The sequence below is a fragment of the Plectropomus leopardus genome, chromosome 12, assembly GCF_026936395.1.
Source record: "Plectropomus leopardus strain MGB_pleo_1.0 chromosome 12, ASM2693639v1, whole genome shotgun sequence".
Taxonomy (NCBI): Eukaryota; Metazoa; Chordata; class Actinopteri; order Perciformes; family Serranidae; genus Plectropomus; species Plectropomus leopardus.
In genome coordinates this window covers 22,083,464-22,331,683 of record NC_142187.1, presented here as the reverse complement: position 1 = coordinate 22,331,683, position 248,220 = coordinate 22,083,464, and the positions used below count along the sequence as shown (strand labels likewise).

Sequence of the window (248,220 nt, the reverse complement as noted above, 5' to 3'; positions counted from 1 at the left end):
CCTGCGGAGGGATATGGGCATTTAGTAAATAAAATAATGGCTAGGGAGGAAGAAAAAGATGGCGCCTGGATTAAAGACGGATCGGAGTGGGATTGTCAACCGTTTGGTGCTCCAGCTCATGCAAATCTTCGCCAGCAGCAGCAGCAGCAGCTGTAGTGACTCAAACAGTCATCAGCTTTCTCTAGAGCAGCGCTTAGACACTCAAGGATGGATTAACTTTAATACGTGCTGGTTCAGGGCTCATCCAGCCAGCATCCATTCAGATAAACCACGACCGGATCTCCCCACGACAACGTATCCTCTCCTTTTCTCTCGTGCATACATGCACGTACACCGATGCACGAATTGCATTGGGTATTTGGTACGAGGTAGCATGCAAAACTGGCAGACATACTGTACACGCAAGGGTTAAATTTCAGAGAAACCCCCAGGGGTCGGCTTCCAGCGGCTACCAACATAATAAGTAATAGAGCCAGTGGGTGTTACGCATTTACGTGCATTTGTCTTTTCAGAGCGCCTTTAGTTACAACTTATTGAGTTTCTTCGAGTGAAGCTCCAACAAATTAACGGGAAATAAACACAGCCCTATTCCTTTAAATGGTAAACCTTGGCACGTCTTTCCTAGCCCATGAGCTCCCCCTGCTGGCCAACACGGCTCACAATGTGTTTGCAATTTATTATTGTTTTTAATTAATATTTAATCAAGTGGAGACAATTCAAATAAATACAATGGTAACATACAGACGAGTGATAAATGACAGGGAAAATCTGAGAAAATATGTTCTTTATTTATCAGTGACTGACAAATTTCATGCCCCCTATAAATAGGCCCTAACCACTTTTTTTAATTTTTATTTTTTAAATTACACCAATTGTAGGTATTAGAGCCAATGCAAAAAATGGACAGTATGAGAATAAGACTCATTACTTGGGCAAACAGCAATGATTCTTTAGTTTTTACAGTTCCTGGCTATGATAAATGGTGTGATTTTTTTTTTTTTTTTTTAAGAAAAAAAAGGGCCCTCAAACCCACCAGCCGGATTTGGGGTTCAGATAGTATTTAAAATACAGACATAACACAACCCTGATGCAAGACATGCTTTTCAAACCCACTTATGGGCTTTAGGGTTTTGAGGGTATTTAGAATAAATACAAAATGTGAGAATTTTCTGTTTTACGTCTCTTGGCAGTTATTTTGTCTGTGTAGTCATTTTGTGTCTCTTTGTGGTTATTTTGCCCTTTTTTGTAGTTAATTTGTATCTCCTTGCAGTTCCTTTGAATGTCTTTTTGGTCTTTTTGTGTCAGTTTTTGGTTGTTAAATCTCTTTCTGATCTGTTAATTTGAGTGACATGTTGCAGATGGAGGCCCATGGGCCCCTGACACTTTGGGCCCCTGGACTTGTGTGCGGTAGACTTATTCATTAGTCCATCCATGGTGGTGAGCTCTTAACAATTTGAATGGATTGCAAAAAAAGGCTTGGGAATCTAATGTAAATGGTCAAAAAACACAATCAGATACTACATGTTAGTTACAAGACACAACAATCTTTTATGTTGGCTTTTCCTTTAATTTGTCACCCACCCGTAGGTCTATATATATCATGCACAGTATTATACATGTTGTGACACACAGATGAGACAGCTGCATTTGGAAGCCCACAAACCTAGAATGAGGTCATAACAATAAAATAAGTACATTTAGTTATAAATAAAGGGCAAGGGAAGTAAATTGAGCCCTGACAAAACAACTTAAATATTGGAAAGTCTTTAAGTGCTTGTATACGAGCCTTACTTACAACATTATCAATCATACCCACATAAAGTGTTATCATCCAAATATGAAAAAATACAATTTTCATGAACAGAAATGACTGTCAGCAGAAGTATCCACGACATTTTTCCTTATGAGTAAAGTAAGAAATCCATGCCTGCATTTTGATTGGACTAATGTATTTGAATTAATAACGTATATAATAAGCTATTTGCCTTTCTTTTCTGGAAATAGTATCTTTCAATTTCAGCTATTTATTGTGGGAAAAAAATGTCTACAGCAACTATTCAGACTTAACATGCATTTAAGTCATCAATTGCAGTGAACTGAATGAATACCATTGTGCATTACTGCACATTGTGGCATTAAAAGTCTTGTTTTGGGTCAGGCATGTTGGCTGCTGTCAGTGAAGTGTGAGACGTCGCACATACAGGTGTCACTTTCTAAATTATGACCTCTGGGCTGGTATACATTTACACCACCAGCCACCATTGACCTAATTACCTAACACATGAAGCTGCTGTATAGTGTTGTCTCTGTGATACTCTTTTGGACCTAATTCCACTTGTGCAAAGCTGACAGACCTACTGACCTAGACCCAGGCTGTAATTACTATCAGTGTGACTCTATACGCAATAATGAATTGAACAAGTTGAAAACGTGTGCAATCAATTGTTTTAAGTTTTATATTGGAGCTACATTTAGATATGTTAGTATGGATTTGATTAAATTTTGCAATTTTATGTGTTTCATCTTCTGTTAAAAGTCCTCATAGGCCTTTTTTTGTGAACTACATTTCGACTAGAAAAGCACAGGTGTTCTATTCAAGTGTCCTGATAAGCCATAACAGAGTGACTGTAACTCAGGATGCAAAATATCAGAGCACAAGCAGCTAAATAGAATTCAGACATCATTAATTTCATTATTTGCACCTGCAACATGTCAAAATGTCTTACAAACCAACCAAACCTCGACCCATTTAAAATATTCATATTTTTCAACAATGAAACATGAAAAAGTCCAAAGGCAAAAGGCACTGAGAGAGAGAGAGATCTATGTCTGCCTGTCTATCTATCTAAAAGTGTGGATTATTATTTAAGATATAGGCCTACGCTTCAATAAATCTCTCAGAATAAGGACAGACCAAAAGACCTGTAGAAAACTATATTGACAGCACCCTCACTTTCTGCCAAACAGCCTCATCCTGCAGTAGAAAAGCATGCAGTTAAGAAAAGAGGTAATTGAAAAATTGTCAAACATAAGGGGAAAAAAACACAATACAGACAGAGGACTGAACAAAAAGTTTTTAAAAATCAGGGAAAAACTACTCTCAGTTCATGCAAATTGCTTAATTTGCACAAACTGGTATTGCATTCATTAATTTGATTAACTGTACAGTGTATCAGGATCTATTTTACTCCCACATAAAATTTATACGGAAGACTTAACTGTATGTAATTTAATTCACAAACATGAAAACAAAGACCAAATGAGACATTTCCTCTGAAATAATATCAAATGTTAATATGTTTTGGGTGGAGAAGATCAGTTCTGGTATATTTCAGACAGAGGGCAGCATGGCTCTGTTTTATACAACACTAGGAATCAGATCAAATTATCCAATTTCTCTGCATTTCCAACATCCTTCTTTTTTTAATCTCTTTTGCCATTCTTCATCTAGTCGTTCAAGTGATAAACAGTTCAGTCCGTTAGTGATATATTCTTGGGAGGTTTTAATATTTGAGATTAGATGAGCAGCCCCGTCAAAAAAAAAAAAAAATTTTAAATCGGAGGATTGTTGAGCCAGTGGAACAATGGTAAACCTAAAAGTTTAAAAATGCAAACACCTTTACTGCACTGACACAATGTGACTTTACATAAGCACTTCTCAGCCAGGAGTCTAGGGACCCCAAGGGGTCCTTGAGGGAGTTTCAGAGATCCCCAGAGGTCGTGAATAGTGTATTTTCATGTTTTAATTCACAATCTAAATGAGCCCGATGTGATTAAGAGTCATTAAGGCGACTATTCTGATCATAGGTTTCACTTCATCCACATTTTCTACTCTTAAATGTAGTTGACATCTGTAGAGTTCTGATCTTTACAACCAAAATCTTCTCAGATGGAGAAAAAATCTTATTAAATTAGGGTCCACGACCTGATGTGTGTCAATTTAGGGGTCCTTGACATAATAAAGGTTGAGAAGCCCAGTATTACACCAACAAAAACTCACCATTTTTCTCAAAGTTTTGCATTTCTTGCATGATGTTCAGGCATCTAATGGAAGTAAATCCCTCCACACACACACACACACACACACACACACACACACACACACATTTCTGCAGGAGACTCTCCCCACCTTTTCATGCTCATCTAAATCTCTTTGATATAAATTTATAATGTAGGTTTATATAATTATAAGCAGACAAATGTGTTTTAATACTATAAGTCATTTCAGCAAAATAAAACACAATTACACGCCGAGTAGTTAAATGCTCAAGGAGCTCTTTTCTGGTTGTTGAGCTTAATTGATGCCCCTTGGCTATCAGCATTAAGGACTAATTTTCAAGAGAATATGGAGGCAGTGAGACTGGGAGATAAAAAAAGGCGTTTTCGAGGCTAATGACCTACACTTTGCTAGCCATGCGAGCCTTCATGTGGGTGTTAAGTCTCAGAATGCAGTGGATATGCTTTGCTATTCCCACAAAATAATTGCTTTCCGTTTACGTTGGTGGTTGCTTTCCTTATATTTATTCGAATGTGCCATACATACACAATCTACAGATCATTATATGCAGACTCTGACATTTTTATCTGGTGCAGTCATAAAGCAAGGGATACCACAATGCAAGACAATTTACATACGGTATATAAAAGATGTACAAAAGACACCATTACTGAAAGGTGATGTAAACCATGCAGTCGGACTCAAAGTTATCAAAGTTATCTGAAGAAACATCAGATCATTATTTTGCTCCTGCAACAAGAATAAAAGTGCTGATGAGATAACATCAGAGTTTCAGCATGACAACGACCTTACTTTTTCATTTCCCTGTATAGTTCTTATAGGAGGCTTTTAGACACAAAGCACTGATGTTGCTCGAGGTAGGGCAAGAAGCAGCTGCACTGACAGAATAACAAAACAGACAGCTGCCAGGTGAGCAGATGGATCATATTAATATAATGGAGGAGACAGGAAACATGAAACCAGATGCTGGCTGGGTGCTTTGTCTGCAGAAGAACAGGTATTGTAGAATTAAGCTCATATTAATTCCCTGCACAGCCAGATAATTATTTTGCGTTGTTACATGCAGAACACATTTCAAAACTTTAGTATGTTGGAAGACTTGGGCTCTGTGTGAGAGCTAAGAAACCACAGAGAGTATACAAACTTCAAAAGGCTCCAGGATAGGGGATCTGTTTTAATCTTTAATTTCAAAGAGATAAAATGTTTAAATATTTCACGGACAAATTTGCATCATAATTTCCTCTGACAACTGGGAGTTTAAACTCAGTGTGGAATGACTACTTACCTTTAAATAGAGAGTTTTTTCCATCACGGTCTAATTAAAGAACAAAAATGTGAACTTTCAGGAACAAAACTTCTGGAGAGACTCGACTGGGATACATTAGACAGACAAAACTGGAAAAGTGGATATGAGACAGAGAGACAGAGAATGCTGTCTCTTCTTCAGGCCATATCTCAGTAATCAGGTCTTTGGTCTTGACAAGCTTTGAATAAAGTAAAGAGAAGTGGGAATTGAAAGTTTGAGGTCTTAGTGAAATTAGAAAGTGCACCAAAGATGCTTAGATGTCATGAATGGATATTATTAAACTGTGCAGACATTGGTAAGCTTCATAAAGGAGTCAAGATCAATCTATTAATTATCGGCTGGTCTATGAAGAGACGCTGGGTGGACTGAGGGTTGGAAAATCCTTGTTTTTTTTTGTGACATCTCTCTTTGAGGCAGTTAAAGGTCCCACATTGTCATACTTGTATTTTGAGCTTCTACTAGAACATGTTAACATGCTTTAATGGCAAAAAAACCCCTTTATATTTCCATACTGTCTTCCTGAATGTATCACACTGTGAGTGAAACGTACTGTTTCAGCACCTGTCTCTTTAAGCCCCCCTCCCAAAGACCACAACCTACTATGACTGGTCAGTGTTTGGTTTTCCACATTTTCTTTCTTAATATAGCACCTATACCTGCTATATAATAAGAGCAGACAATGACATCTGACAGGGGACCTGCAGTCAGCCTCTGTAGCTTTAAGCAAGCACCTACATCAGCCACATGTGTGATTCCCCAGCATGGTGTTGATAGAATACTGGGAAATAAGTAACAATTATATTTAGTATACTGTTAGTATCAATATGTCCCTATATTTACTTTGGACCAATCGTCCACCAACTGCAAATTACTTTATTAGCTGATGTAACAAAGCAACCAACAGAAGATCCATCAAGGTATCTTTACAACTAACTTAGGTTACGCTCAGCTCATTGGCCATCCAGCTAGTTTTAACTACACTATGGATCTGGCGTTAGTTGCTTTGTAGCTGCTATAGTGATTTACAAACCAGTCGCGGGAGTCTGGATGAATTAACTGACATTACACGCCCCCAGGAGAGCCACTCAGTGTTGCAGTTCACTTATCCCAGTAGCCACTCGTGGTATTGCAGCCAATATATCCACTGCAGCCGAAAAAGACATTTTTTGAGTAGACCACTTCTGTAAAAGAGAAGACTTTAAAACTCTTGACAGACCACCTCAACAGCAAACAAGATCAATTATGAATCTTTATATTCTGGATTTTTTTGATCCATGGAGGTTTTATATTTCTTAAACTTTCCTGGAGCCGAGAAAAGCCTTTTAAAAATCTCTAAAACCGGTAACTAAAAACCTCTTTTGGTGTATGCACTAAGTAAGCAACTCCACTGGAATGAATAGGCGCCATCTTTGGTCCAATATTTAGATGTTAAAGTCGATGACAGTAGCCTTGCAGAGCCAAAGAAAGATGCAGCATGAAGTTTTGAAGTTCCCTTTGGATTCTCCATTACACAGAAGCCAAATCACAGGCTGTTATAAGCAACCGAGAAAGTCAAGAAATGTCTCAGTTTTTAAGTTATGTTACAATGCGTTCACCCATTTACAATAAAAAACAGTTATTACATGTAAAAAAATGAAATAAAGGAGGTGACCTCAAGCTCACTGGGTAGAGTGTGCACCCCACAGGCTTCAGGCTTCTGCAGCAGCCCGGGTTCAAGTCCAACTTGTAGCCTTTTGCTGCATGTTGTAACCCCCTCTCTATCCTACCTTTCCTGTCTTTCTCAAGCTGTCCTACAAGTAAAGGGAAAATGACCCTAAAAAATCTCTTTAAAGTACCTTTAAAGCTGCTTTAGGTCATTACTTTGTACTACATCTGTGTCCTCTGATTTTGTGTGACTTTCAGTCATGAGGTTGGGTTGATCTTTCTCAGTCCTTTTCAACCATAAGGGAAATTGATTGCACCATAGAATTATTTTCAAACTGATAAAATATAAGAAAATTAATCCCTGCTTTGCAGAGAAAAAAATTAAATTGAGGCAGAGGGGATTTGCTATTCTTCTGACTTTTGCGCAAGCTTTTATGTATAAAGGCCTCTGAGTGCAGTCCCTTCTTGATGAAGAATTCTATTGCCCATGGCTGGAGGAGCTAATTAGAATCTATTTATAATCATAGGGGAATATATCCACAGAGCTAAGAGAGTGAGTAGGATAGAGAAAGAGAGAGGGGGCTAAAGGGGGGGTTGGGTGTCATGAAATCTGTCTGCATGCTGTGATATCTGAAACCAAGATGTTCAACATCCAAGAAGCCCGACAAAACCAAATTAACAGCTTTGCACAGACAAGATAGAGTGTCTTTCTTCTCTTCAGGGTGAAGAGGAAAAGGAGTGGAGCAGCAGTTTACGAGACATTCTTGAGTAACACGAGGGCATAAGCAGAGGGATGAAGAGGAATCACTTGATCTTATAGTTTCAAAAACTTCTCACATCAGCTTTCAGTAGACAAGTCTTATGTAAAGCTCTCAGGGGCCAGTACAGAGACACCCATCTCCGGAGGACGAGAAGAAGAGAAAGCAAAGACCCAAAATGTGTTAGCCCCATGATCAAACCATCAAGACTCGTTCTCCAAAATATTAAGATATTTTTGCATATTAAACAGGAAAAGATTGTTATTCTGTTCTGTGCGTCTCTCTGGCTAACCTTCATTTGCACTGAACAGTTGCATCATCAAAGATTCGAGCGGGCTTGGCTTCACTACTTTGTGCAAAAAACATGACCATGCTGTCAGCTCTCAGCAGCCAGCCACTTATGTTTATGCAATGATGTGACCCAGAGCAGACGCGAACCAGTGAGTTCAGTGTGGACCACCCATCGTGGACTTACATGGATGCATCAATAGCGTGTCTGACTGGACTCGTGATTCACTGAAACACCCAGTCACATGCACATCGGCAAAATTGGATGCAGGCATGAGCAGACAGGTCGATACACTATGCTTTAGTTGCTATCTATGAGTTGTTTATGTAACCTCAGATTAGCAGCACATTTGTCCTTTCAAAGCCCGTGTTTATTTAAAGGCAAGGATACAGAAATAGTACAAACTGAAATAGCCTCTGATGCACTTATTAAAAACTCGATCGAGCAATCATTGATTGGTGCGACAGGATGAAAACAGCTTATAAAATATCAGCTTAAAGAGATAGTTCACCCAACAATCAAATACACATATCCCCTCTTACCTGTAATGCTATTTATCAATCTACATTGTTTTGATGTGAGTTGCAGAGTGTTAGAGATATCGGCTTTAGAGATGTCTGTCTTCTCTTGAATATAATGGAACTATAAGGCACTCAGCTTGTGGTGCTCAAAGTACTTGTAAAAATACATTTGAGATCACAACAGGGATGTCTTTTTTTCAGATATCATGACCAGTTGTGAGCAGTTTCATAGAAGAACTATTTTCTTTCTATGGAACAAACACTCTGTTCTCATTATGATCTCGTAAAATAGCTCTGCTTTTGGTGTGAGCATGCAACGCTGAAAGGCACCTTTTGGGTGCACATGGAATGCCGGTGGATGGCATTAGTTGAGAACGTGGCCGAAAATAACCAGTCGCGCGGTGTTATACCTGTCACATTTGCCCGATATGTACATGGGCAGCATCCCTTAACAACAAGGCCGGACTGAATCTGTCATGTACGCGTGAAATGAGGCAGGACAGCATCAAGGGGGAAACACTGCTGGTAATGACCTAATACAAAGAGCACCAGGGCCTTTAGGGTGGGCAGGAAGGGAGGTGGATGGGTCAAACAAACCTAGACTTTGATACAAGAGTGTGGTGTTAGCTTCCAATTTGAATGTGATGATTTTTTTCTACATTTTACCATGTGCCTCCTTCCCCTAATCCTAACCATCCCTGACTGTGTCGCCTAAACCTAACCATCTGTGCCAGCAATGAAGTTAATTTGTTAACTTAGGTTCAGGACCTGGACAATGCCTCAACCACTCCTCTACCACACCTCTAATTACCTGCCTGCCTGCTTATACCCGGCCAACCCATTCTGCTCTGTTTGTCTTGGATCTCTCGGGTGTTCGGAAATCAGATCGGGTGGACAGACTAAGACGGTACCTCCACTCTGAGTCTCCCTCCATCAAGACTTCCTTCCAGACCAGCCTTACATAGACGTCCCAGCACCACCCTCACCCACCTTCCCCACTCACATCCTTTCATCGACCCATACCACCAAACCTTCATATTACAATAAATCTTTAGATGATATATTGTTGTGGCGTGGTCCTTGCTAGTGAATGTGCGTTTGTTGACGTCCTGGCGTAGGATTTCATGTGCCTAAACATAAGCATGTGCAGTGTCATACCACCATGTGCATTTGTGGACATCACAGTAACAGCAAGCCGGAACATAAATAGTTCATATGATATCCTACACATTAGCGCCCAGTGAGTAACTCACTGTAGAATTACATACTCGACAAAACATTTCTGTGGTTAGGTTTACGAAAACCAATATGGTGATGACGTACATTAAAATGACTCAAAGTTCACATGGTTCCAAACACTGGTCTCCTGGGGAAAGTCCTGTGTTTTGTGACCCATCCACCACCTTAATTTGCCTCTTTATGGAGACTGTTTTCCTTTCCTCTCCTGTGACTGTACTGGTTACGTGCAGCCTTCCCAAATACATGGGTTATTTCTTGGCTCATGAAGGATATGTATTAATTTTGGTGCGTTACTTTTCGTAGGAAAACATACAAACAGTGCATCAAAACAGCATGATGGATGAGAGGCTTGTGGCAGCACAAGCCGAGTGTCATCTAATTCCATTGTATTGGAGAGAGGACGGACATCTTGACTGTGAAAATTTCCAACACTCTGCAACTCACCAACAATCTGGATTGATAAATAACACTTCAGGTAAAATGTATTTATGATTTTGGGGTGATCCGTTCCTTTTAAAAATAGACCTTTCTCTATTCCTCTCTGTCACATCATCGCCATGCTGCCATCTTTCCTCTCCCTCAGTCAAATGGTCCCTTGCTGCCCTTTTATATTCCACTGAGGAGAGACTCAGCCCCTCTTCACTTTCTCTTTTGGAAAAGCACCAAAGAGCTGCACGACAGTGGGCTCCCCTACAGGCACACCCAAGAGGCCTTATTAAAGCCAAGGTTAAATCCCACTCTGCTCTGTCTTACACTTCAGACTAGTATCTCACTCTAAGAGTTCTCTAATATCCTGGATTCTCTGCTGCACTCAAACTCCTCAGAGACACTGAGAGCACTGTACAGGATGGTACAGTAATCCCAGCAGTGTTACAATGAGCCAAGGTGAGATGCTTCTCTGTTGTTGCTCTGAATACCTCCAGGAAAGGAGAACAATAGGTTATGTGAAGCTTATCTGGCTTGGGTCAAAGATTATTTCACCTCATTATATGTTATTAGAAATTGTTTTTTTTTCAATTTTCGCAGTTGTTTCCGATAGATGGAGGCAAACAAAGTTGCTGCAATCCCATTTGAACCTTGGACACCGTCACCTTTCCTGCAGTGATTCTCTCACTCATGAAAAACTGCAATAGAAACCTTCCATGTGAAATGATGTTGTTGTAGCATCATCTCCTGTATCTTGGGAAAATTTCATTTGGTTGTGTGGCACCATAAAGCAGGCTCTTTGCTGCATAAATCAGCTGCCTGACTCAGATAATGCCTTATGGAATTTCTCAAGCCTGCTGCAGCAATAGAGGAGATGAATTCATGGGGCTCAAATTCCCATATAAACCCGGGAGAAAGGGTAGTGGGGCATGAGACACCAGAAGTGATGCTCTACCCTCGAGCCATATCTGGAGAGTGAAGTGAATGTGACAGAAAAGATTGAGGTGGGCTTTGCTCTGAAGATCCCTCGTCTATTGACATACAGCGATCTCAGTCTATCACAGGGGGAGTAGAGGGGGTTGAGATGGGGCTTATTTGAGGCACAATATCCTGTTATTCACCAAAACCAAAAAAGTCATCTTTGATGTGTACTTTGTGCTGATGGTTCGATATAATACTATAGTCATCATTATTTTGTGTCACAAAACAATTACAATCATTTTATGAATTCATTCCTATAAAGTTTGTACCCCTTCAGCTCAGTTGACATCTCTGTTTTGATTTAAATGATCACACATGAAGTGATAGTTCAGATTTTTCGAAGTATGAGGTAGTTATCCATAGACAGTACATTACAAACAGTAGATGTCACTCAATTTGGGGAAGCAGGCTGTAATCTGACATACAAATAAGCAATCCACTGCTGTGAAGAGTAAAAGTTAATGTCAAAATGTGCACCCATATCAGCCAAAAATAATGTAACCTATATGAATTTAACACTGTCCAGTCAAAACAGCCCAACAGTGGTTAGGTCAGCTACTTCAGGTTGACATACAGTAAAGCGGGCTAGGCTAAGCTAGCTTTCAGGCTTACCGTTCGTTACTCACTCAAGTGTTCAAGTCTGTGATCTTAAATTTTTGTCTAAATTCAGATAGTGCACTTAACGATAACATTAACCATACTATTTTCTTGCTACTATGGTCTACCAAACGTGAAGATCACAAGGTAACAGTGTAATTTTACTGTGAGTTTTAGCAGTTTTGTTAAATTTATTGTATTCTTGTCCTGCTGAGTTGGCTTGAAGGTGAAATGTGGCCCTTTTAAAATTTTGAATCATGTTGCCAGGAATTACACATTGCATCTTAAAAGGTCCAGTGTGTAGGATTTAGAGGGATATTTTGGCAGAAACCAAATATAATATTCATAACTATTTTTTCATTAGTTTATACTCACCTGAAAATTAGAGATGTTGTGTTTTCGTTACCTTAGAATGAACTTTGTTTTTCGTAAAATATACACATATTCTGAATTTGCTGTCTTCAACACATTATAAAAAGTTGGGACAGCGGCATCAAAACATTGGGAATGTTGTGGAATGCTAAAAAAAATAACCCGGGTAACTCGAAAATCTGAGAAGGCATCATGAATGCTTAAAATTGCATACAGTTTTGGGGCAACATATGCTGCCATCCAGACGACAGCTATTTTAGGGATGTCCTTGCTACATTCTGCATGTTACAACAGCGTGGCTTTATAGTAAAAAAATGTGGGTACTTGAGTGACTTGCTTGCAGTCCAGAACTGTCTCCCACTGAAAATGTGTGGCACATTATGAAGCACAAAATACAGCACTGTAGACCTGGGACTATTGAACAACCAAAGTTGTATATCAAAGAAGAATGGAAAAGAATTTCACTTTTGAAAACTTCTTGTGTCCTTGGTTCCCAAACATTAAGTGTTGTTAAAAAAAAAGTTGACGTCACATAGAGCTTAACTTGCTCCTGTCCCAACTTTTTGGAATAAGTTGCAGCCATCACATTCAGAATGAGTGTATATTTATAAAAGTTCATCAGTCTGAACATTAAATATCTTATTTTTGTACTGTTTTCACATTGACTAAATGCGAAAAAGGATTAACAAATCATTGTTTTCTATTGTATTTAGCCTTTACACATTGTCCCACCTTTTTTTAAATTGGGGTTGTATTTCTAAGGTGGAACTGAGCTTTTACATTCAGACTGCCCTTGCGTTTTTTCTTTTGTCCACTGCTAAAGTGATGCTGTTGTATGAGTCACTGCTGGTTTATGTGACAAAATAATAACTCAAAGGATAAGGAGGCTTTTGTTCTATTTTTTTTTTTTTTTTTGTAACTTTTGAAAAGTGACTATTTTGTCATATGTTCCCCAAGGTCATGAATGAACTTCTTTTCATAAAGTTGATTAAAAGTTTACTAAAAACATCCCTGCCTGTAGCACTTTTAAAACATTTCACTGAATTTAGCATATTATGACAGCCAACTGAGAAATTTTAGGGGAAGTTTGGACATGTTTATGTTTCACTGTGTGTTTTTCATGACAATGAGAGTCCAAATGCATTGTGTATTCACCACACAGATGCTTGTTGGAACAAGGCTATAACATTACAGCACAGATCATACTTCCTCCAATAACATTGTGCCAAAAATGTCAAACCATCCTTCAATTTACTTCTGTGATATTTATTTATTTATTTTCCCCATACACGAGAAATATGAATCCCGGTAATAAGCTTGTGCTGAGGGGAGAAATCTATGACAGTTTGTTGCAACTGTGATACTGGATACTAGACAGGAAATACAGCTACTCGTACTTTGTGTTATCAAGCTGTCATGCTGTTTGTTTACATAGCAATGAGCTATGATGAAGTGTGGGTGGTGTTTGGGAAGTGATTTACAGGCATTCATATTCCTCCTCATGTCTGCTCTAGACTGGACAGATGTCAGATATCATAAAAATTAATAACAAATAATTAAAAATAGTGAGGAGAGAGAGAAAAACTAATACAACAGTCATCAGTATGCATGCTGTTTTGATAAAACTGACAAGTTAACTTTTATCTAATAAATTTCTTGAAGAAGTGCAGCATAAAAAAATGATGTCCCTTTCTGTTTTTTGATTTAGGTAATGTGTAGAGAATATGGAAATGATTTTTGTGGGTAGGACAAGCAGTTAAAAAGATCTCAGTATCCATCCACCCATCTGCTTATGGAAGCTATCCCAGCACACATTGGGCGAGAGATGGGGGTACATCCTGGGCAGGTTGCCAGTCTACCACAGGGCTAACACAGACCTCAGTAGAGCCAATTAAATTCTGTGTTTCAGTAGTTCAACAAACCTCTACTGAGAGCTGTAGCTACAGTTCTAAAGATGCCCTTTTACATTTGAATAATCTGCAATTGTCCGCCCAGCTTTTGCTTTCATTCTGTTGTTTGATGAAGTGGTTTTCCTTTTGTGTCCGTAAAAGAACATTTGGATTTAAGATTGTAAAGTACTCTGTGGATTCTCCAAGTAATAAAATGTCAGACCCCAACTGATTAACTAAGTGCACTCAGCCAAGCTGCAGTATTTAGTCAATAAAACCGCTCATATTGCAGTCAGATAAATGAAATTAGTAATGATAAGACTTTAAAGCAAGTCCCATATGTTCTGCATATGGAACATCACCCTGAAGGTCAAGGATGTACAACAATATGTCATGGCAAGCGAAGGCAATCCAGGTTTGTATTCATTACAGGTTTTTTTTTTTGGTTTTTTTTTACTGAGGTGGTCCAAGTGGGGCACTGACTTATGCAGGGGTGGCAAGAAGTACGAGCACTGCTGCGGGCACATGTGTAGGCATAGCTTTAATCTACCGTTATGGATTTTTTTTTTTTGTCTGCACTACCATACCTACTTCCAATACAAAGATTGCAGTGTCTTATGTTCCCATTTATTGTTTAGTTTAAAAGATAAATAGATGTACCAGTCACAACACATCAGACACCACCTGACACCACACAAATGTAATATACAGTTTACATACTTTATTAATGATCCTCATAAATTAAATAGTACAATAGCAAGTACAGAGAGGCAACAAAATAATGTGCCAAAAAAATAAAATAAATAAGCCTGTGTGAACAAATGTTTTAACAGTTGTATCAGTTTATTTGTATGTAAAATTTATCTGGCTAGCCAGTACTCTTGCACATTACCACCTCTCAGGTTTAAGACTGAATTGCACCTATGAAGGGAAATACAGTTTCCTTGGCATAAAGTTCAAACTGACTGAGCAGATCTCAGGCCAATCAGATTTCAGGAGTGGCTTGTGCCATCCCCTATCACTCCCTTGACAAACCCTTGTTCTAGCCTCGTGAATAAAAAGCTATTTAGGATAGTCACCACATTTTATACTTTGTTTAGTATTTTGGTTTATGACTTTTAAGACTGTATGTAAAGATGGACAACATCTCTCCACTTACTCCCACTATACAAAACTGAAGCCAAAATATCCCTGATACAGCTGCTGTCATCTTGCGCTGGTGGTGTCATCTGGAGTCAGAGTCTGCACGGTAGCAATCCCCGCTGGTATTGAAATCCAAAACACCCGACCAATTGCAAACAGCCCCATTGATTGCGAGCATACCAATTGGCACACAGAGCTATCAGTCATGACTCCTCCTACTTATCAGAAAACCAAAAACTTAATAAACCACAGCATGATAAGAACTACTAAAATGAAAGAACCCACCTCTGGGGAAAATGTATTTGGTATATACTTTGAGGTTTTAGTTTGGCCCATGTCCCATTCACTAACATAGAGGAGGTGGGCTTTATGATCTTTATTGCAGCCAGCCACCAGGGGGTGATCTAAATGTGTTGGCGCCACTTTTGGGGAGCTGGCATGTTGTCCATCTTTATACAGCCAACAGTCTGTGCCTCATACTTGCAAATCTTAACACATTCAATTTGGCCTCTGTTGACCTGTGTTTAGTGGAAATTTGCAAATGTTAAAATGGTCACAAGCTCAACTAAGATAATGAATACTGTAAACAACACTGCTGAAAATGAGCCTTTCTGAACATGTTAGCATGCTGACATTAGCATTTAGCCAAAGCACTTTGCCCACAAGTATGGCCTTGCAGAGCCACAAGCATTGCAACCCAATTGTGACAAACGGACAGTTGTAGGACCATTAGAGTCTTGAGTGTTAGATTGTGTTTTCAGCAATCTTTTATTAACATTACCTCTCCTTTACGTTTAAGGGTCCAGATGAATTATATCCACATGAAACAAGGCCACCTTTCAAAATAGGCCAGTTTCTTGAAGCAGTGCATGCATCTGTCCTAAATTTCTCAGCTGGGCAACAGAGTGAGGAGTCTATCTGTCAATAATTAAGTATGTACTCATAGGAAATGAAGTTTGCAGGTAGTATTTAGGTTATTCAGGCGTTGAAAAATCCATTCTGAATCATGTCCCTCCTGTTACTGTGATCTAACTGGAGGAGAATCACATGACATAAAATTTATGCATGGTCAAAGATAATATAGTGGGTTACCCTGTTTCAATGTTGTTGTTTGTATTTCCCAAGGCTGAGTTTTAAAGCTGGTGCTGAGGTCAGCAATCCCACTCAGACATCCTTATGAAAAAGAAAATAGATGCTGCTTTAATAAAACTGCTGGCAACACCACATACTAACCATAAATCTGTCAGTTTGGTTGAAAAATAAATCTACACCAGGGATACTAGACTTGCTTTGATTGGGGGCCACTTTTGATAAATGACAGGAGGCCAGGGCCCAGTCACACCAGGCTATTTACATGTCTGTAGGAGTTTAGTAAATTTGACTGAAGGACTTTTTCTAGGATTTCAGGACATCCCTCAGATTTTAGGACATTTCAAGGATTTCAGAACATTAGGGCCTCAGCTAAGACCTCTGTTGGGGGTGCCTGTCTCCACAGGCAATTTTTTGATCAACAAGCTCTATTTTGATGCTGTTTTATGCACTCTGGCACCGTATGTATACTAAAAGTACAAAAACACTTCCCAGTGTGAATCACATTATATTTATTGAGAATTGATAAAGGGTTGGGGGGTCATCCGGCACCCCATTGGGGGCCATATTTGGCCTGTGGGCCCTAAATTCAGTAAAATTTATATCCTTGAAGAGACTTATTAGGATAAAATGCAAGCTGTTTAAACGAGGTCAGTTTGGATTTTTGCAGCACCTCTCCAAAAAATACAGCCAGAGGATCGCAGTGCAGACCCTTCATGTTATCATGTATTTTAGAACAGGGTCTTTGACAGTCCAGGGAAAGATGCAGTGAACCAACATTAGATGGGTAAAAAACTATCCCAAATTCAGTTGCTGGGCTGAGTGTGAGGCTGCTGAATAAGTCATGATGTCCAGGTCCATTAGGGAATTGCCAGAATTCTCTTTGTTGGCTACCAAGGGATCACTTCAAAGTTTGATGAGGCAGACGATGAGACTGTGCGCGTCACAAACCTGACAAAGGTTTTGCAGTGAAGTTATTTGAGGTCAAAAAAACAACCAAATGATTGTTTTCTGTTCTGTTTTTAACAACTTATTTACCTTATGTGCTGAATGACATAGTTAAAATTAGATGCCATAAACAAGGTGTTGGTAAAGACAGCTTGGTACCGACGTGGGCAGCTGTAACACAGACAGAGAAAGAGATAGGGCTTCTCAGATTCTCCTGCTGAGGTTCTGCATGTTGTCTGCAAGCAGCCAGAAAAAGGCTTGCAGTTTGGCAGATCACTGGCTCTTTGAAATGTTAAATATAATCTCAGACATAAAACAATAAAGGTCTTCTCTAATGCTCAGCCAAACAGAGTGGTTATCAGGCCAAAAATAGTGCATAAGGAGTGATGGGAGTAAACAGTCTGCGGCTGAGGAATATGCAAAACCCAAGACAACTGACTCAGATGAAACATCTTTTATCAGACAGCTGTGATTTTATGTTTGAACAATGTATATTAGAACAGTGAGGCACAACCGTTTTGGCTCATGACCCCATAAAATGACTTGCAGCCCTTTGTCGCTGTTGCATGAGTCTACCAGTTGGGGCAAAGAGTTTTATTTTCATTGTTTTATTGGATTTTTTTGTGTGTAAAATATGAGGAGATTAAGAGGGAGGCATTCCGGATTTCCAAAACTGAGCACTCTAAAATGAAGAGGGTTTAATGAGAAATTAGATTTATAGCCATATTTTTCATCTACTAAATTACACTCAGTCTCAAAGAGTATGCATTTGTTGAGAATAATTGGAAATTTAGTTAAGGTTTGAATCTGCGAGGGTCAGCCGCAGACTGACATTGAAATTAGTCAGGGTTATCGTAGACTCGCATAGCCATCATAATTCCTCACTAATGGAAAAAAACCCTGCTGTGGGTAGTACATATTCAATTGCGAACACTTTGTTCAAAAGTAAAAGTTGTCTGGGTGAACAAACTAAAATTAATCACTTTCTTCTCCCTTCACTACACGATTGCATATGTGGCTAGGCAGCAAGCTAAACACGCTCACATAAAGGACCCAAGACAGGAGCTGACTGTAGGCATTTTAATGGAAGCGGGGTAAAACTGTAAAACAATACAAAGGACATATAACATATGTCCCATATAACAATACTTTAAGGTGTTTTATAACTGTATAAAAGAGGATAAAAGACTGATTTGTATAAATGTATTTTCACACAGATGAAATAGCAAGCATGACATGGCCAGCGTGGCGGGATGAAAGCAAGCTATGTAGACACATAAATCTAAACAAACATTGCAAAATGATTCTTAATATTGGCATCTAACATTTCAACAGTATATAAACAAATAAACTTAGAGATTGTGCTTCATGGCCAGCAAAACAAAGCAGATGGAAGAGGGTTGTAAGACATTTTTTTCAAACAGTGTTGTGTCTAACAAAAGATTCAAACCTGATGACTTTATTAAGTAACTGACCTGCACTTGAGCAACACCAGAAGACGGCGCTTAACTACACTAGATGCAAGAGATACACTGTGCACAATTGATTTTATGTGTATGACATGCAGGAGAAGCAGAACACACTTCCTGAAACAATCCATTCAGTTCTCACTTTAGCTCAGGTCTGAGCAAACATGCAGGAACTTGCTGACTCACTTCTTTCACTGCGAGGGAATGGGTGCATGTTCAGTGATTTGTTCACTAGAAGTACAGTAAACATGAGTCCCTTAAACCTGCCCTTCTGCCTCTTTGTTCCTCCCAAGTCTTGAATTCTTGACGTAGGATGTAGTATCAAATAGTTTGTTGAATAATTAGGTATTCCGAAAATATGCTGTATCTCATAGGGTAGGACTTAAGCTTTCAGTTTGCAAAGAGTTTCTTTATTTTTATCTAAATTCTCAGTTCACTAGTTGAGTGAGTTGAACTAAATGTTCAGCTGTGTTTCAGTTCGGTGAGTGGGACTGCATGCAGTTGGATCTTGTCAGTTAACGATTCGGAGGGTTGATCGTTTGAACTTGAAAATAACTGCTTTGCTCATCACTCACTCTGGGTTATCTGTATTTCCTTAAACCAATCACAACCACGGTGCTAAGTCCAGGATGCAGAAACAGTGCCCTTGCAAAATAGTGCTGGGAGCAAGCAGTAACCTCTGAGGCTGAAATATGGAAGTGCCAAAATCTGCAGTTTCTTGAAATGACCACTTGAAGCTGGCTCCAAAGCAGAGTAAATCCCCATAGACCTCTATGTTAAAATGTCCCACTTTACAGCAGAAATAAACATGTTTACAGCCTGGTACAAAAAAACATCTTTGTAGCTCATGACAACTGTATGGGGGTTATTTATTTATTTATTTTTTTATAACTCCCTCATCTTGATTTTATTAAGGCCCAAAATTACAAATATTTCAGGGTAAGGCAGCTTGAGTGAGCACTGTTTGAAGGCCGTTGCTGGTCTGAGAGTCAGATCCACCCCTCGATTCCTCCACTGCAGCAACTTCTCATCTATATATGGTTACTTCTGGGGGACAAAATGCCGACCTCAAGTCTGTAAACTAATGAGTGACATCACTGTAGCTATTATTTATACAGTCTATGGCTCACAGTCTACATCCTGTGAGTCAGACTTATCCAAAAAGATTAAGATGTTAAGATTGGAGTTTACTGTCTTCTGAAAAACAACAACTGAAATTCAATCCAAATTTACTTATAAAGCACATTTAAAAACAACAGAGTTGACCAAAGTGCTGTGCATTAATAAATAGATTTTAAAAAATAAATAAATATTATAAAACACGACATAAAAAACTGTTCACAAAAAGACAATAAAATCACAAGATAAAACTAAAAAACTGTCAATTCTTATACAAGTTCTGATAATGTTGAAGAGAACTGAGTTTTTAAACAAGATTAAACTCAGGCAAGGTGACATAATACAGAATCTGTTGCTTTACATTCAAAAGGGATAATTAATCTTTTCTACACATTGATGGGTTGAACTGTTAGATGGTTGTGATATTTATACTCTTGGTCAGTTATATTTGTCATGTCAATTCTTGTATTCTCATACAAAGAGTTAATATATTGTAAACAGTATGATGATGTTTTGTATACTTGTTATCTACAGCAAGGTATAGGTCATTTGATTAATCAAGATATCACATCTATAAAGAAAGTGCCTTAGACAGCTCCCTTAACATTTGGTGATTAAAGCATGTATACCGTGGATGAGTTATGTTTTAATTTTGATGGACATGCTGCTCACACTGGTCTATTGTTGGTGTGTCCTCACATTCAAACACTGTGGATTCCTGAAGAAGTTATCCAATGATAGCTGGAGACACAGCAGAGATTAGAGGAGAGTCTGAGACAATAAGCCTAACTTTGTGTAGCAGATTTATGTTTCTTTTCTTTCCAACTAAACATTTCCTGACCTCTCAGACTTATCTTGTAACTCCCACTGCATTGGATCACCACTAAAACTTGTTGGCTTACTCTAAGTGTGAATGTCTCTGATGTATTATAAAGGCAGTAAAATGTGGTGTTGGGTTGCTGACCTGTTAAACTAACTCAGTAAATAGTGTTAGAGAGCATCAACTTTTTTTTTCTCACAATGAAATATTTACGCATGCAGGACAGGTCTGTTTTCCGAGCCCTGAGAATCATAAATCATAAACCACAAATCACCACCGTCTCAAAGCCAAAGATCCAGCAGCGCTGACTGTGGCTGAATATGCTGAGGTACAGTAGCGTGAAAATTCACAGTGTCTCCCTCCATTCATGGTGATGAATGGACCCCCTCTCTTTGTCAAAACAAAGCACACAGAGACAAAAGGCTTTGATGATGAGTAATAGTTTTTGAGCAGGGATATGTAGACCTTTGTGTGTGCAGAGTATTTCTGTCAACGTGAGATATTTGGCTCACTTTTCCCTTTATAATCCCTCTTCATAAAGTATATAAGGCTTAATGTGCTGCCAGGGTGATGCATGAAGGTAGATGTCCTCGGAATAATGTGATGTTGCAACAGTATCAGTGCGGTCGTTTCCCTACTGCGCGGATTGGAGTATAGAGTTGACATCTTGACCTCTTGACACCTGAGAGCATTTTAGAGGTATTATAGCTGTGGCAAATTACTGGGATCTGCAGCTAGGATGAGAAAATGGAGAGATTTATCCGTGCTGCATGTACCTTACATGACAGCCACTTACTCAGAGTGTGTGCACGTAATGTTGTTTGCTCAGCTCTTCACTACAAAACACAAAAGCTCCCACAAATGTGTCCAAATCAAATCTCTTGCAGGCTTATTTTGTGTGCTATCTGTCTTCTCTCATTCTCCCGTTGACAAATTCCATAATAAAATATGATGGTTTGCACATAGGCCGTGGAGATTATTGAATTGTTGGCTCATTTTGAAGATTAATCTGGGCCAACATAGCCCTTGTGGCTTTGTGAAACAGCATAGCCACTAATGGCATGATTTATCCCCCTAAAACAGCCACAACACTGACTCTGGGTTGGGAATTCCTCGCACTGATGTAGTCATATTACACACCATGTGATGAATGTTTACCATGCTGGGAACCCATGGAAGCTCGCATAAAACCATATAAACAAATCTGATTCTGACTCACAACAAATGGCAGTACTGCATGCAAGTGAGCAATGCAAATATTCCCCAAGTGGCGTAAAAACACTTCGACGTTGCCGAGCACATTGGTTCATTTGAGTTGTTTTTCTTATTCGAAACTCCTAATACAGACAATAAGTGCTCATTTTAATACAGACAGTCACTCTTTGTATCTCCCAATAGCCCATCTTCCCATCTACTCTGCAGCAAATAGCTTAGAGAAGAAGAGAAGAGGTTTCATTATCTGCCAGAGAAAGATAAAGATGCCCAATTCAAATTTAATATACATATAGAATATACATGGACTTCCTCCTGTATACAGTTTGTAAATACTTTTTCAGCGTAGGATCTAAGATTGGTGCCTTGTTGGGTCCGTTTTAATTACTGTATGTATGTCAGTGGAGCGGTAAACATGAGCTTTGTGGAACTACATGTCTGAAAGGCAATCTGATAGGAAGTCGCTGTTGACAACAACCTGAGATTCAGTAGCTGGAAGTCTGAGACCTGCCCCTGAAAGCTGATGCAGTGCATTAGGTCTGTGTGTGTGTGTGTGTGTATGTGTGTGTGTGTGTGTGTGTGTGTGTGTGTGTGTGTGTGTGTATGCTCTTGTATGCAAGTCTTTGTGAGGACCAGTATGAATTTTAGACCTTGGGAGTGAGAATAATTTGCAAAAGTGAGGACAATTTATTTGAGGGTTAAGACTTGGTTTTAGGGTTACGGTTAAAAGCAGGCTAGGGGTAGGAAGTTAGGGTTGGTCCTGATGGTTGGGGGGTTAGGGTAAGGCAGGGGTTGGAAACAACCTGGTTTCTTTCTGAAGCTGTCAAATACCTCTGCCGCTTGGTCAGTGATTTCCGCATTAGACACATTAGTCAGAAAAAGCCATCCCTTCGAGGTGGTATGATGTGCCACAGCGTCAGTTTGTAACTGGACATAAACACAACATAAAGAGAGAGGAAGTTTGTATAGTGGGATGGACGGGCTGGTGGATGGCTCCAACAAACAACGGACCTTCATGCAGTAGACTGGTGTTGACTTCCTGTATGCATGTTAAGCCAAACTAAACTTAACCAAGCACTTTTGTTGCATAAACCTAACTATGTGCATTTGTTGGACAAGGAAATAAAGGTAAACAAATGTTTAAAATCAGCACAGAACACGCTGGTATCTTTATAGGAAACTAATTGAAGGTGCATTTTGAAGATCTTGACATATATTTAGTTTAAAATGTTCAAAAAATTAACTAACCCTATCAACAGAAAGTGAAAAGGTAACACCTTTGACATTATGTCCAAGATGCCTATGTATTGTATTGCAGAGATATCCACTGCTAAACAGCCGGGGATAGGCTGTCCCTTCTGTAATAATACATCCTGGCCTGGGGGGAGATAGTGAGTCACTTCAGCCTCTAGTGTGCCCCAGGAGAGGATGAAGAAGTTGAGCAAGCTAGAGTCAAAACATCCATTATACAGCATAGAAATTACAGTCTCAGTGAATTAGTTAGATAGTGTGTAAGAAACACAGCAATGGCAGAAGCTCCAGGAAAACAACTGTTATCTCCATCACAAGCAGCTCCCAGAAAGAAGCAACATTCTGCAGCAAAGAAAAAAAGCAATTTAGGGGGAAGCAAAACTAGAATAAATATTGGTGTGGCTTTCTAACACTGGAGACAGCTCTTGGAGAGTAAAAAGGTGTGATTTAATGCTGAACTCAAAAGGTTTCTTTTAGTAAGTAACATTTAATGTTAGCTATTCACTGAAACATATCTTTAGTGTAACTTATGGCAACACAAACTGTCTGCTTACACTTTGTGATAAACTTTTCAAATGGTGTGATGTGACTGTTTTCTTGTTTTTGTGGCGTTGCTTAAACTGAGCCATGTAAGCTATAAAGCAAAATACACACAAACGCCACACATGAAGATCATAAGATAGCAGTGTTATTTTGACCAAACTGATTGAATTACAAATAGATCATTTAAAGGGTGAAATACTGCCCCCTGTTCAGTTGGACTGGGTTGCTGGTGCTTGCACATAGGTCCTTTAAGGTTACATAGCTGCAGCAACAACAAGTTTTTGAAACAGTCTTATTTTAATACTGATGTGTCTGTATGACCTACACACACAAATGTTACCATCAGTGAGAAAAAATGCTATTTCTATATAGTTATATGTTCCTGGATCCAAGGACTTTTACTGACGTTTTATGTTTATCTTGAAGAAGAGTGCATACATCTCAGGAGCAGAAACTGTACATTTCCTGTTCTGGTTTCCCAGAACATCAATAATACAACCAGGATGCCAAGCACATCATATGTGAAAAATCCACAGAATAAGCAGTGATATGTGATGAGTTGGGAGTGAGAATGTGTTGTTAGGAAACGCATTGTTTCAGTGACTCATTTTTGTTATGCCTGGAGGGTAACGTGCATTCAGTTGTGTGTGCATGTGCATGCGTGTGTTTATTTGTCTGTCTGTCCAAACTAATCACACAAACTGCTCGACCAACCAGCATTTTTTAACATATGTATGCCTGTATTATTTTGTCATTATTGTAATTTAATTGTTATTTATGACATCTGTTGCACATCTGTCTGTCCTGGAAGAGGGATCCCTCCTCAGTCGCTCTTCCTGAGGTTTCTACCATTTTCCCCCTGTTACAGGGGTGTTTTTGGGGAGTTTTTCTTTAGGTGATGTGAGGGTCTAAGGGCAGAGGGATGTCGTATGCTGCAGAGCCCTCTGAGGCAAAACGTGTTTCGTGATAATAGGCTTTATAAATAAAATTGACTTGACTTGACTTGTCCAGGGTAAAAAGAAGCCTTACCTCGTCTGTTGCCAGCCACATGTTGGCTTTCGTCATGACTCAAAAACTGATACCAATAGAAATGTTTGGTCTCATTTTGAACTGGAGCATTTGCAGATTAATTTTATACTTGACAGTTGGCACAATATGAGATAAATAAATCCCCCTTTTTTAAAGAAATCTTTGCCGCCATCTTGCCTGTAAGGAAACCGGGAGGGACAACATTCAACTCTTCTTCGTTTGGGAGGGATGTTGGAAGAGGTTTTATTGGACATTGTGTCTGCAGTTTGTCTCCATGTAGCCTTTTTACTGTGGTTAAACATTGATAATTTCACTGAATATTGTCTTCCCTTCATTCCAGTACTGTTGTAGAGAACACGTGGACACACAGCCTGCCCTGCACTCATCGTTCCCCACCCACATACCCCCAGACCACCTCACACACTCTACTGAGGGCACTTTTCTACTTTGTTAAAGTAATAGTCCTATATTTGAGAAACATATGTATTTCATTTCTTGGCCATTTCTTCTGGAGTCTCTGCTAGTTGCCTGGCAACCTCAGGATGACGACGATACTCCAGGTGAGCACTGCTCCCTCCCAAGAAATAGTCCAAAACATAATCCCTTGTAAAACTGCATCTATTTACCATCTAAGACCATCTTTGACCAGCTAAAACCAACTAAAACCAGCTACCAGCATACGCTGTTTTTTTGTTTTAGCTTTTTTTTAGCAGGGTTGTTAGCAATAACAGAAATATAGAGTATCGCCCACTTTATCCTTTAATATATTTTATGTATGTTCTCTGTTTCTCTCTCTGTCTTTTTTTTTTGCAAATAAGCCATATTTGAACAGTTGTAACTTGAACTTTCACAGTAATAAAAGGGCTAGCACTTTTGGCTTTGTAAATGTCCTGCTTCTCTGTTACAAGTAGGTTTTTGGAAAATTTTCACTCTCCAAAGTGCTCCTCACCAAGTCAGGCACTACTAATGCATTTTAGAGGCATCATGTGACCCATGTTCCTGCAGGCACTGTGTTAAGTCATTCAAGGCAAAGTGGAGGAGTGTAAATGAGTGTCAAGGGCAGGGGTACTGCTGATGCTGTCTGTATGCAGTCTTATGTCACTCCAGCCTCATGTCAGCCCTTCAGCAGCCCACACATCATTAAGTGGAGGAGGTTTTTAAGCTGATAGCGCTGCTTCCCCTGGTCATCAGGTCATTATCACTACAGGGCTTGGCTTTCCACATGCTGCCAGTGGTCCCCAAAACGTACATTTCTAACCCCTGAGATCCTCGAGTCCATTAAATCAGTGGTGCTCAGAACACAGATTTATTTATCGCCCCGCAGCCCATGTGGTCAACTTTGTTGATATTCTAATGAGGACAGGGAAAAGCCAACTGGGATAAAAATTGGATTTCCAGCAAGAAGTCTATGATTTATTCGGCGTCTAGATTGCTGTTTTCAGTGATGGAATAAATAAGTCATATGCAAATCTATGAAGCCCATTTCGAAATAAACTCCCTTTAGCAGACATTTCGGGGTTTCTACCTTGTCAGTATTAAAACTGTAGGAAATGTGGATGCTTCAAAGGCTGAAATCCCTAAATCCTGTTAAATCAAATGGAAGAAAAAAAAGTGGATTTTCTTTTAAAGAGACACAAAAAGTGATTGCCATGCTGTACTGTATTTCTTTTTTAAATGTCCCTAGTGTTTTAAGCTCCATCTAAATAAAGTGATAATGGACCGAAGGGACTGAAACAAGATCTGGAAATGCAGCACAGGATTCACAGCGCTCTCACATACCGTGAGACAGTAATGTGATAACAGGATCTTAGGAACACTGATACTTTGCATTGGTCAGCTGATTTTTTGCTATAAAGATGTAATTCGGTACAGATAATCATTCGGCTGACATGAAGGAACAGGAAGCAGAATTATAAATAGTGGTCCTAATGGGAAATAGTGATCACCACAGCTCTGCCCTACACTTTTTGCCATGTTTCGCCAGAGAGAGTATGCAAATAAAGTCTAGTTTTGGAACTTTTTAAATTAACAAATTATTTCTCCCAACTGTAAAAATTCCTAAAGTGATAGCCCACCAGACTCCACTGAAAACAGTGTTAAAGATTAAGTAGGTAACTTACAAATTCCTTTTTGTTAGTGACATCAAGAGAACTCCATTCAGCGTCTAGTAGCTTGTCCTCCAGGACTTGTACTCAGTGGCCAATGCCATGAAAGTGCACCTGGGTATCATATTTAGAGTAATGTTCTGCAGTGTTCATATATTTCATTAGGCCTTCATGATATTAAGTAGATTAACATTTGTAAATAACATAATTAGCTTTCATTACAAACAACCATGTAGAACAGCTAAGTTACAGCTAGCTGGTTAACATTAGCCCAGGTTATGGTTGGTTTGTTTGGGGGCTACTGTATCAATCTGTCACATCATTTATTGTTGGATTAATCAACACCCATTGTCATTAGCGTGAGTTATTATCATGTGTCAGGTTAGCTGGGGAAGTAATTTGACAACGTAGCGAACAAATCCACTCAGATACTATTTTACTAGCTATAATTTCACTTGTAATGTCTTTGCACACTGTTATGCTGAAGCAAGCTTTTTTCAAGTCAGCCCACAAGCTGTTATAGGCAACTAAGAATCTCAGTCAAATTCTCAGGTTTTAACATTATGTAATAACCTGTTCACCCATTGGCAATAAAACACAGTTCATATTGGTGAAAAGTTAAATGCAGAACCATTAAGACTGTGATAAAACTACAAAGGTGGGTCATAAACAGAGATATAACAAGACAAAAAGGGAGAAGCCACTTAAAGCATATTTGTTATGCAGAATTCTCTCATTCATCCTCCCCCACTGTAGTTCATCTGGATGATTTTCAAATCATCTGAATTTGGGTTTAGTGTAACTCATTCTTGGTCTAAAACCTTTTCTCCACTTGAGCATTTCCACTACAGTATAACAACTGTAATTGGTATCCTGTGGCTTTAGAGCCCCTTGCCTGTTCTTCCATTAACACCGCCACCGAGCTGCCTGGCTGCTGTCCATGGTGCTGATCTGTAAATGATGGCTTTGTGATGGAGGATGCCTCCATGCTGCTCAGCCCTCTGTCACACACACACACACACACACACACACACACACACACACACACACACACACACACACACACACAACTTTATACTTTCTCCTGTCTCATGCATGATTGCTTTTCTGGAAAACACAAAGGCATGTAACAAAGCCATCATTAAGTGTCCTTTTTGAAGTTATAAAATGGGAGAAGGCAAGTTTCGCCTCAAGGTTGTGCATCAACCAGGCAAACAAGAGTGACTGCGGCATGGCTTTCACATTTGATCAAAAAAAAAAGAAGCATTGATATAAAAATGAAATAATTCTCACACATCATGTGAGTTTAAATTCACTTGCTATTGGAATTTAGAATTTACCATTGTCTCCACACCAAAGACAGAGCCATGGGGTCAACTTTGCAGGGGACCAAATCTGCTGGGGCTTTTGGTTTTTCAAAAAGGCTTTATTGGCATGGGAAACATATATTGTTAAAGTGAGAGTATTTATAAAATTATTTTTTGGGGCATTTTTGCCTTTTATTGCCAGGATGTAATGTATTCATAAAAGGAGGGAGAGAAAGGGGATGACATGCAGAAAGGGCTTGCAAGCTGGAAGCGAACCCATGGCCGCTGCAGCAAGGACACTGCCTTTGTATATGGGGCACCCCAAATTAAGTGCAAAATTAAAACAAAAAATGTATGTACAGTCTGTAAAGATCTACAGAACATTTATTTATACATGTTGCTGCTGATTGGGTATCACCTCTGACACACCCCCTAATGAAAGAAAATGTACCTCAAAGGCTTTTACCCAGTGTTTAAAAGAAATATGCCGTTTATCTCGGAACCCGTAGTGAAATGGTATACACCATTATGAGATTGAATGTGCCCCAGAAGTTGTCATTTTAAGCCTGAAATTGATATGGTTTGATCAGAAGTTGTTTTGTTTATCAGTTATTTGAAAATGATTTACATAGCAGATACTGACACATTTTGCTCAGATGATACTTGTACTTGTAACGCGTACATTATCCATACCAAATACTTGTTTCACATGAATATGTGGCTCGATTTGTAGTAATAAAGACATTTTTGTCGGCTGAAGACACATGTGAGCTGTGATCTGTCAGGGTACAGCAATAGCATTTGGACAAACCATATGTAGAGCTGCAGTACACTGTAATACTAGAGGTGGTAGTAATGGTATTTTGTTAACTTCATGATTATGGTTATATTTGCTATTGATTATTTTAGACCGTCGTAGAAAAGGAATTGTTTTTTATTATAATTTTTTTAAAAATCTAGATATTGGGGAACATTTGTAGCATATTTGAGTATTAGGGGATGGGTGTGGGGATGGGGGGGCTCCCCCCAATATATATTAGAATTACAGCTATGCTCTACTCTATAAATGTCCAACGAAAAACAAATATTGTGCCTGGCTTTTTTGTTTCATTTTTATTATCAACCTTAAAGGGAAGGAGGTATGTTTTGTGTTGCCCTGTTATTATTTCGCCAACGCAGCCCAGTTGGGAATTGTCATACCTAAACTGCCTTTCTTAGGGTATAATACTTCTTCTGTTCAATTATTTATAGTCCAACACCAGTGCAATGCGGCAAAAAATAACAGCAAGAAAGAAAGTTGGGTGTTATAGCACCTCCCGAGTTCCTCACCTCTCCACAGAGAGCAGTTTGAAGGCTGTCTTTACTGCCCACTGCCTGTAATCAGTCATGTACCTCAGTGAGACTCCTGATTTGTGAACATCAGAAGTCTGCAGAAGAAAAAAAAAAGACAAAAGTGAAAAAAAAAAAACAGTCTGCCCCCTCATAGGATTAACAAAAGTATCCTTAAATAAATATCAATCATATTCTTCTTGTTAACAAAAGAAAAGCCTGTCCTTTGTTTCCTCTAATTAGCTGCAGCTGAAGTTGGAGAAAACTCCCCAGCCCCGTATCATTAGTATTTGCAGAGTGCGCCGCCACTTAGCTCCCTGTGGTTTCACTAAATTCACACTTTACTCTCAGTAATGAACTCTTTTGCATCCCTTCCTCATTAGACCTATGGAAAAATATTAAACCGCTGTGGGACCGGAGGTTGACACGGTTTCGCCTTTGATCACCACCCACCGCTAAAAGCTTCTAATTGCTGGCTGTGTGCGGAAGTGTGTGCCCTGAACCAGCCGCGGAGGGCGAAGGACACGCAGGACTCCGCAGTTGTCCTGCTCAAAGACACAAACGATTCAGCCAGTGGTGGAATGTAACTGGCACTGTAATTTACTCAAACGCTCCACTTCAGTACAATTTTGAGGTAGGCCTACTTGTACATTACTTGAGTGTTTGCTTTTCATGTCATTTATACTTCACAACATTTCAGAGGGATATATTGTACTTTTAACTTCAATGCATTTATTCGACAGCCTCAGTTACTTTACACATTAAGATTTTGCATAAAAAACACGAGTTTGTAAAACATGATGTTTTATGCCAGATATTTTGATCAACATTTTCTTTTTTAAAATAATTTTTGAGTGGTGTTTTTTTTTTCTTTGTCCTCCTTGTTTTTTTCTTTTAGAGCTTTTATTGTGTTCCCCTTTTTAAATTTCTTTCCTTTTTATTCTATTTTTTCTTCATTGAATATTTTTACTTTTAATACTAATAATACTTAAGTAACATTTTATATGCAGGACTTTTACGTGTAACTGAGTATTTTCACATTGTGGTATTAGTACTCTTACTTTACAAAGAGAAGGAATACATTTTCCACCACTGCATTCAGCAGACTCAGATGTTTAAGCCTCTCCAGATAAGCAGGAGGAATAGATGCTGCTATTTGCCCCCAAAGCTCTCTTGTGACAAAACCCATCCTCAATATGTTTTGACATACTAGATTGGGCGTGAACGTTTCAGAAAAGGTACAGATGAGGCGGCCAACGCAGACTCCCATTCAACTAAGTGGATTCAAACTGCACACTTTAGCGTGGACACTTTGAGGATTGCAGCGGCGCCTCACTCCTGAGACGCATATGCAATTTGCTGATAAAGCGGTAGCTTCACTTCTCTTCTTCTTCTCTTTTCTTTGTGGAGACATATTCTAATTCGGAACACCAAACTGGCCGTGGACCAGCTCATTTTGAGCAACACCTCTGCACAAAACTATAAAAGAAACTCCGCTTGTTGACTGGAAATCGGAAACTTTCTGCTGATCACCTTCTCGCTGGTTGTCGGCGCGCATGCAGAAAGCGCAAACTGACTGACTGTACAGCCCGTGTACACAGAGGCTGAGCCTTTGGCGCTTTGATTCACCATTGGACAACACTTTAAAACAGCATTACTACAGGTGGGTGGTGTTTTAATCTTGCTCGTTGCTGCTGCAATAGCTGGAGCTCCGCCGCACGCAGCTATCAGTGAGCGACTGTTGCCATATGACGCTTTTTTCAACTTGCAGGATCCAAGAAAAAAAAGCGCAGACGTACTCGTTGTTATTGGCTGTGTGAGTGCGCGCGTGCTCACGTGCACGTGGGACAGAGAGAGAGAGAGAGAGACCGAGAGAGAGAGAGAGAGAGAGAGAGAGAGAACAAAGTTGATTGTATAGTGCGGCTTCAGGTGAATATTTTTGTATTGCAGACTTTTGCTATATGGGACCATGAACTCATCAGCAGGTGCAGGAAACTACCGCAGGGGATCCACCAGGGGAGAGAAGGTAATTTATATTTTAAGCCTCCCTCTTTTCCACTTCTTGCTCACATTCAGCCGGCATTTCTTTTCTCACCATCAGGCTTCAAATCCACCGTCGCCAATCGACACAGCGTCGTTAAAGTACTTTTGAGGGCGCATTGGTGCGTAAGGAGATGATGTTATTCTGTCTTCTTGCTGTGGACTCACCCTCAGCAGCAGAACAAGATGACCAGAGTGGTGTAGATATTGAAGGCGTTGCTGTCTTCTGCGTCTTTTATCTTGATTTTTTACTTTTTCCGATCAGATTCCTTTCTGCGGCTCACTTCCGAGTCATACCTTATTCATTCTAATGCAGGATCGGTTTCTGCAAACAATACAGCTGTGCAACAAATCTCTCTGCTGTTATCAACGATACGCCATGAAATGTTTCTTCACTTGTAGTTTTCTATTTGCCTTTGGAAACGACTCGATAGACCAAATCATTTGATAAGATACTTGTTTGCAAAGTTCATGGCCCAAATGGAGTGTCTGTCCATGTGCAGCCAAGCTAATTAGGTTGTCCTGATAAGAGTCTGGTTATTTCCTCTTTTCTCACAGCTCTGACTTGATGTGTTCTACCAACTTTTCTACATCTGCCAGATTTGTGTATTACCTACTTAGGCTAGTTGTGTGCATTACTCTTTTTCCAATATTCTCACAAAGAAAATAGCACAAATCAACCCAGCAATAGCACTCCCATAATGCCATTTCCGAGCAGCACTCACATCCAAAACTAACCTGAATTACACAGGGGGGTGCATCGATTGTGGTCTCACTAAGGGACAAAAATATGTTGAAGCATGAATCAGTTTCCCTGCATGTGCTCCTCCGAGAAGTATTTGAATTGTGACAAATCTGTCTGCCTCTAGGGGGCATGTCATCCCCAAAAATGTTTTCAGATCACAGGCTGTAGTAGGCTATTTTTAGGCGTTTCTGTGAGCTGAACAGTGCCTCATGCAGTGTTTGATAAAAAAAAAAGTTTTATATTAAAGATTTCTCACTTGTCACTCATGTGCATTTATTTTTGAAAACCTTTAGAGCAAGTTATGTGGGGAAGCTCTGTGTTTTGTCCAACAGATGCACTGAATTTAGAAAGTCACATTTAGATCTCTGCACTTTTTGTTTTATATCGTACTGTTTCATTTAGTCCTGTCAGATGTGGATATGTGGCTGCTTTCTGCAGGGTTTTACTCATTAGTCCCTGCTTCTGTAACAGATCAGACTTTGAATGACTCTTGATATCATCCCATGTGCTCCATTCAACCGATGCTGGAGTTAGTTTGCCCTCTGCTGGAGGCACAAAGTCACACTCTGACTCCAGATTAAGCATCCTTGCCAAGATTTTTCCAATTCGTCTATATCTTTGCTGATTTTTGCATCTTTATTTAGGAATGACAAGTCTCCAGTTTACTTCTTACCATTTCATTTCAATCACTACCTCTGCATTTTTTTGCTGACACCACTCACTTTACAGCTTGATGCTGTGAGAGGCCCCAAGTCCTAAAGTTTCTGTGACCAGAGTTTGACTCTTTAAGGACTCCCGGGATCAGCCTATTAAATTCTACCATAATCTGCTGTCAATTTGCATAGAGAGGAAATCATTAAGTCTGGCTGTTGATATCCAAGCTGCCCACCACTCTCAGAGGATAGAGCAAATTTGGAGAAAAATGCAGACATGTCTTTGCTAAAACTCACTACGCCCGATTTGGTAATTATGATCCTGCGCTAAGAATGAGAGCTCTGACTTAGAGAGACTTAAAAGCTGTTTCAATATGGATAAATTCCCTAATCATTATTTTCTTTTTGCGGTTTTATTTCTTGCTTGTTTCACCTCTTATTTTTTCTTCCGTGAATGTATTGCGGAAATTTTGACATTACTTTGCGGGGATATAAGTCACAGCCAAAAGTAGAGTCGTTGATTTCACAGACAGTGTCAAAATCACAAGTCATCATTCACTGCAGTTATGGTGTTTCAAGCTTTTAATACCTGCAAAACATTTAATGAAACCAGAACACATCACTAGTGATCATACCTTTTCAGTAAGGATATTACAAGTCTTTTTTGGGAGTTAATATGAAGTTTTGGTAATTTCTAACAAGAAAGAAGCCAAATAATTTTATTTTTTATAGCCTTTTGTACATCATGGGGTGCTCACTCTACCAGGTGGGCTCTTGGGTGCCTCTAATAGTGCCAAATCATAATACACTTTTCTTATAGAGCAGGTCTAGACCATACTCTTTAAAAATTTACAGAGACCCCAAAATTCAAACAATTTCCCACCAAGAGCATGCAATAATTATTTTTCTTTGTACAACAGTTGCAAAGAAAAACTTCATTTTAATAGGCAGAAACCTTGAGCAAAACCAAGACTCTATCTGTGGTCGGCGGCCATCTCACTTGGCTGTTTGGGTTGAGAGAGAGAGACAGAGAGAGAGAGAGTGGACAGAAACACAGGGGGACAGATGCACAGCAGCAACAATAATAGCACCAACAGCTGTAAGAATAATATAGATATGACAAATTACAAATATAGCAGCGGATATAATAGAGTACTATTATTAGTGGTAATAATAGCAGTGATAATAATGAAAGTGCAACAAATGATAATAATAGTGACAGTGGATATCATAGAGTATGATTAATAGTAACAATAATAGCAATAATAATATCGTGATAATGGAGGTATGACTATGATCCAATCCAGGCGCAACCAAAATCTAACAAAACTATGAAGTGAGAAAGCATAAAGACTCCAGGGAACAGGCCAAGTTTAATTAATGGGACAGTTCTAGACCAAAATAGCAGTCTGACTAGGGGCTGGTTCAAGGCAGGGCTGAGCCAGCCCTAACTACGAGCTTTATCAACAAGGAAAATCCTATGTCTACTCTTAAATGTGGAGATGGTGTGTGCCTCCTGGGCTAAAACTGGAGGATGATTTCACAGGAGAGCTTGGAAATCGAAGGTTTTGGCTCCCATTCTTCTTTTGAAAGCTTCAGGAACCAAAAGCAACATTGCAACATTCACTGTTCTAGTGGGATAACAAGGTCATAAGAGGTCCCTAAGATATGATGGTGCATGACCACTTTGTAGTTGAGGAGGATGATGTGGTTTTTGTTGGGAGGTGCTTTGTGCAAAGCACAAACTATTATTTTAGGTTGTCGGCCCTTGCGAGAACTTAAAATGTGCTATACTGTGCACTAAAATAATAGATTGTATAAATAATGGAGGTAGCTACCCTCCGAAACAGTTGTCATGAATGTTGAAATTAGCTATAGAGACTAAAACCATTTTCTGGACCAGGCTGCTGTAAAGTTGGACATTTTAACATAGGGGTTATGGGGATTGCTGAACTGCCATTTCTGACACTTATGCATTGGCTTAATTTTTCAGCCTTGGAGGTTGCCACCTGACTAAAGATTTCATTTTGAGCCCTTTAAAAGTTCAGAAAGTACCACCACGTTACAGCGGCGTTGCAGTATTTGTTATCAGCTGCTGTTGCTGCCTCTGTGGTGTAGTGTTTACGATGTTTTCTGTCAAGATTATTCTCCTGGCTGTTCATAATTAAATGTCACCCAAGAGTTGTCAAAAAGTCTAACATCATAATGTACTCTGCAAAAACTAGGCTGTAACATGGACCAGCATATTTGATCTCATATCATGTAGACACAGACACGGTTCATAATGTTGTAATACCACTGCCTCCTGTCAACAAACTTCTATTCGTCATTTTGCATCTTACATCCACAATTTAAATGCACTTGACTTAAATCAAATGGAAAAGGTACTCAGTATGATTTAATCCTATTCAGACATGGCCCAGATTGAATCATTGGCATCAGTTTATACCTCCCACACCACAGAGCAGAAAACATACTTCACATTTTGCCTCACGGTGTCTTGTCTCATCTGCTGTGTTGGCTGCCTCTGGTGTTGCCTGACATTTTCGAGGCCAGTACCTTTCTCCCGAGTCTAGACTTCCATCATTTGCATTTACTGAGAGAGACTGAGAGGCATTCAGTCAGCTGACAGCGCTCTCTGTTTCCAAGATACAAACGGTATTGTTTCATTCTTGGCAAAAAGTGGCAGTTGCTGTCTCAAATGATGATGAACACAGTCAAATGTGTTTTTATAAATCTGTCTGCAAGGTCATGTTGCATGTTGTTCTTCAAGTATAGTTTTTAGGGAACATGATCATATCTTTAATTTGTTTGATCAGGTTTGAGTGCAACTGTTTCAGAGATGTTTGGGAGTGTGTGTCAAGGTTTTACTGGCACTCTGAGCTGAATGTTAAGGTTCCCCGGAGGAGAATCGCGCAGACAAACTTTCACTGAAACAATTTGTATGCAGCAGGAATATGTACGGATGAAATGCCTTTCAAACGCATTCTGTATTCATCTAGTATCACACTCTGTATTTCTGCATTGAACGATTGCTCTTTGAATCGCCTGCTTAAAATGTTAGTATTGCTGCCCACAGCCACTATTAGCCGGTGCAAAATGACTTTCATTCTCCTAGTGTGCACGCACACACACATGCTACGGGCCCATCACGATACCATCTGTTTATTTTACCCACTGACCACGTTGAGAGTGATAATGCGGTGGCGAACAATAGCACATTGTTCAATGAAATGAAATCCGGAGACGGAGAAACAAGCGGGGACGGCCGGCAGCAAGGGACAACACCATTCAACAGTAGTCATTTGTCATCACTAACTGCTGTGCCGTGGGTTTGGCTTCTCCAGGGAAGGTTTGCTGTAGATGAGAACCATGTTTATGAAAGCTTTCCATGTTTTCGCTGCTTCTGGCCACCAGCGAGCACTGCAAGCTCTTCATACTGGACACAGTCGTGCTCTTGCATTGCTCCCTGGGGTGCTTGGTTCATGTGTAGCTGTCAACTCAAACAGATGACCTGATAAAGCTCTGGCTGAAATGGGAGCCACATGCATGTCGCTGATAAAGACACATCATAACCCGATATGCACATTCCATATTCCTGGACTCATTCCTATTCTGACAAACAGCATTGTATTCTCTGTTCATATCTTTGCACAACTGCCCTTCCCTGTGCTCAAAGAGGAGCTGGTCTGAGAAGCATACCAAGTACAGCGGTGTGAATCTTTGGCGTCCACAGGGAGGAGCGCTGGTGGTGGATGCTTGGGGCCTTTGAGTTGATTAGCCATGGACAGGTGCTGCGGTGTGGCTGAAGGTCAAGATCAGAGAAGGCTAAGGACATAAAGGTTTGACGGCATCATGGGGCATAAAGTTGTGAAGTGAGTTTAGATTATTCCTTCATGCTGCACAGTAACACACACACAGGCACTGTTAACACCGGATAAAAACATGCGTTTACAGTGATCCAATCACATGTGGACAGCACTAAATAGTGTAAATGACCACTAAGAGGTTATGTGATCTGATCACTCAAACCCCTTTTCAAGGAGATCATTTGACCACATAGCTTTTGTAGTGTAAAATCGAATGTGTCCTGATGCGTCCCTGACAAGGACTACGTCATCAGGACAGGCAACACCTTGTAATCCCAAGCTGTCCGTATTGCCACTTTGCAATGGACTTCCACGTCTACACATTACTCTCTAGGAATCCCTCTAGGTCTTACGTTACGGGCTGCCGCTACGGTGATGTCACACAACACAAGCACATGCGGGCCTGACGCTGCACGTGGTTATGTTTAAACAACCAAAGCACATGGCAATGAATGCCGGGACATCAACAAATGTACATGGTAGCATGGATGGTTAGGATTAGGGCAAAATGACACATCGTAAAGTGTAAAAAAAACCCCATTGCTTTAATACAGGAAGTGAACACCTAACTCCTGCATGAAAGTCTGCTGTTTGTGGGAACCATCTGCCATCCCTACCACCAGCTATATAGAAGCCTTTGCGCTCTTTATAGTACGCTGTTAGTGGCAGCATTTCAATTTGACGCCATTCTGTGGTGTATCATGCGGAGGCGTCAGGTTCTGTCCGGCCGCATTCTCAAGTGATGTCACCCGTCCGCATATCAGGCTGCCGCTGCAGGTGCAATCCCGCAGCGTATCATAACACCATGAGCAGTTCTGTCCGAGCCTTATGTCAATAAGAAAGGTGGCTTTTGGCGTCAGGATCGTACGTCAAAAGCACTGTCAAAGCAGCGGTATTAGACAACTTAGGAATGAGACTGAGGTGGGATAGGACGTGGTGGTTGTTCTTGCGACAGCACGCTGACGCTTTATAACTTGCCCTTTTTAAGTGGAATTGAACAAAGTTTTGTGTAACTATCCATCGTTCTTTTGGAAGGAGATGTGCTGAATTATGTTGTCATTGATATCACCATCTGTGCTGACACAACTGCTAACATGATTAGCAAGCATGCTACAGAGCAGCTAGCAAAAGTGTGGACGTAAAAACTGTGCGTGAGACATTAAAGAAATCTGAACACAAGTGGTCAGCCACAATGGCTTTCCACTTCTGTTCAAATCACTGAAAAGCATGTTAACAATAGGTCTAAACAGGCTCGCAGAGACGCGAACACACACATGCACACTGTCACATAAAACCTTTTGAAGGTCCCTTGTCAAGCCTAATATTTGTAGCAGTGGTAAAAATTTTGCTGCATAGCAAGATGAATACGCTGTTAGGGATGATTTGCCTGTGTTAAGCGCTGTTTGGTATTTACCAACCTTATTTATTGATCGGTTTATGATTTATCAATTTAATTCAGCAGCTGTAGACACCATTTAGGTAAACACTCTCAGATAAGCCAAAAAATGTAATTGATGATTTCATTATCCCTGTGGTATCACGTAATAAATCCAGCTTTCTCTCTGGATGTAGAGAGCCATGTGTGCTTTAGAGAGATACTTTGCCAATTTTCAATAAGCTTTGTGTCATAATAATGTGGGTAATATGTGAAAATGAACAGTGGTAAACCTCCCTCCATCTTGCCAGTGCCTAGATCTCCTTGCTTGTCTCTCAGCTCAAATCTGTGGATTTTTGCTTGCTCTAGAGCTGATGCTGGAACTACAGATGGTACTTTTGTACCATAGAAACAAAGATTAGAAGCAGATCACCATTTCATCTGAGTTTGGTCTAAGTTTGAGAATGAGACGCCTCTCTCTCTCTCTCTCTCTCTCTCTCTTTTATCTATCCATCTCAAATTAAGACCAAACTAAGATGAAACTGTAAAACCAGGCAGTGTCTACTCAATAAAATGTAAGAATCTGTCACTTTGAAATATATTCTAGTGTACCGTTTAGCTGTAATATGAGAGTTTGTGGACAGGAGGTTGTCGTCATACTGTTTCCTATATTGTAAAAACATGGAGGCTGAAAATAACTTCAAACGTTAAAACTATATACTGCAGTGCTGATCAAATGTAATATGTAAGATTTGTTACTGTATTGCCTATTTCCTGCCTAAAATGTCTTCAGAGACACATTTTTGTGCACTGCTTGACTGTGATACAAGAATGAACAATAAGTGGCCACCATTATGTTCCCTGTATTTTAAAACAGAGGCTGAAAATAAAACTAGAGGTCAAATAGTAAAACTAAGCAATGGTAATAAAATATTAACCAAGTTTCTTTTACTGTGTTGCCAATTTCTCATCTAAAATGTTTTCAGAAACATATTTTAGCCAACAGTTTAACTGTTATAAGAGCTTGTTTGTTACCAGCTGGCTGCCACATTGTTTCCTGTGTCAAAACAGATGAGCTTGCATTATGTCGCCCACCAACGGGAGTAGTTATTTGTTTGGTGTGGCACATTGCATTGTGGTAGTTGTAGGTTTTCTATCTCTTGAGCAAAAGCAAACGCCACAGTCCTTTATTCTTTGTTTTCTCTGGTCCTGTAGCACACATTTTTAAAGTGTTTTTTTGTCTTTCTACTGCACAGACAGACTAGTTTAATTAATATACTATCTTTCCAGTAGTAAAATATGTCTTTAAGTGTTTCCCTTGAGCATGCTGATAAGTGTGATTAATTTAGACCAAAATGCACACTGCCATTCGGACTTTTAAGCTCTAATATAAACTAATATGTCTTCAATTTATCAGTGCCACGGATAGATTGCACAGACTTTATTAATGATTTTGTTTTGACATCAGCTCTTAAAATGCTTTAATGGCGGCTCACGTTCTGCAAAATCAGCAGGAGAAGACGGACGGAGGACATCAGTGAATGAGTGAGTAAACAAGTAAAAAAGAAATCAAAGCCATACTTTGTTAATCTTCTGTCAGTGTGATAAAACACCACATCACCTTTGTGCTTTACAGCATTAACAGCGCTGACCTTTTACACTAATTGCAATTACAGTGACTTACTGTGAGCCGGCGATGTTCATTATTATAAGAGTGTATGTCATGGCTGTAAATGTGACAAAAATGAATACGGAAGATGACCAATCAGGGGCTTGTTTAAAGGACCCTGGGGAAATGTCATGGCACAAAATCAGCCTGTTAGCAGCGACGGCTATAACTACAACCACCATGTCTTGTATTAACTCAAAGGGCTTTATTATTCCCCGTTACAGTCGCAGGAGCAATTATTCTCTCAGATGAAACCTTATCTCCTGTGGTGTGCATGCAAATATGAACTTTAGCTCATCCTTATCCTTGTAAAGGCTTTTCATGTTGGCTTGATTAACATTAAAAAAAAACTTTACATACGTCTTATCTTCTGTGGTCATACTGCCCACCTTTGCAGCTCTTTATCAACTGTCCCTGTCATCTTGGGTTAGTTGTACAAATCAAACATGTAAAATATGAGCCCAGCAGTCATTAGTAATAAACTGCAGCAGTGGCAGGGGGAAGAGTCTTGCCTTAAACAAGTCCATGAGTCACGGTCAAAAAAAGATAATCATCTGACTTTGAGTATAAGTATTTATGAAGCGCTGTGAAACCTTTAAACCAGTTCCCATACCAGGGTATAAAACACACCACTGTCTATTAAATAAGAACATAGGCGGTCCAACTTTATTTTATTCACTCCTCCGATAGATAATTGGCAAGGTCATATTAAAATAGTGCACATCTTGCTCATGAATGTGAAATTAGATGCCAGCCTCCGTAGCTGCAGAGTGTGAAAACATGAGGCGCCGTTCTGCAATGTGATGGCACCTTAATGACCCTGCACCGTCTCCAAAGTTCACACCACCTCAGCATTTTGATTTCACACACGAGCAAAATGCTGGACGGCAGCATCAATACAAGCCATGATTCAGCCCCCGAGTCCATATCTGAGCGAGTACTGAGTGTGTGTAGCCTTGTGATTCACTGCTCCTGAATGAGTTATGAATGCTTTGCTGTGTCTGCGCTGGTCTTCTCAAGGTATACTGCTTCCTGCCTGCGGCTTTTGTCATATTCACTGGGGCAGATTAGATTAAGAAAGGAAGAGGGTGGCTTGGATTTTTCATTGAGAAATATGACTACTCCTAGTTTCATGAAAGCCATTTCATTCCGGCTTTGCCGTGGTTTGGGGTGAATAAACGTGGTTACGTGGTTGCAGCCCTGGATTCAATACACAAGGCACACAGACACTACATAAATAAAGCAGCGGTGTGGCTCGTGCCAGGCTCCTGTCCTGTTAGCATGGCTTGATGGGTGTGTGTGTGTGTGGGATGTGTTTTATGATGTGGAAGACAGGCAGCATAAATATTGCTCGTGCTTAATCACAACCAAGCTGCAAAGAGGACTGAATTGATCCATTTTCTTGGTAATATGCGCACACATTCTGGAAAAATACACACACACTTTTGAAGGGAAAAATGCCTCGCAGGCAGTATCGGTGATATGATGCAGAACTATTTGTGCTTATAGTTTACAGTATGTGTGTTTAATTTACTTATTGAACTCTCCACCTTCGCAGAGAAAAGTCTTGTTGAGAGAGTTCAAGTGTGTGAGAGAGAGGGAGTGAGTGAGTGAGCCAGGGAGGGAGGAAGGACGGGAGAGATAACTAGAGCTTGGAGCAGCGTGAGCGGAGGAGATGCACTCCCCTCTCCTCCCATCCCACCCCCTCGCCCCCCCCTGTGGAGGCGATGCCAGTGTCTGTGTGATTGATTCACCTTGCGAGGAGAGAGGGAGGCGTTTTGGTCGGGCTCCTGGACCCCCGGGTCATCCTCTCCCTTAGCTGGAGGGGAGGGAGGGGGGGAACTTCTCAGACACCTCCAGCAGCCTCAACTTCACAGCACAAAGGTGCGAGCACAGCGAGGGGGAAAGGCAAGTGACACTTTTCACCATGTCTGTCCTCATAGCCACCCAGCTGAAGATAGACACCAGCACTCCTTCCAGAAGGGTAAGTGGGCCCTTTTAGCATGCACGGCACGCTGTGGGGGAATGTCTGTGTTTATGGGTGAGTCTCCTGCTCCTGACAGAAAAGGCTGCTGGCTGATTTTGATAACAACTGGACAGGCAGCGGGTTCCGATGTCCCCTCTAAGGATCCTGATGGACTGCCCGTTTCTTTCGAGTGCCGACTTCTAATGAATGGTTGGTTACATTTGCTGTGGAGAATGCTTAACACCTCATTGTTATTCTTTGTGACATGTTGCCATCTAATGACTTTGGTGGGTGCCATCGTGGGGAGGAGTTGGATGGAAGTCATATGTCGTGTGAGATATTTGGATCTTTTTAAATGATTGGTTTGCTTTCCTTGTTGGCATGCTCTGAATTTGAACATTTTGTTTGCTCTTTGTTTTTGTGAAAATCATTCAGACGGCTTTGAGATCGGCTAATTGCACTAAACACAGACTTTCTGCTGCACTCGTTCTTGCATGCAAATGGGCTACAAGAGAGATTGATGAAGACTAGAAGTTAAGGATAACTTTTGTCATTCTCAAGCAATTAAAGAGATGTACAGACACAATCTGATGGTTATTAGAGTTTTTTGTTGTTTTCAGATAAAAGAATGGCTTGTGTCTATGGCTCAAAATGCAGCAGAGAAACGTTTATTAAAAAAACAAAAATACTCTGACATTTATGATGTCTAAAAATGTATAGATGTGTATAGAAACACGGAATTTACCTTACATTTTGTTGCACCAGAAAAATCTTGCAACCAATATCCGAATACAAAAAGCTTGAGAAGCAGGGCGGTTTAGGTTATGTCTCATACCTCACATGTGAGCTCCCTCATTTCATTCATCGCAACCCCTCTTACCAGCTCTTGTTTTTCTACACACATTATCTATCTATCCACAAACACACGTGTGAAAATAAATTCTTAGTGACACGCTCTCTTGTTCGGTTTCTCCGCTCCCCAGCCTCCCCGTTTCTTCTCCTCCTCATCTGCTGCTGTCACAATCCGCGACTGTAGTCTGCTGCTCCCCTCAAACGTAGCCACAGTCTATTCTACCACATCAGCCAGCATTAAACTCCATTTCCTCAGTGACTTATCTGCTGCCATTTCAATTTGGGCTCAGTACATAGCTTCCCTTCATCCGTAATATACTGGAAGATTCAGCACTTATTCTCCTGCAGAAGATAATAATATGGCAGTTCCAACAGGCAGGCGACATGCTCAGCTGGTTTCAGTGCCAGAAAGTAGTTAACAAAGTTGAATTTTACACACTGCACGGTGTAAAAGTTGGTTTAGAAATGACCACTTACTGGAATATTTACCGTAATGTGAATTTGTAGTGGGACTTCCATAAAAATGATGCATGAATTGGGTAAAACTCCATATGGGTTTAAGCTAGTTTTATCAAGTGAATATGACCTGAACTGAATTCAGCAACCGCCTCAGTGATTTGTGGCATCTTTCTGCTTTTAAGCAGTAAGACACGATCTAATGAAGTGTCTTGACTTGCAGCACACAGTAATTGAATTCACCATCAATACATGGTGCAAAATGAGCCAAGTGCTGTAATGTAGTGTTGGGGTACTTGATCGAGAAGGAATGTATTTTTTTGCAGTGTCCTGTTGACTTTGGCCTTCAGTGAGGCATAATTCATTTTTGATGGAAAGAAGAATATGTTTCTAACCTTGCAGCAATGGATGCTCATGATGGGTCATGAGACGCACATGCATTTTCTCTCTGACTTTTTATTGTTTCTTATGTATTCCTTTTTTTAAAAAAATGTATTCCTTTTTATTCTATCTATCTATCTATCTATCTATCTATCTATCTATCTATCTATCTATCATTTTTATTTTCAGTAAAAGGTTTAGAACAATATGGTACAATATATTTAGGCTTTATTGCCTGGTTTAAAACATTTGTTAGAAAATAAATAAGTAATAAAATGTAATTACTTACATAACTTTGATGAAGTTATTTCAGTAACATTACTGTATTCAGTTTCTAACAAACTAATTTGTAATCTGGAACCTATTTCAGTTTACATGTAACTTTCCCAACACTGCTATATCTAGAGTAGGGTTTTTAAAGTGCGACCCAGTTGTGCCTCAAAAGTATTTAAAATATATTAATTATGTATGGTAGTGCAATATAAAAAGAGTTAATATCAAAGGATCCTCCCCCCCACTCCTATTATTATTCCCTATTCTACTATCTTGGAGATAATTATGTTCTCCATGGTGGTACTACATTTCCCATAATGTGGGTTCTCTGGGAACAGGAAGTATAATGTCACTATGGAGTCTCGTGAGTGAGCTGTGGGCTAAAAATAAAGCCCTGCTTTTTAGCCGATATTTGTTTGCATTTGGTCTAATTTTTACCTAAAAAGTATGCCGAATGAGCTGTTAGCAGCGGACCCAAATATGCACAGACAACTACCACTGGAATACTTTGCTTTTGAGGAAAAGTTAAAAACGGGATCATTTTCAGTGAAGTTCTGCAGTTTAAGCAGCGTCTTTTCGTGTTATTTTTTGATCGTGTTTTGGACGTGTATTCAGCGATGAACATCAGACATAGCGAAATCATCAGAAAGGGTAAGTCCCACTGAATGTAAAAATACGTTTATTGTGTCTTTGTGTGCAGCTTTGACTGTTTTGATTTTTCACGCGGAAATCAGGCGCTAACTTTAAAGTTTTCAAAGTATAGTTGCCTTCATGACAGCTGCTGCCGCTGTTCACCTGTCTGCAAAGGGAGCACATTCATTTTAAGCACTGGATAACCTACACTTATAACTAATACAGCCAACTTTAAGTTGTTTTTGAACACCTGAATGCACCTGTCCTTATCATCTTTTTGCAGTTTCTCCGTCTCAAATCTCTTCCCTCTGGCTTTGCAGTTTAAAAATCTCTAATGATTTATGGTTTGTAACTCCTGCTGGAAGACTGGCTCTGATAATTGGACAAATTTGATGTATACAACTCTGTTTAAGTGAATTCATAATGATTTTTAATCAGTGTGGGAGTAAACTATTTATGGCCCTGTGATGGACTGCGTTTGAGACAGCGTTTATATAAAATAAGCTTCCAGTAGACAGCAGAGCAGGGCCCTGTAATCCAACACAGGCAGCAGGATGATAAAAAATAAAGCATGTTACCGTGGTTGGCTCAGCTCAGCATCAAGGGAAATCATTAGTGCCCAGCTAATACCAAATGGAAAATGGTGCAAAAACTATGTGATTACAGAGGGTTGTAAATAAATCCATTCTATTACATGCATGTAGAGAAATGCAGTAATTTCCTTCCCCAGCTGAGGGATGTTCAGAGGAAATTAGATATTACTGCACTCCCAACAGACATTGATTGATTGATCTGTTTGCTCTTCCGTCCAATTAATTTGTGAGTCATCATTTTGTAGCAGTGTAGCATGCTGATGGGAACTGGTTAGCTTGTGGTGGCATTTCAGTTGATGCAAACACATTAATGTGTGCATCAAAAGTGCATTAGATTATATATATTATGAATCATGTTTGACATTGAACCGCAGGCTATTCACTGCATTTAACTCTGTATTACATATCTGTGAATAAGAAAATACTATAAATGGGCTGAACATGAAATTTTCTGAAGCTCTGATAGCAGCCCTTAAAGGGTGAAGGATTTAGGGGCATGCACTGGCAGAAATTGGATATAATATTTATATATATATAAGTTTTCTCTGGGCAGATGAGTTGCTGTGTTTTCGTTACCTTAAAATGAGCTGGTATTATCTACATATGCAGCGTGTTCTTGTCCATGGAGTCTGTTTGGAGTCTGTTTAGCCCATAATGGACAAACTAAACATTGGATTTAGACAGGGCCATTTGTGTTTTTGCGTCGTCACTATACTTCTTCTGCACACTTAATGTACAGGAGAACTTTCAGCAGGTTGTGATGCTTTAACCTGACCACTAGATAGTGTTGGATATCCTTAGTTTCTTTTTTATTTTTTTTAAATTTGATTTATTCTGGTGTCAAAGCAGTCGTTTTAAAATGGTACCGGTGTCAATGCTTGGAAAAAAAGAGCACATCATTCAAATACATTAGAGAATGACTTTTTATATTGCAGAGGCAAAATTGAACTTAAAATGGAACAATATACTAATATTATATATTATATATTTATTGTATTATAATAAATTAACTCTTAATAGTTGATATATTATTTAAATATATAGATCTAAATATAAATACATCCAAAACACTATTGACAAATTTGCATATCGAAAACTCAGAATAAATAAAAATGTAACCCAACTGCAATAATTTAACACTAAATAACAGTTATAGTACTTGTAACAGCAAAATAAGTTTTAAGTAGGGATCAAACAGCAACCTCTGAGGCTAAGAAAAATAAAACCAACATGGAAGTGCCAAAAACTGCACCTCATCATCAGGCCTTTTGAAGCTGGCTCCTCAATCACCAAAGACCCCCAAGTTAAAATGCCCAACTTTACAAGAGAAATAAACATGCTTACAGCCTGTTCTTGTAAATTTCCCCCTTCATGAAAAGTGTACGGGGGGTGAATTTTTATATAACTCAGCCGTATACATTTAAGACTAAGACTAAAAGTTATGCATCATAAAGGGCAGGTCAGCCCTGATGGACAGGCTGTCTGCGAGGCATCGCTATAGTCTCTGAGTCCGATCCACCCCTCGCTCATCCATGGTTACAGCCTCTTGCCCAAATATGGTCACTTCTGGCTCCAAAAAACCAAGATGGCAACAGCCGAAATGCCAAACAGGAGGCTTCAAAACGGATGACGTGACAATAGCTATGTCCATTATTTTTAGCCTAATACTTGTCTTCCTAACTCAAGAGAGACTCAGCAGCCAGACATCTCTTCATGAGATCCTCTCTGCAGTGAGAGTAGCTGGTCCACCTTAACAGTCCACCTTCGTGGAAGCTTGCAAATTTTTTCGGACTAACTCTCCTCCCTTCAGTGAGCAGGTGCAAACAAGACGTGGGAACTTGTCTTGGGTCTTGGGGAGTTGTAGCATTTATTCATTGCCAAACAGCCTAAACAGTACTCACACTGCACTGCTACATTTACCTTCAAACCTTCATACTCCGCACACAATCTGGCACTGAAATAAGGCACCGAAATCTGCACTGTGATTTGGTCTGGTGTGCACGGGTCATAACGGCACTGCCGCCATGGCAGCATCTGGTTTCGGTATCCAACACTACGGCTAGATACAGACTGGACCTTTAAAGCTAAAACAGAGCAAAACATTAAAAAGCCCTATGTGTTACAAACACTTTTCATTTTCTATACTGGATGACAGTGTACTCACCATTTGCGTTTCTCGGTCTTCAGTCTTTCTTGCTAACAAAACTGAAGTGACTATCTTTTATTTTACCTGCAGGCTACCTCAGAGTGTTCCAGCACCCAGTGGAGCCTGTGAGCACCAGTATATTGGTTTCATTTTAACAGTGAATAGAAAGCAAATCCTTCCAGCCCATATATGAAAAGATAACATCTGTGCTTTTCAGTTAAATGATGTGGTAACTTTTGTGTATAAACCCCTCACTGGAATCAGAAGTAAACTCACCCAGGGGAGACCCATAAAGCCATCACTTACAGCATCATAAAGTGCACAGAAGTGCATTTTGGATTCAGATTAAAATGCATCTGTTATGAGCCTGGAATGTAATTAAAACATCCCAAATCGCACCTGAAGTAACTTCTAGCTCGCTCTGGCGCCAACAGCACCATTAGCTTCCCGCCGAGGTATTAGGTATGCTGCAGCTATCAGCATCATTATAGCTGTTATTACATGCCTCTCCACATTTTTGCCTCTAATAACACAGAGCTTGACTGCAGCAGCGATGTTTGCAAGAGCGGGGGTTGGTGTGTGTGTGTGTGTGTGGGGGGGGGGGGCATAGCTCCAGTCAGCTGCTGGTTCTGCGAGGAGGCGATAGGAGAGTCAAGCCGAGCCTGTGGCTCTCAGCATGGTCCTGAGGGGAACGTTAAAGCAGCCAGGCAGTTCACAATAGCTCCCCAACAAGGTGAGGGAGATTGGAAGACATCTATCAGAGAGGCTCGGATGGATGTCAAGTGACTCGGACCTATTACCCGAGGGGTGCACAAACCCACGGAAGGCATTTATGAACTAGAGAAACAAATGATGACAGGGACCGAGCAGGGGAGCCACTGTGTAAGAGGACGCTTCCAGATGTTTAGCCTGCAACGTAAATCTCCGCTGCAATTAAAAAGCATACAAAAGCATCAAGCAAATTTATGATTCGCTTCATTTGAATCACCCTCCAAATGAAAGGAAAAATGATTCAAACTGAAGCAAAAGGGGGGAATAGGGACTATCTTTAATTAGTCAAAGGCAGTAATGTCCCGGGTTTGTTTTTGAATGGATGTCCAAACCTTTTGAAATCAATACTCTGTATTCCAGATACATATCCCATTAAAGAGGTTACATTCATAATTCAAGCCATGAATCAATGAGCCTCCAGCAGTTCTCTAAGAGCTGGAGATGACTCACCATTGGTCAAAAAAAGAATTAATTGAAACTCTTTGTTCAAAGTCGAATGTAGAATATTTTCTGCTGTTGCAGTCAGTCCACCTCGAGTTGCAAAAGATTACAAAATGAACTTGATTTCACTTAATGGAAGATGCAAAACAGTGCTATTCAACAGAAAGTGTGAGGGAGCTGTTTTGAGCTCTGCTTTGAAGTTGTACCCGTGTGAAGATGACCTATTTCCCCGAAATACTGCTCGGCCCCGGTGGAGTGATAGTTTGAGCTGTCACAGAGAGAGGCTGAGGGGTGTTCGCCTGTGGCATTCATGACAGGGATGGCAGAGATTTGAACACTTTGACTTGAGAGCCTTTCCCTCCCCTCCATCACGTATAAGCCAATATTCTGCATTTACCAGAGAGCTGCATTGCTTCGGCCTCTGTGAGCATTTCAAGCATGAAATAGTGCATGAGCTGAATAACACTTGTGGATGTAGACTGACTGAAAATATAAGATAGAAGGAGGGAAAGTGCATACATTAGGAAGAGACACTTTCATGGTTTGAATTATTACTTTAAGGAATTTATAAGACTTAAAGATGCTGCAGGGAGAAGAAAACCCTTTCATTTTATTTTGTTGCAGGACTTAAAGCTGCTGTGTGAAGGATTCAGGGTGATATATTGGCAGAAAATCCTATATAATATGTATATTTTATCTAGTGTATAATCACCTGAATATTGGAATTTTCATGTTTTTGTTCTTAGAATGAGCCATTTACATCTACATAGGGAGCGTCTACAGACATCGCCATGTTTCTAAAGTAGCTCAACTTTATTTATGTAGCACCTTTTACACAAACGTGTAACCCAAAGTGCCTCACATTGGAACAGGGTAAAACAAAAAACTATACATAAAATTTTTGTAAGACTAGAAAATTATAATAAGACAATAAAATATTTTTAAAAATGAACACAAACAAGTCTATAGAATAAAAAGAAAGAATAAAATAGAATTAGAATAAACAGCAAGGATAAAAACCAATGATTAAAAATGAAACTGCTTTATTCAGAGATTGTACTGGTTTAATGAGTTTGTTTTGGAGATGAGGAAACCGGAGATGGATAAATGGATTCCTGCTAAAAACCTCTGTACAAGGTACGCTGAAGTAATTCTAACCGGGAGAAGTTTAATGTGGTTGTAATCTGCAAACATCACTGCTATAGATGCCACTAAATCCCCTTAAATCTTACACAGTGGACCTTTAAATATTTGGTGCATGTTGCTGTATTTTGGTTGTTATTGTTGAAAAAATGGGGAAAAAATACACGTTTGTTGATCTCGACTTTATCGTAACAACATGAACTAAATTTGCAAGAGGTGAAAAAAAACAGGATTTGTTGTGTCACACCTGAAGTAGAGGTGTGTGGGGTCAGCCTGCCCTTATCGAGTGCGCCACAGAGAGGCACTCGAGCTCCGTCCTGGGACCAAATACAGTCATCTGGGAGAAAATTGTATGACCCCGTTCATGAAATCACAATTGAGTGCGAGGTGTTAATTAGATCTTTTAAATGGAGGTAAATGCAGGTGAAACTCGCGCATTGCCGATGCATGTTTGTGCGTAAAACAGCACCGGGAGAAGTGCGGCGACAGTAGCGCTATACAGTTCCGCTGCTCTCTCAGTGCTGGTCACTTCACATGCAGAGCGCGTCTGCGGAGAGTACCGCCGGGGCTCTCTGCGTCCTTCACACTCTTCATGCGCGAGGACGGACCGCCAAAAACAGCGCCGAAAGTGTCGAAACATTATCTTCTGCTCTTTTATTTTGTGGACAATCGCAGAGTCTGGCGGGGATCGAGTAATCTGATCGGAAACTCAGCGCATCCGCCTGCTATCTGGCTGTAAGGAGGCATCAGGAAACTGAAGAGGGGGAGACAACGTGTTGTGAATACAGATGAGCGCAACTATTGACACCTTCAGCCCACCAGTCTGCCGCGCGCCTGGACATAAAGGACATCGTAGCGAAGGATTCAGCTTTTATATCGGTCTATCACTTCAGCTTGTGAGTCATCCATAATCCATAGATGCTTATTTACTAGCTCGGTATCTTCACCTTATCTTTTTTGCTCCATCCTGGAGGTGAAAACTGGCTGCCTGCCATCGGTCCTCCTCGAAGCGCACAGAAAACCAATAGATCTACCCTAAAAAAACCGACTCTGGCGAGACCCGTCTCTGACATGCTGTAAGTTGTTTTATCTGGACTGGACCTATAATATGGCTTCGCTGTATCAGAGATTCACCGGGAAGATTAATACCACCAATTCCTTCCCGCACCCACCTGAGGCCAGTCACCTTCTCGGTGGACAGGTTGCAGACGAGGAAGCAAAGATCCCTCAGCAAGTCGTCGATGGCAGACCTCACGTCCAGTACCGCAAAAAATGCCTGAAGGAGGATGAGGATGTAAGACACTTCTACTTTATTTGCCATCATAAACCTCCCTTATGAAAAATACCCAGATGTTTAATTTAGATACACACACTTAAACAAACATGCACGTACCTATTATTTTACACACACAGTTATAGGCCGAGAGTATGTGCCTGTAGATATATATAAACTCTCTTACTGGTTTCACTTTTACATCGTGGTCAGAAAGTTTTAAAATCTTATCCTGTGGCAGCTTTTAACTCTTTTGTTTGGTTGTTTTTGTCAAGCTGTCTTGCGATTGTGTTGGATGAGCATCTAAGAGGGCCAGTAAACGCTGGCGTGCTTACTGTGTCTGCCTTTTTGTTAAATATTAAATCAAAGGTGGTAAACAACATCTCTTTTATTTTTTTTTAAGAGCATTTTTGTATTGACTTAATGTCTAACAGAGGATGTGAAAATCATCATCATCTGAGGTGTTACTCTTCAGTTTTGTGTTTTTAGGGAAAGCCTGTGCTTTCCTGTGGTGCTGTCTGTGGTGCTGAAATTACAAAGAGCATCATTTGGTGGTAGACTTGTGGTAAAACATGGATGTAGACTGTGATGTCACCCACATATTACAAACTGTGTCATTTTAAAGCTTAAATTTAGGTTTTGTGCTGGTCACTATCTTGGAGATTACTGGAGACAGAAAATCTCAATTTTGTCAAAGGGAAAGACATCTATGCAGAACTCCCATGCTCATGGAAAACCTGGAGAAGTCATGGATGTGGAAGAAAAATGTATACTCTTAGTTAGTATCCACTGTAATGAATAATCACATAATCTTGATGAACCACAGTTGATCTTACCTGAAATTTTTTTTAAGACAACATAGATTTGAGAAATCAAATCTCAGAGGCTTTTGGCACAACACATGTGCATGGAAAAAGACATGACAACAACTTGAAATAACAGGAAAAATATTTACTGTCTGTGCCTTCATGTCAAATAAGGAATCAAAGGTGATAAATGCCATCTTTTTTTTTTTTCTTTTCTTTTAGAGCGTCCAAATTATTGGCTTAATGTCTAACAGAGGATGTGAAAGTCATCACCATTAGACGTGATTTTCTTCAGTTTTGTGTCTGTAGGGAAAGCCTGTGCTTTCCTGTGGTGCTGTCTGTGGTGCTGAAATTGCAAAGTCCATCATTTGGTGGTAGACTTGTGTGGCAAAACATGGATGTAGACTGTGGTGTCACCCACAGGTTTTAAATTTTGTTATTTTAAAGCTTTGATTTTGCTTTGATTTAGATTTTTATGCTGGCCACCATCTTGGCGGTTACTTCACTGGAGCCAGAAAATCTCAATTTTGTCAAAGGGAAGAAAAATCGATGCAGGACTCCCATGTTCATGGAAAACCTGGAGAAGTCATTGATGTGGAATAAACTTTTACTATTGGTCAGTCTACATTTTGATAAATTATCAATTAAACTTAATGAGCCTCAGTTCACCCTTAAAAACCTAGATAAACGTATTTTTTCTTGTGCTGCTTTTGGACCCCTTTCAAAAGTATTTAAACCTTTGAACCTTGAGCAAATTGGTGCAGTGTGTTTCAAAAACATGGGAAAAAAGGCACTGTGGAACTTGTTAAGAAATTTTCCACAAATTGCAAGAAATTGGTAGATGTAGAATTTTTTGTTTTGAAAAGCTCTGGGAAAACGTCTCGGTAAAAAAACAACAACAAAGTAAATAGGGAAAAGTATATTTATAATTATCATAATTACATGTGTAAAATTATGTTACAGAATTATTACAATTTTTAAGCACTTTTTCAAGTAATTTTCTTGTTTGTTTTTCTACATTTCCTTTTTTCCCTTCTCTTTGTGATAATTTTCAGGAAATTTCCTTATACTTCTTTACTGATTTTTGGGTCATTTATGCTTAAGTTGGCTTCCTTCCATCTTTTTAAAAGAAATCAAGCCAATTTGCTCCAATTTCAAAGGGTTAAACTTACCTGAAAATATATGAAGCTTTTGGCACATTTAGACATTCAAAAACTTTCATATGTAATGAAACCCATGGCAGTCAAGAAATGTAATTGTGACAGCAATCTTCCATAACGATTTGTTGAAAATCACGTTTGTATTTCAAAAAAACACCAGGCAAGTTTAGCAAGACAACAATTTATGGGTCCTTGAAAAGTCATGGAAAAGTTTTGAAATGTTCTCCGTGAAAATGTGTGGGACCCTGGGAAGGTCGACCTCTTGGTCGATTTTCAAAATTGTCTTGAGGACCGAACACCAACTCTAGTAGCCTTTGACCTTCTTCTACCAGTTACTCAGTTTGTATTTTGAGAGAAAAGTTGCACTTATTGAATCCTGTCCAGTTCAGCCAGTATAGCTTAAGACGTTGGCCTTTGCTTGGGTTTGTCCATAGTGTTTGTTTCTCATCATCTCTCTCTTACATCATCGCTATTATAATGGATCAAACATCTATCTTCAAGTGACAGAATTGTCTTGAGTTTCCTCATATGAGAAATCATATGAGCTATAATTAGTGTGAGTAAGGCTTTGCTTTTGTCCGCTGGATGAACAGATACTACTTAAAACTTTGCACCACTTTGTCCAAGTAGTCTTTCATTTCATTTACTTTACTTTATTTATTTCCAACACAGATTAATTAACATTTCTGTAAATGTGCCAGTGTTAGCCATCAGGCTAATTTTCAACTGTCCCCTGGCAAGATGTTTTGAAAATTGTAAAATGATCAAATTTACATAACAACAGCAGCAGGACACCACAAAGACAGCAACAGGTACAACAAACAGGGGCTCTCAAGACAGAACACGAGCCGTGTGAAGTAACAAGAAACAGCAGAACAACAGCACAAAAAATAGCCCAGGAACAACATGTAGCGTTTTGGCACAACATAGCAATGCACGCAACATGAATCAACAACATCTAGCTTTTTAGCACAAATCGTTATGCATGCAGCATGAAGCAACGACACACATTAAGCACAATATGCAGACATGCAAAGCAGCAAAAGAAACAAGAAACAGCAAAAGACAGAAACAGATAAAATACAAGAGTCATAAAGTAGACCTGTAATAAAATAAGATGCAGTTATGTATGAACAATATGTTCGTATGCACTTAAATACAAACAGGCCATGCAACACAAAGTTAGGCAAGTTATCAACACTGTACCTTTTTGCAAACCATGCATATGTTACTTTTTTATGTTTTATATGTATTAGATATGTTGAAACTTTACGTTTCTCTTATTCTCAGTTTTATGTTGTGACAACGCTGTGTTTTTTTATTTTGTTTTTTAAATTAGATTTATAACATTAAAACAATACACACAAAATGCACCAAATTACCAAACCACCACAAGCCATCCACATGCCACAAAATGAGTACAAAGAAAAACGAACAAAAATAACACGAAGACAAAGACATGCTAATGAACAAAACAAACAAAAACACAGTTATCATGATCATCAGTCTTCTAAACATGACCGTAAGGTATTCCATTTTCTTTCATAGTCCTTAATTGTTCCCTGTCTATTTGCGATAATGCCTTCTTACCTAAAATAATGTTTCAAAAAAGCGAAAATCAGGAAATGTAAAACGTTCTTTTTTTCAGTTCAAAAATAAATCTGTTTCCCAACGAAGTACCTGTATTTAAAATACTTGGACAACACTGTGGTTGCTTAGGGCTAGGAAAAGATCTTGTTTAGCTTAAAATATCTGATTTTGTTGCAACAAACATGGTACCAAAAGTCCAGACATGTTAAAAAAAATAATACTGCCCTTTGTTGTTTGTTTGTCTGGAAGTGTGGTCTGCTGCTGTCTGCTGCTTGGCAGCCATCTCACTGAGTATTACGCCACCCTTCTCCTCCTGATGGGAAACTTGGGACATATGCACGTAATCTGAACCAACTCACTTTAGAAACACTGATAATATGATATGTATTAAATGCACAAATGTAATATACAGCTTGCAGAAACATACAATGCCAACATTTCATTCTGGCGACTGAGCTGAAATGCAGAGCAGCAAGTACAAGTTAGATGGTTAAAAGTTTATCAAAATGAAATGCATTGCACAATTCCCCTTCAACAAACAAACAATGCTTTATTCTCATGGTTTCCCACATGTTTATTTATTAGTTATGTCCAACCACAATATCAGCATTTGCCACCAATTATTGATTCTCTATTTTGGAACTTGACCGTTAATTAGGAGCGATGTTGGACTGTATATATGGTTTGATTATTCAGAGAACCACACTCTCAGAGTGCAGGGTGTACTAGGACGGAGCAGCATAATGCCAGGTGCAGTGAAAGTGCACACTTCATTAATTCATATAGAAATAGAACGCTCTACTTCTTAGAGCAGCCGTCCCCTCATATAAGTGTTGTCCATCATTTTTACCCACCTACTTTAGATTAAACTGGCTGCATTCCCATGAATACCGTGCACCCCACAAGACAGTGCTTCCTGTAGGGTCACTATAAGTCCCTTCTTTTTGCTGACTTCGCATGTTTACAGACAATCAAGCAACAGTGGCATCATGCTGCTCCAATCTGGGATTTTAGATAGCATGGCGGCATCACAGAAGCCAAAGAGGCATGACGTTTAACACAACGGCGTCGGCCTCAAGTGTGACCTATAATATCTGATCAGCAGTGCTTTCTAAACAATAATAACGGAAAAACATTGCAAAACAATAATTTATCGTCCCTGTTATATGGTGGCTGATCTCGCCCTCTGCACGGAGGGTAAGGAGCTCTTGAATCTCATTGTTTTACTAACTTATGGACATTTACAGCTGCCATTCTTCTTCTTTTAGTTAGCCACCAACTGCTGCCATAGTTGCCTTTTAAATCTCCAGCTGTGGGTTACACACATCGTCAAATCGTCACACACGTCTTGCCCATGTTCCCGTCCTGCTAGCTGTCCCTTTTACCCAGACACCCTCTTGGTGCTGTCACTGCCTCCGATGGTGGCTTTAAGGGGAGATCGATCTGTACCCCCATTCTGCGATTGTACCTTTTATACAAATCAGCGAGCTGGCATAGCAGTGCGATATTCCTTTCTTGAAGAGGCAGTGTGAAGGTAGCTAAAGATTCAAATTCTGTGGGAAATACTGATTCTCTGAACATTTTTGACTATCTCTCCATCATCATGGTGGTTATTGGTTATGGTTTATTTATATTTCCTCTTTTTTTGCCTCTCCAAAGACCTCAGAGGCAGATATTAACTGATAAGTCCTCCTTAAACTGAAGAGGAGAAATCAACAAGTGAGCACAGCAGCTTTAGTATTCGGTTTGCCTAAAAACTCTCTGCCTCCCTTAAGACCTGAGGAAGTGACTTGTAAATACGTCTGAGGCTTGTTTGCAGATGACACGACTTCAAACCTACAGCAAACAGTACTGTACTTGCCTGGCCTTTTAGCTTTAAATAGCTGACGGCACTGTGATGTTCCTCTGAATTATTGATGTCCGTCACATCAAGAATCAAGTGATAAGGTTGGCAACAGGCTGAACACCGACACTGCTCGGGCTGTCAACAACAACACTTTTGCTGGGCACAACGCTCGCCATTTTCCACCCATTTCCTTTAAGAGCCTCTGTGTCCGTTTTATGATACCTCACTGGGGTAAAATTTTAAATCACAATTTTCTCTAGCAATTAAACCTTGGGATTGGATTTTAGGAGTGTGACCAGCAGCTGTTATTGTGCTGCTGGATTTCCAACATATTTATTAGGTTTGCACCGTTAACCTTGAGGTCACCTTTAGTCCTGATGTCCCCCTGAGTCGTGCTGGAGCATGAAATTGCCTTTAGCCTCAGGAGATGAGGAGACCATTTCAAGGACCGCTATTTTCAACCCCTTTTCCCCTTGCAGTAAAAGTTTTAAGAAGTAATTGTTGTTTCCATTTATTTTGTGATGGGGGAAACTTGGAAATGTCACGAATTTAATGTCATTCATCCAAATGTTTACCTGTGCGGTTGTTCAGCCTGTCTCTAAAATCCCTCACTTCCAGATAAAGGTTGAGTCGTTTTACCAAAGCTGGTAAAAAAATGATATTAATTAGATTTTCATAAACATCAGTGTAATTTGTTTACTGCAGCCTTCTTCTGAGCTCACAAAATGCAGGCAATGCATCTTTGTTTGTAGGAAAGCTGTGTTTCTCTGTGTGTTGTGGGATTGATTAATTGCTGCTGTGCTCTGTGTGTGAGCGTCAGGATTTTGTAGAGTTTGAATCCCAAGGGGAGACATCAGCAGTAGTTCTCTCTCCTGGTGAGTACCCTTTACTGCAAATAGAAACCCACACGTGTCTTTAATTAATTGTTGCTGCATGTAAAGGTGAAATCCGCTGACATTTCACCTTCAGACCGCAGCCCCGGGACTCTTTTATGGCCTGGACTGTATTGACTTTCCTTTATGCATGGACAAAAGCAGAGACAATGTAAATAATTCTCTCTTGTTTGTGTTTCACATTGAAAGCGGACACGTGACTTTACAGGATCAGGGTCTGCAAATGCATATTGAGTGAAGAATGAATCATGCAACTTTTATGAGAGATGTGTACATGAAGGCGCGACTTCTCCCTGGATTTTAAGAACTTACAATACTTTAAGAACAGACAATAATACAACACAAGTCAGCAGCTAACAGGAAATAATTGAAGAACAGATATAATATCTATGCACATGATAGTAGCTAATAATAAGAAAATAAATAAATAAATAACTAAATGATAATAATTAATAATAACAATCTTTATTTATATACAACTTTTCAAAACACAATGAAAATGCTTTACAAAACAAGATAAATAGTGCCATCAAGACAAAAGTAAAACGATTGATAAGTATATATACATATATAAGTATATATATATATATATGTATATTAATAAAAAAATAAAACTGATAAAAGAGGGACATAAACTAAACAAAAATCAGATGTACTGTAAAGAAAAAAAACCCTGTAAATGTAAGTTTTGAGGAGAGATTTAAAAGAAGATACTTGCTAACCTAAGTTCCTTAGGTAATACAAATAAAATAATCCATTATATATATATATATATATATATATACAAATGAAAGCAGTTTACAACAAAAATGTAAAAAAATGTGCATTGTATGCTCCATTAAACTACAGATACATTACATTTTTAAGTTTTTATGCCACGTTGAAACTGACTTTTCTTTACATTTTAAGAACACTGTGGTTGACATGTGTTCATATTAAGACTCAAAGCCACTCAGCAATGGTAACGAAAAGATCATGTTTTGGCTTAAATAATATTATTTTGGTGGCTCAATCCCGGCTGGCTATGCAGCAATCTCTTTGTAATAAAACAAGAGCTTTTTGTGACACTATTTCGCTGGAAAAACAGGTTGCTAAAAACACCCATGTTTGGTGGCTAAACAGGAAAAAGAACCAACCTTGACTCGCTTGTTTTTTAGCGAGTCAAGGTTGGTGCTGAACAGTGGTCTGCAGTTTACGAGGCATCTAGGTTTCACCCCATCAGCTTATGTAGTCTGTCACTTTAGAAACATTGATATTATATGTATGAAATGTACAAATGTAATGTATTTGTAGTTTGCAGAAATGTCCAATGACAACATTTTCTTCTGGCGATTTGGCTATAATATACAATAAAAATTAGACAGCACATTTTTGCAGTAAAATAGTGGGTATATTTACGTTCTCTATGTAATTATTAGAAAATATGAAACCAAACTTCATAGCAATTCCCTTGAAAACAGTGATGGCCCTCGATGACTTTGTGTCCATCTGACTCTTACATTGGCAGACAGCAATCTTTCAAGTGCGACTAAAAATAGTCAGACTCCTTGTTTTTCAGTCAAACTTCCTTCATCTCAAAGTGAAGCTCCTATATTTGGAGTCCTGTTGTTTTTGATTTGGCGATCTAAACAGTCTGCTGTGCACCTTTTCAGTTTTGGATTTATTGCCCGTCAGTTTCTTGAATGAGTTTAACACTTTACTGATTATAATTAAGGCACATCACAGGTTCCTGCCTCGAGTTAGATCTCAGAACACTTACTGAAATGTAATTACTGATTTCAGGTACTGGCTTGTACCATGATAACATTGACACATTTGTACTTAATCATATTCATTTTTATGCTGTCAGTCATCATCAGAAATGTTGATTTTTATAAAAAAGCGTCATGTTTTTACTCACAATACCTACACCTCGCTACTTGTTTATTGTGATTTCATGTGATGTTTAACTGTAAGCACTAGTTATTAGTGAAAAGCTTATTTCCCATGGGGCTACCTTAATCCGAAACTGGCATGCTGCTCCATAATGCATTAGTCATCTTTTTCTCCTCGGCTACAGATTTTTGATTAAAAGTACAGTGGAAATGTGTTTTTATATTACTTTTAATGAGCTGCTCTTGCTTGAAAAGTACGTATGACAGGGAGAAAGAGTGATATTCTCCCTTTGGAGGCCGGTGGTAAAAACGTGGCTTTGAAACATTGAGGTTACACTGGCTACATCTCCGGGGATGAACACAAAGAGCTGTGAGCTGTGAGATTTCTCTTTAGAGATTACTGTTTTTATAAGCATTGTATTTCATGGTGTATTCTTAGCAGGGTGCTGTAGAGTTCATCTAACGTCATTGTGCCTGCATGGTTGTTGTCTTTAAATTAATTTGCTTAAGTTTCACTTTGGTGTAATCGTACTTTGTCAAAGGTAAATTCCCCGTCTGTGTAACTGTGTTATCCTGTTTTTGATCACAGCAAGTTCAAAAGGAGTGGATCATAAATCACCCTGACTGTGTGATTTAAGTGTAAAATTTAATTCAGATACCACTGCCCAGGGCGCGCGCGCACACACACACACACACACACACACACACACACACACACACACACACACACACACACACACACACTCACACACACACACACACACACACACACTGTCCTCATATGCACTTAACTGTGCCTTCTACTTAGAGATACTCCAGATCTGAGTAAGACAATTTGGCCCAGTTCCCAAGTCTCAGTTTAGCTCTGTGCTTCCTTTGAGGTCCGGAAGCTCAGATAAATCAGCCAGACGGAGCTCAACGAGAGCAGCGAGATAAAAGAAAGAGAGCAGCGAGATGTGATGGGCTGTCCTCATTATCTCTCTGTGGCCGGCCTGACTGTGTATGCTTCAGGTGATGACTGCTTACTGGTGGCCGCGCCACTGACTTTGTTACCCGCTGCACTCATCCAAAATGATGATGGTGTCCTGAGATGACCCCCCTTATACATCCCAGTCTAGTGTAAAAAGCCAGGTTTGAAGTAAACAAATAATCATTATTTCTAGATCTGGGTACAAGAAAGATTAAATGAATGAATCATTTGACTTGAGAAGTTTAAATATTGACTGGAGAAGTTAAAATAATGCTTGATAATGGGTTCATATTGTTAATATCTAAATGGTATTGAATACTGATACCAAGCCCTCATGCTTCACTGAAGCACACCAGCATTCCAGTCTGCACAGGATTGTTGCGTTTTAAGTATTTTGTGTGGAAATGGCATGTCTTTATCAGAGTCAAGAGAGGAGAGGAAATGAAGGGACAGAGAGATGGAGAATGTCGTGCAACAAAGGTCCCTGCTGGACTGAAACCAGTGACTTTGCGGTTCATGGTCATCACCTTAAACCCCACCAGGACACCAGGGAACTCCTTTGCTTCGTGTTTTGAGGTCAGCAGTTTTTATTTGAGGCATGACAGTCACCTCATGACAGTGAAGTGCTGTGGTCACATTTGACCTGCTGATAAGTACAGTTATGAACTAAACTTAATTGTGGGAAATTAGCATCAACTTATACTGTGGTGTTTTACTTCTTCTTTTTGTCTTAAACACACATCAGTTCTTAAAACTGAAAGAACTGTTTGGCACCTGTGGACAACAAAAACAAGTCGTGAGCACAATAACGGACATATTTTGAGTTGACATGGCTTACTAACACATAAAACATTAACAGACTGACTTAGCATTTATGTGGAGTCATGTGTTCACCTGAGAGAAATAATTCCTTTTCTGCTAAATGCTCTACCATGTTCACCAACTAGTCGCCAACTGTGTCTGTCTGCTGTTTGGTGCTAAGCAGGAAGTGCACAGTGGGTTTTTAGAGCTTTTCTGTTTTAAACAGCACTATGAACGGTGGTGAGAGTCAACCAAAGCAGCTAAGTTGCGGGCCAGAAAACCAAAACAGTGAACCGAGAGATGATCAAACGCTAGCTGAGGGGAACTGCTGAATTCGTGATGCAGCAATTCTCTGTGGGATCACCACTATGACTATTACATGTAGTCACTGATCCATTGTCAATATAGAAATATTAATTATAGCAGCTTTAAGGTCTAATCTACAAAACTAATCTCAAAACTTAATGCAAATTTTAGCCTACATTCATGCAAGATAATGTTTTATTTTTAGAGCACTTTTCAAAAGTGCAAGGCAAAACAATTATACACGAAATTAAAGCTATTTACAGGTCATAAAAGACAAATTAAATGAATTTTATCATTAAATAAGGTAAACATAAAAAATCACATCAAAAGCAAAAAATATATATATGTTGCAAGGTTTCTGAACATTAAAACCTAAAAGGGCACACAAGACAAACACGCTGTCACCCGGCGCAGCTCCTCCCTTCAGGACAGCACGGCATCCTCAGTAGGACCTCTTGGTCTGCGTTGCCATGGCTGCAAAGGTGGAGAGGGTGAGGCTGCATAAGCTCTGGGAACACACACGCTGCTGCTCGCTGTGACTCTGACTGCCATCTGGAGATGACGCAGCTCTCACATTGCACACTGAGCATCCTGTGCTAATGTGTCATGCAACATGCAACGTCCACCGTAACAAGCATGACTTGTTTTTTTTTTCTCCTCAATTCCCCCATAGAGATCAGCCTCTCCTGTTTCAGGGGCTTGGTTGCTACTGACAGACATATTCATTATCGACCTGTTTTTTCGGAGGGGCTTTGCTCCTCTGTTCCTAGAGGGCATCTCAACAGGTCATCCATTCCCCAACCCTGCACCTCTGAGCTCTGTTGACAAGCCATCGATCATCCCCGCCACACTGCCCCTCCCCCACCACCTCAACCGACCTGTCAACAGTACGTCAGCAGGCTGCTGCCTCGCTGGGAGGCTGTGCCTCTTTCTCTTGATGATTTACTGTATTATTACACAAGCTGACAGTGGATATTAGTCAGTGTTTAAATACAGAGGAGCCTTATTACTCCCTGATGAGACGAAGATCCTGCAGAATGGCTGATGCTGAGCTTCAGTCTCCTGTGATAGATTTTCTGCTCCGAGGATCATGTGAAGTAACAAACACATCATCGGCTGTCATTTAGACTCTATGGAGGCATTTTGTTTAATTTAGATCACTTGTGAAATCCTCCTTCACTTTTCACTGACATTTCATCAATCAGCGTGGTCGAAATTTAGCCGATTAAATATTCAGGCTGTAAAAAAAAAAAACCCAACTATCACTCCTTTTTTGCAATTTTTGATCCTCTGCTTCATGATGGCAGTCACATCCTCTCCCTGCTTTCCACAGGAGATTAGCTCTCTCCACAGATGTTACTTCACTGTGCATCTTAAAGATTTCTTTTAAACTTTCTGCCAGTGTGTCGCTAAATATAACTCTTTTTAACCCAGCCGTTTCCCATTTCCTTTCCTCTTCGTGTTCACATCTCCGTTTTTTGTTTATAACTTCAGGCTATATCTTCAGTGTTTCTCTTTTGAGGTTTGACTTTATTAGTTGCCTGGCTGATGAACAGCGGTGCTACTCTTTTTGGAGGGGGGAAGAAGCAAGAATTGTAGATCAAGCGTTAATTTACTCCTTTGTCTGCCTTTTGTTGAAATGACATGTTTTTATTTAGTGGACTTTGTCAATTCATTGATGTTCAAAATGCCAAGCACATGCAGGAAATCATTGCTTTAATAGCTTTTCCATGCAGTGTTTCTGTTCTGCCACTAGAGACTGTTGTGTTCCAATCAATGCTCCGACTCCAGACTGCACTGCACATCTACATACAGGAGAAGAGCTCAGACTTTGGCTCACACAGACTCAGACTGCCATCAGCACTAATCAAGCCTATAATCCTACTAAACAAACAAACAAGTTGCTATGGTTTCCTACGCAGCTTCTGTAACTGAAAACCAACCAGATGCTGCAGCTAAAAGTGTCTCATCCAGATCCATGAAGAGGAACATAATGTCACCTCTCATTAGGATTGGAAAGGTTACTCGGTCACCTTGCAACATCAGCCACATTGAGGGATTTCTGACCTGCAGACAAAGGCCTTTTTCTGGCGGAGACAGACAGGAAATCTTCAGAGGCATCGCCTAATTGCCACATTTAATTCAAGAGGGGGAAAAGATCAAATTATCATATCGGTTGCAGAGGGTGTGTAGCGAAACCAGAGATTGCGTTTCGGTTGCCAGCAGCCAATTTAACCCGCAGCAGAAATGTGTTGCTGCTGCGGAAGTGTCTTTGAGCAAGGCACTCCCTTTTACTGATCTTCTGTCACTTTTCAGCAACGCTTGATGTTTACAAATGTCCCGTTTTCTTATAATCAAAAGAGAAAATAATCCAGAGTAGATCATTAATAATGAAGAAAAAAACCTAAAAGCAAGTGAAGGAAATTTCTCCAACAACATTTCTGTCAGCTAGAATTAGGGCAGCAGAGCGGAGCTGCCATTTCTCCTGAGCCCTCTCACAGTCTTTCTCCGGGCTGAGACCAGGCAGCAATAATCCGGTGTGTCACACGGGCAGATTCGCTTATCGACCACGCCATGATACAGCAGTGGCACACCCCTGGGAGGCGTGCTCGCATAGACGCACACGCAGGCACATAACTGAACTGCTACATAAACACATGCAAAGACAAGGAATGGGAAAAGAAAGGCTGAGCTGCAAAGTCAACGGGGTCATATCACAGCATAGTAAATCCTGCAGGGAAAAAACAGCAGAAGCAACAAGTAACTCGATTTGGTACATTTGCAGTAACGGTGTTGCTGCAGAGAAGAAGATAGCTTTTGTTAGTGTTTAGATCTTTGTCCTGATGCAGCAGCAGTGCTAAAATATCAAATCCTTCCTAAAGCTCAGAATGATATCCATCATCATTTTAAGTCTTTTTAGCAACAAAAATGTGCCCCATTCGCTCTGACAGAGAGATGCAATGCTTATTCGCCTTCTTGCAGAGACGTAGATGAGTAGACTGATATCATCCTCATGTCTCTTTATTAAGGATGAAGCTACAGTCAGCAGCCTGATAGTTTTGCTCAGACTGGAAACTGTAAGAAACAGCTGGCCAGCCTCTGTGCAAAGATAATGAATATCACCAGTGAAAAGGATACTTTGCTGATTTTCAGCTGTGTATCGTAACAGTCTGGGTAATAGGTATAAATGAACTTCCCTCCACCTTAGCATCCAGATATCTCTGCTTCCTGTTCACATTTCAGCTAAAAATCCTCAAGATGAAGCATTTCTACCTTCCATTTCTTCCGGCTGTACAAAAATAAAGCCAAAATATCCCGCTGCCATCTTGAACTGGTGACATCATTTGGAGCCAGAGTCTGCTCAGTTGAGATCTCTGTGGTATCAAGTTTCCACCCAAATACACGTCTGACCAATTTTTACCATTTTCTGACATTGTCAAGCACAAATAACGTGTTGACTAAAGGCTCTTTTCCACTGCACAAAAATCCCACTAACATCCACTAACATCTGGCTTTTCAATGCAGTGCAAAAGTGTACAATCAGTATTCACACCCGATCAAAAGACCCTGCAGTAATCACGGGTATTTATTACCTCCAGCATTGATGGAAACAAAATGCCCAGGTGAGATCGCTAATTTTAGCTACTTAACTGGCAAGATGCAATGATATGGCGCCACTAATTTCCGTTTTTCTCCTCCTAAAACATTGATTTAAATTAGCCATGGAGTTAAAAAGTGAGACTGAATAAGTAAGATGTATAAAGAGAAATAACCACCGTAAAGATTTCACAGGCCTCTGTCCATGCTGCTGTGCTGTCTACTGTTTACCTGTTCCCCGCTCTGTGCATGACGTTGAATGTGACACACCAAAATAACACACACACACAGAAAGGTATACCCGTCTGCTGCAGAGCCGTGTACACAGCTGTGGTCTACTGGCAATGGCAAAGCAGTCTATAGCCTATTTTAGTGGGTTTACCTGTGTTTGAAAAACCAATGTGCATGTGCTAATTTTTGCTGTGAAATATAAAAAATAATTGACTGATTAATCAAAAATGAAAGTAATCATTAGTTGCAGCTTTAGTTAATAATCAGCATCCATGACTCAGGGGTGCTGGAGCCAGAACAGCCAAATAAGAAAGCAGCCATTACATGTAGTTACCTATGTTTAAAAAGTCAAAATGTCTGCTGTGACAGAAGCAGCTGTTGTTATCTCTTCACTCACAAAGTGATGCCACAACTGCGCGGGCCCTCCTCTGCCTCCAGGCTCTGGTTTAGTCTTCTGATGAATAACGCATGAGAAAGGTTTTCATTTCGCATCCTCGCCAGACCTTTCTGTGAATTCTGGTGTTTGTGAGGAGCAACAGGAAAGAAGTCCCTCCAGTCATGAAGGTGGGTTTGTTGCTTGTTACTTTTGCTAGAGAGCTCAACAGGAAGGAGACCGGCCACGCGAGTTGTTTGCTGCGTCTTGGCTCTGAATTGGTGGTTTGTTGTACGGTCACATATGGGTCATTGTCATTGTGGAGAGCTGTTTTTTTGTCTGTCAGGCACAGCTTTTCCTACATCATCATCTCCAGTCAATATTTCTCTCCTGTTCCTCTAAGCCAAGAGTCAGGAGTCTGAATGAGACCCAGAGCTCCGGGGACGGGAGGAAGAAGATTGCTTTTCCCTGAGCAGGGAGCGGAGCGCTGACTTCTGTGATGATGTTCAGTGTGTGGAGCTCACATGGAGCAGAACAGAGATGGGGGAGATAATGATTGTTTGGTGTAGCGGAGGTGGAGAGAATGGGGAGCGCTATTGAGTGATTCGCTATTCTGGAGCTGGCAGCCTGTCAAATCATACCCCACCAAAGACAGGAAAGCCGAACCGCGATGATTGATGTTCCTCCCCTCACCAGATTGGCTGTTGCATCATGGATATATAGAGACTTTATTGCTGAAAGTGTTGAGGGGAGGCATGTTGCTGCACTGACATTATAGCTCATGTGTTGAGACAAACATACACATCTCATCAGCTTCACGGAGAAAGTTGTGTGTCTGTCCTTCTGCACGTCTGTCTGACTGACTGTCCGCTGGATATTGTATGACTTAATACCCATGATGTTTTATTGTTGGACCTGTTCAACCTAAACAGTTGATTCAATTTTGGCATCTGGAAATCCTCTGTTTTAACCTTTTCATTTTTGAGCAGAAAGAATGTAGATTATGCTTTTTTCCTCCAGCTTCTATAGGTATAATTGGCAGTAAAGAGATTGTTGTTTTTAATTTGCATTAATTGATTTTTTGGCCACTTGGGGGCAGCACAACAAGCTGTACCATTGATCGCTTATTTACTCATCAGGCAGACATGGAATAACATTAGCATTCATTTAGAGCCATGTTTCTGGCCTCCTGATTAAAGTCCAATATTGACCCACTCAAAGCTTTATTTTTGGTCACTACTGTACCAACTCCTGAGGGAAATATCGAGGCGTATTCACAAACTGCGAACACTCTCTGTGAGCTCTTAACTTCACCTAAAAAAATTCTAGCATGGAGTCCTGGTTTATGAGTGATTTAAGAAAATTCTTAGCTATGGGGAAAGAAGGGACAGAAACTTTTACGTTTTTGAGGAGATAATGTTGACCCTGTTTTTAGATGCATAAAGAGTTAATTGCTAAGTGGGGTCAACAAAGAATCCACTTGATGCAGAAGCTTAACTCTTTAAACATGTCTCTAAATACTTTATGTAGCTTTTATCATTCTTCCTAGTAAGTCTTTTAACGTTTTCTTTTGTGTGCTGGTTTTATGGTCTGTCTGTGAGGGACAAGAAAAGCCTCAGCATCATCGTAAAAGTCTGCTCCAAGATTATTGGTGTCCGGCTGACTGACTTGAGCTCCCTCTGGAAGAGACGTGTTGTCCAGAAGGCTAAGGGAATTATTAGTCAGTCTGACCATATGCTATCTAGCCCCTCTAAGGAAAACTAACAGATATTCAAATTCCTTTATTCCTTTCGCCATCAGACTTTTAAATACTGCTGACAGCAGTAACTGATGGTCATAAGGGTCAGTGCTGTAAATCTGGGGAATGATCTGTGAGTTGTTGATGCTGTGCTCAGGTTGTCCATCTGTTTATCTGTCGCACTGACATGGCTGTGTTTGAATGCTGCTGTTGACTGTGTGTGCTTATACTGTCTTTACTGTTTTATGCGATTGGTTGACTGTAAACAGAATTGCCCTTTTGGGATGAATAAAGTTGTCTCTATCTTTATCTCTGTCTTTAAAATAATGTGGTTGTTTGAGCCTGTAACGTGTGTACATCCAATTTTAAAAAAGTTTAAGAATTAAATTAAATATGAGACAATGAAAGCACAGCAATTTTTTGTGTTCAGTCTGCTGATGAAGGTTGCGACAGACCTAAGTGCTCTGAAGGGCTAAGATGCTTTGTGAATAACTTATCTTTACCATAATCAAGCTTAACTGTAAAGGCCCTGACACACCAGGCCGACCGTCGGCCGTCTGTAAACATGTGTTGCTCTCCTTTTTGCGGTGCGTCCCGCACTGTTAGCGCAAGTCTACCACTGTCAGCTATTTTTCAGCAGATTTAGCGTGTTGAATCGGCAGTGAAACCAGTCGGTGAGAGAGTCACTATTTGGAAGTTCAACTCAGTGCACGAGAAGATAAGGGGAAGTTAGGAAAACAAGGAAAGTGTTAAATGGTTTAAGATCAAAAACTTTTGCAGAAATGATTCATAATTGTTTGTGTTCTTATTGGCTACTGAAACTGAAATGATGTATTTTAACTACATGATTTGTAGACTGAAACTTGCCTTGCTCTTCCTCCTTTCCTCACGATTGGCCATGCTTGTTTAAAAAGGGGGCCTGGCTCTGCTGCGGTAAAATTTAGATGATGTAGAACACTCAGATTGGCTTTTAGACGTCTCATCAAATAAATGTGTGCATTTAGGTTTAATATGATGGCAATTATCATAGATCCAGATATCCTAGAAAAGTAATGTCCGTTGGAATGGACGGGGGATCTGATCTGCTTCAGCGTTTAAATTATTGCTACGTCTTACGTCCATGTGTGTGATGTCATTTAGAGAAGTTTGTGCTCCCTGAGTATTTCTACTTAATAGATATACTTTTTATCTGTGTTTTTTTTTAGTCTTTCATGAAGAATAAAGCTCCACAGGGAGAGAATCCAGCAGCAGTCACACGTAACATTCCCGCAAAGCCTCGTCTGCACACTTGATGACGCCTTGCAGATATCTGCTTCACCGGTCCACGATCCTCGTTCCTTTGACCTCTCAAGTGTTCATAGAATTACAGCGTGCATCAGCCTGTAGCTCTATAAGCAGAGCTTTTATCAATCCAGAACGCTGGTGTTGTGGGTAAATTGCTCCTGGGAGAAAAGTAGAGGGGAGACAGGATAAACAACCCTGGGTAAAAAGCGCCATAAAGTGGCCCAGCTCTGCGTGTGGTGTGTAATGCTGATCTGTGCTGAACGGCAAGATGCAGCTAATGGCTCAGGTAAAGTGGTTCAGTGCTGATTGTTGTGAACGGGGCCCGAGAGCTTTGGCTTCAACCCTGTGAGCGCTCCTCTTCTGGGGTTGTGTTTCAGAGATCAGTGCGGACGTCAACGGCTGTTGGACACCCTGTTCTGCCTGATTCTCCCTCAGGGTGCTGACGTGACCTCCTGTGGTGTGACGGTGGCGGTGTCGTGTTCTCGTTGGCATTCTGGGGTGTCCTCGATGATGCAGAGAAAACAGGGCAGTGTTTCAGTTAGGAGAAATCCATGCCAACATTTGCAGGCGCGCACACACATACCACACCCACCCACGTGGGCACTCGCTTCAACTTAATGTGTGTAACTTACTGTAGTGCTGAGATGCTGACTCTGGAGTTATTCTCACAGAGAGCTGAGGTGTGTCTCTGTTTATGACCCGATCATTATTCACTTCTCTCTCTGCATCTACATCACTCCGCCCTTGCCCTCTCCGAATGCAGCCACTCTGTCACGATGAAATCGCGCAAGTTGTCCCGGGTGGAGAGACTGTGGAAGGTGAGTGGGTTAAATCTTTTCAGGGAAATGTGTAACTTGTGTTTACATTCTTGCAATGTTTGCCCTGCAAAGCCTTTTAGGGTCATTCTTCTTTCTAATTACGCTTTTAATCAGTCTGTTGTTGAGCACTTGAAGGACATTTTCAAACATAATTACAAGCTGTTTCTATGCATGAGGAAGTGTCAGAGCTGTTAATTTATTTATTTAGCTTTCAAACGGTCTGATGATATAATGAGCACTTGAGATGACAGCCTGTGTTGTAAGTTGTTGTTAGAGTTTGCAGCAAAATCACTGTCATCAGCTGGTAAATTTAGACACCAGGCTCTTTGGAGACGTGCTGAAATGCAACTTGATGATATACACATATGAAATGGTAATAAATTGCAGTTCATATAAAGTATTATGGATGAGTTTGATTTGTATCATAGTTGCTGCTTTTTACTGCATCCCTCCTTGTGTGTTTAAATGGAATTTAAAGTGTTTTTCCTGCATGTCTTACTCGGCTGCTGCAGGGAGACATAAAAACTAAAACCAGACACATGGGATCCAGCAGAGAAATACCTTAATGCACTTTCCTTAAAGGCATTAATTGTGGTTAAGCAAAGGCAGCACTGTGCTGCACAGAGTGCTTCCCCAGTCCCGTCATGCATTATCAGCTTTTTTTTACTGAGATGCATATTTAATATACACCCCAGTAGACAAAAGTTGGACCTTGACAGCACAAAGAATTAGTATTAAACAACTGATGATTGGTGGAGGTATTAAGACTTTTAATTGGTGTTTCTAATGGAAACAAACTTTTTGTTATAAATTTTCTTGAATATTAAAGCACCAGTTTATATAAACTTGTGCTGAGCCTTACTTTATTTCATTATATGCTGAATCTAGCCTCTGGACTTGTTAAAGTAAAGTTGAAAAAAAGTTGAATTATTTCTTCTTTTTTTTTCTTTCCCACTTGAATGTATTTGGGGAAGTTTCAGAAACTGATCAAGCAGGTGCAGTTGTTTTGAAGGGGAGTCTGTGTCCCATAAAAAATACTTTTTCGTTTGTCTCTGACATGCTATATTATATAGGTCCAAAAATGTCCAAAAAGTGTCTCGTTAACCCCGTCCATCATATGAAACCACGCTTGACTGTTGAGGTCAGATATATCCATGTAAAGGGTGGGTCCATTATTTTTAGGTTTTTATGTTGTTCTCCAGCTTTTCAGTAGTTTTTTAAAATTGATTAAAATTCGAAATATTCAGATTTCGGTCAAAGTACATATGTTTTTTAGCGTGAAAATGCTATCTTCCTAAAAGGGCTCGGCGATATGGCTAAAAATGCTATCACAATAAAAAGGTTCATATATGTTGATACCAATAATTATTCAGTAAAATCATAAAATCATAGTTTCTTTCGGGTTTAAAGGCTGGTTTTTGCTTCTGCATGAAAGTCAGAGAAACCACCAAATTAAACGGCCTAAACGACTCAGAAGCTACGCAATTTACTACTGTGGACAACAAGTTAGTTTGGACTCGAAAATCACACAACAACACAAGCAAACTAACTGATCAAAGCATTGGTAGATCACCAACTCTTCGTGCTGAAAGGTAAAAGTACTGTTTTTGTCTCTTTAGTCTCTTAGTTTTGAAAGAATTATTACAGCTTCAGTTCCCCATCTGAGGGCAAGGTAAAGTGGTGAAAATATTTCACAGACTGTAGATAAGTGCCTCACACAACCCCACTTAAAAAAAACAAGTTACAATTATTATCATAATTATGAGCACTCACTGCTCTAACCCACGTCACTGCTTTTTAACTTGGAAAACAATGCAGATGGACTCGTCCTTTAATCATTATCCTCCTGCTTCTCCTGAGCTAATAGTGTGTGTAAGTGAGGTCAGTGTTGAGGTGAACGGTCCACATATCGCCACAGCTCTGTATCATGCAGTGCTTCATGTGCTATAAGCTGCAATAGGAACTTTTTTTTGCATCCCATCAAAATTTCAGTGATTTGATTTAATTAAATCTTCCTTGTAACTAAACCCCAACCTCTGTCATTTCACTGAAAGTTTAATAAAAGTAGTTTTTTTGTAGTGCAGTTTTGTATTTGTGGTACCTACAGCCATAATATCTAATTTAGAACATACTTACACATATATCTTTCTGTATTAGGCACTTTGGGGCTCAGCAGGGCAGGATGTTTCACTTGATGCTATCAGCGTCACACAGGGAGCGGCAGGCAACAATGAGACGCTGTCTGACTTTGATAGACTCAGGCTACAGCTTAGCAGCTGATACTGATCTCGCCGGGTATCCTGGGGTTTTGTCCTTGTGGCTGCCTTGATGCTTGAAATATGCATTCGTTTTGACATGATACTAGTTTGACACGAGTGTTTCAAAACTGCATCCAAATCCCCTGAGAGGCTGAGCTCTGGCAGAGAGCTGACGGTGTACAAGCTGTCACAATGTTTTCATATTTTCTGTGTTTCAAGGACACTACTATATCACTATTACTGCTACTACTACTTGTAATAATTTAATACCTACCATGCACTGCAAAATTTTTAAAAGGCTTTTAAAAAACCAAAGTCCTTCACACTCTCACATCTAAAGAGAATGTGAGTTTTTAGTCACACACAAAGCTTTTGCAAAGACTTGGCATCTTGCGGGGTCACTGTTTGCAAGACTACAACTAGATTTCTTTTGAGAAAATTTCCCATCCTGCTGTTTGTGGAAAATATTTTCCCAAACTCAGAAGAAATACAGCATATTGGCAATTTCTTTTGTGTCTACCAAAACACATAACTCTGGCAACACAAGATAAAAGGCGCCACATGTCAACAGTATTCTTGTCAAGTTGCCATATAGTTCTTAAAGATGAACAAGATTTGCATAGAAATGTTAAATTTGTGATGTTTTCACCTCAACTCGCTACCAGCCTCTGTTGGTGAGGTGCACTATTTTAGTGGAAGGAGACCATGGGAACGAGAGGAGAAAAGTTTAAAAAAACGAAGATTTCTTACTAAAGTACTTGTTAGCTGGTGGATCAGATAAATGCCAAATTAAACTTAGATTCTTGTTCACTTCACAACTCCACCCGGGTCTCCTCCTCTTCCACAGTACGAGAGAACTGAGACTTGTTCACGTTCTTGTGCCTCCTCTGAATCCCCTCCATGTTTACTGTCTACCTGGTTCGCTGCTTCCTGTTTGGTGCTGGAGAGAGCACAGCGGTTAGTTGTTCACGTCATTGACTTCACTGTTTGCATTATCCAAGACTAAAAACTTACAACATTAAACATGATTCATTTTTTTAGAATGTCAAGATAGGGAAAAGACTGACTTCACTTGGAAAGTTGTTTGGTGTAAGGCCAGCATGAGACGAAAAGGGATCCTGTCACTTTAGTAATCACCAACTTTTGCTGTAGTGTTACCATGACATTTCATTAGAGGGAATGCAATAAAGTCACACACTCAAGGGCCTAGGTTTCTTTTCAGTGACATGAAACAGGGGGTCTGGGGTCCTCTGACAAAAAAATTTGGAGCATGAAAAACTTTATTTTTGCAGAAATTCCTGGTGTAAATATCTTTAATTTTGTCAAATTAACGTCCAGTCCATGTCCTAAATATTATAGGGACATGTCCCCTGGGTCCCCCCCAAAATATAAGCCTATGCATCACCCCAATCAGAATGAACTGTGAAGATTTCGTGTGATCATTAGATACTACATTCATGATTTTTGGTCAGAAGAAGGTGGATTGGGATGTTAGTAGTGCAGAACCTCGACCAGATCTTCTGGTTTACTTTGAAGACTCCTGTCTTAGATTTTGGCAACAAAATCACTTTGGTAAAAGATGTGATTGTGGTGAACATAATAACGAAAAATTATGCTGTAGTCACTGCGAGATATTGTATTGCAGGACTGCCTTTTTTGGTGAAAAATAACTGGAATATGTTGTTAGTGAAACTTTTTTAATAACTGAAATAGATTTTTGGTAAATATTTTGCAAATATGTTAAGAATCAACATTTTTGCGATTTGCCAGGTATGTTAATTGGCAACATTTTCTCATTATCTTCACAGTAAACATAATTTGTACTTGAACTTGTACTTTTCTAGGAGACAGGGCTGGAGACGGACATCTTAAAACCTGAAAGACTGTGTCATTCAGGTGAACTGGGCCTTTAAACCAAAGTCGATAAAGGTTTAAATTACAATAATACTTGGAACACTAGAAAAAAACAATAACACTTGAATAGCTTTGTGCTTGTTCTGGGTGGGCAGCGTCTTGGATTTCTTTATCTCTGTGTGTGCAAGAGACAGATACAGGTTTGTGTGTGTGCATGAGTGTGTATAAAATACCTCATTTGGGTCTGGAGTACTGATAGAGAGAATAATAAAACATAAACTAGATTGGAATTTTTTTTTATTTGGTGCAGGGTCCTTGGAGACGCGGAGTAGCGGGATGATGAAAACCTTTTCAAACCCACAGTGAATGGGTAACGATGAAGCACAACTCATTCAGATGCCTCTAATTTGCTTTTAATCACTCCCCTTGGTGTCTCTACTACTCCATTCTTAAGAAGAATAGAACAGCGCTGATATATTAATTATCCAATCCTTGTATGTGATTCATTATCACTTCCTTTCAGCCCACTGAATCACGTTTTTTACACCTGTGACTTTTGTTTATTTGGTTATTTGATGATTTGTATCTCCCTGATCTGAATATAAAGCACAGGCCGCTGCTAATTCCTTGTTTATTGCCCTTGTGGTTGTGCTTTATCTCCAACAAATTTCCATAACAACTCGCCAAAATGTAGTGCTAACTCTAAACTTTGTTCCTCTTTTCATTTAATGGCCCTCTTGTAAGCCATTGATGAGCACACAAAAAGTTCATGAGGCTCGTAAGTCTGTTTTACGAGAACTAGATCAGCAGATGGGGTAATGCTCTGTAAATGCAGGCTGACTCACCCCGCACCTCTCTTTTTGTGTGTGTGTATATATATATATATATATATATATATATATATAAATGTGTGTGTGTGTGTGTGTGTGTGTGTGTGCCAGCTGCCCTTATGCCATACTTAATGAGCAACTCTGTTGTTTCCTTGTGAAACATAATTTTCTCGCTGTAGTGTTTTATTATAAGTCATATTCATTCAGCAGAGATGCACTCAGCTTCTGTTTGATTAATTTCATGTTTACCACAGTTGCATGAAGGTGCCTTCAGGTGTTGTTGTGAATTACTGCAATCTTCAAAAGACACTTTGATAAAATGAGTTCATGAGAGACACTCTGATGTTCTTTTGATATTGCTGTAACTTTCTACACATCATTGTGGCGTCAAATTTGTCCAACATAACCGAAAACAATTGAAATGAGAATTATTTATAAAAATAACTTATCTTTATAGACGTAAAACTTTTTTTAAAGTCCCTCTAAAGTGGCTATAAAAAGTTTTTTGCTTATTGTCACTTTACAGACATTAAAACTACAAATACAAACTACAAATATATTATTTCCATAGGTATTAAATTAATGTTTCTAAATTTAGTTCTGATTACATGTACGTATATGAGCTGCCATCGGGAGGTGGAGGAGATAGGGGATGGTGTGACACCTCGGCGAGATGGCTGCCAGGCTGCAGATCTCGGTTCGAGACAAACAAACAACATAACTGGCTGTTTTTTAGTGAGACATTGCATCATTTCCATCCGTGATTGTGGCACCAAAAGCAGGTATTTTAAGCCAAAACATGATCTTTTCCTAACCCTAACCAAGTGTTTTTGTGCCAAAATAAACCCCATGTCAAGTGTGAAAAACATACATTACCAACATTCATTCTGGTGTTTTCTGTGCTCGCCTTAAATCTGAGTAGAGCATTGTGACATTATAACTTGTTTAAAAGGTCGTCGATGTCCAATATGCAACTTACATAAGTAAGTTGTTGAAACTAGAAGCCTCCGGTGTACGTACAGTAAGAATGGGCATGTCAATGACATAGGGGACATCTTGTGTAACGCTGCAAGATATAAGGACAATATGTAATATGCGAACTGCTGTTGAATATCATCATAATAATATTACTTGGAATAAAAAAACAAATATTAGAGTGTACTCAGTTCTTTTCTTCTGCTTTTGATGTACTACAAAAATACAAGAAATTGCTTGTTAAATAAAAAAAAAATTAAAAGGAAATCAGTTACAGCAATATTTTACTAAACAGATTGAACATTGAATTGAACACAAAATGCACCAATTTAAAAAAAAGAATAGTGTATTATAGTTATATTTTTTTAAAAAAGCAGTTTACTATTGATACTCTCTTTCAGCAAACTAAAAATACTAATAATGCATTTTTCATGATGTGTTTATTGTACAAGTTGACATTGCAATTACAATAATTTAAAAAAGTAAAAAAGTATTGTGCAGCCCTAATCCTTGAATCGACCTAATCCTTGTACCTAATCGGTACTCACTAACCTAGTGTTCCATGTAGCCCTGATAAAAGATAAACCAACAGTCAAACCCAACAGAACAGAAAATAATTCAAGTGTTGTTTCCTTGAACCATAGGGTAAGTTACACAGTCAATGCTGGAGCTGTTTCTCTTGAGAGCCTTCTCACAATGAAATGATTATCTTCATAGCTCTATTGAACGGAAGCACAATGCACCCACTTTAGACAAAAACTACTGTTTTTTCTGAATTAACGAGATAATATCTGTCTTTTTTTTAAAAAAAAACCCCACAAATTTTCAAGATTATTGTATCATTAATTTGTTGACTTTTCTCATGATTCTGAGATAATAATCTTGTCCATTCAGAAAAACAGGGCAAGTTTTTTTTCTCAAGTGAATGCATTATGCTTCCATACTATAGAGCCCCATAAAGCTCTTGTCATACGGTGGCTGCGGCTCAGGAGATAGAGCGGGTTGTCCAATAATCAGAGGGATGGCGGTTCGATTGAAAGCTCCTCCATTCTGCATGTTGAAGTATCAATGAGCAAGATACTGGCACCCGATTTGCCCACAGTGGCTGTTCTATCCGTGTGTGGTTGTGTATGGATGTATAAAAACAGAGTAGCAGGTGGCACCTTGTACGGTAGACTCCGCCACAGATGTATGAATGTGTATGTGAAAAGACGAATTTGAGTCGTTAAATGATTAAAAAAGCACTATACAAGTGCAGATCAGTTTACCATTCATATAAGCACCGAGTCTCTTTTAGATCTTTTCTGTCTTCTATGATTTTGCACAGACTAAAAATAATATAAAAGCCTTGAGGTGAGGCCATGTTCATGGGAACCTGTTGTAACACTAGCGATAAATGAAGGGCTATGAGTTTGAATGTCCTATAAATGGACTCTTGAGATCTACTATGGGGGCCAAACTGGGACCGAATTGAGAGTCTCCATTATTGGCAGCCTCAGCACTGTGATACTGTTTCTCCTCACTGTTATTTTCTCCAATGGTGCAGTTTCCCCTTGGAATAGCCCCATTCTGGTCCCCGAGGCTGTCGTTTGTCAGACAATGCTCTGTATGGATCTTTTATTTCTGTTTTAGTTTGGAGGCCTGTCCCGCTCTGCTCTGTGGCGTGTTGTGTAGTCAAGATAATCCTTTTCCTCAGGAGGGAATTTGTGAGTGCAGGCTGTGGAGAGCTGGTGGGATGCTGTTGTTTAGGGCTCACAGGAGCGAATACTTTTGGGTTACTGCATACAACGTACATTTAATGGGGCACACCGCAACACAGAAGGATGCAGAGCAAAAAAACTTCCAGTCATGAGCTTGAGTCAGTCAGAGGAGGCGACGTGAAATTGCTGTAATGCAAATTGAAAAATGAAACCAGAAAAAAAAGCAACACATAAAATAAACCAATTTCATCCTCCGTGGTCTCATTTTTCTACAAACGCTGTACAATGCTGTTTGAATAATAAAGAATATTCTGTGCAAAGGTCTATTAAAGGAGGTCTTTAAGACATTCAGAGAATTAATATCGCAGGAAACAACTATTTGCTATATAACAATGTATTGGAGAAATGTCCTGAGCAGAGAATGAAGTCACACTCCCTGGGTGTGTGTGTGTGTGTGTGTGTGTGTGCGCGTATCACACTGGCTAACTTATCACTGATGCTCTGCACTACCCTCATAGGACAGCTACTGCTAATAACACCTTCCTGTCCCACAGTGGCGGGACAGCATCATCATGGAAGCGTAACAGGGTTCCCCATCAAGTTATCACCGTTAGCTCTGTCAGCGCTGCTGCTGTTGTTAGCACAGTTTGTGCTCTTAGCTCTGGTGGATCTAGCAGTCTGCTCTACCACCTCCATGTTGAGAGCCATGAGCAGGCAATTCCCTGCTCAGCACTTGAGGACACAGCTTTTTCAATGCCTTTTGTCCACACGTAACCTGCATTTTAGCTCACTGAAAACTGATTTCCAGAAAAGGGAAAATACAGGAGTACATGCTATTATCTCCTCTGTGAGGCATAACAAATGAGGCAAAATTTTGTGCAATATCAGACATGCTCTCACTTTGCTAACAGGACCACCTATTGGTTTGGCATGCTCATGACTGCTTTTAAATTGTGTTTTGCCTTTTCATTTGGATGGATATGCTTGTACAACAGTGGACTTGCTCTGAATGTCACATAGAGCTCCTTTAAAAGTCAGACAAAGATACTGATTAACAGTGAATGTATTTCATTTATCATTATTAGTAGAAAAGGAAATATAAACAGACAAGAAATTATACTTACACCAGAAAAAGAATGGATTTTCAAATATCTCTACCTTCTCTGCAGAAATACCTGACTTCCTTTCAAGATTTAAAACTTGACTTTTTTATCATTAGATGGGAATCACGTAGATGGTGGAAAAATATAATTGGCCTGTTTACATCACGTTGGATTTTGTGGAAATGTCAGAGAAAAAGAACATGTCAGCGTACAGAGATAATTATGGGCATGGATGGATTACTGAACAGGCTCTATCATCATCTGGCAGACTTTGACTACAAGGAGATGCAAAGCAGCATCAGGGAGACTTAAAATGACTAAGAGACATAAAATAACTACAAAGAGATGCAAAATCACGACAAAGAAACACAAAACAACTACTAAAAGACACAGAATCACTACTAGGAGATGCAAAATGACTACAGAGAAATGTTAACAACTACAAAAAGAAAAAAGTGACTAGAGGGAGATGCAAAGAAGCTACAAGGAGACTTAAGAGGACCAATAAGAGACGCAAAACCATTACATAAAGATGTAAAATGACTCCAAAGAGACACAAAATGACTACAAACAAATGCAAAATAACTACAAAAACACTCAAATGACACTAAAGAGAAGTAAACGACAAGAGACTTAAAACAACTACTAACAAAAACAGAATCACTGCAAGGAGATACAACAAAAACTACAGAGAGACGTAAACAACTACAAAAAGACAAAAAATGAACAAAAGGAGTCACAAAGCAGCTACAGAGACCCTCAAATGACTACAAAGAGACATGAAACAACTACAGAATCTCAAAATGACTACAAGGAGATACAAAACAACTACAGAGATACTCAAATGACTACAAAGATATGTAAATAACTACAAAGAGACTCAAAATGACCAAAAATATGCACAAAAACTACTAAGAATGCCAATTGACTTCAAAGGGACATAAAACCACAGAGATGAACAACTACAAACACACACAAAACAACAAAAAAAAGACAGTAAGTAATTATTAAGTCTTTGATTTATACAATGGATCTTATATAAACCCCTCCTCCCCACAGACTCAGTGTCATTGAGTAATGTGGACCAACTGGTTCTGTTGTAATTACTTAACGAGCCAGTTGACCAGCGGGGCAGCCTTCCCAGAAAAACTGTTAAGTATTGATGGGGGTCAAGGAGTGAGGTTCAGAGGCTAGGGAATGATACAGAGTTAATGTAATTTTTTACAGCGTGTGTATGGGTGTGTGTCTGTGTGTGCGTGTCCAAACAATTCTAGAGAAGACAATGGTAGATTAATTGTTTCCCCTGAAAGTCCTCTCTTGGTAAAAGACCAATAATGAGTCTGATTAAAGACTTGTGGACTTGTTAATTACTCCTCTGTAACGTCCGGACAGTGAAAAACTGCCTCCGCCTGCAGTCTGAAAACTTCTCTGCCTTTTGTCACTCCACAACACATGTGGGCGTGTATTCAGGAGGTCGAATTGATGACCTTGAAGTGTACAGTAATGATCTGTGATGAACTCTAAAGCGCGGCCCACACGGCGGCTCTATCCTTAACTTGTGATTTATAGCCGCAGCTCAGCAGATGGAGAGTGGAGATGCCAGCAGCAGTGTTTACACTCTGTGAGGCAGGTGTGCTGCTGGTCGGACAGCTGAAGGAGTCATGGCAGGCCAGAGGGCGAAAGGGACGTGCCCGATGATTGAGTTGTTTAGGCTGACAGCAGGCAACGCGGCTGAATGGAAACAGCTTGCTTCCAAACCAGCAGCCATCGTTGATTGATAATATTTTATTGACATTGTGCGTGAGAACAATTTAAATTTGCTGTCATGCTGTTCTATTGTCATTTATTTTCTTTGCAGAGTTTCATTGGCAGAATTTCAGTGGTCCAAATGCTGTCTGAGAGGCCGGGCAGTAGCCAAAAAATGCTGAGGTCCAAGTTCCCCCAACACATATCCAACAGTTTATACCACCTCTTCAAAAAATTATGGCCAGACACTAGAAAGTAATTCCCTACAAGGTTTTATTTTTTTCCATGCCTTAGCTTTTTAGAGTTGTAATCCTGAAGGTTTAACAGCATGTCAGTTCAATGCTACAGCAAACACTCACTGAGCTTACTCTGTCAGAAATACAACAAAAGAGGAACAGGTCTATTTGTTCACAATTCAAACAAACAAACCCAGTTTTTGTCAAATAAGTCAGTCAATAGTAATTGGAACCGTGATCTGACTCATGCTGCATATGTCACACTCCACAAAACAGCAGTGCATAGTAAAGTTTGTGACCTTGCTGAGGATTTGGAGGTGTGCGGCCTGTTGCTGGCAGCTCTTTATCTAGTAACTCACTGTGGCTGTTCCTGACTTCCAAAACTCTTTCCTATATTTTCCTAAAAAAATGACAAAAATGCCTGTTGTTTAGCTTTGTATACACACGTTTGATGAACAATTATGGTTAAAACTCCATCAACCTCAGCCATGTGGTTAGAAAAGGACTGATTGAAGTAATGACTGCAGTGATACGTTGCATTTCCTTTGGCTGCTTTACAATGAAAACCGTTTTGATCCAAATGTACTCTCAGGTACAATCAGTAGATGGCAGTATGAAAGTAATTCAGTCGCTACTTGTAAAAGTATTGCATTCAGTATCCATCCCTAACCAAAACAGGGTTTGAGTTGATTTTAGGATTCTAATGATAAACTGCTTAATTATATTCTCTGTCCATTGTTTTAAAACATTCAAATCCAATGTTTAATCCTTTTTCAAAGTCTTCTTCATACTGTCGATGAGTAAACAGGTTGGGAAATGCTGAGTCAATTTATTTATGTAGGCTATTTATTGGTTGACCTACGAGTAGTTCACATGTGAAATACTGGGTTTGAAAATACTGGATTCAGCCTATAATTTCCTTTTTTTATTATAGTGTATAATTGTCACAGGCTGCAGTGCTCTCAAATTTCCAGAAAAAAAATACAGAGGGAATGACCTCTATGTCCGCGGTAAAGTACTAAGAGGTCGTCTCTGCCAGGTATAAAATGCAGTAAATTCTCTTTGTGAAAGGGTAACATTTTAACATGCTGATCATCAGTACACAATAGTGACCATTAGAAGTCACAGTCAAAAAGCATGTGTTGCTTAAACACCACCACAAAAGCAAAAACTACAAACCGTTTTGACCAAATGTGAAAATTATAACCTTTTATAAAGGTAAAAATGTATTGCAAAGATTTTGTATTAGATTGCACAGGTGTTGGTGACTTTCGGTTCATCACCGTAGCGATAATGTTCTGCCAGTACGGTGGTAAAAAAAAAACCCCACAGGGATGCCTTCATACAAAACAGGGCGGATAATGGTGTGCTGCCTGGTATTGTGGGTTTTAAGTGGCTGTGGCTGTGTGAGGCTTTCTGCTCTGCTGTTTGGTCTGCGGAGAGAGTGCGGCTGATAATGATCGGTTATCAAACAAAACTGTCCCAGCCTTTGTTAGGCGTCCTCATTTCTCTCTCACTCTTTTTCTCTTCAGTATGAACTTAGGACAACTGCAGGCAGAGTTGGTCATGGATTTTAATATTTTCTCTAACCACAGTTTCCTTCACAAGAAACACGTTTCCTGCCATTAACCAAGGAAACATAGTTAATAGGTTCCTTGACTTAAAGAAAGTGAAATGCATTTTTAGCAACAGTACCACCCCCCCATACACACACATACACACAAGCCTGCAAGCTGATGTCTTCAAAATAAACTCTAATTTGTGTTTGTGTTTTTTGTAATAAAAATGAACACAAGCCCTGGAGTGAAACCATTAAAAGGAATTGTCCTGTGAGAAATTTGCTGATTTTTTATTTATTTATGGCCAACATAAAGATGTCAGACAATAAGTGATCACTGGGGGGAGCTAGCATGCAGTTGAAGACTTTCACATTGTTTATTGACAGTTAAGCAAAAGTCTGTTTGTTGATCCCTAAGACAGGAAAAAAAAAGCTGTCAATAACTTCAAAAACACTGCGCAATCATAGCTTGGTGCAAAGTGCTTGGTTCAGGTCTTTGGATTCATTTATTTGACAGAGGCTGCCTGGAGATGCTGTCTCAGGCAGCACATAAACCACTAAATGATAAAACAGAATATAAATGAAAATGATGTCAATTAGCTGATAAAAATGAGCTTTAAAGGAGTGCAACAAAGGCTCCACTGCCTCGCTCTGACCCCACATGGCTGCATTTTCTTTCACTTCTCCAATTAAGGCTGATTGTCTGTTGTTTCTTTTGTTGTTGTTGCCAACGTGTAATGTGTTGTGATGATCAATTGTTGTACCCCTCACTGTGTTCGGGTTTCTTCTCTCGTTTATTAGAGCTCGGCTGGTCTCTCAGCTCCCCGTGTTCGCTTTTTGTTTAATGCAGTGTTTATCTTGTAAATGCTGTCCTGTTGCCTTTCACCTCTCTTAAAACTTTGTTCAGATTTTCTGTGGCTAATTGTTAGGAGCTTGCATCCTTTTGACAGCGAGGTGAGTTTAATCTACCACTGAGCGACTGTGAGAAGCACTTTGAGTGAAAACAGATAATAGGGAGAGGAGAGAGACTGTCACATATTTGAGGATTAAATTGCAAGCTTCAGTGCTGAAATGCAGTTTAATTTGTTTTATTATTTATGATGTTAAATATGCAAAACAGACCCAATTACACATGCTTTATGTCCGTTTTTGGGTGAAAGGTAAACAGGCTCTCTGCTCATGTGTCAGTGGAGCTGTCCGCAGCAGTGGTGCTGAAATGAGTCCTGGCAGTGAGCTGGTCATGCAGCTCCCTCGGGCCATGTGTGGAGCTCCGCAGTGACAGCAGTGCCAAATGTTGTGTTTGGTACGCTGCATGGCCTTTTAAAGTCCATTGTTAGAATCGTCCTTGTTGTGAAATGTATGTTTCATCTGCAACATGAGGAAACCGCATCTTTGCATCCAGACACTTTACTTCTATATTGATTTATATTATCTGTTAGTGTCTGTCTATTCCTCTTTTTTCACCCTTTTATCCTGACCCATTTATGCTCAGAAGCACCAAGGATGAAGGCCAGAATTGGGCTGACCAGAGTAATGACCTCTGGTGTTAATATGCTGCCAATTTTTTAACCTTGTAATATTACCATTTTTACTGTTGGAGCTATTTTGAGGGGCAAGCTGTGTATCAAATCTGAATATTGTGATTCTTGCACAATCTCACAGATCTAGCTGCTTTGCAAAATAAAGCGATTTGGGCAAACATGGATAGGCATGGGAATTGATCAGATTTTATTGATTTATTCTATTGATCAGATTCCCGTATTGATTCCTGATCAATTTTCTGTGTAAATAAAAGTAGACCTACACAGGTTTCCAGTATTGTTATAAAAAAGGATATTTACCCTCTGTGACAGATGTGCTGCTCAGTTGGGAAGCAGTGGCGCTCATGCATAGAGTATCAAATACATTGTATTCCTAGAATTTGAGCCCATGTTTCATAGACAGATGTTCCAGCACATTGCTGATGTTACCATCTTTACTGGAAATTATCATTTTACAGACAATAAAAACAACACTGTTCACCTTTCTTTGTGAAATGAAGCCACGCTTTCACCTCTTGGACCATTTCTCTCTCTCTTCCATGACTCCTCAGCTCAGATGCTGAAGTTTGACATCACTGTTTTGCGAAGCGTAACTGGTAGAAAAACATGCTGGCATTATTAAAAGGAACAGCTTGAAGGCACAGGATTGAAATTATTGTTCTCAAGAACTTTAAAACTTGAAATAATTTTAGTTGTATTGTTTGAGTCTTTTGTTTTATAACTTAAATGTTTTTTCATGTGAGGCAGTTGTTCTTTTGTTTGTATGAAAGTTTTGAATAAGAGGGGAAAATCAAATTTGATGAAGTACAGTATGATTATTTTGAACCATTTCTTAATTGAATTTTACAGAAGAATTACTTTTATTGATCAGTTACCATGATAGCGTGAAGATTTTGGCCATATTTCCCACCTCTAACTATATATTAAGTATATTTTGATGTTGTGTACATGTGGTAATACACACATCTGACTTTTTCTCTCTGGATTCAATAGCTCAACTCAGGGTATCCAAGCACTGGTCCACTACTAGTGCTCTCATTTTTCCAAATTTTACATCCGTATATCTCACTGCACTGTGAGGAAGTTAACGAGGGATTGTTGTGATGGCAAAAACTGAGTCATTGTCCCCAATGATGGAATTAATGTAACTGACAAGTTTTTTTTTTAATGACATACCTGAAGAAACTGTATTTAAGATTGATCCTGTCGTGGCCGACACCAGACTCTCCTGATAATTTCTGGTTTTGGTGCAGATACTCCGAATGTCCCTACATTTTAATAAAGTAAAAAACAAAAAAAAGAAAATTGGCTACAAGATGAAAGAAACATGATATATTTCTTAAATATGCAAATCTTGGAGTGAGCACTTTGTTAGGGTGCCAAGTACACTTGATAGCCTAACAGTGATGATGATGTTCACAACATGAGAGCACAAAGATTTTCAACAAGCTGATCCTTCAGAATTTAGCCTGAAGAAATATTTTAAAAACAGAGAAACAAAATCACCAATAGAAAAATATTATTATACTCAAATTTGTACAAGTGCAAACCGAGTTGACAATATTGGCTGTATTTTGTTTCTAATCTGACTAAATGATCTGGCAACACTTTGTGTCATAATGTTCATAATTTACATGTAACTAATGCATGAAGGTGTGATCTAAGTTAGAATGCACAGTTTAAATTTCCAGGAGCAGTCAAGAGATTTCTTTTTTGCACTGTATTATTTATGATAATCCTCATTATGAATTTAAGATAAATGGATCATTTTTACTTTGAAGTTCAGCATTTGCTCTGTTTATTCCTGTTAATAAATAGATTCAGAAATGGCTGAGAGAAAATGCACCACCACCGTGCTGTCTGTGAAAACAATAATTACTCTTTAAGATGATAATAAAAGCACTGCTACGCATTATACCGAACACATCATTGTAACGAGGGATCTTTCCATGCCAAACACATTCTCCTCTTTGCTGTTGACTCACATCTCGGACTTTCTTTCTTATCTGAGATTGTTCGGTTCCTTTCCCTCCAACAGATGACTGGTTCAAAAGGCCAGGAGCTCTGCAGAGACTGTGCATGACTTCTGAAGAAAAGCTCTCTTCAGAACGAGAGGGCTGCATGTGTGTGCGTGCGTGTGTGTGCAGCACAAATAGTCAGACAAGCTGTGCTAACAAGAATGTGGATGGTGTGTGCACAGAGATGTGACACACGGTGAGAGAGTTACAGCACAAACAATGATTTGTTAGGAACTGGAACTATTTCTGCTCTATGTGGGAGGACGGTAGCACTGCTTCTCAAGAGCCAGGCCAGCAGCAACCCTTTGTTTTATTGGCAGACAATACAGCAGCATTGGCATCCAATAAAATGTAGTGAATATGATTTTTATGGGTATGGATATGCAAATGTTTGCTCTCTTCTTTCCCCAAACGCGGATGCACAGAACACTGTCAGTCACGAATGTATTCTGAACTTAAAGAAGTGTTTTGCTGCAGGAAAGATGGTCTTTTTAAAAAAGTGGGCTGTCTATGCAGTAGAAAGACCAAAATGCTTTTGGAACAGGTGCTTTATGACTAAAGGAAATAGAGGGAAAAAAAGCTGTGGCATTCACTTTTGCTTCAGAAGTAGAAACCTGCAACTACCAGACTGCACTGTACTGCACTTAACCAATAAATACTCCCATTGGTGCAAGCTTGGTGGTTTTTAAACAAGAAACAATATGGCAGCGGACTGGTTACAAACAATCTTGACTTACATGAAATGTTTAGCTGCAGACACATTCGAATTTAGCGCTTATAAGGCACAACCAACAATACACTTTTTAATCAAGATCAGATAAAATTAGGGGCACCCAGTAGCTCACTTGGTAGAGCGAGCGCCCCATGTACAGAGGCTTAGTCCTTGATGCAGATGCCGTGGGTTCAATTCCAACCCATGGCCCTTTGCTGCATGTCTTCCCCTCTTTCCCCTTTCACGCTATACCTGTCCAATCTAATTAAAGAAAAAGGCTCAAAAGCTTCAAAAAAATAATATGAGATAAGATAAACCTATATTTTCTCCCATAGGAGAAATTTGTCTGACTTTCGAGAGAACACAGACGACACAGCCACCTACATTCACAATCAAACCAGCAAAATACTGCACAAAAACATGATTCTGAAGACTTTTTAGGCTATGAAAAAATTGAGCAGTATAGTAACAATATCTTGGTTTATATTTGATGAGCACTGCCTAGATCTCGTTCAACTGGAATTTGGTCCAAGTTTGACAGAGAAAGGGGCTTATCTCTCTTTTTATCCCCTTCTATACTCTGTGTTGATGGTGGCCAACACACATCTGTAGTTTGAGCAACAGCACTAGAGCCAGCAAAAATTCACATCCAGCTGATTTGAGCTGATAGATGATAGATAATAGGGAGATGAGTGCTTGTAAGACGGAGGGGATTTCCCATTAGTTCATTTACACATACTACCCACACTGTTATGATACGAAGCCGGTTGAAAAATGGTAAAGTATCCCTTTAACTTAAACCGGATAATTCAGAAATTCACCCTGAAAAGAACTCCACTGATACCTAAAAGTATTTTGTTCTTGTTGCATTGATTCCTGTTTCCATTTCCTGTGTAATGGACTTGCCAGTAATGAGTGCCTCTACAGTGATCTGATCCGAACTGACAGCTCTCCATATTATCAGTTGCTGCGAGGTCGGAGCTGAGCGAAGTGGAGCCTGGAACAACTAAATATAGGTCCAGGTGGAAGGACAAAACCTTGAGCTCTCCTTTATATTATGGCGGAGGGAAGAGGGGAAAGAAAATGGAAATGGTTGCAGTTTTAGATTGGATTGCAGAGAAGACTTCTGCACCGCCTGGAGCTGCCAAGTTCTGCTAATGAAATAATTTCAGTTTTTGCTTCTTTTTGGCTTCTATTTAGGGGTAATTATCACTGCAAAATACACATTTTTGAAGATAATGATGAAACAGTAACTTTATGTGCAGTTGCATGATTTTTACTGCTAAAACATTGTCTAATATTCCTGTCGCTAATTATCCATCTGTCTGAATAGGGGTGAAGTCAGGCAATTTAAGACACTTTTTGGTAGGATACAAAAAAAATAAAACTACCTAAAACTACCTTAAGTTTTACTTGTACAACTTGCTGTGGTTCTCTGCTATATTTATATGAAGAAAATATGATGATAAGTAAAATGATTTAAAAACTTGTAGCCTTCAAACACATCAAGAACCCTAACCTCACTCTTGATGTGCTTGGATAAAATGGGAGAGTTGTTAAAGTAAAATGGGATTATCATGTTTGTTTTTTAAATAAATAAATTCATTTATCAGTTTAGTCCTTAATTCATTACACCATAATGTAACTTCTGGCTATTTATTAAAAATATTGTCCAGCTTTTCTGCCATGATTTCCTGTTATTTTGCTGCTTGTTTCCTTGGTCCCATATTTTCTACAACTATGGCTAATTCTGGATTATTCTGGCCGATATGGACTCACTGCATCATCTTCACACGTTTTTTAATGAGACAGAAATACTAAAATGTCTGAAATGTGACAGGTTGGCACACAGTAGCTTAAGTCATGAATTTATGTCACCTGGTAGCTTAAAACCATACTGATTTAATTGTAGAAAAATGTCCAATTGTAGTTTATTTTTTGTCCCATTTTACCTGAATGCATCTCAAAACCTTCACCCATGAGAAGTAAAGTGTATTGTGAAAATATTTTGATTATGCGTCAAACATTTAATAAAATGCAACATCCCAAACCATTTTTGTCATTATACCCTAATTATTTTAACTGTAGTACCAACATGAGATAATCAACACTGTAAAATCTGAAGTTGATTTTACTTTTAAAAAATCTAGAACACTGATTGCCTTGAGAAATGTGTGCAACTATAACATGTTTATTTGATATCTAATTGTAAAGTTTACTTAAAATTTAGTTGTATTTGCTTGATTTAATTAAGCTGTTGCAACTTAAAAATGATTTTATACATTTAATTACATCAATCTTTCTAAGTTTTAGCGACTTCAATAAATCAAGTTTAATGTGCGATACATCTGTATCCTGCCGGTTGCAAACTATTTGTATTTTCTTGAACATGTTAACAAAAACAGAATTTACAGACCTCCTAACTTCATCACTGTGATGATCAAATCGGACTTGGTTTACTAAAGTTATTCAGAAAGAAAGAAAAAGGTAGTTGAAACAACTTTACAAAATTCAGTAAATGGAGCTCAATTTTGAGTAAATGTAACAATTGGATATAAAGTAAACATAAATTGAGACTAATATTACATTTATTTTACAAGGCAATCGGTTTGCAAGATTATTTTAAGGAAGATCAACTTGTCAGATGGAGTTTTGCCACCTTTGCTCTGCTCATCCTACTTATCTCAAAACCATTAAATGAATGTTTCATGAAAAGCACATTTGTAATAACAATGCAACAACATCTTCGGTGACTGTCTTCTGATATTTAAGGAGCCAAAGATGTAAAAACCTTATTTGTCAGATTTTTGCCTGATGTCCTGCATTACCTGACTTCACCCATAAGTGCGTATGAGTGCAAAATAGCGCAAATTCAAGAATAACATCAGGCATGAGTGTGAGTTTTCGGATCCTATTGAGCTGCGGGGTGATGGCAAACTGAACCTCCCACATCGCAGCCGTCCACAGTTTCTAGCACATCAGCTGAACTCTGCGCTGTCTGCACCCACGGTCTCTCCATTATTCTGGCAAATCACTTGATATCCTTGAACACTTTGTACGCCTCTCTCTCTCTCTCTCTCTCTGCGTCTCTCTGCGTCTCTCTCCGCTTCATTATTCTGCACCTGTCAACAGCGGACGCCGGCTCCTGCGCGCGCTCCTCTTCTTCCTCCCTCCATCCTTCCTCCTCTTTCCGCTTCTTTATTTACCGTCATGACTTCTGGGAAAGACGCGAACGGGCCGGTGAAAGCGGCTCAGCAGCAGGATCAGGTAGGACTTCAGACGAGCCGTTTGTGTTTATATAATTGCGCGCGCGTTTGGCGTTATCCCTCTTTAACTCTCTGTATGCAGGAGCAGCTGCGAAAAACAGATTGAACATGATATTCGACTTACGGTAATTTATCAGTGTGTTTATCAGTGTGTCAGTTTGACTTATTTTCTTTCTTTTTTTTTTTGATTTTGCATTTTCCGGTTAGAAATGGCTGCAGTTTGAATGTATGCACCGACTTCTAAACTTCTGCCTAAATATTTAATTAACTGCTATTGTGAGCCCACAGGTGTAGTAGCATCTATACCATAACAGCCTGTGGTGTGTCTTGTCTTCATGAATTATTTGACTTTGTGATACATTTTTTTGTTTTGGTTCCAGGGATTTTTGTGATAAAAGTTTGCAGCGAAAAGAAGGCAGAAAAAAAACAACCTTTGTTTATGTGTGTTTGAGAGAAAAGACAAGAGAGTGGGTGTTAATTGCTCTGCATTGTTCTGTCAACTCATTGAGTTTAAATTGTGCTGTGTATGAGGCCATAGGGAACACTGCGAAGTGATGTAATGGCACAGTTCCACTTCTGGGTTTACATAACTGAGCCCCTGGCAGTGATACCATAATTTAGGTTGAAAGGTGCTTCACAGAAATAAACTCATGTTTGCTCCTATGAAGTGAGAACATCTTGACAATAAATCTGGTTGCATAACAGGTGTTGATTGTTAAGTGTTTGGCTCGCACAGGGCATTTTCAAAAGCTGTACTGAATATGTGATAATAAAAAAAAAGCTTATTTCATCAGTTGAAGCAAAGATTCTCTGCAATACATATATTTTTTTGCACGGGCAGGATATAATTAGGTTTGATATTTCTCAAAGCAGGAAGAATTTGAAGAACCTCACCTGCATTTTAGTGTTTCTTGCCTTCTTGTGCACTTTCCCTACAGCGTAAAGATCTCTTTCTTGTGTCTTGAATGCAGCCAGCACCTTTTGAATATTTTAACTTTAAAGTGTTTATTTTTTGCGTCCTATTCATACATTTATGAAAGTGAGAGTGCAGAGTCGACAGCAGAACAGCAGATCCTTAACCATGTTCAGATCAGGAGGAAAAAAAGGGAGCCTGAGCATCTTTTGAAGCTGAGAGGAAATTGGATGTCAGACTTGAAAAAGGAAGCTCGCACACAGTGAAATGCACATAAGCTCATCTGTGTATCATAATACACAGTTATCATGATACTCATGCAGCTATCATTTCATCTTTGACATGAAAAGGAAGGAACACGTCTTTATTCGCTTTTCATTAGTGGCCGGCCTCAACCTCTTTTCTTCTTTTCAGTGTGCACAGTTTATACAAACAACGCCGTTTCCTGTTGGATGTGGCACTGGAAAATCTACCCCCCTCCCATCACTGACGCCATAGCCTCTACAGTGACCTTGCTCGTTGGTAATATCAGTTTCAAATGCAAATGCCAGCCCTACTCTTTAATGATGCGGAGACAGAGGCAGAGAGACGAGAATATCAGAGCACAGGAAGTACCGTGCAGCTAAGAAGCACATCTGAACTCCAGCTCTTCTCTGCTGCTGACAGTGGAGGTTTTAATGCAGTTGGGCAATGTGTTGCACTCGGCTCTTTATCCAGCTTGAATCTGAGAATACAAGTGAATAAATTCAAGCTATCTTATCTTCTTCTCCATATAAAATATGCTGCCGTCTTCATCGGGGCAGTCGTTACACGCTCTGCAAATGTGCCTCCATAGTCTTAAACTGATATGGCATCACTGTCAGTCTCTTTTGTTTGGCACCACTGCAAACAGCCCCTCACATTGTCGCTGATCGTGATGCTTTAAAGGCGTACAGAAATTGCCACCACGCAGTGTATTGTTGCTCTGGGTTAGTTGTTTATGATCATATCACCTCTATTACTGTACTCTGCTGCTTTTCAACTCCAGGTCATTGTCTTGTTCAAGGTAGCATCCTCTTTTACTGTATCTCATTTCTAGCTGCAGGGTAGGCGCTCTGTCATTTAAAACGCAAGCACCTGAAACAGACTGAGGGGATCAAAGGTGACTCCTGCAGTATAAGAAGACTTGTTATATAATGGATGAGCTGGGGAGACTCTACTGTGATTAAATTCAGTTTGAACATTTTTGTGATTTTTAATGTCTTTACGCTGGTGACAGCAGTGACTTTAGGAATGAAGTTTTCAGGTTGCCTGTTCGTCCCATTGTTGTGAACATGATATCTCAAAAATGCCTTGAGGGGATTTCTTCAAATGTGGCACAAACGTCCACTTGGAGTCAAGGATGAGGTGATTAGATTTTGATGATCAAAGATCAAGGTCACTGTGACCTCATATCCATACCATTCTCATGAAAATGATATCTAAAGAGTGGCTGGAGGGAATTTCATTAAAATTGGCTCAAACGTCCACTTGAGCTGCATTGGAATAGTCAAAGAATTACATCCTTTGTATTTTTCTGAAGAATTTTCCCTGACCGTGTTGGAAACATGATGAGGTCTTAAAGATGTGAGAAAAGATGTGATGGGAAGAATTTATACGGACATTGAAAAATACAACAGCGTTGCTGAGAGAATCTGATTGCGCTTACGCTAACCTCCATAATTATGCAACGGCAGATTTTATTTGAAGCGATGGCATATTATATCTAAAGGTCAAAGGTCAGCTGCACCATGACATCATAATGCTCTGCAGAAACACTTTTCTGGCCATTACTCAACGCCATAACTCAGGAACAGAAGTGGGGACATTTGATCAAATACTGAACAAGTGACACTAATCTTGGGTGTCCACTAGTGATGAGTGAGCAGGTGCGAGTCCTATGGGTTCCACAGGTCCTTTCCGTCAGGTGGTTCAGGTAAGGTTGTTTGAAAATAACTGGTTGTGGGCATGCAGGTTATAAAGTGGCAAAGCTATGCTCTGAATGAACAGAACAAAATTAATAACTTTCAGTGCAATAATCCACCTTCCACCTTATCTTCCCTTCTCTCTGTCTCTCTGTTTCTCACACAGAATGTATCTTTATCATCAGCGGTGCTGCTCTTTGGCTTTCTGATATTCACCCACAAAAATCTTCTACCATGTCCTAACAGCAAACAAGTGCCTTTCTGTCCACACTGACTCCGTGAAATATGCACTTCTTTAAGGTCATGTGAAGAAACCACTGTACCTGTTGGCCTTGTGCTCAATATCATTGTCAAGACATGTCAAAGATGGATCAGTACTTGCTGTCTTCCTATGTTTGTAATTTTTAATTTACATGAAACGCACTTTATACTGTGGTATTTTAACCCGTTTTCATTACAAAGTCTTCAAATACTGCCACTTTTGCTGTGATTTCAGCATAAGATCCTAATGCCAAAAGCAACCTTTCATGTTGGTATGATACACTGCTGCACGGCGTCAGGTGAGAACACAGCCAGGCAGAACTGGTTGTAGTTATATACGCCAGTGGATGGCACCTTCCGCAGCATCATGATACACGGATGGGCGGCGTCAAGTTGAAATGCTGTCGGTAATGACATAATATAAGGAGCACGGAGGTCCCTGTGGGGCAGGCAGAAGGGGCTGTGTTCGCCTCCTGTTTAATTGTAATGTCTTTTAGCACACCTTACCATCTGCGTCTTTTGCCTTAACCTAACCATGTGCCAGCATGTGCTTTTGTTGACTCCCTGGCGTTGGTGGCCATCTGCTGTTGTTGCCTAAACATAATCACGTGCAGTGTAATCCCAACATGAGCTTTTGTTTAAATCACGTCAGCGGCATCCCGAAACATCAGAGGGATACGCACAGCATAATATGTAGATGTGGAAGCCCACAGCAAAGTGGAAATATGTGATGAGCTTCAGGTGATTGCTGTTGCGCCATGTGAAGTGTGTTAAGTGAAGACAGCATGTTTCTCACTGGGAATTACTCGTTCATTATAAAGTGATAACTTCCATTTCACCAATAACTATACTTAATACCTTTTATTAAATTCCTCTAAAATCTCCATTACATATGACATATGAGTCCGGAGAGACACGGACATAAATTGCAACTTAACTGGCTGGCGGCAGCATACAAACGTGATGCGGTAATTCTAGCTTCCCCCTGAAACGTTCATCATTCTAGGTGCATTTGGTCTGCACATAATTATTCTGAAGGGATAATAGGTCTCCTATCTCTCCTTTAACTCAAAATGGATTAAATTTTCAGGGACATTTTGAGGGAAACGTTCAATTTATTTAAAGGACAGAAAAAAGGAAGGAGAAAACAGCAGCGAGGGTTATTTCCAACTGATCCATTCTTGAGTGATTCAACTTCAGTCACGTTGTTGTGCGCTACAGTTCTTCTGATGATTAAAAGATACTGTGCCAGCTTTGTCCAGAGGCAGGCGGTAATTCATATCCTCCTGAGAAAACACTTCTTTTCCTCAGTCTTGTCTCTTCCTGTCGATAACACAGCCTCATTTTTACTTTTCTCATCTCAGTCCCAGTTTCACATACTCAGTACGACATGTTATTAATTCTTACAAAGACCAATGAAAAGCTGCACAAAGCCTAGAAAACATCTTCTGATAACTCCATCTTTTGTATTTTTTATTTTTTTTTTTTGTCACAATGACACATTTCCTACTTCTATGGATCTCCCCCCACAGATTCTCACGTCTAATCTGTGATTTATTTGTTCACAGATTGGGATGGATTGTCTCCCTATCTGTTTTGTGGATCCTTTTAAACTATTAACTTCAGGAAGGGTCGCCCAGAAAATCAACACACTTTCAATTACGGCAGCACACTAAGTCTCTCCATAGTAACTCTTTAGCAAATGCACTAAGCCACTTTTCTTCGGTTTCCTTTGTTGGAATTACATTACAGATGAAAATTTGCCAAATCATAGGCTCATGAATGTGTGTGTTTGTGCCACTGCAAATGTTAAGCAAAGACAATATTCAAGAAAAACTGTTATTTTGGAATTTAGAAGTGACTCAGTGATTGCTTCACTAATCGGTGACATTTCAAGCTTCTTAAACTTGTGTTTGTTTTGAAAGAAAGACTCTTGGAAGAGAAACTCTTCATCGGTCACCCCCACCTGCTGCTAAATGTTGGAGGACAGAACTGCTGCTCGAATGTGCAACAAGCTTTGGAAAACATTTTGTTCTCATACTGCAGTCGAAAATGACAGCACAGTACTGTTTTGCATTACCTTTCAAAGTGCTTTGTGATCACGTAACTAATTGTTTTTGTTGGCTCTCTACTCTAATTGCACAGTTATTCCCGTCTGCTCTTCAAAAGTGAATATTTTGAATTATAAGCGGAGGCTCTTTTTAGCCACCTTTTAGATTTGTTCCTGCTTTATTTGCCCTTTTTTTTTTTAAAATAAATTAATGAAAGCTCTTTCAGATAGTGTTTGTGTGGGTCTGGATGTTTTTAGCCGCAAGGTTGACATTTGGGGTTTTGTAGTGAAATGTCTCTGCAACTGTTGGATGGATTGTCATTAAATTTGGTGCAGACATTTATGTCTGCACCAAACAGGATGAATAATAATCACTTTAGTGATCCCCTGACTTTTCATCCATCCCCATTATTAGGTCAAAATTTTAATTTATCTTTTATGACCCTTCATTAATCACCAAATACCTGCAAGACCATCCCGTCAGCCTTAATTGTATTTTGTGTCCAGTGCTTATTTGCAAATGTTAGCATGCCATGGACATTATGGACAATTCCTGAAGCTTATGGATATGGACAAAATGGAGCAGTACCACCAGAGACCACGGGGGCAGTGTAGCGTAGTTCAAGCAAGACATGATCATACGAGATGAAGCAGACGTTTAAAAAATCACAGCATTGAACAAATCGATAATATAGTGAAATACTCCAACATGTTGTGATGTACCGTATATAATGGCCTTACAGATGATCAGCACCTGCACCACTGCCTCTGGTAACGGGCGCCCCATGTGCAGGGGCTGTGTGCTTGCCGCAGCCGCCATGGGTTTGATTCCAACCCTTGGCACTTTGCTGAATGTCATCAGCTCTCTCTCCCCCTTTTATGCTAAAGCTGTCCTTTCAAATAAAGCCCCAAAACGGCCCAAAAAATAATCTTTAAAAAACAGCAGATTAAAATGACCTCCTTCACCTGGCCTTGTTTGTTGTTGTGAGAAACTTTTGAATCTAGTGTTATCTATTGGCTGTATTTATGCAATCTTAAAGGACGCATGGAAGTATGAGGGCAGTGATGCTTACAACATTTGAAATGGACGGATCTATTTTTGTACGTAAATAGAGTATAAATGAGCCTTAAGACGTGAACATGGTAAACATTATACCTGCTTAAACTTGTTAGCATTATGTATGTGAGCATGTTAAAATGCTGATGTTAGCATTTACCAAAAAGCACTGCAAATACAGCCTAATGCCGGGTTCACACTGTACATGTAGACCACACAAAATGCTCCAGTTTTACATAAAGTGATGCCTGCTTCCTTGCGGCACCCATGTTAAGTTGCTGGGCAGTTAACATCGGACACACCACAGCCCTGCTACTGGCTCACAATCTGCAGAGAAAATTTCGGTGTCTGAACTATTTTATATATATATATATATATATATATATATATATATATATATATACACCTCTTATGTGTCTGGCCAGGCGACTGCTGGTCAAGGTACTTCCACATACACTGTAATCATGACATAACAGAGCCAGTTGTACTCTCAGTCTTGTTACACGGCAATTAACTTATTTTTGGATTGTGGCAGTACTATGTTTGCTATGTATCTACAGTATGTTGTAGTGTATGGTGTTGTGTGTCCTGTTTTTTTTTTTTTTTATACATATTTTGTTGATTTGTAATGCATAAAATGTTGTTGTTTTAAGTCATACTAAAAGACATCCAGGTACACGTTAGAGATTGCCACTTGTTTCAACACTAAATGCAGAGGAGTGCACACACACACACACACACACACACACACACACAAAAACACGCATACGCTGGATATAGAATAGATCCCCCGGAGCACCTCCCTCTCCAGTCTGGTAATGTATCCGTTTTGACAATAAGACAAATGCAGCGCCTATTGTATTTTTAAATGAGACACGCTGACTGGGTGTAATTTAATTTAACATTGTCAACATACAGAATGCTGTGGCTGACTGGAAGAATTTAAGTGTCTGAGCCATGGAAGAGAAAAAGCATCTCATCAGTTATTGAATAATTTATTCCCAGGTGAAATCAGATAATGGCATAAAACACAGTGGTCTAAATCATTTAATATCATTTTGACTTGTGAAAAAGACAACATAATACACTTCGTCTTACTTACCTTTCCATATTAATGGGGCAACTAGTAATACTACTGCAACTACAACCACCACTATAACTACTGTTATTACTCACTGAAAAAACTCAAACCATGTTTGAAAGAAGTATATGTTGCTGTATGCGACATTTGGGGCATAAAGTCCCTTCTTTATGCCTCCTTTGCATTTTTACTTAGAACTATACAACAGCAGCATCATGCCGCTCCAGTGTGATTTTAGACAGCATGCTGGCATTGTAGGAAAAAAAGAGGCATGAAATTTAACACATTACATACACATTGGTAGCCTTTTATAAACAATAACATGGCCATAACAATAATTTACCATCTTTTATATAGCAGCTGATCTCGTCTTCTGATCAGAGGGTAAAGAGGTCCCAGATATCATTGATTTCCCGATTTGTCATCAATTACGGCATTTATGGCCCCAAATTAGCAGCTATGTGTTAGCCACTAACTGCTTCTTAAATCTCCTATGGTGGGTTGCCATCAAAATGTCACACCTGTCTTGCCCATGTCTGTCTCTTTCAGACCCCTCTAAGGCAAAACAATTCTGTTCCCCAATTTCGTGATTGTACCTTTTATACAAAATGGCAAGGCAGCGTAATTCCTGCCTAAAACAGGCAATGTAAAAGGGGCTTGTAATTCAGAGTCTGAGCCACAATTGTCTGCAAACAGCTCGCAACGTGGAGATGGCTGAACTTGTGGCTAGCAGCTAACAGTGCTTACTTAATTAACAGTGCTAACAACAGCAGCAGTGCTGACAGACTTGGTACAGCTTTTGCATCAATGTTGTGGATCACTCACTATGTGTGATGTTTACGTTGCTTGTATCAAGAAACTGCCTTCACTGTTTTAGCTCACTTTCTCACTAGCCTGTTTCTTCCAGCATTTGCTGTCAGCATGTAATATTCTGATAAACCCGCTGTAGCTGCTGAGCACCAAACAGACACACAAAGTTAGCGACTTGCTGGAAAACAAAGCGGAGCGTGTAGCAGCTTAAGAGCCAGATATTTTCCTCAGGAGTTATTGGAGGCCAAAAAACAACTGCAGGGAAAACAAATGTTTGACTTCAATTCACAAACAAAACTCCAAATGAATGCTAATGTCCCATTTTGTCTTCTGGATATGTAAATAAGCAACTGTTTACAAGCATGTTCATCATGTTAAATTTATAAATTCATATTATGTCAGTGTTGTCTTCTCAGCATGTGCTGTGGCTAAAGAACAAATTAATACTAATCCATAAAACTTCAGATCCCCCCACAATTAATTATAATGTGGATAGAGCTTAACTCTCTCTGATTTGCAGAGTTGCTTGTAACCAGATGGAGCTTTGTAGAAGAATTTTATAAGTGATTTAGTACCCTACTTGTTAACCAGTGATGATGTCACTGCAAGACAAAACTTTACTTGCAGGTAATGAGAATATTCCTGAGCTCTTTCGTTCCTCTTCTGTTAAACAGCAGTTGAGAAAACCACTAGAGTCAAAGATGAGCTAACTTTACATAATGTTATTCTCATCTTACACATTACGTGAGTACCAGAAACTAAACTCTGTCTCCTTTCTGTGCTTTTTCTTCCTCCACTTCTGCACATTACTTTTATAGAGAATACATGCTGGAATATGATGTCTCTTTTACTATCTTGCAGTACTTTGACTTAATGTCTTTTAGGGCTGTACTGAGTAGTTCAAAGCTTCATTTGTAATTTGACATTCAAACACTAAATGAGCATTCGGAAGCTGAACAGCCTTTTTTTTGCATGTCTATTCATTCAAGTTCAAGTTTATTGTCATATACATTAAAAAGCACAGTGTGCATTCAGTGCAATGAAATACATCATGCCCTAGCTCTCTCTCAATCCTTAAAACATACAAATAGTACCACAAATAAAAATACATAACCTGGTAATAAAATAATAGCAGAATATAATTAAACATCGATAATCAACAGTATCTACACTGTGCTGCTGTTCAGTTTGAAGCTTTTATTTCTGCACAGTTGCAGATACTGATAATGATAAGAGTATTAGTATTATACTATTTGTGAAATTAGATTCTAGTGATGACTGCGTAAAAGAGATGTAATCATTCCCAAAATCTACGTGTTTTTTTTTCCTAACAGAAGGTTTAGCTCCTGTCAATATTTGTTGTTGTACATCCTTTATAAAAAACAACATTTTCAGTGCAGTCAAATGCAGTTTCGTCCCCCATTTGCCACACTCAAAGGGTGTCATGTACATGTATTAAAGCTGTAGTCGGTAACTTATATAAAAATAACTAGTTTTCATATTTGGTGAAGCTGTGACAGATAATCTGTGAAAAAATAATTTTGCAAGAATGAACTAAAACAACCAATCAGAGCCGATGAATCTCAAACGCAGCAGTCTGTCATGTAAATTACTGCTCATGAAATGTCAAACTGTCAAACAAAGCAGCACTGATCAAATAAATCAAGATTCTGTTACTGCTTTTGTCTATTTCTCACCTTAAATGTTTTCAGAAACATGTTATTGTGTACTGTTCAGCTTAGTGCTCTATGCATATAGTGTCAGTTTCAGTAAATATAAGAAAAGCTTTTTTTGTAAAAGTAGCCAACAGCTTTGAAGAAAGTTGATTTATTAAAAAAACTTATTTAATCTGATTTATCACTTTAATCAAATTGAGGATTTTTTAATTTTCTTTTAGAGTGATGACAAAAGATGGCTGTGTCATCAGTGTGTGAGTGCATGTGAATGTTTAACTGATGAGCACTGGTAGCCTCAGCCATTAGTGTTTCTGTGCTAATGGGTGAATGTGGCATGTAGTGTAAAAGCGCTTGAAGTGGTTGGAAGATAAGAAAGGTGCCGTACAGGTGCAAGTCCTTTTACCATGTCCCATGAAGACAGATATTGAAAACTTTTTCAAAACCTCAATAGGCACTTTGAATGTAAAACATTGATGTGCGGTGCAGCCCTTGTGTTTTTAGTCAGATGTATGTGATGTGGTTTGGTTTACAGTACACACCACAGTGTGTAGAAACAGCTTGACTCATGCATCCACAACTTTGTGCTTCCCTCCACTTATTGGAGGTGATCTCATATCAGCAAATGCATCTCCGGGTTACAATATCTTATCCACATCACATTTTGTTTTCTTTGTCTTGCCTCAGTTGAGTGTAAATGCTGCACTCCCCGTTTTCCAAAGTGGACAAAGAAAGGCTGAATAGACAGAGACAAGCTGATGTCCTACTATCCATGAACCAAAAGCCAGCTGGCATGAATACTTAATCTCACTCATGAATGCCCATGATTTATTGATGCAGTTCCACAGGAAAAGTTTACCCCCATGTCCAAAGGCTACTGCTTCACTCTCGAGTTTGACTCGTACTCAGACAGCGACTACATTACAGTGGAGTGATATATCGTGTGTCGAGTGTCCGATGTCTTTAGACAGCTGAAGTTTGCTTTTGTTTCAAATGTCTATATGTCCCCTCCTGTCGCATTTGAGCGTCTTGTTTTCAGGGCTAATTCCGTGAGCCCCCGGTCACATTTCCCACATGACGCTTAACTGTAATATTAGTCCCCACTGTACTGCACAGCAGCCAGCACCATCTTCACTGCAAATCTGACTCAAATGACTCTCTTGGTTCCCTTGGAAACCAGGTGCTCAGAGATCAGGAAAGATCCATTTCACACTTCAGCAGCGAGCAGAGAGACAAAGAGATGGTTAGACAAAGGGAAAGTGGGAGGGAGAGAGGATTAGAGAGAGAGAGTGGGGGGGTAAAAGAAGCTTCACCTTAAAAGATGCTTTATTCTTATAGCTCCGTTGTCTCGAAATAGAATGAAAATAGTAACAAATGGATTGAAAAAAATGTGTTCCTCCTTCCCCTTGTGGGATTTTCTACCCTTTAGAGTCGTCAGTGCCGAGATGCACAGGGTTTGTTTAGATGTGGCGTCTGTAGAGAAGAGGGTGAAAATGGCTCCGGTTCTCATTTATTGATGCAGCTTTTATTGTTATCAGCTGTACGGCATGCATGCCTGCTCTTCACACAGACAAACAGAAGGAGATGGCTTAATGCAGACAGCCAGTAATATCTCACCGTGTCTGAAAACGCTGCCAAAGGTCAAGATTTCCTTTCCCCACTCAGACGCGCTTTTGCCTCGTTAAGAGCTCTTCATAAAAAGGTCAGCATCCTGGGGATACAAAAGTTTACGGCTGCTCAGTTTGTTATAGACTTTAACACGTTATGCATTGGGGGAATCTGAGTTTAGATTCTGTGTGTCTCTTTAAGGTTTTGATTCACCGGAAACAATGGAGGTGTTGATCATTTTCATATATTTTATGTGAGTGGATTCAGCCTAAGTTTGGAGCTGCCTGTTCATTTGTGGTTGAGTAGGTGGGTGAAATGTTCCACATTGCACAAAGGGATAAAGCAGTCTGCAGGGATAAAGCAATCAGAGCTAAGACACTTTAATAACAGTGGATTGTGTGAGAGAACAGTGCAATTTTAAAATATACTCTGCAGCCTTTGAGTCTACATTTTAAATACATCAGCATGGGAACAGGTTTTTGGGTCTTTCAGACAATAAATAAAGTGATTAATAAAAAAAGAACGAAGCTCCTACCTAAATCTGTACTTGGCAGATGCTGGTTGTATAAGAGGGTTTAAACCAGTGAAGCTTCCTAAAGATTATTTTGAGAATTGATGGGGTGTTTCATCATAAAAATCTTCCACAGTGTTGACACACCAGATTTATTTTCAAACTCAATACTTAATGCTTCAACGGAGAATTTAGCACGATAGTTTCTCCAAGTGGCATCACTATAAGAACATTTGATTTTCTCTACTTTTTCTTTACCAACTCATTCTGTGATAATTTAATCACCAGCATAGACGCCCATGGGCTACATCAAAATGATCAGAACCCTTCTGAAAGTGGTGAAATTACGGTTATGTAGGATTTAACTCCTACATTAGACATTAAAATACACACAGACAATGGAGGAACTGAACTTATTTACTTTAGTCCTGTATGCAAGTACACTTTTGAGGGTACAGTTAGCAAAATTGTAGTGAAATATGTGTATTTTGTAGCTAGTCTGGCAAAATCTCAGTTGTTTAGCAAGTGTTGCCCTTGGATTAGTAGCGAGAGAGGAGACAGTGTTAACTCCATAGAGCCTGTGGTACACCAGTTTCCAAAACACTCAGTGGCATAGGTTGAGCTAAAACCAAGCAAAGCTATTAGACATGCGCTTAGACATGTCCCATTAGCTCTCCTGCAAAACGTCAAGAGAGGACATGCCCAAATGGAGTTCTTTCCGGAGGAATGGTTCTGGTGCCAAGACCCGATGACACAGAGGTTTGTAAATGTGTAGACCTGACAAAATGACTCGGTCAGAAGAGACACGTGTGTCCATCAGTGGAGCACACTCTTGGACAGCTTCAGGGCATTTTAAGCAGGATACTCTTTGACAGTTGTAGGACACCAAAGTATCCTCAAAACTGGATCCAAATTTGGCATTTTGGCAAACCCCCTCTGCAAGTGAGTCTGCTCTACTCATCAGATTAATTTCTCCATTTGGGAGACATCGCTTTAACAGACTCGACTTTGGCATCTCCTATGCACCAGAATGTCTCCAAAAGTGTATCAGCTGCAGGAAAGCCCAGACAGAGTTGTCTGCCAGATGGATGAGGTCCTGGTCCATGCAGAGACTCCGGCACAAAGTGAATGTCTGAATTCTCTAAAACCTCTGTCAAGTCTCTGGTACAGATCATCGACAAGGTGAGAGCTGTCACCATCATGAAGGAGTCCCCCGATGTGAGCGCGGTGAGATGGCTTCTGGGGATGGTTAATCATTTAGAGGAGAAGACACAGTTGGTGGGAGAGCTGCGGTGAGCAAAGAACATGTGAACCCTGGGAAAACTCACAACAGGGCTTCTGACAGCATCAAACACAAAGTGAGCCACCACAGGGTCTGGCACTTTACAATCCCAGAGCACACACGATCATCTCAACTGACGCATCGTCATATGAGCGGAGAACTATATTGTTTTAGAGATATGAGGATGGTACTTTAAATCCAGACACTTGGCAAAGACAAGCTACAATAAAAACAGGGCTCTTGCCACCACATTGGCATGTGAGTGATTCTCACTGCCTAATTGGCATCACGTTTCACATTAAAATCGATCATAAACCTCTGATAAACCTGAGAGAACTTGATTGAAAAGGAGACTGATGAGATACCCGTACTATTTCACACATTCCAGGTGAGAACATAGCAAGCAGAAATGTGCTGTCCAGTCCACCCAAGTGCTACAGATGATAAATAAGAAACAGAAATTAATCTTTTTGCAGTGTCATGTCATGTCTTGCAACCACAGTGCAGAAACTGCAACAGATCAAGGAGAACCTCATCTTCGAAACCCGTATGTCGTTGGTCTAGATGCTACGTGAGCATCTTATGGACAATGCCTAAAATTGTGAGGTTTCTGGTGTAACAAGCCGATATTTCAGCTAATTTCATAAACAGATATCGGCATATGAATGCATATTAATATAAAAAGCTAAATGGTCAGAGGAGAGCCAATGGGACCCAGGATGATATTTCGGCTGATGCATTCCACCTCTTCTGCTCTACATAGCGACTGTGAACCTGCCGCTCAAACGTGATTGGTCAGCACTACTTGGACTACAAACAGTCCTCAAACAGAAACCAACAACTCCGATATAAAATCTTGTACCGTTGCCTACAGATTCTGCCAGTTTGTCCTCATTCCCATGTGTGAAATACTGCTGCTTTGTTATGCCCCTCCGCATGTGATATCGATGCCAAAGGAACCCTTTATTTGTTTTTTTGGACACAATTCAATGTAAACCCATTCACAGCAATACCTAATGCTGAGGGCACTGATGTAGCATAAAGAGCAAGAAAGTCCATGCAGGATAAAGGGAGAGCTGGGAGGTTTATAGAGATTAAGGAGCACCAAGACAAATGTGTTAAATCAGGTGACGCAGTTCTGTATCAAAGGCTGTCCTGACAAATTAAGAATGACAGGATGGTGTTATCCTTACCTTCAGCATGGATCTTACTGGTGAAAATGACACACAACTAGTGATCCCTAAGTCACTACTTAAAGAGATTTTAGGAAAGTTGCACACTGGTCATCAGAGCATAGCAAAATGTAGAGCGCAGGTAAAACGTCTTGCTGCGTGGACTGAAAACACAACTTTAAAAGACGACGGAGGAGTGTGTGCAAAAGAACAACAGAACCAGAAAAGAAACATTACTGCCAACTGAATTTGTTTGGCTGGAACAACAGCCGGTATTTAGTGGTAATCCACAACCATAATGTAACAGTTTAATCTTCTCTCTCCAGCTTTCTGTTTTTCATTGTTGACACAATTTCTTAGTTACTTTTAATGTGAATACTGTGAAAGTCTTTGAGAAGAGAATGTGCATCATTATCCTCATTTAAACCATATCAGCCTAGTCACCAGAGGAAAATGTTGGCTTGTACATTTCTGCAAACCAGGGATATGTAACATTTGTTTCATGCTTTTTATATCAACGTTTCTAAATTGACGTAGCTGTGATTACATGTATATGAGCTGACTGTAATCTGGAGGTGGAAGGGATGGTGGATAGTGTGACACTTGGGTGAGACGGCTGGCAAGCTGCAGACCACTGATTGAGACCAACATGCAACAAAACTGGTTGTGTTTAGTGAGATGTGGGCGGCATTTCGAGCCATGATTGGGGCATCAAAACCAGGTATTAGAAGCCAAAACATAATCTTTTCCTTATCATGCCAAGTATGTTTGGGAACTAAATATAACCATGCATGTATCACAGCCAACATAAAGAAACAACATAAAGAAGTTTCAAAATTTATATGCCACATAATAATCTACAAATGTTACATAACTGGGGTTTGCAGTAACAAACAATGCCAACATTTATTCTGGCGATTGGTAGGACTATATGACATCTCCCTCCTTTTCACAATGGCACCCTGAGGCCGTTCAGAACTGCTTTTGATTTCATGCAAGGTGTGACAACATTTAATTGCAACCAGTTATTTTTGACCCTTGGATAATTTATCCACCTATATCTGCCACTAATTTAGGTTTCAAACAGTCTGATTCAGCAGTGAAAGGGTCAGTGAAGAACATAATCACATCTGCAGCTCTTTTGCTTACAAAACATTAAAACTCAAACCTCTCTGAGATTAAATAGTGTTGCCTACAGGAAAGTTTTTTTCTACCATTTGAACTGTGACTTCTTTTTGGTGGAAATGTCCCCACAAAACTCCAGAAATGAAATCATGGTAAATGAGAGTAATTAACATAACTGAGTTTAAGTGAATTATTTTTCAGAAAAGAATCTTGCTTTAAGGCCAAGCACTCAGTAAACAAACTTGTGATGCTTTAATGTTGTACTCTGCAACAGATTTCGTTAATTGAGTGGGTGGTTAAGATGGAAGTGACAGCTGTCCTTACGGCTCTGTTGACCACGGCGTAGCTTGTCACAGGAAGCACGATAAACATCGATCACATCTTTCTCAAGTAGGTGTTGTGTATCCAGGATTATTGGCAGTGAATGTTAATGGCTGTATCCATTTCAACTGAATGCTGTTTTGTTGAGGAGTTTACAGTGAAAAAGGCAAACGTCCAACAGTATTTGATCTGCTATCGATTTGAATTGCGGAAAAGCTCCCTGACCTCTGATTGAATAATTGGGTGTCTGTTTACAGATATGCCAAGCACTGGAGGGAAGCTGCTCCTGCTCGTCAAGTCATCTGCATCCTACATTTCCACAGCCTGAATTAGCCCACAGGGCCTGCGGGAGATGCATTTAAGATTCAAAAAAGTTGGCTGTCTGAAATCATTTTACCATGCGCCTCTTGTGCTCCAGTACAATGCGCATGCTGGATTTGTTGTGGGTGGGAAAAAATGACTGGAACTAAATATTTACTCACATGCCTCCCAGGCTGGCATCAAAGTATCTGGAAATATTCTGCTGAGAGACACTTTTCCTTTGTTATGTGACGTAGATCCAGCTGCCACATTTAGAGATCTCTCCGTCAGGTACAGGCTTCACTGAACAGGATACCAAACTGGGCTGCATTTAAATCACCTGCCTGCAATAAACGTTTTTCCATTTTCATTGCAGATACACGGAAAAAACAAGTAAGCAGATTCAGAAACAAGACTGTTATCTGCATTCCTGTCAAAGCATCTTAATGTTTTATTTGTGGCTCGGTCAGAGGTCTGAAGTGATAGTTGATATCAAAAGCAACTTCAACAGCATGTCTTTCAGGGACATTAATATCTTATGATTCCAGTATGCACCTTATCGCGAAAATCCTTACCTCTGCAGCAATACATCAGCTTATTGGCATGCCTGCTGTTTTTCTATGTGTACTCACTGCCTTCAGTATCGATTAGCTTCACTGGGAGACAAACTGTGCAGAGACAGGAGGTGCACCGATAGTGTGAATGCACACACATACACACAGGTACACTTTAAACATTTAAAGGTGCTGTCAGCGATTCTAATCCAAAACACTTTTTTATTAAATTCAGCAAATATCTCCTCATGGTCTGCTAGCTGTTTCTTCTGTGTGTGGCTGAGAATAAATGTGTGGTTATGCACAGCCATGCTTTTAGCCAGTTATTCCAATTACACATTTTCCAGGCAATCATCAATGCTCCTCGTTGGCTTGGCTTTGCACATCCAGGAATTTGGGTGGGGGGTGTGGGTGGAGCTACAGGAGGAGTGTGGTTTTGGGTATTTAGTTCAGATTGGGCTGCTGTAGCAGTGTTTCTCATAGAATCAGACTCTGGCAGTGGGGGTAACAGACGACAGGGGAGGCTCGGCAAACCTTCCCATTTTTTGTTTTTTTTCCCCAGTTTTGCAGGCAGAAATCACCATCGTTTCTTTTTTCTTCAACAGCAGTTTGTTTTGTTTGAGTCACAGGATGGATAATTGATCTCGAGCCGTTCAGAGCTGATCAGATCAGATACATGGATGAGACAAGCAGCTGCTGCAGAGGCGAGTGAAAGCGAACTTTTAGACCCAGCACAAGTTTTGCTTTCACTATACCTGACTTTCTACTGCTCTGTCTGTCCCCAGAGTACGCTTCAGTGCTCCGACACTGTGGTGCAGTGAAAAACCCAATGGTATAGGTTTTTCTTCAGTGCTCCTAATGAATGTACCACCTCCAAAAATATTAAATCAGTATATGGATGCAGATTTTCTTATCTTAATTTTTATTAGTTATTCTCAGACCCACACATTAAATCCCAGTGATATTTTTCGTGACTCTGACTCACATTTATCTAATGTCAGTGTCTGAAGTATTCTTGAAATTTATGATGACACCGAAAAGTCAAGTGCAAGAAATGCCTAAGGAAACTGGCACATCACAAATCTACAATAAACAGCTTAGCTATCTTGCAAAATATTATTTTTTTTCTTGCGATTATGGCTAATGTGTGACCTGCATGCTAACGAAATAGCTAATTGACATGTCTTTGTAGTGGCATCACCTCAAAACCAATGATTTAAAGAAGCCTGACTTTTGTTCATTTGATGTGTAGTTGTTTTGTTATTTCTCACTGAAGCTTTCATGCTCAAAACTGTTATTCCTACAACCCTTATTACTTCTTGTAAAATGTTTGGCAGTATCCATAACACCGGTGTTGTCAGAAGTTTGACTGATAAGAAAATTTCGTCAGCATGGCATCCATACTTCAAATATGAATAATCATTCTCCAGAATCGCTGATTCCATCTTTAAATGCAAAGTGACTTGAAATGTAGCAATTTAAAGTCTTGAAAGATATAAAAAGCATAATCTCTGCCTCAGAGTCAAGCCGCCTGTTTCACTCTCACGTGTACGCACACCCCTCATTAACTGGTGGATGGTTCACTGAGCTGCTGCATACTGTATAACCACTCACCGCGGGCAGACAGAGGCCGGGTCTAATTGCTAACAAGGATATCAACAGCTGGACTGATATGGGTGGCTGGAGCTGCTTGCTTTCTTCACTGACTGTGACCAGAGAGATTAATGTGCATATGTGTGTGTGTGTGTGTGTGTGTGTGTGTGTGTGTGTGTGTGTGTGTGTGTGTGTGTGTGTGTGTCCTTGCATAGTTTGAGAACATTGAACTGAAACCCCAATTTCTAATTTAACTCTTCAACCTTCTGGGTGGATTTTTCTTTTATTCATAAAAACATATCCTCAAACATATATAGGGCTATGTACATGACAGAATATGGCATTTTTTGAGTAGCTTAGCCTGTTTTGAAAATAATATTATAAGACAAATGTGGCTAAGACCTAAAGTGAGAGTGCCAAAAGCCTAGAAATAAAAAGGAGAATGAGACAGTCTGGAGTTCATGAGGTTAACGAACGTATACAGTTATGGCAGAAAACCTCCTGTTTCTGTTGCTTTGTAATGGACACAGTATGTCAAGGAGTGGATGATAGTGTGTGTTTGTGTTAGGTCCATCTGTTAAATCACACAGTAAAACTCCCTGAATTGGGCTTCTCGATCAAGACAGTTTAAGATCTGTGAGGCGGATCATGGGGCAGTCCTCAGTGGCCACCTGATTGCTGCCTCCCGCACTTAAAATGTTTTGTATGTCCTGTGGATTTTTGCAGTATATGTGTTTCGAACAGCGCTGATTAGCCATCTACCATCTGCTGGGCTGCGTGAGGCGAGCAGCTCATTATTTCGCCTGTTGTTTCTGTGTCGAAGTCGTAGCTCCTCTACAGCTATCAGGCAGAGCTGCAGGGACGCTCAGTGCTCGAGTAGCGGGGAGCAGCTGGTGGATGCAGTGTTACTGCACACAAGTGGCTGAGTTGCCGGCATCTGTCTGACAGAGAATGAGCTGTCCTCTAGCCAAACTCTGGCTCCTACTGTGACAATACAAAATGCATCTGCTTTATCTCTTAAACACTGTGTGTCCATTATGAAGTAAAACTCATCACCTGAAGGTCATCCCTTTACCTATTTGCATAATACATTGAAATAGATACAGCCTGTGGCAATAACTGATTTTATCTGTTACTTTTATCTGTTACTTAAGTGCTGTAAATATGATATTTTTTGCCTCTTTGTGAGTGTAATGTTTAATATTGTTTTTCAGGACCTGGTGGGCAGTGCTCCACCACAGAGGAACTGGAAAGGAATAGCCATCGCCCTGCTGGTCATCCTCATCATCTGTTCCCTGATTGTCACCTCCGTCATCCTGCTGACCCCTCGTATGTACAGTACACACACACACACACACACACACACACACACACACACACACACACACACACTATCATTCAGAGTATCGATGTATCGCGGCTTGTTTCATTAGGGATGTATAAAGTGATTATATTGCAAACATTAAGTTTAAATTGTAATATTTTTTAAGCTGCTGGTACGAGGCTCTCTTGCTCTGACAGAAAAAAAAAGACTCACCAACATTATATGTCACTTGCGCCCATCCAGACCACTCTTTAAGGGATAGTGTGAGCAGGTAAGGTGTGTATTTTTGTATCTGCAGGGCATCAGACACTGTCAGACTACTTAGTCCCACTTTGCAACCAATTAGCACCAGTGCAACTTGCAAATATTATTAATATATGAACTGGAGTGATGTTAGTGTGTCTCCTGCTCACAGGAATAAATGTTAGCATTCAATGATGCTGCAGTAACAGTTTAACTTTCTGCTAACTAATTAAAGCTAACTGTTGACCAAAAGCTCAGACTCCACAGCACAAACATCAACACTCCCAGCCCGAGACAAGCCAGGTGCTGCAAAATAAAAGCATCAGTGGTTCCACATTAATATATTTTATTATAGCAATTTCTTGTTTAGCTATATCATAACAGTACTTTAATTTCATTATAGCAGTTGCTACTTTGTTTAACTTTACTGTAACTGTAGGTGATTTAGTAGTTTAGTATTTTTGGAGTCTACAGTAGTTGGGAGGACATTTCAAAATATCATGATATATCTTGTGTATCACGATATAGCCTAAAAGTATTGCAATATTATTTATAGCCCATATTGCAGAGCCCTAATATAAAGAGGGCAGTCTTCAAAGGATGCACAATCATGTTTATTGACTGTTGTATAAATAGAAAATGGTAGGAAAATTTGTAATCTGAGTCTGGATTTGTTCATACTGGATGATATGCACCAAATGTGCACATTCATGTCAGTGCAGGATGTCGTGTCCTTTATGTATCTGATGTCTGACTTTCAGAGTTGTCACTGAACCAAATTCATATACACATGGTTATGCACATAGTAAGAGGCATTCATGGGATACAGTGTGCCAAAGTAAGCATTTTAGATTCATGAATATATAGCTGTAAAATATGAAAAGTCCTTGATCCTTTGTTTCTTAGGATGTGACACAAGGTTTTTTTTTTCGAGACTTTCTAAAAACATACAAAGATTGACATCACAATTTCCCTGAAAAAGGCTACAATGCACGCAATATTCACTCACTCACACTCACTGTTTTCTGCCTCAGTTTACAAATATTCTACACATAAATTGGGCTTCAAACTGAGAACATCAAAACATTTCACACCTCGCAGATGAAACTCAGAAACCACACACCTCTGCCAACAATCTGCCAGCAAACCTCTACACAGATTATTTTAATACTTGAAAATGTTTAGAAATGTGAAAATGTGTTTGATGGATGAATTGTCCTGGATGTGCATCAAAACACACAGTGTGTGAAAATCTTTGAATGCAATGTGCCGGCCAGATGTTAGATTGTGCAGCTTAGATTCATTAGAAAATGGCTGGAATGTTGAGCAATAACCACAATCTTGCAAATAAGTAACTTTTAAAATTAAATTCTGGGGTTCAGGCCAGCATGAACCATAAAAGTTTAAAGTCGTGAAGGATCAAGGCCTTTGAGTTTCAGACACTTGAATTAAAGATAAGTAACATGTTTTTTCTGATCATTGGATAAACTCTCATTCTTTTGCAACAAAATTGGTGCCAGGCAACACACCTCATCGGCAATGTCGCCCCCTGTTGGTCACCTGAGAATGCATTTTATTTATTTTTATTAATTTAACCCATTGAGATCCTCAAAATCAAAATCCTGGCCAACAAAGCAATGTGAAGAATTTAACAAACAGACTAAAAACACAGAAGCAAACAGTTAAAAAAAAAAGCATAAAAAGTTTTGGGGACATGGTTTAACTGCCTCATTAAAGAGCTCCACTGAGTTTGGTGATATTTGGGCAAACTATGTCAAATTTTGTGCCGGGCCTTTTGCACTTGTTTCGAACTGATAGGGACCCTTATTAAGCGATTTCAGAATAATTTTTCACATGTGGTTCAACATTGTGATAAAGCATATCAAGAGGTTTGTGTCGGACAAACTGAATGTTTAATACAAAACAATTTTTAGCATTTGTAGCACCCTCTAATGGTTGATTTGAATTAATCTTTCAGTCTGCGTTAAAGGTACTTATGTGGACATATCCTGCAAGTCTTATTACAATTTGACCCCACAGTTGTAGAGTTAGGACTTTTTATGTGCTGTGCTATGCCCCTTAAAGCTCACTGGTCAAAATCTTCAAAAAAACAATGAGATATCAACAAGCTTTATGCAACTTTTCATACGCTTGGTCCAATAATGATCAACAGAAAATGTGGTACAAATGGGACCTATGGGACCTAAAATTCAACATGGTGGAAAATCTACCCTGGTGGATGGCACTTGAGACGATGGATGTTCATACAGTTTTGTTTAAATCAGACTTACGACAGAGGAGTTTATTGACCTTTAATTGTAGCACCCTCATCGGGTGGATTGGGGTCATATTTTTTGAGCTGCATTTGCACACAACTTCCGATCATTGGTGAAAATTTAGTGTTTCTATGATGTGCCACCAAATTATAAATAATACACCAGCAAAAAAACAACCCCAAAAACCATCAAACCTGAAGCCCTAAAATTAATTTGTGCGGATTTTCTGCCAACACACTAACAAAGAAACGAGCATTTATACGCACACACCAGCCTGTTTAGGTGTTCAGTCCCTCAGTTTATACACATTTTACAAACAAGCTGTATTAGGAACACAACTCAGATGAATCTTCTTCCTCTTCTTTCTTTCTTCTTCTGCCTTTTCTTGAAGCTCAGGCTGCTCATTGTAATTTGATGACCTTCTTTCAGGGGGGCAAGGTTTTACAGATGATTTGCTTTCTTCAGTTGTGGTTGTGTACTGGTTTTACATGGAGGCGGGGTCATCATTTCACTAGGTAATGGCCCTTTTAATGTATAATACCATTCAGGCCTGTTTAATGGCGATGATTATGCAGTAATAGCTCCAGCCATTTGTCAGATTGGCACAGCATCAGAGATACCATTTGCCTCGCGTTGGAAATGAGCTTTCTCCCCTCACTCTGCAGCTTCTTCTCAGACAAGAGAATTTCACCGATTTTTCAAGACGATAAAATCTTTACAATGTCTGACATGGTATTTACACACTCAGATCTCACTGCTCAGTCACAACAGGAAGCCTGCCGAAGAATCTGTCAGCGTGCTGTTTTGTACAGTAACAACGGGCTGTCAGGCATTTCGACAACTCGTGTCTGACGGTTGTTTCGTGAGCAAAGGTGTGGTAGAAGACAGTCAAAGGGCTCAAACACTAACTCATGTGTATACCCCTGTTGTCTGCTTCACCTTCAGTTCAGCTGTCGGCTTCAGATCTCATTTGGAGTTTTTTGGGATTGGAAGAAGTCTTCCCCCCCTGCTGCTGAAAAAACGAGCAGGCAGATGTGAACTGATGCTCTCAGATCAATAGTGCAATACCAGAGGCCTCTTTCTTGTTTGTACCTTGTTCTAAATTGCTCCATCTATACTTGGGAATAGTTGTTGGAGGTGCCATCTCCAGAGAGAAAAGAACAGTATAACAGTGAGATGGTGACAGTTTTGGTATGAGGCTGCAGCCCCCTGAGCAAAGCAACACGCTGACGAGAAAGTCAAAGGATTTTCTTCAGTTTTTTTGCTCTGAATTCAGAAAACTCAGCCGCTTGAAATGCTAATAAATCTCACCAGACTCGAGGACAACTTGAAGTTTTCTTCAAGAATCATCCACATCAAGACGCTCTCACATAGACCTATGAGCTGCTGTATGTCAGATTCAACTCACGCATATTTATTTATCATTTGTTGATGCACTTGACAGGTGAAGATGACAGCCTCGCCCTTAAGAAGAAAGTGACTATAGAGGATGTTTTCGGTCCAGATCTTCACATCCACGACCCAGACGCCAAATGGCTCAGCGGTGAGTGAACAGTTTGGTATTTAGCGTCTATCTCGTGTCAAAAAATATCCAGACAGGCATCTCTGTTGTCCATGTTTCAGAATATATCAGCAGTATTAAAATCTGGCCCACTGTATTGAATTCTCCATAGAGTTATAGTTGTTTATTGTGTTTTGCACATGGGAGTGTATAGACCAAATGAGCTTATAAGACCTCAAAAAATAGAGAACATAGAGTACTTACTACCTTGCACGTAGCATTACATTGCAAACAAAGACCTTCATCTTCTTTCTGAAGCGTGAGGAGTAAAATCTATGAATAAAAAAGATTCTCTTATGAAAGTTTTTTGAATAAATATCTTACCAGAAAATGATCAGAGTAGGACATTTTATTGAAAACTGTAGCCCTTAAAGGGACAGTTCATCCTAAAATCAAAAATACACATTTTTCTCCTTAGCTATGGGGCTTTTTATCAATCGGATTGTTTTGGTGTGAGTTGCAGAGTGTTGGCGATTCCTGCCGAAGAGATGTCTGCCTGTTTCCAATATTTATTTTTAAACAACAGCAATGTCTCTCTACAGAAATCATGACCTGGTTAATCAAGATAATCTGCTCACTTTTTTGAGAGCACTTCATGTAGGAACTATTTTCTTTCCACCAAACAGCACCTGCCAACCATGCCAATACGTAAAGGGAAGTGTGCATCTACTACTAGCTCACCTGGCGCCACTGAGCCAGATAACTTTACAGCTCAGCCAAGGTGGACGTTACTAATGTTTACATCTTGCACTTTCATGTGCAAAAGCCTCTCGTCCATGAGTTCCTTCTGTGTTGTGATACAGATGGCAGCTGTAGATCAGTATAAAAAAAAGTTCCTACATGAAACTGCTGGTGATTTCTGTATAGGGACATTGCTGTTGAGTTTTTGAGATTAATTTTTTGGGTACCTTGAGCACCACAAGTGGAGAGCTATCTATGTCCATTATACTCAAGAGAAGGCAGACATCTCAAACACTCTGCAACTCACACCAAAACAAACTACTCACGCTCACTGTTCACTATCACTGCAGGTTAGAGGAAAAACGTGTATTTTTGATTTTGGAGTGAAGTGTCACTTCATTCATAGTCAGTAAACCAACAATCCAGCACAAAATATAATTGATAGAGACAATTGCAAGAGTCACACTAAACATCAGATAGTAAAGCTTTAAAGTCTCTGAAACTAGTTGTGCTACCATTGATATGTACATGTGGGGTATCCAAGAAAAAGTATTATCTATTTATTTAACCAGAGAAACCTCTTAAGATTAAAAATCTCTTTTTCAAAAGTGTCCTGGCAAAGAGAGGCAGCAACATAATTTACAAACAAACAATATAAAACACAAAAAGAAATGACTACAAGGAAAGACTAAAAAGTACCATACTAAAATGCTAAAAAGTATATGCTGTAAGTGAGCAAAAAAAACAAGAAAAACTAAAAGACCAGCTTTAACACACCCTGACATTGGCATATAGATGATGATGTACAAAATTCCTGCAACAGTGCTTTGAAACTATATAAATGCTATATAGAGCTGCGTACATAGTGGCTCCTTTGCCAAACTATGCACGTACTATAGGTACAGACACAAAGAACATGTTCTGCAAACAGAGAGCATAGTGTACTGTGGCTACAAGATTTAAATGAGAGAAGAATTAAGGTAGTGTGGAAGCTTTAACAATGGAGCTTTGTGGAGGAAAATGAGCAATAAAACATACAGTTCACCTCGCTGTTGATTCTCAACGGATTCATACAATAAACTTTTCTCTGCAGAGGCCATTAAACCTGCCTGTTTCTATAGCTACTGGCAATGTACCTAGTAAATGTAAAACAGAGATCTTTGACCTAGTAAATTCTTGTTTAAATGAGTTTCTACCCAATCAACATACAAATAAATAAACAAAAATATTACAATTCATTACAGCAGTTTCTGTTTCCATGGCAAACAAATGCACCAAGCTCGTTTTGTATGCACTACAAACCCAGCATGTGGTGCACTAGGCGTACAGTAAGATGGTCTAAATTGAACGGATGTACAGGAGAACACGTCTGCTGTGGCCTCTGTGACCTTGACAAGGTAGCTAGTAGGAAGCTGCCACCTGTGCTGGGATATGTTGGATCAGCTGACTCAGTGCCCTCTGGTGTTCGACAGGAAAAGTACTTGAAATATTTTTTAGCTTCTGCATAATGATACTTAATTCTTTGATGGGTACCTGGATTTAATTGTGCGTTGTGCAACAGTGTGAATCACTGGCAATCTCTCTTGGTAGCAAGAATAACTGCTGCTACTGTTTAATTTTACTGCATGGAAAGGTGTACAGCAAGGGCTGCAACTACTTGAGTAAAGTGTTAATGTGTCAGATATTGACAATACTTAGGTATCAAAAGTAATTTTATGATATTAAATCCACTCAGGTATTGGAAATAAAAGTACAAGTAAATGCTTCTAAAAAAAAAAAGCAGTCATAATTCTGAGGATATTGAATGAAGTTGATTTCTTCTTAATATAAACACCACCTTAAAAATGCATTGTAAACCATCTCTTTTTACAACAACTTAAATGATTTAAAGACCAAAATCCAATTCCTTCATTCTTCTGTTTATATTATTACTTTGTTTCATCAAACCACTGAGTAAAACGGGGCAGCTTTCTGGGGCCCAGCTTATAGCGAGGGCCAACGGGGACCAATAATGGTGTTCAACCTAAATATAAGCAATGATTACCAAATTTTGTTTTAACCAAAATATTTACCATTACCTATTATAACAACAAAACAAGGGTTGTATTTATTGTTGCTTTAGTAAAATGTAGCCTGCTTCATAATGAAAACCTCCTCTGCTGAAAATGGTCTGAGTCTTTCTTTGTACCAGAGATTTACTCAGCCGAACCGTTTGCTAATAATGGAGTGAATTTCCTTGCTATGCCAGGACCTGCACATAAATGGGGATGCCAGGAAGAAAAGGAGAATTAAAAGAGGGAGCTGGAAAGGACTTTAAACCCAAATACTAACATACTGATAACCTTTTTTCAGTCAGCTCAGAAAGCAGCTACCGCCCTCATCACTCTGTAAGTCTCTCTCATTTTACATGTATGTGTTTAGTAGGAGAAAGAGAACATGTGCATGCATTGACACAAGTAAGGCAGATAGATCTTTTGAAATCTGCATTCAACATAGAGGTTGGTTTATGGTTCTTAAGGTTCACATATTAATAGCAAACACTTTTAATCAAATATTTTTTGTCATTTGTTTATCACTTAAATATTGATATTTTTTTATTTTACAAAAAAATCTTAACCCAGGGTGCACTTGATACTTTCTTTGGAAACCTTTATTTAAATCCTGCACTCTTCCACAGAGTTTGGTCAGAGCAAACTGAGTTAGTTAAAGCTCCACAAAAAGCTAGTAAATGGTTGTATTTAATGCAGATTATAGACAGCTGGTCATCTTAAATCTGATTAAATAAATAGTCCATGTATCAAACATTAAATACAGAATTTGTCAACAATCCCCTCTGGTTTTAATCGCAAGATTCAAAGATGTGATGAGATGAATTAAGAAACTTAATTGTCCCCAAGGGAATAATTTACTTGGGCAGTTGTGCTACAAACAGCTGAAATCAACTTATACAGCCAAGAAAACAATACAGTGGTACACAAAGACAAAATAATAAATTACACATCTAGTTTAATGAACAATATGAATATATAAACATTATAAAAGAAGGGGACAGAATCATAAAAACTATAATACATTAAAATTAATGCAACCATGCCTTTTTGCATTTGAACTACCTAAGTAAGGATTAACCTGTTTTCTTGTGAAGAAATGTTGCAGAAATTGGGAGGAAAGAAAGCTTAAAGCAGTTGTTTTTATAGTAAAGCCCGGGCCTACAGCTGAGCAGCACCACTGGAAGAAAAGATTGTTCGGTGCAAACAAGATTTTTTTTTTTTTTTCTTTTAATCCCTGTCAATTTCCCTTGAAGCACTACACATTATAGACCCAGTTTATAAAGTATACAAGCGCTTTACACGTGTTGTAAAAATATAGTTATGTGATCATCATTGTTGGTTATAAAAAGTTTTTGTCTGATGACAAAAATACACAAAATTGACAACAGTTAGAACATCTCTCACCACAGTAAAGCACGGACAGATTATGCATGAACACACCTTGTGACTTTTATGTTTAAATGCAGTTGTATCTATAAATAAATTCACAATCTGCGCACATGCAATCTTTCATCTCATGCTTGTGTGACAGACACATTACGACCTTACATCTGTCCTTTTGTTCTACTGTGCAGACTCTTCCTCTGATTACTTACATTACCGGCTCATTAAGGTGTAATTAGTTAAGTTCCTGTGTTTCTGCGCCCTTCATTCACGACCGAGATTAAACCGTCCTCAGCACCTGACGAAACCCCGGCAATCAATTGTGTGACATTGCATCTTGTCAGTTAACTTAATGCAATCAACTCCTATTTGGTGCTAATGACCTTCTGATAAGAAACCCAATGGGACACCCTCACACTTCAGTAGTCCTCATCAATATTTTGTGGGCTTCTTTCACAGCGGTGCGTAATTGATCCCCGTTGCTCTTTGATCACCGCTTGCCTCAGTAGTCTTTGGACTCACCTCTGAGTTTCTTGCACAGACAAAGACAAAGGAATCGACCTTCAGGCTGATCTCTAAAATAAATAACTGCTGCTGTCTGTCTGACACATTTATATATTTCAGATATTACTCTTTTGAAAATCATTCAATAACGGGAAAAAAAAGGTATTAACAAGAAACATCTGTGGCTAAGTCTACTCATGAAAATCTACCATGATTATAGAGGAAACTGAAGCACCAACTTTGGCAGTGGAGTTACTATCATTCCTCTTTATGACTCCCAACTCAGATCAGATTGATTTGGCGTAATCACAGTTCCCAGAATGCACTGACATTTTCAACTCTTGTTTGTGTCCCTCTCCACTAAAGATTGGCAACAAAGTGAACAATCTGCACAGTCTACCAGATGAATATTTTCACTGTCACAAGCAGGTGTTCCCAAATTCATTTGGCTACGGTGTCATTGCCTGAGCCTGGCACATTTGCTGTGCATTTATTTATCCATTAAGAAAAGAAAACAGTTTTAAGATGTTTCTGTGGAAGTCTTCACATTATAAAAGTCAAACAGAGTCAAACAAACTTAAAGGGACCTACCATGCTTCTCTTTTTTTGTCATATATATTAAATATATAATGTTCCAATGTTGATGTTAAACATGGCCAAAGTTAATCCCTTTGAGCAAAAAAACTTTCAGGGCTTCAGATTGTTCTAAATACATTTTCCAAATCTGTTTTTTTTAAAAACCTTTGCTTTAAGATTGTCAGATCATGATGGATTTTTTTTACATGGTCACCTGCTCCAGGCACGCTAATGAATACGCAATGTATCCTACATTGCTGCATGTAGCTATGTGCTAACATCAGCAAAACATCAGCCGTTGTTGTTAAACCCCCCCATTTCAGATAATATTCCTGCTGGAACAGGAATACTATGGTTCAGTTTTAATGCTGGTTTTGGGTATTTTAAACCATACAAAGGGCTGCTATATACTTTCATTCCCTGGCTGCAAGTACACTGCTACATGAAGCGATAGATAGAGAAGGAGGATGAGGGAACATCAGAACAATATAGTGAAAAAAGGGGGGAGAGATGGCGAGAGCAAACAAGAGATGGACGGAAAAACTGAGAGAGATAGAGGGCCTGTAAGACGTCTTGATTAGCAGTGTTTGCTTCTGTCTCCCCAGTAGTGAAAGAGATTTGTGTAACATGCTGTGGAGACTAGAGCAGGGATCATCATCTGTGTGCTGATTTGCGATGGGCTGCTGTTTGCACTCAAAAATGGAGATATACTGAGGGGCGCAGTCCGCTCTGAGAAATCTGTTTTGTGTAAGACGCACTGCTGACGACAGACCACTGAAATAACTTAATAAAAATTTGTAGTGATGCAACGAGACAAATCAGACCATAGCTTGTAATTAATGTTTTATATATATATATATATATAAAACATTTATTTATTTATTTTTTTAACGGTAGAAATTCCAGTTTTTAATTGGGCTCAGGCAAAAAAAAAAGGCTGGTTTCAGCTCAGGTTGGACTTGGACAAAAACTGGTTGGGTTGAGCCTGATTTTTTTGGTCCTGTTCAGAGCTCCACATTCCTCTGTCTGCAGTGACGGGACAGAGATCATCAGAGGTCAAGATGCGGAAGAAACGCAAACTCGGACCAGTCAAAGCAGACTGGGCTTTTTTGAGAGAGGAGTGATTGCAGTAAAAAAGTAAATAAAGGTGTTCCAGCACAGACAATATGAGGAAAATTAAGTGTTTTTTGACCATAAATCATCTAAACTTTGTAGAAAACCAAAATACACGTATTAACCTAAAAATGAGCATAATAGGTCCGCTATAAAAAAAAATGCAATCCAGAGAGTTAAAAGCCACCTAAGGACAAGCTTCAAATGATGGCAAGACATGCACAACGGTGCTAAATACTTTGCCTATATTTTCAAAGCACAGGCTTTTTATTGCTAAGGTAACCAAGTAAAGCAACTCTGGCATTTAATGGGTTCCTCGAATAAACGAGGAGACTCTTCTACAGCAGAAAGACAATAGCATTGGGAAAAATCCACGGGGGAAGACATGCTGAGCTGAGTGCTCGCCTGGACACATCACACACTCACAACCTTTTTTAAGACAGTTGTTCAGTGGGAGATGTTTTGAAAATGAAAGTGAGGCCTTGAGATAGACCTAGCAGTTTGAAAACTAGTCAGCATTTAACATAAAAGTAAGAATTTAGCAGGAATGTTTGCAAGCTGACTGGGAATTTATGTTAAAACTGTTTTCAGTGAAAAAGCTCCTATAAATCAACAACCTGCTCAGCACCAAATGGCACACAGAGTTAACATTTAGCTGGTGAACATGGTGGAGGATTTAAGAGCTAAAGAGCACAATGTTGACTAATCATAGCTGAAAGAGAGTGAATATTGGATTTGCATTTATCAGGTTGACAGAAACAAGACTTAAAATTAATGCTAGTATTGCTCCACATCTGCTGAGTGTGTCAATATGCAACTGTTTATCATGTCAGCTTAAAAGGTCATTATAATATGTTGTGTTTACGGCTGGTTTAAAGTGCCCCCCAAAAAACAACTAATGTAAAAAACAATAAAGGTACAAGGTACAAGGTAGATTTATTAGTCTTTTTTTTTTAGTTTATGGGGAAAGAAGCTGCTCTGTAGTCTGGTGGTACTGCAGCAGATCCCAGATGCGGGGTGAACAGACTGTGGCGGGGTGAACAGACTGTGGCTGGGTGGCTGCTGTTTTTCAGTATCCTTTGGACTCTGTGCAGACGCCTCACTTCACCGAGGTCCATGATGCTCTGTAGATGGGAACAGTGATGTTCTGGGCTGTAGAGCCTTCCTGTCCTGGGCCGTGCACAAACCATGCCAGTTCATGATGTTTCATGCTTTCTATTGCTCCTCTGTCGAAGTTAACCAGGATCTTGCTCTGGAATTTAGCCTTCCTGAGTTTCCGTAGAAAGCAGAGCCTTTTCTGTGCTTTTTTAACCTGGGTGGTGATGTGTGATGACCAACATAGGTGCTCAGTGATTATTCCAAGGAACCTATAGCTGGTCACCTGCTCCACCTCAGCTCCACTGATGCAGACAGGGGTGTGTGTCTTTGCCTCCTTCTTTCTAAAATCAACAATCAGCTCTGCTGTTTATAATACCGCTGATGATGGTGGTGTAGTCCGCATACTTTACAGTAGAGTTCTCCTGATGTCTGGGAGTGCAGTCATGGGTGTACAGTGTGAACAGAAGGGGGCTGAGCACACAGCCCTGGGGGGCTCCGGTGTTGAGCACTAATGTAAAGGGGGTGTGACTGCCAATCCGAACTCTCTGGGGTCTGCATGTGAAGAAGTCCAGTATCCAGTTGCACAGTGTTGTACTGAAACCCAGAGTGTTAAGTTTTCAAATAAAAAAGACATGCCTGAATCAGGAACTCACTGAGCTGTGTCTGCTGCTGCAGATTCATACTGGCCCTGTCATGTGTGATGTGATGTTAATTAATTGAGAATAATTGTGTCGATGATTTAAGCAACCGGCTGCAGGCAAATAATGCCATTTCTCCCTCTAGGCTCGATTGCATTTTGACTATTTTGACTGTTTTGAACTTGAATGTATCTTGCATAAAAGTTCTAAGTGAGCTGATTAAATGCTTTTTTTTGTTATTGCCAGTTGTTAGAGACCTCTTACCTTGAATAAAAATCAGATGCAGACTTTTGAGTAATACGTTTTTAGACCCCTGCTGGTACAGTTTCTACCATCTCCTTCTCTGATTGTTTATCTGTGTTTTATTTTCCATTTACAGGAAATGAGCTGCTGTATCGTACGAGGGAAGGAGATGTTGTCAAACTTAATGTTGACACAATGGAGAGAACTGTTGTCGTGCTGAACCAGTTTTTTGTGAGTATTGTCCTCCTGCGTATACATTTTTCAGTTTACTTTATGAGTAGTAACTATACTCTCTACCGCTGGGTGTGGTACTACTGTGAATGTGTTTTTGACCCCATCCAGGACAGAGCCAAAGCCGACCGGTACCAAGTGTCTCCCGACATGCAACATGTCTTGTTTGCCTTTGAAGTAAAACCAGTAAGAAACCTTCCAAATGCTTCCTTGCATCATCTTACTTTCCCAAAAGTTATCCTGTTGTAAATTTAATTTGATGTATTTTTTAACCATATTTTCCCATGTTTTTGTGACTAATGGAGACAACAATTTTGGAAACAGGTCCAGTATTGAAAAAGAGCACTGCAGCTGGCAATTAGCTTGGAATTAGTGTTGATTTATATCCAGTCTGATGGCTGAGGGGGGGACTGTGGGGCTCTTTCTGGTTAAGTAGGAGTTAGTAGGAGTAAATTTATGGTGCCAGATGTCCAGAGTGGTTACATTGCAGCATGTTTCCCTGCTCTACTCTTTCTCAGTGATGGTCCAATTTCAAAAATAGTTATCTCCATTAGTTACTTAGACATATAATCATGGGAAAATAGGGTTCAGGTTGAAAAGCACCAAAGTTTCCTTTTAACGGGATGTTATGATGTTATGTTGTTTGTTCCTGCAGATCTACCAACATTCCTATGTGGCAAAGTACATTATTTACAGCCTTGTGACACAGTAAGTGCCTCTTCTGTTTTGTTTTCTTTTCATTGTCTGTCCCCTTTTGGTCCTTTTTCTGTCTGTAGATCTGTGACTAGACAATAATCTGCCCTCAGCCTGACCTCCTGTAGGCAGTCTACTGACGTCAGCCCCATTTACCTGCTTTCACCGCCTTTGTGGGAATGCATTACAGTGCAATTTAGTTTTGTGCACCGCGTTCAGCCTGGCCTGTTTTTAGCCTTTCATCCATCTATGTCTACTTATTTCCCTGCTGTTCTGTATTTGTTGTGAGCCACGTAAAGTCAGCTTGTGCTAAAAAAAGGATGTGGATGATTGATGAAGCCCACAGTGAGGGATCGAGCCAAAAAGACACACAACTTCTTTCTTCTTCTGTCTGACTGTGCATTTGTTTTCAGATACAGATTGTGGACATACAGACAAATACTACATTGGTTCTTTAATGTGTCGTCTCCACAGAGAAACTTGGCCTTTGAAGCCGCCTGAAGTGCATGAAGCTGTCCTGCAGTTTGCTGGATGGGGACCTCGAGGCGAGCAGCTGGTAGGGAGGCCGTACCCTCGAGATTACACTCTGTGAATCCTGGCAGACTGGTGGAGATCTGTCAGATTCAGCCTGGCATTGCCGACGAGGCACAGTAGTGATTTATGGTTTTTCACAGTAGAACAGACAAATGCTGCAGCGATAAGAGGTTTATGTGCACTGTAATGACCACTTTAAGGATTTCTGGGGTTAGCTCGCCTTGCTTTGACCTCCATGAATGTCACTGAAGCCAAATAATTTTCGATTTCACAACTTCATGACAACACTCGAGCTGGTGAGAGACACAGCGGCAGATGGCAACTAGGTGGCACAACCCATGGCTTGGACAATCTGGGGTTGCTGGTGGGGGAGCAAACACATGGCACACAGTTTTTTGTGTGTTTTTTTTCTTCTCTGTGTGTGTGTGTGTGTGTGTGTGTGTGTGTGTGTGTGTGTGTGTGTGTGTGTGTGTGTACTTGTGTTCAAGTTTTAGACCTTGAAAGTGAGTTTTTTTTTTAAAGTGAGGACATCTTTGCTGGTCCTCACCTTCGGACAGACCTTCAAAAAGATTGTATCCGAGTTTATTTTAGTAAGTCTGCACTGCAGAAATAACACATTAAATGCAATATTGGCAAAACAGATTCAAAACGCTTTTCGAAGTCGTTTGAAATGTTTTTAAATTCTAAAGATGCATCTTTTGTGTAACGTGCCACGCGACACATGACAACAACGTCCAATCCAGAGAGATGGATGTTGGTGCTTAGCAGAAAACATGCTGCTACTAACAGAATACTACGAAAGACAAAATAGAAAGATGCCTTAAAAAAGGAATTCTGAAACGTGGCCTGACAGCATTGCTTGGAAATAATAATGGACCTCCGTTTCACACCTCTGTGTTAGGAAGCTGCGTCACCAGCGCAGCTACAGAGTGGACACCTACATTGTTGCCACAGCAACCCATTCAGATGGATTGTTTATGTCTGGACACACAAATCTGATCTGATCACTTAGAAATAACAGTGTCATCAGCCACATTTGGGGACAGAGTTTGTAAAGCGCACCAGCTGATTGGAGACAATTTTTCCAACTGGGCAAACAAAATTTGTGTTTTCAATCTGGTTTCATTGCAGTTCTATTGAGCATTTCCTTTCCATTTTTCTTTTCTGTATTTCAGATTATTGACTACATGATATGAGGAGTAAACTTTTAAAAGTAGCTTTGAATAGCATTTAAAGTGTTGAAATAGTTAAAGAATAAAGCTGCTAAACTATTTGCCTGAAGTCTTTGGATTCAACACATCTTCATCCAAAAAGTGACCTATTTTTGATTATTTTTAAACTTTCATCCCTGACTGCATTCATAACGAGCTGCGAAGTCAAGAAACATTCAGTTGTAGCAGAACAGTAATTTATCTTTTGATAAATTCGATAAAACATGTCAGGTTTCTAATGAACTTTTTATTGACTGTATGTTCACGAGTGGTGATTCAGAGATGAAACAGGCAAATGTTAGACCCGTATAAGTACATGAAGACATTTCACTGTTTGTTTTTAATAACCCTTTAGATGCAAACAAGTTCTTCACTGCATCAGAAAACATGAACAACTGAGATTGTCCATGTCTCAAAGGACATGCCAGTCAATTTGAAAATGAGAGACAGCATCTGTTGCTTGAGCAAATACCCATTCGAGATGTACTGTATGTCTAAGTTCGAGTGACCAGACAAAGATTAGGAAACGCTCAGCCTTTAAGTATAGCTGTTGTGTTGTACAAGAGCTTATTTTATCAGTGTTAATTTTATTTATTTTTTGTGCCTTGCATTTTGCATATTTCGTCTTCTTGTTTTAATTTTATCCTAACTCACCTTAGTTTTGTCTCACCCATGTTTTGGTGGGACTGTTTAAGTCTCTGTTGCTATATTGCCTTCTGAGTGTGCTATTTCTGTTTTCGCTTTGTCTGTCAAAGCACTTTGCAAACACAGTTTTTAAAGGTGCTGTGTAGATTTTTTTATTTATTTTATTTATTCATTCTCAAGAGCATTGCACATTTATCAACATCACTGTAAATGACCCAGTGTTAGCCAAAATGTTAATTATGTCCCAAGGCCAGATGTTAAATTTGCCACTAAAACATCAATAAAACAAACAACATGTACAAGTAACATGAGCATTTTATTTGATCCAACATTCTCCATCCTGCTGCTGGAAACATTCACTATTAGTGAACCAAATGTGCATTCATCAGCAGCTGAAAATAGACCCCAAACAAATGGAAAATTGACTCCTATTTGATTAACCCTGGCCAAAAGTCACAGTGCCCTGCTGTTACAGCAAATTTTTTAGTCTTTCTAAAAAATGAAATTATATGTTTGTGGCACGAATTTAACGATTTACATATTCAGTTAAAAAAAAGTGCCACAAATAGGGCAGTAAAGTCAACTGAGAGACGGTTTAAACATTGTCAGGTTTGGTCTCTTAATGCAATTTGTTGACAATAACAAAAATATGTTGGCCTCATGCTTTGACAAGCTGCCATTGACACAAGCACCTGCTAATCTTTTGCTCTATTCTCTCGCCTACTGCAATTCTCTTTCCTTTTTTTCACCTTGTTGACTTTAAATTAGTTTCTGTTTGGATTGCGGTGCTTAGACAACAGACCGCCCCATGTTTCATCAGCTATGACTTCAAAGCTTTCTCTTCCTCCATAATTGCTCTTATCGTATCATTTGCTTAAATTACAGATACATTGCTGTGAGAAAATATTAACATTTCAAGTGTGCGATGAGACTCTGCCTTCTGAGAGAGGAAAGACGATTAATTTGCATACGGTAATAGTGTACCTGATTGTTCCTTCCACACTGCTGTTACTGTAGCTCCGTGTTTGATTTAATGAACAGCCGAGGTCATGTGAGAAAAATGAGATGAGCTCTTGTCTTTTGTCTCTGTCTGACCCGGCGATGTCGGACATGTTTTACTTTTTTTCACCCTCACTTATTCTGGATGAGTTTCTAAGTTTATTAGAATTAGAGAGATTTAAAATCAGGTGCTTCATCGGCACTTAAAGGTGCGTGTGAGTATTTGTGGCAGTACAGTAAGATGGATCCTGTGACGCTCCCTTCATTAAGCCGCAAGCAATTACTCTACCGTGACAGAGCAATCAGTGAGGCTGGGTCAACACACGCGCACACACACACACACACACGCACACACCTGAAAAAGAGATTACATTGACACAAGAAGAAGGAGGAAGAAGAAGAAAGGGATGGGTTTAAGAGAGAGACAAATGAAGGTATCGTGTAGCAATATTTCACAACCACACAGGCACATGAACACACATTCACACACAAATAAGAAACCCTGCTTTTCCAGCTCCACAGGTATCTTTGATGTTGCTACTTTCATCTCTCCACACTTTTGAAATGAAGCGGTTTGTTTATTTTCTTCTTTTCTCATCTAAATCCCTTAAAGACTGAAAAGTCATTGAACGGGTGAGCGTATAAGTCAATGGATTGCCACCTGCCTTTTAGAGGCCATTCAGGATCAACGCTATAACGGGTTCTCTGCAGTCAACGAGTTCCTCGAACCTGGAGACTTCATGTTTCTCCTTTAATCATATTGTGAAGCCGAATCAGTTTTCTGAGGCAGCAAATGTAATTGATAATAATTAGAATACTGAAAATTTGATTTTTATGTAACTCTTTGAAAGCTGCCTATGATTTTATTTCGTCCCATGGCGGTTTCACAACATACGCCAACCACCAGCTTCCTTTGCTTTACACAACCCTGCATTGATCTTTTTTTCCTCAGATGTTGATCCCACAATATAAAACTTTGATTTTCTCAACAGCCGCCATGGATCAGAGTAAAAGGAGCCATGTCTTTCTCTGTTTTGATTCCTGTGCCGGCTATTTAAGGCTCGGATTTAACTGAAGAGGCTTCAGCTGACAGCCCAGTTGCTTCAGATACCGATCAATCCCACATTCATGTCCCGCGTACTGGCACCAGGCGAAGCAGCGAAAACACTGGAGTGGATTGACGGAGGGTTTTAAGTGTCACACACTCATCTGCCAGCGGTGTGTCTTAATTCCTTCAGGCGGTGCCATCGCTGCTGCTTCAATCAACAGTCTATCCCGCAGTTTAGCTCAGCCGTCGCCCACCCTCAGGAGACAGCATAATGTCTCAATAAACACAGGGGGAAAAAAGATGTTTGTACGTGCCTGCAGGGCATCAGCCAGCTCCAGCGCTTCGATTAGCAACAGAAAGGGTTTCATACTGCTTTGGAGAGAAAGGCAGCTCGATCTGTAATTAGGCAAATATCCGTTAATACGGTGCTTAAGGCAGGTGTTGTCTGAGACTGTGTTAGCTTGTTGAGTAGGTGTTTCTGGATTTAGATAAAGTCATGTTGTGATTAAAAACCCACAGGTGGGTTTAACCGAAAGGCTCATACTGTAGATAGAGATGTCAGACACAGGGGCTGAGAAAAAGTTGTCTCAGCTTTGCACCATGGGAAATGTAGATGTAAATTTAAGCATAGTATTATTGGCACTTTTTTTTTTTTTTTTTTTTTACAATGTTACCTTTTAATTCTTTGATACCTGGATCAACAGCAGTTTTCTTGTGCTGTGTTTAGATACCTTCGAAAAGTTGTTTAACCCTTTGAAACATGAGCAAAACATTGAGGGAAAAGGCAGTGAACGACTTGGCAAAAAATGGCCTACAAATTGCAAGAAATTAGTAAACAGTGACAAGAGGACCTGAAAATGATTTGTTTTGTTTTAAAGGGGGGAAACAAAACTAAGAAAATTATCCAGAAAACTACACTCATAATTGTTCTAACTATATATTTCAAATTTTCAGAAGAATATATACATATATACATATATTCAATTTTCAGCACTTTTTGGAGGTAATTTCTTGTTGTGTGTAGTATTAATTTTAGGTACATTTCTAGTAACTTTTTACTAATTTCTCACTGATTTTTGTGCCATGTCTCATTAAGTTGCTCAATGCCTTCTACCCATGAATTTTAAGAAATCGGACCAATTTGCTTAGGTTTCAAAGGATAAACCACTTATTTATTATACTTTTAATGACTATATGAACTTAAACATTTGTGAATTTATGGAAGAAAAACATTAAAATGGGCATCTCAATGAAACATTTCCCAAAGACAGTTACACAGGAGACACAGAGCAGCATTAGTTTTCCCTGAGGGAAATATCAGGCTCTGCATTTAAAATATATTCATGGTTGTATGTAAGTGTATTGTAAGTGTATGGTGTGTGAATATTAATTAACTTAAAGTGATATACATATATTTATTATATTTACAGATATATTATACTATGGTCTAGGCAAAAACTTAATTCGAATTTACTGCAGGGTGTCTGTGAATTTTGCTAGCATATTGCTTGCTTTCTGGCTGAAAGTGGGGCCAAAGGGTTCTGTGCTGAGCAGCGAGAAATACCTCCCATGGCTAAGTCATATCTAAGGGTCGTCCTATTTACTGAACTTTCCAATTTTTCCATTGCATAAGAACCTTATGGGGCGGTAATGGTTGTTCCAGGCATTAGGTAAACCCTCAGGTGTTATCAGAGAAATCAAGAGATGGTTTTTGACAACCTTTATTGCAAAAAGCATACAATAAAAAATGGTATAAGCGGAATAATGTCCATAATCAGGAATTATCCCTTAAGTATATCCTTTATTCAATTAGGTAAAAATCTCTTTTCAAGAGTGACCTGGCCAAGAGGGCAGCACAAACATTGTAACAAGAATAAACACAAACATACAGTACAATATGTGAACACAATATCCTGAAACAGTTTTTTGTTTTTTATTCTGTGTACATTATTCAAGGAAGAAGGGCAGTGTATTTAAAACCGTGTTTTTGTTTGCCAAGTTGCATTTGAACCTTGAGAGGCAACAACTGTAAAATATTGTTAGAGCGTGTCATATTGATTGTGGTTTTTACTTGTGTGTACAGAGATAAAAAGGAAGTAGCCCAAGCAGAGATCTATACATAAACCAACCAATGCAAAAGTCTGCGGATATACATAAATAGCCATTTAGCAGCAGCACACAGTGCACAGTGGTGTGTGTGAGTTCCACTGCCAGTATTGAAACGTAAAGCACAATGGTACACACTATCCCCACAGTGATACAGAGACTAATCGTGTTTTTTCTTCTGCTTCTCTTTGTTCAGATCTTCATATTTGAAAACAACATCTACTACAGATCAACAGTAGATAACCGAGCGATCCGCCTTGTTTCCACTGGGAAGGAGGGAGTCGTCTTTAATGGCCTCACTGACTGGCTGTACGAGGGTAAGACGACTGCCAACACAGTTACGCCACAAACGCAATCAAACTCATCATCATCATCATCATCATCATCATCATCATCATCATCATCATCATCATATTATTATTATTATTATTATTATTATTATTATTATTATTATATTATATGATGATAATAATTTGAATTTATATAGTGCCTTTTAAGGTACCCAAGGCCGCTTTACAGAGTAAGAAAAAAAAGTAAATAGATAAATGAACAAAATGAAAATGAAAACAAAGAGCAAACAAGAATGGAAAAAATAATAGCAATGATTGTTGGAGATCAATGAGCTAGAGGCCATTAACCTTGGTGAACAAATGGGTTTTCAACAGGTTTTAAAAAAAAATGGAAGGCTTCGCGAATCTCTGCCGGAAAAGTTTTGAGAGGGTGTGAGCTGCCACACTGAATGTCTCTGTCAGAGTTCACGGGCTGGTGTGAGAGGTGGAGAGCAGACCTGTGTCCGAGGACCATAGGTCCTGTGACAGGGTATCTATAAAAGTGTGCACAGAGCAAAAGGACATAAAGCACAACATTTCCATATTACAAATGTACACATCAGTCATTAAAATGGAAAGCTTTCCTACAAAAACATGATTTAAGCAATGATTTAATTTCCAGAGGGTAGGCGCCCTGATGGTAAAAGCCAGATCACTTTTAGTTACTAGCCTTGACCTCAGGATGACTAGTGAGGGTAGGCTATTAAATTTTTTAAAAAAAATTAAATTAAAAGACAAGCACTGAGGGGATCCATAGGTAAGGAGGAGGAGTTTGTAGTGGATGCTGGATATGATCGGTGAAGTTGGATGCGGGTGAGGGGTGATGTACCGCCAGAGTTTGGTACGGGTGAGAACCCTGGCAGCTGAGTTCTGCACATAACGGCGCCTGGTGGGGCTTTGTTGGGCCTCCCAGACAGGAATCCATTGCAGTAGTCCAGACTAGAGGTGGTGAAGGGGTGAATGAGGGTTTTTGCTTCGGTGTTGGAGAATAATGACCAGAGTCTGGAGATATTTTTCAGGTGTAAGAAAGCTGATTTGATGTGAGACTGGAAATAAAAGGTGGAGTCCAGGATGACACCCAGGTAGTGGACTTCTGAGGAGGTGCAGATGAATAGTAGACCCTCTTAAAGTTTCAGCATAGAGTATGTGATAATTTAGCATCTTATTTCAAAACGGTGGGCCTTAATGTCTTATTGTATCACCTTTATGCTCTCGTGGGAGCTTTCCTCAAGATTTTGGAGCCTGACAGAGATTTGCAACATTCAGCCACATAAACATTTGTGAGGTTTCAATGCTGATGTTGGGAGATTAGGTCTGGCTTGCACTCGCAAGCCAGTTCATTGCAAAAGTGTTGAATGAGATTGAAGTCAGGAATCTGTGCAGGCAAGTCCTTCACATTAAAGTCAGAAAAAAAATGTTCTTTTTCAGACCTGGCTTTGTGCTCCTGGGCCAACACATTAAACAAGTAAAAGACCTTCCTCAAACTCTTGTCACTGTGTGAAGCAGCGTTACGATACTGCGTATTTGAACAAAAAAGGCTTTAATGGACAGTATTTAAAACATTAATTTAACAGTGATTGTACTTATTTTATCCTCTGCCTTTCAGCATCATCAGTTATTGTCACAATCAAATTTTCCACACAAAACAAAACAAAACAAAACAAAACAAAACAAAACAAAACAAAACAAAGTGTTACAGTGTTAAACAACAAAATCAGCCTGTGTACATGTGTCATAAATCCGATGATAGTTTTGCGGGAGCATTTATTTCTGCACACAGTAAGGACGTTTCTCGGCAAATATTAGTAAATGAGGCCCAATGTCTGTGCTGTTTGGAGCTTGATGTGACAAGATTGGATATAATTGTATGTAGCTTTGTAACTAGGAGCAACCTCTTTTATGTGCTGTACAATTACTCATGTTATCCATTGGCAAAATGATGCAGGACTACTGCTCTACCCTGCATAGTTTTGGCAAGGTGCTGGAAACATCAGAAAGTTTTCCACACACTTCCATCTATGCAGTGTTTTCTTTATTCTGTACTACAGACCAAAAGCTCAGAATAAATTGAAACACTGCATAGATGGAAGTGTGTATAAAACTTTTCTACAATCTACAGGTAAAATAAAAATATTATTAAAAGACTCATTAATTGGAGTAGAGTGACCAAACCATCAAAAAAAGTACATACAAGTATGTGCAAGCCTTTTATCAGGAGCTTCCACAAACTTTAGGACATGTATAGTGTATTTGAAGGTTTACTTTTCTAAACAGTATCACCAGTGAAAGTGGAACTAAAAGCCAACCCCAGATTCCCTCTTGTTTTGAAAAGAGCTTTGTATGCTTGGCGTTTCACCTCACGATATATTTGCGTTTTTTATGCCTCCATGCAGGCCTATTCGTTCCATTCCCGTGAACATAATATCTCAAGAGAGTCTTGAGGGAATTTGCTCAGATTTTGCACAAATGCTCACTCAGACTCAGCGATGAATTGATTCGAATTTGGTGGTCAAAGGTCAAACTTCAAGGTAAGTATGACCTGTTTTTGGCCATAACTCAAGAATTCATACGCTGATTCTGACCAAATGTCACACAAATGTCAAAACTTCTAAGGTCAGTTTCACTTTGACATCGCAATGTTCCTCAAAAACACTTTTCTGGCCGTTTCTCAAGCTGATAACAGGTAAGAGCAGAAGGGGAGACATTTTGGACAATACTGAATTGTTGACTCTATTACTGGGTGTCCTCCTTGAAACTCTGCCAGTTGTATAGATCCTCTATGCTGCCGGGGGAAGATGGGAGCGAGGCATCCATGGGTTCACAGACATTGACGTAAACTATAAGTGGAACTTGACTAATGCGCCGAGGCACACAACAGCAAGGCCTTAATTCTAGTTGTGTACTGTGTCTGCAATTTTCTTCTTGGATGCATGCTGTCTTGCACCATTGCTACCTTTTTATAAAGTCCCGACCTCACCTGCACCCTGTGCCCATGAATGTCCCAAACACAGCAAAATAACAAAAAAATAAGAAAATACAGGCAGAGGGCAGAGTCAGTGCAGATAAATACACAGCCACACACTTCTGGGTCATAAGTGATGATTGGGAAGAATTACTTATGTTTGAGTCTATACGTTGTTTTTTAAGGGAAATCATGCGTAGAATATCTTTAACCAACTAAACTGAAGCGCATTTTGATCTAATGTTGTGATACCTGCACCCACATAGGGACATGTGGTGTGTTTGTGTGCATGATTCCATCTGAAAGAGCACAGCTGGCCACGTTTCAGTGCCCCTCCCTCTCCAGACTTCTCTTAGCTTGTCTTTGTGTTGAGACAGTTTTAATTAATTCATGTCTGCAGCGCTGCAATCTCACTCAGCAGATGTTCAAGAGCCAGCATTCTTGTAATTTAATAGGAGACATTTTCTGATTACTGCATATGTGAGACAGACATTGCAATTACATACCACTTGAATATGGCTTTGTTTACAGATGCGCTGCCACATTTGAGACGAGTTTTCCCACTATGCATTCATTTACAACAAAGTTTATAGGTTTAAGTGAAGACTTCTGTTTCCAACATTGTTATAATTAATCATTTTGGATTTATTCAGAGGCTGGTTTTGGATAATCATTGCAGTGTAATTGTATAAAGTAATTGCAAAATGCCAGTTATTATGAGAGAAATTCCGTTACAGTGCATGAACTGCTTCAGGGTCGGCTCTAATCGGGTTTTCATTAATGGGATTATTTCTTTGTCGTAGACACAGAACATGACATGAAAGACGTAATCCATTTTCAATGCTGAGGAAAGATTAATCTTACTATGTTTTCTTGCCATGTTTCATGGATTTATCAGTGGATGACAGACTGTCACACAAAAGCAGAGACCTGTGTGTAACAGCTTTAATCTGTTACACACACTGCTTACAGTGTTGACAGTTGTTCAGGTGGGACTGATTCGGCAAAAGTTGTCTGAATGTGGTTCATGTTGAGGTGGCCTCATTTCTCTGCAGTATTTATTGCTCTGCAGTCGAAAATCGTCAACCTTGAGTGAGAGAAATTAAACTTTTTTTGTGAGGAGAGTCAAAAAAGGGCTTAACAAAGTTCTCATTTATTGCCTTCTGACCATCTTAAACTCAAACATTCCCTTTAAATTTCCACCTATGCTTTTAAATCTTTACTCATGTATGAAAACGTATGAATTTAAAATCTGCTTGTTCATTGAAGTTACAGTATATCATGCAGATTGAAATAATCAAACATTTCTATGGCTGCACCGTTACATCAGATAGAATATTTCAGATGATGGATGGACTTGTGTGTTTTTGTGAAACGTTGGGTTCCATTCCAAACTGAAGTTTGAAATACAGTCCCGTGGGTTTGAACAATGCCAAAACAAAAATAATCATCTGTGAGGCTTTGATGTTGACCAGAGTTAATAATTATACCTCACTTGTCATAATAACACCTCAACAATCACGTGAGCTCTAACTTTGATCGAAAGATTAAAAATAGTGAAGTCATGGGATTGAAGTTTTGGTAGAGCAGTGAGTTTGGGAGATTGGGGAGATGAAAGAAACTGATTTTTACATGTGCAACATGTGAGTTTATACGTTTGTGTCCATGTGGGTTTTAGTCTGTGCTTGTGACCTTTCCCCAGTTGAATGAGGAAGTAGCAAAACTTCTGTATTTTTAACCTGGACCGTATTTTCCATTGTTTTGTGTCTAAGTGACTAATGGAGACAACATTTTTTTAAGGTGGTCCAGCACTGAGAGAGAGCGCTGCAGTCGCAGTGACGAAACAGGCTGCAATGTAATCCCAATGGGCAAGTGTGCATCATCAATTTACATCCACTAAAGTTACTTGTTTTTGCTACTGACAGGCTCAGGTTGTTAGTGTAAGTGTCTGAGGACCCTGCAGGAAAATGAAATGTTTTTTCTTACCCTTCGCAGGATTGTTTGTTATTTCAAACAAATCTCGCTAAAGAGGAAGTCTTGTTCTAAAATCTCACAAGTGATGACTTGTTGCAGGAATTACAGGGTTTCTATAGTCATGGAAGACCTAGAAAAGTCATGGAATTTCACAATCTTGTTTTCCAGGTCTGGAAAAGTCATGAAATTAGTAAAAATCATTGAAAGTTTTGGAAAAGTTGTGGAATTTTGTTTTGTGTAATGACATTGATTGTTACAGAAATTTTCAGGAAGAACCTTCCAGGTAATGCTGCATTTTTTTCCCTGTAAGTTGGCATAACGTAGCTCTGATATATGTCGACTCAGAGCTGCAAGATATATGTCATTTCAACGTTGAAGTTGCAGTGCTCAAAAGTGTAGCACCGTTTGTTATGGGAATCAAGACTTTCCTGCGTGTGTGTGTGTGTGTGTGTGTGTGTGTGTGTGTGTGTGTGTGTGTGTGTGTGTGTGTAGAATAGTACCATAACTGAGCCATAAGGGACCTCTGACATAGTGAGGCTCATGCTTTTCTGAAATGGAAATTTTATTATCGTTAAAATTTTTAAATTTTGTCCATGAAAATGTGTGGGAACCCTGAAATCAACAGTAGTAGAAATAATCAGTGAGAGTTTGAGAATTGAGTGCTGGGAAGAGGTTGTTGTTTTCGAGTACAGAAAGCCTAGTTTAGTGTTATCTAAAAGATTTTCAGTGTCATGGCTGAATAACTGATTTTGTCAGTGTGGCAAAGCATATGAGATTTCAGAACAATACTACTGTTTGAGGAGGACTTGGTTACTCACAACAGAAAACAGACCGGTGAATTAATTTTTCTGCTCGGTCCTTTCCATAATGTTGTCAGACACATTTAATAACAATCTGAGACTGTCAGTGGCAAAAACAGTCACTTTTAATTAACGTACATTAACTGTGCACAATTGCACAAAGGGATAACATTGCAGCCTGTTTCACTGCTTATGCTGCAGTGCTCTAACTCAATACTGGACCTGTTTTAAAGGCAGTTTTCAACATTAGTCACAAAACATGGGAGAATACAGTCCAGGTTGAAAAATAAAGATGTTTGCCTCTGACAGCAGTTATTGTCATGCAGAGATTGTTGTGTCACATCAACCTCACTGCCGATCCGCAGCATCTGACACTGACAGTGTGTGAGGGCAAAAAAAACACAAAACCATCAGGTCTTTTTGTGGCGCTGTTACAGGAGATATTCATTCCTTTGTCTGTTAATAGTTGTTAATACAGTGTACATCCTATGGTTGATGTCAAATGCCATTGAAGGCAGCTTTTTAAAAAGCAACATGCCAGGAGTTTTATTAAATGCTCCAGTGTTCAAGAAATGTGCTCTTTCTGGGTCATAGAAGAAGTTGTGTTAGTTAATGTCCTGTGGGCACAGGCCTTGAAATTCCTGCTGCACTGCTACAAACTATTCGACCTCAAAGGAAGAACTCAATCCAATGTTGAGAATTCAAAACTAAATATTTTCCTTTTCTGAGTCTGACCCTGCAACAACAGACTTAACCTTGTGCATTCACAGAAATTTGGAGAAAAAAAACAGCCTGATGAAATCAATTATAAGAACATTTCAAAAGTTCTCATCAAGGTTGAGCTAATTTTTTACCAATTTTTCCATATGTAGGTGCAGTAGAGCGTGTTCTGTTTTTCATAGAGCTCTTCTGCCCCCTACTGGATGAAAACTACTCCTCAGGAAACTGCTAGAAAAAAGGCAACTGTTATTAGAGAGGCTCGAGAACAGATCCTTTCAAAATAATAATTTATTTTCTGTGAGGAGGTAGAAATAGTTCCCTTTTGTTTTGATTTCTTTCAAAATGCCAGCTCAGTTACAGTGCATCTGTCAGTCAAATCAAATCAATCAATTTCACTCTTAAACAGCAACAACAAAACCTTAAACTACAGAACTATGCAAGGCAAAAAAAGCTAAAATTATAGAACAGTTTTCAAACACAGATTAAGAAAACTGAACTTGCTTTTCTCAAAAACTAAGAAAAAAAATAAAATCCTTGACTATTGCAATAATATATTTACAATAAATGATTCATACTGTGTGACTCACAAGCATCACATCTACATCAACATGGTGTATCTGCTGCAGTTGCCAAGATTTGGTTTCTTGATTTTAAACTGTCAAAATGTAATATGAGTAATTGGTTTATTTTTCCTCAGTACAGGGAATGGGCTCTATAAATCACACAAATATTTAACTGGTGTCAGCTCAAATAGTGACATATTGGAAAAGTCTTTATCAGTGTCAGAATATATCATAAGCACATAAACACCAGCCACAAGGAAAGCTGCAGATTTGACGTTTTTTTTTTTTTTTTTAAGAATAACTTCAGGACTGTTTCCAAAGTCAGTCTGGTCTCTGGAAAACATCAGGTTATTTTGTTCCACATCGTCTTCAAAACTTGTGTTGTGGTCCTCAGTGTTATGCACAAACCACAGTGTGTGTATATTATGTTTTTTTTTTTTGTTTGTTTGATTTTACAGAGGAGATCCTGCAAACCCACATAGCTCACTGGTGGTCTCCGGACGGGCTCCGTCTGGCCTACATGACCATCAATGACACACTGGTGCCAAAGATGGAAGTTCCCTTTTTCACAGGAACACCGTACCCCGCCAACCTGGAGTATCACTACCCAAAGGCAAGTCTAACAGTCTCATACCTACTCTTAAAGGACAACTTAAATATTTTTCATTGTGGACCCAATTTTCTCATATTTCTGTGTCTGCACAAGTAATAGGAACAACAACTTTTGAAATCGGTCCAGTAGTGAGCGACAGGGCTGTTACTCAGCCATAAAGCAGGCTGCAATATGACCCCTCAGGGCATGTTTACAATGTCATTTTGCTTCCACTAATAGTGCTTGTTTTGCTACTGACAGGCTTAGATTGTTATTTTAAGTTTCTGACAACATCATGGAAAGCTTCCCTAAAAAGTAAGATACTTTTGTTTAACCAGAAACAGCTCCAAAATAATGTAAATATGTAAATAAACACTAATTTTAGCGTACATAGAGCCAGCAAATTTTCACATCAAACTGCATGAATTAAGGGTTTATTACAACTAATTCTGGATACAGGACATGTGAGGGGTCTGAAATATTTTTACTAGCCTTTTTAACTAGTCTTTTCAAAGAATCAGGTTGCTGTTGGTACACGTGACGACCTTGATGGATCAAACTTGTTTAACTCTGAAGACAACAGAAAGACAATTCCTCGCTGTCTTAGACTGAAATTCAGTCTGACCTATCTAGTTTCCTCTCTGCCCTTGCAGGCTGGTGAGGAAAACCCTGTTGTGCACCTGTCAGTGGTGAGCCTCAATGGTCCCCTGCACACCGTGGTGATGAAGAAACCTGATGACCCCCGAATAGGGTGAGTGACAGCTCGACTGTGCCTTATTGTGCATGAGGTAACAAGCACCAGAAATAGCCCTGAAATATTTTATGACAGAGGTTGTCGGTGGTGGTGATGTATTCTCACTCTGTGGTTTTTCAGGAGGGAATATTATATCACTATGGTGAAATGGGCCACCAGCACCAAACTGGCTGTCAACTGGCTGAACAGAGGCCAGAACAACTCCATCCTGACGCTGTGTGAGGCGACAACCGGCGTCTGCATTAAGGTGAAACATTTTCCCTGACAAAGTCTGGACTCTGCTGTCAGTGTGTAGTTTGTGTAAAAGATCAATCTCTGACTGAAAACCAACAATGAATTTAAACTCACGTTTAGATTTACTTAGATAAAGTATATTTTCATTACCTGCTTTTTAAAGGAAGTGTTCCACATTTTCAGAGATACTCCTATTTGTTCTCTGGTTGAGAGTTAGATAAGACGTTCAAATACACTGCCATCTCTGTTCATTGAATAGTCAGGCTCATAACGTCCATTTAAAAGGAAATTATCATTTCTACACCTCTTCTTTTTCACATATTGAACAAAGAAGATATACCATGTTAAACCCTGGAATTTGTCACTGTTAGGTGGATTTTGTATCTTTGGACAGAGCCAGGCTAGCTGTTTCCCTCTGTTTCCAGTCTTTGTGCAAAGCTAAAATAACAAGATTCTGTCATTTAGAAGACAGACAGAGAGTAGTATCAATCTATTTATGTAACTCTTTGTCAACAAAGCAAATAAGCAGATTTCTCATCATGTCTAGCATTTTCCTTTATTTTCTCTGTTTTTCTAGTTTTATAAGGATGAGTTTAGTGTTCAGGCTGCTGGCTGTTTCATGGTCAGTGCTTCAGGATAAATTAAAAGCCCTGACCATGAAACAGCCACCAGCCTGAGGACCAAACTCATCCTGCAAAAACTAGAAAAAAAATTCACAGGTTAGTTTTCAACCTTCACTCCAAATTCAGTCGCAGGAGCAGTCTGACCCGAAACAATACTTAGAAGATTTAATTTATTCCTTAGTCCGCTCGCCAACAAAGTCAACCCGGAAGTGTTGAGTACCCCAAAGTTTTCTGTTATAAATGCATAGTATGGGTCCCCAACATTACAAAACTGCCGGATGTTAACTTGCATATGTTAGGCATTTTGCATCATTTACCTAGTTTGTATAAATGTGCATAATCACATATACTGACAGTATTTCAGCCACTGCTTGGACACTTTGGACATTATCTGGTTGGTTTTGTGGTTTCTTTGAGGATGATGAATCCATTTCTGGTCAGTTGTTATAACACGTGTAACTGTTGTTCATATGATTCTCTGTTCTGATAATCTGGGATATAATTGTGTTTAAAAAAAAACAGTTTTTAGGACTTTTTTGTCCTGCCTGTTAAACATGACTTTATTATACTTCCTTTGACATGCTACCTGCCTTTTTTACCAACATTTACCAACTGTGTATCAGCTCAGTGTGATGGTCTGTGAATTCAAATGTTTACTTCAAGCATTGTTCTATTCATGTGTTTATTAATAGTACTACTATTTATAACTCATTTTGGCTTAGTTATTATTTCAAATTAAATATAGAAAGTAAGGCATCTGTCTAATCCAGTCAATTCAATGTCCTCTAAAATATCTAAATTCAACAAAAATTTGTTTAAAATCAGCCCCAATGCAGTTAAAATATGACGCCTGGTTTAATACGTACATTTTGAATTTTGAAAATATCAGAAATGGATTCAACATCCTTTAAAACCACCCAGATAAGGTCCAATATATGCTATTATGCAAATTTATTTGAATTATGGTCTGTATATGATGCAAATTGTCCAACATATAGCAGCCAGTTTCCTAATGTTGGGAACCCGTACTATGCATTTATAACATAAAACTTTGGGGTACTCAACATTTCCACATTCATAATGGGGCTCTATAGGCTGGCAAAAGGACTACCTCAAGCCATCTGCCTGTATAACATGCAGGTGTCTGTGCTGGTCACTTGCACATTTTCCCATGTGTGGAAATTAATAACTTTCATATAATAGAATGGGCTTTAGATCTGATTGATACAGACAGTTTAGCATTTTTTTAATGTGTTTTGTAAGATTCAGAATAACATTTACCAATTTTGTTTTGTTTTTTTTAGAAACATGAAGATGAGAGTGAGAGCTGGTTGCACAGACAGGTACGTGATGAAAACTGTGCTTCCCTGTTGTGTAGCAGTAGCTAAAAATAACACACTGTTTTCTTTGTGTGTCCGAGCTTAAACAGATATATAACAGGAAAAAAAAAAAGCCCTGCCGGCACATTATGGGGCACATGAAGATGTTTTTTCTCTTCTCTTTGCAGAACGAAGCACCGCTGTTTTCCCATGACGGACACAAGTTCTTCTTCACCAGAGCAATCCCTCAGGGCGGGAGAGGAAAGTTCTTCCACATCTCAATGTCCACCTCTTTGGTAAACAATTACAAAAATACCCTTATGATATGTGTTGAAGGTTGTCAGTGACAGTGTGTTTAATGGTCCTTTACTTTCTTCTAGCCTAACACCAGCACAGACATACTTCAGTCCCTGACCTCTGGAGACTGGGACGTCACCAGCATCTTAGCCTACAATCACGAAAGGAACCTCATGTGAGACATTTTGATGCTTTTTAATAGCCAGTGCTGCAAAAATCCTGGTTATCCTGTTATTTGATGGTAATGTTTTGATGTTTTACAGATACTTTCTGAGCACAGAGGACGACCCCAAACGACGGCACTTGTACAGGTAGGATGTTTAATGGGTAGCTCTGTGTTTTCTTGAGTATTATGCAGTATTAGTAAGTCTTTATGAATCTGGACCTGATTTTTCCATGGTTTTGTGTCCTAGTGACAGCTGGCAGCTGCAACACAGGCTGAAAAGTAACCAGTCAGGGCATGCACCCTCAATTTCTGTCCACTAAAAGTGATTGTTTTTGCCATTGACAGGCTCAAATATACTATTCTAAGTATCTGACAACATTATGCAAAGGATCCCTAAAGAGAAAGACCCTAATGGTAAAGATTAAGATCCATTTTATTTCATCAAAAGCAGCCTTGAAATCACTATTGCCAAACCCACCGCATTTAAATAAATCCAAATTTTAGCTTGTATAGAGCGTTGGTGATTGCTGAAACAGTGGAAAGATGAACCAAGTGTGTTTTACGAGGATAAAATGACTTTTTTTTAAATAAAGTCTGGTGGGTTTGGCAATAGCAATTTTGGTACTGTTTCTGGTGAAATAACAACAACAAATCTTAATGTTTAACAAAATGGTCTATCTCTTTTTGGATCCTCCTCCGGAAACTGTTAACACCAAACCTACCAGACTACATTTAAAAAAAAACAGTAATTTAATCAGCGTAAAACAGAATTCATTTTAAGTCGACCAAAACAAAATAAAACTCACAAAAACCATCTTGGTCTGTCTTTCACTGCTCCAGCAATTACCTGCTCTGGTTTGGTTGAAACAAACCCTTCATTCACACAGTTAGGTGTGAAAATATACTGGCTCCATACACGTTACAATTACTGTTTATGTAAATGGAGTCTGGTGGGTTTGGCAATACTTTGACTATGGGGCTGTTTCTAATGAAACAAACAGTATCTCATTTTCAACAAAAACTTCTATCCGTTCCTTAATGTTGACAGACACTAAGAGACAAAAACAAGCACCTTGTAGTGGATGTAAACTGGTGGGGCAAACATGCCCCAAATGATTACAATTCGGACTTTTTGGTGGTTTGGGCAACAGCCCTCTTCCTTAATGCTGGATCAAATTCTAAAATTGTTGTTCCCATTAGTAATTTAGACACATAAACATAGAAAACAGGGTCCAGCTTAAAAAATATCAAAGTTATCTTTCAGGTATACTATACAGTGATACTCACTCAATGCCTCCTACAGTGCTGACACAATCCCTCCATTTAACCGCTGCTGCCTGTCTTGTGAGTTCAAGTGCGGCTACGTGGACGTGTCGTTCAGCCACAACATGCAGTACTTCTTACTCAGCTGTAAAGGTGAGCATACTTGACCTTGAATCTCTTGAACAAGCAGACTGAGAGCCTTTTACAACCCAGCACTCCTGAGAATGAAAGTCTTCTGGGGGAGGCAGAGAGTAGGAAGCGTAACTGAATTAGTGCTCCGCGTCAGGTTGAGAGCTTATATCGAACTGGACATTAGCAGATAACCTCAAACCACTGCTGGATCCCTCTGATTAGCCAAAGGCAGAAATTTCTTGTCTGACTACACGGCAAGAGTCATGCGAACACTGCTGAGCGGTTGGCAGAGAGCTTGTGGTTTTTACTGTTTGTCATATAAAAATGCATTGTGTTATTGTTCACTAGATACTCCTGCTCCTCAGAGACGCTGTTGTTTTTTTGCCCTTGTGGCTTCATCACAGGGGCACAACATCACGGTTTCTATAGAGGCTGATTTGTTTAGAGGGCTCACTCCAGAGAGGAAAAGTGCCATTGGCTTTCTTCATTAATTGGATCTTTGGAGAGGCAGCTCCTTTGTGAAATAATAAGCTACTTCCTCATGGGACGGAAGTAGATTATTAACTGCAGAGCTGGCTGAGAGGGCTGTTTCTGGAGTCTGTTTAGATGAGACAGGGAGATGTTTCCGTTGTAGGGAAGTATTTGGTTTCAGAGGTTTGATTACTGGTGTTGTGGAAGCATTTGAGCCTTTTGTCAGTGCCTTCTTACATCAAATCAACCTCTATTGTTGCACTCCTGTTAACTGATTTTCTCTCACTTGCTTTGTGTAGGTCCAGATATACCGAGTGTCGCCATCTACAGAACAGAGGATAAACAGAGTGAGTGTCCCCGTCCATGTTCAACAAACTGCACTGAATTACATGAATGGAGAGATTGTAACAAAGGACCTGTTTAATTTGTTTAACTGCAGAGGTGTTTGACGTGGAAACAAATGAAAGAGTAAACAACACATACAACAACATGCAGATGCCCAGAGTGGAGTACGAGACCATCACCATAGATGACTACAGTACGTGCTTACTTGTGTGTTCACACTTTTGAAATTACAGCCAGTCATTTTGTAATAATAAGATCCCCGTTATCCTTATTCTGTTTGTTGTAGCTCTGACGATGCAGATTCTGAAGCCAGCTGGATTCATAGACACAGCCCATTACCCCTTACTGCTGCTGGTGTAAGTGTGATTATGTCTGACTGTTTTTATTGCAAAAAGACATCTTTATGAAACAGTTCACAGAATATGATTGGCACTTGAAAGCAGCAGCAAACAGTTACTTTAATTGTCATTCATGCGGCGGGTTGAAGCTCAAATATAGCCTTTGATTAACTTGTGTATGTTCACTTGAAGAGTAAAAAAATTCCACTGGATTCTATTGTAAAAAAGGATAAAACAAAGTACTTTAATCCACAGTTTTGTTGTAGCTGAGTAATCAAATTAACTTCTCCTAATTAATTAACTGTACTATAGTAAAAAAAACAAAACAAACAAATGAAAAAGAACATGTGGCTCAGTCCTTGATTCAACCTCAAACTGCCTGAATTCACAAAAAAACCCTCTCTCTAAAGTGACAGTAACCTACCTCACTGCTCTAACACAAAGCTACCATGATGCTATCTTTTACAGAATATCTTTCTTAAATCAAAATGATTTCATCAATATGGCTGACTTTTAACACAAAAGTTTTCATAAATGTATTATTAAATGGTTTGATGAGGTGTTGTTGTATTGGTGTTGCATAACTTTACATGGTAATACTTTTAATTTGCTGTAGGCATTATGTGAAACAGTCCTTTGTTCTTATGTGTACATTTGGATGTTCAACCCTCTGTTATGATACCAACAATACTGAAATAAAATGTGTCCTCTGAACAAGATTTCCATCTAATTCTATTGTAGGAGACATTTGTCAGTCCTTAAAATGACCAACATCGCTGTGGTTTTTCATACAGGGATGGTACACCCGGTGGGCAGATGGTGTCAGAGCAGTTTCGGGTGGACTGGGCGACGGTTCTGGTCAGCAGCTTCAGCACCATCGTCATCCGCTTTGACGGCCACGGCAGCGGCTTCCAGGGCACAAACCTTCTCCATAAAGTCAGGAGGAAACTGGGAAGACTGGAGGAGAGGGACCAGCTGGAAGCACTCAGGTTAAGATTTATGATTTCACTGAAAACATGACAATAACTGAATACTTCATATGTGTTCAGTCCAAAAATACTGAAAGTTTGACCAATTTTCTTTCATTTTTAGGTTCATATCCAAAGAGCCATTTATTGATAAGAGTCGAATGGGAGTTTATGGAAAGGTAAGAAGAGCAAATGCTTGAAGAGGTTCTTAAGATACAGCAGCCTCACTTGGAAATTATTATTATGAAGTGTAATTAACTGGACTAAATGGTGTGTTTTTGTGTCTCCCTGCCTTTGTTTAGGCCTATGGAGGATATTTAGCCACAATGCTTCTGAGCTCTGAGGAGTTTAACCAGCTTAAATGTGGGACAGCAGTCTCCCCCATCACAGATTTTGAGCTATATGGTATAATTTTCCATATATTCTTTATTTCTATGGATGTGTTAAAGATGTCATGCCCATGGGACTGAAGTCTTTTTTTTCCCGTTTTTTCCAAATCACAGCATCTGCATTTTCAGAACGATACCTCGGCTCAAAGACAGATTCACGGGTATATACGGTAAAGCTGTCAATCTCTTTATTTAAATTATGCAGAGATGTTTAGCTACAGTGCAGTGTGATAGAGTTAGGGGTCATTATAAAGAGGATGCTGATGACATGTATGGTGGATTTTCTTCTGTCTTTCCTTCAGATGGCAAATTTAGCACACAGAGCGGGTCAGCTCCTGCAGAAGCAGTACTTGATAATTCACCCAACCGCTGACGGTAACAGACATTAATTTAATATATTATATCTCAGTCCTGCACTGAGTTAAACAAAAACTATTTAACTTTGATCACACCCTAATGTGTTGTCTCCAATCTTATCTTTTCCATTACCACAGAAAAGGTTCACTTCCAGCACACGGCCAAATTCATTAATCATTTAATCAGCGAGAAGGCCAATTACACTCTACAGGTGAGTTCATAAAATCACTGCGACACCTGAAATGCATGAATTTTATAATTGTGTGGGCATTTAGATGGATTCTTTGATGTTTAATTTTGGAAAACTGCTAGATTTAACATCATTTTAAAAGGACAACCATAATATTTTTAACGTCATTCTATACTATCACATTTATATGGTCTTTTTAACATCATACTATAATATGACATTTTTATACACTTTTGGCTGACATACTATGCTATGATGTTTTTCTCCTATTTTTGATAGCCTAGTATACTATGATTTTATGCAAATTTAGACAACATAATATACTGTGACTTTTTTATGCTACTTTGGACAACATATTGTACTAGGACTTTTTGTACTATTTTTGATGACGTGCTATTTTGGACTTCTAATCTAATAAGACTGGTGAAGAAAGGGTGGTGAAGTTTGTTGGCTGGAACTGTAAGCTTGCAAGTAGGCTTGAATGGCACTGTAAAACAAGGTAACATACCAACTCATTTGGAAAAATTGGTGGCAGATGCAGCCATTTTGCAGGAAATGCATTTGAAAAACCAAGCATATAATGGTAGATAAATGGTAGATATATAATAGTGACTGGGGGAATGTATAATACTCCAGTAACACTGGCAAACATCTATGCCCCCAACTATGATGATGAGAAGTTTATACAAAAACCTCATGATATAGTATGTCAAAAAAATGGCCAAGAAGGCAAAGGTATAGTATGTCGAAAAAAGTCAAATTTTGACTGCTTCTACAAATAGCTGAAAACAACGTCAAAGATCCTGTAGTGACACGCCATAGCATACAAAGTGGGAATAAAGGCCAAAAAACACCAAAAACCTCATAATTTAGGATGTCAAAAAAATGGCCGAGAAGGCAATAGTATAGTATGTCGAAAAAAGTCAAATTTTGACCGCTCTTAATAATGGCTGAAAACGACCTAGAATAGCCCGTAGAGATGCGCCATAGCACACAAAGTGGGAATAAAGGCGAAAACACCAAAAACCTCATAATTTAGGAATTCAAAAAAATGGCCAAGAAGGCAATAGTATAGTATGTCGAAAAAAGTCAAATTTTGACCGCTCTTAAAAATGGCTCAAAACAACCTAGAATAGCCCATAGAGACGCGCCATAGCATACAAAGTGGGAATAAAGGCCAAAAAAGGTCAAAAACTTCATAATTTAGGATGTCAAAAAAAAATGGCCAAGAAGGCAATAGTATAGTATGTCGAAAAAAGTCAAATTTTGACCGCTCTTAAAAATAGCTGAAAATGACCTAGAATATCTTTTAGAGATGCGCCATAGCATACAAAGTGGGAATAAAGGCCAAAAAAGGTCAAAAAATTCATAATTTAGGATGTCAAAAAAATGGCCAAGAAGGCAATAGTATAGTATGTCGAAAAAAGTCAAATTTTGACCGCTCTTAAAATGGCTCAAAACGACCTAGAATAGCGGCGTGAGACGCCATAGCATACAAAGTGGGAATAAAGGCCAAAAAAGGTCAAAAACTTCATAATTTAGGATGTCAAAACAAATGGCCAAGAAGGCAATAGTATAGTATGTCGAAAAAAGTCAAATTTTGACCGCTCTTAAAAATGGCTCAAAACAACCTAGAATTGCCCATAGAGACGCCATAGCATACAAAGTGGGATTAAAGGCCAAAAAGGTCAAAAACTTCATAATTTAGGATGTCAAAAAAAAATGGCCAAGAAGGCAATAGTATAGTATGTCGAAAAAGTCAAATTTTGACCGCTCTTAAAAATGGCTGAAAACGACCTAGAATAGCCCGAAAAGACGCGCCATACTATACAAAGTGGGAATAAAGGCCAAAAAAGGTCAAAAACCTCATAATTTAGGATGTCAAAAAAAATGGCCAAGAAGGCAATAGTATAGTATGTCGAAAAAAGTCAAATTTTGACCGCTCTTAAAAATAGCTGAAAACGACCTAGAATATCTTTTAGAGATGCGCCATAGCATACAAAGTGGGAATAAAGGCCAAAAAGGTCAAAAACTTCATAATTTAGGATGTCAAAACAAATGGCCAAGAAGGCAATAGTATAGTATGTCGAAAAAAGTCAAATTTTGACCGCTCTTAAAAATGGCTCAAAACGACCTAGAATAGCCCGTAGAGACGCGCCATAGCATACAAAGTGGGAATAAAGGCCAAAAAAGGTCAAAAACTTCATAATTTAGGATGTCAAAACAAATGGCCAAGAAGGCAATAGTATAGTATGTCGAAAAAAGTCAAATTTTGACCGCTCTTAAAAATAGCTGAAAACGACCTAGAATATCTTTTAGAGATGCCATAGCATACACATTGGGAATAAAGGCCAAAAAGGTCAAAAACTTCATAATTTAGGATGTCAAAAAAAATGGCCAAGAAGGCAATAGTATAGTATGTCGAAAAAAGTCAAATTTTGACCGCTCTTAAAAATGGCTGAAAACGACCTAGAATAGCCCGTAGAGACGCGCCATACTATACAAAGTGGGAATAAAGGCCAAAAAAGGTCAAAAACTTCATAATTTAGGATGTCAAAAAAAATGGCCAAAAAGGCAAAAGAATAGTATGTCGAAAAAAGTCAAATTTTGACCGCTCTTAAAATGGCTCAAAACAACCTAGAATAGCCCGTGAGAGGCGCCATAGCAGAAAAAGTGGGAATAAAGGCCAAAAAAGGTCAAAAACTTCATAATTTAGGATGTCAAAAAAAAATGGCCAAGAAGGCAATAGTATAGTATGTCGAAAAAAGTCAAATTTTGACCGCTCTTAAAAATAGCTGAAAACGACCTAGAATATCTTTTAGAGATGCGCCATAGCATACAAAGTGGGAATAAAGGCCAAAAAAGGTCAAAAACTTCATAATTTAGGATGTCAAAAAAAAATGGCCAAGAAGGCAATAGTATAGTATGTCGAAAAAAGTCAAATTTTGACCGCTCTTAAAAATGGCTCAAAACGACCTAGAATAGCCCGTAGAGACGCGCCATAGCATACAAAGTGGGAATAAAGGCCAAAAAAGGTCAAAAACTTCATAATTTAGGATGTCAAAAAAAATGGCCAAGAAGGCAATAGTATAGTATGTCGAAAAAAGTCAAATTTTGACCGCTCTTAAAAATGGTTCAAAACAACCTAGAATAGCGCGTAGAGACGCGCCATAGCATACAAAGTGGGAATAAAGGCCAAAAAAGGTCAAAACTTCATAATTTAGGATGTCAAAACAAATGGCCAAGAAGGCAATAGTATAGTATGTCGAAAAAGTCAAATTTTGACCGCTCTTAAAAATGGCTCAAAACAACCTAGAATAGCTTTTAGACGCCGCCATAGCATACAAAGTGGGATTAAAGGCCAAAAAGGTCAAAAACTTCATAATTTAGGATGTCAAAAAAAATGGCCAAGAAGGCAATAGTATAGTATGTCGAAAAAAGTCAAATTTTGACCGCTCTTAAAAATGGCTGAAAACGACCTAGAATAGCCCGTAGAGACGCGCCATACTATACAAAGTGGGAATAAAGGCCAAAAAAGGTCAAAAACTTCATAATTTAGGATGTCAAAAAAAATGGCCAAGAAGGCAATAGTATAGTATGTCGAAAAAAGTCAAATTTTGACCGCTCTTAAAAATAGCTGAAAACGACCTAGAATATCTTTTAGAGATGCGCCATAGCATACAAAGTGGGAATAAAGGCCAAAAAAGGTCAAAAACTTCATAATTTAGGATGTCAAAAAAAAATGGCCAAGAAGGCAATAGTATAGTATGTCGAAAAAAGTCAAATTTTGACCGCTCTTAAAAATAGCTGAAAACGACCTAGAATATCTTTTAGAGATGCGCCATAGCATACAAAGTGGGAATAAAGGCCAAAAAGGTCAAAAACTTCATAATTTAGGATGTCAAAAAAAATGGCCAAGAAGGCAATAGTATAGTATGTCGAAAAAGTCAAATTTTGACCGCTCTAAAAATGGCTCAAAACAACCTAGAATATCTTTTAGAGATGCGCCATAGCATACAAAGTGGGAATAAAGGCCAAAAAGGTCAAAACTTCATAATTTAGGATGTCAAAAAAAATGGCCAAGAAGGCAATAGTATAGTATGTCGAAAAAAGTCAAATTTTGACCGCTCTTAAAAATAGCTGAAAACGACCTAGAATATCTTTTAGAGATGCGCCATAGCATACAAAGTGGGAATAAAGGCCAAAAAAGGTCAAAAACTTCATAATTTAGGATGTCAAAAAAATGGCCAAGAAGGCAATAGTATAGTATGTCGAAAAAAGTCAAATTTTGCCCGCTAATGGCTGAAAACGACCTAGAATCGCTTATAGAGAAACGCCATAGCATACAAAGTGGGAATTAAGGCCAAAAAAGCCAGAAACTCATAATTTAGCATGTCAAAAAAATGGTCAAAAAGGCAATACTATAGTATGTCGAAAAAAGTCAAATTTTGACCCCCCTAAAAATAGCTGAAAACGACCTAGAATATCTTTTAGAGATGCGCCAAAGCATACAAAGTGGGAATAAAGGCCAAAAAGGTCAAAAACTTCATAATTTAGGATGTCAAAAAAATGGCCAAGAAGGCAATAGTATAGTATGTCGAAAAAGTCAAATTTTGACCGCTCTTAAAATGGCTCAAAAGCGACCTAGAATATCTTTTAGAGACGCCATAGCATACAAAGTGGGAATAAAGGCCAAAAAGGTCAAAAACTTCATAATTTAGGATGTCAAAACAAATGGCCAAGAAGGCAATAGTATAGTATGTCGAAAAAGTCAAATTTTGACCGCTCTTAAAATAGCTGAAAAGCGACCTAGAATATCTTTTAGAGATGCGCCATAGCATACAAAGTGGGAATAAAGGCCAAAAAAGGTCAAAAACTTCATAATTTAGGATGTCAAAAAAAATGGCCAAGAAGGCAATAGTATAGTATGTCGAAAAAAGTCAAATTTTGACCGCTCTTAAAAATAGCTGAAAACGACCTAGAATATCTTTTAGAGATGTGCCATCGCATACAAAGTGGGAATAAAGGCCAAAAAAGGTCAAAAACTTCATAATTTAGGATGTCAAAAAAAATGGCCAAGAAGGCAATAGTATAGTATGTCGAAAAAGTCAAATTTTGACCGCTCTTAAAAATGGCTCAAAACAACCTAGAATATCTTTTAGATGCGCCATAGCATACAAAGTGGGAATAAAGGCCAAAAAGGTCAAAAACTTCATAATTTAGGATGTCAAAAAAATGGCCAAGAAGGCAATAGTATAGTATGTCGAAAAAGTCAAATTTTGACCGCTCTTAAAAATAGCTGAAAACGACCTAGAATATCTTTTAGAGATGCGCCATAGCATACAAAGTGGGAATAAAGGCCAAAAAAGGTCAAAAACTTCATAATTTAGGATGTCAAAAAAAAATGGCCAAGAAGGCAATAGTATAGTATGTCGAAAAAAGTCAAATTTTGACCGCTCTTAAAAATGGCTCAAAACAACCTAGAATAGCCCGTAGAGACGCGCCATAGCATACAAAGTGGGAATAAAGGCCAAAAAAGGTCAAAAACTTCATAATTTAGGATGTCAAAAAAAATGGCCAAGAAGGCAATAGTATAGTATGTCGAAAAAAGTCAAATTTTGACCGCTCTTAAAAATGGCTGAAAACGACCTAGAATATCTTAGAGATACGCCATAACATACAAAGAGGGAAAAAAGGCCAAAAAGGTCAAAAACTTCATAATTTAGGATGTCAAAAAAATGGCCAAGAAGGCAATAGTATAGTATGTCGAAAAAGTCAAATTTTGACCGCTCTTAAAAATAGCTGAAAACGACCTAGAATATCTTTTAGAGATGCGCCATAGCATACAAAGTGGGAATAAAGGCCAAAAAGGTCAAAACTTCATAATTTAGGATGTCAAAAAATGGCCAAGAAGGCAATAGTATAGTATGTCGAAAAAGTCAAATTTTGACCGCTCTTAAAATAGCTGAAAACGACCTAGAATATCTTTTAGAGATGCGCCATAGCATACAAAGTGGGAATAAAGGCCAAAAAAGGTCAAAAACTTCATAATTTAGGATGTCAAAAAAAATGGCCAAGAAGGCAATAGTATAGTATGTCGAAAAAAGTCAAATTTTGACCGCTCTTAAAAATGGCTCAAAACAACCTAGAATAGCCCGTAGAGACGCGCCATAGCATACAAAGTGGGAATAAAGGCCAAAAAAGGTCAAAAACTTCATAATTTAGGATGTCAAAAAAAAAATGGCCAAGAAGGCAATAGTATAGTATGTCGAAAAAAGTCAAATTTTGACCGCTCTTAAAAATAGCTGAAAACGACCTAGAATATCTTTTAGAGATGCCATAGCATACAAAGTGGGAATAAAGGCCAAAAAGGTCAAAACTTCATAATTTAGGATGTCAAAAAATGGCCAAGAAGGCAATAGTATAGTATGTCGAAAAAAGTCAAATTTTGACCGCTCTTAAAAATGGCTGAAAACGACCTAGAATATCTTTTAGAGATGCGCCATAGCATACAAAGTGGGAATAAAGGCCAAAAAGGTCAAAACTTCATAATTTAGGATGTCAAAAAATGGCCAAGAAGGCAATAGTATAGTATGTCGAAAAAGTCAAATTTTGACCGCTCTTAAAAATAGCTGAAAACGACCCTAGAATATCTTTTAGAGATGCGCCATAGCATACAAAGTGGGAATAAAGGCCAAAAAAGGTCAAAAACTTCATAATTTAGGATGTCAAAAAAAAATGGCCAAGAAGGCAATAGTATAGTATGTCGAAAAAAGTCAAATTTTGACCGCTCTTAAAAATAGCTGAAAACGACCTAGAATATCTTTTAGAGACGCCATAGCATACAAAGTGGGAATAAAGGCCAAAAAAGGTCAAAACTTCATAATTTAGGATGTCAAAAAATGGCCAAGAAGGCAATAGTATAGTATGTCGAAAAAGTCAAATTTTGACCGCTCTTAAAAATAGCTGAAAACGACCTAGAATATCTTTTAGAGATGCGCCATAGCATACAAAGTGGGAATAAAGGCCAAAAAAGGTCAAAAACTTCATAATTTAGGATGTCAAAAAAAATGGCCAAGAAGGCAATAGTATAGTATGTCGAAAAAAAGTCAAATTTTGACCGCTCTTAAAAATAGCTGAAAACGACCTAGAATATCTTTTAGAGATGCGCCATAGCATACAAAGTGGGAATAAAGGCCAAAAAAGGTCAAAAACTTCATAATTTAGGATGTCAAAAAAAAATGGCCAAGAAGGCAATAGTATAGTATGTCGAAAAAAGTAAAATTTTGACCGCTCTAAAAAATGGCTCAAAACGATCTAGAATATCTTTTAGAGACGCGCCATAGCATACAAAGTGGGATTAAAGGCCAAAGAAGGTCAAAAACGTCATAATTTAGGATGTCAAAAAAATGGCCAAGAAGGCAATAGTATAGTATGTCGAAAAAAGTCAGATTTTGACCGCTCTTAAAAATAGCTGAAAACGACCTAGAATATCTTTTAGAGACGCGCCATAGCATACAAAGTGGGGATAAAGGCCAAAAAACACCAAAAACTTCATAATTTAGGATGTCAAAAAAATGGCCAAGAAGGCAATAGTACAGTATGTCGAAAAAAGTCAAATTTTGACCGCTCTTAAAAATGGCTGAAAACGACCTAGAATATCTTTTAGAGATGCGCCATAGCATACAAAGTGGGAATAAAGGCCAAAAAAGGTCAAAAACTTCATAATTTAGGATGTCAAAAAAATGGCCAAGAAGGCAATAGTATAGTATGTCGAAAAAAGTCAAATTTTGACCGCTCTTAAAAATAGCTGAAAACGACCTAGAATATCTTTTAGAGATGCGCCATAGCATACAAAGTGGGAATAAAGGCCAAAAAAGGTCAAAAACTTCATAATTTAGGATGTCAAAAAATGGCCAAGAAGGCAATAGTATAGTATGTCGAAAAAGTCAAATTTTGACCGCTCTTAAAAATAGCTGAAAACGACCTAGAATATCTTTTAGAGATGCGCCATAGCATACAAAGTGGGAATAAAGGCCAAAAAGGTCAAAACTTCATAATTTAGGATGTCAAAAAAAATGGCCAAGAAGGCAATAGTATAGTATGTCGAAAAAAGTCAAATTTTGACCGCTCTAAAAAATGGCTCAAAACGATCTAGAATATCTTTTAGAGACGCCGCCATAGCATACAAAGTGGGAATAAAGGCCAAAAAGGTCAAAAACTTCATAATTTAGCATGTCAAAAAAATGGCCAAGAAGGCAATAGTATAGTATGTCGAAAAAAGTCAAATTTTGACCGCTCTTAAAAATGGCTGAAAACGACCTAGAATATCTTAGAGATGCGCCATAGCATACAAAGTGGGAATAAAGGCCAAAAAGGTCAAAAACTTCATAATTTAGGAATTCAAAAAAATGGCCAAGAAGGCAATAGTATAGTATGTCGAAAAAAGTCAAATTTTGACCGCTCTTAAAAATGGCTGAAAACGACCTAGAATATCTTTTAGAGATGCGCCATAGCATACAAAGTGGGAATAAAGGCCAAAAAAGGTCAAAAACTTCATAATTTAGGGTGTCAAAAAATGGCCAAGAAGGCAATAGTATAGTATGTCGAAAAAGTCAAATTTTGACCGCTCTTAAAAAATAGCTGAAAACGACCTAGAATATCTTTTAGAGATGCGCCATAGCATACAAAGGGGGAATAAAGGCCAAAAAAGGTCAAAAACTTCATAATTTAGGATGTCAAAAAAATGGCCAAGAAGGCAATAGTATAGTATGTCGAAAAAAAGTCAAATTTTGACCGCTCTTAAAAATAGCTGAAAACGACCTAGAATATCTTTTAGAGATGCGCCATAGCATACAAAGTGGGAATAAAGGCCAAAAAGGTCAAAAACTTCATAATTTAGGATGTCAAAAAAATGGCCAAGAAGGCAATAGTATAGTATGTCGAAAAAAGTCAAATTTTGACCGCTCTTAAAATAGCTGAAAACGACCTAGAATATCTTTTAGAGATGCGCAGCCATAGCATACAAAGTGGGAATAAAGGCCAAAAAAGTCAAAAACAGCATAAATGAGGACGTCAAAACAAATGGCCAAGAAGGCAATAGTATAGTATGTCGAAAAAAGTCAAATTTTGACCGCTCTTAAAAATAGCTGAAAACGACCTAGAATATCTTTTAGAGATGCGCCATAGCATACAAAGTGGGAATAAAGGCCAAAAAGGTCAAAAACTTCATAATTTAGGATGTCAAAAAATGGCCAAGAAGGCAATAGTATAGTATGTCGAAAAAGTCAAATTTTGACCGCTCTTAAAATGGCTGAAAACGACCTAGAATATCTTTTAGAGATGCGCCATAGCATACAAAGTGGGAATAAAGGCCAAAAAAGGTCAAAAACTTCATAATTTAGGATGTCAAAAAAATGGCCAAGAAGGCAATAGTATAGTATGTCGAAAAAAGTCAAATTTTGACCGCTCTTAAAAATGGCTGAAAACAACCTAGAATATCATAGAGATGCGCCATAGCATACAAAGTGGGAATAAAGGCCAAAAAGGTCAAAACTTCATAATTTAGGATGTCAAAAAAATGGCCAAGAAGGCAATAGTATAGTATGTCGAAAAAGTCAAATTATGACCGCTCTTAAAAATAGCTGAAAACGACCTAGAATATCTTTTAGAGATGCGCCAAAGCATACAAAGTGGGAATAAAGGCCAAAAAAGGTCAAAAACTTCATAATTTAGGATGTCAAAAAAAAATGGCCAAGAAGGCAATAGTATAGTATGTCGAAAAAGTCAAATTTTGACCGCTCTTAAAAATGGCTCAAAACAACCTAGAATAGCCCATAGAGACGCGCCATAGCATACAAAGTGGGATTAAAGGCCAAAAAAGGTCAAAAACTTCATAATTTAGGATGTCAAAAAAAAATGGCCAAGAAGGCAATAGTATAGTATGTCGAAAAAAGTCAAATTTTGACCGCTCTTAAAAATAGCTGAAAACGACCTAGAATATCTTTTAGAGATGCGCCATAGCATACAAAGTGGGAATAAAGGCCAAAAAAGGTCAAAAACTTCATAATTTAGGATGTCAAAAAAATGGCCAAGAAGGCAATAGTATAGTATGTCGAAAAAGTCAAATTTTGACCGCTCTTAAAAATGGCTGAAAACGACCTAGAATATCTTTTAGAGATGCGCCATAGCATACAAAGTGGGAATAAAGGCCAAAAAAGGTCAAAAACTTCATAATTTAGGATGTCAAAAAAATGGCCAAGAAGGCAATAGTATAGTATGTCGAAAAAGTCAAATTTTGACCGCTCTTAAAAATAGCTAAAAACAACCAAGAATATATTTTAGAGATGCGCCATAGCAAACAAAGTGGGAATAAAGGCCAAAAAAGGTCAAAAACTTCATAATTTAGGATGTCAAAAAAAATGGCCAAGAAGGCAATAGTATAGTATGTCGAAAAAAGTCAAATTTTGACCGCTCTTAAAAATAGCTGAAAACGACCTAGAATATCTTTTAGAGATGCGCCATAGCATACAAAGTGGGAATAAAGGCCAAAAAAGGTCAAAAACTTCATAATTTAGGATGTCAAAAAAAATGGCCAAGAAGGCAATAGTATAGTATGTCGAAAAAAAGTCAAATTTTGACCGCTCTTAAAATGGCTGAAAACAACCTAGAATAGCCCATAGAGACGCCATAGCATACAAAGTGGGAATAAAGGCCAAAAAGGTCAAAAACTTCATAATTTAGGATGTCAAAAAATGGCCAAGAAGGCAATAGTATAGTATGTCGAAAAAAGTCAAATTTTGACCGCTCTTAAAAATAGCTGAAAACGACCTAGAATATCTTTTAGAGATGCGCCATAGCATACAAAGTGGGAATAAAGGCCAAAAAAGGTCAAAAACTTCATAATTTAGGATGTCAAAAAAAATGGCCAAGAAGGCAATAGTATAGTATGTCGAAAAAAGTCAAATTTTGACCGCTCTTAAAAATAGCTGAAAACGACCTAGAATATCTTTTAGAGATGCGCCATAGCATACAAAGTGGGAATAAAGGCCAAAAAGGTCAAAACTTCATAATGTAGGAGGTAAAAAAAATGGCCAACAAGGCAATAGTATAGTATGTCGAAAAAAGTCAAATTTTGACCGCTCTTAAAAATAGCTGAAAACGACCTAGAATATCTTTTAGAGATGCGCCATAGCATACAAAGTGGGAATAAAGGCCAAAAAAGGTCAAAAACCTCATAATTTAGGATGTCAAAAAAATGGCCAAGAAGGCAATAGTATAGTATGTCGAAAAAAGTCAAATTTTGACCGCTCTTAAAAATAGCTGAAAACGACCTAGAATATCTTTTAGAGATGCGCCATAGCATACAAAGTGGGAATAAAGGCCAAAAAGGTCAAAACCTCATAATTTATCATGTCAAAAAAATGGCCAAGAAGGCAATAGTATAGTATGTCGAAAAAAGTCAAATTTTGACCGCTCTTAAAAATGGCTGAAAACGACCTAGAATCGCTTATAGAGAAACGCCATAGCATACAAAGTGGGAATTAAGGCCAAAAAAGGTCAAAAACTTCATAATTTAGGATGTCAAAACAAATGGCCAAGAAGGCAATAGTATAGTATGTCGAAAAAAGTCAAATTTTGACCGCTCTTAAAAATAGCTGAAAACGACCTAGAATATCTTTTAGAGATGCGCCATAGCATACAAAGTGGGAATAAAGGCCAAAAAAGGTCAAAAACTTCATAATTTAGGATGTCAAAAAAATGGCCAAGAAGGCAATAGTATAGTATGTCGAAAAAAGTCAAATTTTGACCGCTCTTAAAAATAGCTGAAAAGCGACCTAGAATATCTTTTAGAGATCGCCAAAGCAAACAAAGTGAGAATAAAGGCAAAAAAAGGTCAAAAACTTCATAATTTAGGATGTCAAAAAAATGGCCAAGAAGGCAATAGTATAGTATGTCGAAAAAAGTCAAATTTTGACCGCTCTTAAAAATAGCTGAAAACGACCTAGAATATCTTTTAGAGATGTGCCATAGCATACAATTGGGAATAAAGGCCAAAAAGGTCAAAAACTTCATAATTTAGGATGTCAAAAAAATGGCCAAGAAGGCAATAGTATAGTATGTCGAAAAAGTCAAATTTTGACCGCTCTTAAAAATGGCTGAAAACGACCTAGAATAGCCCGTAGAGACGCGCCATAGCATACAAAGTGGGAATAAAGGCCAAAAAAGGTCAAAAACTTCATAATTTAGGATGTCAAAAAAAAATGGCCAAGAAGGCAATAGTATAGTATGTCGAAAAAAGTCAAATTTTGACCGCTCTTAAAAATGGCTCAAAACAACCTAGAATAGCCCGTAGAGACGCGCCATAGCATACAAAGTGGGAATAAAGGCCAAAAAAGGTCAAAAACTTCATAATTTAGGATGTCAAAACAAATGGCCAAGAAGGCAATAGTATAGTATGTCGAAAAAGTCAAATTTTGACCGCTCTTAAAAATAGCTGAAAACGACCTAGAATATCTTTTAGAGATGCGCCATAGCATACAAAGTGGGAATAAAGGCCAAAAAAGGTCAAAAACTTCATAATTTAGGATGTCAAAAAAAAATGGCCAAGAAGGCAATAGTATAGTATGTCGAAAAAAGTCAAATTTTGACCGCTCTTAAAAATGGCTCAAAACAACCTAGAATAGCCCATAGAGACGCGCCATAGCATACAAAGTGGGAATAAAGGCCAAAAAAGGTCAAAAACTTCATAATTTAGGATGTCAAAACAAATGGCCAAGAAGGCAATAGTATAGTATGTCGAAAAAAGTCAAATTTTGACCGCTCTTAAAAATAGCTGAAAACGACCTAGAATATCTTTTAGAGATGCGCCATAGCATACAAAGTGGGAATAAAGGCCAAAAAAGGTCAAAAACTTCATAATTTAGGATGTCAAAAAAAATGGCCAAGAAGGCAATAGTATAGTATGTCGAAAAAAGTCAAATTTTGACCGCTCTTAAAAATAGCTGAAAACGACCTAGAATATCTTTTAGAGATGCGCCATAGCATACAAAGTGGGAATAAAGGCCAAAAAAGGTCAAAAACTTCATAATTTAGGATGTCAAAAAAAAATGGCCAAGAAGGCAATAGTAAAGTATGTCGAAAAAAGTCAAATTTTGACCGCTCTTAAAAATGGCTCAAAACAACCTAGAATAGCCCGTAGAGAGACGCCGCCATAGCATACAAAGTGGGATTAAAGGCCAAAAAAGGTCAAAAACTTCATAATTTAGGATGTCAAAAAAAAAAATGGCCAAGAAGGCAATAGTATAGTATGTCGAAAAAAGTCAAATTTTGCCCGCTCTTAAAAATGGCTGAAAACGACCTAGAATATCTTTTAGAGACGCGCCATAGCATACAAAGTGGGAATAAAGGCCAAAAAAGGTCAAAAACTTCATAATTTAGGATGTCAAAAAAAATGGCCAAGAAGGCAATAGTATAGTATGTCGAAAAAAGTCAAATTTTGACCGCTCTTAAAAATGGCTGAAAACGACCTAGAATAGCCCGTAGAGACGCGCCATAGCATACAAAGTGGGAATAAAGGCCAAAAAAGGTCAAAAACTTCATAATTTAGGATGTCAAAACAAATGGCCAAGAAGGCAATAGTATAGTATGTCGAAAAAAGTCAAATTTTGACCGCTCTTAAAAATAGCTGAAAACGACCTAGAATCGCCTGAAGAGATGCGCCATAGCATACAAAGTGAGAATAAAGGCCAAAAAGGTCAAAAACTTCATAATTTAGGATGTCAAAAAAATGGCCAAGAAGGCAATAGTATAGTATGTCGAAAAAAGTCAAATTTTGACCGCTCTTAAAAATAGCTGAAAACGACCTAGAATATCTTTTAGAGATGCGCCATAGCATACAAAGTGGGAATAAAGGCCAAAAAAGGTCAAAAACTTCATAATTTAGGATGTCAAAAAAAATGGCCAAGAAGGCAATAGTATAGTATGTCGAAAAAAGTCAAATTTTGACCGCTCTTAAAAATGGCTCAAAACGACCTAGAATAGCCCGTAGAGACGCGCCATAGCATACAAAGTGGGAATAAAGGCCAAAAAAGGTCAAAAACTTCATAATTTAGGATGTCAAAAAAAATGGCCAAGAAGGCAATAGTATAGTATGTCGAAAAAAGTCAAATTTTGACCGCTCTTAAAAATAGCTGAAAACGACCTAGAATATCTTTTAGAGATGCGCCATAGCATACAAAGTGGGAATAAAGGCCAAAAAAGGTCAAAAACTTCATAATTTAGGATGTCAAAAAAAAATGGCCAAGAAGGCAATAGTATAGTATGTCGAAAAAAGTCAAATTTTGACCGCTCTTAAAAATAGCTGAAAACGACCTAGAATATCTTTTAGAGATGCGCCATAGCATACACATTGGGAATAAAGGCCAAAAAAGGTCAAAAACTTCATAATTTAGGATGTCAAAAAAAATGGCCAAGAAGGCAATAGTATAGTATGTCGAAAAAAGTCAAATTTTGACCGCTCTTAAAAATGGCTCAAAACAACCTAGAATAGCCCGTAGAGACGCGCCATAGCATACAAAGTGGGAATAAAGGCCAAAAAAGGTCAAAAACTTCATAATTTAGGATGTCAAAAAAAAATGGCCAAGAAGGCAATAGTATAGTATGTCGAAAAAAGTCAAATTTTGACCGCTCTTAAAAATGGCTCAAAACAACCTAGAATAGCCCGTAGAGACGCGCCATAGCATACAAGTGGGGATAAAAGGCAAAAAAGGTCAAAAACTTCATAATTTAGGATGTCAAAAAAATGGCCAAGAAGGCAATAGTATAGTATGTCGAAAAAGTCAAATTTTGACCGCTCTTAAAATAGCTGAAAACGACCTAGAATATCTTTTAGAGATGCGCCATAGCATACAAAGTGGGAATAAAGGCCAAAAAAGGTCAAAAACTTCATAATTTAGGATGTCAAAAAAAATGGCCAAGAAGGCAATAGTATAGTATGTCGAAAAAAGTCAAATTTTGACCGCTCTTAAAAATGGCTCAAAACAACCTAGAATAGCCCATAGAGACGCGCCATAGCATACAAAGTGGGATTAAAGGCCAAAAAAGGTCAAAAACTTCATAATTTAGGATGTCAAAAAAAATGGCCAAGAAGGCAATAGTATAGTATGTCGAAAAAAGTCAAATTTTGACCGCTCTTAAAAATGGCTCAAAACAACCTAGAATATCTTTAGAGACGCGCCATAGCATACAAAGTGGGATTAAAGGCCAAAAAAGGTCAAAAACTTCATAATTTAGGATGTCAAAACAAATGGCCAAGAAGGCAATAGTATAGTATGTCGAAAAAAGTCAAATTTTGACCGCTCTTAAAAATAGCTGAAAACGACCTAGAATATCTTTTAGAGATGCGCCATAGCATACAAAGTGGGAATAAAGGCCAAAAAAGGTCAAAAACTTCATAATTTAGGATGTCAAAAAAAATGGCCAAGAAGGCAATAGTATAGTATGTCGAAAAAAGTCAAATTTTGACCGCTCTTAAAAATGGCTCAAAACAACCTAGAATAGCCCATAGAGACGCGCCATAGCATACAAAGTGGGATTAAAGGCCAAAAAAGGTCAAAAACTTCATAATTTAGGATGTCAAAAAAATGGCCAAGAAGGCAATAGTATAGTATGTCGAAAAAGTCAAATTTTGACCGCTCTTAAAAATAGCTGAAAACGACCTAGAATATCTTTTAGAGATGCGCCATAGCATACAAAGTGGGAATAAAGGCCAAAAAAGGTCAAAAACTTCATAATTTAGGATGTCAAAAAAAATGGCCAAGAAGGCAATAGTATAGTATGTCGAAAAAAGTCAAATTTTGCCCGCTCTTAAAAATGGCTGAAAACGACCTAGAATAGCCCGTAGAGACGCGCCATAGCATACAAAGTGGGAATAAAGGCCAAAAAAGGTCAAAAACTTCATAATTTAGGATGTCAAAACAAATGGCCAAGAAGGCAATAGTATAGTATGTCGAAAAAAGTCAAATTTTGACCGCTCTTAAAAATAGCTGAAAACGACCTAGAATATCTTTTAGAGATGCGCCATAGCATACAAAGTGGGAATAAAGGCCAAAAAAGGTCAAAAACTTCATAATTTAGCATGTCAAAAAAATGGCCAAGAAGGCAATAGTATAGTATGTCGAAAAAAGTCAAATTTTGACCGCTCTTAAAAATGGCTGAAAACGACCTAGAATATCTTAGAGATGCGCCATAGCATACAAAGTGGGAATAAAGGCCAAAAAGGTCAAAAACTTCATAATTTAGGATGTCAAAAAAATGGCCAAGAAGGCAATAGTATAGTATGTCGAAAAAAGTCAAATTTTGACCGCTCTTAAAAATAGCTGAAAACGACCTAGAATATCTTTTAGAGATGCGCCATAGCATACAAAGTGGGAATAAAGGCCAAAAAAGGTCAAAAACTTCATAATTTAGGATGTCAAAAAAAATGGCCAAGAAGGCAATAGTATAGTATGTCGAAAAAAGTCAAATTTTGACCGCTCTTAAAAATGGCTCAAAACAACCTAGAATAGCCCATAGAGACGCGCCATAGCATACAAAGTGGGATTAAAGGCCAAAAAAGGTCAAAAACTTCATAATTTAGGATGTCAAAAAAAATGGCCAAGAAGGCAATAGTATAGTATGTCGAAAAAAGTCAAATTTTGACCGCTCTTAAAAATAGCTGAAAACAACCTAGAATAGCCCAGAGAGACGCCGCCATAGCATAAAAAGTGGGATTAAAGGCCAAAAAGGTCAAAAACTTCATAATTTAGGATGTCAAAAAAAATGGCCAAGAAGGCAATAGTATAGTATGTCGAAAAAAGTCAAATTTTGACCGCTCTAAAAATAGCTGAAAACGACCTAGAATAGCTTTTAGAGATGCGCCATACTATACAAAGTGGGAATAAAGGCCAAAAAGGTCAAAAACTTCATAATTTAGGATGTCAAAAAATGGCCAAGAAGGCAATAGTATAGTATGTCGAAAAAAGTCAAATTTTGACCGCTCTAAAAAATGGCTCAAAACGATCTAGAATATCTTTTAGAGACGCGCCATAGCATACAAAGTGGGAATAAAGGCCAAAAAAGGTCAAAAACTTCATAATTTAGGATGTCAAAAAAAATGGCCAAGAAGGCAATAGTATAGTATGTCGAAAAAAGTCAAATTTTGACCGCTCTTAAAAATAGCTGAAAACGACCTAGAATAGTTTGGAGAAACGCGCCATAGCACACAAAGTGGAAATAAAGGCCAAAAAGGTCAAAACTTCATAATTTAGGATGTCAAAAAAATGGCCAAGAAGGCAATAGTATAGTATGTCGAAAAAGTCAAATTTTGACCGCTCTTAAAAATGGCTCAAAACAACCTAGAATAGCCCATAGAGACGCCGCCATAGCATACAAAGTGGGAATAAAGGCCAAAAAGGTCAAAAACTTCATAATTTAGGATGTCAAAAAAATGGCCAAGAAGGCAATAGTATAGTATGTCGAAAAAGTCAAATTTTGACCGCTCTTAAAAATAGCTGAAAACGACCTAGAATATCTTTTAGAGATGCGCCATAGCATACAAAGTGGGAATAAAGGCCAAAAAAGGTCAAAAACATCATAATTTAGGATGTCAAAAAAATGGCCAAGAAGGCAATAGTATAGTATGTCGAAAAAAGTCAAATTTTGACCGCTCTTAAAAATGGCTCAAAACAACCTAGAATAGCCCATAGAGACGCGCCATAGCATACAAAGTGGGATTAAAGGCCAAAAAAGGTCAAAAACTTCATAATTTAGGATGTCAAAAAAAAATGGCCAAGAAGGCAATAGTATAGTATGTCGAAAAAGTCAAATTTTGACCGCTCTTAAAAATAGCTGAAAACGACCTAGAATATCTTTTAGAGAGATGCGCCATAGCATACAAAGTGGGAATAAAGGCCAAAAAGGTCAAAAACTTCATAATTTAGGATGTCAAAAAATGGCCAAGAAGGCAATAGTATAGTATGTCGAAAAAAGTCAAATTTTGACCGCTCTTAAAATGGCTGAAGCGACCTAGAATAGCCTGAGAGACGCCGCCATAGCATACAAAGTGGGAATAAAGGCCAAAAGGTCAAAAACTTCATAATTTAGGATGTCAAAAAAATGGCCAAGAAGGCAATAGTATAGTATGTCGAAAAAAGTCAAATTTTGACCGCTCTTAAAAATAGCTGAAAACGACCTAGAATATCTTTTAGAGATGCGCCATAGCATACAAAGTGGGAATAAAGGCCAAAAAAGGTCAAAAACCTCATAATTTAGGATGTCAAAACAAATGGCCAAGAAGGCAATAGTATAGTATGTCGAAAAAGTCAAATTTTGACCGCTCTTAAAAATAGCTGAAAACGACCTAGAATATCTTTTAGAGATGCGCCATAGCATACAAAGTGGGAATAAAGGCCAAAAAAGGTCAAAAACTTCATAATTTAGGATGTCAAAAAATGGCCAAGAAGGCAATAGTATAGTATGTCGAAAAAGTCAAATTTTGACCGCTCTTAAAAATGGCTCAAAACAACCTAGAATAGCCCATAGAGACGCGCCATAGCATACAAAGTGGGAATAAAGGCCAAAAAAGGTCAAAAACTTCATAATTTAGGATGTCAAAAAAAAATGGCCAAGAAGGCAATAGTATAGTATGTCGAAAAAAGTCAAATTTTGACCGCTCTTAAAAATAGCTGAAAACGACCTAGAATATCTTTTAGAGATGCGCCATAGCATACAAAGTGGGAATAAAGGCCAAAAAAGGTCAAAAACTTCATAATTTAGGATGTCAAAAAAAAATGGCCAAGAAGGCAATAGTATAGTATGTCGAAAAAAGTCAAATTTTGACCGCTCTTAAAAATGGCTGAAAACGACCTAGAATATCTTTTAGAGATGCCATAGCATACAAAGTGGGAATAAAGGCCAAAAAGGTCAAAACTTCATAATTTAGGATGTCAAAAAAAAAATGGCCAAGAAGGCAATAGTATAGTATGTCGAAAAAAGTCAAATTTTGACCGCTCTTAAAAATAGCTGAAAACGACCTAGAATATCTTTTAGAGATGCGCCATAGCATACAAAGTGGGAATAAAGGCCAAAAAAGGTCAAAAACTTCATAATTTAGGATGTCAAAAAAATGGCCAAGAAGGCAATAGTATAGTATGTCGAAAAAAGTCAAATTTTGACCGCTCTTAAAAATGGCTCAAAACAACCTAGAATAGCCCGTAGAGACGCGCCATAGCATACAAAGTGGGATTAAAGGCCAAAAAAGGTCAAAAACTTCATAATTTAGGATGTCAAAAAAAATGGCCAAGAAGGCAATAGTATAGTATGTCGAAAAAAGTCAAATTTTGACCGCTCTTAAAAATAGCTGAAAACGACCTAGAATATCTTTTAGAGATGCGCCATAGCATACAAAGTGGGAATAAAGGCCAAAAAAGGTCAAAACTTCATAATTTAGGATGTCAAAAAAAATGGCCAAGAAGGCAATAGTATAGTATGTCGAAAAAAGTCAAATTTTGACCGCTCTTAAAAATGGCTCAAAACAACCTAGAATAGCCCGTAGAGACGCGCCATAGCATACAAAGTGGGAATAAAGGCCAAAAAAGGTCAAAAACTTCATAATTTAGGATGTCAAAAAAAATGGCCAAGAAGGCAATAGTATAGTATGTCGAAAAAAGTCAAATTTTGACCGCTCTTAAAAATAGCTGAAAACGACCTAGAATATCTTTTAGAGATGCGCCATAGCATACAAAGTGGGAATAAAGGCCAAAAAAGGTCAAAAACTTCATAATTTAGGATGTCAAAAAAAATGGCCAAGAAGGCAATAGTATAGTATGTCGAAAAAAGTCAAATTTTGACCGCTCTTAAAAATGGCTCAAAACGACCTAGAATAGCCCGTAGAGACGCGCCATAGCATACAAAGTGGGAATAAAGGCCAAAAAAGGTCAAAAACTTCATAATTTAGGATGTCAAAAAAAATGGCCAAGAAGGCAATAGTATAGTATGTCGAAAAAAGTCAAATTTTGACCGCTCTTAAAAATGGCTCAAAACAACCTAGAATATCTTTTAGAGATGCGCCATAGCATACAAAGTGGGAATAAAGGCCAAAAAAGGTCAAAAACTTCATAATTTAGGATGTCAAAACAAATGGCCAAGAAGGCAATAGTATAGTATGTCGAAAAAAGTCAAATTTTGACCGCTCTTAAAAATAGCTGAAAACGACCTAGAATAGCCTGAAGAGATACGCCATAGCATACAAAGTGAGAATAAAGGCCAAAAAACAACAAAAACTTCATAATTTAGGATGTCAAAAAAAATGGCCAAGAAGGCAATAGTATAGTATGTCGAAAAAAGTCAAATTTTGACCGCTCTTAAAAATAGCTGAAAACGACCTAGAATATCTTTTAGAGATGCGCCATAGCATACAAAGTGGGAATAAAGGCCAAAAAAGGTCAAAAACTTCATAATTTAGGATGTCAAAACAAATGGCCAAGAAGGCAATAGTATAGTATGTCGAAAAAAGTCAAATTTTGACCGCTCTTAAAAATGGCTGAAAACGACCTAGAATATCTTTTAGAGATGCGCCATAGCATACAAAGTGGGAATAAAGGCCAAAAAAGGTCAAAAACTTCATAATTTAGGATGTCAAAAAAAATGGCCAAGAAGGCAATAGTATAGTATGTCGAAAAAGTCAAATTTTGACCGCTCTTAAAAATGGCTGAAAACGACCTAGAATAGCCCGTAGAGACGCGCCATAGCATACAAAGTGGGATTAAAGGCCAAAAAAGGTCAAAAACTTCATAATTTAGGATGTCAAAAAAAAATGGCCAAGAAGGCAATAGTATAGTATGTCGAAAAAAGTCAAATTTTGACCGCTCTTAAAAATGGCTGAAAACGACCTAGAATAGCCCGTAGAGACGCGCCATAGCATACAAAGTGGGAATAAAGGCCAAAAAGGTCAAAACTTCATAATTTAGGATGTCAAAAAATGGCCAAGAAGGCAATAGTATAGTATGTCGAAAAAAGTCAAATTTTGACCGCTCTTAAAAATGGCTGAAAATGACCTAGAATACCTTTTAGAGACGCGCCATAGCATACAAAGTGGGAATAAAGGCCAAAAAAGGTCAAAAACTTCATAATTTAGGATGTCAAAAAAAATGGCCAAGAAGGCAATAGTATAGTATGTCGAAAAAAGTCAAATTTTGACCGCTCTTAAAAATGGCTGAAAACGACCTAGAATAGCCTGAAGAGATACGCCATAGCATACAAAGTGAGAATAAAGGCCAAAAAACACCAAAAACCTCATAATTTAGCATGTCAAAAAAATGACCAAGAAGGCAATAGTATAGTATGTCGAAAAAAGTCAAATTTTGACCGCTCTTAAAAATGGCTGAAAACGGCCTAGAATAGCCTGAAGAGATACGCCATAGCATACAAAGTGAGAATAAAGGCCAAAAAACAACAAAAACTTCATAATTTAGGATGTCAAAAAAAAATGGCCAAGAAGGCAATAGTATAGTATGTCGAAAAAAGTCAAATTTTGACCGCTCTTAAAAATGGCTCAAAACAACCTAGAATAGCCCGTAGAGACACGCCATAGCATACAAAGTGGGATTAAAGGCCAAAAAAGGTCAAAAACTTCATAATTTAGGATGTCAAAAAAAATGGCCAAGAAGGCAATAGTATAGTATGTCGAAAAAAGTCAAATTTTGACCGCTCTTAAAAATGGCTGAAAACGGCCTAGAATAGCCTGAAGAGATACGCCATAGCATACAAAGTGAGAATAAAGGCCAAAAAACACCAAAAACCTCATAATTTAGCATGTCAAAAAAATGACCAAGAAGGCAATAGTATAGTATGTCGAAAAAAGTCAAATTTTGACCGCTCTTAAAAATGGCTGAAAACGGCCTAGAATAGCCTGAAGAGATACGCCATAGCATACAAAGTGAGAATAAAGGCCAAAAAACAACAAAAACCTCATAATTTAGGATTTCAAAAAAAATGGCCAAGAAGGCAATAGTATAGTATGTCGAAAAAAGTCAAATTTTGACCGCTCTTAAAAATGGCTCAAAACAACCTAGAATAGCCCGTAGAGACACGCCATAGCATACAAAGTGGGATTAAAGGCCAAAAAAGGTCAAAAACTTCATAATTTAGGATGTCAAAAAAATGTCAAAAAAGGCTGTAGTATGGTATGTTGAAAAATGTGAAATTTTGACATGTCTTCAAAATGAGATAAAACAGCTTGTAGAGATCTGTAAAAGTACACAAAGTGGAAATGAAAACTAAAAACGTCATTGTTACAACCCACAGAGGTCAAGTCTAGAGAGAAAAGGAAGCAACACAGCACTGTGGTGTTAAACAGGCAGGAAACCGTTTATTGTTCAGTACAAGTATGAATGACTGACCTGGCCCAGCATCAAAGGGGCAACACACACATAGAAACAAACAAAGGGAGAGGGCGGCAGGTGGCGGCAAATCAATAAAACAAACAAAAGCCCTTAAGACTACCAATCCCACCCCACAGCTTACTACAACTTTGCTTGTTGCCCAAAACACAAAAAGCACAACCACCCCTATGGCCTAGTGTGCTAGACATATAATTACCTGGGTGTGGTGCGACAACAATATGGGTTAAGCATGAAATACAGTGAAAACTATTCTAGAGCCCAGCTCCCTCGTACAGGACTTAACATGAAGTACAGAGTTAACAATCAGGAGTTTACATCGATCACGCCAGCAGCAACACCAAGGTGAACTGCTCATGGGTAAGAACAGCCGCCCCCTGGCAAAGACACAGCAGACTTAAATAGACAACATAAAACACATGATTGGAGGAAGCTCTTATCGAAACGGAGGAAGGCAGGACCACTGGCACCACCCGATTGGTTGGTAGGAAGGCGTGCAGCAGGAGGAGGAGAAACGAGCCACAGGCAAAGAAACACCCCAGGGTACAGAAGGAAGGAATTCCCGATGACATGGAGTACATCCGATGACGTCATCAGTCACGCTGCCTGAATAATGAGACTGCCACAACCCCCAGACAACAAGCAAAAAAAAAACACCAGCACCCGTAACGGTCAAGATTTAGCATGTCAAAAAAATGGTCAAAAAGGCAATACTATAGTATGTCGAAAAAAGTCAAATTTTGACCCCCCTAAAAATAGCTGAAAAGGACCTAGAATAGCTTGTAGAGACGCACCATACCGCACAAAGTGGAAATAAAGGTCAAAACAGGCCAAGAAACCTCAAAATTTAGCATGTCAAAAAAATGGCCAAAATGGCAATAGGATAGTATGTCGAAAAAAGTCAAATTTTGACTGCTCTTAAAAATGGCTGAAAACGACCTAGAATTGCTTGGAGAAATGCGCCATAGCATACAAAGTGTAAATAAAGGCCAAAACAGGCAACAAAAACTCAAAATTTAGCATGTCAAAAAAATGGCCAAAAAGGCAATAGTATAGTATGTCGAAAAAAGTCAAATTTTGACCCCTCTGAAAAATGGCTGAAAACGACCTAGAATATCTTTTAGAGATGCGCCATAGCGTACAAAGTGGGAATAAAGGCCAAAAAAGGTCAAGAAACTTCATAATTTAGCATGTCAAAAAAAAATGGCCAAAATGGCAATAGGATAGTATGTCGAAAAAAGTCAAATTTTGACTGCTCTTAAAAATGGCTGAAAACGACCTAGAATAGCTTGGAGAAACGCGCCATAGCATACAAAGTGTAAATAAAGGCCAAAACAGGCAACAAAAACTCAAAATTTAGCATGTCAAAAAAATGGCCAAAAAGGCAATAGTATAGTATGTCGAAAAAAGTCAAATTTTGACTGCTCTTAAATATAGCTGAAAACGACCTACAATATCTTTTAGAGATGCGCCGTAGCATACAGTGTGGGAATAAAGGCCAAAGAAGGTCAAAAACTTCATAATTTAGGATGTCAAAAAAAATGGCCAAGAAGGCAATAGTATAGTATGTCGAAAAAAGTCAGATTTTGACCACGCTTAAAAATGGCTGACGACGACCTAGAATAGCCCGTAGAGACACGCCATAGCATACAAAGTGGGAATAAAGGCCAAAAAAGGTCAAAAACTTCATAATTTAGGATGTCAAAAAAATGGCCAAGAAGGCAATAGTATAGTATGTCGAAAAAAAGTCAAATTTTGACCGCTCTTAAAAATGGCTGAAAACTATCTAGAATATCTTTTAGAGATGCGCCATAGCATACAAAGGTGGAATAAAGTCCAAAAAACACCAAAAACCTCATAATTTATCATGTCAAAAAAATGGCCAAGAAGGCAATAGTATAGTATGTCGAAAAAAGTCAAATTTTGACCGCTCTTAAAAATAGCTGAAAACGACCTAGAATATCTTTTAGAGATGTGCCATCGCATACAAAGTGGGAATAAAGGCCAAAAAAGGTCAAAAACTTCATAATTTAGGATGTCAAAAAAAATGGCCAAGAAGGCAATAGTATAGTATGTCGAAAAAAGTCAAATTTTGACCGCTCTTAAAAATGGCTGAAAACGACCTAGAATAGCCCGTAGAGACGCGCCATAGCATACAAAGTGGGAATAAAGGCCAAAAAAGGTCAAAAACTTCATAATTTAGGATGTCAAAAAAAAATGGCCAAGAAGGCAATAGTATAGTATGTCGAAAAAGTCAAATTTTGACCGCTCTTAAAAATAGCTGAAAACGACCTAGAATATCTTTTAGAGATGCGCCATAGCATACAAAGTGAGAATAAAGGCCAAAAAACAACAAAAACCTCATAATTTAGGATGTCAAAAAAATGGCCAAGAAGGCAATAGTATAGTATGTCGAAAAAAGTCAAATTTTGACCGCTCTTAAAAATGGCTCAAAACGATCTAGAATATCTTTTAGAGACGCGCCATAGCATACAAAGTGGGGATAAAGGCCAAAAAACACCAAAACCCTCATAATTTAGGAATTCAAAAAAATGACCAAGAAGGCAATAGTATAGTATGTCGAAAAAAGGTTAAATTTTGACCGCTCTTAAAAATAGCTGAAAACGACCTAGAATATCTTTTAGAGACGCGCCATAGCATACAAAGTGGGGATAAAGGCCAAAAAACACCAAAAACCTCATAATTTAGGATGTCAAAAAAATGGCCAAGAAGGCAATAGTATAGTATGTCAAAAAAAGTCAAATTTTGACCGCTCTTAAAAATAGCTGAAAACAACCTAGAATATCTTTTAGAGATGCGCCATAGCATACAGTGTGGGAATAAAGGCCAAAAAAGGTCAAAAACGTCATAATTTAGGATGTCAAAAAAAATGGCCAAGAAGGCAATAGTATAGTATGTCGAAAAAAGTCAAATTTTGACCACTCTTAAAAATGGCTGAAAACGACCTAGAATAGCCTGAGAGACGCCATAGCATACAAAGTGGGATTAAAGGCCAAAAAAGGTCAAAAACTTCATAATTTAGGATGTCAAAAAAAATGGCCAAGAAGGCAATAGTATAGTATGTCGAAAAAAGTCAAATTTTGACCGCTCTTAAAAATGGTTCAAAACAACCTAGAATAGCCCGTAGAGACACGCCATAGCATACAAAGTGGGATTAAAGGCCAAAGAAGGTCAAAAACGTCATAATTTAGGATGTCAAAAAAATGGCCAAGAAGGCAATAGTATAGTATGTCGAAAAAAGTCAAATTTTGACCACTCTTAAAAATGGCTGAAAACGACCTAGAATAGCCCGTAGAGACGCGCCATAGCATACAAAGTGGGATTAAAGGCCAAAAAAGGTCAAAAACTTCATAATTTAGGATGTCAAAAAAAAATGGCCAAGAAGGCAATAGTATAGTATGTCGAAAAAAGTCAAATTTTGACCACTCTTAAAAATGGCTGAAAACGGCCTAGAATAGCCCGTAGAGACGCGCCATAGCATACAAAGTGGGATTAAAGGCCAAAAAAGGTCAAAAACTTCATAATTTAGGATGTCAAAAAAAAATGGCCAAGAAGGCAATAGTATAGTATGTCGAAAAAAGTCAAATTTTGACCGCTCTTAAAAATGGCTGAAAACGACCTAGAATATCTTTTAGAGATGCGCCATAGCATACAAAGTGGGAATAAAGGCCAAAAAAGGTCAAAAACTTCATAATTTAGGATGTCAAAAAAAAAATGGCCAAGAAGGCAATAGTATAGTATGTCGAAAAAAGTCAAATTTTGACCGCTCTAAAAAATGGCTCAAAACGATCAAGAATATCTTTTAGAGACGCGCCATAGCATACAAAGTGGGGATAAAGGCCAAAAAACACCAAAACCCTCATAATTTAGGAATTCAAAAAAATGACCAAGAAGGCAATAGTATAGTATGTCGAAAAAAGGTTAAATTTTGACTGCTCTTAAAAATAGCTGAAAACGACCTAGAATATCTTTTAGAGACGCGCCATAGCATACAAAGTGGGGATAAAGGCCAAAAAACACCAAAAACCTCATAATTTAGGATGTCAAAAAAAATGGCCAAGAAGGCAATAGTATAGTATGTCGAAAAAAGTCAAATTTTGACCACTCTTAAAAATGGCTGAAAACGGCCTAGAATATCTTTTAGAGATGCGCCATAGCATACAAAGTGGGATTAAAGGCCAAAAAAGGTCAAAAACTTCATAATTTAGGATGTCAAAAAAATGGCCAAGAAGGCAATAGTATAGTATGTTGAAAAAAGTCAAATTTTGACCGCTCTTAAAAATGGCTGAAAACGACCTAGAATATCTTTTAGAGATGCGCCATAGCATACAGTGTGGGAATAAAGGCCAAAAAGGTCAAAAACATCATAATTTAGGATGTCAAAAAAAATAGCCAAGAAGGCAATAGTATAGTATGTCGAAAAAAGTGAAATTTTGACCGCTCTTAAAAATGGCTGAAAACGACCTAGAATAGCCTGAAGAGATACGCCATAGCATACAAAGTGGGAATAAAGGCCAAAAAAGGCCAAAAACCTCATAATTTAGCATGTCAAAAAAATGGCCAAAAAGGCAATAGTATAGTATGTCGAAAAAAGTCACATTTTGACCGCTCCTAAAAACGGCTGAAAACGACCTAGAATAGTTTGGAGAAACGCGCCATAGCATACAAAGTGGAAATAAAGGTCAAAACAGTACAAGAAACCTCAAAATTTAGCATTTCAAAAAAATGGCCAAACAGGCAATAGTATAGTATGTCGAAAAAAGTCAAATTTTGACCGTTCCTAAAAATACCTGAAAATGACCTAGAATATCTTTTAGAGACGCGTCATAGTACACAAAGTGGAAATAAATGTAAAACAGACAAAAAAAACCCTCATAATTCAGCATGTCAAAAAATGGCCTAAAAGGCAATAGTATAGTATGTCGAAAAAAGTCAAATTTTGACCGTTCCTAAAAATAACTGAAAATGACCTAGAATAGCTTGTAGAGACGCGCCATAGCATACAAAGTGGGAATAAAGGCCAAAACCGGCAACAAAAACTCATAATTTAGCATGTCAAAAAAATGGCCAAAAAGGCAATAGTATAGTATGTTCCATCCATCCATTTTCTTCCGCTTATCCGGGGTCAGGTCGCGGGGGCAGCAGCCTAAGCAGGGAAACCCAGACTTCCCTCTCCCCGGCCACTTCATCCAGCTCTTCCTGGGGGACCCCGAGGCGTTCCCAGGCCAGCTATGAGACGTAGTCTCTCCAGCGTGTCCTGGGTCTTCCCCGGGGCCTCACCAGGGAGGCGTCCTCGAGGCATCCTAATTAGATGCCCGAGCCACCTCATCTGGCTCTTCTCAATGCGGAGGAGCAGCGGCTCTACTCCGAGCTCCTCCTGGATGACCGAGCTTCTCACCCTATCTCTAAGGGAGAGCCCAGCCACCCTACGGAGGAAACTCATTTCGGCCGCTTGTACCCGCGATCTTGTTCTTTCGGTCACTACCCAAAGCTCATGACCATAGGTGAGGGTAGGAACGAAGATCGACTGGTAAATCGAGAGCTTTGCCTTTCGGCTCAGCTCCCTCTTCACCAAGACAGACTGGTGCAGAGTCCGCATTACTGCAGACGCTGCACCGATCTGCCTGTCGATCTCCCGTTCCATCCTTCCCTCACTCGTGAACAAGACCCCGAGGTACTTAAACTCCTCCACTTGGGGCAGGACTTCATCCCCGATCCGGAGGGGGCACGCCACCCTTTTCCGGCTGAGAACCATGGTCTCAGATTTGGAGGTGCTGATTCTCATTCCAGCCGCTTCACACTCGGCTGCGAACCGATCCAGTGAGAGCTGAAGGTCGCGGCCCGATGAAGCCAACAGGACCACATCATCTGCAAAGAGCAGAGACCTAATCCTGAGGTCACCAAACCGGACCCCCTCAACACCCTGGCTGCGCCTAGAAATTCTGTCCATAAAAGTCATGAACAGAATCGGCAACAAAGGGCAGCCCTGGCGGAGTCCAACCCTCACCGGAAATGAGTTCGACTTACTGCCGGCAATGCGGACCAAGCTCCGGCACCGGTCATACAGGGAACGGACAGCCCGTATCAGGGAGTCCGAAACCCCATATTCCCGGAGAACCCCCCACAGGACTCCCAGAGGGACACGGTTGAATGCCTTCTCCAAGTCCACAAAGCACATGTGGACTGGTTGGGCAAACTCCCAAGCACCCTCAAGGATCCTGCCAAGGGTCCAGAGCTGGTCCACAGTTCCACGACCGAGGCGAAAACCGCATTGCTCCTCCTGAATCCGGGGTTCGACTATCCGGCGGACCCTCCTCTCTAGTACCCCCGAATAGACCTTACCAGGGAGGCTGAGGAGTGTGATCCCCCTGTAGTTGGAACACACCCTCTGGTCCTCCTTCTTGAAAAGAGGGACCACCACCCCAGTCTGCCAGTCCAAGGGCACTGCCCCCGATGTCCACGCAATGTTGCAGAGTCGTGTCAGCCACGACAGCCCCACAACATCCAGGGCCTTGAGGAACTCCGGGCGGACCTCGTCCACCCCCGGGGCCCTGCCACCTCGGAGCTTTTGACCACCTCGGTAACCTCAGCCCCAGAGATAGAGGACCCCACCCCCGGGTCCCCAGGCCCTGCTTCCCCAACGGAAGGCGTGTCGGTGGGATTGAGGAGGTCTTCGAAGTATTCCTTCCACCGATCCACAACGTCCCGAGTCGAGGTCAGCAGCGCCCCGTCGCCACCATACACAGTGTTGACGGAGTACTGTTTCCCCCTCCTGAAACGCCGGATGGTGGTCCAGAACCTCTTCGAAGCCGTCCGGAAGTCGTTTTCCATGGCCTCACCAAACTCCTCCCATGCCCGGGTTTTCGCCTCGGCGACCGCCGCCGCTGCCGCACTCCGTCGGTACCTGTCTGCTGCCTCCGGAGTCCCACAGGCCAAGAAGGCCCGATAGGACTCCTTCTTCAGCTTGACGGCACCCCTTACCGCCGGTGTCCACCAGCGGGTTCGGGTATTGCCGCCCCGTCAGGCACCAACCACCTTACGGCCACAGCACTGGTCGGCCACCTCAGCAATGGAGGCACGGAACACGGCCCACTCGGACTCAATGTCCCCAGCCTCCCCCGGGACATGGTCGAAGCTCTTCCGGAGGTGGGAGTTGAAGCTCCTTCTGACGGGAGACTCTGCCAGACGTTTCCAGCAGACCCTCACAATGCGTTTGGGTCTGCCAGGTCTGACCGGCGTCCTCCCCCACCATCGGAGCCAACTCACCACCAGGTGGTGATCGGTTGACAGCTCCGCCCCTCTCTTCACCCGAGTGTCCAAGACATACGGCCGCAAGTCCAACGATACGACTACAAAGTCGATCATTGAACTGCAGCCTAGGGTGTCCTGATGCCAAGTGCGCATATGGACACCCTTATGCTTGAACATGGTGTTCGTTATGGACAATCTGTGGCGAACACAGAAGTCCAATAACAAAACACCACTCGGGTTCAGATCGAGGGGGCCATTCCTCCCGATCACGCCCCTCCAGATCTCACTGTCATTGCCAACGTGAGCGTTGAAGTCCCCCAACAGAACGAGGGAGTCCCCAGAAGGAGCACTCTCCAGCACCCCCTCTAAGGACTCCAAAAAGGGTGGATACTCTGAACTGCTGTTTGGACCATAGGCACAAACAACAGTCAGGATCCGTCCCCCAACCCGAAGGCGGAGGGAGGCTACCCTCTCATTCACCGGCGTAAACTCCAACGTACAGGCACCGAGCCGGGGGGCAATAAGTATTGCCACCCCTGCCCGGCGCCTCTCACCAGTGGCAACTCCAGAGTGGAAGAGAGTCCATCCCCTCTCAAGAAGACTGGTTCCGGAGCCCAAGCCATGCGTCGAGGTGAGGCCAACTATATCTAGTCAGAACTTCTCAACCTTGCGCACCAGCTCAGGCTCCTTCCCCACCAGAGAGGTGACATTCCACGTCCCCAGAGCTAGCTTCTGCAGCCGAGGATCGGACCGCCAAGGTCCCCGCCTTCGGCTGCCGCCCAGCTCACATTGCACCCGACCCCTACGGCCCCTCCTACGGGTGGTGAGCCCACGGGAAGGAGGTCCCATGTCACCTCTTCGGGCTGTGCCCGGCCGGGCCCCATGGGTAAAGGCCCGGCCACCAGGCGCTCGCCATCGAGCCCCACCCCCAGGCCTGGCTCTGGGGGGGCCCCGGTGACCCGCGTCCGGGCGAGGGGAACTCCGAACCATTGATTGACATCATCATAGGGGTCTTGTGAGCTACACTTTGTCTGGTCCCTCCCCTAGGACCTGTTTGCCATGGGTGACCCTACCAGGGGCATGAAGCCCCCGACAACTGAGCTCCTAGGATCACTGGGACACGCAAACCCCTCCACCACGATAAGGTGGTGGATAGTATGTTGAAAAAAGTCAAATTTTGACCGCTCCTAAAATGGCTGAAAACGACCTAGAATATTTTTTAGAGACGCGTCATAGCATACAAAGTGGAAATAAAGCTCAAAAAAGGCCCAAAACCTCATAATTTAGCATGTCAAAAAATGGCATAAAAGGCAATAGTATAGTATGTCGAAAAAAGTCAAATTTTGACCGCTCCGACAAATGGCTGAAAACGACCTAGAATAGCTTGGAGAAACACGCAATAGCATACAAAGTGGGAATGTGGGAATGGGGAATGGGAGAGGGGGCGAAATGCTGCAAAGGGTCGAGGCCAGAATCTAACTGTATGCGGGACGCTGCTCTATCCACTTAGCCACCAAGCTCACCATTTTATTATGGCTTTTTTAAATTCCACTATACTATGATAATTGTATTAATTTTATTTGACCGAGAATTCTATGATGTTTTTATGTCATATTCTTAATGTATAATTCTGTAATAATACTGCCATTACTTTCACAACAATTCTTTTCTAAGCTATTGCTATAGACATACCGTGATGTATTACGTAATTTTTTGTTAACGTCATACTGTGATTTGTTATGACATTTTTTTCCAACATACTATATGATGAAAATGATGGTTTTTATTATTTTTTTTCACTTACATACTATACTATGACTACATTACATTTTTAACAACATACTATGGCAATATTATATTTTTTACAATACTGTGTTTTTAAAAATATTTTACCAAAATACTATACTATGATCTTTTAAATATTTTCAATGATATACTATAATGAATTTTTTTTTCAAATTTTAATTTGGATATTGTAGTATGCTACAATATTTTTTTAAGGGTTAGGTATAGAATACCATACAATAATCTGATAATATTTGTTATGACATTTTTGTGGCATATTATACTATGATAGTATTTTAATGACATAATTGTAACATACTATAATATGGCATTTTAATAGTATATTTATATTTATATAGTATATATATATATATATATTATATATATATATATATATATATATTTAAAAATTGAAATTATTATGAAATTATTATAATATTTTTATAGCAAAAAACACTAAAGACTTTTTTAAAAATTATATTTATAGGTAATACTATTCTATGATACTGTTACACAATGCTCTGACTTTTTTTATAATGGCATACTAACATTGTTTTATAAAATTTTGTGGTACGAGATGTTTTAAAATTGATTTTCTAAATATGTGAACCTTTACTTTTAGTTGTTTAGCTGGCACATTTTGGAGTTTTGGATCAGTGGTCAGTTTTCTCACATATTATAAACTCAGTGGTTTATCAGTAAACAACAAAAAAATGAATATCAGTCGTTAATGAAAATAATGTTAGATGCAGCTCTATATAAATCCTCTCCTGTATCTACAGATCTACCCTGACGAGGGACACTTTCTGCACAGTGACGGAACGCAGCAGCACCTGAGCCAATCCCTAGTCAACTTCTTCGAGGTTTGCTTTCGGGAGCCGGAGGTTATGACGGACAACCAACAGGAAGAGGACGAAGACGACAGTTAAACCTCTGAGCAGCCCCCAGCCAGCTACTACAGCACAATATGCAACAATATTTCTAACCTATTCTACCCACACCACCTGCTGTCCAATCAGATTTTAGCTCTACTCTGAAGTACAGCACTTGCATGTGCAAAAGGGGCCTCGGCTTACAACCCCTCTCCTCACCTCCTGCTGGCTGATGGTCAGAAAGACAGAAATAAATCTCAGACTTGAGCAGTCACACCTCTCTCTGCTACTGGAATAAATGGACTAGTACTCCCTCTGGTGGACAAATAGAGGATCAACATAACGTCCATTGAGCAATGCGTCTCCATTCCAAACCAGGCACATAAATCGAGCGCTTTGCAGCACAAAATATCCCCCAATGAGAAGATCAGTTCATTACGTTGACATTTAACATTTGAAAGGCTGCCAGTTTCTGATAACCTTGCCAACCAACTTACTGATTATTGTGTTCATGAGTATGATTACTGCTACTTGTTTCTCAGACTTTCTCCGTTCAGTGTCGTGTCTATGAGTGGATGTCTGGCTGCATCGGTCTGTAGTTGCTTTACAAAACGAGGGCACAATGTTTTACTTGTGTTGTACTCTAAAAAACAAAGTGTCTATACAGAAATGGTATGAAATCATATTTTCCCTCGTCATATTTCTGAATTGAACTCTTGTTCTTTTGGTCACTGTGCCTTACTGTGGGTGAAATGTTCGTGTCGGGAGCCCACGTGACACTGAAGACGAGTAAATATGGATAGGTCTTGTTAGAACTGTGGACTCAAAACCAGATGATTTAATTTTCCTGAAATAACAGCCAATTATTTGAGAGTGAATTTTAAATCAGAAGGTATGGCACACTTTTATCTTAAACATGGGAAGAACTGAATACAAAATAATTGTATGTCTGCTTGAAAGATGGTATGATACTACAAAACAGTGTAAAGAGTATTTAGTTTGCAAATACAGTTCTTGATATTTACCTTCCAAACTAGCATACTTGTGAGTTAACCATGCTGAATTTTCATTATTTTGTGAATTACTTTGACAAGTGTTTAATGGCTTGACTCTCTCCCCATGTCACTTCTGTTAGTATTGTCAGTGGTTTCTAGTCAGCTGATGTACAAAGTGTATAAATCTTATATTGTTTAAGTCTTTATGTTGTATGTGCAACTTGTATATAAAGCATTTTGAAATGTATCTTTGGTTGGCTTTGTCACTTTACATTATTTTAGCCCTGTGCTGCAACATTTGATGCATTCTACTTACGCCAGTGTGCCCTCTTTGTGCAGTGGTAAGTATTGTAGTACCGCTGAGGGCCGAGCATCTCCTTTGGAAACAACAAAAAAAAAAGTATTAATTAAAATAAAATTTTAATGACACAAAACTTGGTTACTTGATAACCTAAGTTACTTAGCAAATTAAGACATCTGCACACAAACCTTACAAAATTATCCAAGTGCAGATGAAACAATTAGTCTACTGATAAAATGAATTGCCAAGTATTTTGCTTACATTTTTTATTGCAAAAAAGTTTGTGGTTCCAGCTTTTCAAGTATGCACACTTGCTGCTGTTTGTTTTGATTATTTTAATAAGTTAAATTGAACAAAATTTTTCTGCACTGAGCACTTTTTTCTTTGCATCGTAAATCTATTGTCCTATTACAATTTGTTATTTTCTTTCTTTTTTTTTAAAGATTATTTTTTAGTTATTTTAGCCTTTAATAAATGGGTAAGACCAATAGTGTGAAAGGGGGAGAGAGAGAGAGAGAGTGGGGACAACATGCAGCAAAGTGCCTTGAGCGGGAGTTGAACCTGGGGCTGCTGCAGCAAGGACACTGCCTTTATCTGTGGAGCGCCTGCTTTATCCACTCAGCCACCGATGCTCCATAACCTGTTAGTTTCTTAAGTACCATTTCAATGTAGAACTGTTACCCGTAACAGTATTTCTACAATTTTACTCAAGTAAAGGAATTAAGTACTTCATCCACCACTGAATGTTATTGCATTACATCTAAAAAAAAAAAAGTAAAAGACAGTGGTAAAGAAAACTATGATGATAATGTTATCAGATAAACTATTAACTCAAATGACACATTTAGGCAACAAATTAAAGTGCATTAACATGCCAATGTTACACACACATGCACAAATTCCTTTTTTCTAGAGGGCACTGTGCAGCCTTTACACACAACTGATCACTAATTACACAACCTAACAGGACAAAACTCACACTATTCAAATGACAGTCAATAAATAAAAAGTCTTCGGATGCAACAATCAATATTAGACTACAACGTTTTAAAAAAAAAAAAACCAAAACTGCCACTTCCACTAGAATTAACTGCAGAATAAAAACCACCAAGTCGGACAGCTCGGACAGGTATAAACAATTTAAACGCCACAGCGACTGCAGCCACAAACAAATATGTCAAAAACAAAGACAGCTGCATGTAGAGCACACACATGCACACAATGCTGCGTTGCCAAGCAACCCTGACGTTCCCCTCAGTACGTCTCAGTGTGTTGTTGTACTCACCTGTCTGATCAGATTTGTGTGAGTGCACCGCGCAGCCCTCCACAGTCTGCTCTAGATGCAATCTCTCTTTGCTTGTTTATTTTTAAGGCATAATATAACCACTCCACTCAGCCTTTCTGTCGCATTGTTCCTCTTTTTTTTTTAAACATGTCACGTTAAGGATTATCGTCAAAACAGCAGAAATACCTCACACACCTTACAAAAGGTAAATGTTCCTCTGTGAAAGCAGAAATGACCCCTGAGAATCCACCGTGAACATTTTAGCACTTAGCATGGTAGCCAGACCCTGCATGAAGCTGCTGGTGACTCAGCTTTGAGAATGCCTGGTGGTGAATTAAACCAGTAGTTATAAAGTTTATACTTTTTTTAAATAAAGGTTGATTAAACTTTATTTCATATTGCCGTGAAAGGGGGAAATCCAAACCATGTCAATTCAAATGGATAATTTTCAATCAGCCGGATGAAACTTTCAAGAGGTGTAAATTTTACATGTATTTCTAAATGATCCGTTTCTGAACTGGAAATTTATATTAGTCCCAAATTATCAGGTTGGTAAAATTGGATGAAGAAATCATACCTCCATCCGTCACTTGTTGTGGCGGATGTTGTTACATGGTCCAGAAGTCGTCGTCGTCATCTAAGAAACTGGAAAATTCACACGTGAGCTTTTCTACCTGAAAGAAAAGAAAAATCAATTAGAAATGGCAAAGCTTAAAATAATTTGTCATTTTCAAGTAGCACAATTTAAAACAAAACACTTAATTGCAAGGTTTTTATAAGGGTTTAAAAATTCAGACAAAAGTTCGTACCTGTTTAATGTTGAACAATTTCTCTGGTTGTCCAAATTCAGTTGGTTCTTTCTGAGATCTTCAAATTGAGGTTCACACATCAGGTTGCATTGATTGGACTGGTAAAATCCAGACACCAAAATTTAAGATAAAAAAAACTAACAGGCTGCAGAGGAAAATCAATCAACATAAATGAAATCATCAGGTTTAACTGTCAAAAAGCATTCAACTTTCTAAATGTTTAACTGTTTACAACATTGAATCAAAAATACATTTAATGTGACTTTTTTTGACCAACAGAAAAAAAAACCTTGAATGTAAAATAAAAACACATAATGTGATCTTACATATAAAACACTGTCAAAAAAAGTCACATTAAATCTGACCGGATGCGGCTGATTCCATAAACGCCTTTTTTGCTCACATAATACTCCTGTGACACTTCCAATGCTGCAAAAAAAAACTAAACAAACACGATCATCTGCCATTGACAAAATTTATTTCCAGTGTTTCAGGAGTCTGTGCACACCCCTCTAACAATCAGAGGAACACAGCATTGGTACAAACGGTCCAGCTCAATGAAGTGTTTCCTCACGCAGGGCCCTCCCTCCTCCCAGAAGTACCAAACCGCCCACAACACCCACACAGGCCTCATGAGCATCGCCATCATCATCTCACAATACTGTACTTTAATCCTGCAATCTGATGGAAATGAAAAGTAAAGCAGCTAAAACATGGCATTTATATGTACATTTAAGTTACTTATTTTACAAGGAATATTTAAAATTCAAGTTCTGTTAAAATCAAAAAAAATGAAAAACAGGAGAGAAAAAAAAAAATGTATAAAACATGTTAAGACCAGAGTGGAATGCCTAAGGAATGGAAGCTCGGCATTTTGTTACATAACCTGTTGAATGACGGAGAGTCGACAATAAAAATGTCATTCACAGTACAGAACATCTTCGTGTATCTCAACAAAGACAATATGGCACCCTTGACAATTCATTGTGAGGCACTTCCTATTGTGAAAAACATGATTTTCTGATTTGAATACCCATTTTCTTTTTCTTCCAACATTTTCTTCTTTGTGATCTACCGTCAGCCCCTGACAGATGTGTGAACCACAAACACTAAAAACACAACATTTGCATCAGAGGGATGTTGTTCACTGCTCTTTAAACCACATGACTGGGATGAATAAGATTTGTATCTCCATTTGCATAAGTCCAGTGTCTCCTCGTCACTTTTTGTACCTTTGGAAAGGCCCCTTTGACAGCAGAGAGCTTGTAGGCAGTCCACACACAGGCTGTACCAAAAACACATTTCAAGTACACAGAAAAATAGGGATATGTACACTTTAGAGTGAAACACAAGCATCTAAAGCTTTTAGTCAGTATTACAGCAAGCATGTCTGTACATTCTTCATTTGGTTACTGAGACTCACTGACTTTGTAACTTTCTTTACAAAAAAATAGTTCCTCTGCAAAACTAAAAACTTTTTCACTACTTCCTATTCAATCTAAAAGTCAGTTCATCCTTAAAGCCACTTAACTAAACCTTTAAATCTTAACTCGAGTGTCACTGTTCACACTTCCTTACACAAACTTCACAGGCTCATCGTTTGATGAGTGACAGGTCCTCTCAATTTTCAGCATAACAGGGATTTGTGTCAGGAGGGAGGATAATCTCCTGCTGCGCCATCCCAAAGTCATTTGTCATAAAAAAGGAGAAATTAAAAGGTATAAACACCGTTTTGTTTCGTGCGTTATACATGAGCAAGATCAACGATCCCTGTGTGCAGTATTTCTCTTTTCACAAGCACGCACGCCAGTTACAGACACACACTCGCACACTTGAGACAATTTTGTACAACATGCTCATTCACTAACATTGGTCACACAACAGACGTGATACTGACGGACTCCCGAGTACGTACACATCTCACAGACGGAGAACTAACACACGTCCAACACTTCTCACAGGTACTGATAGAAGCGCGAATGGACCACCTGGGAGTTGGTGAGTTTATGTGGGTGAGCGGTGGCCGAAAGGCTCAGATTTTTACTCTGGGGGACGTCCCCGTTCACCTCAGCTGGACGATGTGGGAGCTCAGAAGAGGACGAGGCTCCGAGGTTCTGGGAGCTCGCGCTGCACAGCGCCCCCGGCTGTTCAGAGAGGTCCAGGCTGACCTCGGGATTGCTGGTGCGGTGGCGCTCGCGGGCAATCCAGTCCCCAATGGAGAAGTCTTGAGAGCTGCACTTCGGCTTCAGCTGGTCCACAGCTGACAGCTCAGAGCGAGAGCCGGAGCCCATGCCCACATGCTGCGACCAGTCTCCCAGAACAGACAGCTCTGCAAAGTCCCTCTGGCCGCCCATGGTGTGTCTGCGTCTGATGTTCTTCTTCTTGCTGCGGCCCTCCGGGGACCTCTGGCTGCCAACGCCGAACATGTCGTCCACAGACATTCGCAGGCGCACCTTCAGTCTGTCAGTGATCTTTAGCCTCCATGCAGGCTCTGCCTTATCCAATTCGCTGCGAGACGAGGAGCTGAGGCTGCCTGTGGAGCGGCCTTTCACTGACCCCAGCACACGCGACAGTCTGCTGGAATCTTTATCGCTCCAAGCGACATCCAGTGACGTCTCGCTGACGGTTTTCTGTTGAGCGGCTTTCTTTCTGGAGAGCGTGTCACACTCGATGAGTCTGTGGGAGGGGAGGGGTCGAGGAGCTTCCTGCAGTTCTTGCTGATCAGTTTTCCCGACTGTAAACACCGACAGGTCGCTCTCGCTGTCCGTTTCCATCGGCCTTCCCTCGCTGATGAGCTCGCTCCTCTCGTCGTCTGCATCGTCTCCTCCCCTGCTTTCCGCCACAGACTGCACTTCAGGACTGAGGGTGCTGAGCTCAGCTCCAGTTAGGAACGTCATGGAGGAGGTGGTGGAGTAGTCAGAAGTGATGGAGCAAACCTCCGCTCCGAGCCCGCTGGGGCCGGCCTCTGGACCCAGAGCCGCCGTCCTGCCTCTCCTCACTCTGGGCACCGACGCCTGGGAGCTGGTGCTGTTCATCGTACCGAGGTCCGACACTGTGTCGTCGTAGTTGGAAGGCGGGTCTGACAGAGACGACTGGTGAGCCATCGGCATGCGGTAGCTGAGATTCGGAGAGTGGGGGGGTGAGGCGTACGGGGAGCCACTTTGGAGAGTTGAGGAAATGTGTTCTGGAGGCAGGGAGGGAGAGGGCTGCGATGTCCGGCTGCTAGAGAGAGACTCTTTCCTGTTGTCGAGCTGTTCCTCTGAGCTGTTCCTGCACTCATCTTTCTCGCTGGTTTCATCCGTCTCCCCCTCCTCCTCGGTCCGACTGTCTGGAGACCACAGAGGCTGCTGCTGGCTCTCCTCGGGGAGCTCCTTCTTGGGGAACACAGCGTCCAGGTCGTCGTCTGAACTGCTGGGATGAACTTTGTCCTTGGGCTTCTTTCGCTTGCGGCTGGCGAAGAAGGAGGAGCGCAGCATCTCTTTGCTACACTGATCCTTCCCTGACCCCCACAAGCCCTGCTGACACAGAACCGAGACTCATCAGGACATGAGTTAGACTGCAGCTCACCCCCAAAACCAAAAATACACTTTCCCTTTTGCCTGTAGTGCTATTTATCAGTCTAGATTGTCTTGGTTTGTGTTTCCGATTGTTGGAGGAACCAGCTGGAGACGTGTCAGCAGTCTCTCAAAAACGATGAAAGTTGAACCCTGAGCAAATTGGTTTGATTTCTTTCAAAAACATGTTAAAAAAAAAGTAAATGAGCAACTTGAAATGAAAAGTCCCACATATGGTAAAAAATTAGTGTATATAAAAAAAATATTTTTAAAAAGCTAATAAAATATGTCCAGAAAACAATATTTCCAGTTATCATAATTATATATTTAAATGCATTTTTTACAGAACTATCATATTTTTTAATTACTTTTTTCATGTCAGCTCCTTGTTTTTTTTGTGGTTGCTAATTTTCAGGTGATTTTTCTTATTCTTTGATTTACTGATTCATTCATTTATTTACTTACTAAATTCCTGCTAATTATTAGGTCATTTCTTCTCAAGTTGCTCATTACCTTCCCTCCATGTTTTTGTAAGAAATCAAGCCAACTGGCCCAGGTTTCAAAGGGCAAATCAAGATAATCCACAGACCGGTTAAAAAAAATCTTCCTGTGCAAAGAGACTTTGAAGAGACAGTGTTATGAACGGAAAAGTGAGTCAGTCATGTGTTTGTTTGTGTTGTAGTCAAACTGTTTGTGTGTCTGTATATTTTACATGACATTTCATATTTAGTTATATTTCATACACATTTACATCTTACATACATTTTAAATTGACTATTTGATGTAGTCGTTATCAGAAATGCATAAATGTAGATGTTATGGTAATTCATGATGTATTTTCGTAACACTGGGTCCCAGTGAGACACCAAGTTTTCTTGTCAAGCTCAAAAAGATTGGGAACCCCTGATCTTGAGTAAGCTGGTCACGATTTCTAGAAAGGGACATTGCTGTTAAGTTTTTTTAATGATTTTTTTGGCGCTTTGAGCACCACGAGGTGAGTGCCATGTAGTTTCATTATATCGAACAGGACGCAAACATCTCTACAGCCGATATCTCCGACACTCTGACACCGAAAAGGATCTAGACTGATAAACAGCACTAAAGGAAGACTGGGAGTGAACTGTCTCTTTAAGAATAAATAAACAGCGGAGAAAGAAGGCAATAAGGTGAAACATAACAAAATAGGAGGACTTTACCTTTGATTTGGAGGAGTCACTACATGCTGAATCTGTATCAAAGAGAAGAGAGTCATTAGTATAAGTCTGCCAACCCTCTGACTTGCTAAAAACAGTCAACAAGATAAAGAAAGAGAAAAGGCAGATTAAGAGTTTGTTCAGATTGAAACTGACGGACATGATCATGAGTATAATGAGAGCAGCTGAATGAAAGCAGATGACATATTTTCAGCTCAGAGAGAGACAGAGAGAGCGAGGAGGACGAGTAACTACAATACGCAGCAAATATGGATAAGTGGATAAAGCTGCAGAAGAGGCCTGACATGAAAGGTGAGAGGAAACAAAGTGAAAACCCAGCGGTAAACCAAGACACAAAAAGCAGCTCATGCTCATGTATCAATGGAACGACGGCACATCACGGACAAACACGTCAGTCACAGAGCGTCACATGTGGCCACCAACCAGCTGTAGGCATTCTTTCCCAACTCAAAGACATCACAGAGGAGAGGGAGTGATGAGTTTGCTCTGACTTAAAGGGGCCTGAGCTGAACAGATCAGTGAGTGTATGTCGCGGTTGATACAGATGGCGCAGGCAAAGCCTTGGTATAACGGAAAGATTGCTCTTACTCCAAGCTAGATTAACTCCTGCGGGGCCCTTTAGCAATGTAACCTGTCATTCTCAACAACATAAAAGGCAAATCAAAGAGTTCACAAAACTTTCTTGTCTCACTTAACAAAGGGAAAAAACACTGCAGCTAACAAAGATAAGCAGACTAATAGCCCTTTTCGACCAAATAGTTACAGGAAGTGTGGAGCCACAAGAAACTAAATTCAGGAACTTAAATTCCCATTTTGAGCACTTTTGTCTGTATTTTACCAACACCTGAAACACCTTGAAGATCAAGTTTGTCCGTCAACAGATTAAAAACAAGGTCAGGAAGGCGATAACTTAATGGTCAATGCCAGACAAAAAATGTCTGACCCTGGTCCAACAGATGTTTACAGACTGAACAGTTCTGGGGACTCTCTCCTTGAGAAAAACTGCCCACTGGGGAGCTCCTGGAGGAGCTATATACTTTAAAGTTTTTTTTCTGTTCCCATTCATACTGCCTATAGAATGGCTGAAATGTCGTAAGCTGAGCAGTGGTTGGCACCATAACTTTTCTTCCGACACATTATTTTATCTGTGGTGGCCTGCTATGATTAAAACATCTGCTTCCATGTATTGATTTTATATTTTTTCCAGCTGGACTGTTAATGGAGTGCTATTGGAATATAGTATATGCCATTTGGTTACGGACTGCAATGGAAGGCAGAGCGTACTCTGGGCACAGACAGAGCAGCTGAATGTCAGGCTAAGTGAAAGTGAAGGTTAATTGTTCATTACGCTGGATCTAAAAGTTTGCTTTCACTCGCCTCTGCAGCAGCTCCTCCCATCCATCGATCTGATCAGCTCTGACAGGATCAACAGATCAATTATCCACCCCCAAACTCAAACTACTCAAAATGCTGCTGAGGAAAAACAATGACAAGTTCCACCTGTGAACCCACAAAAACATAAAATTTAAAGAGGGGGGGCACAGAATGATAAAAAATACCAGAGGGCAGACGAGCAACGTTCAGCACTGATAGTTCACGGCCATCAGAGAGCATTACTCCTGGAAAAGGGACTTTTTTGACACCAAGAACTACAGCAAATTTAGTCCCTTCATCTTCTGCTCAAAATTTCCTGAAATGTTTCCTGGGCTCCTGAAAGAGTTCCTGTGGTTGAAAGGGGCTATTATTGATCTAATTTAGGTTAAGAAAATGTGTGCATCAGTGTGTATCGCAGGTTTAGGAAGGGAGACAATGTGAGGGACACATTAGTGATTGATGTGGGTGTTATACGTTTATGTAACAGTGGGAGATGATGGAAGTATGTGGGGATATTTGTCTGTAGTTGAATGAAGACAAAGATTTTGAAAAAAAAAAAAAGACATCAAAGACAACAAATCAAACAAAAAGACACAAGAGGAGGCACCTGAAACAAAAAACTACCTGACGGGGCAAATACCACTACGTCTGCATGCCAGAACCCACTGCTACATGACTGCATGTGTGCCTCTGCAACAAGTCACTGCGTATTTATTGGCTGTATGTGTGGGTTTGTTTGAGTGTAAACGCATGTGTGCTGGGGAACATCCAGCTCAGTCCCACCACTACGACCCCACCCTCAGACATCATGACAGATTATGCCACATGACCGGGAGAGAACCTGAGGTTGACCGTACCATGCTACTTGTCCTTGCGATCAGCTTTAGAGACAACAAGAGACAGCAGAAGGGCTTTCAGAGAAAGTACAGCAGCATCGCTCTGTATCCCCTCAATTTAGGGTATTGGTTTAAATATGAGACGTGCACACCACAGGAAAAATGACAAACATCGACTTCTCTTTCTTTCTTTTTTATCTTTTTTCCTCCTTTCGCCCAAATTTAAAAGAGCTGCGGGTTTCTGCAGACTAGGCAGCTACACTGGGCACAACACTCGTCCTTCTTCCTACAGTCCCAGCTGTCCATCACTGACATAACAGAGTCCATCAGTGACATCATCGAGTGATAGACGCCGCCCACTTGGCCTGTGTCAAGATTGGGTAATGTGTGAGTGCTGGACAGGAATAAGGGAGAAAAACAACACACTACACACAGAAGGGCAGAGGTCAGAAGGGTTAAAACTTCCATCGTTTCTTTTTGTTTGTTAGATTTTCTTTGGGAAAGAACATGCCGGGATTATGTGAGAGACGAGGAGGAGGGGAAGAAAAGAACTGAAAGAAAAGGAGTCGTCGTCTCAACACAGGTAAAGCACAGGGAGAAAAAATGACTTGAGCAAGAGAAAATAAAGAGTAAAGCAAAGAAATGAACGGAAATAAAACTTGAGGACAATTTTATCTCTTTGGGCAAAAAAAATGTCAACAGCAAAACAAAACAGACTCCTATTCAAAAACAAATAAATAAAAAAAGGCTCAACATACTGCAAGGTATTTTTCAACAATTTTCAAAATGAATTCATTGAAAAATTACTGAAAAAGCTTGCTTTAACAGAAATACAAATAAAACTTGTTTTGGCTCAAAGCATTTAAAATTATAAACAATAGGCATGAGGTTCATTGTCTTAGCATCAAAAATGGACACTAACATTCAATCTTAAAATAAATCTATTGCACAAATAGTTTTAAACTTTATTCTATTGTAATAATATCATTAATGAAATATATTAATGCTGCCATGATAATATCTTTGCTGTGGTGATGCTGTAGCGCTGCTCCTACGAGATAACTCTCTCAGACTTACCTGAGACTTCCCCCGGTGAAGGTGCGGTCCGTCCAATGTTGGAGAGCAGGTGGTCAATATTGGGCACAGGCTGAGATTTCACTGTGCTCTCCTGCTCAGCTGTGGTCTGGAGCCGAACGTGGAGGGCACCACACAGTTTGAATCAGGAGAGAAGACAAAGCAGAGAAAAGATAAGAGACTGAACACAACGCCGAACTACAAAAAAGGGACGATAACCATAAAAAAGGCAAGGGTTGCATTTAATTTAAAGTTGCATTAAAGGAATACTTCACCTGCAAAATCACAAAGTGAAATCATGAAGAAGAAAAGTAAGTCAAAACATCCATTTACTAACCCTCACTCAACTTGTGCAGTATGATCCAAATTTCATGCTCAATACTTAACGCATACATTTTCATTAAAACCTTAGTATCTTTTTAGAACAATTTCATACTAACAGTTTCATGCACGGACGTGTGCATGAACTCTGCTTTAGCAGAGGTCAAACCATACACTGTATGAACGACACATCTCCACTTGCTCCCGCTGTACAATAATGAAGCCAAAGCATCCTGGATGTGGCCATCTTGCACTTGTGAAATCATTTGGAGCCAGAGTGCGCAGTAGTGAAGCCTTTTATGGATTCTCCTTTTACCAAGCAGGCATAAGAGAAAAACAGGGTTTTCTTTCCGAATTCCTTACGTGGTTAAGTAATGGATATTCAAATGATTGGGGCTGTTCAACATGAATAATCGACTATTCGTTCCTCTTTCTACAAAGAGTTGGAGAGTGTGAACAGGGTTCAGCGGGATGTTCAGGGTGACAGCGACGTTCATGTCATAAATTTAACAAGCCAAGCTGAAGGTAACAATAGTCAAAACTACTATATCATCGCAATATATATTGAGGTATTTGGTCAAAAATATTGTGGTATTTGATTTTCTCCACATCGCCCAGCCAATACATTATACATAAATATCCATATGTGTAAAATAAACATTAGATTAGGGTTATCTACAATAGGAATGATTATTGCTTCAAGTCAAGCAGCCATTCTTTGGGTTTTTTTGCTAGCGAGTTTGTTGTGCAGTGTGCTTCTAGGGACGATTTGGTCCCCATACTTTTGCTGCAGAGTGAACGCTTTTGACTTTCACGCTACTCTTTGTTACAAGCAGCCACGTGCATGTTGCCGTGCCACAGAGGAGAACGAGACTCTGCACATTGGGCTTCGAGATAACATTATCTTCCCTATTCTGCTTAGAAGTGGTGAATTTAAAGCTCACAGCAACTTAATACGACAGTCTCTGGCCTTTGTTTGATATCTAGTGTCAGCAATTTTTTTTGCTGCGCATATCAGCTGTTAGCTTGTTTACATAAATGCAACACTGTTTACATATCTCACTGAACATCCCGGTGGACCTCTTCAGACTTCAAATCTTCATATGGAATAAAAACACATCGCCGAGTATTCGTATTGAACAGCCAAATATGACTTTAGAGGCATAATTTATCGGGTACAACCATAGTTATTTTTGAGAAACCAACAACAAAGGAGGGAAATAAAAATTAAGTGCCACATACAACAGGGTCCTCGTCACCGTCATCAGTGAAGAACCAGTCGTATTGCTGGATTAGGTTCTCAACTATCTTGCACTGGTCTGGCATGTGATTGACCATGTTGGTCATGTTGTCCTCAGAGGTTCTGACCAGCGTAGGACCAAACACAATCGCCAGGTTACGAGGCTCCATCTAAACAGATGAGGTTAGGACAAATAAGGTTTAATGGAATTATCCTCAAAGGGACACTGGATTTACAAAGGATTGGAGGGTGTTAACTAATGACATTAACACTGACAGATCCTGTTAGCTGCCATACCTTGTTCTTTTCACAGTTGTCAGAAACCTTCTTGAGATGAGCACAAAGGAATTTCAGAGTTTCAAAGTGATGATCAGGTAATTCTTGTATCTGCAAGAATAAAAAAAAGGGACAGTTTCTGGTTTAATGGTGCGCCTTAACGTAATGCTGTTTAAATAAATGCTTCCGATATTAGATATTTTCACTCACCAGCCTCTTGAGCTCTTTTAATCTCTCCACTGAGTCCTCTATTCTGTTGGCTTCGATAAAATCAGCATACTTTTCTGTGAATAGAGCAGAAAAACCTTTACTCAGAGTTGCAAAAGGAGGAATCATGCAGAAAATCCAATGGTAATCAAGTTTTTGTTTGTTTGACTTGCGGTGTATTTACAACATCTCACCATTTGTAAACATAGGTTCTGGAAGTTTTCGGAAAAAGGACTTAAGTAAACTACTGATAACGTTGAGGTCCCGCCATTTCTGCAGAGAAGTGAAAGATCGAGAGAGTGTTAAGTTCAAGCTTAGTGTACAAATCTGTCACTGCTAAAAGCAACTCGACTGTCAGTCACTTACATCTTCCTGGATGTCGATGTCAGTCATGCCTTTGCTGTTGAGCTCCTCCTGCATGCTCGAGATGGCAGCGTTGTTCCCAGGCACTCTGTAGATTCCTGTGTACTCCAGGCCTCTCTCCTCTACCACTTTACAGCACACCTCCACGATCAGAGGAACAAACTGCACAACACACAACAGGAAGACATTAGATATGACAAATTACAGATGTGATGGACGTGCAGTTATGTGTCACACACATCAGTGTCTCCAACATCCAGCTAAAGCGAGCTACCCTCGCAAGAAATAGTGACTGCTTTGGCTGACAGGTTGAGCCAATATCAATACTTTGTGTAAGGAAGCAACATGTTATAAGCATCATCTGAATGCTAAACTACAGGAGAAAATACATGAATCCAGCGACCACTTTGTCCAGCGACTACTATTAAAATATCATTACAAAGAACAAAATTATATGACCTGTGTGTGTTTATAAAATTCCATAAGTGTTCCATGTTTTCCATGACCGTGGGAACACTGCATAGTGTCTGCTACTGCCTGCTAAGAGTGACTGCAGCAAAAGCTTTGGATTTTGACTATCTGCTTATTAACAGTTTTAAAAAATGCTCCTAAAAAACTGGTGACTTTCACCCAAATGCACCCATAGCTCCACATATTAACTGATGTAAGTGGTTGGCCTTGATAATAAACAGATGAGTATGCATTTTAAACGTATTAGAGGCTTTTACGCTAATACCTACATATTCTGTTTTTGTTTCAACAGCTGCCGTCACTGCAAGCAACCACAACGCATGTGGCTGAGTCATCAGTTAACACTTATTAAACTGAAACGTAACACCAACACAACGAATCTTTAGGATGGTCTTTTCTGTATCAGAGGAGAAAAATGCACATTTTGCTATTTAATTGCCATGACATTATTAGGTAAACTACCTACTTTCCAGCACTTTATGTTTTCATACCAGCAACTACTGCACTCATTCTACAAAACAGATTCTTTTAAATGTCCCCAGGGTGCACTCAGAGCTTGGAAAAAAACTGATTTCTTTTCTTATGATAGCGATCCAAAATGGATTTCCTTTCTTGAATATTTTAAAGGTCTTTTATGAAATGCCTAGGTGGAATGTGTATGGATCTCACTGGTGTTGCATGTATGCTGCTCTTCTTTCACTATGTTCCCTTGTGTTGTTTTATGTGTCTCATTTGTTTTACTTTTACAAAGTTTATTTTTAAGTGAAACTGGTCATGCTGATTGCGACTCTGTCTTAACCAGGACTCCCTGGAAGAAAAGACCTTATATCTCTATGTGACCTTCCTGGCTTAATAAAGAAGAATGGAAATAAAAATAAAATAATTTCTGGTGTTTGCTCTGTTTGTTATGACAACCGAATTATTTTGTGGTCATTGCCTTAACAAGAACAACTAACGTCGTACTTCACAATACCACAGACCACCGCAGCCCCTAGATAGTAACATTAACTGACTTATGTTAGCTACATTAACTAAGCAGTGTTAACTTATCTGAAGTCAGTTTTTACCCAAAGTTGAAGTTTGCAACTACTGTTGGATCAACTGAGACCTGAAAAGGTCCTTCCCAATGACATCAAAAGTAACATTACATAGAAAGTAAAAGTAGAAAACTGCACCTCTAAGGACAGCTTCTCACTAAAGAGAGACTGAGACTCACCCTGTTAGTCTGTGCAGGTGGACAGTCATCAAGCCGCACCCCGAACGTGACCCCAGCGGGAGTCTTCTTTTCAAAGGGCTTCCTCATGATCCCTGCAATGCCAATTTTCCAAGCAGCTCTGTCCCGTGGTGGACTGGAGTCATCTGACAAACACAAATATATGCACATAAGTTAGCCATCAGAGACAAAAAAAAATGTCCCTTGAACACGCTGAACACAGCCAGTGTCTTTACCTCTCAGTGCCCGCCGATCCTCTCCTGTTTTGGGCGAATGAGGGCTGTGGATCTTGCCGTCTGTTTTACCTCCTAGGAAAGCTTGTTTGATACTGAGGGACTGGCGGGAGGTTTTGGGGGAGGGTTCAGACCTGCTGCTGGACGTACTGATCAAGACAAATAGCAAAAAATACCCAAATATTAACATAGATTGAAATGCAATTAAAATGGGTAGGTATGTGGTTGAGTGCTATAGTTGAGCCCCAGGGGGCAATGTGGAGTCTCATGTATACCTCATCATGTTGTACTCTTTGATCTTCCGACTGATCAGGTCCTGACTGGTTACAGCAGCATCCTGTAAAGACAGCAGAAATAGATTAAGGGCAGTCATTAAAAAAGTTACACCTTAAAAAAGTTTCTTCTACATTAAATTCAGGTAAAACTAGATTTTTTCAAACAAACATGATGGGCAGGAAGAACTGTTAATTTTTGCACCTTCTTTTACAGAAAAGTTACAAAGCAAAACAAAATGAATGGAGATGCATTCATGAAGACTGTTTGAACATGGACTGTATACATTACAGTTTGGGTTGGAGGTGAGTAAATTCTGAGTATTAAACCCCTTCTCAGACCTGCGGGACAGCCAGCAATCCTCTGTGCTTCCCCCTCAACAGGTTAGCAGATAGCAAATAGTGAACATGTTAAATATGTGCAATTTGAAATCGTCAGGAAGGACTTGTGAGCACATTTTTAAAAAACGCTTTTAACATACCTCATTCAGAAAAATCTGGTAAGTGATCTTAAGAACCATCAAAAAAAAATCAAGGCTTTGCTGTCGACTGTCAGGAGGAGAAATTGGGCCCAAAATCGGCATAATTCTGCCGTTTCTGATTTAATGTGTGCCTGGCATAACTGACAGCAAACAGGCCAATAACTGTACAAGTGACACCTGTTCGCCTTGTGAGTCAGCATCTTCTGAACATAAGACATGGCAAAAAGTAAACACATTTAAAAGGCTGCAGTGTGACTGCAATATAATCAGAAAAATATGCATTTTTTCTGCATTACAGATAATATTGTTTTGATCAATGGTAAAAAATAGTCTAAGCTTATGATAGGAGCTTACTAAAGTATCGCTATATGTACACTTAATTCCCCCGACCTTTTCTAAAACATGTCCAATCCAAACTTATCATGTGCTGCTGAATCTTCATCAAAGGTATCAGATATTGTCAGGAAATATAATTTAACAAAGTCTTGATGAAATACAGCTGATTGACTCTGAAACTTTCCTCTCAAACCTCAAAAAGTGCTGCTTGTACTTTTTTTTTTAATTGTTCTTCCCAATTAGAACAAGTTTCTAAAGACACATTATTTTAGCTTTTGTTAGGTGATTTATGAATGGAAGCTGTAGTCTTCTGCATTTCACTGGTGCCATCACTGAATTTCATTTACAATCAGACTTGCCTGATATTTCTGTCAAAACTAAAGTCTGGGTTTTTCCTGTAACTGTAAACAACTGACCACAAGCGCTCTGCCCTGCTGACACTGTACTACATGACTGATGATGTCCCTGTCCTTTTGGGACTTCTGACAGATGTGTTTATGTTTCTCCAGACCTCCATCATGTGGCTACAACCCACCTCTTCATCTGGGTTACTGTTTTCCTGAATGACTCTGATCCAAGACAGCATGTGGTCCCTCCCCTCTGCCTGGAACAAATACTCGCAGTCTGAGGTGGTGAGTCGCAGCACATTCTTGCGTCTTGTGTCGCTGTAAGAGATGTCAATCAGACAGGCCTTGATGCTGATTCGCAGTGGGTCCTCATCAGATGGGGTCGAAGCATGAGTCAGACCGTCCTTCCTGTCTTTGAAGAGGGTTAGGGTGTGACCTTGTAAAACAGCATACATCGGCTTCCACGATCTCATCCCTCCACCAACACGCTACAGAGACGGAGAGACAAGAGAGACAGAGAAATACTTACACATGGAAACATTTGTGATATATATGGCTGATAATTAAGACATGAGTGTCAAGGCATACCTTATTTTTATCTGTGTTAAGCTGCCTAAAATTGAGCAACCCTTCTTTGGAAGAATCTGCGAAGATGTCTGAACAAGAATCCCTTCGAGATCCAGAATCACCAGAAGATTTATGTCCATCCAGAGCCTGCAAGTGTGAAGTAGTTTTTCTGTCATTAGCTCAGTGTGACATGAAACATGCAGGGAGTGAGAGAGATAGATGACATGCAAAAAAATCTCTAGGGCAAATCAAACTGGGGATGCCACAGTTACACCGTCACCAGGACATCCCAATGCCTAAGACACTTGTCTCTCAAAACACTTCCCAAGGAAGTCAGTGAGGGTAAACTGAAAGAGCATCAAAGCCTAAAAAGAGCTACTAAATAAAAACTGTGTCAAGAAACACATCACACACCATGTCAATGAAATTAAAGGAGTGTTCTAATTTGTGAGAGCAGCACATTGTATTATAAAAAAAGACATGGGTGCATTAAAGCTGGAGTAAGCAGTTTCATTTTGGCATGGTCAAACCATTGGTGGTTGCAACAAATTAGGATCCACATGCACATCTCAAAGGTGAAAGCCCGATTCAATGGCCAAAAATCTTGCACAGAAAGTTGATATTCCAGCAACAGCAACAACTGCCATCACTGCCAAGCAACCAAAATAAGGAAGACAGACTCATGGTAGAGAGAGTCTGTATCACATGTTGATATCAGTGAAGCATTTAAGAAATGGACAGTGTTGCTAATATTTTAGGGTTTTGCTAACTGGAGATAAAAGTTCACGGCTATGGCTTCAATTTCACATTTACATAGCTGACGTGAGCTAGAGTCTCGAAGCACAGTGTTTCCTTGACTTCCTTGACAAACCACCCTGCCTGGAGGAGCAGCTCCAGAGGCCGACCCCCAGTCAGCGGCCACAGCAATCTGAATCCAGCCAGCGTAAACCCCAGCCCTGGGGGACTGTACAGGTGGATCAGCAAACTTTCTGCTGCCACTACACAGGTTAGACCTGGTGCTGGGGAATTTGCACTGGTCGAAGTTAAGCCACTAAAAGAAACAAATAGACGTCTGGTCTCCAGAGCTGCTGCCTGATCTCCTGCTGATGAAGCACAGAGGCAGGGAGCAAGGTGGAGGGACCATAGCATGGCTAACTAATCTTATCTCATTTGCAATAAGATAAACAGAGAGAGAGGGAGCGAGAGACAGAGAGCTGCTCAAGGAGTGGCTAAATGAGCTGCAGGCAACACAATGAATTGACAATAAATACGTCAGTACTGTATAAAGTATATGCATAGGCCTGTGGTGGTCTGGTGGAAGGGGCTTCGGACAGAGAGAGGAAAGCTACAGGAGTAGGGAGTATTATCAAATTCTGACATTCCTTTTTTTTGTACTTTTCCAGATTTATGCCCTCCCCAGCTTTAAGAAATAAGTTATGATTCACCCAAAAGTTACAATGATCTGGTTCTTCAGTCTGTGCTGAAGGTATTTTATCTATAATGTTATTGCATATACTTCCTCAAATATGCGGAAATCAAATCCTACTTCTCTTTCTCTTCTTAATCAGTTTTATATATATATATATATATATATATATATAAAATTTTATTTTTTTCTAAATTAAATACTTGGTCTTTTTCTTTGGTACCATTACAGATGGATTTCTGTTTGCACATAGGTTTATAGAGTTATCTAGTCATTCCAAATGCCAGGTAAAAGACAATATCACTAGTTGTATGATGACTTCAGAAAGTATTGCAGTATTGCATCACATAGTTCCTTACCTTCCTCAGGCCCCTGAGACCGGGCATATTCTTACTTGAAGATCTCCTACAGGAGTTAAAACACAGAGAAATGCAGATTTTAATTTAGAGACTAGGTCAGTCATATCCATAACCCAATACAATACGAAAAAAATGTAGTTGTATGCACTGACCTCCTGCCCTCGTCCTGATAGTTATCCAGACCCTCATCGTAGGATTTGGACCGCTCCGTTTTGCTGGCTGTATCAGATTCCAGTAAAGCACTTCTCAGCGACTCTATACAGTGATTTTTTTTTTTTAAGAAAAGGAACTTTGTTATTTATTGTTTATAAACCAAGTTTTGAGTGTTCATGAGGTCTAAAGAAATGTTAAAAAAACAGTGGAAAAAAAAAAAATCACCATTTGGTGACTCATCTGTATTTACTGAGCATGTGAAGGTGCAAGTGTCCACACTTGCACCTTCACATGCTCAGTAAATATGAGAATTTTCTGAAGAGTATCTAAAAACTGCACCCAAAATTTTAAAAAGTAGAGCTAAAGCAATGTGTCTATTAGTCAAATGAAAGAAAATAAATTAATGACAATTGAGATGAGTTTGTAGCAGATTGTATTTCATGGAAAAATAAAACAAAGTATGATGTGCTGTTCTTTCTAAATGCATTTTGTGAAGCCGAGCCCTGACTGACATATCCATCATCCGACCAATCCAATGCCGTTTACCTTGGTCATGTGACAGCTGACGACGAATAGGAGGGCATGGTGAGCCTGGACTGGAGGGACCTGTAGTTATGGATTGTGCAACAGATATCACAGCGGAGGGAGGAATAGGAGCGGCTTCCCGGTCGACACTTGGGCTGGTTGGCTCGTCTATGATGACAATAAAAAAATCAGTGTGGGCACAGAGATGAAAAACGTCATATATTTCTGCTCTATTTTATCACTGGACAAATGCAGGCCCCCTGAATATTAATCTTCAACATCTGTATATCAAAGACAACTTCACTGACTATCATCTGTGGAGTTTAGGAACAATTTAAAAACAATCTTTCTTTGACTCCCATAGCTTACATGCCTCACCACAGCTGAGAGTCTGAACAGATCATCTTCTGACATGTTTCTTGAGGGAAAAGGGAGATCTTAACACTCGAGTACCGCCCACTCCTGGCACTTCAAGCCTGAAACAGCTCAGAGTACAAAGCTGCTCTCTGCAGCCGAGGGGCTTTTGGAGCTAAATTTAAAAGCAACTGTCCTAGTTCCAGCCTGTACCCAACTTTGAAACGGGGCAAAGGAAAAAAGGATGTCACCATCTCCCCAACAAGGTCTGTTAGGCTAACTTTAGTTACGTTTATTAGCATAAAGGAAGTGATGAAAACAAAAGTATGACAACAAATGTAGCACAGACTGTGCAGGAGAGGTAAAAAAACTCCAAATGGCTTGTAGTAAAACTTCCCCTCTAGGACTTACAATTAATCGTAATGCTATTGATATTTGTTGTCTTGTTGACATAACACATATACACAAATATCGAGCACAGTCACTAAGGTGCAGGTGTTACTTTCATATTCAACCTAAATATTGGCAGTGATGGACAACTTTTGATAAAGAGAAGACTGATATTTTAAAGTGATAGTCCTTTGGATTTTATGGCATATTGTCCAGCAGTAGACTGAAAACAGGGAAAGAGTCTTGCCATCATACATTCTCATAATTTAGGGGAAACAACTTTTAAGTCTTCCGTGTATATCTACTCTCTAAAATATATGATGACCAATCTCATCTACTATACTGCACATATATCAAAGTCCACAACAAACCCAAAAGACCTGAACTCAAAAACCTGCAGTGAACTTTTGCATACGAGACAAAAATGCAGCAAAAAGAACAGAACAACTCAGGTCTCTTGAGTTTTAAAGCTAACTCTCCTGACAGGCCAGACACCAGGCAGCCTGCTATAACATCCGAAGGGTTCTGCCTCGGGCAGCAAAGTCTGGCTCGGGGGCCAATTGTGGCCCTCAGACCGATTTTAAATAGCCCTTAGCCTGTCATTCAAAATGTACTTTATGATTAACACTGGTTAATCAAGCAAGATCACTGCATTTTTTCCCTTTTACCTCACAATGGCAAGCCAATCATACAGTTTGGAGACATGCACCCAGTAGGAACTACATAAGTGAAACTAACTTGTTTTCATAAACAGATGGTGAAGAAGCAAAATAACAGTTACCTAACACCAGACAATTCCTGCAACGCAGCAGACATGGCCATGGCAAGAAAGCACAAAGTCGACTGCGAGGGCCGCTTTCAGGAGTGGTGGGATGTTGTACACTTTTTCACTTAGAGATAAATCCATCGCATATGATGCAAGAAGTGCCTGGTCCAGGTATTTTCCCATTATTTAATCTGGCAAACTTTTTCTTTTAAGATTACTCTTTGGGAGCATCTTTGTCCTTTATTAAATAGGACAGCTAATGCGTGAAAGGAGAAAAGAACGAACTCATGACATGCAGCAAAGGGACGAGGGTGGAATCAAACTTGCCGCCGCTGTGACAAGGACGTAAGCTTTGTTCATTTGGTGCCCTCTCTACCAGGCTAGCTAGCTGGCCTTGGGTTGGGTACTGAACTCTCTATATTTAAGGTACTGACCAAATAGCATCTGTTGTACTGAGTACCAATTAACATTCAATAAATCAGTGCCAAATGTTGGTACTTAAGAGCCCATCTGGGTGAGAAAGCTGGGTTCAGACAGAAGGCAAAAGCACCACAAAGTGCCCCAAAGCTGGTAAGCTTTCTTCCTAAAGAACTGAGATCTATTTTATTTTAGAACTAGCCTAGTATCACTGCTGTTTGTGATTATGTTTTTTAAATTACATGCTTATTTCATATATTTGTCAGTTGTGTCTAAAAAGACAGTGAGCGAGACAAGCAAACACACACACACAGACACAAACAAGCTGACAGGCAAATGTAGATCTATGTGTGATTAGAATAGAGCTGAGGAGCAGAATCGGTTGTTGACTGCAGCTGATTCAAAAAACACATTTTTGTTGTTACAGAGAGGGTGAAAAAAGTACTGCTGGTTACCGTTGCCAAATTCAAGGTATCAGCACCGGTATCAGTTTAAATGTGAAGCGTATCCAACTCTAGCTCTGTCCAGCGGCCAAAACTGTTCATCAACAACATCATGACGCGTTTTCATCCAAAAAAAAACTCTCACACACACAGTTACAAAAAGTGTATCCAAAATTAGACTGCATAGCCATAAATTAATTTATATTAACATGAAGGACCAAAGTGACCAGAGTGAGCCATACCAGCAACTGGCATTTCAACTTCAAAAAACAAAATATATGACCTGACTGGGCTATTGGACCAAATTACCTCACACGACTAAGGCCTGGACCAGTGGGCTTTCAAACACGGCATTGATGGCGGCCTCACAGCTCACACAATCAGGGCACTGTTCTCCTGTGCCGGGGCACCAGGCCCAGAATGGTGGTGTTGCAGCATCATCACTGTCACTGCCTGCCTTGTCTGCACCTGCACCTGGCCTGTCAGGACTCCTTATCAACCAACATTACATGGACCGCTGAAGGACCAACACTGTTGGGAAGCCACAAGTTTTTTCTGAAGACATTCATCCAGCCCAGCCCATCTGAAGATAGCGAACAAAAAATTTACAAAACGACTCTTCGTATAATGCTGCACAATTCAACTGCACCAAAAACTGCAGCCTAGCCTCAAAGCCTAGTGTGTAGGACTTTGTTGTATATAGCTGTGAGTTTGGAGAACTGAAACCTCCCCCATGTGATAAGCGTGTAGGAGAACTATGGTGGCCAACGTGAAAATGCTAAAATTGGAAATCGCGAATGGCTCTATCTAGAGCCTGTATTTTTTATTTTCTGGGAAACTGTAGAACAACATGAAAGCATCCGAGGAAGAGAACCAACTCTGTATGCAGATAAAACCATCCATACAAAGGTAACGAAAATACAACAATTCATATTTTAAGGTGATTGTAAACCAATGAAAACGTGGTTATGAATAAGGGATGTCAGTTTTGGTGAAATTTATTCACTACTGGTAACTAACCCGTTATTTTTTAAGGAAAAAAAGATGTAAAATTAAAGAGGCCTTTGCTTACAGTCTGATGATCCATTGACTCAGTGAGCTTTAGTACCTCATTTCAACGTGCTATTTATTTAAAGGAGGTGAAATTTTAATGTTTTCTGATGTAAACTTCTAACTTTTTTGTTGGCTTTGCTGACAGACAGCTGGCCATCCACATACACATGTGGAAACATGCCCACTACCCAATCTTTAACCTATTTCCTCCATATAGTATGCCTGTAAAGTACAAAATGTTTCCTTTATGTTCCTCAGAAACATAAGCAGATCAGCCATCAGAGACAATATACTAAGATTAAAACCACCGAGGGTATACTGACTTGGGTCTTTTAATTTAAAAGCAAATCTGTCTAAAGTTTCTTTTCACTCTGAGGATTTCTGAGGAAACCAGTCTAATTATACAGAAGTAACACAAAGAACTAACAAATACAGCAAAAATTAACTGTAAATAACAGGAGATCCATTCTCACAGAGTCCTTACTTTCCCATTTTAGTACATTATGTGGTATCACATTAACAATGGCACACAGACAGATGGATAGACAGACAACCAAACATACATAATACATATAATATATGAGGGCAGATGGAACCAGACAAACAGAGAGAAACTAAACTAAGACCTTTTCAGTCCGAAAGAAGATTTAAAAAAGGTCCTCCATCTGCGCACTCAGTCTCGCCTGAAGCAATGTAACTTTAGCTATGTTCTCATCAAGGCACACCAATAGACATGCTGAGAGTTTCTATCACTTATGTATTTTTTCTCGCTACTGAACTGATTAAGACAGATTATTTGAAACAAGACTGAAAAAACTGAAAATTTCAGCTGTAAAATTCAGATTAGATTCAGAGATGTGAGATGTGACCCGATACAAAGCAGCTAATAACAAAACACACTAATAACCCAACTTAAAACATTTCTGGTGTGTGCTTTTCAGAGCACTGATGATGAAAACTAATCACTGGTAGATGCATTATGGGACTACTGAACCACAGTGCAATCCATCCTGAAGAGAGACTATCCAAGAAAACAATATATTGAGAGGAGAAATTCAATATATTCCAAAAGGCTTAAGCCATTCTTCACTCCGCCCCAGTTAAGCCGAATATCCCACAAAACCTCTCTGAATGCCACAAAACCTGATTAATAACATCTTACCATGAAGATTAATTTATTTGTGAACATCTCCCCAGTGCTGTATAGGCTACACACACACCAATACCATGCTGAAATCAAATTATCATAAAAACCACAGTGGTGTATGGGCTCTGCAGTCATTTTCCATCCATTTATTTTCTATTAGCATCTACAGCAGAAGTCCTTTAACTACCTACAGTATGTCTGCCTCATGTAACTTACTACTGCCTGCTGCCGTTGCTATGACAACACTGGGTGGCAAAGCTTACAACTGATTATTCACTTACCAATGAATGGAATGGAGTCCAGAGACTCATCCAGGTTGCTGGAGCAGGAGGTGTGACACTGTTCCCCAAGTCGGCGTATGCGTATCTCTCGACGTGCATCGTTGGGAAGCCAGCATGCTGCCACATCTGCCGTGGAATCTGGTCCGTCATCATTTACCGCCAGGATGTAGGATGGTTGCCGCAGAGGGCTGGGGTTCTTTCCAGATGGGGGCTTCTCCCTTAGAATGACTCCAGACTCTGAGAGGCTTCGCCCGTTCACCTGACTCTGCGAGTCTGGCTGGGGCGGTTTGAGGATGCTGGACTTCGGAGGCATCTGTTTTGGGGTGGAGCATGATGAAGACCTTTGTGCGACCACTGCAGTGTCTCGGCCTGCCTCAATAGTCTGCATGGTTTCAGCCCGGACCCTGCTCTGACCTTGTTGGGTTGTGTGGGCTGCATGGTTTCCTTTGACAGCAACTCTTTGGTCAACGAGAGGATGTTCAGCACTTGTGCTCTTTCCGAAATGTGAGTGTCTGTCTAAGAGCATGGGTGAGGAGCGGCTCTGAAGAGAATCTGGTCCTTTAGAGTAAAGAGAAGGGTTAGGTGGCCCCCTCATGCCACCGCTGTATCCAGCAGAAGGCCTGTAGAGCATGGCCTGTCTAGGGACAGACTGTCTGCTGGGCCTCGTACCTTGGTCTGCCCTCCCGTACCCTCCTCTCCTCTCAGTGGGCCGAGCCAGCTCTACAGGGTCAACATAGTCTGTTGAGTGTGCCCGGGCTTTGTGCATTAGGCCATCTTGCGACGCGCTTCGAGGAGGCCAGTTCCTGGTGTGGCCCATTCTCTCTGCACTGGTCATGCGGTCCTGCGAAACACTGCGTGGGGCAATTTTAAACTGGGGTGGAGGTCCTTGGTATGACCGTTCATGGGAAGTACTCCTCCGTCGTAGCCCCTTAGGGGCCCAGTCTCCCCGGGGAATGTGATGTGGAGCACCAAAGGTGGTCTGATTGGAACCTCGTAAATTGTCCAGCCTCTCCTGGATAGTCCGGCTACCGTGGGAATGGATTCCTTTGTTGTCAATGTACTCCCTGTACGTCTGGTAAGTACGCCAATCAATGTTTTGATTGTTGCCTGGGTAGTGAGGTGCCTGACTGCCATATGGAACCATTCCTGGACCACTGGGATAGACGTCAGCCTTTCGAGGGTGAGGATACTGGGCCAGGGATCCAGGCCTCCCCCTGACAAAGACAGGGTCCACGTAATCTATCCTATGTGCTGGACCCATGCGCCCCAATTGGGCTGCATCGGGAGGAACCACCACAGTCCTCACGCTGTCGTTGCGCATGCACACTGCCATCTGGCTTTTTGGATATGACTGAGGAGGAGGAGGAGACGGGGGCACTGTGATCTCCTTGCGGTACCCATGATCAGGAGGCCCTGAGGCTGGCCCTCGGCAGACCTGCCCTGCGGAGTCTGTCGCCTGGGCCATGCCCGTAGGCTTACAGTCTACTCGGGGGTAGCATACTGGGGGCGGATCTGGAATGTGACAGGCATTTCCACTGTAGCTGCTGCGGCCACGGAGGTAGGCATCCTGGGAGTAGGCCTAAAGACAGAGCAAAGCAGTGTTACAATACATATAGTACAAGCTGCATTTGCAAGTGTGTGTAATATTCAACAGTGTGCTACGATACTTGCAGAGAAGTCAAGTGTGATAATACAAATGCTACTGGATGCATGTGTGTGGGCAGTGCATGTTGCAGTATGAGAGAGCGGAGGCGTTAGCAGTTCAGGGGTGTCAGTGGTCTTCATCTGCTCCTTATTTAGAGTTCTCATGGTAATGTTCACTGCTCCGGATGATAGTCTAAATTGTTTTTCACTAAGAGAGAAAGATGGTGCTTTTTATGATACCGCAGTCTTTCGCTTGTATTTCTGCTTGTGTTCTCCAGATTACAATCTTACTGTGATTTTCATTATGAAGAAAAAAGAATTCAGAATTGTGTTTATTTGAAGTGAATCCAATGTTTAGTCTGTGCTGTGACATTTTTAGCAAAGATTGTGTAACGATCATTACAGTTAGATAAGGAAACCAAGCAGCTAACACTCGACATATTTTAACAAACATAATAACATAAAAATCAACAGTGAAAAATGACAGATGATGACAGGTAGCCAGTGTCTTCATTTTCCCACCTCAGACTGATGGACTGTAACCCCAGACAGAGAGGAAGTCGCCCATCCCTCATAGGAAAGTGCTATATTTAGCCTGCCTGATTATCGTCCAAGGTTTGACAGCCTACACTATTTCACGGCAGATACTAATAAATTAATTTTCAATAAATACACAAGTAAAGCTAAAGCTTTCTACAGGCTTGTTTGCCTTACTCCCAGCTACTCGTAACATACTGCACACACAATAACCAACAAGATGTGTAAAGGTATGAGGACTTTGATCCTGCTACCTGGTATCAAATTCTAGTCTTACATAAAGCTGTGTGTGCCACAGCAATCAGTGCCACCCTCTGATCCTCCCTTTGTAAGCATGAGTCTGCAACAGAGTTCAGAGGTCACTGGCCTTTATCACACTAATGACATCTGGCATAGAGGATGAAGACGGGGCGAGGCTTGGCTGAGATGCCAGTTGGATGAAACTCGAGTGCTCAATCTAACAGGTACTGCAGGCACAGTGCATCGGCCATTTCTACGGTCTACACATCTGAATCACCAGCACAGCCTGACCATTAACCACTCAAACACGGCAACTGAACAGCAATAACGTAAAATGTGAAGACCACATCCTGTAATGACGATGCTGACATGCATGACATATGCAAAACGAGACAGCAAGCATAACATGTCAACGTCAAGTGGGTGCCCAGTCTGCTGTTTGCTTACCAGATTAGTAGTTTCCAGAGAAAAAGGCTGCCGTTACAGCATGTGAAAACGAGAGTGTCAAGAAATCAAGGGAGGTAGGATGGAAGAGAAAAAGATGCAAGCAGAGCAAAATGCACATATTATAAAAAACAGCCACAGCAATGACTGGGCTTGACATGCTAAAAATATACTAGAGCTGCAGCAGCACTACAGAGGGATGAAGAAGCAGAGATGGAGCAGGGGTTGCCACGTTACGACCTGCCTGTGCCAGTCTGTCCTGGGTGAGGCGGCAGGAGCAGAAGCTTGCCTCTCATGCTGCTGTTAGGTCTCCATGGTTCTATCCATCTTCAGCCAGAATATTACGCTAACTGAACAAGGTGCCTCCAGTCTCTCTCTCCCTCCCTCTCTCTGCTTTTGCTCACATGACAGAAGCAGCAGCTGCTGATTATACATTCAGCTGTGATGGTACAGCTCCCTCCTCCCACTCCTTCCTCCTCTCTCCTTTTCCCTTAGCATCAACCTGTTCCAAACACAGGGCAGTCAGCTGATTTTATCTACTGGTTTCAGCTCATCATTCATGCTTTTCCCTCAGTTTTTTCCCTGCACTGCATTTCCTCTGCTTTCCTGGCGATCAGTTCCCTCCCTTTTCTGCACCCTGAATGTACACTCTCTCTGTCTTTTTGCTAAGCAACTGCTGCCTGTCTCCAAGCAGTAAGTGTGTGCTGCCTCCTACAGTGTAATGTCATCCTGCTAGCGTCTCAGATAATCCTCTTGTTCTTATGGACAGCCCTCATCAGTTTTCCTGCCTACGTTATTAGATTTTTTTTTTTTTTGCGTGGCTGCTGGCCATTTATGATGCAATACTGTGGCCAGTGTTTTCACAACACACGTGTAAGATACAGTCGTCTGTGTAAATGGGCAGAGAGGAAAAAATGGCAAGAGAGAAGGAGGACCGAACAGGGAGGAGGGGAGGAGTAACAGTCAATTGGAAAAGATCAGAAAGGGAAAGATATGACCAATAATAGATACAAGAAGAGGGTTAGGTAGATGTGAGCAATGTTTTACTTTTCTGTGACACAACATTTCGTTTTAGTTGACTCAATGATGATTGTGTTAAATTTAAATAATATATAGCATTGATAGCACATTTTAAGTATTTCAAATTCAGCAGGGTTTGGTGCTTAAAGAGAGATGACTGGTTGTAACAACACCACACATTGACATCGCAATACTGAATACCATTTTTACAAATGATTTATTGACCTTTACCTATCAAGTCAATTATGAGTATTCAATCTGGATATAGAGGGTCCACAAGGGAAAATTCCAGCTAAAGCTAACATCCATCCTCTTCTGTTATATAATTCATTAACAGGCTGTCAGATAACAATAGGCCCTTGGGAGAAGATTCAATAGCATCCTGACAAAGCACTTAATGTTATTTGCTATAGATATTGAATACATGAGTGCACCTTCGCTTTACCCTGAATGTGCAGGATGCACAGTTGCTGCTGCTAACAGCTGCCTGCAGCATGCATAAAAGGTTAATGATGAGATATAAAGTGCACACAGGTATGAAGGCTTATCTCTGTGCAGGAAATATGAGGGACATGCAAACCAAATCTGAAATTATAATTTTCTTGGCTAAACTCGGTTTCGACAAAAACAGAAAACAACATAATGTCATTATAAAGACATTACCTTTTATTCTACTTGGGTTTAAAGTTATCTTAAGAAAGCCAAAGATTTGAATACTAATTTTCAGAGATGATAATTTCCTTTTGTAATGGGACAACTGGCTTAATATAACGCTAACTATATAAAAATTTTAAAAAAAAACATTCGGGTGACTTCACTACACTTAACATTCGACTAAAAAAATGTTAGCGTAGCCTAACTAGACAGGCAACATTTGTGTGTGCACCACACAATGTTCTCTCCACTCCAATTTAAAACTGCCTGCTGAAAATATCAAGCTAATATTTAAGGAGTTCCCACCACCGCAGAATGATACTGGGAACAATGAACTCACTAAAAGCACATGTGAAGGCACCTTATAATGTTGGCGGGACTCATGCTTTTTGACCATTTGCTTTAATTTGGCATTCTCTACGACGTAAAATATATGTAAACGTGGTCAAATGTTTGCAGCGATAAACACTCTTGTGTAAGTAATTAGTCTGACACGTCTGCACCTGCAGTGGGTGTCTGAACGCTATGGGGAGACAGAGTCGCCTGCCAATCTGTTTTGTCTTATTCCGCTTATCGAAACATTCGGGTGATGCCTTCGTAAATAAAATCTCAGCAGCCACCCTGAGTGCTCTACCTCAAAATATAATAGGAGCTTAATAGGCTGTACCTGCAGTGGTCGACGTGGCAGTGGGTTATTTTTTAGAAATTAAGTCACTAAATGGTCTGAAAAAGTCGTTAAATCTAAAGAGAAAGATGCCAGTTTGGCAACACTGAAAGCACTGCTGTAAGGGAAAGGGGTGTGCTGGATTTATAAAAAAAAGAGAAGAAAAAAACAAAGATAAAACAAGAGCACCATCACAAAATCGTTTTCATTAAACGAGCATTCCTCAAGTAATGTAGCCTTTAATTTATATTATATACAAATTGTCATCTCCTGCACAGAAGACTCAACTTTAGTTCTCTTTTTGATATCCTTTAGCTCTGAGGAACACAAACATTTATGACACTTACACATTTTGTTCAGCAAGATAATCATCACTAATGAACACCACTTTGTTTTAAAGCTTAAATGCAATTGCCAGAAGTAAAAAGCTATTGCTAGGCTAAAACGAACTACATTGCGGTTGCAAGACTTCAACATCGTCACCGCAACGAGGCTGTAAAGTCGTGTTCAGAGTGGTGCGATGATGTTCTGTGGTCTCATTTAGCCATTTATTTTTTAGACACATAAAAGCTTCATAGTTCGTAAATGGGATGTTTACTGACAAGTTTTATATCGTAGACCAAAACATGAAAGTCTCCACCGACCTTATTTCAGGCAGCTATTTCAGGATTCTTTCCTGGGGTACTCTATTAGCTTCCACCTAAAATGCTTACTCTCTAAGATTTTTTTTCTGATGAATAATAATCTTAGTTTAATCATTTAACATACTTTATTTTATGTGCACATCTTCAGCTATTTATGAATGTTGTGGGTGTTGAGTGTCATTTGCACTTCTCTTAAATTATGTACTCTGATGTCTTACACACAGCAACTCTATTAGCCAACTGCTTCCTTTAAAGCAGTCATACATATTATAGTCATAATGGAAAGAGCATGTCACTACTGGGTCACCCTATGATTACACAAAACATTAGTTACAAGAAAAAATATATTTCTATTATTTCAGATGCAGGTTGTCTGTAAATATACCTCATTTAATTCTGATGCTTCTTTTAATAGTAGTAAAGGTGCCACAAATAAACCACTGAGGCTGTCACATGTAGCTCAGTATGAGTGGCAGAGATCCATATTGTCTAAGTATGCTGACTGATGAGCACAAAAACTTTTCTACAACTCAGCTGTTCGATGTTAGTCTATTCTATGTAAAAAAAATCAGACTGAAGAATACACCCTTACCTTTAAGCCTTAAACAAATCAAAATCAGTAAGCATGTAGGTGTGTATTATACTCTGTGATAATATGTCGGTATATTATACTATGTATTTCAGAGAACGCTTGCACCACCAATTCAATTAGGCCATTTCGACAGTAGTTTCTGCAGCAGTTTGAGGACAGAAAGGCCGCTCTGGCCTGATTAAGAGGCCTAGATAGAAACTCTGATGGGATGTGCAGACTGCCTGCATCTCATGACTACTGTCCCAACACGAACTTCCTAAACTAGAGCAGCTCTGTGAGATCAGGTAAAATGTAAAAATATTGTGGACCTGGACAAACAGTGAGCAAGAATGTTAGACATATGAAGTGAAACCCCATTTAGAAAACAGGACTGAGAAACTTACCAGTTGCAGTATATCCTCATCTTTTGGCATCACACAAAGTTCAAGAAAGTCACCACTGTTGGGGAAAAAAAATGAGATTTTCTAACACGGAAAATACAAAGGCTGACAGGAATCATCAAAACTAATTCATAAAAAACCTCACCTGTCTTGGATCAAGGATATAACCTCACAATAGGCTTTCCCGATGATGCTTGCTCCATTCACCTTTACTATTCGATCACCTGAAAGGGGTTAGAAAAACAGCAGCAATGACATTAGTAACAGAGAGGAGCAGTAAGACTGTAGGCAGACAAAATCAGTCATCTCTTATTAAGGATTACAGTAAGTATGCTGAAGTTTCTCTGTATCCACTAAAACATAAAATCACTGGTGTGTCTATCCAATAAAGGAGCACAAAAAGCATTTTCCCAAAACTATATGGCCTGGCTGATGTTTCGCTTCACAGCAGGAACACTGTCAGACCACTTCTGAAAACTGCACTTGTGGCAGTTTTTTCCGTTTTGCTTGCAACACTCTACAACGTCAGTGCATCAGCTTAGGGGAAGTTTTCTGTATGACATCAGTTACAGGATAATGCCTAGGTTCTTGTAATAGCATGCCTTCTGAGTAGTTAGATAACCAATCAATTTCTTTAAAAAAATCTATTAATTAAGGAGACTGATTGATGATTGGTTATTACCTGTGCAAAGACCAGCTCCATGAGCAGGGCCACCTTCCTTGACTTGCTTCACGAAGATGGTGTCCATGGGCTCTAACCTATTCCGCTGTCTCCCTGATGAAAAGAAAGAGGGCAGTATACATTCAAAAACAAGTGTGTAATGCAAACACATGAAAGTATACACATTGTAAATAAAATGTCAACATGATGAAGGTTGCACATGCAAACAGCAGCACAGAGTATTATTTTAAATGTGTCTACATTTGGGGTTTTACGCTACAAAGGAAGCAAGGAAGTAAAACTCCAAAAACGAACTACTTCATATTCTGGTAAAAGAAGTATATACTTAAAACTGAACCTAAAATGTGAAAAATATCTAGAAAGCCTACCAACAAGAGCCTGACTGAGCAGTAAATTGTTGCATGACATTTAGGTGAGAAGAGAGAACGGTTGTGTATGAGAATGAGAGAGAAACTGGGAGGTTTGTCACGAGATCTGGAGACATGTGAATCACCACGATGACAGCCCAGTGCTTGCCCAGATTACAACAGTTTTGAATAGACATGATCATTAATTGGTTCAGAAAAGAAAAAAAATCTCAATAGGGGGAAATGGTGTGATTTTAGGGAGTGGATAAAAGCAGCTAAAGAGAGGAAACCTGTTTGCTCATGCTGCTCCTGTCTCCTAGCAGCTGCATGGCTGGAGAAAAAAGGAAGGAAAGAAAGGAAAGAAAGAGGGGGTGAGAGAAAGAGAGAAGGTAGAGTGACAGTGTGCTCAGCTGCAAAAACTCCCACTCTTTCCTTATAAACGGAGAAATAGCCAGAAGAGCCAAAGAGCGGCTAAAATCCTTCACCAGTAGTTAACATTCTGATGGTGAGTCAGCCCACGATGGCTCACAAACTACAATGGATGGGAAGGCCAGCGAAAAAACAGGCGGGATAGTTGATAAAAATGTACTGAAAGTCATTTTAAAAAATCCTGACATGATCAAAGGATGAACAAATAAACATATTTAGTGTCAAACACACATTTATAACAACATGACTTTTGACTTTGTGACAGACACAATATTTCCAGCTAATTCTTAATGTTTTGAGTTTAAGTCACTGGAAAAAGGAAAACGAGTAATCATGCGCCTTCATCTTCCTCAGCGGTTAAATCATCAATAATAATCAGAATTAATCTGTGAACCTGTGAAAACCTCACAAACACAGACACACTTGTGCCTCCATTTTTCTCTCTTCCACACACGAGATTACTCATGCAGAATCACATCCTGGGGATTCACATTATGTAATACTGCAACAGGAGTCCCATACAACTACAGCTGCAAGACATGCACCCTCTGGTGGTATACTAAAGAACTGCATCACTTTCTCCACAATGGAGCTGTTCATATATACATGCATGAGCTACCATAAATATTTAAAAGTCTAGTGGAATCAACTCTGCCTTTTGTACCTTGAAGAACAAAACGTAATACGGACAGCCCATGATTGATTCTTCAACATTTACTCTACAAACAGTAACTGTACAATGTGTACCCAGTACACAGTGTCTTTGCTCTACAACACAGCTCGGGGCAATAAAAACACCTTGATTCTTTACTCTCTGAAGCACCACCCAACCATAGATATCATACATAAGCACGACCTAATTAGTGCTTCTGGCAAATAAAGGAAATGCCTTTTGTTTTCTATAATACCCAAAGGCAGATTGAATCAACATTTCATCTTGAGACAATAAATGTTGAGTGTTTCTTCACACCCAGAAAGAACCCTGTCCGAGCAAATAAAAACACTACCAGGTTTCATTTGCACTATTTTAATCAGCTGGTGACTAGAGAAAGAAAAAAAAATTAATATGCCTCAAGTGCCTACAGTTGGCTCTAATTAATGTTCATTTACTGAAAAGCTATTGAGGAGTATTTAAAAATATATATTGCAGAATGATATGTGAGTAAATATTAAACTTAAATAAGCAAACACTCAACAAATACCTCATAACATTAGCCTGACGTTTCAAAATGAACACTAACAACAATGTCTGTACACACTGAGCACTTGCAGCAAAACACAGACTTCATGACAGCTATGATTTAGGTAAAAGGCAACCTTTCTCGATGTGAAAGAGTCAAGAGTTGACAAGAGAACATTAGATCACAAGTGCACCCAAACTTGACCCCAGAGTTGTGACAGAGGAGCTTTGTCTTGAGAAGCAGTAGACTCTAATACAATAAGGGAATTGATGTTGCTGCAGCGCTTTACAGCGACACACTCATAACTCTGATGCAATGTTTTTATTCATAAATCAATGTTTTGGCACATATTGCCTTCTTCAGAATAAAACCACGCTTCATATGAATGACCACTTGTATCAAAGGGCGATCAACATAATGATGCCATTAGTCCTTCCAGCAAAACAATAGTAAAAGCAAGAGGTCTAAATTTTGACCCCATGGCTTAGATTGTAAAATACAAATAGAGCTGCTTTCAGTTTTGTGGATACAAGAATTTTTCTGCACACAAAGGTCTGATATCAAATGTGATAGTAATGTTTGGCCATTAACAACCCCAAAAGAAGTAGGTCTGATTTTAAAACCTACATTGCTGGTGTCTTCACAAATGTGCTTTAATGTTAGGCAACTTATAAGATTGATTTAAGACGGCAAGTCTCTTTTTGCTATTGTATAAATAAGGGGTCTTCAACGTTTTTTCGAGCCAGGGACCCCTTAGCTGAGAGGGACGGAGCCAGGACACCCCCCACTACATATATTGCATAAAATTGAGCCGCATATTAAACTAAGACAATAATAAAATGAAATAATAATTATTGGTAGATTCATATACATCAATTTGTTAAAGTTATATCGTCAATGTTGTGTACTGTTAATGAAATAGGGTTTTTTTTTATCAATAGATTTATTGCTAATAATTCATGGATTCATGTTAATGTGTTATTTCAGACACATTTTAATTAAAACTTTTTTTTATTAATTAAAACTTAAAATGTCAAGCAACAATTTGGCAACCTCCGGGTCGTGGACCCCCTGTTGAAGACCCAGAATAAAATCATTAATATCGCAGATACAAATTAAAGTTTTGGTAGCACTCTACATTAAAAAAATTAATCATGTTTTCAATCAACAAGAAACATTTTGCAACTGAGGTGAGATGAACAGATTGAAAACTTTTTTACTGCAATATGTTATCGCAATACTTGATGTACAGATTATCATCATAATGATCATAATCATGGTCTTTACTTTAATAAAACACACTCCAAAAGCATGGCTCCTTAAACATGTCCTCTAACTTAAGCTAATTACACACCAAAAAAAATGTATCTGCAAAAAAAAGCGGAACAACTTAAATGTGGCGCTTTCATGCGGCTGCCTACATGGATGCTACTTTAAATTTGAAAGGATGTCAATCTTGTAAATAAGCTTGTAATAAACTCACTTGTGCTTTTTCACAGAGGGAAATATCTAGATGCAATTTCAAGTTAGGTTGAGAGACTATTCATTATTCATATCCACTGGCTGAAAATGCTTTGGAGAAAAATTCAAGTTGTCCTTTAGACTAAATATATGATAGAGATCAAGTGTACTTTTAATTCTGAAGAGGGCATCAAGTGCCAAAAAAAGTAATTAGGAATGAAGAAGACTGCATCAGAGGTATAATTATGTGCCCTCTCCTCCCTCCTTTTGATTTATGCCTATTGCCTTTTTTTTGATGTGTTACTGTGACCAGGATAGCCTAGTCTGGACTAAAAATCATCCCAGGTTGCCTTTTTTTTCCCCCTTCCCCAATTTTGGCTTGCTGCCTGTGAGCCCCTGTGTGCACCATTATGCAACTGCCAGGGTTCTTTAATATTCTCTGGCTTACTCAGTCAGAAGCAACAAAGCTGCAGACTAAAGGGTCTTCTACAGGGTTTTGGTTTTTGGGTGTATTAAAAAGTCATGACTGCTTTAATGGGAGCTGGCTCTCCTGTACTGTTACATGAAGTTTAAATTTGGACGAGGAGCAGGCTGTGTGTGTGTGATTTCCCGTATATCCCTGTTGTTAAAGAAATCACAAAGTGGGTCACAGCAACAGTTCAAATTTGGAACTGAGACACCACAACAAATTGTATCATGTGGTTATGGGCAGCTGCAGCAAAAAGCATAATTGGACTGCTATTTAGAGCAAGCTCTATCAAGATGAGGAGCTGTGTTGTGGTTTTTAAAATGCCTTGCTGGCCGTTCGTGTGCACATTCATTATGTACATGCGTAGCATACAGTCCATTCAGGATTTTAATTGGATGAAAGCAACCATCATCATTAGTACAGGGCTGTACATGGCCACGTGACTATGTGCCCTCTGCTTTCTAATCATTGTTGTCTCCATGTCATATAACACAACAGCCCACATGATCTGTTGCACCATACAGTTAATCAACCCACATCTACAGCTAGGTGATGCAGAGTCACAGCATCAATACTGCAATAGGATACAATAAATCTTTTAGTTATCGTAATATTGCTTAGAGTCTCACTGACGTCAGAAGGCTGCTTTACAGTCTTGTGACATAAATGTCTGAGCTTGACTGAGTGTAGTTTTGTGTGTGAGTAATGAATTATGAATGCCACTAACTGTTAGGTCACGATATCAAATTGCTAATGTTTTTCCTTCATCAGTTTTTGTGTGAGAATATCTCCTTAAAACCACCAATACTCCTAAAATCATATGGTGTCAATACATATTGTGGTATTAGTTAAAAATTTCTAGTGATATTTGGTATTTTTCTGACACAATTGTCTGACTCAAGGGATGTCGGCTCTGGCTATAAACCTGCCTTTGCTGTGTGTTCCTCTGAGCTAACAGCGTACACACTGAAAATGGTAAATTTGGTAAAGATAGTGCAGTAAGCATGCCCGCTTCATTGTTTTGGTGTATTGCTGCTAAGATCTACAATAACTAAAATGAATCAATCAATGAACATCACCTCTGAAAAGCCCAGACTCATCTCGCAGGACTCTCATGCCTGATGTTTATCAGTTTTTTGACACCGACAGTCGGAGTTGTTTTGACATCTTTTTACCCTGGCAGCAGCATGCGCCCAGACATTGGCCCATTTTACACAGCCTATTAAAGACAGAAAGATCACACCTCTGAGCTACCACCCATTGTGAATGTGGGGACAGAGTTGTCTTTCCTTAGTAACAGCTCTGAATCAAGGTCTATGTAAAAGGGACAGGCGGCGGGACAGGACGATAGGGGATGACGTTCTGACGATGTGTTATGTGTATGACCCACTGCGGGAGTTTTAAAAAGTATCTACCAGCAGTTAGAGGCTGACTCAAAAAAGGAGAACATCTACCAAAAATGCAAATGGGAAAACAATGAGATTCAGGAGCTCCTTGGCCTCCAAGCAGAGGATAAGATCAGCCGCCTTGTTCATAGAGCACTGCCAACGCAAATGTCATATGTTACACTAGAGGCAGAAACTGTTGTGATAAACTTAAAGCCCATCGTATCATGTTTCTTTTGCTTCCAGGATGCCGACATGCCGTCTAAAGTCACCCACTGGAGCGGCACAATGCTGCTGTTCTTTGGAATTGTGAACAAATGTGAAGAAGGCACAGAGAAGAGACTTAGTAATGTCTCTATAGTGCGATTTCTGATTAAAAAGGGTTATTGACTTCACCTATGTGCTAATTAATTTCACTCAACTCGAGCTACTGTGATATCAGTGTAATAATGTTCTGGGAGAGCCGCATGCAGATAACTCTATGTCTGTGGTGTAAACAGGTCAGTCAGGCCTCACTTTCAGGGCACCGATTATCAAATTATGTTTGTCTTTTTTATAAAAGCAAGGCATGCAAGGTAAGTTTTCTTATATACCACCATTTAGACACAGGGCAATTCGAAGTGCTTTACAGAAGCACAAAAATATAATACATTGAGAAAACAATTAAATTGCACTGCATAAAAACCAAACCAAGTTCCCCCCAACACTAATCTGCAAGAGCACCATCACTGCGCCCCGAGTTTAGCACCACCAAAGACGATTGTGATTTGTGTGAAAATACACACAGGCCAAAGCATTTCTTTCTCCAATACTTGAAGGATAATGTGTGCTTCCAGACCTTTATTTAACGCTGCGGAGATAGGTATGGTTACAAGAGCCTTGTAACCCAACTGTATATGACGAGCTCTGAGGAAAATTAAAACAGATTTATGGGCTTTCCCCATGTGAAATGAAAACAAAGAGATTACTTATGCCTACAGTGTTTCACTTCCTCAACATGCTCACAATGAATTACAGTGGTGCTTTCCTGAACAATTTTCCTCTCCGAGGAATATAAACATCTAATGGAATTTCTGACTTCGACATGGATTAATTCCAGTGACAGCAACCTCTACACGGACAACAGAAGGCAACAGTCTAAACATAGAGATAAGCCCACAAACACAACTGGGATATCACAGTGATCACACTGAAATGGGACAGCAAGAGTTAACTCAATCACAGAGAATTCCTAACAGGAAAAGCTAAATGAAATATATTCTAGTTGAAGAAGCCAGAATGAGTACAATGCGTCTTTCTCTTCTTTCATTAAGAATTGCACGCAAGATTTCTGAATTTAAACTTTCCTTCTTGGCAACAATACAGCATTTAAAATCCAATCCAGGCTTTCGAATGACTAACATAGCCTTGCTTGATAAAATTAAGAGTCAACTGTGATGTTTTGGAATAAGATGTGACGCTGGTCAAAATTAAACATCACAGGCATAGCACCAACATATCTCCTCTGAATGTAAATTCAGGGTGTCTGCAGGTATCAGACATTGTAATTTAATGCTTTTTAAAACATTTTCAAGACATTTTTAACCAAATGTAAGATTGATTTCTGGACCAACATCTGTTTGTCTTATGCAAGCATTGCAGTAAACAAAGGTAAATAGTATATACATGATCCCATGCAGAAGTATGTTGTATGTAGGAATATAGTTATTAGAGTGCTACATGAATCTAGATTTTGCTAACAGATAAGTGCAAGTATAGAGTACAAAAACAGTATAAGGTTTAGTGGTAGATTTAAAGATTTGTAACTTTGTTGAGATGTTGACTTTCACACAGAGGAGCTCAACTAATTTTGACAAAAAATGAATTAAAAGATGGATAAATACAATTACATAAAATGTTCGTGGCAATTGAGACCACACAAGTTCAAATTTAGGACTATTAATTGACTTTTAAGGCATTACATTTAAAAAGTTGAATTTAAGACTTTTTAAGGCTTTTTAAAGACCTGCAGACACCCTGAAGCTAAAACCAGACTGATTATTTTTTGTTTTCAGCAAAAATTGAATATGTATTGTATTTCTACAGAATAACAAATCCTCAGCACTTTAAGGCCATGTTTTTTCTCAAATCTTTAAACTCCAGCATTTTTAGAGTCTCTCATATCTCTTTACAAAATTTGTAAAACATTACTGCTGGTTATCACTATTGCTTACGTTTTTTTTTGTGAAAAGATAACAATGGAGTAACAACCAAAACATTTGTAAAGGTGAAATGTAACGTAAAATGTCAGGGTGATATTGGGCAGGCCAAAAATGTGAGCGGAAAACAGGGATTTGGTAATTATCTTAAAGTTATGCCTGAGTAAATAACTTAGTATTTAAACAAATAATCATATAAGTTAGACCAAAAATTGATGTGAGGCCCTTCCCAGATAAGGGAGACAAAATAGAGAGGTAGAACAACCAGGGGAAAGAGGGTCAAACACGGAAACACAACCAGTAAAATTGAGGCCATCTCTTTCTGGCAGCCTTTTTATGGTGAGGGAGAAAAACAGCAAGAGAAACAAAGTGAAAACAATATGAAGAGGTGGGTCGGTGCGGGACAGAAACAGGTGGTGCTGACCAAACCTTTCATGCCTTCACAAAGGTCAGTGACACACAGGAGCTACATTGTTCTCATCGCATAAGGAAGCAAAAAGAGCCAAAGAGTGGACGGATTAAGAGTCATTAGAAGTCAGAGGCGCTGCTCTGACTCAGCAGTGCTGAAGGGCGGGCATGAAGAGGAACAGCTGAGTTTTTCTGCTTACCTCTACGGCCATGGTCCTCCTCCTGTAAAAACACAGAAACACTCAAGTGACTTTGTTGTTCACGGTCACAGAGCTCAGATAACAGGCTTTTGTTGACTCAGTGTTATCTCACGTGATAAGCAAACAATAATCAGGTGTATGAAACTCATGACAGCTTCTGACAAGTTTAAGAGCAAACACAATCAGGATATTTACCGGGACGCAGTGCATGGACGACTCCGGCGGGTACACGATGAAGTGGCGCAGGGTGAAGCCGAACCCCTGGGAGGTGCGCCGCAAACGCACGGTTTTAGGTCTCGGCCACGAGAACGGCTCGTCTTCTGTTGGGTATTGCGCTGTAGAATCAGCCAAGCCTCTCCACTCTGAGGATTCATCCTACAGAGAGAGAAAAGTGGAAGAGGGAATTTAAATTGAGAAGCTCCACTTTCACATTTACACTGATAAGATCTATGAGATTTCTGCTGAAAAATGTAGCTATGAAATTTTGAAACTGAAAGTTTAACTGTTGGAAAAACCCGGTGATTAAATCCAAAAACAAAGTTACCAGGGTCCCCAGACAGAGCAGTTACAACAAATAAAGTGCACAATGCTGCTACGGGTGACAAATGAATGCCAAAGGTCCCCGTGTCGTTTTCGCTATCTTATAAATGTAGCACAATAGTTGGGCGTAGGTATGGAAATGTTTTATGATACTGTCACAACAATATTTACTTGCCCTGCTTTATTCAAACATAACAGATCCTTTTCAAAGATAATTCCAGCTGTCTGGCATACATGTAGAGAGAGAGGGAACGTGGGGAGATGGATTTAACCCCCTGAAACCCAAGAAAATCTGCTTGATTTCTTAAAAAAAACACGAGAAAAAGAAAATGAGCAGTGAAATAAATTATTCAAGGACATTGTAAAACTGAATAAAAAGTACAAAAAAATAACCCAAGGAAAGAACAAACAAACAAGGCAAATAAGTCTTAAAAAGGGTGCTTTTAAAAGTATATTTAATTCCATATCATAATTTCAAATATGTAATTTTAACAATTAGAAATAGAGTTTTTCCCTAGCTCTTCTCATTCCTAGACATTTTCTCTAGCCCTTTTTAAAATAGTTTTTTTAATCTACTAATATCTTGCAATTTGTTGAACTTTTCTTTTTCCCGTGTTGCTTATTGCCGTTTTTCACATTTCTGAAAGAAAGCACACTAATTTGCTCAGGGTTCAAAGGTTTAAATACTTGTGAAAGACATCTGAAAGCAGCACAATAATCTCAAAGGGTTAACTAATTCCATGACTTTTCCAGGTTTTCCGTGACTGCCAGAACCCCGTGCTACTAAAACTACACAACTAAAGTCACTCCCAGTTTACACAAACAAATTACCTTTTCAGCTGAGTGCACTCAAGTTAACAAGAAAAGGTCAGTAATTTATTATTGCTAGACAATTTTTTTGTCAATGGGCATTTGAAAACATTACTAGCTGTCCAAGGTATACTGTAAAGTCATCGTATCCCACTTTCACAGCTGGAGAGCAGAGCACGTCAGGCTGCAGGGCTTTGGACACCTGCCCCCGTGTTTACTGGCTATTTATAGCCTGACACCTTTGTGAAAGCGACGAGCAGCAACACCCCCCTCTACACAGGTCTCCCCATATCATATTCACCGTTACAGTAGAAGTTTCAGGAATGCCTCACTGCAGTCTTATATTTCCAAACTGAAAAAGTATTTTTCCTCACCATGTCTCAAACAAACCCTCCCCCTCCCCCCCCGAAGCACAGACTTTCCTCCACAATGTGAGGAATTTGATGAGCTTGCATTCACGCTATCTCTGCCTGGGCAGATATGTTGAGTAAAATGTAGAAGATCACAGTGAATCACCTGCATGTTCAACCAGTATTTAACTATGATTAAGAAAGAATTTGCTGTTTGCCTACTTGTGATTAACACAGTGGCAAAACTAAACAAAAATCTGGATTATCTGACCTGTTCAGTATGTTTTGATTAAGAGAGAAATAAATAAATCCAAGAAGCTCTCCCACTTGATCCAGCTGTTGCAGAGAGCAACAAATGGGCAAAACCACATTTAAAAAAAAAACTAACACGAGCAACAGCTTGTTCACACCAACTTAAAACCAAAATCATCCCATCCAATTGCGCTTAGTATGTCACAGGATGGGCATTCAGCCTCACGCTCAATGGTTCATTAAAAATAAATTGTGTGCCTGGAGGGGTGTGCCAAGTTAAAGCTTGTTTCTCTGTCTTCTTTGCAGTATGTTTTAATGATTCTAACTTACGTTTTTTCTGCTTTTCTTTCTTTTGAATACATCGTCTCTATTGTTTTCATGTTATAACAACGAAGGGGTTGAATCAACAAAAAAATGCACAAACCTGTGATTAGCATAAGTGCCTGGTATAAATAAAGAAAGAAAGAAAGAAAGAAAACATAATAATAAGCAAGGGAGTAAACAAAAACAGTAGAATTTTTTTATTTATAATAATAATGAATTACATTTAAATAACATTTCCATCTAAATAATTATTATTAATGACTTATATATACATAGCAGATTCAGGACTTATATGAGTAACAAGAGTTCTATTGTGGGCCCTGTCTCCAAATACATTAGAAACCATCCCATATCCTTTTAAACTCTCCAGGTTTGTACCTCAAGACATACATTATTTTTTCGTTTGGTATGCATGACGCTAATTCATTAATCCCTCTCTTAGATGTAGGTGGTTGTTCATCTTTCCATTGCATGGTTTTACATTTGTTGGCTGTAATAAGGTCATTTCTAATACATTTTCTGTTTTCAACCATATATTTCTGAAAGAGACAGTTATATAAACTACTTGGAACAAAATGTATTTTAAGTTGGCACCCAGAGCTGTTGAACACATAAGGAGTTTAAACGTGCTCACTGTAGATAGTGAGGACTCATAGTACTACTGCAGCTGGCTGGGAAACAGAGCCGCAGGTGCAGCTGACACCCATGTATTTTGATGAAACTAGCAAAACAGGTTTTACTCTGCATAACCAAGCTTTGGCTGTTCTGTGATACCAGCACTTCCATGTTGTCTGTGTCTGAGCACTGGGTACGAGAAAACATTCAAATCCATACCCGGAGAGGGGCTTGTGGTGATATGACAAAAGATCAACTGGATGTTTGAAATGCCTGCATTGCTCCCCTCAAGTCTCAGGGCAAGCCAATCCCAGTCAACTGGACCTGATTTAGCAGCCAGTGCACGGGGCAATTTCCAATCCTCTGATCTTTAGATGTGGATGACAGAAGGGGGTGTGGGCCTCCTGACAGACACATGCCAAGCATTGCTATCTTTGCCACTTGCATAGTTAATACTGTTGTGACATTCCAGGTTAATAAATTCCAGACCCACATTCCCCTCATGGTTTCCCCTTCCTCTTATCTAAGAAAACAAAAATAAAAACGTTATTATTGAAGAAGTATTTCACCGATATACAGAAGGCCCTCACATATGCCTAGGTCGTTTCTGCAGTAGAAAGACGCAAATACTTCTGAAATTGGTGCTACATGACTAGAGACAACAGAGGAAAAGGGTGCTTTTGCTAAAAAAAGTAGAAAACCTACAACTACCAGAATGCATCTGGTGGATGACATAATGCTACCTTGTCTGTTCTACACAATTCCTATTTTTAAGCAAGAAATAGGCATTGCAGTAATATAATCTTGATTTATATTCGATCAGTTCTGCCTAGTTGTACCGTTTAAGTGGATTTCGCTACAGCCTTTAGTTCAAGTAACACCTCCAAGAGCCAGCGAAACACCGCAAAATTAAGTATTTTAAGTCGTTGACATATTTTACATCATTTGGCAGCGTTTCGCTGTGGGGTACGGAAGGATATCTAGGTACTGGTTACACATACTCCCCACATTGTTTTGATACAAAGCTGGTGGAAAATCGGTCAAACAAAGCAAGACTGCCGTGTAAACCTGATAGACCAGATTAATAGTGCTCTCAAATAAATGTGATGAGAGGTCAAAAGGAAATCAACATAAAGGAGCAAATTATGAGATTACTTGTCAAAAAAGGGGCTACAAAGAAAAGGCACATGAAAGGGAACACCCACATCAAAACGCTTTCTCTCATACCCACAAATAAATGCCTCTCACCCATTTCTGAATCACCAGTATGCAGGGCTGGTATTTGCACTGGGTGAGGCACCTGGAGGAGTTTTCAGTTGGCACTAGTTCTTCTTCTGGACATTTTTTCGATTCAAGCAGCGACCAGGCCTGTGTCTCAGTGGGAATATCAATTTCAGCCAACAGATTAATGAATTGATAATTCAAACAAGAACTGGCTGTGTAGTTAAAAAAAAACCCCAATTTGTTGTGGCCTATTCCACTGTGTCAAAGATCTCTATTTTTGTCCCAAAAAATTAAAAACACAATGATGAGACACACCATTGCGATGGTGGACTTCCTTCATTATAACGTACATGGGCATTGCAGTTTATTAAGTTGATTCCCTAACACCATCCTGCTGCCATAAATATTACCTAAGGCACCAGTTTACTCCTGTTTGAGTGACACTTGCTAAAAACCACAGTGCCCAGGTGTTTTAGGGAATTACCAACCCTTATTGTTATTGAAAGTCTAAATGCATGACTTATTTCTTAAGAATTTCCATCTCAAGTATGAATGAAGGCCACATCCAACCTGATATGTTTCCATTTTTAAAATGGCCTTTTTAAAACAAAATGATCTCCATACACAAGTGTTTTAGCACCACTTCAGAAATTATCTCCATCCATATAAACACTTCTGAAAATGTTTATGATAAGACAAATGAAAACAGGAAGCAGATTGCCGTTGTTGTTAGAGGATATACTACAGAGATGGCAAGAAGTATGAACAGACATTTATTTGCTTGGACCAACAAAGAGGTGGCATTGTTACTGAGGGTAACATCAAGTGGTCAAGGTAGCGCAGAAAAGATTTGTTGCACGGAAGATATAGCAGAGTATTAGAGCGTACCTGAAGCATTAATGCTCTCCATCGGCAGAGTAAGTCATGGCAATGGGGTAACAAAATAAGAAAGATAAAATCACAAGAGGTATGTATACCTAGCTATAATGATAGACATTATCAATAAACAAACATAGTTGTCTGCGTTATTGTTTTTCTTAAATCTTTGTTTGCGCACATCCAGGCTAAAATGCAATGCTGGGGTTTTCAACTTAAAGGGGGTCAGCAGTTTTTTCAAAGGTCTCCCTTTCAAGGGTTACAAACACCAGAGTAGTGACAAAGCTGGGTGTAAATGTAGTAATAGTTATACATTTTAAAATTATGACATATTAGTGTGGCTAAGCCTGGTCTGTCACTGGCATCCTTATCCTGTAAACACATGCCCCAAATAATGAATGAACACACACTGGTAGCAGTGCATCACTATCTAAAACTGGTGCTTTTAATAGGTTTCATTCATGACTGCCATAAAATTATACTGATGTGCCTCCCATGGACGGCATCAGACAATTTCGTAAGACATTTTCTTACATTTGTTTCACAATGCAATGGTGAATGATGGCTATAAACCCAGACCGATTCTCATGCATTTATAAAAAGAGCTCTTTTAAGGACAGCATCTCTTATACATAATGTGTATGCATAAAACAATTGTGTAATGCTCTTGAAATCTGTTCTTGGTTAATGATTGTATGCATAAAACAATTGTGTAATGCTCTTAAAATCTTCTTCTTGGTTGACGAATGGTAAATCATTTGTACCAGTGCATTAAGTAGCATGTCAGAGTACAAGTGGTCATTTTCTGAGAGATTGTAAGGTGGCTACATGAGCAGTTCCCCTACCGCAGAGATTAAAGGGCAGGCAAACCAATACCACCCACTAACATCAGAAATTTTAGGGTGAAACTGCACATGCACAGCTGTTTACACACCACAAAGGTTGATATCTAGAGGCTAGGTACAAACTGAGGAAAACTGGAATTTCCACCTTGTCCATTTTAACAAACACAATAAAACCACACTGTATGGCCTATATGTTTAAAATCCTCTGCTGACATCACCAAATGACACATTACAAGCACCACATGACATCATCTCTAAAAACATCAGACAAGAACACTGTCTTAAAATGTGAAGAAACCTAGTTCTCTGTGGGCTGCCAAATTCTACACCACATCCCGTCCAAACCAAGCACTTAACTGTGAAAAGCCTAAAGTAATGATACAGAGGGCCACTGGTGAGACCTGGGCGTTCCAGCTATGTAATGCTAGACAAGGTTAGGAGCATCATTACTCTGACTGAGTGGACATGTGGTGTGTGTTGCTGTTCATGCCACACTTCTAGTTGTAAAATATAAATGGGACACATGAAGTTCTATGGCTACTGTTCAGACAATATGACTCTCTACATGCTGGCACTTTTGTAACAGATCTTTTGGTGTCGTTGTCTGCAAAAGACAAAACATAATGACTGTTACAGTGGGAAACATGATACTTTGATACTCTACGTTCTTTTTATGTGAAATTTGTTGTGCTGCTGTCTTTGCCATAGCTCCCTTAGAAAAGAGACTATTCCTGATTAAATAAAGGATAAATATAAAAAAAAAATACCCATGGATTTTACCAATTGTAGAGATGGGAAATAACCAATGTCACAATGAAACTGATACCTACATTCATACTCTTTGTTTCATACATGTTGGAACAAGCTGCAGACTTCAGTACCTACAGTGAGTTCACACAATAATGAACACCTTGTTGCAATGAATTATTACCTTTAAGGCATTTTTATGTAATTTTTGTAATCAAATAAGTTGAATTTTAGTACTGTGCAAAAGTCTTGGGCCACCTTAACTTATTATTCGTTATTACTTCTAACTTTTTATTTTAGCAATGTTATAATGGTCATGGTAATTTCTCAGTGGTCTCTTTACTAAAATACAACCAGAACATACAGGAAATGTGTGTACAGTATTAAAAATGTAAATATATCAGAATAAAACAACCTCAGCAGGCTAAAATTGCATGTAGTGTGACCTTCCTTCCAACTTAGCATGTCTTGAACTCTCTTGGGCAGATAATATGAGATTTACAATAGTAATCTTCTGGTGTATTTACACCAGATTGCATTCAAGACATGTCCAAAAAGCTCAGTATTGATTGCTAGCTTTTGTTATGGTTGTACGATTAAATGTTTCATAGTAAATACTGACTTCAGTCTGAAGAAGCCATTTTGTTGTGACTTTTTTGGTGTTTTAATGCATTGTGCATGTTTTCTGTATTCTTTGTATCATAATAAATATAAACAGTACTGTGCAAAAATCTTAGTCCACCATAGAATTTTTGTTTTAGAAAAGTTGTAATGAGAAGATAATATATAAATTTATTGCTTAGTCTCTTTATGAGGATACAAAGAATACAGAGAACATGTACAATGTTTTAAAACAGCAAAAAAATCAAAACAAAATGGCTTCTTCTGACTGAAGTCAATATTTAGTGTGAAACATGGAATCACACAACCATAACAAAAGGTAGCTCAAACAATTAATATTGAGCTTTGGACATGTCTTGAATGCTACGTGGTGTCAATACACCAGGAGATTAGTGTTGTAAATCTCATATTGCCTAAGAGAGTTCAAGACATGCCAAGTGGAAATGGAGGTCACAGTAAATATTTGCAACTTAAGGCTGATGAGGTTGTTTTATTTTGAAATATTTGCATTTTTAATACTGTATACTGGTTGTATTTTAGTAAAGAGACTACTGATAAATATATATGTATGGTCATTATAACCTTGCTAAAATAAAGTTCAAAGAGGCCTTAGTAAGCATTTTTGTACTTCCGGTACCCTCATCTCAAAGTCAATAGGTTTTTGAATAGCTTTTTTTATAGCATGCCGGAAATAAGGTCTGCAGTCCACACAAGCTTAAAAGATTTTCTTGCTTTGTTCCAGGAGATAAGATACCCCAGCTTATGAACTTTGAAGCTTTTACCCATCTAAAAAGGCGGCGAAATGACACTACATAACATCATCACGCTTTATTGTGTTGGTGATGTTTAAGACATGCGGCCACGGTGTGGTTCGATTTTAGCCTTACATTAGCTTTTTAATCGGCAATCCATAATAATACTTGTTTTTCCACACTTCCTGGAATACCCAGGAAAAAAAAATCAACCCAGAAACAAAGTACAACATGTGGATGCCATATTGCATCAGCTGGAAACAGTAACACTGAATGAATTAGGCTGTGCATCACCCTTGCACAAGTCTAAATTTAGCACAAAAAATATATATTTAAAATAAACAGGCCAGCGACCATGCCATTTATCACAGAGAAAAAGTACTGTAGCGACAAGTAAACTTTCTACAGCAGAATTTAGCCATGAGACTGGACTGCTTATACATCCCACTCTCATGTGTGGGAGGAAACTACTGATGCCTTTGGTTTCCTGAGAAGGGTTATTTCAAAAACACAGCTGTTTAGGTCTCTTGCAAAGTTTTGCCAAAGCTGTATATTGAACACTTTCTGACTTGTACATGTTTTAAGTTTTGCTTGTATGAAAAGTTGTATAACATTAAACATTTTTAAACAAAGACATTGGAACTGTCGCTTTTGTGAACACCACAGATCTCTAACTTGTCACATTGCCTATAAAGAATGGATTTAGCAGGACTGAGCAGTTGATCTTACAAAAGGAAAACAGATGTCAGCTCTCTAAAATATCCCCCTCTGTTTAGGCATCTCCAATTATCATATGTTCAAGCTACGAGGTGAGCATGACAGAGAGAACATAACAGGCTTTTCCATTCAAGATGACATTGATGTTTCTACTGCTCAGAAACTGTGGCAAGAGAAAAAAACTGAATTGGATGGCCCATCTTTTATGTTTTCCCCTGAGACATCACAGACACAACCATAAGACAACAGGAAGTAACAGACTTCGTCTATCCAATTGAGGGTCAATTTTCCTTTCCGATTGCCATCAGTTAACCATACAATGCCTGCACAGAGGGGTCTGTAAAAGACAGCCTGCCTAAATTAGATTAAAAACTGAGCTTTAATGATGCAAAGATTGTAGGGACGAGAGGGGGGGGGGGTCTGTTTGTCAATAGCACCCTACAGAGCTAAATATGGATTACGCTTCATCATAAGGAGCAGTAATTCATTTCACTTCACTCTCATTTCTGTCGTTCTACTGGAGCATAGCAAGCTGCAGTGCAGGTATTGTAAATCACGAAAAAGTCATCATATCGGAGGCAGAAATGGATCCTGCAGTATAGTGTGATATAATAAAGAGGCTCAGAGTAAATCTTTACCACTAACATGCCACACAACAGCAGACTGATCAGCAACCAATCAAAAATCTCTGTGCTGCAAACTCAATATCTGACCGGAGGAATCCAAGTCGAGGAGGGAGACATCAGGTCGACTTTGTCTGCTATTTGGACTCAGCTGCAGTGTTTGAATACCATGAAGTATTCAGCTGATAAAGTGGACAAATACTTAAGTGTAGAAAAGAAATCAAATCACCAGCAAAAGCTGAAGACGAAGCTCGACCACAGTCTATGAACTCAACTAATGAATGATTTTTTTAAAATCCAGTTATTGTTATATACAACATAATATACAAGGATCATCTAACAGGCCAATGGCCATAATGGTTGTGAAAAAGTCGAAATAAAAGGGGAAAGAAATAACTGTTACAGTCTTATAAAGTGTTGACTTACAGGTATAAAATAAGCTATTCATGGGAAACAGCAGGGAGGAAAGTAAAATATATTTTTATGTTTTTGTTTATTTGAATTGGTTTTGTTGATTTTTTTTAGAAAAATAGTTTCTAAATATCACAACATATAATTTTCTGTGATACCACACTGTAAAATTGCAGTGTAATTAAAACATTTTTTTTAAGTTGCACATTCCTGCATAACTGTACACTTTTAGAAACAGTCACTTCTATAACTTTATATATTTACATATTGTTATATACTTTTTTCATAGTGTGTTTTAAATGTCCTTTATTTTATTTCATACTTATGTCTTTATATTGTTGCACTGTGTTTAGATGTTGTGCACCAAATCATCACCAAGTCAAATTCCTTGTAAGCGCAAAGCTACTTGACAATAAAACATTTCTGATCCTTATATGCCCAATTTTGTCTCAAATCCATTCATTTTTACATTTTTTTTTATCAACGGGTTTCTCTCTTTGCTTCACATTTGAGTTATTAACCCATCCTCGTTCTGCTGCTTGTTCAAAAAGACATGAATTCAGGATAAAAACAAAGGCCCAGCCAGTTATCCTAATCATCTTCATCAACAGTGACCACCGCAATTTGTTTTTTTGCTACGACACTTTCAAAAAGTGATTAAAAAAACATCCAGTTCGAATTATAAAGCCATTAATTCCACAGTGTCATTATTTCCAGAAAATCCTAGGAACAGAGACTCCAGGGGGTTTCCGGCTCAAAATTAGCACATGAATTGGTTAGTGTGGCAGCCTTATTAGAGGGACTGCTAAAAGAAGGATTTCCACTGGCTGCACTGTACCGAGGATTTTCCTCTTACCATAGTACACAGTTAGAAAGTAAAGTTCTGAAACAGGCTGTTATGTATTATGCAATTTTTCGCAACTGCAAAAAGAATATTTCTGAAGTTATTTTCTGCGTCTGAATTTTTAGGTGCTTTTACATTAATTCATTAAACTCATTTAGAAGTTGAGCTGCTGTATCCAGATGGTCGTAATAGCAAAGGTAAGCATGCTGTCTGAGTTTGTTTTTTTAGCTGCGACTGTGAAAAGGACAGGGGTCCAACACAAGCTGTCTCTGCACAAAGACCTCTGAATAAGCCCTATGTTAAAATATCATTGTGCTCGTCTTTCCCTCCCAGTGAAAAGGAGTTTTTGTTCTTGATTTATGTTGTCAGATTTTCTAAAAAAAAAAAAAAAAAATCTCCGGACCTCTGGAAAAGACTCAGAAATATAAATAAATTTAAAACAAACCTGGTAAGACTGAGTCTATTACTTGCTAATTGATTTGATATCTTGTTGAGTACTGACGTGTCATTTGTTTTCCCGCATGCTCCCCAATGATCTAAAATCAAATTTAGTTTGAAGTGACAACATAAGGAGCTTTAGATCCATCATTTACAGACTGTTCACATAAAAGGGGGGAGGGGGGAGGCTTAAGTGAAGAGTTGAATATTTGATTAAAGGCAATTGAGGGAATGAAAGAAAACTACTGATTCTATAAATAGGTGCCCTTCATTTCAAAGAGTACAGGGTTGCTACCCAGTTTACCATGAAGGTCTTCATTCAGGCGACAAGCTTTCAGAGGAGCAGATGGTGTCCTGTCTGGTATTACAGGGGTCACAGCTTAAAAATGGGAAAGAGGGGTGTTGTATAAACTGCTTCATTGCCATTGTGTCCTCCTACACCAACCAGTGATGAGTGATGAAAAAATTTAAACTAATTAAATATAGTTCTGCGATGGGCACTTGTGTTTCGTTCTCTAAATCTGCAGGTTAAGAAATAAATATGAAAATCTGACAGCTATATTTATCAAAAATACAAAAAATATTGACACACTGGCGTGATAAATAGTATAAACAAGCAGGAGTTGTTACAAGGACAAACAGCTGGGCCTAAGTGTCAAACACACTAACCCCCCTCCAACACCAAACTGAGAAAGGGTAACCAGAGTCAGTTGCCCCCCAAAAATTACTTTTGTGATCACCATTTGAAAAATGTTATTCATCTTACAAATAAACACAAAGCCTTAAGTTTGAGTTGTGTCATTTACCTCACAGAAAGAAGATCTTGCTTGTTGTCTCTCATCATCTTCACAAGAATGAACCCAACGCGATGCCATCATTCAAATTCACTTAAAATCCTGTTATCCATGAACGCCCATATCCAAAAGGTAACTCCAGGAGGATGCAAGAAAATATGTTCCACTCTGTTCAGTTTAAACCTCCATTTTTGCTTGATGTCTTAATCCATCTGTTGTAAAGAGAGCAGCAGTGACATGTGTTATAATCACAGCATTTTGTTGTGTTGACATACAGGCATGTTTTCAAATTAAGTGCTCAAATATAGCTCTCACAATGTTCATGGGTCTGTAAAATAACATGAATGGATACCTCAGTAGTCTAACATAACAATAGACCATCCTTGCTTCATTTTGAACAATCACTATATGAAACAGGCCTAACTAACTAACTAACTATTAACTAACTATTTTTACCTGATGTTTGTGGCTTTACAAAGCTCTGCACTGAGACGCTGGGAAACTGGCTGACTTAGCGTAATAACACTGTATGATCAAATGTGAACACAAGTTAGTTAAGAAAACTGCTTACTGCTACAAAAAATACTCCTACACTTAATTGAGTATCACTTAAAGTTTCGAGGACAGTGAAAACAGTGTTGACAAACTACATTGTCACCGCATTATTCATGCAACAACAATTTAGGCTTGCTGTCTTCAGCCTGATGCACAACAACGTGGGTAGTCAACACTACATAATGAATGGCCAGCAACAAGTGAACTACAGACTGGGCGAAATTTAGGTCTGTCACAGTTGAAATAAAGTAACATCAAACACATTAACCCGAAGTTAGAAAGCACAAATCACACAGGTTCATTAAAATGTTTATGTTTCGATCTGAAACCATGGGTATTGTGATTTAGAGAGGGTGAAATTTGAATGTTTGAGATCGATGCTCAACTGAGGCACGAACAGAGCGCGTCGAGCTGTTGTTCTCAGGCGACCAACAAAAGTAGCTTTTCCAGTGTTACTTTTGATAAAATACCACCACACTTGAGTTTAAATGACAGTGTAACACACCGTAGTCACTTTTAACATTGCGTACTTTATAGACGCTGAGTGTAAAGCTTATAAAGTGGATGAAAGCAACAACCAAACCAAGTAAGGCAACAGGCTGCTAGGCGCTGCGGTTAGCATCCATGCTAACGGCTGGAGTTTAAACAAAGTTACCTGTGTAGTTACGAGGCGTCATTACAGGCGGGCAACAGCGGCGGCGGCTGTCCATAAAAGCGAGAAGACAACGTAAAAACATAGCGTTGGAGATCCAAGATGGCCAGACGTTTTCATAATTTAATATAGTATGAGTACAAACGGCTTCCCGGTGATTAATCCATACCCACTCAGGGGAGGCGCATGGTGCAGTTTCGTAGCTGGAAATTTTTGCTTCCAGCGTTCCCGACTCTCTGGGAGTCCACCTTCGGTCAACAGGACTCTCTCAGCCAATCAGAGGCGGCGTTGTAAATTTGAGCGGGCCAATCAGGTGCGAGTTTACAAAAAGTAAACTGCGCTGGTAAAAGGTGGTGTTTTTTAACCGCTCCAACTGAGTTAAACGACTAGGGGAGCAAATACACACTTTCTGGAGGCGACAAAGTAGAAGTAACACAAACACACTGATCACATTTCAGACTTTTTACAATCCTACCCGCTTTCGTTTGTTATAAACAAGGCCGAGCAGGGAGTCACATGTCCTGGTTCAGAGGGAGGTCGAGCAGGGCTGGCATGTGGATGGCAGTGGATGAGGAATGTGAGTTCACACATACCACACAATATATAATCTTTACTCCCATCGTGCTGCCATTATAAACCCCCGAATCAGAAAAATCAAATTAAACACTTAACACCGACAGTCCTTTACTACAAACACAGATTAAGAACAGATTGTGGCTAAAGACCAAATTTAAAGCTCAGATTTTCAGGGCCCTGACAAATGTCCCCTTTATTCTTCTCCACCATAAGGGACCACCTGTTCTTGGGATTGGCAGCTTTTGTTGCAGAGGTCAGTTTAGGGAGGAGACTTTCACAAAGCTGTCCTGTCCAGCCAGTTCTGCTTTCAGTAGCTCTACTGTGGATATAAGCCTTGGAAAATAAAATGTAAATGTTTATCTATTGGTACCTGACAGACAGAGCATATCTTTGATCTACTTCTCAAAGTGTTGGAAATACACCAATACACTTTGAGATACTTGTACCTTGAGTTTTGTGTTTTTTTCTCCAACGGGTTTGACAACTATTAGCCCACTATTTTCTCTGAAGGCAGGATTTCACATTTTAAATAAACAAAAAACAACAAACAAAAAACATGCAATCTTCTTGGGGATTGAACTTTATCAGAGTAAAGTGGTGGCTGGAGTGTGACTCCACTTTTTGTTTTGTTTTCATACCATGACCTACCATGAGTTACAAATATTTTTCCTTGCCCAGGTCAAAAAGTAATATACATTATTGTATTAAAAATATAACTGAAGTATACCAAAGTTATTACAAGCATTTTTGTACTTTTTGTGCTTAACTTAAAGCATACTTTTTAAAACATATATTTTTCTTCTTTTATTTCAATTTTTTTTCAGTTAACTCTTGATACCATTATACAATAAATAAATTTACAATTAAAGTACAGTGTGTTAAAAATGCATGTTAAGTACAATTTATTAGAATTTGTTATGCATTTCAGGAGTACTTAAATTAAAAGTAGAAACAAACTTAGATTAAAGTATCTTCTTTTTTAAATGCAGAATCAGTAATAAAATACGTACTGAAGTATATTTAAATGTGTCTTGATGGTGTCTCAAAATTGTACAATCAAGTACACTTAATTGTATCTTGTATTGTCTTTTGTGGCACTGACATGATTAGTATATCAAGTATATTGTTCGTACATCAAAAATAGCACACTTTTAGTATATTAATCATGTACAAATGGAAGTATACTAAGGATACTTATATTAAGTACACTTAAGTATACTTTTTCAAATTGGTTTAGCCCTCTGTGCATGACCCTTCCTCAACCATTAAAAAACAATTCACAGTTTCTGGCTATGATAAACTGTGTGATTTCAGATATTTTTTACAGAAAACATGCTTTTCAAACCCACTTGTAAGTTTTGGGGTTCAGAGGGTATTTAAAGTTTAAACAAAATATGACCATTTATAGTTAAATGTCCCTCCCTTAAGCCAAATCAAAAAATATAACTTCCTTCCCAGTTTTTAAAAAAAATATTTGAAGTGCCTGCCCCATTTTGGACCACCCCCTGCCCTCCCATAAATAACAAACAGTCCCTTATAAAATACTGGAAGAAGGTTTCTTTTGGAAAAAACACTTAAACTAACTTGAGAATCAACCTCGCAACATTTGTAATAGCTGACTTCATCTGCAAATTTTTGGCAAAAAGACAGCACATTTGTGTTTCACACTCTGCATAGTGATTAGTGAAAGATTAAACTAGCAAACATTATTAAGACTAACTAAAATTAGCTTCGTCTAACCAGCTACAGCAGTAAAATGGTATTAACACATTAATGCATCATAATACAATCATTTAATATATAGTAATATTCAAAATGGGCATTTTTAGCACATATTTTGGATATTTTAAGTACATTTTTCTTGTAATACTTCTTTATTTTTACTCAATGCAGGCCCTTTACTACAACATAATTCTCTTGGAGCACTTTATCAAGTCGTTAATTCTTGGAGCTAAATTCGGTTAAAAGGTCAGAGAGTCAGTTCACTGTAATCCCCAGCAGACCTCGAGGCCAAGAGAAAAACGGTTTTGTTTTTATGGCACTTTGTGTTCCCTGCTTAAAGACTGGGAGTCATATGTCAGGTGTGTACAAAGAGCACAGCAGCTCAACACAACAGACTCTCTTTTGTTCCTTTTACAAGTTCATTTACCTTTTTCTGAAAAACAAACAATGAACCCGGTGGTTCAGGATGCAGATTTGACCAGTCTTAAAACCCAGAAAGATACAATCATTCACCAGTTAACAAAAAGTTTAGGCGTTTTAGAAATTGAGGAGTCCTTTGAGGAGCCAGTTTCCTGTAATATTATCTCCACCAGCAAGTACAACACCCAAGCACCTCGATACTACAAGAACTGTATAAAAAAGCATGATTTAATCACACCATTCAACATGTTTCAATGACTCAGAGCTCTTCTTTTTATATGACAAGTTGTTTCTGTCTCTAAAAATACATTTTGTAATTCAAGAGAGAGTGTGAGAATAATGTAGTTATAGATACCACCCAATTGCTAGAAACTCTTTCCTAGTGTGTTAAATAATAAAAGGAAAATACAGAAACTATAAAAGTATCCAGATGTACCCAAAACACTGAAAAAACAGAGGTAGTTAGAACATAGTGTTTACAAAACTACTTTGTTTGCCCCTGAGCATTAAAGGTGACAGCTGATGTGCTAATGAAACACCAAAAAGGCATCAACAGGTGGAAAAAATGTAAACTCCTATTACTAATTTCCTCATAAAACAACTCATACAAGTTATGATTATACAGTTCTTTACATTACATACAAGATGTATTAGAATTGAGATGGCATTTGTGTTAGAGTCAAACTAACAAAGGTAAACAGTACCAAAGCGTTAAACATTTTCCATACGTATAACGTCTGTAAACGTGAAGAATAAAATTGCAACATGTGCTTGATTTGCTAAAACAAAATGACCCGTTAAGCTTCAGTGTCTATTGTTAAAACAGATTCATAGAAGGAATGCTACAACAAAACAGGAGATGCTTGAGATCAAATGTCACGATAGCAGCTGTGAGTGAGTGGCATCCCAGGAAAAATGTTCAGGCTTGCTGTTGGATGACATCTGTGTAACAGACGCCTTCTTTTGCAGTCAGGGTTAGGTTTTTTTTTTTTAAATCTTGTATTTCATCTTCCCGCTTTCGCTGATCACACAGATATGCTAAAAAAAAAAAGGGAGAAAGAGCAGTAAATACAAAAATGTTTCACCAAAGGGGAAAACAAACCTTTTCTTGCTTCGTTAAAGTATTTGCTACCATGCTAAAGAGTTTCTGTGTGTATTTCTGTATGTCAAATACACTTAAAAATCCAGGGTTAAAGGGTATTTTTCAGTCCTATTTTCTCATGTTTTTGTGTCTAATGGACTAATGGGAACGCTTTTTTTAATTGGTCCAGTATTGAGTGAGAGTAACAGCCAGGCTGCAATTTACACTCAGGGCATGTCAGTGCCATCAATTTACATCCACTAAAAGTGCTTGTTTTTGCTACTCACAGGCTCAGGTGTTATTCTAAGTGTCTAACAACTTATGGAAATGCCCCCTACAGAGATATGCCTTTTTTTTAAATTAAAGAAAAATATTCATTTTGTTCAACCAGAAACAGCCCTGAAATCACCACCGCCAAACACTCCAGATCCCATTTAAATAAACAGTAAGTTTATCCTTATCCACTTCATTCAAAGTTGACAGAAGCAAAATAAAACTCACAGAAGCCATCTTGGTTCGTCCTTCCACTGTCTCAACAATCACCAACTCTGGTTAGATTAAAATAAGCCCTTAATTCACCACTTAGATGTTGAAAATATGCTGCTCTATACACACTAAATTTACACTTTTTTTACATGGGGTCTGGCAGGTTTGGCCCCCTTCTCATCATTTTTGGACAAGAAGGCGGAGCTGTGGAGGAGTGGATCTGACTGTAGCGACGCCTCACAGACAGCTCGTCACTCAATCGGCTCTGCCTTAATTTTGTCTAATTTTAAGCCTTAATTACATGTTAGGGGTGAGTTATAAAAAACATGTCACCGCCCTACAGTTGTCATGAATGTTGAAATTAGCCATAGAGATTAAAACTGTTTTTGATGCAGGCTGTCAACATGTTTATGTCTGCTGTTGGTCTATGGAGGTCTGTGGGAATTTTTTTTTTTTTTTTTTTTTGGAGTTAGCCTCGAGTGGCCATTTGTTGAACTACAGATTATGGCACTTAAGTGTTGGCTTTACTTTTCAGCCCTGGAGGTTGACGCTTGGTTCTGATGCACTTCAAATTATCCCCTTTCTCCTGATTTGCCTTTTGATTTTTTGTTTAGATACAGTCTTACTTGCAGCTAATTACATTGTTGTAAATTGCATTGTTTAATGGGTATTCTATATTGAGATGGTGCAAATATTTTCATAAAACATGTCTAGTATCTTTCAAACACATTTCGAGTTGTTCCTTCACATAACTGAAACTACAGATCTGTAAAAATAAATAAATAAATTTAAAAAGACATACATGAGGGTGTCCCCAGTATTTCTACTCTGTATTTTAGTGTATCTTCAGAGGTCCTTTGCTGAAAAACAACTAATATTCTCTGCCCTAAACAGAGTCTGTTGTCTTCAAAAAAAAAAATGCACCAACTTACATTCAAGTCTCTAAAATACTCATTGTAGTCTAAGGCATATCCAACCACAAACCGATTGGGTATCTCAAAGCCGACATCTGAAATAAAAGACAAAGTAAAACATAAATTGCAAATGTTTCCATGGTCCACTGACTCACTGACTGACAAGCTGCAACAATTGTTGCGAGCGTGAATGAACCACTGATTCATAAACACATGAAAGGGTTAGTCAGGTACATACAGTCGGGGCGACATGCTGAGTTGTGTGGCACTCTCTTCACCAGTAGTCTGAGGAAAATAAAAGCAGACATTGTCATACAACATCTGTCTATCTGTTGCGTAGGACAGGTTTTAATTTTAAAACAGGAGTAACTAAAACCTGCGTCACTTATTCTTTTTCTGTCTCTCTCTCTCTCTTTTTCTGTCTAGACTCAGAGGCAGCAACTGAGTGATTCACAAAGCAGGACAAGTGGGCTGGTTTAGTTTTGAGGTCTTTAACTTACCCCGCTACTTTGATCATTTTGGGCTTGAAGGCCTCAACATGCTTCAGGAGTGTCTTCATTGTCTTTCCAGTGCCAACTATGGCCTGTGAGGGGAAAATTAGAAAAACTGGATTGGGATTGCTACATAATGGAAATGCAGACAAAAGAAAGATTCAGCTCACAAGAGAGGAGGAAGAAGTTGGTCATAGTGTACTTGTATTATGCAACTGTTTATGAGAATTTTCTAAAAATGACTTCCACTGGAAACAAGGAAATTTAACAACCAGCATGTGACATTTTACACAAAAACGCCCCTGACCTCTTGTATGAGGAAGAGATAAAAGTAGTGCTGAGACAAAGCAGCAGAAGTATGTTGTGTCATCTTTGTCGTGTAAATGTAGGTCAACATGGCCTTCACTGATCTTACACACTTACACTTAACATTTTTGGATGGACCGCAGCATGTGGTGGCAGCGCTATACATGGGGTTTGACAGAGGCTGAAGGTCCTGTATTATTGTCACGTTATTCCTTATTCTCTGTAACATGGTAGCAGGGCATTAAAATAGCAAGATAGACAGCTAACGAGCCGTCCGTGGTCATTCTGTCAGTTTTGGACAGAGAAGAATAAGAGGATCACCTCATCAGTTTATTTGAGGAACAGGCCTACATTTACTTAAACGTTATTAACTGAAGGGGTGGTGTTGCCGTTATGAAGAGAAGAAGAAAATCAGACACTGATTAAAACTGAAGTGAATATTACGTGTCACAGCACATAGTATGCCTTTAAGACCACATTATGAGAAAAAAGGGAGAGAAAAAATCAGATCCTGGTAAGAAATTCATAACATCACAAGTCTAAAGTTGTAATTTCAACAGAAAAAAAGTGTAATATTACCTGAAAAACTTAGATACACGAGAAAAAAATTTCCCACCAGAAATTCAACATGGCTTAGTATAATGCAAAACAAAGTCCAAAGAGGGAAGAAGCTTTGGTGGATGAATGGACCGGGACTTTCTTCCAGAAGATCAGGGGTTTGTGTCCCTTGTTTATGTGTTCTGAATGCATAAATGTGTGCAGAAACTGGGTCAAAAATTTGACCATTGTTTGATCAACTAATCAAAGCATCCCATCTCAGTTCAAAGACTTTATTTGGCCATCAGCTGGACGCTTTTCCTGGAACTTTGAAATATGACATTAACACGAACACCAACCCTGACAGGTCATGAAGACCTGTCTCCTGGGTGAAAGTCCTGTGCTTGAGCTATTCATCCACCACGACTTCTTCCCTGACTTTGCAACATTAAATTTGTGAGTTATTTTCTTGTATGTTTTTGAGTTTATTTGCATATAAATCCAGCTTTTGTTTAATGAAATAGAATGACTATTCTCGTAATGCTAAGATTTTTTTCCCCTCAATATGCCTTCAATAATTGCATTGTAGTTTTGGTTCCTTGAGGATAATATCTAGTCACGTAGCACTTAAATGCTCTGACCAGCTAGTCGCTAACTTTGTCAGCTGGGGTAGTATACAGTGTATTTTATTTTTAGAGCTTTTTAGCCTGTTGGGAACGAAAAAACACAGATGAGAGCATTGAGACCAAACCAAAACAAAGACTTCAAAGACTCAAAAATGCTCCTTAGAGTTCAGGGGAACTGGATAGTTAGGTTATAGTCCTCCGTGGGTTCACCATTATGAGAAATCCCTTTCACATTATACATTCATTTAAAAATACTGCAGTAAAACATTTCCATTACTTGCTGCAACAGCAGATACAGTCAATGAATGACTGCAGAGGCATCTTCACAGATGTTTGTGCATTGACTAATGACCGTTTAAAATGTTTCATCTTGCCATGTCAACATACAGTAAGTAACCATGACTGAGTGACCATGTTGATTTCTTTCCTGTAAATGTCATTGCTTCCCAACACAGGCTAACAAGAGAAAGTTTGTGATCATGTTGGAAAAAACTTTTATTATTTTCCCAATATAGGTCAGCCACTTAAAAAGTTTCCTCATGTTGAACTCCTGCAGAAGAAAATACAATTCTAAATGGCTCCTCTTGACCTGGATAACCAACCACGGCAAGAAATACAATAGGCCCATTAGGTGAAGAGGAAAAACAGAGAAGCAAAAACATGGTTGACTCACCTCGACAATCAGTACGTTCTATGGGAGCATGTTGGGAAGAGAGGAGAGGGAGGGAAGCAAACAATTATTGTTGGTTAGGGACAGATACACCGCTGTATCTTTCAGTCAGCCACACATTCAAAGATAACAGTCGCACAGACAAATGTAAAAACTATGAAGCAAATTAAGCAGTTGCAGCAAAAAAAGAGAAAAATAATTTTAATTACCTTTATGCTTTTTTTCTTGTACAGCAACAAACTAAACTAAAATAAATCTAAAGGAAATGATAATCTAAGAGCTTCTTTTTTAATTAAAGCAAAAGCAGTGTTGAAACATGAGCATTAACAAACACATTCATTAAAGCAAGCGCCAAATCAGTAAGGCTTTTGTTAGATTTTATGATGTCAGTGATTATGCAAGGAAATTATTGCCATAGATAAATGTCAGCCTTGACCACATTGGAAATCCATGATGTCCCTACAGTCTTTCTTTGAATGTCACACTGAAATAGCTAAGATTCTGCAAATGTTTGTCTAATCAACTGGAGACAGCTAGACACTATTTATGTTAAGAGTCATAATCCACGCTTCAGTTCAACTTATGCCAGCCAGGGTTTCCCCCGACATTCATTTATTTGTAGCGGCCCGCCATGATTAAAACATCTGCCACCACGTTTTTATTTTACATTTTTGGAGTTGAACCTTTAATGAGGAGCACTATTGGCCATTTGGTTATTTATTTAACCACACTCACAGAGCACAGAACATACTCTGGGCACAGACGGAGCAGCAGAACACCAATAACTGTGAAAGTGATGCTTTTCCATGACTTTTCAAGGAACCATGAACAAATTTAATGACCATTCACAACATATAACACGAACAGAACTGCGTGGTATACTTTGCTCCAAATGTATGAAAACTAAACAGCAACCTTTTCAAATCTTTGTATGTTTGTTAAATTACATGGAAGTTTATCCAGGGAAGACAAGTGTAATAATTTATTTCATTACACTCAAAAAAATCCAGAATTTTGCAAAACTGTCAGTGATTTTTCAGGCCTGGAAAATAGGACTGTGAATTTTCAGGACTATTCCAGGTTTTTCATGACTGAAGGAACCCTGTTAACTGTTCATTGTGCTGGGTCTAAAATAGCTTATCTCATCCATCAATCTGATCAGCTGTATGCATTTTGTTCATGTTTTACAAAGGGTTTGACCTGAGCCATGCCACAGAAGTGCACAGCTATTATTAATTTAATTTTTTAACACAATGGTATTCCACTGGTCATTGATACATGTCCAGGTATCGGTAAAGAAAGGAATAGTATTTATACCATATGTCTTGAGGGGAGTTTGGCATAATAATTTCCACCAGGAGCATGAATCTCAAATTTTTTTTTACTGCAGTCTTGTAAATAATGCAAGATCCCAAGTCTTTGTAAAATCTTGTGGTGTGTGACTAAAAGAAATGACATTGCCTTTGGACTTAAGTCTGTCTTAAGTCTTTTCAAACTCTTCTAGTGTATGTTAGGCATTAGCTAGGTCACAATAAAAGAAAGAAAAAAAAACTTTTACAGCCACATAACTGTAGCAGTTTACTCTACATTTCAGACAAAGGATTCAGCCAAGTGTGTAGTCATGCTTTGTTTAGGCCTCATTATTCATACAGATTTTTTTTAGAGTGCAGTAAACCCTGGGTGGAATAAAAAAGGAATAAGCTATACATTAAAAGGGGAAGTCTGTCAGATACACTGTAGGGAGGCAAGGCGTAAACTATGTAATGTGTTTCTTGTCACACCATTAGTTCACTTCTTCCAGCAAAACATTGCAGCGTTCTGTTACAAACAGGTGACTAAATTTAGCCGTACATCACAGGGAGTTCAGGGATTTCACAAGCACACTTAAAATACTGTGAGTGAAGCAGCCGGCAATGACTCAAGCTTACTACCTCATATCCTATTCATGTTTCAGACATTTTTGCCACGCCTCGCTTCAGGGCACTTTAGTATGTGTGTGTGTGTGTGCTCGGCTAAGATGTGTGCATGACTGTGAGATTCAGATCAGCTGATGTATATTACCTAGAAATACTTATGTGTGACTTCTGTAGTAGTGGTAATTTATCCCAATGCACACACACCCACATAAACGGACATATAGACAGGAGACAAATTAATGGAAAATCATGAATAAGCGAAGAAACATATCAAATGCAGATGAATTCATGCGCCAGGCCTTCTTGAATGGTTTACAGAGTTATGAAAATGATGTGACAAGTGAAAAACTACGCCTCTTACAGTCACCAGATCTTAACCCAGCTGACGCCTATGGAACATTTTAGAGCAACGTGGAAGGAAATGCTCTCACAAACAACCTCTTTAACACTAAATTATTTAATCTAAACTTTCATCTTTTTCATTTATACAGTGATGTATGTGTTTGACTACATTTACAAGCATAAATGTCCCAGTTTTTGCACTTATTCAGAAAAAGACAATAGTCCTATTAAGCTGTTTACATAGACAATTTTCCCATTTGCTGTAGTGATGCAGACTTTGATTAACATGTCCCAACATGTTGTTAATCACATCAAAACATGGAAAAGCAGTATAATTGGAGCTGCTTATGCCATTTGCTTCTTTGCATCAAAAAAATGTTTTTTTCAAACTGCTGACTGTCTTGTTAAACTTTGTGAATCCAGCATCCCTTTTTTACATTCTTTTAACCACCTTTTTGAAAAGATCAACCAAACAATATTTGTGCAATCTCAAAGTCAACTTCCAGCCAGTTGTTGCTGCGTGACATCGGTGTTGTGGAAATAACTATAATCATGTCTTTCTTAACGACACAGAAAAAGTTCCATAACATACTGCATAAAAACAAATAAATAAATACATTTTTTTTTTTAAAGAAGAAGAAACAGGAAAGACACAACACCACATTATGCAAGTTCATATAAAAAAAAGACAAAATTCAAGAAACTGCACCTGCAAACACACTGGAGCACCAGTGGCTACACACTTAGTGTAACTGATTACATTATATTATATTCTTATACATTCATATGATAATGTTATTACCATAACTAGTTAAGTGTAACTAGTTACTATCCAGCACTGAGTATAATGATACCTGCTTGCTATTCCTTGTTGTAGAGTACTTGTCTACGAGTTGAAGAGGTAAATCTCTTAAGTATTTCACGAGAAAATAGCAAAGATTAGAAGAAGTCTCGACATTAAAGATCATTTTGTGTATCAGAAAGATTTTTCCTAATTTTCAACCCCAGGAATCATCTCACAACACCTTCTGTTCATCATGACCACCTGCAGATATATAATCAGGTCGGAAATTTCACCTTTAGTTAATAGTTAACACTGTCTAATCTGGTAACAGTCAGAGCGCGCACACACACATGCACGCACGCGCACACGCACGCACGCGCACACGCACGCACACACACACACACACACACACACACACACACACACACACACACACACACACACACACACACACACAGACTTTGATTACATGATAAAAAAGACCAGCAGATGAAGAGTGAGCCTGCCGACTGCTGTCATCCTGATCTACTGTGATAGCGAGTATATCCTTCCATTTATACAGATTTGACGTGTTTCTTCCACTGGGATAAAGTGGAAGAGACCTTTAAATAATTACATTACAACAGCTGGTATCTGATCACTGCTGGGTTTGCCAGAAACTGCCATCTTTGATCTCCTTTAGGGAGGCACTGAACTGTTTCCTCAGGAAAGAGACGAGATAACAGACGAGAGGGAAGGCTGCCCTCTTGAGGCTGTCATCTATCAACACCCACCATCTCCACGCCATTTATCAGTGTTTGTTTTACTGTAATGCTGCGTATGATAATGTCTTACTGGACTCACACGCTGCTCTTTATAAAAAGTCAAGCTGTTTTCATTGGAGGAGATAAGAAGAGTTTTACCTTTCCAGCTAAAAAAGACAAATCCTCTGCTCCGACTATGTGAAGATCCTCTGTCGACTGGTCATTCTGAGGAAATACAGAAAAGCAACACATTTTTCTGAGTGCTTAGATGTTATTGTAACTGTTATAATGCCAGTGAAATGTGTCATCCTAAAAAAAAGTATGAGTTTGATTTCTTATGCAGAAAAAAGGCAACAAGCAACTCTGCAAACATGTTTCACAAATTGCGAGAAATAAGTAAATCTTTTGTTATTTAAGCTAAAAATAACATAATCTAATAATTATAAATTCATTTTACAGAATTATTATTTTTAAGCACTTTTTTCAGGCCATTTCCTTGTTTGCTTGCTTGTTGTTTAATTTCTTTGTTTGTTTTTTTTCAGATTTTGGGGTAATTTTCTTGTACTTTAACAAAAATATTTCGCTAATTTGGGGTTATTTCTTCTTAAATTTCTTATTGCCTTTTTCCTGTGTTTTTAAAGGAAATCAAGCCAATGTTCTCAGGTTTCAAAGGGTTAACAAAAAGATCTTTCTCTGTAGGGATCCTTTCCAAAATGTTGTTCGACAGAATCAAATTTGAGCCTGTCAGTGGTAAAAACAAGCACTTTGAGTGCTTTGAATTGGCTGAGCAAATATGCTCTGAGCGGTTACTGTACAACCTGTTTTGCAGCTGCTGGATGCGCTGGTCTCGTTCAATACTGAACCAATTTTAAAAACCACAAACACATGGAAAAACAGAGTCCATGTTGAAAATTAGCAAAGTTTCCCTTTAAAAGTCTGCTGTATTTTCTCCGCTGTGGCTCAGTCACCACATGAACGCAGCACACTGAAGGCAAAATTCTACAAAGATTCCTCTGTCATCGTGTCGTACAAAATATAACACACATCTTCTGGCGAAGTCACGGGACTCATGGGAACCATCACGACTGATAATATTAAGCGTGACGAGTGCCTCTCCACTTTCACACATGCCACAGTGTGTGAAACTGTCAGCATGTGAGTGCTGTCTCTGCGGGCGGAGGCTCACCAGGTAGCTCTTGAGACGGATGAAGTGGACCCTCATGGGGATCGTGCGGTTGGAGTTGCAGCTGAGAGCCTTGATCCTGTCCACCAGGTCGGCACAGAACTGGTAGCCTCCCTTCAGCACACACAGCACCACGATGTCGTGGTCCCCCAGGTCATCCATGATGTTTCGAGCCAAACGTTCTGTCCTGTAAACAAAATGAAAACATGAACTTTCTCTTTAATTTTCTAAAGAAATGTTGAGTCTTCCTATCATCACAATCTGTCCAGGACAGCACAGTGATGTTTACTCTCCTGTTTGCAGACTGTATGCTTGTTTGTAAGTCTGCATGCTATCTCAAAAACAGCAAAAAAAAAAAAAGTCATTTGGACTTTTTAAGCCACAGGCTGGAAAACATCAAGTTTTGGTGCAAATCGGGGAACTTTTAAACAATTTCTTTCTGAAAAGATCTACTTTTATATAGCTAGGCAATATTCATTTATCAGTGGAATAATAAGTGAATGTTTTGGGTTACTGTTTACATACTAATGTATGCCAAATCAACAACTGTGATTAAACCTGTGACAAAGGAAAAGAAGAAGAACATTAAATGCAATTATTTTGATAATCTTTTTAGAGTTTAGACTTCTGTCTTCTTCAGTGGGAATGTTTTATGTATTGTTTTTCTCATAGATGATAATAAACTGAATATATTTGGGTTTTGGACTGTTGGTCAGACAAACAGCCAGGGTGGGGTAGTCACAGATGTAATCGTGATTATACAAATGAAATTTTCATTTCTCTTGTGCAAAAAAATAAATGCAGAAAACCTCTGACTTCCCAATACAAAGGCAACTAACGTAATTTCTGTAGATGATAGATCCTGTTTTGACAAGTCTAAAATGATGTCAGAATATGGCCACGACAGTGTTTGTTATGACAAGAAGTTCAACTTTCACTCTGGACCCATGCAATGAATTTTTCTTTTTCAGGACAACTTCCGGTTTCAGATAATTTTAAAAAGCTGCTATTTCTTCATCTTTGTTTTCTTGTTTTTTGGGGTTTTTTTATAGAAGAAAAAGGATATTAACGATCCTGAAAACTAAAAATTGCTTGTTTTTCATTTACAAATCAAATTACTATTTGTTTTTTTGTTTTCTCATCTCTGTCTCTGAAGGGAAAATTCAAAGACAGAAAAACACACTAACACTAGTCACCATGTGTCTGACCATTTCTTTTGCTTTAACCCTTTGAAACCTGGACCATCATCACTTTTCTCGGGCTGCATTCACAGGCCTTTAACAACTTTTTAACCTGTGAACCCTGAGAAAACTGTTTTCTTTTCTATAAACATGTGAAGAAAGGCAATGAGCAACATGGAAGAAATATGCTGCAAATTGCAAGAATTGCTTTAAGATATAGAATTGTTTATGTTTTTATAAGCTGGTAAAATGTCAAGATAACCTTATAATGATCAGGGTTAAATATTTAACAGAATTATTGTTATTATTTCCCAGGTAATTTCCCTGCTTTTTTATTGTTGTTTTAGTTTTTGGTGTTGTCATTTGGATGTTTTGGTTTGGGTGTTTTTGTTGTTGTTTTTTATTTGTTAGTTGTTGTTGATGTTTTTTTTTACTTTCCAATGGGGTTTTTTTGTATTGTTTGTTTTGTTTTGTTTTTTTTCCAGGTAATTTTGTTGTACATTCGTACTCTCCTCAAGTTGCTCATTGCCTCCTGTCCATGTTTTTTGAGAAAATCAAGCTGATTAACCCAGGTTTAAAAGGATTACGTTTTTCATTGTCTGTTTGTTTGTTTGTTTGTTTTCTTTTTTAGTCTGTCTGCTTTTGCATATAAATTCCTCTAATTATTTTTTTTTTACATGCTGAAAATAAATCAAATTAAAGCAAAGCTGACAGCAGAAACATGTGGGCAGCTCTGACAGCATCTGAGCAGGGTTTTGGGTTAGACCCGTGTTGTGTTATACCTGTCCATGATGACGCCATGCGGGATGAAGACGCAGTCTAAATCTCCGGCGTAGTGAGCAGGGTAGCTGAAGAGGTCTAAACTGTAGCCTGGCCAATCATCGTTAATCTGAGAGGAAAACACAAACATTAAATAACTTCATAACTGATCGACTACAAGCAGTAAAACACCAGCCATCACTAAACTGCGATCTTTTGGCTGAGACACACATGTGCCTCCACAGGAAATAAATCTTCAAGGTGCGCAAAAGTTGTCTGCTGTCGCCGTCTGTGCGTCCGAGAAAGAGTACGACTTCTCGGCACGCAGCACTCGTCCTGCACACGCTGCTCTTTCTTATTAAATTACCAAAATCCCGCCGTTTCTTTGCTCGGATCGCACAGCGGAGTCTGCCATGTTGTTTTCCTGCATGCACAAAACAGGCTCTTGTCCGGGGAAAGTGGTGGTGCAGGCTCTCCGAGAGACCTGGCACCGTGCGGAGAGAGGAGGAGCATCAGGCTGGAGGAATGTTCACAACTTTCAGACAGTTTGCATCCCTCTGTGCTGTAATACGATGCTGCTGCCGCCAGAGGCAACATTACACTTTTTTCTTTACCACATGGCTGCTGCTTACGCATTTGAAACTTTAGCAAACTGGCTTGAATTCTTGACGCAAAAATGAGCAAGACATTTGTAAAAAAAAAGTACAAGATTACCTTATTATCTGAAAATTTGTAAACAAAACAACTTTTTTTTTTTAAAAGGCAAAGACATGACCGGTGGTAGGTGCTTTAAAACTATAACTGTGTTATATAATTTAGAATATGCAATTATGATACACATAAATATAGTTTTCCCCTAGCTTTTGACATTTCTTCTTGACATTTTTCCCTACATTTTTAAAAAATAATTTTCTAAATCTACTAATTTCTTGTGATTTTGGAACATTTCTTATAAAGTTGCTCATTGCCTTTTTTCTCGTGTTTTTGAAAGGTGTCACACTGATTTGCTCAAGGCTTAAATACTTATGAAAGGTGTCTGAAAGCAGCACAAGAAAAGTCATGTCACTCCAGGTTCAAAGGGTTCAAAGAGTTTACAGACGTCCCCCACCGTCAGTCCATCAGAGACCAGCTCAAACAGGACTTTGGTCACATTCCTGGCTCCTGAGGTGACAGAAGTCACACAATATTACTTTGTTAAAAACAGTGTTACATATTAGAGTGCCTAATTACAAGAAATAGCCCTGCATTCAAGATTTAGAAGTATATTGAAATTATTATTATTATTATTATTATTATTATTATTAGCAGTAGTAGTAGTAGTAGTATTAGTAGTAGTAGTAGTAGTAGTAGTAGTATTGTTGATGTTGTTGTGCTGTATTTTTTTTGGCACTATTTATGTAAGAATAGTCTACTAAGCAACAAATAAAAGGTTAAGATCTCATCTATAGATATATGTTTTAATGTTCACAAATGTATTGAGTGAAAAACAGAAAATAAGCAGAATAGTTTCAGTTCAATGCCATTAAAAGTGATTACAAAATACCCAGCTGGCAATAATTAAATGTAAACCTTCCCCTTTTATTTAAATACCACCTTTACATGTGGGTGCTGTAAAAGCTTTTGAACTACATGTGGTGACATTGCCATCTTGTGGAGAGAGACAGACACTTCTTGCCCGTCACTGCTTTTGTTTTAATCAAATCATTGTGTTTGTAAGTTCATATTCCCATATTCCTTAAGCATACACTCTTCAGGACATTCTCAATCATGTTCTCATATTATTATTTGTTTTCTTTTTCTCCAAAACAAGAGAAAAAAAAGACTTCTCAGCCTGTAATTTCATAGCCCAAGATGCCACACCCAGTCTCCTATGCAGAATATAATTGGTGTGTGTGTGTGTGTGTGTGTGTGTGTGTGCGTGTGTGTGTGTGTGTGTGTAAATGAGTGAATTTAGGATGAACCACCCAGGGACTCATGTGGTCGGTGGGTCCAGCAGCAGCAGCAGCAGAGACTGGGGTCTGGGCTGTTGTGTCACTGCACATTAAGGCAGTGTGCTGGGCTCTGTTGAGAGGGGGAGACAAGGTGTCCCGTGCTCGTCTACAGCAGCTGTAATTATAAGCAGTGGTACAATGACAGCTGGGGAGGCAGATGTCAACAGCAACATTAGATTTCAATCAGCGTGCACAATGTCACCACCCCTGAGGAACAAGGAGGTGTAAAAACAGCACTGCGTGACAAAATCCCTAAAAAAAACAAAAAACTGCAGAAAACAGATTTCAGTCTCTGCACAACTTATTTCACAATCTTTGTTTGAGATGATGATGCAGCAGGCTCAATGTTGTGATGATGACGGGCGTCTGAGCGAGGCCAGGAGATGTTTGTGGATGAAGTCTTGTTGTCAGATTGTTTTTGATGCCCTCTCTGTTGGTGAGAGCAGGCTGGCTCCTTCGCTGCCCTCCAGGCGCAGGGGAGCAGACTGGCTTTGGCATTTCACACTCGCTCAGCAGTCAAGGCCTGTGACCGTCCGACTTTACGACCAACTGCTCCCTCCTCATACCCTCACCCCCGTTGTTGGGCCAATTATGAATATTCAGTTGCAATGAAAGTAATTCTGTCAGACGTGCAACTGTCCAGCCAGATAGTGTCAGTGGTGCTTATTTGAAGGCAGGATCTCACAAGGACGTGACTGTTATTCTCCCCAAGATTTTGGAAATGTAAGGTGACAAAAACTGAGTGTAAGATGACCTAAATACTACAGAAACATAATACATTCACTTAAAGAAAAAAAAATCCCTGTTTTGCTTAATTATTGAAATACAATCTCATAATTCTGAGAAAAGTTTCAATTAAAAAAAATCAGCTTTTTTTCCTCAATGAATAGCATAATCTTTTAAAGTCTAATTTTTATTTTTTTATTTTTATATTTTATATATATATTTTTTTATTTTTTAATCAGAGAATCTCATTCATTCGGAAAAAAAGAGTATTTTTTTAATTTCAGGAGAATGTCATTTATTCAGAAAAACGATCAGATTTGTTTTCACAAGTGAAAAAGAAAATCAAAGAAATAAATGAATTAAATCAATGAGATAATCTTGCAAATTCTTTTTTAAATATCATAGCTGCATTTTATCTTTATATATTTTTGAATCCTCAAAAAAAGCAGTTTTTTGTGGTTTTGTCTCTTTGAGGCAATTTTGTGTGTCTCTGTAGTTGTTTTGCCCCTTTTTGTATTAGTTAAGAGTCTCTTTGCAATACCTTTACATCTCTTTGCAGTTCTTTTGTGCCTTTTTTTTGTTGTTTTGTGTCTCTTTGTGGTTGTTTTGCAAACTTCTCTCTTTGCAGTTTCTTTAATTTTTTTCTGGTCATTTTGTGTCTCTTGGTGGTGATTTTGAGTCTCCTCCTGGTCAGTATGTATTAGTTTGATTGACATTTTGCAGGTGAAGGCCAGAAGGGGCTCTGACACTTTAGGCCATTCTGTCTGTCTTTTCTTTCTT

General features: G+C 39.2%; 3 protein-coding genes across 12 annotated transcripts; 1 reads left to right on the top strand and 2 right to left on the bottom strand.

Moving 5' to 3' along the window:
* The first annotated feature begins 31,300 nt into the window (after positions 1-31,300).
* Positions 31,301-177,575, top strand: dpp6b (dipeptidyl-peptidase 6b). Of its 7 annotated transcripts, XM_088085521.1 has the most exons (27): positions 44,057-44,334; positions 50,086-50,704; positions 108,236-108,350; positions 112,309-112,407; positions 120,849-120,943; positions 121,055-121,129; positions 121,599-121,651; positions 122,111-122,192; positions 128,376-128,496; positions 135,986-136,140; positions 136,773-136,870; positions 136,994-137,120; positions 139,035-139,073; positions 139,238-139,345; positions 139,430-139,521; positions 139,610-139,657; positions 140,816-140,928; positions 141,678-141,725; positions 141,818-141,916; positions 142,010-142,079; positions 142,856-143,050; positions 143,154-143,208; positions 143,332-143,434; positions 143,533-143,588; positions 143,721-143,793; positions 143,913-143,986; positions 176,244-177,575. In XM_088085521.1, the coding sequence occupies exons 2-27, from the start codon at positions 50,519-50,521 to the stop codon at positions 176,388-176,390; spliced, it is 2,526 nt and encodes an 841-aa protein (XP_087941647.1). In that variant the 5' UTR covers positions 44,057-44,334; positions 50,086-50,518; the 3' UTR covers positions 176,391-177,575. The 7 variants fall into 7 exon arrangements, with proteins under 7 accessions (XP_087941651.1, XP_087941650.1, XP_087941647.1 ...); XM_088085525.1 differs by lacking the exons at positions 44,057-44,334; positions 50,086-50,704 and adding an exon at positions 31,301-31,430; XM_088085524.1 differs by lacking the exons at positions 44,057-44,334; positions 50,086-50,704 and adding an exon at positions 41,583-41,739.
* Positions 177,576-180,184: 2,609 nt separating this feature from the next.
* Positions 180,185-230,224, bottom strand: arhgap21b (Rho GTPase activating protein 21b). Of its 4 annotated transcripts, none has more exons than XM_088085516.1 (24): positions 229,990-230,224; positions 228,792-228,991; positions 217,192-217,371; positions 216,997-217,018; positions 208,919-209,011; positions 208,382-208,460; positions 208,240-208,294; positions 201,418-202,996; positions 196,588-196,734; positions 196,041-196,143; positions 195,889-195,934; positions 194,125-194,250; positions 193,725-194,024; positions 192,375-192,436; positions 192,103-192,248; positions 191,870-192,012; positions 190,186-190,344; positions 190,014-190,092; positions 189,823-189,896; positions 189,634-189,723; positions 189,339-189,506; positions 187,779-187,884; positions 184,474-184,505; positions 180,185-183,241 (listed from the first exon to the last, which is right to left on the bottom strand). In XM_088085516.1, the coding sequence occupies exons 2-24, from the start codon at positions 228,861-228,863 to the stop codon at positions 181,679-181,681; spliced, it is 5,424 nt and encodes a 1,807-aa protein (XP_087941642.1). In that variant the 5' UTR covers positions 228,864-228,991; positions 229,990-230,224; the 3' UTR covers positions 180,185-181,678. The 4 variants fall into 4 exon arrangements, with proteins under 4 accessions (XP_087941642.1, XP_042353019.2, XP_087941643.1 ...); XM_042497085.2 differs by having other exon boundaries at positions 180,185-183,238; XM_088085517.1 differs by lacking the exons at positions 208,240-208,294; positions 208,382-208,460; positions 208,919-209,011; ... (2 more) ...; positions 228,792-228,991; positions 229,990-230,224 and adding an exon at positions 204,286-205,665.
* Positions 230,225-232,911: 2,687 nt separating this feature from the next.
* prtfdc1b (phosphoribosyl transferase domain containing 1b) lies at positions 232,912-245,264 on the bottom strand. The gene is made up of 9 exons (XM_042498452.2): positions 245,091-245,264; positions 244,747-244,853; positions 242,787-242,970; positions 241,760-241,825; positions 237,819-237,836; positions 235,686-235,768; positions 235,424-235,470; positions 235,204-235,280; positions 232,912-233,742 (listed from the first exon to the last, which is right to left on the bottom strand). Exons 1-9 carry the CDS (start codon positions 245,151-245,153, stop codon positions 233,695-233,697), a joined length of 693 nt encoding a protein of 230 aa, XP_042354386.2. The 5' UTR covers positions 245,154-245,264; the 3' UTR covers positions 232,912-233,694.
* Between the last annotated feature and the right edge of the window lie 2,956 nt (positions 245,265-248,220).

Excerpts from the sequence above, each read along its gene's own strand:
- dpp6b (XM_088085521.1), top strand. The coding sequence starts at position 50,519 with ATGGCTTCGCTGTATCAGAGATTCACCGGGAAGATTAATACCACCAAT. Across the intron at positions 108,351-112,308 it reads CGTCATCCTGCTGACCCCTC|GTGAAGATGACAGCCTCGCC; the intron begins GTATGTACAGTA and ends TGCACTTGACAG. Across the intron at positions 139,074-139,237 it reads AGAGCTGGTTGCACAGACAG|AACGAAGCACCGCTGTTTTC; the intron begins GTACGTGATGAA and ends TTCTCTTTGCAG.
- arhgap21b (XM_088085516.1), bottom strand. The coding sequence starts at position 228,863 with ATGATGGCATCGCGTTGGGTTCATTCTTGTGAAGATGATGAGAGACAA. Across the intron at positions 208,461-208,918 it reads TGGAGCTGGTCTTTGCACAG|GTGATCGAATAGTAAAGGTG; the intron begins GTAATAACCAAT and ends AACCCCTTTCAG. Across the intron at positions 187,885-189,338 it reads ACGGTGACGAGGACCCTGTT|ACCACAGCTGAGCAGGAGAG; the intron begins GTATGTGGCACT and ends GTTCGGCTCCAG.
- prtfdc1b (XM_042498452.2), bottom strand. The coding sequence starts at position 245,153 with ATGCAGGAAAACAACATGGCAGACTCCGCTGTGCGATCCGAGCAAAGA. Across the intron at positions 244,854-245,090 it reads AAAGAAACGGCGGGATTTTG|ATTAACGATGATTGGCCAGG; the intron begins GTAATTTAATAA and ends TTTTCCTCTCAG. Across the intron at positions 235,281-235,423 it reads CTCAGCATGTCGCCCCGACT|ATGTCGGCTTTGAGATACCC; the intron begins GTATGTACCTGA and ends CTTTTATTTCAG.